General features: G+C 41.7%; 2 protein-coding genes and 1 pseudogene across 2 annotated transcripts; all 3 read left to right on the top strand.

The window, feature by feature from the left end:
- Positions 1-13664: 13664 nt before the first annotated feature.
- nae1 (nedd8 activating enzyme E1 subunit 1) lies at positions 13665-83566 on the top strand. The gene is made up of 20 exons (XM_059993303.1): positions 13665-14388; positions 25587-25690; positions 25771-25831; positions 27725-27755; positions 30259-30330; positions 35819-35898; positions 44454-44563; positions 45181-45290; positions 48058-48120; positions 54671-54734; positions 56815-56906; positions 58530-58589; positions 59837-59970; positions 61704-61779; positions 63668-63707; positions 65705-65791; positions 76251-76343; positions 79968-80082; positions 81982-82031; positions 83342-83566. Exons 1-20 carry the CDS (start codon positions 14315-14317, stop codon positions 83449-83451), a joined length of 1626 nt encoding a protein of 541 aa, XP_059849286.1. The 5' UTR covers positions 13665-14314; the 3' UTR covers positions 83452-83566.
- On the top strand, positions 29006-29102 carry LOC132407234 (U6 spliceosomal RNA; annotated as a pseudogene).
- A 1110-nt stretch (positions 83567-84676) lies between the features above and the next one.
- On the top strand, positions 84677-246876 carry terb1 (telomere repeat binding bouquet formation protein 1). The gene is made up of 21 exons (XM_059992441.1): positions 84677-84696; positions 102523-102612; positions 117439-117549; positions 118817-118945; positions 120334-120465; positions 129610-129670; positions 144607-144722; positions 145789-145911; positions 149009-149161; positions 161252-161383; positions 184473-184598; positions 187516-187664; positions 193796-193856; positions 208630-208731; positions 211335-211499; positions 215653-215751; positions 224161-224267; positions 229417-229447; positions 236462-236562; positions 245338-245541; positions 246314-246876. Exons 2-21 carry the CDS (start codon positions 102573-102575, stop codon positions 246371-246373), a joined length of 2202 nt encoding a protein of 733 aa, XP_059848424.1. The 5' UTR covers positions 84677-84696; positions 102523-102572; the 3' UTR covers positions 246374-246876.
- The last annotated feature ends 5064 nt before the right edge of the window (positions 246877-251940 follow it).

Raw genomic sequence — 251940 nt, 5'->3', positions numbered from 1 at the left:
GGTGCAGAGTGGCCCATGCCCCCCCCCTTTTGGAGAATCGCAAAATGTTACTATTTCGATGCTGCTAACGAGAGAGTAAGAGAGACAAAAGAAAACAGGCCAGGACATCTGTTACTGATCACAGCCTGAGAGAGAGTTATGCTTATCCACCATGTTATGACTCCCGAAAGACTTATGACTGCAGAGAGGGCTGTTTACATGGTACCATTTTGCTCATTAAAATTCCTCAGTGGACAGCTAGAGTGGGCTGGTTTGATTGGTTAAGCCATTCAAAACGGATTGACCCTGTGAGTAGGGATAAAAGTGAGGTTGGGGAGACACCCCTCAGACACACCAGGAGACACACTCGTGAGCACTGTTTGAGTACTGGGACCCACGAGAAAGTGTGGGGCATTGGGGACCGAACGGATCGGTCAATTGTAACTCACAGTGTTTATAGCGAGGCTGGTGGGGGCTTGTGTGTGTGTCCACCCTTGCCTGGGTGACGAGTCCACCACAGAAGAATGGTCTAGCTAAAGGACGGAGGGGTCATACTTGAATGGCCACAGCAACAACTCGACGGATCAAGAAAATAAAGGAAGGTTTGACCGGCTGTCATATCTCTCTATCTCTCCCTCTCCCTCTCCCTCTCCCTCCCCCTCCCCCTCCCCCCTCCCTCCCCCTCCCCCTCCCCCCTCCCTCCCCCTCTCCCTCTCGCTCTCTCTCTCTCTCTCTCGTGATTAAAACACCAGAACCAACAACTACCTCAGCCTGCATGAACTGAACTGAACTTTATATTTCCATATGACAATTCATTATCCCCTAGACAACGATAGAGCTTGTTTATTATTGAATATTATTATACTCACACCTTTAGGTTTAGTATTGCTAACGTGTATTATCTGTATATTTGCTTTGATATTGTTTTGTATATTTTACTAATAACCACTTGAAAATAGTACCACCAGACTCCAACGGATACTTCTATCTTTGCTGGTAAGACACCCAGTTACGGGGTATGTAACATTATCTTTCGGGAAATAATGTACCATTAATCTTCTACAGTAAAGAACAAACCATAGTATTCAAACACGAGGAAATCTGCAGATGCTGGAAATTCAAGCAACACACATGAAGTGATGGTGGAACACAGCAGGCCAGGCACCATCTATAGGAAGAAGTACAGTCTATGTTTTGGGCCAAGACCCTTCATCAGGACTGAGTATTCAACTTGTCTGCATTTTTTTCTGGTTTCAATGAATAATCCTTGATCAAACACAGAACATTACAGCACAGTACAGGCCCCTCAGCCCAGCATGTTGTTATGATCTTTTAACCATCACTAAGTCCACTGCCCACCAGCACCTTTACTTCCCGAGAAAGCTGAAGAAATTTGGCCTGTCCCTTAAAACCCTCACTAATTTTTGTAGGTGCACCGTAAAAAGCATTCTTCTAGAGTTTAATTCGATTTGTACTTCAGGAAGCGCAGAATCAAATATCGCTGTGATGATTATACGCTCTAGTATCAATTGTTTGGCGACAAAGTAAAGTAAAGATCAATCTAACCCCTCCCTCCCACAGAACCCTTTTTTTGTCATCCATATGCCTTTCTAAGAGTTATTTAAATGCCCCAAACTTTGTCATCATCCCTGACAGGGCGTTCCACACACCCACCAATCTGTGTGTAAAAAAAAATCTCCCATATACTTTCCTCCAATCACCTTAAAATTATTGCCCCGTGTATTAGCCATCTCCTCTAATAAAGTCTAACATATTATATACCTGCTTAACTACCTGATAAACTTGCATAGCAACTTGACCCAGAGACCCCTCTGTTCTTTCAAAGTTGTCATTGAAAACTTTTGTGTGGCTTTTGACACAAGGGTGAGAAGGAATACCCCCTTGATCCTGCTGGCCTATCAGTGAGATCACAGCTCACCTTTTGCTGCACTCACTCTCCATCTCTGGATTCTCTCTACCTAAAAGTCTTGCAAGGTGCATTAAAAAGGGTGTATGGTGGGAGGACAGGAGGATGAATTCGGGGATCTGGTGGAGACCTTTATCAAATGGTGCAAGCTGAATCATCTGCAGCTCAACATTAGTAAGACAAAGGAGACAGTGATGGTGTTGCAGACTATTCTTGAAGGGGCGGGTGAGTAGCCAGAAGTTGTGGTACATATTGGTACCAATGATATAGAAAGGAGAGGGGTAGAGGTCCTGTGCTGCAAGGTTAGGGAGTTAGGAAGGAGGCTGAAGAGTAGGACCTCCAAGGTGGTAATCTCTGGACTACTCCTCATGCAACGAGCTAGGGAAGGTCAGAACAGGAATTTAGCACAGCTGAATGAGGAGAAGAGGCAGGGCTCAAGTTCTTGGATTTGAACTGGAGGCAATCCAATACCTTGAGAGTAAGGTCTGCTAATACTATTGGGGAGGGTTTAAATGAGATTTATGGGGGGGGGGAATCAAAGTAAAGAGTCAAGGGATGGGCAGTTGGCACACAAGTAAGGAAGTTTGTGAGGAAGGAAGGATAGGCAGATGATAGAGCAAAGATGCACTCAGCTAGATGGTTTGAGATGTGTCTATTTTAATGCAAGGAGTATCATAAACAAGGTGGGTGAACTTAGAGCGTGGATCAATATGTGGAACTATGACATTGTGGCCATTACAGAGACCTATTTGTCTCAGGGGGAGTAATGGCTGGACATTAGATGTTTCAAGAAGGACAGGGAGGGAGGTAAAAGGTGGGGGTGTGACATTACTAATGAGGGATAGTATCACGGTTGCAGAAAAGGAGGAAGTGTTGGATGGATGGTCTACTGAGTCAATGTGGATGTAAGTTAGAAACAGGAAGGGGGCAATAACTATACTGGGTGTTTTTATAGACCCCCCCCCCAATATTAACAGGAACATCGAGGAGCTGGTAGGGAGGCAGATTCTGGAACGGTGCAGTAATATTAGGGTTGTTGTGATGGGTGATTTTAACTTTCCTAAAATTGATTGGCATCTCCTTAGAGCAAGGGGTTTGGATGAGGTGGAATTTGTTAGGTTCAAGATGGTTTCCTGATGCAATATGTAGATAAGCCAATTAGAGGAGAGGCTGTACTTGATCTGGTATTGGGAAATGAACCTGGTCAGGTGCCAGATCTCTCAGTGGGAGAGCATTTTGGGGGCAGTAATCACAACTCTGTCTCCTTTAGCAGGATGCTGGAGAAGGACAGGTGCAGACAATTTGGGAAAATATTTAATTGGGATAATGGGAAATATGATGCTATTAGGCAGGAACTTGGCAGCAGATCTTCTCGGGGAAATGCACGGCAGAAATGTGGCAAATGTTCAGGGACATTTGCATAGCACGTTGCTTAAGTATGTTCCATTGAGGCAGCGAAAGGATGGTAGAGTAAAAGAACTATGGTATACAAAGGATGTAAATTATCTAGTTAAGAAAAAAAGAAAAGCTTACGTAAGTTTCAAGAAACTAGGTGCTGTTAAAGCTCTAGAAAATTACAAGGTTGCCAGGAAGTTTACCAATGAAATTAGGAGAGCTGGAGTGGGCCATGAGAAGGCCTTGGTAAGCAGGTTTAGGGAAAACCCCAAGGCATTCTAGAAGTATGTGAAGAGCAAGAGGATGAGCTGTGTGACAATAGGACCAATCAGGAGCGATGGTGGAAATGTGTGCATGGAGTCGGAGGAGGTAGCGGAGATACTCAATGAATACTTTGCTTCAGTATTCACTATGGAAAAAGACCTTGGCAATTGCAGGGATAACCTAAAGCAGACTGAAACACTTGAGCATTTAGACATTAAGAAAGAGGATGTGCTGGAGCATTTGAAAAGCATAAAGTTAGATAATTTGCTGGTCTAGCTGAGATACACCCCAGGCTACTGTGGAAAGTGAGGGAAGAGATTGCTGAACCTCTGGTGATGACCTTTGCATCATCAATAGGGACGGGAGATGTTCCAGAGGATTGGAAGGTTACAGCTGCTGTTCCCTTGTTCAAGAAAGGGAGTACAGATAACCTAGGAAATTAGAAAAGTGAGTCTTACTTCAGTAGTGGGCAAGTTGTTGGAGAAGATCCTGAGAGGCAGGATTAATGGGCACTTGGAGAGACATAACCTGATTAGGGATAGTCAGCATGCCTTTGGCAAGGGTAGGTCGTACCTTACGAGCCTGATTAAATTCCTTGAGGATGTAAAACACATTGATGAAGGTAAAACAGTGGATATAGTGTATATGAATTTCAGTAAGGCATTTGATAAGGTTCCCCATGCAAGACTCATTCAGAAAGTAAGGAGGCATGGGATACAAGGAGACCTTGCTTTGTGGATCCAGAATTGGCTTGCCCACAGAAGGCAAAGGGTGGTTGTAGATGGTTTGATTCTGCATGGAAGCCGGTGACCAGTCGTGTTCTGCAGGGGTCTGCTCTGGGACCCCTCCTCTTTGTGATTTTTTTTTAAATATAAATGACCTGAATGAGGAAGTGGAAGGGTGGATTCGTAAGTTTGCTGATGACACAGAAGTTGGGGGTGTGGTGGATAGTCTGGAGGGTTGTCAGAGGTTACAGCGGGATATTGATGGGATGCAGAACTGATCTGAGAAGTGACAGATGGAGTTCCACCCAGATAAGTATGAAGAGGATCATTTCAGTAGGTCAAATTTGAAGACAATGTAATATTAATAGTAAGACCCTTGGCAGTGTAGAAGATCAGAGAGATCTTGGAGTCTGTGTCTACATGACACTCAAAGCAGGTTGACAATGTTGTTAAGAAGGCATATAGTGTGTTGGTCTTTATCAACCGTGGGACTGAGTTCAAGAGCCATGAGGTAATATTACAGCTATATAAGACTTTGGTTAGACCCCACGGAGTACTGTGTTCAATTCTGGTCACCTCACTACAGGAAGGATGTGGATGTCATAGAGAGTGCAGAAGAGATTTAAAAGGATGTTACTTGGATTGGAGAGCATGCCTTATGAGAATAGGATGATGAACTTGGCCTTTTCTACTTGCAGCCACGGAGGATGAGAGGTGACTTGATAGAGATGCATACGATGGAAAGCATTGATCATGTGGATAGCCAGAAGCTTTTTCTTAGGGCTGAAATGGCTAACATGAGGGGACATAGTTTTAGAGTGCTTGGAAGGGGGTACAGGGGCATGTTAGAGGTAAGTTTTTCCACACAGAGAGTGGTGGATGCATGGAATGCATTGCCAGCAACAGTAGTGATGGATACAATGGGGTCCTTTAAGAGACCCTTAGATATGTAAATGGAGCTGAGAAAAATAGGGAAATTCCAGGCAGTTTCTAGAGTCAGTTACATGGTCAGTACAACATTGTGGGTTGAAGGGCCTGTAATATGCTATGTTCTGGGTATGTTTTTAGGAAGACTAAGCCTACACTGCTCCCTGTTACTATTGATGGCAGGACGTGGATGTGGTGAGTATCTGGGGACTGCACTGGATGATTCTTCTTCATTCTTACCCTCGGCCATTAGGCTCTATAATCAGTCAACCTATAGTTGGGGAGGGGATGATTCCCACCCCCCTTAGACTGTTTGAAGAAACTTATTTTCTTTATTCTTTCTACTTCTAATATTTATATCTGTGTATTTGCAATGCCACTGTGACACTGTAATTTCCTTTGGGAAATGACATTCCACCCATGTCATACGACATAGTAAAGTATCGATCTATTATACTTCTAGTAGCAAACTTCTTGCATTTCTTTTACCTGAGAAGGCAGGGTTTCATCCAGATTTTGTCTTCGTGCTTCCCTCCGTTTATACCGCCTGACTGGTTTGTTTCATCGCTCTAGAGCTCTTCCCCATGGGAATCTACTCTGGTTCCATTCCACAGTGAGTAGCTTGTCGACATCTCTCCCTGTGTTTTGCCCATGAGCGGATTGTCTCAGATTCCTGACGATCGTCCCTGTCATCCTTGCATACTCCCCTGAAATCGAGAATCTCCACGAGGTCTTTTACATCCCTTCCAGTGGAGCATTACACTGCACCTGAGAACATTAGAAAGTCATAAACACAAGAGATTCTGCAGATGCTGGAAAAACAGAGGAACTTTCGCAAAATGCTGCAGGAACTCAGCAGGTCAGGCAGCATCTATGGAGGGAATAAACAGTCAATGTTTCAGAACAAAACCCTTCATCAGGATTAAAAGGGGGGGGTGAAGCTAGAATAAGAAGGTTGGGGGCGGAGGAGTGCAAGATGGCAGGTGATAGGTGAGACCAGGTGGGGGTAAAGGGCTAAAGAAGAAGGAATCTAAGAGGAGAGGACAGTGGACCATGGAGGAAAGGAAGTGAGGAAGGGAACCAGAGAGAATGATGGGCAAGTAAGGAGAAGGGTACCAGAATGGGGAATGGAGAAAGAGATGGCCAGGGGAAGTGATATCCAGAAGTTAGAGAAATCGATACTTGTCCCATCAGGTAGGACGCTAGTCTAGGTGGACTCCAACCTGATGGCATGAACATCAATTTACATTAGAAAGTCAAACCAGTGTAGGACTAGTGATATTAATAGATGGCTAATGAGTTGAACATGGGAGTTGAGACATTATGTTGCAAATAGTTTTGGTCACCCTGTTACAGAAAAGACATGGTAAAACTAGAAAGATTGCAGAAAAAAAATTACAAGGATGTTGCCAGGACTAGAGGGCCTGAGTTCTAGGAGGAGGTTAGCCAGCCTGGGTTTTTATTCCAGGGGATTTAGGAGAATGAAAGGTGACCTTGTAGAGATGTTTAAGATGGTCAGAGACATGGATAAGGTGGATGGTAACAGTTTTTTGCCAGGGAAGGGGAGTCCAAAACGAGGGTCATAGGTTTAGGGGAAAGATTTGAAAGGGATCTGAGGGGAAACGTTAACATACAGAGGGTGGTGAGTAAATGGAATGGGCTGCCAGAGGTTGAGATGTTAATAGTATCATGTTTAGGTGGAGGGCTGGAGATGCATCTCTTCCAAGAGAGATGTAAATCACACCTTCCCTGGCTATTCTGCAGGTCACCCTTGAGCAAGGGGTAGCACCCGCTTAGCCCCTTGATCAGGGTCATAAGGAGCCATGGGAGCAGGTGGTGCATGGTCCTATGAGTAGCTGGGGAACATCACAATTCCTGGTAATGCAATCACTGACACCAGGCAGACAATCTCTGAAGAGTATTGATAATGACTGGGGTCACCCATCTTATAAAGACACTGCTCAGAAGAAGGCAACGGCAAAGCACTTCTGTAGAAAAATTTGCCAAGAACATTCATGGTCAAAGACCATGATCACCCACATCATACAACACAGCAGAAGATGATGATAATGATGATGAGTATCATTAAAGAAACGCTTGGACAGGTACATGAAGGGACAAGGTGTTGAGGGATATAGGCTGAACATGAGAAATTGGGATCTGTGTGGGCACAGAGGTCAGCATAGACTAGTTGGGCCAAAGGGCCTATATCCATGCTGTATTGCTCTGTGACTATTATCAAGCTGCCATTTCAGCCTCTGCCGGTTCCATGCCTTCATCCACCAATTCTTCAGCTTTCTCATGCCCAGGAAGGATTGGAAGAATGCCCCTCTCCAAACCACAGATCCTGCTGACTCTAACTTTGGTTCCAATGGCCCTGGACACCTCCAGACCATTATCCCTGTTGTCTCCTGCTCAGACCTCAATTTGATCATCTGCCTTCAAACACGGATCTCTGATAGCCCTGAATGCTTCCAGACTGGTGTCACAAATGTCGCCAATCCCAGTTCCAATGACCCTAATGTCCTCAGACTACAAATTGTGCAGTCTCTAGCTCTGGCTGCAGCCCAAACCTCAGCTGACAGTACCCCCGGTCGAAGACCTTCATCGTTGCCTCTGGGCCATTGGGCTCCATTATCCCAGCATCGCCCTCCAGACCCAGAGCTCTCAGGTTTCACGGTCACCATTTAGGTCCTCGGAGCCTCCATCCTCCTCCCACCCCACCTTATCCGAACATCCTAATCCCCCCCCTAACCTCTAATGCCTTAAACTCTCCTCCCTCCTTCAATTGTAGCTCTAACATTTACTTCCTTCACTGTTCCTGTCAACCTTCCCCTCTCTGAGATGGAAAGTGCTGTCCCATTTGCCCACACTTCAGTGAGTTTGTGATGTTGATCTCTTACCCCATCACCTCTGTCTCCTAGTCCAACTTCTTTGGCAAGGGTTCCCCATCCTGCACCGATAACTCCTTCTCCTGTCTCCGACCCTACTTACTCTTCTTGGACATCGCTTTGATTCTCCACCTGCCCTGGATTTTTTCATCTTGAATTGCCGTCAAGACAGTTGATGTTTCATCTTCAGCAGTCCTCTCTCCCCCACAAACCTCTGAACACACTTCCACCCATACTTTCTGAACCTAACTTCACCACAGACAAAGGAGGTGCTGTTGTCGTGTGGCAGACTCAATGTCAGACAGTAACTCTTAGACACTTCTTCTTACCTACCCTTTGAAGAGTACTCCACTCTAGACCCTCAGAAAACTGTCTCCGACACTATCACTGATCTCATCAAATCCGGAGAATTCCTATCCACTAATACCCAAACTCATAGTTCCTCTATCCCACACTGCTTGTTTCTACCTCCTACTGAAGATCCAGAAACCTGACTGTCTGGGTATGCCTATTGCCTCTGCCTGCTCCTGCCTCATTGAACTCATATCCTGATATCTGAATACTGTTCCCTCCCCTTTGGTTCAGTCCCTTCCTACCTACATCTACTTTTCCTGCTCTCGATCTCCTCACTTACTCAATTCACTGGCCCTGACTGCCTCATTTTCACCATGGATGAACAGTTTCAATACAATCTATCCCCCATCAAGAAGGGCTTAAAGCTCTCTGCTTGTTTCTCAACGAAATAACCAGTCAGTTCCCCTCCACCTGGTAGAACTCACGCTCAACAGTTTCTTCTTTGACTCCTCCCATTTTCTTCAGACTTGAGATATAGCCATGGGCCCCAGATATGCCTGCCTCTTCATTGGTATTTAGAACAGTGCATGTTCCAAGCTTTCACTCGAAATGACAGCTAACATCATTTTCACCTTCCTCCCCACCAATTCAACCTGCAAATTAATCTTTACGGAATCCTGCATGACGACTCCCAAATTTCTTTGCAACTTGGATTTTTGAATTTTCTCATCATTTAGAAAATAGTCTTTGCTTTTATTCCATCTACCAAAGTGTGTGACCATTCACTTCCCAACAGTGTATTCCATCAGCCACCTCTTTACCCATTCGCCAAATCTGTCTCAGTCCTTCTGCAGCCTCTCTGCTTTCTCAACACTACCTGCCACTCCATCTAGCTTTGCATTGTCCACAATCCTGGCCACAAAGCCATCAATTTCATCATCCAAATTGTTGACATACAACATAAAAAGCAATCCCCATACAGACTCCTGTGGAACACCACTAGTCACTAGCAGCCATTTTTAAAAGCATCCCTTTTTTCCCCACTCTTAGCCTCTTGCCAATCAGCCAATTCTCTATTCATGCAGAGAATGGCCAGATTGGTTTCACTGACAAGGTGACAATAATTCCAGTAACCTCACATTACAACAGCGGTATGGAGAAGAGCATCTCTGAATGCTCAACACATTGAACTTTGAAGTGGTTGGGCTACAGTAGCCGAAGACCATGAACAAACACTCAATGGCTACTTTATTAAGGACAGGAGGTACACAATGAAATGGTCACTGAGCATATAGTATGAAATTTGTTGTTTTGTAGCAGCAGTATAGGGCAAGATATTTTAAAAATTGTAGGTTTCAATAATAAATATAAATAAATAAATATTACAAAAAGAACATAGGTTCATTGTCCATCAGAAATCTGGTGGTGGAGGGGATGAAGCTGTTTCTGAAAGGTTGAATGTTTGTCATTGTCAAAAGCAGTTACAGTTCTTTCAAAGCTCACAGACTATTACATGTATTATTGGAAAGTACCATGTAACAGAGACAGACCAACTCACTGTCAATTTATCTGATTGCTGGGCTCTTGACTAGTATCTGTGTTCTCTCTAGCCACAGGTGAGATCCCGAAGGATTGTCGAGTGGTTAATGTCATACCTCTATTTAAGAAGGGAACAAAGGAAAATCCTGGGAACTATAGACTGGTGAGTCTTACCTCAGTTGTAGGGGATTGCTGGAGAAAATTCTTAGGGATAGGATATATGAGCAAGGCCTAATTAGGGAGTGCCAGCATAGCCATGTGTGTGGCAAGTTGTGCTTAACAAACTTGATTGATATTTTTGACAAGGTAATGAGAGAGATTGATGAGGGTAAGGCAGTGGCTGTGTCTGCATGGATTTTAGTAAGGCATTTGACAAAGTCCCTCATGGGAGGCTAATCCAGAAGACTAAGGTGCGTGGGATCTGCAACAAATTGGCTGTTTGGATTCAAAACTTACTTGCACATAGAAGACAGAGTGTAGTGGTTGAAGGGACTTTTTTGAGCTGGAGGTCTGTACTTAGTGGAAATCCACAGGGATCTGTGCTGTTTGTGAATATTAAGGACCTGGATAAAAATGTAATGGGTGGGTTAGTAAGTTTGCAGATGATGTCAAGATTGGTGGAGTTGTGGATTGTGTAGAATTCTGGCAAAGAATACATCACAATATAGATCATTTGCAGATATAGGCTGAGAGATGGAGTTTAACCCAGATAAATGTGAGGTTTTGCACCTTGGGAGGGCAAATGCAAGGGGACAGTACACTGTTAAGGGCAAGATCCTTAACAGTGTTGCTAAGCAGGGAGATCTGTTAATCCAAGTTCATAGCTCCTTGGAAGTGGCTACACAGATCAATAAGGTGGTTAAGAAGGCTTATGCAATGCTTGCCTTTATTAGTCAAGGTATTGAGCTCAAAAGTCGGGAGGGTATGTTGCAACTCTGGTTAGGCCATATCTGGAGTATTGCACACAGTTCTGGTCACCCCATTGTAGGAAGGATGTTGAGGTTTTGGAGAGGGTGCTGAAGAGGTTTACCAGGATGCTGCCTGGTTTAGAGGGCATGTGCTATCACAAGAGGCTGTATAAACTTGGGTTGTTTTCTCTGGAGCATCGGAGGCAGATGGGTGATCTGATAGAGGTTTATAAGATTATGAGAGGCATAGAGTGGGCAGTGACTATCTGTTTCCCAGGGTTGAAATGACTAATACTAGAGGGCATGCATTGAAGATGAGGGGGGTAGGTTCAAAGAGGATATGAGGGATAGGTTTTTTACTCAGAGTTGCAGATGCCTGGAATGTGCTACCTGTTGTGGTGTTAGAGGTAAATACATTGGAGGCCTTTAAAAGATGTTTGGATTGGAACATGGTTGTAAGGAAGATGGACGGATATGGTGTAGGTAGGAGGGATTAGGTAGATTTGGTTGTTTTTTTGCTGGTTTGGCACGACATTGTGGGCTGAATAGCTTGCTGCTGTGCTGCACTCTTCTATGTTACAAACAAGAAAAAGTCTGCAGATGCTGGGAGTCCGAGCAACACACACAAAATGCTGGAGGAACTCAGCAGGCCAGGCACCATCTATGGAAAAAAAAAGTCATGTTTCAGCCCCAAACGTTAACTGTACTGTTTTCCATAGATGCTGCTGGCCTACTGAGTTCCTCCAGCATTTTGTGTGTGTTTTATGTTATGTGTTCTATATTGTGTGCTGTGTCATGTAACACAGGTGACGGTGGTCTTTATGACCATGATTATTCTTGGTAAATGTTTCTACAGAAGTAGTTTGCCATCGTCTTCTTCTGGGCAGTGTCTTTACAAGACAGTTGACCCCAACTATAATCAATTCTCTTCAGAGACTGTCTGCCTGGCATCAGTGGTCACATTACCAGGATTTGTGACATGCACCAGCTGCTCATACAACCATCCCCAACCTGCTCCCATGGCTTCACATGACCTTAATCCGGGGGGGGGGCAAAACAGGTGCTATACCTAGCCCGCCATAACCTGCAGGATAGCGGAGGGAAGGAGAGCCTTACCTCTCTTATGGTGGAGATGCATCTCCACCCCACCACCAGGTTGTCTGTGTAATAGCCGAAAATCAGTCCCTTTTAGTAAAGAATAAATAGCTATTTAAAAATCACTGAAGAAACAAGAATTGTTCATTGTCCATTTAGAAAGGGAAGTTGCTCACAGCCCAACTCCGTGTGTCTGGTCTCTGTTGATCACTCAGGACTGATCACCGTTTATCTCCCCAGGGCTTGTCACAGGCTAAATTTGACAAATTGGTTTATTATTATCACATATACTGAGCTACAGTGAAAATCTTGTCTTGCAAACTGTCCATATAGATCATTGAGTGCACTGATGTTAGTGCAAGATAAAACAGTGACAATGCAGAATAAAGTGCAACAGCTACAGAGGAAGTGTAGTGCAAATACTTGGTAAGATATTAGACCATAACAAGGTAGATTGTGAGGTCAAGACTCTATCTGACCACTCTGGGGAACACCTCAGTAGTCCTATAGCAGCAAGGTTACAAACTGTAGATGCTGTCCTTCAGCTTGGAGGTACATGCTTTCAGGCTTTTCTATCTAACCCTAATGAGTGGGGGTTGAAGAGAGAATGTCCATGATGGTCTTGTACATTAGAACCTCCGTATCAGGTGTCAATGCAACCATCCTAAATGCTTCCCACAGTACATCTGTAGAAATTTTCCAGAATCTTTGGTGTCATACCAAATCACTAAAAGTCTGAGAAGTAGAGCCCCTGGCTTCTTAATTGCATCAATGCCTTGGACCCAGGATAGATCCAATATTGACGCCCAGGAACTTGAAGTAGCTCACTCCTTCCACTGCTGACCTCTCATTGAGGACTGGTGTGTGTCTTCTTCCCACTTCCCCATCCTTAAGTCCACAATCCATTCCTTTGTCTTGGTTTCCATAATGGTCACAGCTGTAGTCCCCAAGGCTGGTCACTGTCTGACTCTCCAGGGCTGATCACTGTGAAACTCCTGAGAACCAGTCGAGTTCAAGTTTAATTGACATTCAACCATTCATGAATATGCCAGCCGGTGGTGTAGAGGCATCGACATCAGACTTTGAGCACCAGGTTTGAACCTGGCCGGCTCCTTGCAAGCTTTCCATCCCTGCTAGGTTGAGTGCTGAGCTAGCAACTGAGCCTTGTAAAAAAAATGCTAAGGAAATGACAATGCTGCTCAATGTGCCACGAGGTACAAAAAGGAACAACCACGACAATACATGAATACTGCCAAACAAAACAGTGTTCTTTTGGGGCTAAGGTACAAAACATAGTACTAACAGTCATACATAGCACAGGGCACAGATAGTGCATATAAGCTCTCAGTAAACATGCAGTTGCTTGCAAAAAAATATAATATAACCCAAGACCTGCAGTGTCATGTCCTGTAGGCATGATGGCATGAACATCAATTTCTCGAACTTCCAGTACCTGTAATCCCCCTTCAACTTTCCCCATCCCCTGCTACATCTCTCAGCCTACCCATACATCAACTCCCTCTGGTGCTCCTCCCCCCTCCCCTTTTCTTTCTTCCATGGCCTTCTGTCCTCTTCCATCAGAAACCCCCTCCTCTTCTCCATCCCTGTAGCTCTTTCACCAATCAACTTCCCAGCTCTTAGCTTCATCCCGGCCCCTCCGGTCTTCTCCTATCATTTTGCATTTCCCCCTCCCCCCACTACTTTCAAATCTCTTACTATCTTTCCTTTCAGTTAGTCCTGACGAAGGGTCTCGGCCCAAGACGTCGACAGTGCTTCTCCCTATAGATGCTGCCTGACCTGCTGTGTTCCACCAGCATTTTTTGTGTGTTGTTGTCCCAACTCTTTACTTCATCCCTCCCCCTCCAGGTTTCACCTAGCACCTTGTAGTTCTCTACCCCGCCCCCACCACCTTTTAAATCTACTCCTCAGCAGTTTTTCTCCAGTTCTGCCTAAGGATCTCGGCCCGAAAAGTCGATTGTACTTTTTTGCCTGGCCTGCTGAGATCCTCTAGCATTGTGTGTGTTGCTCGGATTTCCAGCATCTGCAGATTTTCTCCTGTTTGTACTGTAGATTGATGGTCCCTGGGTATTGTCAGCAAAAACAAGCCCACAGACGAACACAATCCAGTTCTCTGACTCTCGAGGACACCTCGGGCCAGGGCCAGGGCCAGGCCCAGCTCCAGTCACCAACTGCCCTCCGTGCCTTCAGGGACCGGCCCGGCGCCCGCTAGCGCCCTCACAGGCTGGAGGCCGTGTCCGCGCCCGCTCCGTGCCGAATCTGCAGCCGAGAGGCTCAGGCTCGCTCTGCGCGGGATCGAAAGTGCAGCGGTGGGTGTCGAAAGAGGGCTCGATTTACCTGAGTCCAGTCTCCATGGCGGCGGTGGTGGCAGCGAGCGGCGGCACCGGGACCCTCAACAAGGAGGAGAAATACGATCGGCAGCTGCGGTGAGTGGGGTTTGGGACCAGGTGTGGGGCTCAGGGCCCCGGGTGTCTGACTCCACTGTGTCCTGGGAGCCAACCCCTGAACCCTGTTACCTTCTCAATGATGTGTTGTGGAGCCTCTTGCCCCCTTTTGTTACCCTTGTTGTCCTGTCTGTTACCGCGTGTTGACCTCCTTACCTGTTCTGGAGCCCACTGCTGTCTCTGTTACACTACTCAAAGTTCCGAATCAGAATCTGGTTTAATATCACTGACGTTTTTCTTGACACATGTCTGTGGTGTTAAATTTGCTGTTTGCAGCATACATATATTTTAACTGAAAATTACAGTAAGGTATACGGCAAGTAGTGCAAAAAGAGATAAAAAAAATTAGGTTCATTGGGTTTCTGAATATGAATTTCTGACAATGAATATGGGTTGGTGTATTCTCAGGCTCCTGTTCTGCTTCCTTGATGGTAGCATGAGAAGAGGGTAAGCCCTGGCTGATGGGAATTCGTAATGATGGCATGTTCAAGTAAATGTTATCATCAAAGTACATATATGCCTCCTAGAGATTCGTTTTCTTGCAGACATTTATAGGAGAATAAATATACAATAGAGTTTATGAAAAATTATACATAACCAAGACTGACAAACATTGAATGTGCAAAAAAGGACAAATTGTGTCAATAAATGGGGGTGGGGTGGCTACTGCATAGGACCGAAAGAAACTGCAGAGGTTTGTACATTTACATGTACAACAAGGTGGAGGAACTCAGCAGGTCGGGCAGCATCCATGGAAACGAACAGTCAATATTTCAGGCTGAGACCCTTCAACAGGACTGAAGAGGGAGGGGGCAGGGGCCCTATAAAGAAGCTCTATGGGTAGTAGAAGAAGGTGGAACCATGAGAGAGAGGTGGTAGGCAGCTGGAGAAAGAGGAAGAGTGAAACTGGGATGGGGGAAGGGAGGGTAAGCAAGTGTAAGTGCTACACCGTCCCTACATCTCTCTTACCACTATTCAGGGCTCCAAACTGTCCTTCCAGGTGAGGAAGGACACTTCACTTGTGAGTCTGTTGGGGTCATCTATTGCATCCGGTGCTCACTGTGCAGCCTCCCCTACATCGGCAAGACCTGACGCAGATTGAGGGACCGCTTCGTCAAGCACCTACGCTCCGTCCGCCACAACAGACAGGATCTCCCAGTTGCCATCCACTTCAACTCTGCTTCACATTCACATTTGGATATGTGCATACATGGCCTCTACTGTCATGATGAGGCCAAACTCGGGTTGGAGGAGCAACACCTTATATACCATCTGGGTAGTCTCCAGCCCCTTGGCATGAACATTGTGTTACGTGTCCCGTAACTGGATAACTTACCAGCAAAGATAGAGAGGTCCGTCGGAGTCTGATGGCACTATTTTCAAACGTTTTTATTCATAAAGGGGGGCACAAAAGTAAGGTTAATACAAACATTCAGAACATATACATCGGCAAAACTCAATCTGAAGTGCGGGTATAGCAATAATCATTAAGAAATCATCTCGACTGTTGTCTAGGGGATAATATATTGTCCGTTGAAAATATAAAAGTCACTCAGAAGTCTGCAGGCTTCAGTCTTTTTGGGGAATCACTGGGTTTCACGTGTTTTAGAAAGATTGAGGAGAAACGGAAAAACTTGCCCAGGTCTTTGATGAAGCAACTCCGTTGAATCAGGGGAGTGTTGTTTTCCTGTTATTAGTTTGAAGTCCTTCTCGGTATCATCAGCCACCCGCTCCCTAGGCAAAGGAGTTACGGAGCGCACGTGGCTTTTGAATGGCTTCCAGCTATCACAGAAGAGTTGAGCGATCGAGTCCTTCTGGTGCGTCGCTGGGGTACCGCCTTCTGCAGTCCCCTTTTATCTTGACTTGCAGAGTTGTAGATGTCCATCAAAGTAGGGTGATGCAATCCCCACCCCCACATTGCCCGAGGGTGTTCATATCCGTGGTAGCTGTCACGTAGCAGGGTCATCCACTTAGCACAGGTGTCTCTAAGAGCAATGGCCAAAACCGTTACATTGTCTCTCATTTTCCTGGGTCCGAGACCCGAATTAATAGTGCTCTTGCGATTCTCCAGAAGGAGGGGGCTGCTCCCGCCCCTTCGGCCCCTCAGAGCTGTGGTACATTCATAACAATTGAATTCTCCAAGTTCCGGTAATTCCCTTCCCCATCCCAGTTTCACTCTGCTTCCTCCTCCAGCTGCCTATCACCTCTCTCATGGTTCCTCCGCCTTCTACTACCCATAGTGCTTTCCCTTTACATTCCTTCTTCACCTTTCCTGCCATTCCCGTATCTGCTTCCCCTCCCCCACCCCTTGATCTTGGTTTTCACCTGGCACTGACCAGCCTTTTCCTTCCCACCCTCCCCCCACCTTCCTTATAGGACCCCTGCTCCCCCTTCAGTTCTGACGAAGGGTCTCAGCCCGAAACGTTGACTGCTCGTTTCCACAGATGCTGCCCGACCAGCTGAGTTCCTCCAGCTTGTTGTACGTGTTGCTTTGACCCCAGCATCTGCAGTATACTTTGTAAGCTGGTACCCAAGATGGAGCTGACTAAATTTACAAACACAAAGTACCCAGGACATCTTCAAGGAGCGGTGTCTCAGAAAGGTAGCGTCCATTATTAAGGACCTCCAGCATCCAGAGCATGCCCCTTTCTCACTGTTACCATCAGGTAGGAGGTACAGAAGTTTGAAGGCACACACAGTGATTCAGGAGCAGCCTCTTCCCCTCTGCCATCCGATTCCTAAATGGATGTTGAACCCTTAAACACTACCTCACTTTTTTAATATATTATTTCTGTTCTTTGCACTATTTTTAATCTATTCAATATATGTATACTGTAATTGATTTACTTATTTATTTTTTCTTCTTTATTTATGTGTTGCATTGAACTGCTGCTGCTAAGTTAACAAGTTTCACGACTCATGTTGGTGATAATAAACCTGATTCTGAGAACACGAGTTGTAGAGTCCTTGAAAGTGAATCTGCAGCAACACGCACAAAATGTTAGAGGAACTCAGGAGGTCAGGCAGCATCTATGGAAATGAATAAACAGTTGATGTTTCAGGTCAAAACCCTTCATTAGAACTGGAAAGGAAGGGGGGAAGATTCAAGAAGTAAAAGATGGAAGGAAGAAAAGGAGGACAAGCTAGATGGTGATAGGTGAAGCCAGGTGGGTGGGAAAGGTAAGGAGCTGTAGAAGAAAGAATCAATAGGTTGCTGCTCCTTGGCTCATTTATTACCCCGAGCTGTTGACCCCACTTTCCCCCTGTTGTTGAACCTGTTGCCTCCTTTGATCCCATTGGCACCTTTTATCTTCATGTTGACTGCATTTTCTCACTGGCTTACAATCTTCTCCTTTACGGGGCCCTGACATTCCTAAAGGGAAGGACCAGGTTCCCCTGGCTTGCAGCTGGGATGATTGAGACACAGTGCATCAGCATCACCACCTACAGATAGATGTCTGCTTGTGGAATGTGAATAAGTGCAGGTCAGTTAAAGACTTTGTAACCACAATAGATCCAGTCTAGGTGCTACGTATGCAGGGCCTTAGTATTCCGAATGATCCCTCCCATCCATCCAACATTCTCTTTGAGCCCCTACCATCAGGCAGGAGGTACCAGAGCATTCAGACAAGAACTGCTTCTTCCTCCAGGCTGTGAAGCTACTGAATTCCCTGTCATCACCCAGGTTTCATCACGTATTAATCTCAACACGAATCAAGCGCCAAAAATGTTATACTGTTTACTTCATAAATTGTGTCAGACCACAAGCCAGAGGAGCAGAATTAGGCCTTATGGCCCATTGAGTCTGCTCTGCCATTTCATCATTGCTGATCTAATTTTCCTCTCAGCCCAATGTCCTGCCTTCTCTCCATATCCCTTCAAGACCTGACTAATTGTGAATCTCTCAACCTCTGCCTTAAATATGTATATAAGCTTGGCCTCCATAGCTTCCTGTGGCAACCAATCCCACAGATTTACCACCCTCTGGCTAAAGAAATCCTCCTCATCTCCAGTTTTAAATGACGCTCCTCATTTATGAAGCTGTGTCTTCTGGTCTTAGACTCTCCCACCATAAGAAACATTCTCTCCACATCCACTCTGTCAAGGTCTTTCACCATTTAATAGGTTTCAATGAGGTCACCGAGCTGTAGTGAATATAGGCCCAGAGCCATCAAACGCTCTTCATATGACAAGTCATTCAAACCTGGAATAATTTTTGAGAACCTCCTTTGATCCCTCTACAGTTTCAGAACTTCATTTCTAAGATAAGGGGCACAACATTATATCCTTGTTTTTATGTTCTAGTCCTCTTGAAATGAATGTTAGCATCACATTTGTCTTCCTCACCACAGACTCAACCTGCAAATTAACCTTCAGGGAATTCTGCACAAGGACTCCCAAGTCCCTATGCACCTCAGTTTTTGTACTTTCTCTCCATTTAGAAAATAGTCAACCCTTTAATTACTTCTACCAAAGTGCATGACCATACACTTTCCAATACTGTATTCCCTCTGCCACTTCTTTGCCCATTCTCTCCACCTATCTTTATATCATCTGCAAACTTTGCAACAAAGCCATCAATTGCACCAACCAAATCATTGACATATCATGTAAAAACAATCCGTCCCAACCCAGCATCCTGTGGAACACTACTAGTCACCAGCAGCCAACTAGGTCTCCCTTTATTTCCTCCTTTGTCTGCTGCTAATCAGCCACTGCATTATTCGTTCTAGAATCCTTCCTGTTATACCATGGATCGTAGCTTGTTAAGCAGCCTCATGCGTAGCATCTTGTCAAAGGCCTTCTGAAACTCCAAGCACACAACATCAACCGATTCTCTTTGTCTACCCTGCTTATTATCTCTTCAAAGAATTCCAACAGTTTTGTCAGGCAAGATTTTGCCTTGAGGAAACCATGCTGACTATGGCCTATTTTATCATGTGCCTCCAAGTATTCCAAAGCCATCTTCCCAACCACTGAGATCAGACTAACTGGTCTATAGTTTCCGTCCTTCAGCCTCTTTCCCTTCTTGAAGAGTGGAGAGACATTTGTAATTTTCCAGTCTTATGGAACCATTCCAGAATCTAGTGATTCTTAAAATATCGCTACTAATGCCCCTACAATCTCTTCAGCCACCTTTTTCAGAACTCTTGGGTGGACACCATCTGGTCCAGATGACTTATCTATCTTTAGACCTTTCAGTTTCCCAAGAACCTTCTCTAGTTATGGTACATACACATACTTCATGACCCCTGACACTTGGAAGACCACCATAGTGCTAGTGTCTTCCACAGTGAAGACGGATGCAAAATACTTATTAAGTTCATTTACCATTTCTTTGTTCCCCCATTACTACCTCTCTCCAGTGGTCCAAAATCCACTCTTGCCTCTTTTTTACACTTTATGTATCTTAAGAATGTTAATTTATTTGTGGTATTATTACTGTTTACGTTGTGTGTGAGACATATGTATTGTGTTGTGCACCTCGATCTGGAAGAACCATGTTTTGTTTGGCAGTACACATGTACGGCTGAATGACAGTGAACTTGATATAATGCATCCACTGAAGCTGTTTCAGTTTCTCTTTAACTCTGGTCAGACCACACTCAGAGTATTATGTTTGGTGCTGATTCCATCATTATAAGAACGATGTGGAAGCTTTAGAGAGGGTGCAGATGAGATTTACCAGAATGCTGCCTGGATTAGAGAGCATGTCTTATGAGGAGATGTTGAGCAATACTTTTCTATTTGTTTGTCAGTGATTCAGATAGTGGAATTGAGGGCTTTGTTGCAAAGTTTGTGGAGGATACAAAGATAGGTGGGGAGGGTGTAGGAGGCACTGAGGAAGCACTGTGATTGCAGCATGACTTAGACAAATTGGAGAAATGGGCAAAAAAGTGGCATGGAATACAGTGTTCAGAAATGTACGATAATGCATTTTGGTAAAAGGAACAATAATGCAGACTATTATCCAAATGGGAAGAAAATACAAACATCAGAGGTTCAAAGGGACTTTGGTGTTCTCGTGCAAGGCTCCCAGAAAGTTAGTTCACGGGTTGAGTCTGTGGTAAAGAAAACAAATGCAATGTTGGCATTTATTTCAAGGGGAATGGAATATAAAAGTAAAGAGATAATGCTGAGCCTTTATAAGACACTAGTCAGGCTGCACTTGGAGTATTGTCAATTTTCGGCCCCTTAGCTTAGAAAGGATGTATTGTCATTGGAGAGAGTCTAGAGGAGGTTCATGAAGATGATTCTGGGAATGTAGGGGTTAATGTATGAGGAGCATTTGGTAGCTTTGGGCCTGTATCCAGTGGAATGTAGAAGAATGCGTGAGGAATGTTGAAAGGACTAGATAGAGTGGATGTGGGGAAGATGTTCCTTATGGAATAGGGACACAGCCTCAAAATTGAGGGGCAACCTTTTAGAACAGAAGTAAGGAGAAATTCTTTTAGCCAAAGAGTGGTGAATCTGTGGAATATTCTGCCGCAAACTGCGGTGGAGGCCAAGTCTGTAAGTATATTCAAAGCGGAAGTTGATAGATTCCTGGTTGGTCAGGCATCGAGGGATATGGTGAGAGGGCAGGTGTATTGAGGTGGTCAGAGGTAAGTTTTTACAGAGTGGCAAGTGCCTAGAGTACACTGCAGGGGTGGTGGTAGAGGCTGATACAATAGGGATATTTAAGTGTCTCTTAGACAGGCAGATGGATGAAAAAAATAGTGTATGGTTTGTGTCTGAGGGAAAGATTAGATTGATCCTGGAGTAGGTTTATAGAAGTCAGCACAGCATTGCAGGCTGAGAGCCTAGACCAGGGGTGGGCAAACTTTTTGACTTGTGGGCCACAAAGGGTTCTAAAATTTGACAGGGGGGGCCGGACCAGGAGCAGATGGACGGAGTGTTTTGGTAATACACCTCATAAGAGAAAATAAAATATCATGGGATATGTAGAAAACATGTGTTTTAATTTCAATTGAAAATGAACAAATGTGTTACAACAAAATATCTGTCTTTGAAGTCCCATTTAGCTATTTATTGAAATGGCTTTTAAAACACTGAAAATTAAATGAATAAAATACAGCTTTTTTTAATATTAACAGTTATTATTTTAAAGCACTGAAAATTCTGTTATCCTTCAAGATATTATCATCATCACTCTCCTCCTGACTGTCTTTATTTCAAAAACGGTAGGAGATGCAGGTCTACTTGTCCTGCTCCTTCTTATTCAATTGTCCCCTGTGCCAAAACTCAACAAGGACAGAACAGTGACAGCGCGCCAGTATGCGGAGCGTGTTATTTGATCTGGAGCGCATTTTTTATTTTGAGAACGTACGTGCACCTGCGCACTACTCATGTCCATCACTTAACAGAAATGACATGTAACATGTGAGGCTTATTGAAAAAAATATTTTCAAATGCATTTTTTACATAACACAACGAAGAAACTTATTTTTAATTTCAGTGGGAACAGTGTTGTTGGTCTCCCTTTTTAGCCAGCGCGTCAAAGTCTGGATTTAGTTTTGTTGTGGTGATTCTCAGGATGGATCTGAGGTGTTGGTCAGTTAACTTGGATCTGTGGCTGGCTTTGTTGATGTTCATGACGCTGAACGCCTGTTCACACAAATAGGTCGAGCCGAACAAAGAGTAAAGTGCAAATGTGGAGTAATACGCTGCACCTCAAATAAAGTCAATGTATATAGAGTGCGTCATCTATTGGGAAAACGCCAGAATTGCGGGGAAAAAACTTTAACAAGGTTTATTAATAACACAAACTAATATTTCTTTATGTTAACTTGCTCAACTCCTGTAGAAAATGATCTTCCTTTGGCTTCCAGTTTGCAAAGCCTCAGTCTCGGTAGTGTTTGCCGATCACACTCAATAACCATGTCCCTCTCCCTGGACCTGTGATTTTTCTACTACCTCTGAGCTCCTTCAGGTACATGTTGATTTGTTCTTCTGCTGTGGCTCCTAAGGCTTTGACTTCATTGTTGAAGCCTTAAGTTGTACAATTTCCACTTATCAAATCCTTAAACTCTAAATCCAAGAGTGCTTAAGGAAGTAGCCCAAGAAATAGTGGATGCATTAGTGATAATTTTTCAAAACTCCTTAGATCCTGGATTAGTTCCTGAGGATTGGAGGGTGGCTAATGTAACCCCACTTTTTAAAAAAGGAGGGAGAGAGAAACCGGGGAATTATAGACCAGTTAGTCTGACATTGGTGGTGGGGAAAATGCTAGAGTCGGTTATCAAAGATGTGATAGATAACAGCACATTTGGAAAGAGGTGAAATCATCAGACAAAGTCAGCATGGATTTGTGAAAGGAAAATCATGTCTGATGAATCTTATAAAATTTTTTGAAGATGTAACTAGTAGAGTGGATAGGGGAGAGCCAGTAGATGTGGTATATTTAGATTTTCAAAAGGCTTTTGACAAGATCCCAAACAGGAGATTACTGTGCAAGCTTAAAGCACACGGTATTGGGGGTATGGTATTGATGTGGATAGAGAATTGGTTGGCAGACAGGAAGCAAAGTGTGGGAGTAAACGGGACCTTTTCAGATTGGCAGGCAGAGACTAGTGAGGTACCACAAGGCTCAGTGCTGGGACCCCAGTTGTTTACAATATATATTAATGATTTAGATGAGGGAATTAAATGCAGCATCTCCAAGTTTGCCGATGATATGAAGCTGGGCGGTGGTGTTAGCTGTGAGGAGGATGCTAAGAGGATGCAGGGTGACTTGGATAGGTTAGGTGAGTGGGCAAATTCATGGCAGATGCAATTTAATGTGGATAAATGTGAGGTTATCCACTTTGGTTGCAAGAACAGGAAAACAGATTATTATCTGAACGGTGGCCGATTAGGAAAAGGGGAGGTGCAACGAGACCTGGGTGTCATTGTACACCAGTCATTGAAGGTGGGCATGCAGGTACAGCAGGCGGTGAAAAAGGCAAATGGTATGTTGGCATTCATAGCAAAAGGATTTGAGTACAGGAGCAGGGAGGTTCTACTGCAGTTGTACAAGGCCTTGGTGAGACCGCACCTAGAGTATTGTGTGCAGTTTTGGTCCCCTAATCTGAGGAAAGACATTCTTGCCATAGAGGGAGTACAAAGAAGGTTCACCAGATTGATTCCTGGGATGGCAGGACTTTCATATGAAGAAAGACTGGATTGACTGGGCTTATACTCACTGGAATTTAGAAGATTGAGGGAGGATCTTATTGAAACGTATAAAATTCTAAAGGGATTGGATAGGCTAGATGCAGGAAGATTGTTTCCGATGTTGGGGAAGTCCAGAACGAGGGGTCACAGTTTAAGGATAAAGGGGAAGCCTTTTAGGACCGAGATGAGGAAAAACTTCTTCACACGGAGAGTGGTGAATCTGTGGAATTCTCTGCCACAGGAAACAGTTGAGGCCGGTTCACTGGCTATATTTAAGAGGAAGTTAGATATGGCCCTTGTGGCTAAAGGGATCAGGGGGTATGGAGAGAAAGCAGGTACAGGGTTCTGAGTTGGATGATCAGCCATGATCATACTGAATGGCAGTGCAGGCTCGAAGGGCCGAATGGCCTACGCCTGCACCTATTTTCTATGTTTCTATGTCTCATTAACCAAAACTTTGAACATCTGATAACTTTCTTTGAAGTTTTCTCAAATTGTCTTTGATAATCCCCATGGAACATTTTGCTGTCAAAGTTCAAAATAAATTTTTTGTTAGTAGTTTGTTACCATGAACTACCCTGAGATTCACTTTCTTACAGGTATTCAGCGTAGAACAAATAAATAATCAAATTCAAATAAAATCAAGTTCAAGTTTAATTATCATTCAACCATTCATGAATATAGCTGGATGAAGCAGCATTCTCCTGGCGCCAATGTGCAAAACATACACAGCAGATTCAAAATAGTGAGCAAAAAACATAGGCAAAAAAAAAAAACCACCTATATAGCCCAAAACCCTGAGCAACGTGTCCCACAAGTTGATGGTTCAGTTCCTGGCAATGTGCAGGTGCACACAATCCAGCCTGTTGTTCCACCAGTCAAGCACTGGCGAGCAGTACTGATGGGAAAGGCTAGCCTCCCACTGTGCATTGATGCCACACTGCATCGCGTTCGGCGTCTCTTCACTTGCACTGCAGTAGCAGGCAAGCCCAGAGCTTGAGGCCTGGTCCTTGCTACACCTGAGGTATGGAGTGTTCCCACCGCCTGTTGCATCACCAGACAAGGGAAACAGGCCTGCGGCATCTTACATTATCAATGTATAACACGGTCTTGCGATTGCCAGAGAAACGTTCAAGGCAATCCCCAGAAGTTACACTGCACGCCACCATCACGCACCAACTCCAATGCCAACAAGGAGCAGGCAGCTCCTCCAACAAATACAATAGAATCAATGAAAAACTACACACGAAGACTGACAAACACCCAATGTGCAAAAGGATGTCCAATACGCAAATACAAAATAATACTGTGAGCATGAGTTGTGAAGAGTCCTTAAAAGTAAGTCTGTAGGTTACAAAATTAGTTCAGAGCAGTGGTGAATGAAGTGATCAGTACTTCAGCCTTGGGTTTTGCACCACCAAGTTCAGAAGCATGATGGTTGTAGGGTAATAACTGTTACCAAACCTGGTACTATGGGACCCTAGGCTTCTGTAATTCCTGACCAATGGTAGCAGCAAGAAGTGAGCAGGGTTTAGATAGTTGGGGGGGGGGGGGGGGGGTGGGGTGTCCTTGATAATGAATGCTGCTTTCTTGTAGCAGCACTCCATTTAAGTGTGCTCACTGGTGGAGAGGACTTTACCTTTGACAGACTGGGCTGTATCCATCGCTTTCTGCAGCGTATTATGTTCCTGGATATTGATTTTTCCATACCAGGCGGTGATGCAACTAGTTAGGTTACCCTCCACTGTGCATCTATAGAAAGTCAAATGTGCCGCATAGAAATATTTTAACTAAAGCCTTGAACTCTTTTAGCATATCCTAAGCTGATTGTAAATCTTTTAATTGCTTTTCAAGAGGGCATCAGAATGAGGGATTGGTCTTTGATTAAAATAGATGGTGTGATTTCACTTGATCGATAGACATTTATTGAACCTGTATGTTTGTGTTGGTGATTGCCGGGTTGGTTAAGGATCTTTGCTTCAGTGAGCTTGGAAAGCTGATGCCACCTGCATTTTCTCCCTCAGACTGTGGGGTGATCATGGACAGGAGGCATTGGAAGCCGCACGAGTCTGCCTGATTAATGCCAGTGCCACCGGCACTGAAATCCTCAAGAACTTGGTGCTTCCCGGTAAGGTTGGACAACTTATACAAAAACAAAGATATTGATTAATGTTGAACAAGACTATTCACTGGCATTTCTCTCCACAGGAATCGGAGCTTTTACAATAGTGGATGGCAATGTTGTTGTTGGAGAGGATGTTGGAAACAAGTGAGCCCTTAAACCTCAAGACTTAATTCTGTTGTGCATGGTTTGTTGTTTATTCTTTCAGAATCAGAATCAGGTTTATTATCACTGACATACAGTATGTTGTGAAATTTGTTTTGCTGCAGCAGTAAAGTGCAATTTGTAAAAATTTCCATGAATTACATTAAGAAATATGCATGCATTAAAGAAATTCAATTAGTTGTGCAGAAAGAGAGCAAAAAAATAGTGAGGTAGTGTTGAAAGATTCATTGTCCGATCAGAAATATGATAGTGGAGGGGAAGAAGCTGCTCCTAACACATTGAGTGTGTGTCTTTGGGCTCCTGTACCTCTTCCCTGATAGTAATAATGAAAAGAGGGCATGTCCTAGTTGGTGGAAGTTCTTAATGATGGATGCCGCCTTTTTGAAGCACCTCCTTTTGAAATGTCCTCAACAGTAGGGAGACTGATGCCCACGATGGAGCTAGCTGTGTTTGCAGCTTTCTGTAGCTTTTTCTGATCCTGTGCATTGGAGCCTCCATATCAGACGGTAAAGCAACCAGGCAAAAGGATCTTTGCCTAGAAGACATAGGAAATCGTGGTGAAAGTGGAAACCACAGGGCCGATCAACCTTTGGGCCAAGGCAGTGGCCTTTAGCAAGCTGCTGTCGGCAACCTATGTCTCAATAGGGGTGATAGGCTTAAGAAGTAGAATTAGCCAAATCAGATTCAGATTTATTTATCACATGGACATCAAGACATACAGTGAAGTACATAGTTTGCATTACCAATTAGCACACCTAAGGATTGGCTAAACATGGCAGATTCACAGCATGTCCCCCGTTCCTGATACTATCTTTTTAGTTGCAGAGTTATTTGACAAGTTGTATTTAAATTCCCCGGTGACCATCATAGGAGTGGAGTTCTGGATAGTTAGGCGAAGCCACTGTCCAGGACTTTAACCGCAATGCTGCAAAAGGGCTCTGGTTTGGGTGGGTGACTTCGGCTCAGATTCCTGTCCACTCTCTCCTAGTACAAGGTGGGATCATCTTAAGATCCTCAAATAGCAGAAAAGAATGCGGAATTGTCTGGAGATGATATGATGGAGTTTAAACAGTGCCCCTGCTTAACTAGGTTGCTCCACGCTCACCAGTAGAAATGAATGAACAAATTTTTTTGGAGGATCATCATTGACTGAACTGGTTGGTCTGTCAATAAGGTCAGCAAGATTAACAGTTGTGAGGGAGATGGATCCAAGATGGGGAAATGGAGAAGACCCAACGAGGTGGATCCAAGATGAGGAAATAGAGCAGGGCTTAGAAAATGGATCCAAGATGGGGAAATGGAGAAGTCCCCGGGATATGGATCAAGATGGGGAAATGGAGAAGAGCTAGGGAAATGGATCCAAGGTGGGGAAATGGAGAAGTCCCCGGGATATGGATCAAGATGGGGAAATGGAGAAGACCCAATGAGGTGGATCCAAGATGGAGAAATAGAGCAGGGCTTAGAAAATGGATCCAAGATGGGGAAATGGAGAAGTCCCCGGGATATGGATCAAGATGGGGAAATAGAGAAAACCCAGGGAGATGGATTCAGGATGAGGAAATAGAGAAGGGCTAGGGAAATGGATCCAAGATGGGGAAATGGGGAAGTCCCTGGGAGATGGATTCAAGATGAGGAAATAGAGAAGGGCTAGGGAAATGGATCCAAGATGGGGAAATGGAGAAGGCCCAGGGAGATGGATTCAAGATGAGGAAATGGAGATGGCCCAGATCAGACTAGACATTAATTGCTTAAGGGTAAATGGTATCTAAGTTTTCTTTGAGGTATCAGGGTGCTGTTTACATCAGCACATTTGACAATGAAAGTGAAAAATGGGCTCTGTATTTTATTGTTTCATTGTCTGTGTTTCTCTTGTAGTTTTTTCCTAATCAAGGACAGCATTGGCAAGGTAAATTCTCACGTATTTTCATGTTTTAAATTGAAAAAATCCACTTTTCTGAGCACTGTTGCTTACTGGTTTATTTCTTTATATTGTGTGCTTGTCCTTCGTAACATGGCTGAGGTTGAAAACCTGGGATCAGGGTGAGGAGGAAATCCTTGAGCCAGAGGGAGGTGAATTTGTGGAATTCATTGCCACAGACGTCTGTGGAGGTCAAGTCATGGGTGTATTTAAAAAGCGGATGTTGATAGGTTCTTGATAAGTCAGGGTGTTGAAGGTTATGGGGGAAAGGCAGGAGAATAGGGCTGAGAGGGATAATAAATCAGCCATGGGGATGGTGAAGCTGACTCAGTGGGCCAAATGAGCAGAATTAGGGCCTATAGCTTATGGTCAGAAGCTATTACAACCAAGGCTTCCTCTAATTTTGTTTACAGCTGCATGGACCACCATTGCTCTGAGCAGGAAATTTTTGCACAGCCTGAAAACTGTGCTGCAGTTTAAGTGTTTTTTTGTGTAATATGCATACTGTGAATATTTAGAATGGAAACTGATAAATTTCATACTTGTGATTTTATTCACTAATTGAAGGGTATAATGAAATACAGTACAATAAAGAAAATTTTACACGTTTTATAAACTTTTTCTAATTGCATCCAAAACTTAACGGGAAGGGAACCGTTGGTGATCAGGAGGGCCGAGGCTCTCCCATTGCACTTCAGGTGTGCTTAATTTTTGTGCACAAGATGATGAGAGGCATTGATCGTGTGGATAGTCAGAGGCTTTTTCCCAGGACTAAAATTGTTCCATAAGAGGACAGGGGTTGAAGGTGCTGGGGAGAAGGTACAGAGGAGATGTTAGGGGTAAGTTTTTTTTACTCAGAAAGTGGTGAGTGCATGGAATGGGCTGCCGGCAACGGTGGTGGAGGCGGATACGATAGGGTCTTTTAAGAGACTTTTGGATAGGTACATGGAGGTTAGAAAAATAGAGGGTTATAGGTAAGCCTAGTAATTTCTAAGTTAGGGACATGTTCAGCACAATTTGTGGGCCAAGAGGCCTGTATAGTGCTGTAGGTTTTCTATGTTTCAATTCCAGCGGCATGGCAACAAAGGCTCCGTGTACGGGAGCGTTTCAGTTACTGCGCGGTCGCACGCCTGCGCAACTTGGAGCAGTGACTACATTTGAATATTGGTTGAGTCTAGTACCTGGAGCTTTGCAGAGTTTTTCTCCTCACACCACTGAAAGAACCAAAAACCATATCAGAGGCAGCACGTATGATAAGATTGGAATATACAGAGAAGATTAGCGTGGCCCTTTTGCGAGGATGACATGCAAATTCGTGAAATATTCTATATTTTTTAGGGCCACACGAGTAGCAACAGTCCTATTTGTTTTAAGAAATGTAATGGAAAACACTACTGAAAGCATTGGCTATGAATGTAAGAATGAAAATGGCATGCATTTTTCCTCTTGTAAGTTATTTTTATTGTAAATAAAATTTATTTTATACAAATGAGGGTGTGAATAGGGTCTGTTAGAAAGATGACATAACTGAAGGTTGTATAAGTAAGGATTCTTTTCTCTAGAAAAGAGTTGACAAGATAGAGGGCTTTAAGGTTTGATAGAGGAGCTGCAGAGAACAAGTTTTATCTTGCAGGTGAGACTAGAACTTGAGTGTGTAAGCATATATTTAAAGTGAGGGTTGATAGGTTTTTGATTAATAAGAGTGTTAAAGGTTATGGGGAAAAGAAAGGAGAATGGGGTTGAGGGGGATAATAAATCAGCCATGATGGAATGGCAGAATAGACGATGGGCCGAATGGCCTAATTCTGCTCCTATGTCTAATGGTCATACAGCAGTTACTGATAATCCACTGATCTCTGAGGAAAAATTTCCCTCCTCAGAGAGAGGTGAGTTGGGACAAGTAACATTGACATAGTTATTGGAATTGAATTATTGTCACAATTACCAAGGTACAGCAAAAGGCTTGTCTTCAGATTCATTAATTTATCACATATACATCAAAGCATACACGATCTAAGAGGCCGCCTGCAAATGTCACCACACATTGCACACCAACATAGTATACCCACCATGTTTGGCAGAACAACACAGAACACAACAAGCAACAAAACAACCACAGCAAAGCCAACCTTATTTCTTCATCCCACCCACCCACCCATTCACAAGGACAGTCATCTGAGTCTCCAGGTTTCAGACATCGAGCTTTGACTGGCACACTGTTCATACAGATCAATTCATTACACATTGCATTGTGGTAATGCAAGGTGAAACAATTACGCAGAATAAAGTATATCAGATACAGAGAAAATGCAGTGCAGGTTAAAGAGCACAAAGAAGAAAGGAAAAGGCTGATATGTTGATTGGGTAAGAGAAGACGAGTTGGGCATAAGTAACTGCAGAAGCCTAAGGAATATATTAACCTGCCTTAAATTCTTAAGAAAGCCATCTGTAAGAGGGCAAGTTTATACATTTCCATTTCTTTTCACTCCAGAACCGAGCACAAGCGGCCACAGAATTACTGCAGGAGCTGAATAGTGACGTCAGTGGAAACTTCGTGGATGAGGTGAACACAATACTAAATGACGTCGTTGTTCCTTTTCACGCGGTGTGGCAACTTTGCCAGTTCTTTAGGCATTTGTTTTTTTTATGAGGCTTGACCCAGCATGCATAGAAAGCAGGTAAGGAACTGGCCAGATTTGAACCCGGGACCACTTGCCTCGAAGTCTGGTGTGAATACCACAATTCTGTCTGTATTACTGATGACACGATAATACTTTATTATGAAATGTTGATATCACACATTCCTTGGCATTGAAAACCTGTTTCACAGTTTCTAGTTACTGATTCTATTCAGTTATTCCACACAATGCAGTAGATTCTAGTTCATTGGGGCAACTCTTAAGAGCAAAAATTAATCGAGACAATAGCCAGAATTCTTTTTGTTTATTTGGGATAGTATGCTGCTTAATTTGGACAGGAGACTATTGGTGACTAATTTCTAACTGGCATCAGTCGTGTGCACTTGGTATGGCCTTTTGACACTAAGTCATGCTGGGAGTGAATGTTTTTTAAGCAGCTTTAGTTGAGTGTGTAGTATTCAAATAGCAGTGATTTTTGTCACTGGCAGTTGGTGAGAAATAAGCAGCAAGACCATTCAGAACTGTTTTACTCACTGCGATTTCAAGCATTCAGGCCTGGAGACGCCGGAAGTGGCTCTAAGTGAAAATGAAACTATTTCAACAAGTTAAGAACTACAAAGAATTTGAAGGTATTGACAATCATCTTAAGTGTTACTATGAAACTGAAGATTTGGAGGATACAGTCATTCAAAGCATTGTATGAAGGGAGTCCATTTCTGCACTAGGAGTCTGTTGATTTTGTTTGTTTACACAGTCAAAAGAACACGACAGCATACACTGGATTAATTGCTTCATCAATAACTATTAGGAACTAATACAGTTTTATAGTACGGTAGTATAATTGATAGTGTTCTAAGCTCTGAATTTCATTTAAATACATAATTTGTTTTTCAATTAAACAGAAGTTTGTCTTTTTTATACCTTTTTAACTACTTCTGTGAAACTTTGGCTAACGGGCAGCTGCTTAATTGGGCCAAAATGCACTGGTCCCAATGTGTCCTAATTCGCTGTAAACTGTTTCCATTGCCCACAGAATTAGTAATTAGTAATTAGAAAACTGTCAATAAAACCACGGAGGAGAAAGGGCAGCAGAGCGGCACAGCTGATAAGAGTTAATGGCTGACATCTCCAGTGCCGTCTGTATCCCCTGTGACAACATGGATTTCTTCCAGATGCTTCTGTTTTTTGCCACATCCAAAAAATATTTGTAGATTGGTAGTTGATTGATCTCTGCAAATTGTCCGTGGGTGGTGGAGTGGCAGAATATGAGGTATGTATGGAGGAGAATCTGCCAGAAATGTGATGAGAATTAAATGGGTTAGGGTATGATTAATGTAAATATGGGTGTTTGTAGGTAGACACAAACTAAAAGGCCTGTTTCTGTGCTATTTCTCTCTATGACTCTACACAACAAGCTGATTTCAGAATCCAGTTTATTATCACTGGCTCGTATTTTGTGAAGTCCGTTGTTTAGCAGTTGGATTGCAGTGCAAATGCAAGATATTGTGATAAATTACAAAATAAGTGCCAAGGGTAAGTATTGCTCATGGGTTCATGGTACCTGAAAGGATGGCAGAAGGTTCAAGAAGAACTTCCAGAAATGGGAATAATGAAGGGAAATAATGAATCTCAACAAAAGGAGATTCTGCAGATGCTGTAAATCCAGAGTAACACAACAGATCAGGCAGCATGTATGAAGGTTGCTGAGTTTCCCCTAGGATTTTGTGTGTGTAATTATAGGAAAACGAAGTTTTATTGTCCTCTTGTGAGAAAGGAAGAAATGGCCAAATTAGGTAGCAGTAATGGGCCAAATGGCCTCCTGTACTGTGACCATCTACTTCCCTCTGTTACAGATGTTACACAATCCATAATGTACATATGAGCAATTTGTTTTTATTCCAATTTATCATCATCATTATATACCATGTTGTATGACATGGGTGATCATGGTCTTTCCATGACCATGATTGTTCTTGGCAAATATTTCTACTGAGGTGGTTTGCCACTACCTCCTTCTGGGCAGTGTCTTTACAAGACGAGTGACCACAGCCATTATCAATACTCTTCAGAAATTGTTTGCCTAACATCTGTGTTCACGTAACCAGGACTTGTGATGTGCACCAGCTGGTCCCATGGCTTCCCTTGACCCTGATCTGGGGGCCAAGCAAGGGCAACAGCTTGCCATGGCGGACTTGCAGGCTGGTGGAGGGAAAGAGTGCTTTGGTAGAGACATATCTCCACCCTGCCTCTGATTAGAAGGGTTGAATGGGGAGGGAGTCAGTGGGGAGGGGTGTATGTGCTGTTGGAGAGGTGTAGTATTTGTCAGTCTGGGTGAGTCCCTCCACATGGTGCCACATTCCTCATCAGAATTGTCAGATGGGGATTTCGGTTCATCGGGCTTGTCTGGATTAAGGGATGACACTGGCAAAGCAGAAGTTGCTTCATTGCTCTCAATCCAGTAAAAAGTCAGTTCAGATGTGGGACTGGAGACACCTAGGCCAACAAGGCAAGAATGACATGTTAACTTTCCTGAAGGGCCATCAGTGTTTGTGCACTGCTGTTGGTTCCATGAAGGGTGGGAGAATGTAAGATTTGCAATTGAAGTGATATGTTCTTTGTGTTTAATTTTGTGATAGTGTAGCTGTCAGTGTAATGCTGTTTAAGTGCCAGTGACTTGGGTTCAAAGGTATGAATGCGGAGGGCTATTTCAAGGGCGAAGAGACAATTTCAAATGAGGTTGGAGGCGATATTAGATGCACGACAACTCTGGCAGGGACTCCAAGGCATTACTTCCTGCAAAGCGAAACCCTGTAGTGTGAATGGCAGCGATGTTTCACTACCAGATGAACTCAACACCTTCTGTGCCCGCTTTGAAAGGGAGAACACAACTACAGCTGTGAAGATCCTTGCTGCACCTGATGACCCTGTGATCTCTGTCTCAGAGGCTGATATTAGACTGTCTTTAAAGAGAGTGAACCCTCCCAAGTCAGAAGGTCCCCATGGAATACCTGGTAAGGCTCTGAAAATCTGTGCCAACCAACTAGTGGGAGTATTCAAGGACATTTCAACCTCACACTGCTACGAGCAGAAATTCCCACTTGCTTCAAAAAGGCAACAGTTATACCAGTGCCTAAGAAGAATAATGTGGGCTGCCTTAATGACTATCACCCAGTAGCACTCACATCAACAGTGATGAAATGCTTTGAGAGGTTGGTTATGACTAGACTGAACTTCTGCCTCAGCAAGGACCTGGACCCATTTCAATTTGCCTATCGCCACAATAGGTCAATGGCAGACACAATCTCAATGGCTCTCCACACGGCTTTAGACCACCTGGACAACACAAACACCCACGTCAGGATGCTGTTCATCGACTATAGCTCAGCATTTAATACCATCATTCCCACAATCCTGATTGAGAAGTTGCAGAACCTAGGCCTCTGTAACCCCCTCTGCAATTGGATCCTCGACTTCCTAACTGGAAGACCACAGTCTGTGCGGATTGGTGATAACATATCTTCCTCTCTGACTATCAATGCTGGCACACCTCGGGTGTGTGCTTAGCCCACTGTTCTACTCTCTGCATACACATGACTGTGTGGCTAGGCATAGCTCAAATACCATCTACGAATTTGCTGACAATACAATCATTGTTGGTAGAATTTCAGGTGGTGACGAGAGGGCGTACAGGAGTGAGGTATGTCAACTAGCGGAATGGTGCTGCAGCAACAACCTGGCACTCAACGTCAGTAAGACGAAAGAGCTGATTATGGACTTCAGGATGTATAAGACGAAGGAACACATACCAATCCTCATGGAGGGATCAGAGATGAAGAGAGTGAGCAGCTTCAAGTTCCTGGTTGTCAAGATCTCTGAGAATCTAAACTGGTCCCAACATATTGATGTAGTTATAAAGAAGACAAGACAGCGACTATACTTTATTAGGAGTTTGAAGAGATTTGGCATATCAACAAATACACTCAAAAACTTCCATAGTTGTACCGTGGAGAGCATTCTGACAGGCTGCATTACTGTCTGGTATGGAGGGGCTACTGCACAGGACCAAAAGAAGCTGCAGAAGGTTGCAAATCTAATTGGCTCCATCTTGGGCACTAGCCTACAAAGTACCCAGGGCATCTTGAGGGAGCGGTGTCTCAGAAAGGCAGCGTCCATTATTAAGGACCTCCAGCACCCAGGGTATGCCCTTTTCTCACTGTTACCATCAGGCACACTCAACGATTCAGTAACAGCTTCTTCCCTCTGCCATCCGATTCATAATTGGATATTGAATCTTTGGATACTATCTCACTTTTTTTTAATGTACAGTATTTCTGTTTTTACACATTTTTTTAATTAGTTTTTTTATACATTTTTCGGATTAAAAAAACCCCAAATCACAATGAGGAACATTAATACAGTGCAAAATTAAGCATACAATGACAATATGATACAAAGAAAGAGAATTTTTTAAAAAAAGCACCCAAATTGAAGACAAGTAAACTTAGTATCCTCCCCCAACCCCACAACACAATAAAAAAACTCCAGACCAACCACAACACATTATAGAGAATATAAATCAGGTCAATCAAACTCCCAGACTGTGAATACACTTAGCAACAGAGGATAATAATGCCTACTACCAGAAAAAAAAACGGAACTGAAAGCAAGGGACCGAAAAGAAAAAAACCCCTAGTCAAGAGGAAGGTTATGAAAGTACTCGATAAAAAGTCCCCAGACCTTATGGAACTTTAGGTCCAAATTAAGAACTGAATAATGAATTTTTTCGAGGTCCAAGCAGGCCATAATGTCGTTAAGCCATTGAGCATGGGTGGGCGGGGCGACATCTCTCCATCTAAGGAGAATCAAACGTCTAGCCAGGAGAGAGACAAAGGATAATATTCGGCATTTGGTCGGACTCAGACGTAAATCTGTCTCGCCTCAGAAACCAAACAAAGCAATTAAGAGGTTTGGTTCTAGGTGCTGATTCAGAATATACGATAACGTAGTGAAGACATCTTTCCAAAATTTCTCCAAGCTAGGACAGAACCAGTACATACGAATGAGAGAGGCCTCGCCCCCTTGCATTTATCACAGAGCGGACTAATGTCAGGGTAGATTTTACACATTTTAAAAAATCTAATCAATATACGTAATTGATTTACTTGTTTATTATTATGTTTTATTTCTTACTATTACTTTTTTTCTCTCTAGATTATGTATTGCATTGAACTGCTCCTGCTAAGTTAACAAATTTTGTGACACATGCTGGTGATAATAACCCTGATTCTGACTGTCTGTAAGGAGTTTGTACATTCTTTTCATGACCGCATGAGTTTCCCACTTGAAAGGGTATAAGAACACAGCCCTGGGGAGAGCCTGAGAAGCTAACTTATTCCCTCTGCTCATTTTCAGAGTGTAGAGCAGCTGCTTGAAAATGATCCCACATTCTTCCATGGATTCAGTATCGTTATCGTCACTCAACTCCCAGAGAGGTAAGCAATTCCCGCTGCCTCCTTCCATTCCCCACTCTGGCATCTTACTTCCTCCAGTCATCTGGTACAATGCCAGAATCTATTGATTCTTGAAAGATCATTGTTAATGCCTCCGCAATCTCCAGCTACTTACTTCAGAACCCAAGGGTGCATTCCATCAGGTCCAGGAGATTTATCCATCCTCAGACCATTAAGCTACCTGAGCACCACCTCAGTTGTAATTTTCACTGCAAATACTTCACTGCCCTGACACTCTTGAATGTCCAGAATACTGCAGATGTCTTCTGCTGTGAAGACTGATGCAAAATATGCATTTAGTTCCTCTGCCATCTCTGAATCTCTCGTTACAATATCTCTAGTGTCATTTTCTATTGGTCCTATATCTACCCTAACTCTCTTTTACCCTTTACATACTTAAAAAAGCTTTTAGAATATTATTTTATATTAAGTCACCAGCTTCCTTTCATAATTCATCTTTTCCTTCCTAATGACCTTCTTAAGTTTCCTTCTGCAAGTTTTTAAAAGCTCTCCAATCCTCTATCTTCCCACTAGCTCCTGCTTCTTTGGATGCCCTCTCTTTTGCTTTTACTTTGCTTCTGGCTTCACTTGTCAGCCATGGTGGTGTCCTTCCATTTGAAAATTTCTTCTTATTTGGAATATATCTGTCTTGCACTTCCCTCATTTTTCGCAGAAACTCCAGCCATTGCTGCTCTGCTGTCCTTCCTGCAAATGTCCCTTTCCAGTCAACCTTGGCCAGTTACCCTCTCATGCCATTGTATTTATTCCACTGAAATACTGACACATTGGAATTTAGTTTTTCCTTCTCAAATTTCAAAGTGAACTCGATCATATTGTGATCACTGTTCCCTAAGGGTTCCTTAACCTTAAGCTCTCTTATCACCTCTGGATCATTGCACTGCAGCCAATCCAGCACAGCTGATCCCCTAGTGGCTCAACAACAAGCTGTTCTAAAAAGCCATCCCTTAGATATTGTACAAAATCTCTCACTTGAGGTCTAGTACTGGCCTGGTTTTCTCAATCCACTTTCATGTTAAAATCCCCAACGATTATCATGACATTGCCCATTTGACATGCCTTTTCTATCTCCTGTTGTAATTTGTAATCCACATCCTGGATGCTGTTTTAGGCCTGTATACAACTACCATTAGGGTCCTTTTACCCTTGTCTTTTCTTAACTCAACCCATAGAGACTCTACACCTTCAGATCCTATGTCATTCCTTTCTAATGATTTATTATTATTTCTTGTACACAGGGCCAGACCAGTCCTGCCTATGAACCTATCTTTCTGATACACTGTATATCCTTAGATGTTCAGCTCCCAATGACACCCATCCTTTAGCTAAGTTTCGGAGATAGCCACAACGTCATATTTGCCAATCTGTAGCTGAATTTCAAGCTCATCCATTTTATTTCATATGCTGCGTGCATTCAAATACAGCACTTTCAGTCCAGTATTTGTTGCTTTCTGTTTTAACTACACCATGCCTCTATTGCCCTGTAAGTCATGTCACTGACTGTGATTAAGCCTCAACTCCTGCCTTTTCCTTCTATCATCTCTGTTGCAGGCTATCTTTGATTTATTTCTGTTTTCCCCTTCCTCAGCCCTATTGCTCCGGTTCCATTCCCCGCCAAATTAATTTAACCCTCCCTAACAGCTGTATTAAACCTGCCTGCTAGGATATTGGACCCCTTTAGGTTCAGGTGTAACCCGTCCTTTTGGTACAGGTTATACCTCCCCCAGAAGATGCACGAATGATTCAGCAACCCGAAACCCTGCCCCCTACACCAGTCTCTCAGCCACACATTAATATGCCTGATCATGCTGTTCTGTGCTCGTTAGCATGTGGCACAGACAGCAATTTCGAGATTACTAAGCTGGTGGTCCTGCTTTTCAGCTCCTTCTCAATTCCCTGAATTCTCTGTCCAGGACCTCCTCCCTTTTTGTGCCTATGTCATTGGTACCAACGTGTATCAAGACTTCTGGCTATTCACCCTCTGCCTTCAGAATACTCTGCACCTGATCTGAGACATCCCTTACCCTGGTACCTGGGAGGCAACACAGCAAGCTCTATCAGGCTGACAGAGCCTCCTGTCTGTTTCCCTCACTATGGAATCCCCTATGACTACCGCATTCCTCATCATCTTCTCTCCCTTCTGCAGCATGGAGCCATTTGCTGTGATTGTCCTCTGTCAGGTCACCCCACCCCCAACAACATCCAAAACGAGATAAAAAATTACTGAAGGGGGTGGTCACAGGGGTGCTCTCTACTATCTGAGCTCTTCCCATCCCTTCCCTGGCTGTCACCCACTTATCTAACTCCTGCAGCCTCGGGGTTTCTAACTACTTGCAGCTCCTATCTACCTCCTGCTCACATTCCTTAAGAAGCTGTAGGTCATCAAGCCTCTAGCTCCAGATCCCTAACAAAGCCTCTCAGAAGCTGCATCTCGGTGCACCTGGCGCAACCCTTTACCTTTTCAACTTATCACCTCCCAGTTTCTCACTTCATTCCCGTCCCACCCATCTAGCTTCACCTATCACCTTCCAGCTTGTCCTCCTTCCCCCCCCCCCCCCCCCATCTTTTTACTTTTTGGATCTTCCCCCTTCCTTTCCAGTCCTGATGAAGGGTTTCGGCCCGAAATGTCGACTGTTTATTCCTCTTCATAGGTGCTTCCTGACCTGCTGAGTTCCTATAGCATTTTGTGTGTGTTGCTCTGGATTTCCATAGAAACATAGAAAATAGGTGCAGGAGTAGGCTATTCGGCCCTTCGAGCCTGCACCGCCATTCAGTATGATCATGGCTGATCATCCAACTCAGAACCCTGAACCTGCTTTCTCTCCATACCCCCGATCCCTTCAGCCACAAGGGCCATATCTAACTTCCTCTTAAATATAGCAAATGAACCGGCCTCAACTGTTTCCTGTTGCAGAGAATTCCACAGATTCACCACTCTCTGTGTGAAGAAGTTTTTCCTCATCTTGTTCCTAAAAGGCTTCCCCTTTATCCTTAAACTGTGACCCCTCGTTCTGGACTTCCCCAACATCGGAAACAATCTTCCTGCATCTAGCCTGTCCAATCCCTTTAGAATTTTATACGTTTCAATAAGATTCCCCCCTCAGTCTTCTAAATTCTAGTGAGTATAAGCCTAGTCGATCCAGTCTTTCTTCATATGAAAGTCCTGCCATCCCAGGAATCAATCTGGTGAACCTTCTTTGTACTCCCTCTATGGCAAGAATGTCTTTCCTCAGATTAGGGGACCAAAACTGCACACAATACTCTAGGTGCGGTCTCACCAAGGCCTTGTACAACTGCAGTAGAACCTCCCTGCTCCTGTACTCAAATCCTTTTGCTATGAATGCCAACATACCATTTTCCTTTTTCACCGCCTGCTGTACCTGCATGCCCACCTTCAATGACTGGTGTACAATGACACCCAGTTCTCGTTGCACCTCCCCTTTTCCTAATCGGCCACCATTCAGATAATAATCTGTTTTCCTGTTCTTGCAACCAAAGTGGATAACCTCACATTTATCCACATTAAATTGCATCTGCCATGAATTTGCCCACTCACCTAACCTATCCAAGTCACCCTGCATCCTCTTAGCATCCTCCTCACAGCTAACACCGCCGCCCAGCTTCGTATCATCCCCAAACTTGGAGATGCTGCATTTAATTCCCTCGTCTAAATCATTAATATATATTGTAAGCAACTGGGGTCCCAGCACTGAGCCTTGTGGTACCCCACTAGTCACTGCCTGCCATTCTGAAAAGGTCCCATTTACTCCCACTCTTTGCTTCCTGTCTGCCAACCAATTCTCTATCCACATCAATACCATACCCCCAATACCATGTGCTTTAAGTTTGCACACTAATCTCCTGTGTGGGACCTTGTCAAAAGCCTTTTGAAAATCTAAATATACCACATCTACTGGCTCTCCCTTATCCACTCTACTAGTTACATCTTCAAAAAATTCTATAAGATTCGTCAGACATGATTTTCCTTTCACAAATCCATGCTGACTTTGTCCGATGATTTCACCTCTTTCCAAATGTGCTGTTATCACATCTTTGATAACCGACTCTAGCATTTTCCCCACCACCGATGTCAGACTCAGCGGTCTATAATTCCCAGGTTTTTCTCTCCCTCCTTTTTTAAAAAGTGGGGTTACATTAGCCACCCTCCAATCCTCAGGAACTAATCCAGAATCTAAGGAGTTTTGAAAAATTATCACTAATGCATCCACTATTTCTTGGGCTACTTCCTTAAGCACTCTGGGATGCGGACCATCTGGCCCTGGGGATTTATCTGCCTTTAATCCCTTCAATTTACCTAACACCACTTCCCTACTAACATGTATTTCCCTCAGTTCCTCCATCTCATTAGACCCTCGGTCCCTTACTATTTCCGGAAGATTATCTATGTCCTCCTTAGTGAAGGCAGAACCAAAGTAGTTATTTAATTGGTCTGCCATGTCTTTGTTCCCTATGCTCAATTCACCTGTTTCTGACTGTAAGGGACCTACATTTGTCTTGACCAATCTTTTTCTTTTCACATATCTATAAAAGCTTTTACAGTCAGTTTTTATGTTCCCTGCCAGCTTTCTCTCATAATCTTTTTTCCCTTTCCTAATTAAGCCCTTTGTCCTCCTCTGCTGGTCTCTGAATTTTTCCCAGTCCTCAGGTGTGCTGCTTTTTTTTGCTAATTTATATGTTTCTTCTTTGGACTTGATACTATCCCTAATTTCCCTTGTCAGCCATGAATGCACTACCTTCCCTGGTTTATTCTTTTGCCAAACTGGGATGAACAATTGTTGTAGTTCATCCATGCAATCTTTAAATGCTTGCCATTGCATATCCACTGTCAACCCTTTAAGTATCATTTGCCAGTCTATCTTAGCTAATTCACGTCTCATACCTTCAAAGTTACCCTTCTTTAAGTTCAGAACCTTTGTTTCTGAATTAACTATATCACTCTCCATCTTAATGAAGGATTCCACCATATTATGGTCACTTACCCAAGGGGCCTCGCATGACAAGATTGCTCAATACCCAATCTAGAATGGCCTGCTCTCTAGTTGGTTCAGAAAACCATCCCACATACATTCCAAGAAATCCTCTCCCTCAGCACCCTTACTAATTTGGTTCACCTAATCTATATGTAAATTGAAGTCACCCATTATAACTACTGTTCCTTTATTGCACGCATTTTTAATTTCCTGCTTAATGCCATCCCCAACTTCACTACTACTGTTAGGTGGCCTGTACACAACTCCCACCAGTGTTTTCTGCCCCTTAGTGTTATGCAGCTCTACCCATATTGATTCCACATCCTCCAGGCTAATGTCCTTCCTTTCTATTGCGTTAATTTCCAGCATCGGCAGAATCTCTTGTGTTTATAATGCTATGTAATATATCTTGAGTTTCCCTTTTCCTTACTCCCAGTGGTCATTGTCAGGGCTATAAGAAGCTGTCCTCTTGTCTGGATAAATGCTGATATAATGGTGCTTAACAGGATGTAACAATCCAGAATGAAACAGCTGATCTGATCGGCACTTCATCCAGCACTGCAAATGTAGTTCCTCCCTCCATCACTGCTCTATCTTAGCTGCAGTAGTGCATAACCTGCACAGCAGCAACTTAGCAAGGGCTTTTTACAATGTGCCTTCTGAAAAGCATGCTACCTTGTAGATTCAGGTCACAGAAGAGTTCTCCACTATGCTGCAGATTATAGACTGGATATTCTGTAGCAATTGATTTGCCTAGAGCAGTTGCAATTACAAGTATGAGTGAGATGGAATAGAAACATAGAAAACCTACAGCATAATACAGGCCCTTCGACCCTCAAAGTTGTGCTGAACATGTCCCTACCTTAGAATTTTCGAGGCTTACCCATAGCCCTCTATTTTTCTAAGCTCCATATACCTATCTAAAAGTCTCTTAAAATACCCTATCGTATCCGCCTCCACCACCGTTGCCGGCAGCCCATTCCACGCACTCACCACTCTGAGTAAAAAAACTTACCCGTGACATCTCCTTTGTACCTACTCCCCAGCACCTTAAACCTGTGTCCTCTTGTGGCAACCATTTCAGACCTGGGAAAAAGCCTCTGACTATCCTCTAGACGATAGCACATAAATGAAAAGAGCTGCTGGAGGAAGTGGTTGACCGATGTATGTTAACATTTAAAAGACATTTGGACAGGTACTTACTTACCTGTAAGGGGCGGAAAGTTCAAGGGGGATATTAGAGAAAGGTTTTTTACTCAGAGAGTGATTGGTGCGTGGAATGCACTGCCTGAGTCAGTGATGGAGGCAGATACACTAGTGAAATTTAAGAGACTACTAGACAGGTATATGGAGGAATTTAAGGTGGAGGATTATATGAGGGGCAGGGTTTAAGGGTCGGCACAACATTGTGGGCCGAATGGTCTGTACTGTGCTGTATTGTTCTTTGTTCTTTACTGCCAATTACGCCACTGGCGTTTAAGACGGCTATGAAGGTCTTCCATCTCTGGCAGCATTCAAGGCTCTCTTCATCATGTCAGTAGCTTCCTCTCGGTTTTCATTACTGTCAGCCATGCAAGTCCCAGGTGGAGAGTCGAACATCATCACATTAAGATCTAGGAGGATCCTTCATTGCTGTTTCCATAACAATTTTGCTTTACCAGTCAGGATTGTTAGCCCTGAGCTGAACACCCAAAGCTGGAGGACTGGGACCACTCTTAGTCTGTCGTCTACCCTTTGACCTGTTTGGTATAGGTGACCCTACCAAGAGCGAAAACATAAAGTCCTGACTCCAACCAACATAGTTCTCCGGGTCATTGAGGCACTCAAGCCTCCAAATCCTACAACAAGGTTGTGGTCCTCTTGGAGAACTTGGACAGGTACATGGATGGAAATGGTTAAGAAGGATATGGGCCAAACACAGGCAAATGGGACTGACTTAGATGGAAATCATGGTTGGCATGGGCTAGTTGGGCTGAATGGCCTGTTTCTATGCTTTACAACTCTATGACTACATGAACAAGATTTGTAAATGACCCACGCAAAGCACCAAAATGGAAAGTAAGCCTAGTGGAGGAGTACTGTTAACTGTTTTCTGATCTAGAGCAGTACAACACAGGAAAAGGCCATATAATTCACCATGTCTGTGCTGAACATCAAACCAAATCCCTTCCTGTACGTTATCCATATCCTTCTGTTCCCTGCACATTCATGTCCTTGTCTAACAGTATCTTAAATTACACTTTTATCTGCTATCACCAGAACTTAGCAGTCTGTTCTAGGCACCCCTCTGTAATTAAAATAAAAACTTGCTCCTCCCATATCTCCTTTGAACTTCCCCCCCTCACCTTGCATGTTTGCCCTCTAGTATTTGGTACAAACTAAGCTTCCCATCCACCTACGAGGAAATCTGCAGATGCTGGAAATTCAAGCAACACACACAAAATGCTGGTGGAACGCAGCAGGCCAGGCAGCATTTATAGGAAGAAATACAGTCGACGTTTCAGGCCGAGACCCTTCGTCAGGAGTAACTGAAAGAAGAGATAGTAAGAGATTTGGGGGGGGGGGGAGGGGGAGATCTGAAATGGTAGGAGAAGACAGGAGGGGGAGGAATGAAGAGCTGGAAAGTTGATTGGCAAAAGGATACACAGCTGGAGAAGGGAGAGGATCCTGGGAAGGGAGGCCTAGGGAGAAAGAAAGGGGGGAGAACCAAAGGGAGATGGAGAGCAGGCAAGGAGTGATTGTGGGAGGGGAGGGACAGAGAGAGAGAAAAGAGAAGGGGGGGAATAATAAAGAAATAAGGGATGGGGTAAGAAGGGGAGAGGGGCATTAATGGAAGTTAGAGAAATCAATGTTCATGCCATCAGGTTGGAGGCTACTTCTGTTAATGCCCCCCTCCCCTTCTTACCCATTCTTATTTAATTATTTATTTCCCCCCTTTTCCTCTTTTCTCTCTTTGTCCCTCCCACAATCACTCCTTGCCTGCTCTCCATGTCCCTTTGGTGCTCCCTCCCTTTCTCCCTAGGCCTGCCGTCCCAGGATCCTCTCCCTTCTCCAGCTGTGTATTCTTTTGCCAATCAACTTTCCAACTCTTAACTTCATCCCTCCCCTTCCTGTCTTCTCCTATCATTTCAGATCTCCCCTCCCACTCTCACTTTCAAATCTCTTACTATCTCTTCTTTCATTTAGTCCTGATGAAGGGTCTCGGCCCAAAATGTCGACTGTACTTCTTCCTATAGATGCTGACTGGCCTGCTGCGTTCCACCAGCATTTTGTGTGTGTTGCTTCCCATCCATCTACTCTATTTATGTCTCTCATAATCTTATGAACTTCTTTCTGGTCTCCCCTCCACCTCTGTTGCTCCAGAGAAATCAAACATGTTTGTCCATCCAACCTCTCCTCATAGTACATACCCTCCATTTCAAGTGACTTGCTGGTGAACATGCACTCTCCAGATGTTCCGTGCACTGTGCGTGGTGCTGTTAACTGTTTGGTAACGTTTTACTCATTCTATTTGTTTGCTAACACTAGTTCGTTGCTGCATTTGTCGAATGTTCTTTGGGCTGCTGATGTTCCACTGCTGGTGTGTAGGACATATGGTCTGGTTGGCTACATGAGACTGGCTGTGAAGGAGCACCCAGGTCAGTACCTAAAACATCATTCTACTTCTCAGTCATTGTGAGCAAATCTCCCGAGGCACTTCTAATTTGTGTTGTGGAAAATGTATTGACTGGCTGCATAATGGCCTGGTATGGGAACATCAATGCCTTTGAATGGAAAATCCTACAAAAGTTAGTGAATTCAGCCCAGTATGTAATGGGTAAAGCTTTCCCAATCATTGAGCACATCTACATGAAATGCTGTTGTAGGAAAGCAGCATCTATCGTCAAATATGCTCACCATCCAGGCCGTGCTCTTTTCCCACTGCTGCTATCAGGCAGAAGGTACAAGTTCCTCAGGACTTGCACCACTAGGTTCAAGAACTGTTATAACCCCACAACCATCAGGCTCTTGAACAAAAGAGAATGATTAAACTCAGTCCATGAACATTACCTCCTTATTTTGCTCTCTTTTTCCACTATTTATTTTTTAATATATTATTACAATTTATCATCATTTATATGTATTGCACTGAACTGATATTTCAGAACAAATTTCATGACATCAGTATGTTAGTGATATTAAACCTGATTCTGATTCATTGTGTGTGGTGAACTGAAGGCCTGGGTAATGGCAGAAGCTGTTGTTTCCTTTCTAGTTGTTGAATCCCACCCAGACAATGCGCTGGAAGATCTGAGACTTGACAAGCCTTTCCCACAACTGAAGCGTCATGTTCAGGAGTATGACCTGGATAATATGAACAAAAAGGTACAGTAGCAAGCATTGCAGCAAAACACTGATGTGGTGAAATGATCTGTATGGATAGCAATCACCTATAAACCACTTTATCAGTTTAACAATTTAAGGCAGGGGTGTCAAACTCATTTTAGGTCACGGGCTGGATTGAGAAAAATGTGACTTCATGCGGGCCGGATCAGTTGTGCACGCGCGAATGCACGCGTGCGTGCTCCCACAGCTTTCGTTGCCTTCATTTTTTCAACCTGCTCATGTGTCTCAGTCTCTGCTATATCTAAAATTGTTTCACTTTACGAATTTCGTTTTTTATGAAGCAGATTGCCCAGCAAGCATTCTTTTTATGATTGGTATTAACTTACAGATGTAGATTACAAGAAAGTAGGCAACGAGAAAGAAATGATGCTATTTCAGCTAAGATTGTTTTGGGAGCCATACCTTTTCCATTAATAAACCGTTTGAAATCAAGCATTAGCAAACACAAATGTAGACCTAACGCAGGGGTGTCAAACTCAAATACACAGTGGGCCAAAATTTTAAAATCGGTAAAAGTCGAGTGCCGGACTGGTTCAGCGTTTATTGCAAAACTTATTGAAATGAATTTATTACACATATTAACCTGGAACTAACAAAGCTTAAGTTATTGCCTACAAAAACAACATTGAACATTAAATAAATAAAAAAATCAGTTGCATTTATTTCTTATGGCTTTATCTGCAGCTTTTCCGGAGTAATTTCTAATGAAAACATTTTTCCACAGGCCAACACTCTGTGATTCACATTAGTCTAAGCCAGATGCTTGGCATCTCATCTTGGATGCAAGTTCATCAATGTTTGGAGTCAGGCTCTGAGCTGAGGAAATCCTCAGAATTGAGTGAAGGTGTTCCATCAGAAAGACGACTCCTGTGTGATGTTTTGTTTATCTTCATCAAAGAGAACAGTTGTTCGCACAGATATGTGCTGCCAAGCATAGAGAGCATTTGAGCAGCTTGGGTACGCAGCTGGGGCATTGTGTCGGGAATGAAACGTAGAAACTGTGCAGCGCCCACCGAGTCATACTTTGCCTTGAGTGTGTCACTACATTGGAGTTCAATCAGCTCCATTTGTATGTTGGTTGGTGCGCTTTCCACGTCAGCTGCAAATGGATTACTGAGCAGTTCAAACCTGCTTTTTTGGGCTTCAAAGTCGGCAAATCGCCGTGTGAAGTCGGCACCAAGTATGCTAAGTTTTTCAGCAAACTTTGCACGTGGGAACACTGCGGTAGAAACCTGCCCTTTCATAGTTTGGCAACACGGAAAATGGCTCAAGTTTTCTTGCTGCATCTGCGTCTCCCACAGGCGCAGCTTGGTTTTAAAAGCCCTCACTGCAGCGTACATGTCTGTGATCACACGACCCCGCCCCTGAAGCTGCAGGTTGAGCACATTGAGATGGCTCGTGATGTCACACAGAAACGCCATTTCACAAAGCAACTTTTTATCCCGGAGCTCTGTTGTGTCTTTCCCTTTGCTTTCCATGAACTGACAGATCTCCTCACGCAACTCTAAACATCTTTTCAGCACTTTTCCTTGGCTTAACCATCGCACCTCTGTGTGATAGGGCAAATCATTATATTCTGAACCCAACTCCTCCAGAAACGACTTGAACTCGTGGTGATTTAAACCTTTGGCTCTTATGAAGTTAACTGCTCGTGTTATGGTGCTCATTATATGTTCCATTTTCAAGGCTTTGCCACACAACGATTCCTGGTGTATGATGCAATGATAGGCTGTCAGTTCACCTGCGCCGTTTTCCTCCCGCATCTTCTCCCGGATCCTGCCCACCAATCCACTCTTTTGACCGCACATCGCGAGCTTCTGTTTCTTGTCCAGATGCTTGTATTTGTCGTGGTGTTTCATTTCATAGTGTCGTCTTACGTTATATTCTTTAACTACAGCCACACCGTCTCCGCACACAAGACAAACAGGTTTGCCCTTTATATCTGCGAACATATACTCTGCCTCCCACCTGCCTTGAAAACCCCTGTTTTCAAAGTCCACCTTTCGTTCAGCCATTTTTGGGGTGAGGGATAGCTGAAAGTTGACCACACGTGACTAGCGCCATAAGGATGCTGATGAGAGAGTCAGACAAGCGCGAGCAATGCACTGGCAGTGCATTGTGGGATTTGTAGTATTAGTGGTGCATGCACTATACCGGCGGGCCAGCTCTAATAGAGAAAAAAAAATATTCATTAATGATATTCAGGAAATAAACCAGGGACACCGAATAAACACTAAAAACCCTGAAAACCTGGTACCTGAATAAACTCAGCATTAGCCATATCATACGCCACAGGCGCTTCGATTACTGGGGCCAGCTTTAATAGTAATTAGATATTATCTCGCGGGCCAAAGATAATTCCACCGCGGGCCTTGAGCTTGACATATATGATTTAAGAAGACTGAGGCACCACACTCAACATTTTAGGAACATCATCTTCCCTCCGTCATCAAATTTCTCAATACTCCATGAATACTATCTCACTATTCCTGTTCCACACTATTTATTTTTTATTGTGACTTATAGTAATTTTTTAATGTCTTGTGCTGGACTGCTGCTGTAAAACAACTAATTTCATGACATGTGTCAGTGATAATAAGCCTGATTCTAATTAACACCATTGCTTTCAACAATTTAATGTTTGCATTAAAAAATGACAAATAATAGCACTTAACTTCACATTTTGTGTTCATTTGGGGTAGTTGTTGTGATATAACTTCTAATGTTTTTTCTGTAAACACTGCAGGACCATAGTCACACACCATGGATAATTGTGGTAGCCAAGTACCTGGAGAAGTGGCGTGAAGAGGTATGATGTTGATTTCTTGTTGATATGACCTGAAACTTCTCATTGTAAAGAGGGCATATAGTTGTGCACATGTTGAAAAATAATCTACACACATCTCACAAACATATATTTTCAATGTCACCGTTAATCTGGAAGATAAGTATTGGTAATGTCTGCACAGTATTGATGTTACAGTCCTGTTGGGATTGGGGTTACTTTTCTCTCTCTGATTTTAGAAACCTAGAACATAGAGACATAGAAAACCTACAGCACAGTACAGGCCCTTCGGCCCACAAAGCTGTGCCAAACATGCCCCTACCTGAGAAATTACCTGGGATTACCTATAGCCCTCTTTTTCTGAGCTCCATTTACCTGTCTAGGAGTCTCTTAAAAGACCTTATCGTATTCACCTCCACCACTGTCGCTAGCAGCCCATTCCACGCACTCACCACTCTCTGCGTAAAAAAACTTATCCCTGACATCTCCTCTGTACCTACTTCCAAGCACCTTAAAACTGAGCCCTCCCGTGCTAGTCATTTCAGCCCTGGAAAGAAGCCTCTGACTATCCACACGATCAATGCCTCTCATCATCTTATATTGCTCTATCAGGTCACCTCTCATCCTCTGTCGCTCCAAGGTAAAAAGGCTGAGTTCACTCAACCTATTCTCATGAGCCATGCTCCCCAATCCAGGCAACATCCTTGTAAATCTCCTCTGCACCCTTTCTATGGTTTCCACACTTTGCACTACTTACTTAATTTACACACAGATACATACGCAGATGCAAGCACACGCATAGGCATAAACACACAGATGCATAGATATAGGCACGCACGTGACTTCGGCCTGCACCCCACCTTGTACAGCTGGATTCTGGACTTCCTGTCAGATCACCGGCAGATGGTAAGGATTGGTTTCCTCATGTCTGACCCTCAACACAGGAGCCCCCCAGGGCTGTGTCCTGAGCCCCCTCCTCTACTCCCTATACACCCACAACTGTGTTGCCACGCACAGCTCCAATCTGCTGATCAAATTATCAGATGACATGACATTGATAGGCCTTGTTTCCAACAATGATGAGACAGCCTGCAGAGGAGAAGTGGTGCCAAGAAAACAACTTCTCTGTCACTGTTGGAAAAAATGAAGGAGTTGATTGTGTATTACAGGAGGAACTGAGACAGGCTAGTCTCTACTGACACCAATGGGATTGTAGTTGAGAGGGTGAGTAGTTTCAAGTTCCTTGGTATGTACATCCCAGAGGATATCACCTGGACTGTACATACCGGCTGTGTGGTGAAAAAAGCACAATAGTGCCTCTTTCACCTCAGTTGGCTGAAGAAGTTTCTACAGAGGCACCATCAAGAGCATCCTCAGTGGCTGTGTCATTGCCTGGTACAGGAATTGTTTTACCCTCAATCACAAGGCACTGCAGAGAGTGGTGTGGACAGCCCAGCACATATGTAGATGTGAACTAACCTCTACTCAGGACATTTACAGCAGCAGGTGCATAAAATTGGCCCCGAGGATCGTCAGGGAATCCAGCCACCCCAACCACAAACTATTTCAGCTGCTTCTGTCTAACAAACTGTACTGCTGCATTAAGACTGGGACCAACAGGTTCCGGGACAGCTTCTTTCACCAGGCCATCAGATTTATCAACACACCTTGATCTGATTGCATATCTGACTGTACACACATGTATACAAAACAATTATGTATACAATCTTAGTATTTGGGCAATATCCTCCCACATTTCCCCTCTTTGTTGCTTGTACGTTGCAATGGAGATGCAACATAAAGATTTTTACTCCCTTGGATGTAAGGAATAAAATAAATACAAGTATACAGGTACAGGCGCGCGCACACACACATACAACATACACATCCACACATACACATGTTAAAAATATTGGTTATGACCTTTAATTTTACCAATGGGAAAAATGGCTTAGTCACTGTAGTACAAGGGTGTTTATTAAATGCATCAAAAATCAAACTTATAAAAATTTAGTGGAAAACTGTCAATATTTACAAAAAGGCACCTATAGGAAAACCCAATAATAGCTCCATACTGATTATTATTCAGTGTGAACTGCTGGTAGCCCCTGTCTCTCTCACTGAGGGTGGTGAGCTCCTTTGATTGACACTGGGGCATACCTGCTTTAATTACCAACAAGGTGTCCTTAGACTACACATAAACTAGAATATGATGCAACCCACAATGTAGTTACAATCATATATCAAATAAACAAGTGTTTACATTAAATATTATAAATATATATGTATGAGTGTACGTATATACGTGTGTGTATAATTCATAGTTTTAATTCTAATTATTTGCTGCCACAAAATAATTCTCCTAATGTAATCCAGTGATATTAAACCAGATAGAGTGGAGGTAGGCAACCTTGGCTGATGAGGGAAGTTAAAGACAATATAAAAGCCAAGGAAAGGGCATATAAGGTAGCAAAAGTGAGTGTGAAGTTGGATGATTGGGAAGCTTTTAAAATCCAACAAAGTGCAAGTAAAAAAGCTGTAAGAAGAGAAAAGATGTAATATGAGGGTAGACTAGCCAATAACATAAAGCACTTTTTTCAGTTATATAAATAGTAAAAGGGAGTTGATATTGATATTGGACCACTGGAAAATGATGTTGGTGATGTAGTAATGGGGGACAAAGAAATGGCAGATGTTCTTACTGGGTACCTCGCATCAGTTTTTACAGTGGAAGACACTTGCAGTGTGCCGTAAGTCCGTGAGTGTCAGGGAGCAGGAGTAAGTGCCATTGCTATAAAAAAGAAAAAGTGCTGGATAAGTCACCTGGACCAGATGGACTACATCCCAGAGTCCTGAGAGAGGTTACTGAAGAGATAACGGATGCATTGTACTGGAAGATTGCAATTGTCACCCCACTCTTTAAGAAGGGAGGAAGACAAAAGAAAGGAAATTATAGGCCAGAGAGCCTAACCTGTGTTGTTGGGAAAGTGTTGGCATTGACTATTAAGGATGAGGTTTCAGGGTACTTGGAGACTAATGATAAAATAAGTCAGCATGGTTTCTGTACAGGGAAATCTTGCCTGACAAATCTGTTAGAGTTCTTTGAGAAAGTAACAAAAAGGTGGACAAAGGAAAGGCAGTGGATGTCATTTACTTAGATTTTCAGAAGCCGTTTGATAAGGTGCCATACATGAGGCTGCTTAACAAGTCAAAACCCTATGGTGTTATAGGAAAGATACTGGCAGGAATAGAAAAATGGCTGACAGGCAGGAGGCAGCAAGTGGGGGGGAAAAGGAGGCTGCCAGTGACAAGTGGTTTTCCTCTACTGCTACTGCTACTTTTCACATTGTTCGTCAATAATTTAGATAGTGGAATTGATGTTTGGCAAAGTATGTGGATGATACAAAGATAGGTGGAGGGGTAGATAGTACTGAGAAAGCAATGCAATTACATCAGGACTTAACAAATTGGAAGAATGGGCAAAAAAAAGTGGCAGATGGAATATAGTGGGAAATGTATGATAATGCATTTTGGTAAAAAGAACAATAGTGCAGACTATTATCTACATGGGGAGAAGGTTCAAACATCAGAGTTGCAGAGGGACTTAGGAGTCCTCGTGCAAGCCTCCCAGAAGGCTAGTTTACAGGTTGAGTCTGTGGTAAAGAAGGCAAATGCAATGTTGGCACTTATTTCAAGGGAAGTAGAATATATCAGCAAGGAGATAATGCTGAGGCTTTATAAAACACTAGTCAGGCCGCATTTGGAGTATTGTCAAGAGTTTTGAGCCCCATATCTCAGAAAGGATGTTTTGTCATCGGAGAGAGTCCAGAGGAGGTTCATGAGGATGATTCAGAGAATGAAGGGTTTAACGTATGAGGAGTATTTGGCATCTTTGGGCCTTACTGGAATTTAGAAGAATGCAAGGAGATCTCATTGAAACCTACTGAATGTTGAAAGGACTAAACAGGGTGGATGTGGAGAGGATGTTTCCTCTAGCGGGGGTATCCAGAACTAGAGGGTACAGCCTCAAAATTGAGGGGTGACCTTTTAGAACAGAGGTAAGTAATTTTTTTAGCCAATGAGTAGTGAATCCGTGGAATGCTCTGCCACAGCCTGTGGTGGAGGACAAGTTTGTGTGGTTATTTAACGCAGAAATTCATTGTTTCCGGATTGGCATGTACATCAAAGGATATGTTGAGGAGGCAGGTATATGGGACTGAGTGGGATCCGAGATCAGCCCTGATGGAATGGCGGAGCAGACTTGATGGACTGAATGGCTTAACTGTGCTCCTATATGTCTTATGGTATTATGACTGTGATTCTGAATTGCTGTGTCGTGTTTACTGGTGAGCCCACACACTCTTTTCTGCAGATTTTCCTTGGCTTGTTTCTGTGTTGAAGTATTTTATTATTCATGTGTGGAACTCAACAAAGTGGGCTGTCTGATGAAGGACATATCACTGAGAAAACCACATCTTGTTCTGGGCTGAAACCTGCACCAGCATTCACTGGCTAGAGGTTAAGACTTGGATTCACTGACCCATTTTGCTGAACAAGAACACCAGCACCAATTTGACTATTCCTGCATGTGAACTAAAATCATTTGATAACCAATTGCTGACTGCTTTTAGACCTGTCACTGGAGGTAGAGTACCTTAAACAAAATATAGAACTAGAAATTATGAAAGGACAGTAGAATAATCTTAATGTAATCTACATAACATAATTTGTAATTTCTAAACATTTGGGTCTGCTCACTTACTGTAATGTTCCATTATTGGAATTGTTAGAATGAACCCCCAAATCCCACCTCCCCACAAAAAAAAGAACAAAACAGATCAGGCATATCGACCACCAAATTCCTCTCTCTGCACAAAAAAAAACAAGAGGGTCAGGTGAAAAACTGTAGAATATAAAAACTATAAAACTGAAAAACATCCAAAACGCAGCAGGCTCTCCCCTCTGGTAGCATAGCAGAGAGATCAAAAGACAGGCAACCAGTGTTCACCCTCTGCACTCGCTTCGATGCTTCAGTTGCCCTCGTCACTTTAGTCGGCAAGCAATGGAAGATTTAATCGGCGAAATGGAGCCAAACATTAGCTTGTGCCCCATCTTTCAACCTACCCGGTACTAGGTCCATGCATGCTGCCTCTGCCCCTTGGAGACTGCAGAGCGCTGGGACACCCAAACGATCGCCAAACTTCCGCACTCATCTTGATGTTTCAATCGTCCTCGTCCCTTTAATTGACAAACAATGGATGTTATAATTGGTGAAATGGGGTGAAACATCAGCTCACGTGCCAACCTGCAGGCTTCTTGCCACAAGGTTTGCTCACGCTGTCTCTGCCTCCCGAAATCTCAGAGACTGCACAGCACTGAAACATCCAAACTGCAAAACTCAGTCTACAACTGTTCCAGAATCACATCCAAGATAAGAAACAAATGTAAAAGACATAAAAGAAGTGAAAAAGATGGTTTCATAATCTATCCAGAAGATGTCAACCAAAAGAGCATTGTATGCAGGCGCTATCTTGACCAGAAGTCTCCAACAGGATTGTGAAATGTGTTGTTTGCATCAACATCCAACACGGTCTGAGGATGTGTTGGGGACATCTTGCAAATATTACCATGCTCCTGTAATTTCTAACCCTAACTGGTACATCTTTGGACTATGAGAAGAAACAAGAGCACCCGAAGGAAACCCATATGGTTCATGGGGCGAACAAACAAACTCCTTACAGATGGTGCCGCAATTGAACTCTGAATACCCTGAGCTGTAGTAGTGTCAGGCTAACCGCTACACTATCTCATTGGTGCGTATAGTACCTTCCTGTAACACAAGTAGTACAGTACTGAATTTACTTATGTGGGGCAATTAATATGGCTAAATGTTTCAAGGTACATTGTAAGAATAGAGGCAGTGTAGCACAGTGATGAGATTCAAGATTCATTGTTTTATGTCATTTCCAGTACACGTGTAAAGGAGAACAAAATAATTTTTACTTTGGATCTGATGCTGCACAAAAAAAAACAAAAACACACAATAAGAGATATATATATCTATATCTATATCAATCAGGGTGGGTAGGATCCTTCATAACAATACTGACCCTTTTCTGACACCTTTCTGTATATAACTCCTTTATAGCTGGTAGGTATATTGGTAGATAAAGCAGCAATTTGAATGAACTAAAAGCTGCAGTGGATAGAACATGGGAGCTCAGCTGGCAGTATTAGAATAGTGAAATCCAGTGGTAACACTGGCATGGATGCAGGTCAGGCTGAGGAAGGGCCGGAGCTAGATAATGTTGTAGAGATGAAAAAGTTAGCTACATTACCTTTGTGACCATGCTTCAAAGATCATTGTTTATAAAACTCCAGACTTTAGGATGACAAAAGCTGCTGTGTAATGCAAACTGTTATGAAACAGCTTCAGTGTAACGCCATGGCACCACTGTGTTCTGAAATGATCCTTTAATGCTGTTGAAGCTGTCTGATTGGCGTTTGTAAACAGGATGAACAGTGTACAGGGGTTCTCATGCTATCCTTTTTTTTAATATATAAAATTCCACAGCATAACAATCAGTTGCCAAAAACTTACAAAGAAAAGGAAGCATTTCGAGAGTTAATACGACAAGGTAAGGAGTGGTATCATTTTGATTTTAAATGTTGTGCCTTGTGAGAATTCATGCATGTGAATATCCCTTTTTTTGTATCTTTCTAAACCTTCCTTAGAAAAAACTAACAAGTTCAAGTTTGCCATTCAGCCATACACATGAATACACCCAAACAAACCAGTAATCCATGGGGCACGGTGCAACAGAATCAACACTCACATATAGTTATAGCAGAAAAGCATGTAGTTTCAAAAATTATATATATGTAATATGTATAAAATAATAGTATAGCTCAAGTCCCTAAGTGTCATGGTCTGTAGGTTGATGGTACATGTACATCAAAACACAGAGTGAAATGAATCATTTGTGTTAACAGCCAATGCAACCAAGGATGCGCCATACATTCTGGTGCCAGCATAGCAGGCCCACTATGTTCAAAAGAACACAAAATCAACAAAACGTCAGTGAAACAAGACCTGCTCCTCTCTCTCACCCACCCACAGACATACACAGTATTGACATCAAGGATCATTTGAACCAGCAGCCTCTAGGTTTATGTGCAAACTCCCTGTACAGTGACATTTTGTGCAATGTATATGACCAGTTCACTCATGGAGGAGCCAGCCAGAGAAAACTGTCCTGGGAGTGTGCTGCTTTATTGTAACTATCCCTACAAGATAGGGAACAGAAACACTGTCTCTGCTGAGTCTGATGACAATGTCTTTCTACCAAATGTGGCGTATTGGAAGTTGAAAATTTTATAGGTCAGTTCTGCTTTATAAGATAAAAGTGCTGACAGCTGTAACACTACTGATGGCCTGGCACTGAATGGCAGGGGATGGTTGAGAGCTCTATGATCTACTCTTTTAAACATGGACACTACAGCACAGTACAGGCCCTTAGGCCCACGATGTTGTGCTGAGCCTTTAACCTAGTCTACAATCAATCTAACCCTTCCCTCCCACATCGCCCTCCATTTTTCAATCATGAGAGTTTCTTAAATTTCCCTAATATATCTGTTTCTGTCACCTGTGCCTATGTGTAGGGCATTGCATACACAAGCACTCTCTGTGGAAAGAATTATTTAGCTCTGACATTCCTCCAATAATTTCCTCCATTCACCTAAAAATTATGTCCCCTTTTCCACCCTGGTTTAAAAAAAAACTTCTGACTGTTCACTCAATCTGTGCCTCTTAACATCTTGAACACCTCAATTGTCACAACTCATCCTACTTCGCTCTCAGGGGGAAGAAAGAGCCAATTGTTTATGGCATTATAGATGACGCAGAAGATCACAGTTCAAAGTTCAGTTTTTTTTTAATCAAACGTATACATCCTACAGTATATACAATCCTTGGAAACATCTGTATACTCTTGTATAGATGTATTGAATTTGGATGCAATAAATTACTTTCGATAGAACAGGACAAATAATTATAAAATGTTACAACAGAGTGGAAAGCCAGGTGGTAGAGACATAGACGCAGTGGATCAAATGCATTGATAGTGTCTGAATGATTTTGTTTTTTTTAAACTGAAATTTTTGCTTATTTTCATGATAATTACCAGCTCCCTTGCAGGACACAAGGTAGCATAGTGGTTGGTGCAACACTATTAAAGCTTGGGGCATCGGAGGAGTCTGTATGTTCTCCCATGGAATGTATAGGTTTTGGCCGGGTGCTCCGGTTTCCTCCCACAATCCAAACACGTACTGGTTAGTAAGTTAGTAGTCCTGACGAAGGGTCTCGGCCCGAAAAGTCGACAGTGCTTCTCCTATAGATGCTGCCGGGCCTGCTGTGTTTCACCAGCATTTTGTGTGTGTTGCTGGTTAGTAGGTTAATTGGTCATTGTAAATTGTCCCAGAATTAGGTTAGTGTTGAATCAGGGGTTGCTGAATGGTGTGTCTTGATGGGCTGGAAGGGCCTATTCTGTTCTGTATATATAAATAAAATATGTACTGATCTGTGGTTCAGTGAAAATATTTGGTTAGACTGAATTGTTAAATTTTTTTTCAAGAATGATGTTATTTAGTTACTGATATTCAGTTGGTGTCATTCTGACCATTCACAATCGCTTCTTTTTCTCTTCCAATCTAATTCAGGGTTGTTGAAAAATGATGAAGGAACCCCAGTAGATGAAGAGAACTTTGATGAAGCCATCAAAAATGTCAACACTGCCCTGAATCCTACCAAGGTAGAACTGCTAATGTATTTTACATTGCTTGTTGCCTTCTGATATGTGACTTACACCCTGGAGTGTAGGAGAATAAGGGGAGATTTGATAGAGGTATACATAATTATGATGGGTATAGATTGGATATATGCAAGCAGGCTTTTTCAACCGAGATTGAATGAGACTAGAACTGGAGGTCATAAGTTAAGATGAAAGATGAAATGTTTAAGGGGAATGTGAGGGAGAACTTAACACTAAGGGTGTTGTAAGCATGAAACAAGTTGCCAGCAGAAGTGGTGGATGTGGGTTTGATTTCACCATTAAAGAGAAATTTGGATAAGTACATGGATGGGAGATGTATGGAGGGCTATTGTCTAGGTGAGGGTTGATGGAACTAGGCAGAATAACAGGTCTGCATGGACTAGATGGGTGGAAGGGTCTGTTTCTTTGCTGTGGGTGAAGTCTGAAGGATGAAGATTGCCAGGTGAAGTCTGAAGGATGTCTTGAGCTAATGGAGACAAATAATATCTGGTTGAGTTGGGTGTTGGAGTAGGTGAATTCACCTGGGGAATGATTGTTGGCTTTCAGGCACCTGACAGCCCTCCCCTAACCACTCCACATTGTGTGATTATCAGGAAGGGTACAAGCTGGACAATGATTATTTATCTCTTTGCATGGTAAGCTTAGATGAACAAAGCAATCTGTACCAATTTATCTTGTCAGCCCCATGTAATTTGAGATTAAAGGGGGTTTTTGTGTCATTGTTTCAAGGGCCCACAATATAGGGCCTGTACTGTGCTGTAATGTTATATGGTAGGATGGATTTAAGTGGAAGACACAGAATTAAGATAGTTGGCAAAAGAATCAGAGGGGAAATTGTGTACACAGTGACTTGTTAAAGTTTAGAATAATCTTAATTAAAAGGGAGGTGGATGCAGACTCAATAGTAAAGTTCAAATAAGAATTGAATAAATACTTGTAAATGGAACAATTTACTAGATTCTGATGAAAGAACAAGGACGCAGGAGAATTGTAAATCAGGTCATTCTAGTTAGCCCCACCCCCCACACTCCCCCATCTATTGAGTCACTGTACTGTAGACACTTCAACCAGTTTCTATAATGCCGTTTACATTGTAATTGCATGCTGGTATTAACGTATTTATACACATTTTATTCCATTTCCATATTTTAACTTCTAACTTTATATAATTCATTATCAATATAAATGTTGAACGTTGGTTTTTGTTGCATGTTGCACCCTGACCAATGCACCACAGCAAACTCCTAATACATGTAAGTGGGTATGACAAATAAAATTGATTTGAGCTACTGTATTGTGGCTGGTAGATGCTGGCCATTCACTCTCACAATACAAAATCCAACAGCTCCTTGGGATCTCTGAAGGGCCTGTTTCTGTGCTCTAATTCTCTATGACTTGTTGATTTGCATTGTCAAACATACTGAGGTACAGTTTTAAAATAAAACTTTGTTTTGGATACCATCCATACAAGGTTGAAAAACAGCTACAGTAGCCCACATAGCCTCCTGTGCTGAGTGAATAATACTGTAGTTGATATTGTAACTGAAGGTGGGACTTTGGTTTCTGTGATATTCACTTTCCTTTGCTTTTGTACTTTTGTAGGTTCCAAGTAACGTTCAGGAACTGTTCGAGGATCAGCGATGCACAAACATCAACACACAGGTTGCAACAAAGCATAAGTTCAAAGTTCAAAGTAAATTTATTATCAAAGTACATACATGTCACCATATATAGTACTACCCTGAAATTTGTTTTCTTGTGGCCAGTCATAGTATATAGAAAGAAACACAATATAATCAATAAAAAAACTGCACATGACAGACAGGTGAGCAACTAATGTGAAAAAGATGACAAACTGTCCCAAGTACAAAAAGAAAATAATGATAATAAATAACTATTGAAAACACAAGTTATAGAATACTTGAAAGTGAGTCCTTAGGTTGTGGAATCAGCTCAGTGTTAGGGTGAGTGAAATTATTTTCTTGGCTCAAGAGCCCAGTGATTGAGGAGTATTAACTGTTCCTGAACTTATTTGTGTGGGTCCTAAGGCTTCTGTATTTCCTTCTTGATGGCAGCAGCAGGAAGCCTTGTAAACAAAGTTTAAACTGGGGGAAAAACTGCCATTTAATGACAATTTCTTGTTCCCAACAGAGTAAATTATCATTCAGCCTGTTCTGAGGTGTATAAGATGATAAGAGTGTTGATTGAGAGGACAGCCAGAGACTTTTTCCTAGGGCAGAATTGGCTTAATTTTAAAGTAATTGAAGGAAAATATAGGAGGGGATTTCAGAGGTAGGTTTTCTTACACAGAGGGGTGGATGTGTGGAATGTGCTATGAGGAATGGAGCAGGCAGATACACTAGGAACATTTAAGAGAGGCACGTGGATGACAGAAAAATGAAGGGTTATGTAGGAGGGAAGGGTTAGGTTGATTTTGGGAGTAGATTAAATGGTCGGCACAACATTGTGGGCCATAGGATCTTTACTGTGCTGCAATGTTCTATGTTTTATGATTGTTCCCCCATCCACCCTCAATTAATTGCCCTTTTCTTCTGAAGTTAGTGATTTGTTCATGCTTGTAAGCCCATATACCAAGTCCATTGCGAGGGCAATTCACAGTCAGGGCCTTATCTCAGCTTCTTTCTAAAAACGCAAGAACTTGAAATTATTCCCCTGCCGGAGAAGAATAAAAACATCCAAAATATGTTTTTTTCCTTCATGCTAAAGGGTATGGTGCATTTAAAAAATGTAATCTGAGTATCAACAAGAAATAGTGGAAAAAGGAATTTATTTAAATTTGTCACATGTATTAGGAAATCATTATTCTTTGTGTGTGGTGGTGTGTGGTGACTGCACCATTGGTTGTTTCAGTGTCCTCTTACATGATTCTTTAAATGCTGTTTTCATAGAGCTCTTCATTTTGGATCTTAACACGAGCAGTGAAACAGTTTGTGGAAAAGGAAGGACTGGGGAATCTCCCTGTACGTGGCACCATCCCAGACATGATAGCAGACTCTGCCCGGTTCATTCGGCTACAGAACGTGTATGTAACACAAGTGATTTCAGATTTTTCCTCAGTTTGCTGTAAGTTAGAGCTTTTGTTGTTTTTCCCCCATGGCCATTGTGAACTGAATACAGATATCACAAATCTTTGTACTCTTTTGTGTTATACGTTATTCACAATTAGAATCAGGTTCATTATCACTGATATATGTCCTGAAATTTGTTGTTTTGTGGCTGCAGTACAGTGCCATATATAACAATTAAAAAAATCACTAAGTCACCATAAGAAATGTAATTGTGTAATGGTTATTACAGCTTGGAGCATTAAGGTTCAATTCCGACATCATCAGTAAGGACTCGCCCTGTGGAATGTGTGGGTTTTCTCCAGGTGCTCCAGTTTCCTCCATCACATTGAGCCTGTGATTCTTAGCTGTAAACACTGCATACAGCACAAACATCTATTTATCTTCTCTGAAGCTCATAAAATACAGCTCAATTTGATCACCCTTCAGTCTTCCAAACACCAGGGACTTTAGGTCCATTAAATTTCTCTGTGCACGGTAAAATTAATCTGATGATTATTTCAGATTCAGATTTAATTTATTACACGTACATTGAAACATACAGTGAAATGTGTCTTTGGCATTAATAATCAACACACCCAAGGATGTGCTGGGGGCAGCCCGCAAGTGTCACCACATATTCCAACACCAAAGTAGCATAGCAGTCAGTGTGTCGTTATTATGGGAGATGGAGTTCAGCGTTTAATTTCAATGTAATCTGTAAGGAGTCTGTATGTCCTCGCTGTGCAATGTGTGTGTTTCCTCTGGATGCTCCAGTCCAAAGATTTATCAGTTAGTAGGTTCATTGGTCATTGTAAAGTGTCCTGTGATTAGGCTAGGGTTAAATCAGGGGATTGCTGGGTGCTGTATCACAATAAGTAAATAAATAAAAATTAGCATGCCTATAGCGTTCAGCACAACAACAATGGAACAAATGCAAAACAAGCCCTTTCCTGCCCTTCCACACGTCCGCTCCCTCATGCCCACAGGCTTCTAACCCCAGGACAGACCACTTTCGGGTCTCTAGTCCTTGGCCCCGGACTCTCAAACTCACATTTGTTGACCAACACCTATTATCCTCCCTATGTAGGGAGCTCAGATCTTTCCACATTTTTCCAGGTGTTGTCCCATCAGCTTGCTTGGGGGCTGTCAGCACTGACAGAATCCAGCTTGCTTTGAACTGCAACACATATTATTTTCAGTTGGAATCACAGACTGTTGGTACTTGTGTCTTACATTCAGAATCAGGTCTAATATCACTGACATACGAAATGAAATTTGTTGTTTTGTGACAGCACTACAGTGCAATACATAAAACTGTACATTAAAGTAAATATGTAGTGCTCAAGAAGAGCGAAAAAAAATAGTGAGTTAGTGTTCATTGACCATTCAATAATCTGATAGGAGTGGGGAAGAAGCTGTTCCTAAAACATTGAGTGTGTGTCTTCAGGCTTCTGCACCCTCTCCTTGATGGTGAGAATGAGAGTCTTGGGTTATGGGGGTCATTAATGATGGATGCCACCTTTTTGCCTGCAAACTTGCCTTTTGAAGGAGTCATCAACGGTGGGGAGGCTAGTGTCCAAGGTGGAGCCGGCTGAGTTTATAACCCTCTACAGCTTTTTTCTTTTGTTCACTTTTTTCATTCTTTCTTATGTTGTTTAGTTTTATATAATACATGGTTCTTACTGAGTTCTTTTTGCTTCTGCCTTAGATACCGTGAGAAAGCAAAAGAAGATGCCGCTATTATAAGTGACTATGTTACTGAAATATTGGGATCAGTCGGTAGGGTAGGTAGCATTTTGCATCATTTCTCTTGTTCTGACAAGCTACAGTCTTTTATCCATCCTGTTTTTCTTCTATTTGCCTTTTTCCTTTCCTGCAAGCAGTAGGTCTTAATTTTACAAACAAGAGAAAATCTGGAAATGCTGAAATCCAAGCAACACACACAAATGCTGGAGGAACTCAGCAGGCCAGACAGCATCTGCAGGAAAAAGTACAATTGATGTTTTCGGCCAAGACCCTTTGGCAGGACAGTTAACTTTACCTCACATTGTGACAGGTTGCCTCATAGTCAACATATGGAATATAGCCAATTTTGGAGGGACACTTGTTTATCAATGTCATTGTGGGGTTGGGAAGAATCAAACCTCTTTGTTAACTCATTGCTTCCTCATCTGCATTGTCCTGTCACCAATCAAAACTATACTTGTATTTTCTTCAGTCTCAAGTCTCTTGTTTTCAAGAAGCTCCTTGACACCAAATAAAGTTGCTCACTTCCCACTGATCATCTCTTGTGTTGCTGTCCTGTCATTTCGTACTAAGCCAGTCAATCTCTTACTATCTTTCCTTTCAGTCTGTCCTGACGAAAGGTCTCTGCCCGAAATGTCAACAGTGCTTCTCCCTATAGATGCTGCCTGGCCTGCTGCATTCCACCAGCATTTATTGTGTGTTACTCAAATGAGAACAATGTTTAAATCTCTGTCAGTAATCATAGAGTTCAGGCAGATGAGGTTCATCAACTGTGATTGGCAGTTCACCGAGGCGAAGGAAAACTTATCTCAAACTTCTGCTGCCTTACCCACTCAAGGGGAAAGCTTCAGGAGTAAACACCAAGGAAAAATCTCGAGTGGAGTACCTAAAGCAACCCTAGGTTGAGTTCAATATTAACTGGCAATTCCTGTGATGCCACTGGTGCCAAATTGTATCAGTCTCTCCAATTGATCACCTGTGTACAAAGGAGGAGCCTGCTGCAAGGGTAACAGCATGCTGTCCAAATCATACTGCCGTGGCTTGCTTATGATAGCATGGTTGACCTCGACCAAGAAAGAGCCACCAAATCACAGAGTTCACTTTGCCATCAGATCTGTTATTTGGCAGAGCTACTCAATTAATTCTCACCTTATGTTCTGTCTTCATATCCTTATATTTTTCTTTTCTCTTTAAGCATTTGTTCCCTTTAAGTAATTCCCGATTGAAAGTTTCTGCTACCACTCCAATTAAAGCATGTCTGATCAGACTAACTCGTTCTTCTCATCTCTTCCAGCTTGATTTGGCATCCTCTGACTCCCCTTGCCTGAAAAAACTATTTCTCCTTAATTACTGTATCAAAAATACAAGGAAGCTTAATTTTAACATGATTGGAAGAAAGTATAGCAGGGATTTCAGAGTGAGGTTCTTAGATAGGCACACACATGAAAGAATTGATGACTGTATGTGAGGGAAGTGTTAGTCTTGGAGCAGATTAAAAAGTTGGTACAACATCTTAGGTCAAAGGGCCTATATTGTTCTATATTCTAAAATATTTAATAATTTTGAATAAATTTATTAAAGTTCCTTTTGCTTGTCTTTGTCTGGGGAGATTGAGTTCAGTTCTCAGCATCATTGAAGAACCCAAACCCTGTGAACAGAAAGAAGGAGTTCTTTAATTGTAATAAATATTTATTGAGAAGCATATCTTGTCGGATTTTAACCCCGTATTATATCTGTCGCAAGCTGGATGGGTTTCTTTTGGTTGCACTGAGCTGTCAATTAAAGCAGATGACTTCAGTTGACAGTTTCCTCTGCCTGTGAATCTGTGAGGCATGGGTCTCCTTTTGCTGTGTTTATGTACAGTTTCCACTTTTGAATTGTGTTGCTACTTAACACCATTATATGTTTCTTGTGTTTCTCCCTCAGGCCCCTGAGACCATCTCTGAAAAAGACATTTGGCTCTTCTGTAAGTCTTATTTCATTTACGAGCATGGATATTCACTGGCAAGGCCAGGAGTAACCCTGGTGATACATGTCACAAGTGTTGTATCATTTTGTGTATATTGAAATCTAAGCCAGTAAGTCGTCCATTAAGGTTTGGGACTGTACTTAGTCCAAGTTGGATGAGAGCATCTTTGTGCTGGATCTCACCATGGGCCCTGTTGTGATCAGCAGTTTGGAATGTAGGTAAAGTTCTCAATGAAGCAGTGAGCCTCCTTAATAGATTTTACCTCCAATTTAAGATTAGCTATTAGTGCAGTTAAAATATAAAATGGGCGTGGCAGCTCAATGGTTATGTTAATCCAGTTCACATTTCATGGGTCTTTGAATTTGTGTTGTTTAGAAAATTAGAAAACAAAATTAACTTTAAACCATCATTCCTTTGAAAAAATGGAAATTTAAGAAAGGAATCCCGCTTGATTCAACCCTGCCTCAGATGGTAGAGCCCTTGAAATATCCCTGCCCTTAATGCATGAGCCCACTGAACCAGAAATGTCCATTGGCATCTTAGCAGGCCACAAAGATACCAACAACAATAATAGCAGACATGCCGATCATTCTGGAAAATGAATAGGAAAAATCTATTCTAGATTTATAATTTTTATTTTACAGGGATGCAGCATGGTAACAGGCCTTTCAGATCCACCATGCTTCTTATGACAACATATAACATAGCATGCCCACAACTTATCAACCCATACACCTTAGGAATGTGGGAGGAAACCGGAGCACCCAGGAAATCCACGCATTTATTATTTAAGTATGTATACAGAATAAAACTCTGAGATTTGTTCTCCCGTAGACAGGCACCAAACAGAAACACCGTGGAACCCATTCAAGAGAACATCAAGCACTCAACACGCAAAAAAAGAACAAATTGCACAAACAGCAAGTGGACAACATGTAGGATATCAATCATCAAACCACAGGGAGAACATACAAACTCCTTGTGTAGACAGTGGCGGGAATTGAACCCCGATTGCCACACTGTGAAGCGCTATGCTGACCGCTGTGCCACCCTGTAACCCATATTAGGCCATGTGATTTGAGATTTAGTTAGACGGGTGGGTGTAAAGTGACTTGTAGGAACAGAGGAGCCCATGGATACAGGCCCTTTGGCCCAACTGGTTCATGCTGAACACAGCATCATCCCTGCTCTGCCCAGTTGCCTGTATCATAACCCTCCAAGCTCTTCAAGTCCATGTATCTGTCCACGTGTATTTTAAATGTTGTAATTGTACCCATCTCTACCATTTCCTTTGGTAGTTCATTCCAAGCACTCACTACCCTCTGTGCAAACAAGATATCTCTCGTGTCTCTTTTATGAGGTCCTTGAACCTTTTCCACCAATGGATTACATCATTTACTAAAGTTGAAAGGAAGCTGGAAAGGTTTGGGACTGTACTTAGACCAAGCTGGATGAGAGCATCTTTGTTCTGGATCTCACCATGGGCCCTGTTGTGATCAGCAGTTTGGAATGTAGGTACAGTTCTCAATGAAGCAGTGAGCTGCTGTGGCAGACAGTTTGGGTATCCCAGCATTTCCTCCTTAGTAGATTTTACCTCCAATTTGAGATTAGCTTTATTTATTACACGTACATCAAAACACACTGAAAGGTGTCATTTGCGTCAATGACAAACTCAGTCTGAGGATGAGCTGGGGGGCAGCCTGCAAATGTCGCTGTGCATCTGGCACCAACATAGCTTGCTCGCAATTTACTCATCTATATCATAATATGGAAGGAAACTAGAGCAACCGGAGGAAACCCCCGGGGTCACAGGGAGAACGTACAAATTCCTGACAGACAGTGGCAGGAAATATACCAGGGTAGCTGGCACTATAGTATTACACAAACCACTACACTATTGTGCTGCCCCAAATTTGTTACAATTTGGATGTTGAAAATAGTGCTTGTATTGTTTTTGATGTTTTTGCACCTAATCACACTGACTCAAACTGCAGGCAGGAACGCTGCTTTTCTACGACTTGTATGTTGTCGATCACTGGCAGAAGAGTTCAATCCAGAGACTACTGACAAGGATCAAATAGGTGAGTGTCTCCAATTTGTAGTCTTAAAGAGAACATTTTTGTTGCAAAAGATTGTAATGCTTGTCTTGCAGAATAGGTCAGGCTGGTGTAGATCATACCCAAACCATGCTCATAAAACATACAACAGTACAGCAGTATATACACAAACGCTCAGTGCTTTCTTTAGCCCCCTGTGGTTGTAAGTGTTTGGGGATTCACATATCACCATCTGATGTCAATATTCTGCTGGTGTTCACTGAGAATTTCCTAATCTGATCTCTTGCCTCTACTCATCATGACAGAACATATTTACGAGGCTGTTGCTAGGTCTAGATGGTCTGAGTTATAGGGAGAGGTTGGCCAGGCTCGGTCTTTATTCTTTGGAACATAGGAGAATGAGGAGTGACCTTTTTTTCCAGCAACGTTTAAAGTTGTGAGGGGCATAGATAAGCTAGAAGATGAGTCTTCTCCCCAGGCTAGGGGAATCAAAAAATGTGGAGATATAGGTTAACGGTGGTGAGGGAAAGATTTAGAAGGGACACAGAGGGTGGTGAGTATATGGAACAAGCTGCCAGAGGAAATGGTTAAGACAAGTACAATGATATCATTCAAGAAATACAGATAGAAACGTGTGGATGGGGCTTCTAGGGATATAAGAACATGAGTAATAGAAGCAGGAGTCGGCTATCTGGTCCGTCGAACTGCTCTGCCATCAATAAGTTCATGGCTGATCTGACCATGGACTCATCTCCACCTACCTGCCTTTTCCCCATAACCCTTAATTCCCCTACTATGTAAAAATCTAACCAACCTTCTCTTAAATATATTTACTGAGGTAGCCACCACTGATTAATTGGTCAGAGAATATCCAGTATATCCTTTTTGCCTACATCCTTTTCTGAACAGTGGTGTAACATTTTCCACCTTCCAATCTGCTGGGACCTCCCAGAATCCAGAGAATTTTGGTAAATTATCACTAAAGCCTCTACTATAACCACTGCCATTTCTTTCAGTACGCTGGGATGCTTTCCATCAGGACCAGAAGACTTATCTATCTTTAGGCCCACAAGATTGCTTAGCGCTACCTCTTTAATGATAGCAATTGTATCGAGGTCCTCAACTCCCATTGCATTCATATCATCTCTCTTTGGCATTTTAGACATGTCCTCCACCGTGGAGACAGTCACAAAATAGTCATTCAAAGCCTTGGCTATTTCCTCATTACACAATATCAATTGCCCCTTCTCATCCTACAAGGGACCTATGTTCATTTTAGCCACCCTTTTCTGCTTTATATAATTATAAAAACTTTTGCTATCCATTTTTATATTTGGTGGTAGTTTATTTTCAAAATTGATCTTCCATTTTAAAAAATTTTTTATTGCTCACTTAGTGGTTCTTTGTTGTTTTTTAAAGTTTTACCAATCTTCCAGTTTCTCACCACTCTTGTCGAACTTGTACACACAAACTATTGGTTTGATGTCTTCCTTTACTGTCCTTGTTTTTAAACCATAAGACGTAGGAGCAGGATTAAGCCATTTGGCCCATCGAGTCTTCTTCTGTCATTCAAACATGGCTGATCATTTTTTTGGCCCCTCCTGAACCCCATTCCTCAGCTTTCTCCCTGTAACCTTTGATGCTAGGTCCAATCAAGAGCCTATCAATCTCTGCCTCAAATACACTCAATGACCTGGCCTCCCCAGGGTAATGAATTCCACAAATTCACCACTGTCTGGCTAAAGAAATTTCTCTGCATCTCTGTTTTAAATAGACATCCCTCGAACCTGAGGTTGTGCCCTCTTGTCCTAGAATTCTACATCATCTTTTCCACATATACTCTGTACATTTATTTCATTTGCCACATTCTTGCCCATACTCCAAATCTGTCTTAAATCCTTCTGCAGTCTACCTGGTTCCTCGACACTACCTGCCCTCCACCATTCTTCATACCAACTGCAAACTTGGCAACAAAGCTACCTATTCCATCATCTAAATCACTGATGTACAGCATGAAAAGAAGTGGTCCCAACAGTGTCTACTGTGGAACACCACTAGTCACTGGCAGCCAACCAGAAAAGGGTCCTTTTATTTCATAAAACCAAAAGATACAGGAGCAGAAGTATGCTATTCCACCCATTGAGTCTGCTCCACCATTCAATCATGGGCTGATCCATTTCTTCCAGTCATCCCCACTCCCCTGCCTTCACCCCATACCCTTTGATGTCCTGGCTAATCAAGAACCTATTTATCTCTGCCTTAAACACACCCAAGGACTTAGCTTCCACAGCCACTTGTGGCAATAAATTCCACAGATTTACCACCTTCTGACATTTGCCACTTTCCACCCTCCATATCTCAGTTTTAAATGGACATCCTTCAATCCTGAAGTCATGCCCTCTTGTTCTAGAATCCCCTACCATGGGAAATAACTTTGCCATACCTAATCTGTTCAGGCCTTTAACATTCAGAATGTTTTTTTGAGATTCCCCATCCTTCTCCTGAACTCCAGGGAATACAGCCCAAGGGTTGCCAGACATTCCGCATATGGTAACCCTTTCATTCCTGTAATCAGTCTTGTGAATCTTCTCTGAACCCTTTTTATCCTTTCTAAAATAAGGAGCCCAAAATTGCACACAATACTCCAAGTGTGGTCTCACAAGTGCCTTATAGAGCTTCAACATCACAACCCTGCTCTTATATTCCATACCTCTAGAAATGAATGCCACCATTTCATTCGCTTTCTTCACCACTGACTCAGCCTGGAGGTTAACCTTCAGGGTATCTTGCATAAGGACTTCCAAGTCCCTTTGCATCTCTGCATTTTGAATTCTCTCCTCTTCTAAATAATAGTCTGCCCATTTATTTCTTCCACCAAAGTGCATGACCATACACTTTCCAACATTGTATTTCATTTGCCACTTCTTTACCCATTTCCCTAAACTATCTAAGTCTCTCTGCAGGCCCTCTGTTTGTTCAACACTACCCGCTCCTCCACTTATCTTTGTATCAAGGCATTGGTGAGGCCAAATTTGGAGTATTGTGTACAGTTCTGGTCACTGAATTATAGGAAAGATGTCAACAAAATAGAGACAATACAGAGGAGATTTACCAGAACGTTACCTGGGTTTCAGCACCTAAGTTACAGAGAAAGGTTGAACAAGTTAGGTCTTTATTCTTTGGAGTGTAAAAGGTTGAGGGGGGGGACTTGATAGAGGTATTTAAAGTTATGAGGGGGATAGATAGAGTTGACATGGATAGGCTTTTTCCATTGAGAGTACGGGAGATTCAAACAAGAGGACATGAGTTGAGAGTTAGGGGGCAAAAGTTTAGGGGTAACATGAGGGGGAACTTCTTTACTCAGAGAGTGGTAGCTGTGTGGAACGAGGTTCCAGTAGAAGTGGTAGATGCAGATTCGATATTGTCATTTAAAGTAAAATTGGTTAGGTATATGGACAGGAAAGGAATGTTGGGTTATGGGCTGAGTGCAGGTTGGTGGGACTAGGTGAGAGTAAGCATTCAGCACGGACTAGAAAGGCTGAGATGACCTGTTTCCGTGCTGTAATTGTTATATGGTTATATGGTATCATCGGCAAATTTAGCCACAAATCCATTAATCCCATAGTCCAAATCATTGACATACATCGTAAAAAGCTGTGGTCCTAACACCTGTGGAACTCCACTGGTAACCGGCAGCCAGCCAAAATCGGATCCCTTTATTCCCACTCTCTGTTTTCTGTCGACCAGCCAATGCTCCACCCACGCTAGTAACTTCCCTGTAATTCCATGGGCTCTTATATTGCTGAGCAGCCTCATGTGTGGCACCTTGTCAAAGGCCTTCTGAAAATCCAAGTACACCATGTCTACTGTATCTCCTTTGTCTACCCTGCTTGTAATTTTCTCAAAGAATTGCAATAGGTTTGTCAGGCAGGATTTTCCTTTCAGGAAACCATGCTGGCTTTGGCCTGTCTTGTCATGTGCCTCCAGGTACTCTGTAATTTCATCCCTAACGATCAATTCCAACTTCCCAACCATTATATCAGGCTTAACTGGTCTATAGTTTCCTTTCTGCTGCCTCCCACCCTTCTTAAATAGCGGAGTACCATTTGCAATTTTCCAGTCATCCAGAACAATGCCAGAATCTATCGATTCTTGAAAGATCATTGTTAATATCTCCGCAATCTCTCCAGCTACTTCCTTCAGAACCCGAGGGTGCATTCCATCAGGTCCAGAAGATTTATCCACCCTCAGACCATTAAACTTCCTGAGCACCTTCTCAGTCGTGATTTTCACTGCACATACTTCACTTCCCTGACACTCTTAAATGTCCAATATACCGCAGACTTCTTCCACTGTGAAGACTGATGCAAAATACACATTCAGTTCCTCTGCCATCTCTTCATCTTTCATTACAATATCTCTAGAGTCATTTTCTATTGGTCCTATATGTACCCTTAACTCTCTTTTAACCTTTATATATTTATAAAAGCTTTTAGTATCTGATTTGATATTAATCACCAGCTTCCTTTCATAATTCATCTTTTCCTTCCTAATGATCTTAGTTTCCTTCTGTAAGTTTTTAAAAGCTTCCCAATCCTCTATCTTCCCACTAGCTCTGGCTTCCTTGTATGGCCTCTCTTTTACTTTTACTTTGTCTCTGACTTCACTTGTTAGCCATGGTGGTGTCCTTCTTCCCTTTGAAAATTGCTGCTTATTTGGAATATATATTTGGAGGAGGAGAAGATGGCGGCTCGACGCAGTGCGCGCAGCCTCTCTGGAGAATGGATATCTGTTACGTGGTAAGTAGGGATCCGTGCACAATCCTGATTTGATGGAGGCAGACGTGAGAGCGTGGAGGAACATCTGGAGAAACTTCTGAAATGCCCACTTTGCTGCCGCTGCTACTGCGTGGTTTGGAATCTCCGGAGGAGAAGGCCTCCGAGACCTTGGCTTTGCTTGTTTCGGCGGCTGGGACGAGGTCGAAGGCACTCGACAGAGGATGGCGTTCGGGAGTCTGTATCAGAGGGGTTGGTTGGAGGCTTGAAGTTTTCGGACGGACTCAGAGTCTGCTGTCATCGGGTGCTTCCGAGGCATTAATTGTCAGTGCCTGGAAGTTTATGGCAGGGAGAGTTTCTCCCATTTGCTGCCTGATATCAGGACTATTGGAGTCAATCGGGACTTCAGACTTTTTAAACCACGCCCATGGTCTGCATTTATCGAATTACGGTATTGCTTTGCACTGCTGTAACTATATGCTATAATTATGTGGTTTTGTCAGCGTGAGTCTTGATTTGTCCTTTTTTTAAATTTTGTGATATCACTCTGGAGGAACATTGTATCATTTCTTAATGCATGCATGCATTTCTAAATGACAATAAACGAGGACTGAGTGTCCTCACAATCTAATCTAACCTAATATCTGTCTTGCACTTCCCTCATTTTTCGCAGATACTCCAGCCACTGCTGCCCAGCTGTCCTTCTTGCAAATGCCCCTTTCCAGCCAACTTTGGCCAGTTCTCCTCACATCCCATTGTAATTTCCTCTATTCTGCTGAAATATCGACGCATTGGCTTTTATTTTTTCCCCTCTTAAATTTCAAAGTGAACTTGATCATATTGTGATCACTGTCCATAAGGGTTCCTTAACATCAAGCATAATTCCTTAATATCACCTCTGAATCATTGCACAAAACCCATCCAGCACAGCCGATCCACTAGTGGGCTGGACAACAAGCTGTTCTAAAAAGCCATCCCTTAGATATTCTACAAGTTCTCTCTCTTGAGGTTCAGTACTGACCTGGATTTCCCAATCCACTTTCATGTTAAAATCCCCAACAATTATCATGACATTGCCTTTCTGACATGCCTTTTCTATCTCCTGCTGTAATTTGTAATCCACAGCCCGGCTGCTGTTTGGAAGTCTGTATACAAATACTATCAGGGTCCTTTTACCCTTGCCATTTCTTAACCCAACCCATAGAGACTCTACACCTTTCAATCCAATGTCATCTCTTTCTAATGATTTAATATTATACACAGCCACACCACCCCCTCTGCCTACTAATCTATCTTTATGATATATTGTATGTCCTTGGAGGTTCAGCTCCCAATGGCAGCCATTCTTTAGCCAAGTTTCAGAGATGGCCACAATGTCATATTTGCCAATCTGTAGCTGAATTTGAAGATTGTCTATTTTATTTTTTATGCTGTGTGCATTCAAATATTCCCAATCTCTGCCTCCTACCAATCAGCCAATGCTCTAACCATATTAGTAGCCTTCTTGTAATACCACGGGTTCTTAACTTGGTAAGCATCCTCATGTGTGGCATCTTATCAGAGGCCTTCTGAAAGTCCAAATATACAACATCCATTGCATCCCCTTTATCTAACCTACTTGTAATCTCAAAGAATTTCAACAGATTTGTCAGGCAAGATTTTCCCTCGAGGAAACCATGCTGACTTTGACCTATCTTGTCCTGTGTCACCATGTACTCCATAACCTCATCCTTAACAGCTGACTCCAACATCTTCCTACCCACTGAGGTCAGGCTAATGTGTCTATAATTTCCTTTCTGCTGTCTTCCTCCTTTCTTAAGGAGTGGAGTGACATTTGCAATTTTCTATTCCTCTGGAACCATGCCAGAGTCCAATGATTTTTGAAAGATCATTGCTAATGCCCCCAGTCTGTATCACTACCTCTTTCAGAACCCTAGGGTGCAGTTCATCTGGTCTGGGTGATTTCTGTACCCTTAGGTCTCTCAGCTTTTTGAGCACCTTCTCCCTTTTAAATGTAACTGCACTCACTTGTCTTCCTTCACACACTACAATATCTGGCATACTGCCAGTGTCTTCCACAGTGAAGACTGATGCAAAATACTCATTAGTTCTTTTGCCATCTTGAACCCTATTATTTCTCCAGCCTCGTTTTCTAGTGGTCCTATATCCACTATCATCTATCTTTACATACTTGAAAAAGCTTTTACTATCCACTTTGATATTGTTTGCTAGCTTGCTTTCATATTTCATCTTTCCCCTCCTAATGATTCTTACTTGCTAGACGTAGGTTTTTAAAAGCATCCCAATCTTCTAATCTTCCCACTAATTTTTGCTTTGTAGTACGCTCCTTCTTTTGTTTTTACATTACTTTTGACTTCCCTTGTTTACCATGATTGTACTCTTTCGCCATTTGAGTATTTCTTTGTTTTTGGAATACATCTATCCAGCACCATCCCCATTTTTCCCAGAAACTCGCACCGTTGCTGCTCTGCTATCATCTCTTCCAGCATCTCCTTCCGATTTACTTTGGCCAACTCCTCTCTCATATCACTGTAATTTACTTTACTCCACTGAAATTCTGTTACATCAGACTTTACTTTCTCCCTATCAAATTTCAAGTTGAACTCAATCATATTGTGATCATTGGCTCCTAAGAGTTCTTAGTCTCCCTGATCCCCTTTGGTTCATTACATAACAACCAGTCCAGTATAGCTGATCCCCTAGTAGGCTCAATATAAAACTGCTCTAAAAAGCCAACTCATAGTCATTCAACAAACTCACTCTGTTGAGATCAATTACCAGCCTAATTTTCCCAATCAACATGAATGTTAAAATCTCCCATGACTATCATAACATCGCCCTTTTGACATACCTTTTCTATTTCCCTTTGTAATCAGTGGTCTACATCCCAGCCTACTGTTGGGAGGCCTGTATATAACTGCCATCAGGGTCCTTTTACCCTTATTTCTTAACCCACAAAGATTCAATGTCTTCTTATTCTATGTCACACCTTTCTACTGATTTGATGCCATTCTTTACCAACAGAGCCACACTACCCCCTTTGCCTACCTTTCTATCCCTCTGATACAACATGTAACCTTGGACATTCAGCTCCCAACTACAACCATCCTTCAGCCATGATTCAATGATGGCCACAACATCATACCTGACCGCCTGTAATAGAGCAACAAGATCATCCCCCTTATTTCTGATACTCCATGCATTGAGATAAAACACTTTTAAATGGAATGTACTTCTGTGGAGCACCATGCAAAATCTCTTTGAAAGTCTTCCACGGTTCCTGAACCGTCCCACCTAGCATGTGTTCCTAGTCTACCCTATCCAATTCTTCCCTCGTCCTGTTGTAGTCTCCCTTGTTAAGGCGTAATACACTGGTTTTAGATCGAACTGTTGCATCCTCCTTTTGTATAAGAAACTCAATCGTATTGTGATTACTCTTTCCAAGATGATCCCTAACTACAAGATCGCTAATTTTACCTGTCTCATTGCACAGGACCAGATCCAAAATAGCACATTCCCTTGTAGGTCCTGTAACATGCTGTTTAAGAAAGCTATCACGTATGCATTCTATGAAGTCATCCTCAAGACTGTCTCAACCAACTTGATTCATCCAATCTATGTGCAAGTTAAAGTGCCATGATAACTGCTGTTCTATTCTCACATGCCTCAGATATTTCTCTGTTTATTGCCTGTGCCACTGTAATGTTATTCCGTGGCCAGTAGACAACTTCCACCAGTGATTCTTCCCTCCCCTTACTATTCCTAATCTTTACCCAGATGGATTCAATATTCTGCTCCTTAGATCTTTTATCATCTCTCACTATCACCTTGATCTCATTCTTAAATTAAACTACTACCCCCCCCCCCCTTAACTTCTTGCCTATCCTTCTGTATTACCTGATATCCTTGGATATTTAAGTCCCAATCCTCTCCACCCTGCAACCACATTTCTGTAATGGCCACTAAATCATTACCCCTTTATACTGACCCATGCCACAAGTTAACTTACCTTGTTACGAATGCTATGGGCATTCAGATCATGTGCTCTTACACACATTGTGCTTTCAAAATCTAGTAATCTTTGACTCTTTGGCATTTTACTTTTCTGCACTCCACCCTTTCTTTTCTCTTTTTTAACTTTTGCTTTTACTTTATCTGCACTTTAGTCTTTTACTTTATCCATATTTTTCCAATCTGTTAAACCCACCCTCCCTGCTTTGGGGTGAATGCTGGGTGGGTGCTGTGGCTGGGCTGAAGGGCCAGTATTCATACTGTCCAATAACTGCCAGAAATGAGTTTGACTCCTATCCCTTTTGCATCCATGCCGGTCATGTGCTTGTACTTCCTTTATGTGCACAATTCTCTTTGTTGAGTACAAGATACTTTTAAGCTCAGGAGTATATTCCAGATCACAAGAACTTGCTATATAATGCAAAATTCATTTGATCCCTTTCTTGTATGGTTTCTCCAGATGGTTAAGAGATATTCAGCAGGTCAGCAGTGAGTGGAGAGAACTCCTTTCATGTTAAGGAGCCTTCATTAGAACAGGCAGTATTGAGAAAACAGAGTAAACGGAGTGTTTGGTTTTCTGTAATGGTTCCTTTTGTTATTGTTCTATCCAACTTACGTAACCAGTCTTCTTTTCCTCTGCAAATATGGTTGTTTGCCTTTGTTTCCATTTGATCTGAAGAAGGGTCTCGGCCCAAAATGTTGACTCTTTATTAATTTCCATAGATGCTGCCTGACCTGCTGAATTCCTCCAGCATTTTGTGTGTGTTACTTTATTCCTTTTTTTGTCTTTTGTCTCCAACTGCTGGTTTTTAATCAAATGGTAACTTTGATAATGTTGGCCTATACTCTGTTACAAACTCTCCCTCTGTCCTCTCCACCCTCCCCTCTGCAACTTACACAGGAAACTTAGCTTCCTCACTTTTGAAGTTCATTGACTTGAAATGTTAATGATCTTTCTCTATGGATTCTGTCTGACCTACTCAGAACTGCCAGCAAATTTTATTTTGGGAATTCCAATTTCTGCAGTTGTTTTTTTTTTCTGGCTGTATGGACAGGTGATCTCTGTTGATAAATTATTGTTATTATTTCCCTATCGATAATGAGCAGCTCGTCATTGCTACCATCAGGAAGGAGGTACAGAAGCCTGAAGGCATACAGTCAACCATTCAGGAACAGCTTCTTCCCCTCTGCTGTCCGATTTCTGAATGGACATTGAACCCATGAACACTGCCTCAGTGCTCTTTTATTTCCTATTTTTTGTACTATTTATTTAATTTAACTATTTCAGATTATTTATTTACTGTAATTCACATTTTTTCTCTATTATCTATTGCATTGTACTGCTGCCACAAAGTTAACAAATTTTACGTCATATGCTGGTGATATTAAACCTAATTCTGATTCTGAAATTGTTTCCATGCTTGTGCATGTGTTCTTTCTTTGAGAAGATGCAATTCCTCTGTGTGGCTTGACCCCTCAATCTATGGGGTCCTTAGAACATGTCAGAGGTGATGATGTAGTCCCACCCTGTCAGTTCTGTCGTCACTCTTCTGGTGGATGAATGTTGTGACTCCACTTTTTACATACCTGTGTGATAACCTGAACTCCGTCTGGTTCTGTTCCATTCTCTTTTTAGTGTAAACCACGCTCTAATCAACATGATTTTTCCTTTCCAGCATCATGTATGGAAAATCTTGACAGTGAAATGGTTTTGTATATATTGCTACGAGCGGTTGATTACTTTCACAAGCAACATGGACGCTACCCAGGTATGTGACTCTCTTCTTGTCCTATCTGTCTAATTGTAACATTGCCAGTTAATGAAGTAGCCATACATTTCAGTTTGAATGGATATGAATATATGACTATAAGACATGGGAGCAGAATTAGGCCATTCAGCCCATCAAGTCTGCTCTGCCATTCAATCACGCCTCCCTGTAACCTTTGACACACTGACTAATCAAGAACCTATCAGCCTCCACTTTAAATATACCCAATGACTTGGCCTCCACAGCTGTTTATGGTAATGATTTCCACAGATTCACTACCCTATGGCTTAAAAAATATTCTGCTCATCTCTTTCTAAATGAATGCCCTTCTATTCTGAGGCTGTACCCTCTGGTCCTGGCACCAATTACTATGCATCTAGATACACATCTTCTTGCACCAGTTACCTTGTTGTCAGTATCAGCTGTAGCTCAGTAACTCCTCTGTTACCCATCCTCCACATCTTGGGTTTGACCAACTCTGAACAAAAATCTAGCTCAGTATGCCACTGCAATACTGAAAGAATGATGCACCATTGGAGAGACCACTTGCTGTGTGAGATATTAAAATTCAAAGTAAATTTATTATCAAAGCAATGTAGGCCAGCATATCTAACACTGAGATTCATTTTATTGAGCATACTCAATAAATGTGTAGAATAATAACCATAACAGAATTAATGAAAAGACCCGCCCAATTAGATTGTTCAACCAGAATACAACAAACTGCAAGTACAAAAAGAATAAATAACAATAAATTAATAATCAATAAATATCAAGAACATGAGATGAAGAGTCCTTGAAAGTGAGTCCATAAGTTGTGGGAATTATTTCAATGATGGGGCAAGTGAAGTTATCCCCTTTGGTTTAAGAGCTTAATGATTGAGGGTAATAACTGTTCCTGAATCTGGTGGTGTGGGTCCTGAGGTTCCTGTACCTCCTTCTGCTCGCTCGCTTGCTCCTGATTTCAGCAGTGAGCAGAGAGCATGATCTGAGTTGGTAGGAGTCTCTGGTGTTTGCAGATGAAGCTAACCGTTTCTAGGGGATTATTTTGAAGAGAACAGGTTCTCCCAAATGTTCCAACTATTATCTATTCCTGTCAATTTCACTCATTTATTGTAATACTTGTGTTGTTCACTAGTCTGTGAATTATTAGTTTACTGGTCCTGTTATGATCCATTAATTTATTAGTGGAAAGTACAGTACCTTGGTGGGTTTGCCTGTTGCTTTGTGTAATTACTAATTAATATCTCAATCAATGTCCTGTAGTTCTATTTAGTAATAATGCTTTCACATTACAAATGCCAGTTAGAATTGGGTCAGAATCAGAATCTTTTATACTCTAGTAATTAGAAACATAGAAAACTTACAGCACAATACAGGCCCTTCGGCCCACAAAATTGTGCTAAACATGTCCCTACCTTAGAAATTACTTGGGTTACCTATAGCCCTCTATTTTTCTGAGCTCCATGTACCTATCCAAAAGTCTCTTAAAAGACCCTATCATATCTGCCTCCACCACCGTTGCCGGCAGCCCATTCCACACACTCATCAGTCTCTATGTAAAAAAAGTTTACCCCTGACATCTCCTCTGTACCTACTCCCCAGCACCTTAAACCTGTGCTCTCTTATGGCAGCCATTTCAGCCCTGGGAAAAAGCCTCTGACTATCCACACGATCAATGCCTCTCATCATCTTATCCACCTCTATCAAGTCACCTCTCATCCTTCGTCGCTCCAAGGAGAAAAGGCCGAGTTCACTCAACCTGTTTTCATAAGGCATGCTCCCCAATCCAAGCAACATCCTTGTAAAACTCCCCTGCACCCCTTCTATGGTTTCAACATCCTTGCTGTAGTGTCAACCAGAACTGAGCACAGTACTCCAAGTGGGGTCTGACCAGAGTCCTATATAGCTGCAACATTACCTATTGGAGGAACTCATTTAGCAGCTCTTGCCGTTCAAGGTTTTTCCATCTTTCTGTGAAATCAGGGCTATGTTTGACTGTAGCATTAGTAATAGGGCTTTTGTGTATTTATTTAAGATACAGCGCTTGCCCTTCTGGCCCTTTGAGCCATGCAACACAGCGACCCCTGATTTAACCCTAGCTTAATTATAGGGCAAGTTACAATGACCAATTAACATACCAACCAGTATATCTTTGGACTGTGAGAGGAAACCAGAGCACCCGGTGGAAACCCACGCAATCTTGGGAAGAATGTACAGATTCCTTACAGACGGCGGTAGGAAATGCTTATTACAAATGCCAGTCAGAATTGGGTTGTAGATTCCGTCTATACTCTAGTAATAGGAGGAATTTGTTTTGCAGCTCTTGCCGTTCAAGGCTTTTCCATCGTTCTATGAACTCAGGGCTATATTTTAACTCCCTACACAGAATCAAAATCAGATTTATTATCACTGATGTATGTCATGAAATTTGTTGTTTCGTGGCAGCAGTACAGTGCAATATATGATTCTATGAGTTACAAGAAGGAATATTAAAAAATAAATAGTGCAATAGGAGAGCAAGATAGTGAGGTTGTGTTCATGCTTTCATGGACAATTCAGAAATCTGATGGTGGAGGGAAAGAAGCTGTTACTTAAGTGTTGAGTGTCCATCTTCAAACTCCCCTACCATCTCTCTGATGGTAGTAATGAGAGGAGAGTATGGTGAGGGTCCTTCTTGGGGCATTGCCTTTTGAAGATGTCTTCAATGGTGGGGAAACTCATGCCCATGATGACTGAGTTTAACCCTCCGCAGCTTGTTCCAGTCCTGTACATTGGCTCCCTCATACCAGACAGTGATACAACCAGTCAGAACTCTCCACAGTACATCAATAGAAATTTGTTAGTCTTTGGCGGCATATCAAATCTCCTCATGTCCTATATTTTGGCTAGCAAAAATACATCTGATATAAAATTACCAGTTAAGCTTTGACCATGTCATTACTTTGATTGCCAATTTCCACCCTTCACACAGTCAGTATCTGACTCATCCCTTTCTTACCTCAATCTGTCTCCATCTCAGGAGATCAGACAGTGGTGATTGATCATGCTGAGACAATGATATAGGGAGAGGAAAGGGAAGATTCAAGACTGACCAATGTGGACTGTTTCCATGCCCTGTGTGAACGGCAGATGAGGAACATGATGCGATAGAACTGTGTTCCATTACAAGGACTCACACCACACCACTGGGTTAAGGATCAGTTATTATCCCTCAACCTTCAGCCTTTTGAACCAGTGGGGATAACTTCACTCAGTTTCATTTGCTCCATCATTAAAATGTTCCTACAACCAATGGACTCACTTTCAAGACTCTTCATCTTACTTTCTCAATATTTATTGCTTATTTATTATTATTATTTCTTTTGTATTTGCAGATTGTTGGCTTTTGCATACTGGTTGCTTATCCGCCCTGTTGGGTGCAGTCTTTCATTGATTCTATTATGTTTCTCGGACTTGCTGTGTATGCCAGCAAGAAAATTAATCTGAGGGTTATATATGGTAACATATATGAACTTTGATAATAAATTGACTTTGAACTTTGAAGTCAGGGCTATCAGGTTTGGGATATTGTTTGCTAATGGGGTGGTAATTTGTGAAGGTAATGGTGTCTTCTCTCGGCAGGTGTTTACAATAACCAGGTTGAAGAGGATATTGGGAAGCTAAAATCATGTGTGATCAGCCTGCTGCAGGATTGGGGTGTTTCCGTATCAGTAAAGGATGACTACATCCATGAATTGTAAGAATATTAAATTTTCTCCACTGATTTCTGGACATAGAGGGGTGGCAGTGTTCCCAAGATGGAGTCCAAAAACTGGGGCAAGGTCACAGTTTTGTTATTTTGAAGCAGCAGTATAATGCAAGACATAAAAACATAAAAGACATAAGTTAGTGCAATAAATAGAAAGAAAAATAAGTAGTGCAAAAAAGGAATAACGAGGTAGTCTTTAAAGACCATTCAGGAATCTGATGGTGGAGGGAAAGAAGTCCCTGAATCATTGAGTGTTGGTCTTCAGGATCCTGTACCACCTCCCTGATGGTTGTAATGACAAGAGGACATGTCCAGAATAGTGTCATTATTATGTCTCTTAATGATTTGAGCCACCCTTATGGGGTAGCGCCTCATGAAGATGTCCTCTAGTGGGGAAGGTTTGTGCCTTTGATGGAGCTGGCTGAGTCTACAACTCTGCAGCCTCTTTAAATTTTGCCCATCATCAACTCTGAGAGAAACTCCTCGTTCTCCTGTAAATGACCATCAATCACTGTTCTTGGTTGATTCAGAATTCTCAAAAACTGGGCCATCACACTAACACACACAAAATACTGGAGGAACTCAGCAGGCCATCACAGTTCTTTGTCCACTGCTTGTTAATACTTTCTCTGTGTACCACTACCCTTGTCCTTTTGCAACAGATCCATGAACTGATGGGGATTGTGTTGTTGAGGTGGCATGGTAGCATAGTGCTTATTGCAGTCACTTTACTGCACCAGGGATCACTGATCAGGGTTTGGTTCCTGCTACTGTAAGGAATTTGTACAATGTGGGCTTTCTCCTGATGAAGGGTCTCAGCCCAAAATGTCGACAGTGCCTCTCCTTATAGATGCTGCCTGGCCTGCTGTGTTCCACCAGCACTTTGTGGGTGTTGTTTGAATTTCCAGAATCTGCAGATTTCCTCGTGTTTTCTCCATGAGCATCAGTCTCCACTCATATCACAAAGATGTATGGGTTCTTTGGGCATGTAATGTTGGTGCTGGAAGCATGGTAATACTTACGGGCTGCTCCTAACACATGCTTAGACTGTGTTAGTCATTGACACAAAAAACCACATTTTACTGTATCATAAACACAAAGTCTGCAGGTACAGGAAATCCAAAGCAACACTCTGACCTTTTACCTCTTCTCATCTGCCTATTATTTCTCCCAGATTCCCCCCCCCCCCCCCCCACCTTCCCTTTCTCCTGTGGTCCATTCTCCTTTACTGTCAGATTCCTTCTTCTCTAGCCCTTGACCTTTCCCACCCACATGGCTTCACCTATCACCTTCCAGCTAGCCTCCTTCCTTCCCCCCCCCACCTTTTTATTCTGGCATCTTCCCCATTCCTTCTCAGTCGTGAAGAAGGATCAAGGCCCAAAACATCAACTATCTATTTATTTCCATAGATGCTGCCTGACCTGCTGAGTTCGTCCAGCATTCTTTGTCTTGCATTTTACTGTATGTTTAGATGTGCCTGTGCCAAATAAAGCTAATTTTAATTTCTTAAAATATCTTACCATTCTACCTGATTAAATGCTTGCTTTCAGAGTGTGTTCTTTGCTCTTTTCTAAATCTCAATTTTCTATTCACATTGGCATTGTCTCTCTCATTTTGATCACTCAATTGCCAATGTCAATCATACTAAAGCTTATATTGGGTACAATCAGGAAAGCCAAATTAATTATTTCAGCTCAAAGTACTGGATGTAGATTGAAATGGGCAGGGATGCTTTCTTGCATGATCCCTTTAAGGGAAAATATTCACCTTGTATTATAAGAAGAGGGAAGGTATGTTGCATCCAAAATTATTTCCAGTATTATAGGAGGTTTAAATTCAGAATAAGCTACACAAATCAGCGTCTGAAAAGGGTACATTTTCTTACAGTTGTCGCTATGGCGCTTCAGAACCGCATGCTGTTGCCTCATTCTTGGGAGGTAAGTTTTTTTACACGTTTTTAACTTATTATTCATGATTTTTGCTATTTTTCAGGTTGATTTTATTGACATTAGAGCACTTCCAGCCCTGCTGCTGGGAGAAGCAAGACGAATTGACTTGGGCAGAATGTCTTAATTGGATCTGCTCCACCATTCGATTGTGGCTGATTTATTTTCCCTCTCAACCCCATTCCCTTGCCATAACCTTATTAATCAAGAACCTAGGAACCTCCACTTCAAATACACCCAATGACTCGACCTCCACAGTTGTCTGTGGCAATGAATTCCACAGATTCACCACCCTCTGCCTAAAGAAATTCCTCCTCAACTCTGTTCTCAAGGGACATCCTTGTTTACTGAGGCTCTGCCCGCTGGTGCTAGTGTCTGCCACTGTTGGAAACAAGCCCTCATCCAGCTGTACCTACATAAAGCTGAGATGAGGGGTAACACCAGGAACTGCTTGGTGTGTTAAATACAACAAAGGTTTCCCTTTGAAGGGTGACCCATCCTTCATAGCTGCGGCTTGCCTCATGATTATGGCGCTGCTGCCCTCTCTTCCAATGCTGTTGCTGGAAGCAGGCACGATCTTGTGTCAAATAGGCCAAGGCAGCTTCACCCTTACTTTTGCCCCCTCAAAATGCCACCTCTTGTTGACCTTCTCCTCATTCAAAAGATGCATCTCGTGCTGAGTGGCATCCGAGTGTGCTCTGATCCTCTCCCGCCTGGAAGAGAAACATTAAAGCTGTTTAGTAAAGCAATTTCACGATTGTTTAATGCCATTTTCAGTAAAGGAAAATGAAAGAATTGTTACTCTGAATCCAATGCAGCACAAAGAAACACAAGATAAAGAACACAATAAACATGAATGCATAAGATAACTTATATACACAGACTGATTGTATGTCCATAAAATGATGCTAAGCACAGGAGTGTCTGTACATAAGGTAACAGACAGGAAGTGATAAAGTAGTAGTGGTTGGGATTGTGGAGAGGTGGGTTAGTGGGTGGAGGTGTTGATCAGCCTTACTGCTTGGGGAAAGTAACTGTTTTTGAGTCCGGTGGGCCTGAGGTGAATGCTACGTAACCTCCTCCCTGATGGGAGTGAACAAACAGTCCATGAGCAGAGTGGGTGGGATGTTTTATGATGTTACTGGCCTTCTCCAGCACCTTTCTGTATATGTTCTTGATGGTGGGTAGGCTGATGTTAGTGATACATTGGGTCGTTTTAACTGCCAACTGTAAAGCCTTCCTGTCCACTGCAATTTTTTCACTTATGAAATGATTTATAACCTGTGCTTTTGTATCTGTAGGAACAGCTGCCCAGGAGGCCATCAAGATTATCACAAAGCAGTTTGTACCTTTCAATAACACTTTTATTTACAATGCAATGTTGCAGACATCGATGACTGTGCGGCTGTAGGGCACTGCTGTTGTATATGAATGATATGGTGGCAAGTCCTGTTCTTGTGGATTATTTTATCAAGCAATTTGTGTAACATAAAATTCAAATAACTTAATAAAATTTGTTTGTTGAAGAGTGCTTAGTTTACTTTAAATCTTCACTTGAAAAGCATGTGGTGGACTTCAGGTATGAAAACATGATCACACTAAGGATTTTAAGATGTATTCATAGTCATGCAGCTCTACAACACAGAAACAGGCCCTTTGGCACATCCAGGTCATGCCAAACTGTAATTCTGCCTAGTTAAATCAACTAGCAAATAGACCATGACTTCCAAACCCGTCTCATCCATGTACTTAACTAAATTTGTCTTAAACGTTGCAATTAAACCAGCACTCACCACTTCCACTGGCAGCTTGTTCCACTCTCACACCATCCTCTGAGTGGACAAGTTCCCCCTGAGGTTCCCTTAAATATTTCATCTTTCACCCTTAACCTGGGGTTTCTAGTTTTACCCAACTTAAGTTGAACAAGCTTGCTTGCATTTATTCTATCTCATTCACTGACACTTCAAGGAATAAATGATTTCCGATAACTCGGGTACTCGAGTCCAGGCCCATCATTCCTACTGGGCGAAGGCCGCTGACAGGAGAGTGCTAGAGTCCTCTGTCTTGCCATTAGAAGGCTGACTGGTCCTATGGCTTCTGATTTCATTACATGACTTCATACATCTTCTAGTTGAAGATCCTCTCTTTGGGTAAGGTCTTTGGAGCTTCTGATAGTGTTTCTGTAGCTCTGAGTTTTTACAGGATGGGGTTGCTAGCCCCATGCCCAATCTACCATTTGCAACCGAGTTTAGGGCCTTCAATGCGGAGCTTCCCTGTAACATCCTTGAAACTTTTCTCTGTACTGTTGATGTTGGGTTTGGTTCACTCACAGCCAGTTGCAGCTTAATGGCGCAGTATGCCTGCTGCAGGAGCTGAGTGTTTGTGTTGAATTGCCGTTCCCGTGAATGCCAGGAGTAACAATGATTGTGGGGAGGTGGGCACACCTGTGCCTACCCTGCGGGAGAGCCGAACACCCACTCCACGCACCTGCACTTACCTTGGCCAAGCCCCGCCCTCATCTCGCACCTGCCGGGACTGCGCTGCGCGATGACGTCATCGCGCTCGCCCACCTCCGCCGTTGGTTTTGGCGGGAAGCGCTTGTTGGCGCGTGGTAGCGGGCACGAACGAAGGAGGATCCGGGGCCATCGGGTCCAAGGTAAAAACCGTGAGTGACTTGGGATTGTAGGTTGGAAGGACGACAAATGTGCGATGGCCGGGCCGGAGAGATAATTGATATCGAGCTGGGGAAATGGGGGGGAGGAGTTACTGTAGAGATGAGACGTGAGGTTGGAGAGGCTGAGGTAATGAGGGTAGAGGAGGAGTTATTGTAGAGATGAGACGTGAGGTTGGAGAGGCTGAGGTAATGATGGTAGGGGAGGAGTTACTGTAGAGATGAGACGTGAGGTTGGAGAGGCTGAGGTAATTAGGGAGGGAGAGGTGGGGCTCTTAACGCAAGGAGGGAGTTATGTGGTGAGGGCATGGGGATATGGGTAGAGATAGTGAACTTGGAGGGAGGGTTTGGACAGTAATTATAGAGGATAGTGGAGGAGGGGTGTATTTGTAGGATAATGAGGGACGGAGTAGAGAAGGATTGGACAGTAATGTACAGTGAATAATGAGGGACGAAGTGGAGGAAGGGATGGGTTGGACAGCAACTGTATGGAGGATAGTGAGAGATGAATTGGACAGTAACGTGTGGAGGAAGGGAGGGGTTGGATAGCAACATGGAGGATAATGAAAGATAGATTAGACAGTAATATGGAGGATAGTGTGGGATGGAGTGGATGAAGGGAGGGAAGGATTCTGAGGAGTTGGGGATAACAGCAGGTGTGTGGGATGTGGAATGAAGGGGGTTCTGGAGTGTGTAGTGTGAAAGGGTGATCGGGGATGAAGTGGAGAGCTGAGAGGGTTGAGCAGGGGTCTGAGTGTCAGTCTATCACAAGTAAAGCCCTCTCCTCCAGAGCACATCTACACAGCGTTGCTACAAAAATGTCGCCTCCATCATCTAGGACCTCCACCACCCAGGACATGTTTTAAACATAGAATAGTACAGGACCTTCGGCCCACAATGTTGTGCCGATCCTTAAACCCTGCCTCCCATAAACCCCCCATCTTCTTTTCTTCATCGTTCATTTTCTTCTTGCTTCTGCCATCAGGAAGGGGGTAGAGGATCCTCAGGACTCACACACCAGGTTCAGGAGCAATTATTACCCCTCAACCATCATGCTCTTGAACCAAGCAGATAACTTCACTCACCACAACTCTGAACTGATTGCACGCTTGTAAAGTCACTTTCAAGGACTCTTAACACTCTTGTTCTCAATATTATTTATTACTTTTTTGTATTTGTATAGGTTATATTTGCAGATGGGTTGTGTTGTGTAGTTTTTCATTGATTCTGTTGTGTTTCTTTGTATCTACTGTGAATGCCTGAAAGAAAAAAGATCTCGGTAGGATATGGTGTCAAATACATATTTTGATGATAAAAGTATTTAAACTTTGAGTTGGAGGAATGATGGGACATTTGGGAGCAAGTGAAGGGGAGTGGTGAAAGTGGGCAGTGATGAGGAGGGGGTGAGGAAAGGAGTGAAAGTAAATGAAAAATAAAAACTGCTTATGCAAAAAATCTGAAATAAAAACTGGAAATGCTGAGCATGTCATGCAGTATCTGTGGATGAGAAGTTGTTAATGCTTCAGGTCAGAGATCCTTCCTCAGAACAGGGAAAGAGAAAAAAACAAGCTGGTTTTAAGTTGTCAGGGTGTGGGGGCAGAGTTGAATAGGACAAAGGGATTATCTCAGCTTTATCGGTCTGGTCTCTTGGCATTTCTAATGAGGCTCAACATCAGTTTAAAGAGCAGTATCACATCTGGCACGTTGCAACCTTTGGGGCTTAATATCAGATTCAGCAACTTCTAGTAATTAAAATTTGGGTCAGTTTGTCTCTCCACTGAGTACTTTTCTGGCTTGATGGACACGTCTTATAACTGCATTTTGTAACTGTCATGCTTTTTCTTGTTTCTCACTCTGCACTCATTTCACATTTGTTCATTTTTTTTTGGGCTTTCTCTATATCAACCTTACTTAACCAATTAACTGGCTGAATTTATTTATCCCATAGCACATTGGCAGCAATCTGTTGGAGAACCTCATTTTGTTCTGTCTATCCACCCCCCCCCACCTTCCTTGTAATTTAAAGCCAATTTGTGATCTCTCTTTCTCAATTAAGCTTCATCACTCAAATGTTAAAGCTGTTTCTCTTAACATAAATGTTTCTTAAACTGCTCTGTATTTCTAGCACCTTCTACCTTTATGAAAGTAGAAACAGTATTGTGGAAGAATGGGAGATGAAACAATAAAAGAGAAAGAAGTTGGGTTGGAGGAACATGAAGGAGAAGGGATGGTTGGAGAAATGGGATTAACGAAGGACGTGGAAATGGAGCAGTGTTCGGAGCAGAGTAACATGACGGAGTCCTATCTATGTGTGTGATGGATGATAAAGTAGGAAAGAGGGTTGTTTCACTGTAGATTTGTTTTGTTACAGTTGTTGCTGCTTCAGTTCTTCTGCTGAGCATTGTGGGCATGGTATGTTGGTGCCAGAATGTGTGGTGACTCTTGTAGACTCTGTTGTTAACACAAATAGGGCATTCCACTATGTTTCAATGTACATGTGATGAATGAACAGAGGGTGGAGAATTTGGATTTTGCAAGAACGGATAACAGGGATCAGTGGGAAAGGGATGGGATAGGAATTTTATTTAGATTCACTACACATGCACTTGCCACTGCACACTTATTTCATTTTTTTGTCCTTCTGTCTGCATATTTATCTTGTTTTATTAGTTCAAGCTATTTGATATCAGTTCTTACTGCTGTTGTAAACCATAGTACTTTCCAGAATGTGTGATCGTATAGAATGTGCCAGTGCACAATACAACAATTGAATATGAAATGCAGAGATAAACCACTTTGTGACTTAAAAGTCTGTATAATAAGTTGGTTTTAAAATACAAATAATACACAACTTCAAGCAAGGTTTTTATTCCAGATGAGCGTGGGACTGCATTTTGAATATTACATTGTGAAAGCCTAGCTTAGTTGTGAGTGACAGAGCAACAGTGACCTAGTTTCACTTAATGCAATACTTTGCACTTCAGTTCCCATTTACTGCAGCCCTCAGGAGACAAACACGCACATTAGCCTTGCTGTCCGCTGAAATGAAATATTCCCAGTTCATATGTGAAGCAGTTTTTGGATGACTGAAATAGCCACAGCTGGGGTTTTTAAAGGGAACTTGTAACTTAAACAGAAACTAAATACATCCTCTTCCTGAGTTCTGCATTTCATGCACTGAGGTGAATAGAAATATTTCCTGCTAATTAAACTCAAAATCCTTGCAATTGTACACTACTGAATATAATTCAGTGCACACAACCTAAGTTAAACGTTATATTTCTTAAATGATTAAACAAGTAAGACAAAATGGCCGAATATTAGGGATGCAGTCAGTATGTTAATGATTATTAATACATTGGGTATCCATTCTGCTTCAATATATTTAAGCTTTGATACTTTTACTCAAATACAGTGTATTAAATTACTTCTCATGATCATGAGGGAACAAGAAGTTGCAGTTATGTGGTAGAATAGTATTTCAGACAGGAAATATTCTAATAGTTTTGCTCAGCTACAGCAAAAAAATCAACTCTCCAATGTTCAGTCAGTCCGGTATCTGGCTTTCTGGGCGCTGATTTCAGCACTGCCTTTAGTTTCACCTGCTCTCACCACAATGACCTGGGTCTTGGTTTCCATGCTCCCTTTAACATACAGGAGCAGGTTGCACAGTCCCTCAAAAAACTTACTGAGCTCCTTTTAAACTCACCTGGTTCTGGTTCTTGCTGTCTCTTGAAACACTGGATCCAAGAGAGAATTTATTATTCAAGTATATTGTGTAGCATCTAAAAAAGTGAATTAGAAGAGTTTTGATTGAAATGACAGCCAATAGTCAGGAAAGTTTCTCTAATCCTAAGAATTGTGAAATAATGGTTTTACTGTGATTGTTTGACACAGCTACCATCATAATCCCAATTTATAGTGTTAGTAATCTGATAAACTAGATAGATACTTTATTGATCCCAGAGGAAATTACGGTGTCACAGTGGCATCACAACTGCACAGATATCCAAATATACAAATGTTAGAAGAGAATAAAGAAAGAATAAAAAAAAAGTTACAGGTGGCCCCTGTTTTTCGAACGTTTGCTTTATGATAGCTCGCTGTTACGCTGTTAGTACCTGTTTTCACTGACCAAAGAGGATTTTCACTTTTACAAAAAAAAGACGCCTGCTTTATAAGTGTGTTTACCCCAAGAAAGACTACCACAACCGTGAAGTCTTGTGCGGGCAGTTGTGTGCGCATGTGTGTACGTGCTGATTTTTTTTTTCTCTCCGTATTTTGGCTCCCTCTTCCTGATTCTGATGTGAAACTACACCATACGTACAATATTTCTACTTAGACTGTATGTTTATCATATAATTCCTGCTTTTTCTATATGTTCGTGTTATTTTAGGTTTTATGTGTTATTTGGTATGATTTGGTAGGTTTTTTTTGGGTCTAGAAATGCTCAGAATTTTTCCCATATAAATTAATGGTAATTGATTCTTCACTTTATGACATTTCGGCTTATGAACGGTTTCATAGGAACTCTCTAGCTTCGGACGGGGGGGAAACCTGTACCTCAAACAGTCTAACAGAAGGAGTCATTACTCTCCCAGCTATAGGTTGCTACATAAAGCCTAATGGCTGAGGGTAAAGATGACTGTATAGCGCTGGTTGCAGCAGCCTAGTTGTCTTAGCCCATTAATAAAAGTGCTCTTCTGTTCAGCCAAGGTGGCATGCAGAGGGTGAGAAACATTGTCCAGAATTGCCAGGATTTTCTTTTGGGTCGTTTGCTCTTCCACAGCCTCCAATGTGTCCAGTTTGACTCCTATAACGGAGCCAGCCTTTCTAATCAGTTTATTGAGCTTATTGGCATTACCAGTGTTGATGCCATTGCCCCTGCACACTACCACATAGAAGATTATACTGGCAACAACAGACTAGTAGAACTTGTGAAGGAGAGCCTACTCCAAAGGACTTCAATCTCCTCAGGAAGTAGAGGGGACTGGCCCTTTTTGTACTCAGCCTCTGTGTTGGTGCTCCACTCAAGGCGGTCATCCATGTACACCCCCAGGTACTTGTTGGTCCTCACCACATCCACATCCTCACCACCAATAGTAACAGGGAGCCGTGCAGGCTTTGAATTCCTAAAGTCCATCACCATCTCCTTTGTCTTGCTGATTGTTCAGCTTGCACCATTTGACATAGTTCTCCACCAGAGCCCTGTATTCATCCTCCCTTTATACACCTATTGCTGAGTAATCAGAACATTTCTGCGGGTGATGTGACTTACTGTTGTAACTAAAGTCCAAGGTATACAGGGTGAACAGTAAGGGAGCCAATTCAGTCCCTTGTGGCACCCCAGTGCTGCTCATAGCCATGTCTGACACACAGCTCTGAAGTCGCACAAACTATGGTCTATCAGTCAGGTGGTCTGTTATCCAGGATACAGTGGAGATGCCAACCGACACTGAATGGAGTTTTTTTTTCCCCAGCAATGTGAGCTGTATGATATTGAAGGCACTCAAGAAATCAAAAAACAAGATCCTCTCATTATTGCCCTGTTTATCCAAATGGGTGCAGGTTCTGTTCAACGGGTAGATGACAGCATTGTCGACTCCAGTGTGCTCCCTGGTAGGCAAATTGCAGGGGATCAAGGACTGATTTGACTAAGGTTTGGAGGTGAGCCAGGACCAGCCTCTCGAGGGTCTTCATGATATGTGTGGTCACAGCCATTAGATGACAGTCATTCAAGACTTTCGTTTGGCCCTTCTTGGGTACTGGGACCACACATGATGTTTTCCACACAGTCTGTAGTGTTTAGAATCAAATCAGTTAGTGTTATTTCCTCCAATTGATTTCAACCCCAAAATTGTCATCTTTAATACTAGTGTCACTTACAGATATAAAATTTAAGAGTGCAGTGATTTAAAGGTTATATCTCCTGTATGTCTTGAACATCATATTTCGGATGAGTGCAACAGATTTTTAAAAAACTCTTGCAAGTCAAGACTAAGATTTGACTAATAGTGATAGTGTTAATATTATAATTCCTAATGTTTGCAGCAGGCTGATCAAATACCATGGAGGTTTTCATGAACATATAGGAAAGTCAGGTGCTATAGTGAAGGCCCATAAACTAGTGTTTTCTTGCAAATTAAAACAGACAATACACAGTAGATGAGTTTTTAGTACCTTGAGCAACTACTTTGTGGGCTGTAATTACTGTATTCAGTGTAACAACGAAGAGTCTTTAGTCTTTGATTTCAAATCAGTACCTTTAACTCTCTGTTTGCCTTTTCTATTTTGCCTTAATTTGCTTCATCAAAGGATGTTACATGATCATTGGGTTCTTTTATATTTATTGTCAGAAACACACTGAGTCTCAGCAATTTGCAGAACGGTAAACTTTTATTTTTCGAGTCTGCAGAGTCGGACCCAACCAGCTCCTGCTAGATTGAGTGCCGAATTACACTTTGCACAGTTTTTTATACCCTACTTGTTTACGACTTTGTGAGTTGCACCCATGTGAGGTGCAGACATTCTTCCTTAATCTCATTACAAAATTACAAGTGTGATTACCCTTTGGCCCACTTATCAGCCTCAGCGCATTAACACCGTTATTGTTCAACCGTTAAGCATGTCTTCCCGTTACCCGTATCGCTTCTTTAATCAGCAAGCTATTGTTTCATCCTGATTTTGCAAATTGGTTTATACGTTGCCCTGCAAGTTGCTTTGCACGTTCTTTCTGTGTCAGCACATTCTAAATAGACTCCTTAAGAATCATTTCTCTCAATCCACCCTTTTTCTTTTTAGAATGTGCTATCAGTTGGGCTTTTGCCACGGGTTTACATAGGCTTCTTCCTCTAGCTCTATTTCCCTTTGTAGGAGTACCTGAACAGGATCAGCTGGGGCCCCTGGTTGCATGACTTGTCTTGCCACCCGAGCTACTAGCTCCCGCAAGCAGGGGATCAGACATGGTAGCAGAAGGAGGACCATCAATCCCCCTCCTATAACCCCTAAAGCAGTTCGCCACCAGCCTCCTTTCAACCATCCGTCCAGCCAGTCCCAATACCCCAGCGGCTTCCAGGTCTGTACCGGCACGTGGGCCAGTTTCCTTATTTTATCTGATATTTTTTGAACCACCTTTCCGTTGTCATCTATCTTTAAGCAGCAGTTGGTTAGATTAAACTTTCCACATACTCCTCCTTTTTGTTGTAGTCATAACATTTCTCGTTTACATGCGAGTGTGATACAAAGGACCCTGGAAAAAAACCGTCATGCCCACCCTTACCATCGTCCTGCACTTATCACATCCCCCTTCAGCGCTTCTCAACAATAGCAGTATATACATTACAGTCCCAAAGTTCATTCTGTCCGTCTTTTGAGCTTTAGCACCATCGGGTCTTCTCCCTGGACGCAAGTCCACTCTGCACCTTCTTCGGGCTTTACGGGTCCCTTGATTCTCGCGGCGTGGGTCCACCCTTTTTCTTTTGTCCTTACTGCGGCTTCGGTGGTCAGTAGCACCTGGAATGGGCCTTCCCACTGCGGCTGTAACTTCTCTGGCTTCCAAGTCTTAATCAGGACCCAGTCACCGGGCTGAGTTCGGTGGAGTGCGAAGTCCAGAGGTGGGGTTTATGCGAGTAACCCCTTCCTGCGCAATTCTGCAAAAGAACGAGACAGTGCCTGTAAATAGTCCCTTACAAAGACATCTCCCCCTTGCAGGGAAGGATAGCCCTCCACCTTGTTCCAATATGGAAGGCCAAACAACATTTCATAAGGGGATACTCCTATATCTTTTCGAGGAGCCGTGCGGATTCTTAGTAGGGCCAGGGGTAGACACTTGGTCCAGGGTAGCTTGGTTTCCATCATTAGTTTTGTCAATTGCGTCTTCAAAGTACTGTTCATCCTCTCAACTCTTCCTGAGCTCTGAGGGTGCCAGGGGGTGTGCAGCTTCCACTGGATTCCTAAGGCGTCACAGATTAGCTGGTGTGTTTTTGAGGCAAAGTGTGTTCCCCTATCTGAATCAATAGACCCCATTATTCCATATCTCGGGACTATATTTTCTAATAGGATCCGTGCCACTGTAGGGGTGTCCGCTTTAGTGGTTGGGAATGCTTCCACCCACCGAGTGAAGTGATCCACAATTACTAACAGGTACTTCCATCTCTGAACTTGTGGTAGTTCAGTAAAGTCTATTTGGATCCGATGGAACGGTCGGACGGCTAGTGTTTGTCCCCCCTTATGGGTGGCACGCATCATTTTCTTGTTTACCTTTTGGCAGGTGTAACAGCCCCACACCTCCTGTTGAGCTAGTGTGAATATCCCTTTACAAACATAGTCCCTTAGGATAGTGTCGCACACAGCTTGCACTCCCCAATGGCTTTGTTGGTGTAGTTGTTGCAGTATATGACGAGTTACTTCCTTATTCAGTACTTGCCGTCCGTCTGGGGTCTTCCACTCGCCTTCTGATGTTTGTCGGGCTCCCAGCTGGCTCATAGCGTCTATTTCTACTTGGGTGAAGACTGGTAGTTTGTTAAGCCCTTCCCTTATTGGTATCAGGGTTAGAAGTCGGACCGTTTTTTCCATTGCTGCCCGCTTGGCTTCTTCATCTGCGAGCCGGTTTCCTATTGCTTCCGGGGCTGTTCCTCGTTGATGTCCTGGAACGTGAACCACTGCAATTTCTTGAGGTAATGTTAGGGCTTCCAGAGTCATGCTTATCATTTGTTCGTGAGCTAATTCCCTTCCCCTGGCTGTTCTCAACCCCCGTTCTTTCCAAATCTTTCCGAAGGTGTGTACCACTCCATAGGCATACTTAGAATCGGTGTATATAGTGCCTATTTTGTTTCTTAACAGTTGCAGTCCCCTCTGCAAGGCATATAGTTCACAAGACTGGGCTGACCAATTACCCGGGAGCCGGCCGGACTCCACCGTCTCCCTAGTCCTCCCGTTTATAATAGCATATCCACTGTGTCATACCCCATTGATGCATCTGGAGGAGCCGTCGATATATAGTTCCTCGCCTTCAATTAGGGGAACTTCTTGTAGATCTTCCCTACTTTTTGTCTGAAGGTCTGTTAGCTCCACGCAGTTATGCTCGGTTTCCTCCCCTGTTGATTCCCCGTATAAGAACTGTGCCGGGTTACAACTATTGTTCTTTTCAAAGCTTAAATCATCCCCGACCATCAGAATGGTTTCGTATTTCAGTATGCGAGAGTCCGTCAACCACCGCTGAGCTTTTTGGGCTAAGAGGGTGCTAACGGAGTGCGGGGTATACACCGTCATTCTTCCCCCAAAGGTTAATTTCCGTGCTTCTTCTACTAGTACGGCTGCTGCCGCTACGGCTTGTATGCACGTCGGCCATCCCCGGGATACCGGGTCTAACATTTTTGATAAAAAGGCCACAGGTTGCCGCTTTCCTCCTTTTTCTTGGGTTAGTACTCCTAACGCAGTTCCTTCATTGTTTGTTGCATACAGCTGAAAGGGCTTTTCCAGTGCTGGCAGTGTTAATACCGGGGCCCGAATTAGTTGCCCTTTTATTTTCCTGAACTTCTGTTCTTCTTCTTCGGTCCAGCTGATTATTCCCCGGTCTTCCTTTGCCAATTTGTCGTACATAAACTTCACCAGGGAGGTATAATTCTCTATCCAAATCCGGCAATAGCCCACTAAGCCCAGAAATTGTCTTATTTCCTTCTTTGTCCTGGGAAGCGGTATTTTAGTTATTCCCGCTATTCTTTCTGGGGTTATTTGGCGGTGCCCTTTACTGACTCTGTGTCCGAGATATGTTATTTCCTTCTCGACAAATTGCAGTTTCTTCTTGGGCACCCGCAATCCTTTTTCTCCTAGGTAATTCAGGAGTCTTATAGTATCGTCTCGCACTACCTCCTCTGCTGGTCCCGATAGTAGTAGGTCATCGACATACTGTAATAGTTGGTTCTTTTCGGTACAATGGAATCCAGCCAATACTTGCTCCAGTACCTGTTCGAATAGGTTTGGGGACTCCGTGAACCCTTGGGGCAAGATGGTCCACCGGAGTTGCTTCTTCCGCCCAGTGAAGGGATTTTCCCATTCAAATGCGAACATATCTCGGCTACCTTCCTCCAACGGGCAACTCCAAAAGGCATCTTTTAGATCTATCACACTGAACCATTCATGTTCAGGAGGTATTTTGCTCATTAATGTATAGAGGTTAGGCACTACCGGGTATCGTGTTTGGACTACCGCATTTAAGCCTCTCAGATCTTGAACCATTCGATACGTGCCGTCGGGCTTTCGGACCGGTAGGATGGGGGTATTAAAGGGTGACATACATTCTTCCAGGAGTCCATCTGATACTAATGTCTCAATTACAGGTTGTAATCCCCTCCTCCCTTCCATGGCAATGGGATATTGCCATCTTCTCTCTTCTGCTTGTTTGTCCCACTGTGGGTCGTTTACTGGAAATTTCCGGTCCCCCGGTAACTCATTCGGCTGTTCCCTTCCCCAAATTGATATTGCAGCTTGTCGTATCATTTGCCTCTCTTGTGCAGAAAATAGCGTTCCCATAATCGCATGCATTTCTTCCCAAGCGTAAACATTAGGTCCTAAGAATTGATCCAACTGTTCTGCCAGTCCCATTGGATCTTCTAATAAAGTTTTCATATCTTTCTTAAATCCTCGTACTTCGGTACTTGTCAGAGGGACGTTTACAAATCCTGTTCCTCCCCGTTCTCCTCCCATTGGAACCTCTCGAAGGGGACACAGCTGTACCTCTTCCTTTTTTAATTCGTCTTTCTTTTTCTTATCTGCTCCTGTCACACTCCTTGTTTCGATCCTTGCTTTTGCTTTTTCCCTAACATCCCTCTCTTCCCTCTCCGGGTCTATTTCTTCTGTTTTTTCACTTTCTTCACGTCCTCCCTCTGCTCCCGCAAGGGGCGCAGAAGGCTGGACATAGGGAGGGGGTAAATGATCGAGTGGGTCCCACTTCCGCTCCCCTTTAATGCCCAATTTAAAACTCCTTGTTGTTACTCCTGGCCAGGGAGCCCAACAAAAAGCATAAGCAATTTCTTCCGGTTTTACATTTGGTTTTGAATTAACGTAAATGTTTAAGGCTTGTCGTACCCAATCCTCCTCAGACCCAAGCCGCGGCCACCAGACTGCAGGTTTTTCTATAGGCTGTTTCGACCAAATTAAACAGTACTGTATCATTTTTTTCTTTTGTTTCCCTTTTAGTCTTCCACATCCCCAATTCTCAAACATTCTACCGAGGGGGCTATCAGGAGGAACCCCCGGGTATGGTCCCGGTCTCTCCGTTTCCTCTTTCTTTTTAGAGCCACCCCCTCCCATCTTATTTCGCTCTTACTTAATCCCGCACCCTTCTACTGCAACAGTAGGCACTTTACCCGGTGCGTCCCAAGGACTTTTATCAGGAGGACCCCCGGGTAGCGATCCCGGTCTTCTCCGTCCTTACTTATTCCCGCACCCTTCTACTGCAACAGTAGGCACTTACCCGGTGCGTCCTGGGGACTTCCAGTACCAGGTACTGTCCCCTTCTCCCCGTTTACCGCTCTGCGCTGTCCGGATATCACTCGCTCAAGCCGCGTCGGAGCGACGAGCAAGGAGTCAGGGACCGCCAAACTCGGCGGGGTGCACCGTCTCCGATGTCCTTCCTCGTGTCCACCGCGGCCGGAGTGTGGATCCCGGACGAGCCCCCACGTTGTCAGAAACACACTGAGTCTCAGCAATTTGCAGAACGGTAAACTTTATTTTTCGAGTCTGCAGAGTCGGACCCAACCAGCTCCTGCTAGATTGAGTGCCGAATTACACTTTGCACAGTTTTTTATACCCTACTTGTTTACGACTTTGTGAGTTGCACCCATGTGAGGTGCAGACATTCTTCCTTAATCTCATTACAAAATTACAAGTGTGATTACCCTTTGGCCCACTTATCAGCCTCAGCGCATTAACACCGTTATTGTTCAACCGTTAAGCATGTCTTCCCGTTACCCGTATCGCTTCTTTAATCAGCAAGCTATTGTTTCATCCTGATTTTGCAAATTGGTTTATACGTTGCCCTGCAAGTTGCTTTGCACGTTCTTTCTGTGTCAGCACATTCTAAATGGACTCCTTAAGAATCATTTCTCTCATTTATTGTACTTTATTTATTATGATTTTCCATTTATAGAGTTTGCACTAATTACAGTATATTGGGTTTTGTCTTGTTATTCCTGCATCACTAATTTGTCATTCCATAAAATTATTAATTGTTTCTTTGAATAATTTAATTGCTAACTTTTATAATTTCATTCAACTGCTTTTTCTGCGTTGATTGCTAAAGCCAGCTTGTTTTTGTATCTGAAGTGGTCCATTTCCATGTGGAATTGTAAAATGATAAATTTTTAAAAAACTGCTGGACAGACAAACTCTCAGGTTTTGTTCTCTTTGCCAGGGAGGAATAATTGTATGAAATGTAGAATTGTCTGCAGTCATGATTGGTTTAGGAAATCCGACTTCCTGCACAATGTTTAAATGGTTGCCAGCATGTTTGCATTGCAGTTGCCAAACGCTGAATAAGTTCAGCTTCTTTGTCATCCTACCACTATGTTGTCTCAGCTGAAATATCATTACATCATACTTGCTCTCAGTTTAATCAAGTCTCAACATTGTTGGCAAGCTTAGAAAAAGGTGGGGTGGAGGTTGAGTTAATGGGGAACATGTGTTGCCTGAGAATGTAGAGCATTTAAAGTACATAGTATTTGACACAGAGTAGGTGAACTGACAGTGTAAACAGAAGTGATTAAGCATGATCTGATACTCATTACAGAGATCTAGTGACATGATAAAGATTAGGACCTGAATATTAAAGACTAATTGACATTTTGCAAGTACAGGACTGTAGGAACCATTAGTAATGTTAAGTACGCTACAGAGGGATGATTTGGGTGGAGATGAGAAATAATAAGCAATTTGTTTGTGGTGCAATGGGGAATAAAGGAATAAGTAATTAAGTTTGTCAGAAAGATTGAGCAATAATCATGGAGCTCTCTAATCTATATAGACTGAGCAGATCAGATGACCTAGATGAGTTCATGAAGTGTTTTCATATAGTTTCTTAAAGCAGCTTATTGTAAACTCACTGGAAACAAATCTGTTAAAAATACCAGCATTTTGTTGTGAGGGAGATTGAATTAATAACTTCATGAAACTTATGAGTAATGTTGATGTTAATATATTTGAATTCTCCCTCTTTCTGCCCATCACTCTGCCTGTTCTCCATCTCCCTCTGGTGCTCTCCTCTCTCTTTCTTTCTCCCGAGGCCTCCTGTCCCATGCATAAATCCAGTAAGCATAAATATATCATTGAAAGACTATGCCAGCAAGGCAGACAGCGTGTGAACAAAATGCAACAAATTGTGCAAATACAAAGAAGAATGGGGGGGGGGGGAGAGAAAGGAAGTAATAATAAATAAATGTAAGTCATAGGAAAACACTGAATTTTTTAAAAACAGGATAGCAGGACAGAAAATTCAAGGTAAGCAAAGTTAACATGGTTATCTTCTAAACCAGGGTTTTGAGAAGAAACCAGAGCACCCATACGGGGAGAACATACAAACTCCTTACAGACAGCAGCAGAATTGAACCCAAGTTGCTGTTTCTGTAATAGCATTACACTAACTGCTTCACTACATGCCACCCTATTAACATGATATATGCAATTCTTCTGAAAGATGAACATTATGAAAATTGTGACTTACCTTGAACTTAACGCTTGTTCCACACTCATTCTCTTTAAAGCCTGGTTATAATTCAAAGATTCAAAGCACCATTTATTATCAATGTATAAATTATACACCTTGAAATTTGTCTGCTTACAGGCAGCCATAAAGCAAGGCACCCAAATAACACAAATTTTTAAAAAAATCAAAATCCACTGCACAGAGAGAGAGCGAAAGAGGAAATAACGCACATCATGCAAACAATGAAGCAAGCCAATAGCATTCCAAACCAGACTGAGTCCTAGATCTGCTCCTGGAACAGCTGGAGTAGGCCCAAACCAAGCCTTGGTTTCCAGTTCATCACACCAGTAGAGCAGAAATGCACAGCAGCCAGATCTGTTCACAGCCTTGGTGTCGCAGAGAAAGGAATAAACGTTTGTGGGAGAGCAAGCAAAATCAACTCAACTCTCACCTCTGTGCCTGATATTCAGGGTTCTAGTCTATCTGGGCCAATGTTCAAACTGTCCAAGCACTGAGTAGTACCAAGATCCAGGACCCAAATCCAGATGCAGCTACACACCCGGGCCATGCAGCCTGAAGCCATTGTCGATATCACCAAATTGGCTGAGCACTTGGAGCGATCAGATCTCACACCCTGGTTAAATGGAGAGGCATTGAAACACTTTGGTCTTGACTCCTCTCCAAATCGCTCATTCCGTCTCTGGTAGCAATACTAACTCTGTCTGCAACACCTGCTCAAACATGTACTATAATCACTTTTCCCTCAGTTAGTTATCAATCTTTAATGATTCTGATCTTCCAACCACATACTTAACTGTTCTTATTGGAGTATAAAAGTTGCATTGTTTGCTGTGTAACCAAAACTATGCAGTCAGCTTTGAGCTTGCTATTTGCTATGCATGTATCCAATTTAGTAGTAGAATGAAATCTTAAGAATGTAGATAATGGGGTGTTAATGAGAGGTAGCTAAGAGATGTAGATTAGAACATGATTAAGTCAATGGGTAGAAACAATAGTGGCAGATGTACTTGTGATACGCAACTGTAGACCGATTGGATATGCTAATGCAACTAAACCAGGAGATTGCTATAAAAAATGCTATGTACAAGGATCGGTGGGCAATCAGCGACTAGCTCAATGACTGTCTCAGCTTTGATTTGCAAATTAAAGTTTAACACTTCTTGAAGAATCTTCTGCATCTCCTGGTCGTTTGTGGGTCACGAGAAACCACAACATTCTTCAGTCTCTGAATTATAACATATCTGCCCTTTGCAACATTTAATGCATGTCCACATGTAACATTCTAGCTCTAACATTTACTTTGCATTACTAAGGATTATTGACATTGTTAACATTGCATATTTAACAAATGGCTGATGCACCATTTTTTCACTTTTAATTACATCCAGCATAATTTCAATGTTTGTTGTTGCCAGTAGGTACAATCCATAGAGCTATGTGTATAAGTTGAATCATGCATAGAACAAATTGAGATGAATCCTGATTAGAAAAGGATCATTGTGACCTTGATGAATTTGATGAAGACAAAATGCAATGGGAAGATGTTTGAAAGGTAGGAAGAGGGGAAATTGGGAAGATGTTTGAAAGGTATGAAGAGGGGAAATTGGTGTTTTTTTAATAGTAAAACAAAGCTTTATAAATTGGAAAAATATCCTTCAAAGAGTCATTGACATAGTATAACCAAAATTTATAGACTATTCTTAGAAATTATGGAATACCTGTATTATGTTGGCATGCATAGAAGATTGGTTAACACATAGGAGAAAGAATCATTTTCCAGTGTATAGTGACCAGTGCAGTGCCACAAGAAACAGTGGTTGTCTCAATTATTTGAAGTGTGCGATAATATAGTTGGAAAGGTCAGGTTTGTTGAAGATAAAAAGCCAAAGTCAGTATGCCTAAGTTATGTGTATACAGGTACAATATAAAAAAACACGTCTGCAGCAGCATCACAGGCACAAAAACTGAAGGTTCCAAGTAAGCTCCAAGGTGGATACATAATATTACAAAGAAATAATGGAGCAGAACAAAAAGTCTCCAATCATATATAACATGGGCAAGGTTGTTCACTTTATTCAGAAGAAATAGTTTTTAAATAGAGAACATCTATTAAATGTGTGTTCATAAAGGCTTGTGTGTGCTTATACATGAAGCACAGAAATATAATGTAATATGGAAGTACTGCAAGTTAGTAAATGCATGTTGGCCTTTATTGGAAAGGTGTTCAGAGTTTAAAAGGCATGAATTTTTGCAAAGGTGTGAAGCCACACCTGGTGTATTGTATACAGTTGGATCTCCTTATTACAGAAAGAATATATTTGGAGACAAGGTTTACTAAATTAATTACTGGAGTGAGAGAAAAACCCTATGAAGAAATTTTATTTCAGATGGGCTTATGTTCTTTGGAGTTAGCAAGCTTTTGAAAGGGTGAATCTGAGAGACCGTTTACCTTGGCTGAAAAATTATGATCTAGGAGCTGTTTTTCAGGATGATGAGTTTAATATTCCCAACCAAAATAAGAAGTAATTTGTTCACTGAAAGGGGTGTGAATTTTTTCTACTCCAAAAGGTTGAGGGTGCTCAATAGGTATGTATATTCAAGGCTTTTATTGGCAGTGTTTTGGAATCTAGAGAAACCAAATAATATATTGTTGGCACTGAATTATAGTTGGAGATGATTAATCATGATCTTGTCTACTAATGAGCAGACTAGAAAAATTATCTGTCACTGCTACATTAGACATTACTGGCTTTCATAACCAACTCCATATCCAAGGTCATGTTCTTTTTGCAAGTCACAAAACTAGGAGGATCATGCTGATACAGAATCTCAGAAATCTTGGCTGGAAGGCATGACTGAGTTCACTCCCAACCCCACAGAGGCAGCTGGACTTAAAAATAATCTTAGCAGGCCAGGCATGAATCCTTAGCCAAACTTAAAATTTGGCATGGGATTATTTTGCAAGTCAATTTCCTTTAAAAGAGTAGAAATCAACCAGTATCATCTTTGGCTGACTTATGTGTCCTCTGCTGAATCACAAACATTGAGAGGTCAAGTGCATTGTGTACCACTATATCCAGTGATTACCTATAAATTAATTATAATTGGATAACTTGTTAACATTGTCTAGTCTTAGATTTGAATGAGTACTTCTGTGTGGAATGAGAAAGTTGACAACATCATTTCATATAAAAAGTTACATGAAAAAGACCCGTCCTGATGAAGAGTCTTGGGTCGAAATTCCAGCTGTCTATTCCTCTCCAAAGATGCTGCTTAACTCGCTGAGTTCCTCCAACATTTTGTATGAATAGGTCTAGATTTCCAGCATGTGCAGAATCTTGTACAAGTGGCCCCCACTTTTCGAATGTTCGATTTACGACAACTCGCTGTTACGAAAGACTTCCATTTGTACCTGTTTTTGCTAACCAAAGAGGATTTTCACTTTTACGAAAAAAAGACACCCGCTTTATACGTGTGTTTACCCCGAGAAAGACTACAATGACAGTGAAGCCTTGTGTGGGCTTGTACGTGCTGTTTTTTTCCTCCAAATTGATTTTGCCTCGCTGCCTTACCGAGTTTGATATGTGAAACTACACCAAACCCACAATATTTCTACTTTATATTGGGTGTAAATTTATATCATTTCTGCTTTTACTATATGTTAGTGTTATTTTAGGTTTTATGTGTTACTTGCTTTGATTTGGTAGGTTATTTTTTTGGGTCTGGGAATGCTCAAAAAATTTTCCTATATAAGTTGATGGTAATTGTTTCTTCGCTTTACGATTTCGGATTACAAACAGGTTCATAGGAATGCTCTACCATCAGATCGTGGGGGAAACCTGAATAGCAACTTGGTGCCAAAAGAAAACTAATATTTTCATTTTATAGTTTTGTAGTTATACATTAGTTTGCATTTTTCTTACATGAATTATTGTATAGAAAGTAATAAAGATAAAATACTAGAGGTAAATTCTAGAACAATATTGATGATATGTGACAGGGTTTTGTTAAATTCCTTGCCAAAAAGTTCATGAAGATGCGCATTTTTATAAGTCACTTACTGGAAATCAATGTTGCTCTTTAAATTACAGGATTCATTGTTTCTCTTGTTCTTTGAAAATCCTGAGAGTCTTCAGGCAAGATGAATAACCAAGAAAAAACAATTAGCAACATACAGTGTGGTAAGATGTTTCTGTACTAAATAGAGTTAATGTCGCAAAGTGTTTTATGGCCCAGATTTTGCAGTTTGGCAAAAATTTATAAAACTTCCAATTTTCTTCACCAATGCTCTGAAAAATGCTTTATAAGTTCCTCCCACAGCTGTTTACATTTTGCAATTTATTTTGAGCCACTTTTCATTTTAGGTTTATTTCATGTGCAGGAATTTTAAACTTTACCTGCCCTTTTCAAACATTCATTTGCAAAACCTTCCATAGATGCTGCAGTTCAGGATTTTCTGGTGTATGTGTGAATATACCTGTTCCTAATATGTTGACCACCTTTCACCAGCACTTCCCCAACTATATTCTGATGTTAAGATGAAGTTCAGAAGTGGAGCACGAAACTAACAATTCCCCGCCATATGCTAGGAAATCTATTGTAGAACTTTGCACAGAATAAAGGTACTTTTCAGATAACAGCTTTCAACTAACGAGACTAGTAAACAGCAGAGCAATAACTGAGGTATGCAAAATATAGAGCAGTGATATCAGGGCTTGATTTACACAAGTAATGGTTGAGGTATTGTTAGTGGGGGGGGGGATGGAGTTAAACTTCTGAAACATGTTCAGAAGATTTTTCTAGCTCATTATGTTTACAGCCCATTATTTACAAACAGCCCAATCTGCTGCTGGTGAATAAGATGGACCATGCGTTACTGGAGAACACACTTGGGCAAGGAGTAATCATTGGATCAGAAGGTTTCAATAAGTGATGGAAAAAGAATAAAGAAGAGTCTGAAATAGAAATTCTAAACTGGAAGATGATTAAGTTTAATGGTATAAGAAGAGATTTTGCTAGGGTAAAATGCAACCGGAATTGGAACATTAGAAGATCCTCAAGGAAGAAGTGCAGACATAAAGGGGGAAGGTGGAAATCATATCCTGGGTTCCTCAATTGATGAGGGTAATAGAGAATGGAATGAAATTGAACATTGTATATAATCTTTGAAGTTGGAAGGACATATTGAGAAGCTTTTTTCAGAAAGATGAAGAGTAAACAAAGGCAAGAATGGGTTCATACCACTGGAATTTGACATTGGAGAGGTAGCAATGGGGGATGAATTTACTAAGTATTTTACATCAGTCTTCACCATCAGAGACACTAGCTGTATGCAAGAAATTCTAGAGTGTTGGGGCAGAAGTGAGTGTTGTTGCTACCACTTTGGAGAAGTTGCTTGGGAAACTGAAAGTAGATATGTCATCTAGACCAAATGAGCAGGGTTCTGAAAGAGATAGCTAAATAGGCATTCGTGATGATCTTTCAAAATTTACTGGAATCTGGAATGGGTCTGATGGACTGGACAGTTGCAAATGTCACTCCACTCTTTAAGAAGGGAGGGAAGCAGAAGAAAGGAAATCAGTTAGCCCAACTTCAGTAGTTAGGAAGATGTTGGAGTCCATTATTACGGCACTTGGAGGCTTATGCTACAGTTAGCCAAAGTCTGGTTTCCTTAAGGGGAAATTTTGCCTGACAAATAGGTTGGAATTCATTGAGGAAATAACAGGGCTAGACAAAAGAGAGGCAGTGGATGTTGTTTGCTTGGTTTTTCAGAAGGCCGTTGACAAGGTGCTGCACGTGAGGCTGCTTAAAATGATAAGAGCCCGTTATATTACAGAAAAGATTCTAGCATGGATAGAAGATTGGTTGATTGGCAGGAGGCAGAGTCAGAATAAAGAGGGCCTATTCTGGGTTGGCTGCAGGTGACGAGTGGTGTTCCACAGCGGTTAACATTGGGGCTGCTGCTTCTCATTTTGTATGTCAATGATTTGGATGATGGAATTGATTGCTTTTTAGCCAAGTTTGCAGACGATAAAAAGATAGGTAGAGGACCAGCTATTGTTGAGGCAACAGGGAGTTTGCAGAAAGACTTACTCAGGTTGGGAGAATTGGCAAAGCACTGGCAGATGAAATATAGTGTGTAAAGAGGGTTTCTTCTTTTTGTTAACTAGCAGGAATGCTAATTTACTGATAACGAGAATGGTATTCCTTTGTAAACCAAATAGGGATTAATGTTCTTTCTTCTGAGTCTGTAAGCTTTTGTTGACGGGCTTTTGGGCAGATCGGCGCGAGGGGGTCGAGAGAGAGGACACAATGCTCTAAGCTGGGTGAGGATCGGACCCCAAAGGGGGGTCCGAGGCCGGGAGATTCTCCGAGGAGGGGGGGGGATGAAGCTAGATGTGCTTGGTTGACCACTCGGAGGGTCCTGAGCTGTTTGGAGAGTTGAGGAGTTCGGAGGGGATCGAATGGTGGCAGAAGACTTCAGTAATTGAGCTCTAACGGCTGTGCATGAAGTGGTTTGGACTTTGATAAGTTTGGCGCCTTTTCTTTAATTTTCTCTTCATATATACTGTATCGTTATTAATCACTTAGTTATAGTAACCTTTATAAATTGTACTCATTTAATCGCATATGGTGTACTGTCTGTTTTTGGGCGAGGCGGGGACATCACACAGCATCCACACCAGCTGATTACCCAGTTTGGCGGGGCCGAAGGCTGCTCCCCCTAGACGAGAATGAGCTGAGCGAGCCTGAGGCGACCCAAGGGGTTACATTGTGGGGTGCTCGTCCGGGGTTGATTTCTGTGGAAGCTGTGGGATCGCCCTCTTTGGATTGTGTCTGCGGCGAAGAGCTGGTGTGCCTTTGTGGGTGTGTGATTGCTGGTTATCGCTACGTGTGTGTTGGGTGGGGTGGCTGCTGTTGCTAGCCTGGAGGTCGTTGTTCGATTTCCGACTAGTGCTGACGAAATGGTGGTGGGACCATGGGCTGTCCGTACTGTTTGGAGAGTGAGGAGTGACAGGTTGGGATGTTTCAGCAGTGGTGAGCTCCGCCCGGTTGTTGGAATAACGTCCAGCCCTAAAGGGGCGGAGTCGTGGGCGGAGCGGACCCCTCATTTGTTGGGTGAGTGGCAGTGCTTGGCTGAGGGAAAGCGACAGGGACAGGTTGAAAGTTTGAGTAGGCGGGCTGGTGACTTTGTTAGAACTGTCGGGTGCAATTACCTCGAAGTGACCGCTGCCAGTTCTGGGAAAGTGTGGAAAAATGCGTGTGGTTCGACTGAAAGTCAAATGCCGCAGCTGGGGGGCTTATCATATCCGTGGCAGGAGATTGGTGGGAAGTTTTTAGGGTATCTCTTTTTGCCTAGGGGGGCAGATAAATTGCTTGTGGTGCCAAGGGGATCAGTTGTTCCGTTGATTCGAGAGGTGTTGGGAAACTTAGAGGAGGCCCAGTGGGGGAACGGCTTGTGGTCTCTGGGGGAGCACGTTCCCAGCAATGTACCAAGGAACTCCCGAAAGGAACAGACTCTATTCCTGAAGGCTTAGAGGGGCCACGCGCACAGGTGTTGTTACGGATGGATGGAAGTCAAGTTAAAGCCATCCTCGGCACCGGGGCGCCGGTTAAGTTGCTGTACAGTTTGTTTCATAACCGTTATTGGAAGCATTTACCCTTGACAACATTGAGGACACTGGAGATTCGGGGTACCAGTGCCGGTGATTATCCAGACGACGGTTGTTGGTCAGTGAAAATGGAGTTCTTAGAGGCAAATGTGGAGGAGACTGAGGTTCATGAATCGTTAATGCTGATGTGTCCGGACCCTGTTGAGACGGGCAGCGTTTCTGTTCTAGAGAGAACCAATATCCTGCTGGTGCGCTTGGTGGCCTGCCCAGAGGAGGCGGGTGAGCGCTGTTTGGAGGCATTGTCGATGCACCCAGAGTTTCGAGCTGCTTGTGCAGACGTGTGTAGCAGCATTGGGCTGATACCGAATTCAAACAAGAGCCATTGGCGGTATGGCCTGGGGGAAGTATCTGAGGGTGAGACCCTCCTAGTGGACGCTGCGAAATACCACAAGGGAGCGGAGTTGACTGCTGAAGACACCTCGGAGAGAGAGAGGTTGCGGCGACTGGCCCCTGAAGCCATGGAAGACGTAGGCAGCGTGTGTGTGGATTGTATTGCGTTGAAGAGGCGCACTATCAGTGACCAGAATATGGCCCTGAGGGCCGGAGAGGCGATGGCCTGTCTGAGTGGTGCGAGATGGTTTAAGGTGCTGGATCTGAGGAGTGGATGTTGCCAGATCCTGATGATTGGGGCCAACAAGGAGAAGACGGCCGTTATAAATTCCCTAGGAGTCTTCGGGTCCGAAAAGATGCCACAGGGCATATCTGGAGCCCTTGCAACCTTTCTGCTGGGCAGGTGGAAGACCATAGGGGATGTGGAGGCGTTTGGAGTTTTGGTGTATGTGGATGATCTCTTGGTGTTTGGATTTGCCTCAGGAGAATATGAAGTGAGGTCGTTGCAGGAGCAGCTGAGAGGTACCGAGTTAAAGTGTTTTCGGGACACGTGCCAGGGCTGGCGAAGGTCGCAGCTCATGAGTGACTGTCTCTACGGAACCAAGTTTGAAATGAAGACGGAGAGACTGGAGAAAGTGATCTGGAACCATTCGGAAGACTTACAAGTTGGAGAGAATGAAGAAAGTTGTCTGACTGAGGGTAATAGCAAACTGAGAACCCGGAGAGGGGAGTTTGCGGAGGTGAAGAAATTACAGACAAATCTCAGAAGAGAGAAGCGGAGGCTTGAAGGGAACCTGAAGGTGACCATCGACAGTTCAAATGAAGTGCAAAACCTGAAAGTTGATCTGGAAGAAGTCATGAGGAAGAAAAAGCTGGAGAGAAGTGCAGTGAATACTGAACAGGAGGCTGAAGAGACTGCGGGAGCAGTGCAGGCCACGTGTTTCCGTTTGGAGAAGATCAAACAGCAGCTACCGATCACAGGAATGAGGAAGAATACAGATTCGATGGATGATGTGCTGGATGTGTGGTACATGCTGCCTTTTGCTGACTTTCCCTCGATTGAGGAAGAGACCTTTGGCCCTTCTCCCATTGACTCAGGTGTAGCGGGGAGGGTTAGCTGTGTGCAGTGTGGGGCATGAGTGAGAGGTTGAGAGAGGAGTTGGTAGTGGGCCCAAGGTATCCCCAGTTGTGTCGGAGCCTGAAGGGTTTAGGTGAGGGGGTACGGAGGTCTCAGAAGGGTTAGGGAACTCCCAGATAGTTGGCCTAAGTAGCGCCTGAAAAACAGGGCGTGAGGGTTACTGTGTGGGGAGGAGACGTCACTGTTTGTGCTTGGGTTACGGTGTGTTGGCAGGAAAGGTGGCGAGTTATTTAGTAGTCAAGAGGACATGACTTTTATTGAGGGAGAGTGTAAAGAGGGTTTTTTCTTTTTGTTAACTAGCAGGAATGCTAATTTACTGATAACGAGAATGGTTTTCCTTTGTAAACCAAATGGGGATTAATGTTCTTTCTTCTGAGTCTGTAAGCTTTTGTTGACGGGCTTTTGGGCAGATCGGCGCGAGGGGGTCGAGAGAGAGGACGCAATGCTCTAAGCTGGGTGAGGATTGGACCCCAAAGGGTCCGAGGCCGGGAGATTCTCCGAGGGGGGGGGGATGAAGCTAGATGTGCTTGGTTGACCACTCGGAGGGTCCTGAGCTGTTTGGAGGGTCGAGGAGTTCGGAGGGTCCTGAGCTGCGAGTCGAGGAGTTCGGAGGGGATCGAATGGTGGCAGAAGACTTCAGTAATTGAGCTCCAATGGCTGTGCACGAAGTGGTTTGGACTTTGATAAGTTTGGTGCCTTTTCTTTAATTTTCTCTTCATATATACTGTATCGTTATTAATCACTTAGTTATAGTAACCTTTATAAATTGTACTCATTTAATCGCATATGGTGTACTGTCTGTTTTTGGGCGAGGCGGGGACATCACACAGCATCCACACCAGCTGATTACCCAGTTTGGCGGGGCCGAAGGCTGCTCCCCCTAGACGAGAACGAGCTGAGCGAGCCTGAGGTGACCCAAGGGGTTACAAGTGTATGGAAGCGTATGGTCATGCATTTTTTAAAAAGGAATAAAGGCATGGACTACTTTCTAAACGGGGCAAAAATTCAACAATCAGAGGTACAAAGGGACTTGGGAGTCCTTATGCAGTATTCCCTAAAGGTTAACTTGCAGGCTGAGTAAGGAAGAGAAATGCAATTTTAGCATTCATTTTGAGAGGACTAGTGTGCTGTCTTTACGACAGTTATTTAGTTTATAATATTTTCGCTTAGTAATTCATTCGATAGTGTTTTCTAGTTAGAATTAGAAGTGTTCAAAGTATATTCATTGAATGTAAAATATATCGGCATGTGATGACGTCACATCCGGTTTCGCCGCGTCTTGTGGGAAAATACCGGTTTGGAATTAACGCGAGGGTGGGGGCTCACCACGAGGCACACCTGAGCAGAAGTTGTTTTGCAGGCATGAGAAATCACAGTGAGAGCAACGCTGTAAGTTAATAGATAATCGATATATTGAACTAAGATGTTAATGCTGATCCTGTTAGAAGTAACGACGGTCGATAATGTTTATGCTTTCGTTAGTTAAAGAGTTGGCCGATAGTTTGCATTGAAGTGTATTTAAAGTAGTCAGTGGAGCAGGTAAACTCTGCCTGTATACTGCACCTTAGTGTAATGTAGTTATAGTCAGCTTTGCAAGTATTTACAATTGAAATGTGATATTAAGGAAGGAACAAATACTGTATCAATCTTGTATTGTTTTATCAACAGTTTTCACCATATGTTAATGTGAAGAGTGAACAGTAAATGGTTATTCTTACTGCGATCTGGTCTCATTGACTGGTTTATCTCGACGTTGAATTCGGCGTTATTAGTACACGCGAAGGAGAACGTTACAGTGAAAAAGCGGCATTATCAGGTGTTTCAAGTGCTGCAATGTCAGCTCGATCCAGCATCAAGTCGACGCCGCCCAGCGACAAGGGCGGTGAACCGACATCAAGTAAGTCCACCCAGGCAAGAGCCAAGGCAGAAGCCGCCAAGGTGCGACTGCGTTACGCCAGACAAGAAGCAGTTTTGAAAATGAAACAGGCCACCAGAGAAGCCGAAAGGGCCGCCAGATAAAGAGCAGAGGTCGCCAGAGAAGCCGAAACCCAGTTGGAATGGGCCACCCGAGAAGCCGAAACCCAGTTGGAAATGGCAAAAATTTCGACAGAGTTGCAAGTGCTGCAGCTAGAAAGAGAAGAAGAAGCTGCCATGGCGGAAGCAGAGTACATAGAAGAACCTGAAGGGTCGCGTGATCTGACCGAAGTAAGATCTACTTTAGACTGGAACGCACAAGCGACTATGTACAATATGAAATAGACAGGCAGGCTTGTCTCCCCTCTCCATACGTATTCGATAACTTCCCCAGCTACGAGGAACCTCAGAGAGTCACGATTGCATCACATCCATACGAGGAAGAAAATTTACCCTCGCAACTCCGTGATGAAGTCAAGAATGAAAGAGCTGACAACCGATACTTCTTGACACCAAACTTACAAAGTTTGATGCGAAGAGAAGCGGAGGTCGAATCCAGGACGGCAAATTCCATGAGAAACGTACGCTCTCAGTCATATAGACGCCAACGTACTTCTCCAGCCCGCATGCCGCTTACAGCCGATCCCTTGATGCAGTATTTAGCACGACGGGATCTCGTCACTTCGGGACTGTACCAGTTTGACGATAAACCTGAAAATTACCGTGCATGGTACTCCACATTCACCAACGCGATCGACGGAGTCCAGCTCAGTGCAACCCAAAGGTTGGACCTTATGGCGAAATGGCTGGGGAAAGAATCACGCGACCAGGTGAGACGCATACGTTCAGTGTACATCAACAAACCCGAACTAGCCTTAAGCAAAGCGTGGGAGAGAATTCGGGAGGACTATGGGTCCCCCGAAGGTATTGAAGCGGCGCTATATCGACGTCTGGAAAACTTTCCTAAGGTGTCAGCCAAAGATCACATTAAGTTAAGAGAATTCGGAGATTTACTCATGGAGATCCAAGGCGCCAAAGAAGATGGCTACTCGGCTGGTCTAGTATACCTAGATACTTCATTCGGGATTAGACAAGTCGTGGACAAACTTCCTTTTGGGCTGCAGGACAGGTGGCTGCCCATTGCTTTAGATTACAAGGAAGAGCACGATGATCGATTTCCTCCCTTTGAGCTCCTCGCTAGGTTTGTGTGCAGGGAGGCGAAGAAGCGAAACGACCCTAGCCTCGCGGGTCCAGGAAGCAGTACAATTTACACCAAGCCAAGTAGATCCTCTTCGAATGTTTTCAACATTGATAAACCCGTCTCAGTGCTCAAGACCGAAGCCCTTACAACTAGCAACGACCCTAGCAAGTATTGTCCATTGCATAACAAACCTCACCCCCTCAAAGGATGCAGAATGTTTAGGGAAAAACCCCTTGAAGAGAGGACGGCCCTTCTCAAGGAGAAAAGAATATGTTTTAGATGCTGTTCCTCAACCTCTCACCTCGCCAGAGAGTGTACGATCGCCGTGAAGTGTCCGGAATGTGATAGCCCAGATCACGTCGGGGCCATGCATCCCGACCTGTCACCACAAACCGACAGCGCTCCTGCACCCCCACAACAGGACGGCGGGGAGGGAGAGGCTCACTCTAAGTCAACAGTTGTCAGCACGAACTGTACAGAAGTTTGCGGTCAAGCTCAGTCAAGTCGTTCTTGTTCCAAGATCTGCCTCACTAAGGTGTACCCTAAAGGAGCCAAAGACAAGGCCATCAAAGCCTATGTGATTCTGGACGATCAGAGCAATCGCTCACTAGTCAGTCCAGAGTTCTTTGAATTGTTCAACATTGAGAGTGAGCAGTTCCCATACTACCTCAAAACTTGCTCAGGCAACATGGAAACCCAAGGAAGGAAGGCAGAAGGCATTCAGATCGAGTCCCTGGATGGTAAAGTCATCATCTGTCTCCCTCCGCTCTTAGAGTGCAATGAAATCATGAATAACCGCACTGAGATCCCGACACCAAGTGCGGTGCTACACCAGCCACATCTCCACCACATCGCCAAACACATCCCAGAACTGGATCCAAAAACGGAGATACTCCTGCTATTAGGAAGAGATGTTATCCAGGTACACAAGGTTAGGCAGCAGGTCAATGGACCGCTCGACGCCCCCTTCGCGCAACGTCTGGATCTGGGCTGGTTGGTGATAGGAGAGGTGTGTCTCGGTGACGTACACAAACCGACGGTTGACACACTCAAGACCAATGTGCTAGAGAGTGGCCGCCATTCGATTTTTCAACCCTGCACAAGTTCCATGTATATCAAGGAAGCACAACAAGGCGTTAACAAGCACGAGGCAAGCGACGAGTCGCTGGGCCAGTCAGTCTTCGCTCAAACGAAGTATGACAAAAAACTTGCTCCATCAGCTCAAGACGTCTTCTTCTTAAAAATGATGGACACCAAAGTCTTCAGGGATGAAGCAAATAATTGGGTCGCCCCACTACCCTTCAGAGAACCACGCCAGCGGTTGCCAAATAACAAAGAGCAAGCGGTCAAGCGGTTCACGTCCTTACAAAAAACCCTGAACCGGAAACCCGAGATGCAACAGCAATATATAGCATTTATGGGAAAGATCTTCGCTAACGGACATACTGAAGTAGCACCACCACTGCCGGAAGGCGGGGAGTGCTGGTACCTCCCAACATTTGGAGTTTACCATCCACAAAAACCCAATCAGATCAGGGTGGTCTTCGACTCCAGTGCCCAGTGTTCTGGCGTCTCCCTAAATGACGCGCTTCTCACAGGCCCCGACCTTAACAATACCCTACTCGGGGTCCTGCTGCGCTTCCGGAAGGAGAAGGTCGCAATCATAGCGGACATCCAGCAGATGTTCCATTGCTTCTTAGTACAGGAGGACTATCGTGATTTCCTCCGTTTCTTATGGTATAAGGACAACGACATCAACAAAGAAGTTATCGAGTACCGGATGAAAGTCCACGTTTTCGGCAATAGTCCGTCACCTGCCGTGGCCATCTATGGGCTGCGAAGAGCCATCAGAGAGGGTGCACAGGAGCACGGTGACGACACCGTTAAGTTTGTAGAAAGGCACTTCTACGTCGACGATGGTTTGATATCACTACGGACAGAAGAAGAAGCAATCGATCTGCTCCGACGTACACAAGCCTCACTCGCGGAGCCAAACCTCCGCTTGCATAAGTTTGCATCAAACCGTCAGGCAGTAATGGAGGCCTTTCCACACGATGACTGTGCTCCAGCAATCAAAGACCTAGATTTAGATGGAGAAACCATACCTACACAAAGGAGCTTGGGTCTCCTCTGGGAGATAACGACTGACTCGTTCACATTCTCTGTGCCGACCGTGATCAAACCATTTACCCGCCGTGGAGTCCTCTCCACTGTCAACGGTATTTTCGATCCTTTGGGTCTACTGGCACCAGTTACGATTCAAGGAAGAGCGCTTCTCAGAGAACTTACGTCTGAGCCCTCTGACTGGGATACTCCTCTGCCTGAAGACAAGCTAAGCAAATGGGAGGCTTGGAGAGATTCACTCTCGGATTTAAAACAGCTTCATATCCAACGTAGGTACACTGTGACCTCACCCACCGAGGCAAGGCACACAGAATTGTGTGTTTTTTCGGATGCGTCCACCAAGGCCATCGGCGCTGTGGCTTACTTGAAAGTAGTCGGAAAGTACGGCCAAGTCGAAGTGGGATTCGTAACGGGTAAAGCGAAGCTCACTCCTCCGTCGGAGCCAACGATTCCAAGGCTTGAACTGTGCGCAGCCGTCCTGGCCGTGGAAATGGCAGATCTTATCCAGGACAAGCTGGACCTACGGTTCGACGATATCAAGTTCTACACGGACAGTAAAGTCGTGCTTGGTTATATTTACAACGAATCAAAACGCTTCTACGTGTACGTTCATAATAGAGTTCAACGCATCCGCCTGTCATCTAAACCCGAACAATGGCATTATGTACGTACCGAGGATAACCCTGCAGACCATGCATCAAGATCCTTACCTGCATTCCGTCTGGCTCAGACGACCTGGTTTACCGGACCCCCCTTTCTGCATCAGCCACCATCGGAAAGGACTCAAATGAACGAGATATTTGAACTGATCGAACCCGAGAGAGACTCGGAAATTCGGCCGCAAATACAAACAGGAGCCACCAACCTCGCGGAATCAATACGTACCAACGAACGCTTTCGGTGGTTCTCCACTTTGAATTCTTTAGTGAGAGGACTTGCGTTCCTCATTCATATGGCCAGATCACACAAACATTCATCCCGAAACTGTAAATGTAGGGGATGGCACAAATGTACTTTGCCTCGCACCGCGGACGAATTAGCCCAGGCAAAGGACGTCATCTTCAAAGCAACGCAAAGAGCGGCTTTCGCAAGGGAGTTTTCAGCTCTCCAAGTCAACAAACCAATACCAAAGGACAGCCCTTTGAGGAAGTTCAGCCCGATCCTGAAGAACAATATCATCTGCATTGGAGGCCGGTTAATACACTGCCAACTTCCGGCCGCAGAAAAGAGTCCAGTACTCCTGCCCAAAGGCAGCCATGTATCCTTACTGCTCGCCCGCCATTATCATGAACAGGTAAAGCACCAGGGCCGTCACCTTACCGAAGGAGCAATAAGAGCAGCGGGACTGTGGATCTTGGGAGATAAATCACTGATCAATTCGGTACTTCATAAATGTGTAACCTGCAGGAAACTACGAGGCAGATTAGAAGTTCAACGCATGGCGGACCTCCCACCTGAGCGCCTTGAAGCCTGCCCTCCCTTTACAAATGTGGGGCTCGACGTATTCGGCCCCTGGTCTATCACTACGAGACGCACCAGAGGAGGACAAGCAGAGAGCAAGCGGTGGGCCATCATGTTTAGCTGCATGAGTTCAAGAGCGGTACACATTGAGGTCATCGAATCTTTGGATACATCCAGCTGCATCAACGCTCTCAGGCGGTTCTTTGCGATAAGAGGCCCTGCAAAACAGTTAAGATCTGATTGCGGAACGAACTTTGTAGGAGCATCAAAGGAGCTGGGGATGGACAAAGCAGTGCAAAGGTACCTCAGTCAACAGGGATGCAACTGGGAGTTCAACACACCACACGCCTCCCACATGGGAGGCGCATGGGAGCGGATGATTGGGATCGCCAGAAGGATTCTGGATTCAATGTTCCTGCAGCAACGCACCCGATTGACCCACGAGGTACTGTGCACCCTAATGGCAGAGGTCACAGCCATTATGAACTCACGACCACTCCTGCCTGTGTCCTCTGACCCAGAAAACCCCTTCATCCTTTCGCCATCAATGCTCCTTACACAGAAGGCAGGAGCACCTCCTCCACCAGGAGACTTCTCAGACAAGGATTTGTACACAAAGCAATGGAGACAAGTCCAGGCTCTGGCAAATCAGTTCTGGTCCCGCTGGAGACAGGAATATCTACCCTCGTTGCAACAGAGACAAAAGTGGACAGAACCCCGCAGGAATCTTCAAGTTGGAGACTTAGTCCTGCTCAGGGACAAGCAGATCACCCGCAACAGCTGGCCAATGGCCAGAATCACTGCTACATTCCCTAGCGAGGATGGACATGTCAGGAAGATCGAATTGAAGACTACTGACCAAGGCGATGTGAAAATTTACCAAAGGCCAGTTACAGAAGTTATTCTACTTCTACCCAATGACTGATTAAGAGACTAAGTTTTGTACTCTGCTCATTGTGACCTTACGAAGGTCAAGCGGGGAGTGTGCTGTCTTTACGACAGTTATTTAGTTTATAATATTTTCGCTTAGTAATTCATTCGATAGTGTTTTCTAGTTAGAATTAGAAGTGTTCAAAGTATATTCATTGAATGTAAAATATATCGGCATGCGATGACGTCACATCCGGTTTCGCCGCGTCTTGTGGGAAAATACCGGTTTGGAATTAGCGCGAGGGTGGGGGCTCACCACGAGGCACACCTGAGCAGAAGTTGTTTTGCAGGCATGAAAAATCACAGTGAGAGCAACGCTGTAAGTTAATAGATAATCGATATATTGAACTAAGATGTTAATGCCGATCCTGTTAGAAGTAACGACGGTCGATAATGTTTATGCTTTCGTTAGTTAAAGAGTTGCGGATAGTTTGCATTGAAGTGTATTTAAAGTAGTCAATGGAGCAGGTAAACTGCCTGTATACTGCACCTTAGTGTAATGTAGTTATAGTCACCTTTGCAAGTATTTACAATTGAAATGTGATATTAAGGAAGGAACAAATACTGTATCAATCTTGTATTGTTTTATCAACAGTTTTCACCATATGTTAATGTGAAGAGTGAACAGTAAATGGTTATTCTTACTGCGATCTGGTCTCATTGGTTTATCTCGACGTTGAATTCGGCGTTATTAGTACACGCGAAGGAGAACGTTACAACTAGAATGTAACAGCAAGGATGTAATGCTGAGGTTTTATAAGGCATTGGTCAGATCAATGCCTTATTGGAGTAATACGGAGTATTGTGAGCAGTTTTAGGTTCTTTATCTAAGAAAATATGTGCTGGCATTGTAAAAGGACTAGAGGAGGTTCACAAGAATGATTCTGAGAATGAATGGGTTGACATATGAGGAGCGTTTGATGACTCTGAGCCTGGACTTGCTGGAGTTTAGAAGAATAAGGGGCACCTTAAAGTTCTAAGTAAAACTTATTATCAGCGCATGTACATGTCACCACCTACAATCCTGAGATTCTTTTTCTGCAGGCATAATTAGCAAACCTATTGAACAGAACTGTAAACTACATATATAGGGAACTGTAAGCAAGCTGTACAAATGCAGATATAAATAAATAGCAATAAATAATGAGCATGAAATAACAATATAACAGAGTCCGTAAATGAATGTAGCTATCCCCTTTTGTTCAAGAGCTTGGTGGTTGAGGGGTTGAAACTTATTAAATATTGAAAGGCCTGAACAGAGAGGATTTTCCTGTAATGGGTGAGTCTAGGACCAGAGGGCATAGCCTCAAAATAGAGAGATGTCCTTTTAGAACAGAGATGAGAAGGAATTTCTTTAGCCAGAGGGTGGTGAATCTGTGGAATTCATTGTCACAGATGGCTGTGGAAATCAAGTCATTGGGTATATTTCAAGCAGAGGTTCATAGGTTCTCATAGATTGCGGGGAGAAGGCAGGATATTAGGGTTGAGAGGGAAAATAAGTCAGCCAAGATGGAATGGCGGAGCAGAAAAGATGGGCCACTTGGCCTAATTCTGCTCTTGTGTCTTATGGTCAGCACAACATTGTGGGCCCAAGGGCCTGTAATGTGCTGTAGATTTCTATGTTCTATGGTCTTAAGTACTTATCAAAATATATTGAATCCTGGGCTTCATAAATTGAAGAATTATTATAGTTTTAAAATGTACATTATTCATTAAAATCAATATACATGTTTGTCTACATTTGTTGCACTGTTGGTTCTATGCATCCTCTTAGAATATGTCATTGCCCTCCTTGTTCAACTAAAATATGTAAGAGGTAAATTTGATTGAGATGTACAAGTTAAGCAAAGAAACCTGTATTCCACTAATTCCTGGTGCAAAAACTGGAGGACATAGACTAGACTGCAGGCAAAGTATGCAGGAAGATGTAAGGGAGTTTTTTTATTCTAGCAGGTAATGATCTGAATTCTCTGTCTATGTAGTAGTGAAACAGAGATGCATACAATGACTCTTTTGGTGCCAAATAATTTTATATTACCTTGTCTTTCCACTCAAAGATTCAAAGATAAACATGAAATTAATTACTTGAATTCTAAATAATTAAATGAGAGATGTAACTTAAATTGCTGCCCAAGATCGTTCTAATCTATCACTTTGTGTTTTCTTTCTTGTATTTGTGTAAATTTGTTGCTTTGTGTGCTGATACCACAACTTACTATTTGTATTTAATATACAGGGTTAAAAACAGACCTGGATTTACTGCTGGAGTGTTTGAAGTATCAGATGGACAGTCCTGAAACTCAGAAACAAGCCCTGGTCACTATCTATTCTATATGTCAGCAGAATTGTAAGAGAGATTATATGTATGTTAACATTATATGCAATTTACATCTTTAAAAATAATGTTATAGGTTTTAAAATTATGTTCCAATTAGTGTTGCAGAATCTGTAGAGCTATTTAAAATTGCTCATAAATCTTTTCAGTATTCTACGTTGTCATTGTAAAGAGCAATTACAGTTCTCTATCGCCAGAGAGTGCGGTGTGATTGTCAGCTAGAGAAGGCAGTTGATCAATTCTGATGGTTATTTTAGATTATTTTTAAAAAGAATCAGGCATTAGCATTCAATCTCATTCCTTCTCTAAATTCAAGGTAAATATTTGTAAGTGCCAGGGTTGACATTGGCAGGCTAGGCAGCGTTTCTTTCAACAGATATTGTTTGACTTGCTAAGTATTTCAGATTGCAAACATATTCATTTTGATTCTGCATAAGTGCATACATTTGGTAAAAAAAGTATGCAGATTAGGTTTTATTGATGTACTGAGGGATTCATACAAATTTGAGTGATTTTTTTTCAGTTTTTGTACATTTTCAGCCCTTTAATAAACTATTGAAAATCATGGTCATTTTGCATATCCTATTTTCCATACATAAAAGATAACACATCCAAGACTATCATGTATCTATTCCCAGATCTTTAGAAGGGAGACTATTTATGTAAACAATTTTAGTTACCAACCTTGGAGGTATTTTTTTATAAGATTACAGACTCCTTTGAAGAACAATGAAATGAAAATAAAATTTAAAACTGCAGAGAGCTTTCTGTAATCTTTGCCGGTTCTATGCTTCTCAGAAAGTACCATTATCCTCTAATTCTTTCCTCTTGAGCTTCCTTTTAGCTGCCAAGGCCCTGAGCTCTGGATGTTCCTTTCTTAAACTTATCACCTCAGATTTTGATTGATAATGTCTTATCAGCCCTTGGGACATTGAAGACAATGATGCAAAAATGTCCATGGCAAGGTGAAAGAGAATCCCAAAGGCTTCTATATTAAAAGCAAAAGTATAGCAAGGGACAGAATTGACTCTCTTGAAGATGTCTCATTTAGTTAAGGGGCTAATCATTTACTGATAATTCTAAAAACATTTATTCTAAAGAAAAGTATCATAAAGATGTCAATAAAGATGAGAAGGGATTTTCCCCCTTAAACCCCTGCCAGTTACTGTATATGTCCTGTTATTATTTGATGCCCAAGTATTGTAGTTTTAATTGCAGATTTCATATTTAAGTCCTTAAATGTCCATATATCCACATGAGCTTTTTAATTTAACACTAGGTGAAGCAAGTGATTACTTTCGTGAGATTGGAGGTGTGGACTTTATTCGTGGACTTATTAAACTGACTAATGCTTCTGTCCTTCGTGAAGCTGCTCTGTTCACGTTAGGTGCTCTAGCTGAAAGCAGTGGTATGAAAGATTTTTATTTACCTTTTCTAAATTCCTTAGTTTCTCTTTTCCATGAACTTCCTTCGTTCTCCCTATTTATATCCCTCATCTTTGGCTCAGTTAGTAAAAGCAATGCCTGATAATTTACTGATCAAAACATCAGATGCTTGATTTCTCAGGTGATGTCAGGAAGGTGGGAACCTCATCATACCTGTGCTGTTTAAAAATGCAGTTTGAATCAAAATCTGACAAGATTTCATAATTTGACATCCAGTGCCCTGTTGGAAAACATATATACATTAGTGATGATAAGCTGAGAACTTGAACAAAGGGGTACTGTGTACAACTAAATAATTCTATGGTTCATTCCTCTGTCCCTCCCCCTCACCCATTTGTTTTTCTTTACCCCTCAAACCCCATTATTCCTTCTCACTCTCAAGACCTGCACATTACCCAGTTTCCTTCTCCTGGTTTCCCACTGCCTTCCCTTTTTTCTATGGCCCATTCTCCTCACCTATTCCTTCTTCTTCTTCAGCCCTTTGCCTTTTCCATCTGTCACCTCCCAGCTTCTCACATCATTGCCATTTCCTCCTCTAACCCACTTACCTATCTTTCCCCTCACCTATCAGCTGTCAGCTTGTGCTACTCCCCCTCCTCCCACTCTTTTATTCTGGCTTCTGCCCTATTTCTTAATAAGTTTTGATGAATGGTCTTGGTCCAAAATGTCATCTATTCATTTCAAAACACAAAATTCTGGAGGAAATATGAATACCCAACAGCTGTCTCCTCTTTTCATACCCCCCTCCTCCCAAATTGCTGCATTTTTTTGCCTTTGCCCTTATCCATATTATAATTCAATATACACAAAATGCTGCATTTTTTGCCTTTGTCTCTTATCCATGTTTTAATTCAACATACACAAAATGCTGGAGGAGCTCAACTTGTCAGACAGCATCTGTGGAGGAAAAAGATAAGTCAGTGTTTTGGGTCAAGACCCTTTATCAGTTCCTTCTATCATTCACTTGCCACAATCCTCCAAATTTGCCCCACCTCTCTATATCTGCATGACATTCTTACATCCCCCAGTCCACCAATCACCTCAAAATTCTTTCTTGCTACTCCCTTCTCTGTATGCTAGTAGTCATTCCTCTACACTCTCAGTCCTGATACAGGGTTTCAACATGAAATGTTGACATTTTCTTTCCTCCCGCAATGCTGCGCCACCCACAAAGTCCCTCCAGCAGATAGTGCTGCAGATTCCAGCATCTGCAGCCTCTTGTGTCTCAAACGGTTTCCACCTGCAAGCTTTTTGAAATCACCTGCTTCGCATTCTGTTGCAGTGAATTTTTGTACATTTGCTATCAGTGATACAAATTAAAAGTAAAGATCTTTCTCTCTTGTGTTTCCAGTGTACTGCCAGCAGAGTCTGTGCACTTTAGAACTGCTATCTGATGTCGCCATGTCACTTGCTCAGAAGGATGCTTCACTGATTCTGAAGAGGACAGATGTCTACATGATCTTGGTGTTGGTCTCACACAACAGTATGGATGTCATGTTTATATCACTATGTTAACCTTTTCTCCTTGAAAGATGAATTGGAACACCATATTTACATAAATGTGTAAAAGAAATGCATATGATAAGCATAAGTAACATACAATAACTGATCCTTAACCCAATGAACACAAAAAAAGTTAACAGAACTCACCACCAAACAAACAGAAACCATTTAGCTGTTCATTTACTAACCCTGAATATGCAGCAAATTGATACATGTAGGCAATACATAATCCATTGTGCCAGATAAATAGCAATCCAACAAAATCCTATCTGCTTATAACTACAGACCTCCATTCTAGGCCACAAAGTCAAAGTAAATTTATTAGCAAAGCACTTACTGTATATGTCACTATATACTAAATAACTAAACAATAAATATCAAGAATATGAGTTGTAAGAGTCCTTGAAGGTGAAAAGATGGACATGTATATAGTTGTGGTTTGCTAGTTTAAAAGGAACAGGATAGCTTTAATTGATGGTGACCAGGTTAAAATGGGTATTAGCCTGTTATGTACTCCTAGGGTTCATTTTTTCTGTGGACTGTCACTTTAAAACACTGGGAGAATGAGACTGACTTGTGGACACTGTTTGAGCTGCTCCAGAGAGAGAGGTGGAGATTTTTGATGGACAATCGAATGTTATGGTTTCTCTGCAGCTTGTTTACTTTTCACAAGGACACAGACACACACAGAGTCAAGATGGACTTGGTCAGTGGAAGACACTAGTGAGTCAGTCGCTGGTTTAAACTTACAGTAACACAAAAGGGGTGAGTTGAGATCAATCCAGAGTATTGATAAATGACTCTCACAAGTTTGCTGCAACTAGAAGAAGTTTGCAGAGAAGAGAGGAGAGATAGGTTTGAAACAGAAGAAACCTTGTGACAAAGACTCTCTAAGTAGCTTTGGACTCTGTCTCTAAGTAGCCCATGAGGGTGAGTTTCCATTGGACTACGAAAGTGTGATTGTCACTTAGTTAATCCACAGGAGTGGGTTCTCCGGTGGGGAAAACCTTTGTAAATACCACGTGTTTGTTTACCCTTTGTCTGGGTGTGGTAGTTCACTGAAGAAAGGCACCCCTTTGGCTAATCTCTGTTGGAGTTATTTCATATGTCGTGGAATTGCATAAGTGGTAATCAAGTTGTGTGTGCTTGGGGTAACCTTTTGGAATCTACCAGTGTGTCGACCTTTGCCTGGGTGGTGGTTCCCTTGAAGTTGGTTCCTTTTGTGATAAGCTACTGTTGGTGATAATCCATGCGTGGATTCTGTTTGAGTATCCTGCGGCCACCACTTTGAGATGTCCCATAGCTGAATTCAGGTATGGTACCACTTGTGTTGAAAGGATATTCGTTAAAGATCATTGTTGGTGATACTTTGTGTGTAAACCTACTGCTATTGTTATTTTGTATTGCTGTCGTGGAATCTGTGTAATATAGACGTTATTGCCTCCTCACAACATTCGCCTGGATTACAAACATCTCGCATTAATTAACCTGTGCATCTGAACTGGAATTTTCTTACATACCATCATAAGACTGTATCACTTACCACCTAAGCTTGAAGAAGTTGGGGATTTATATATTTACACCTATATATGCATAACACCATTAACTCTTGATTTACCTGGTTTAAGTTACTATATGACGTAGTTACTAATAAAATAGTATTAACAACAAAACCAGACTCCAGGTGTGTTCTATTGCTGCTGATACTTTTACAGGGTGGCATGTACGTGACATAGCCACTCAAGAATTTAAGCTCTGTGACAATATAGCAAGTTTCCTAACAATGTAGTATGTGCAGTGTAGTGTATTGGTGCAGTATGCTCAATGAAAGGTAATGAAGGTGCAGTACTGTTTTGTCTTCAGGTTAAGCTGAGCATGTATTGCACTCATTGTTCATTTTCTGATGCTATCTAATCTATTCTTAACTGCAACAGAATAAGAAAAAACTTTTACTCTGTGGTTGGGCTGTAGAAAACACAGAAATGTTCCCGTCTCCAACACTGACTCATTTAGTGAAAAAGAAAACCATGTAATTAATGAGTTGTGGGGCATCAAAACACTGTTAGAACTGCTGAACATTTTTGATAGTTTTTTCCTTTAAAAGCTTAGTTCTCCTTTAGGCAGACGGCATTTTGATGTCATCATATTGTGGGGTTACTCTGAATTAAGTTGTGGGATTAGTCCAAGAAGATTTAAGATTGGTCAAATAAGACCATGACATATAGGAGCAGAAATAGACCATTCCGCCCATCGAGTCTGCTCCACCATTTAATCGTGGCTAATCCAATTCTATCAGTCATCCTCACTCCCCTGCCTTTTCCCCATACCCTTTGATGCCCTGCTAATCAAGAAACTATCTATCTCTGCCTTAAATGCACCCAATGACTTGGCCTCTATAGCCACTCGTGGCAACAAATTCCAGAGTTACCACCCTCTGACTAAAGTAATTTCTCCCCATCTCAGTTCTAAATGGACGTCCTTCAATCCTGAAGTCACGTCCTCTTGTCCTAGACTCCCCTACCGTGGGAAATAACTTTGCCATATCTAATCACTTCAGGCCTTTTAATGTTCGGAAAGTTTCTATGAGCCCCCCCCCCCCCCATTCTCCTCAACTCCAGGGAATACAGTCCAAGAGCTGCCAGATGTTCCTCATACAGTAACCCTTTCATTCCTAGAAACATTCTCATGAATCTTCTCTGAACCCTCCAACATCAGTATATCCTTTCTAAAATAAGGATCCCAAAACTGCAGACAATACTGCAAGTGTGGTCTCACGAGTGCCTTATAGAGCCTCAACATCACATTCCTGCACTTATATTCTATACCTTAGAAATGAATGCCAACATTGCATTTGCCACCTTCACAACCAACTCAACCTGGAGGTTAATCTTTAAGGTATCCTTCAAAAGGACTCCCAAGTCCCTTTGCATCTCTGCATTTTGAATTCTCTCTCCATCTAAATAATAGTCTGCCTGTTTATTTCCATCACCAAAGTGCATGACCGTACACTTTCCAGCATTGTATTTCATTTGCCTATTCCCCTAAACTATCTAAGTCTCTCTGCAGGCTCTGTGTTTCCTCAACACTACCCGTTCCTCTTCTTTGTATCATCTGCAAATTTAGCCACATCCATTAATCCCATAGTCCAAATCATTGACAGACATTGTAAAAAGCAGTGATCCCAACACTGACCCCTATGGAACTCCACTGGTAACTGGCAGCCAGCCAGAATAGGATCTTTTTATTCCCAATCTCTGTTTTCTGCCAGTCAGCCAATGCTGCACCCATGCTAGTAACTCCCCTGTAATTCCATGGGCTCTTATCTTGCTAAGCTGCTTCCTGTGCGGCTCCTTGTCAAAGGCCTTCTGAAAATCCAAGTACACCACATTCACTGCATCTCCTTTGTCTGCCCTGCTTGTAATTTCCTCAAAAGATTGCAGTAGGTTAATCAGGCAGGGTTTTCCTTTCAGGAAACCATGTTGGCTTTGGCCTATCTTGTCATGTGCCTTGAGGTATTCTGTAATCTCATCCCTAACTATCAATTCAAACAACTTCCCAACCACTGATGTCGGGCTAACAGGTCTATAGTTTCCTTTCTGCTGCCTCCCATCTTTTTTAAATAACAGAGTAACATTTGCAATTTTCCAGTCATCCGGTACAATGCCAGAATCTATTGATTTTTGAAAGATCATTGTTAATGCCTCCGCAGTCTCTTCAGCTACTTCCTTCAGAATCCAAGGGTACATTTCATCTGGTCCAGGAAATTTGCCCATCCTCAGACCATTAAGCTTCCTGAGCACCTTCTCAGTCATAATTTTCACTGCACATATAGTACTTTACTTCCCTGGCACTCTTGAATATCTGGTATTCTGCAGATGTCTTCCACTGTGAAGACTGATGCAAAATATGCATTCAGTTCTTCTGTCATCTCTGTGTGTCTCATTACAATATCTCCATCATTTTCCATTGGTCCTATATCTTCTCTCCGCTGTCTTTTACCCTTTATATACTTTTTAAATTCATCTTGTGTCCAGCCCGTGTTAAAAAAAAATCACTCTTTCTCTTTTTAGAAATACTACATCCTGTTTACATTAGTCAAATGTGAGGGATTTATTTTCTTCTACAAATATAGACTCTTCATTCAGCATCTTAGTTCCGATTGCCACCTTTCCTAGACTTCCTATGCCTATGAGAGGCATAGATAGGGTGGATAGTCAGTACCTGTTTCCCAGGGCACCAATAGCAATCGCCAGAGGGCTTATGTACAAAATTAAAGGAGGGAAGTTTAGGGGAGACATCAAGGGTAAGTTTTTTTTACACTGAGGGTTGTGAGTGCCTGGAATGACTTGCCAGGGATTAGGGGTATTTAAGAGCCTCTTGGACAGGCACGTGGATGAAAGAAAAATGGAGGGTTATGGGGTAGTGTGTGTTTAGTCCTTTTTTAGGGATTATATGGGTCAGCACAACATGGTGGACTGAAGGGCCTGTACTGTGCTGTAGTGTTCTATGCTTTCCTTGTTTAGCCTTTTGCTTCCTACAGAACCTGCTTCTGAACCTTAAGCCCTCCACCAAATTTTTCTCAAAATAGCTGCCCCGTTTGTTTCAGTGTGCCTCAGTATTGACACAAGTGTTGGTTTCCTTTCATTGAAGTTCATCATTCTGCATTTTAAGAATGTTGCAATAATTCTCCCTTAAAAGCCTATCATTATTTATTGGCCGATGAGTCTTACTTAAGTGGTGAGAAAATTATTGGAGAAAATTTACTTGCATTTGGAAAAGCAGGGATTTTTTAGGAGGTATTAGCATGTGCACAGGAATAAGATGAGGCTCAGGTCATATAACATGAGATAAATTGTTTTGTGACAGTACGTTGCAAAGATATAACATTACTATGAATTACAAAATAAATGATGCAAAACATAAATTAAACGAGGTCGTGTGCTTGGGTTTAGGGATCATTGAGGAACCTGATGGCGGTGGGGAAGAAGGTGTTCCTGAATTATTGAGCGCGAGTCTTCAGGCTCCTGTACCTCCTCCCTAGCAGTAGCATTGAGAGGAGGGCATGTCTCAGATGGTGAGGGTCCTTGGTGATGGATGCCGCCTCCTTGAGCACTGCCTCTTGAAGATACTGAGATTTATGCCAATATGGAACTGGCTGAATCTACAAGCCTGTGCAGCCTTTTATGATCCTCTGCTCTGAGCCTCCATGCCAATTGGTGACGCAGCCAATCAGAATACTCTCCACTGTAAATCTATAGAAATATGCATGAGTCTTTGGTGATGTACCAAATCTCAAATTCCTAGAGCTGATGGTATGCCTTCATGATTGCATCAATATGTTGGGATCAGAACAGATCCTTGGAGATACTAACAGTCAGGAATTTGTGACTGCGGATCCTTTTCACTGCTGACTCCTCATTGAGAGCTGGTGCATGTTCTCTAGAGTTCTGAATTGTCATCGGAGATTTTACCCCTTCTGAAGTCCGCCATTAATTACTTGATATTGCTGACATTGAGTGTGAGGTTGGTGTGACACCACTCAACCAGCCAATCTATATAACTCTTGTATGCTTCTTGTTGCCATCTGAGCTTTTTACCAACAACAGTGGTGTCATCTGAGAATTTATAGATGGTGTCTGAGTTATACCTAGTTACACAGTTGTGGGTGGAGAGAGTTTAGAGAAGTAGGTTTAGCACACATCCTTGAGGTGTGTTAGTGTTGATTGTCAGCAAGGAGGAGATGTTACTGCTTACCTGAGTTGACTGTAGCCTCCTGATGATAAAGGATCCAGTTGCAGAGGGAGGTACAATACAAGGATCCTGGTTTAGAGCTTGATAATACTGGGGAGATGATGATGTTCAATACTATTGATATATTATCAATAAACAACACTGGTGTAGGTTTTGCTGTTGACTTTGCATTCCTAAACAGAATGAAGAGCCAGTGAGATTGTGTCTGCTGTAGACTGTTCCTGAAAATAGGTGAGCTCAAGTCAAGTCAGTTTTCATTGTCATTTCGACCATAACTGCTGGTACAGTACGCAGTAAAAACGAGCCAATGTTTTTCAAGACCATGGTGCTACATGAACAATACAAAAACTACACTAGACTACAGACCTACCCAGGACTGCATAAAGTACACAGAACAGTGCAGGCATTACAATAAATAATAAACAAGACAACAGGCACAGCAGTAGGTTAGTAGTCCTTTGGCTTGGGGGAAAATCTGTTACATAGATAGTCAGCTGAGTGGTGGCATCCAGGATTCCGTCCATTTCTGCATTCCCGTTGAGCATTTTGTTGCCACAGATGTAGTCCAATTTAATATCTTTTGGAGAGCAGAATGGACGGGCGAGCCAGCTGGCTAGGGCTTGCTTTTTTCCTGGCATGGTCTCCTGCCCGCTCGCCTCACTTTCACTTGTAGTGGGTCCAAGTCTTTTCTCAGGCAGGATATAACCCTAGCCATAACCAATTTCTCTAAGTGATAATCATTGAGGTAGCTGACTGCTTTTCTTGGGCACCAGTATGATTGCTGCCCTTTTGAAACAGATGGGAACCTCAGATCACAGTAGTGAATGGTTGAAAATGACTTTGAACACTCCAGGCAGTTGGTTGGCACAGGTTTTCAGTACCTGGCCAGGTGCACCATCAGGGACTGGCAACCTGCATGGTTCACTCTCTTGAAAGTTCAGCCTCTGCGACAGAAATCACAAGGTCGTCTGTGGGGATTCACAGAAATGCAGTGTTATTCTCTCTTTCAAAGCATGCATAACATGTTGAGCTCAACCAGAAGTGAATGACACTGCCATTTGCACTGTAAGGTTTCACCTTACAGGAAATAATGGCATGAAAAACATGCTACAGCTGCTGTGTGTCTAATTGTGGCTCTAATTTCATATGGAATTGGTATTGCATTCTCATAATGGCTTTCTGTAGGGCGTTCCTGGATTCTTAAAGGATTCTGGACCACTGGTCCTAAATGCTACAGATCTGGCCCTTGGCACACTGCCAATCTCCTGGTTCAACCAGAATACTTGGTTTGGGAAGCCTCAGTGTGTTCTTGAAGGCATGCACTCATCCACTCAAGTTTTGATAATGTGGGTGATGGCCATGATGTATTCATTCAGATCTGAAGATGAATCCCTGAGTATGGTTCAGTCCAACAAAGAGTTCTATAAACACCCCTGTGCCTCCCTTGACCATACCTCTTCCATGTGGTGAACAGTGAAGCCCTCAGGCTGGAGTGCTGTACCCAGTGCAAGGTGAGCCATATCTCTGTGAAGCACTGTATATAACAGTGATAGTGCAGCAATCTTTCCTGAGGTTTTGGTTTTTTACTTTCCAGAGATGGGAGGGGAAAGCCTTGGGGCTCTGGATTCATTTTACTTACAGTCTTCACTATAAGCCACATTCCTTGAGTTTCTAGCTGCTGTACTCGCTCCCTGGATGGTTTGGAGTCTGGAAACTACAGGATCTTAAGACCCCTAGTTGTTTTAAATGACATAAACTTGCTTATTGTAGTGACCCTGACAGCAGATTTCTGTTGTAATACAGTGCATTCCAGTTAATTGGGACACATCAGTAGTAGTACATTTTGGCTCAATTAAGCAGCTGCCCCAATTGGCCATAGTTTCATGGAGATAGTTAAAATGTATAAACACAAACTATCATTTCACTGAGTAACAATTTATGTATTTAAATGAAATAAAGAACAAATTAGAACACTACCAAAACCTCTACAGTGCTATAAAACTATGTTAGTTCCTAATAGTTAATGAAGGAGATACTTATTTTCCCTGTTGGTTTGATTGACTAAAAATGTACAAAATCAGTGCAGACAACTTGTGCAGAGAATGGACTATTTTCATACAATGCTTTAGACGACTGCTCCTCCAAATCTTTATTTTCATTGTAACATTCAAGGTGATTGTCAAAAACTTCAAATTCTTCATAGTTTCTAACTTGTTGAATCAGGGAACTCATTTTATTTTCACTTTTGGCCGTTTCTGGCATCTCCAAGTTTGAATACTTGAAACTGCAGTGATCAAAACAGTTCTGAATTGTCTTACTGCTCTTTAATTGCTCTTTAATAGTCTTGCTGACTATCAGTGACAAAAATCACTATTTTGAACACAAACACTCACAACTGATGCTTTTTAAAAGCTGTTCACTTTAAACATTTCTTCTGTAATGAAGAATATAGATCATGGCTGGGGTCACTTGTCTTATAAAGACACTAACCAGAAGGCGGCAATGACAAACCACTTATGTAGAAAAATTCACCTCAAGCAATTGTGGTCAAAGATCATGATCGCCAATGTTACACAATATGCATATGATGATATAAAATTATAAGTAGTATAGATAGAGTAAATGCAAACAAGCTTCGTCCCGATGAGGTTGGATGAAACTGCAACTAAAAGCCATAGTTTCAAAGTGAAAGTTGAAATATTTAAGGGGAACAGGAGGAGGAACTTCTTCACTCAGAGGGTGGTGAGAGTGTGGAATATGCTGCCAATGGAAGTTGTGGATACAGGATTGGCTTCAACATTTAAACTAAATTTGGGTAAGTATATGGATGGGAGAAGACTGGTCGGGGTGCAGGTTAATGGGACAGATTAATAGTTTGGCATGGACTGAAGGGCCTATTTCTGTGTTGTAGTGCTCTACAACTCTATGACCTAAAGTGCTCTAAAGGAGAACATGCAAATTCCTCATAGACAGCAGTGGAGATTGAAATCCAATCATTGGTGCTGTGGAGCAGCATCCCTACTGTCTGATTCACAGTGCCAATTATTTGGATCATTGTGATGTCCAGCTTGGTTCCATTCATTAACATAATTATACACTTTGTCCCATGACTTATGACCTGTAACACTGAGCTGAGCTTCAGATATAATTTGTTCATTGTCAGGACAGTATATTAACAATTTCAATGTTGTTTACATCCACTCGTATCTGTTATTCTTTCCTCTAGCTTCTCTACAGGAGACCTATCCTTAATTCAGCACAGCTTTCATTAATCAGTTCATTAATCTATTAATTGATTAATCTATTTGCATTGTCTCCTAGTTGAAATGAATTGAAATCCAAGTATTAAATGCTTTTTGGCACTTTTTTTTAGAGATTGGACAAGCGTTGGCAAGATCAACAGGGTGTATTGATATTCTTCTAAATTTGTTCAGGTAATTAGCAAAATCTAAATTTGATATATTTCATGTTATTCTCAAGAGTGAAATGTTAAAATTTATGCAATAAAAATGAAATTATGCCATTGGGATATTAAAGCAAATTAATTTGCAACACAGCTTGTTTAAATGCCAAGGGATTTCAGTCAATAATTCTTAGGAATAAATGAGGGAGATGTGTGTTTATTAATTTTATTTTGATGGTATTTTAAAATTAAAGAGTTAACTTAAGACTGATTAAGATATTGGATAGACACTGGTATAATTTCATTTGGCTGAGCCGGATATGTGAATGAATGGTACCTGTTCATTGTCTCGTTCCCAAAAGTGACATTAAAGTACAAGGGGAATGGGAATAGAATCCTGGAATTTTAAGGCACAGAAAGTAATTTGGCTGCATCCAAAGAAAAATAAACTAAATTGATCCACTTCCCAGCTCTGTGGTTACAACTCTTCAATTGCTTATTCAGATACATTTTAAACATAATAGTTATTACCTCCACTACTCTTATAGTGAATTCTTATTGAATAAAATAAAATTTCCACAACTCTTTCTAATCCTTCCTTCAAATAACTTAAACCTCTCTTTCCCGAGTTACTCACTGAGAAAGTGAAGTTCTGTCTGTGTATCCTCCCAAGAACATAGAACACAGAACAGTGAATTGAATTGACTTTATTACTTACATCCCTCACTTACATAAGAAGTAAAATTCTTTGCATTATGTCTTCATCTAAATGTGAATGCAATTCAGAGTAATTTGTAGTAAATGGTTATGTACAACAGAACTGTCAGTATAGCATAGAAATACAATTGTGACAGTGTGAATTAATCAGTCTGATGGCTTGGTGGAAGAAGCTGTCCCGGAGCCTGTTGGTCCTGGCTTTTGTTCTGTAGTACCATTTCCCAGATGGTAGCAGCTGGAACAGTTTGTGGTTGGGTTGACTCAGGCCCTTTTTACACACATGTAAATGTCCTGAATAGTGGGAAATTACATCTACAGATGCGCTGGACTGTCCGCACTACTCTCTGCAGAGTCCTGTGACTGAGGGAAGTACAGTTCTCATACCAGTTAGTGATGCAGCCAGTCAAGATGCACTCAATTGTGCCCCTGTAGCCCTTTTGGCCCACGATGTTGTGCTGGCCTATTAACCTACTCCATGATCAATCTAACCCTTCCCTCCCACATAGCCGTCCATTTTCTTTTGTTAATGTGCCTATCTTTGAATTTCTTAAATATCCCTAATGTATCTCCCTCTACCGTTAGCTCTGCCAGTGCATTGTACAAGCCTAACACTCTGGGTGAAAAAAACTACTGATATCGCTCATATATTTTCCTTCATTCATCTTAAATTTATGCCCCCTGGGAAGAAATCGCTGATTATCCACTTGGTCTATGCCTCTTATCATCTTGCACACCTCGATCCACCTCTTTCAGTCCAAAGACAAAATCCCTAGTCACTCAAAGCAAAGCTGCCTTATAATTTTATATGTCTTAGTTAAAACATCCCACATTCTCCTTTGTTCTGCAGAAAGCAACACCAGCCTGGTTGGCCTCTTATCATAACTGAAAGTAAGTCTATGCACCTTTTCTCCTGCTCTTATACCCTCCAGAGAGTGGTGACGAGAGCTGGAGTATTTTTGCTGTGCCCTAAGTAGTGTTTGGTACAGTCTAACATGATCAGTGCATCAATCTATAGACACAAGTACTCTTTATGCTTCTCCTGGAATACAGTGTTAGGAAATGTAAGATAATACATTTTGGAAAAGGGAACAATAGTGCAGACTATTACCTAAACGGGGAGAAAAATCAAATATCAGTGGTACAGAGGGACTTAGGAGACTCCCAGAAGGTTAATTTACAGTTTGAGTCTGTGGTAAAGAAGCCAAATTCAATGTTGGCATTTATTTCAAAGGGAATAGGAAATAAAAGCAAGGAGATCATACTGAGCCTTAATAAGACATTAGTCAGGCCGCACAGAGTATTGTCAACAGTTTTGGGCCCCATATCTCTGAAAAGATATGTTGCCTTTGCAGAGAGTCTTGAGGAGGTTCACGGGGATGATTCCGGGAATGAACTGGTTAACATTTGAGGAGCGTTTGACAGCTTTGGGCTTGTACTCACTGGAATTTAGAAGAATGCAGGTGGGGGATCTCATTGAAACCTACCAAATGTTGAAAGGACTAGATAAGGTGGATGTGGAGAGGATGTTTCCTCTGATAGCAGTTTCCAGAACTAGAGGACACAGCCTCAAAATTGAGGGACAGCCTTTTAGAACAGAGGTAAGGGGGATTTTTTTTTTAGCCTGAGAGAATTGAATCTGTGGAATGCTGTGCCACAGACTGCAGTGGAGACTGCAGCGAAGTCCATGGGTATATTTAAAGCAAAAGTTGATAGTTTCCTGATTGGTCAGCTCATCAAAGGATATGCTGAGAAGGCAGGTGTGTGGGTTTGAGTGGGATCCAGGATCAGCCATGATGGAATGGCGAAGCAGACTCAATGTGCTGAATGGCCTAATCCTACTCCTATCTACATGTCCTGCTAGTTTTTTTTTCAGGAACCTTTTGTTCCTGCCCACATTTAATTATTCCATCATACTTTGACCAGATTGTCTGGTGTTCCAACTGGTAATTCTGTTAAATCTTTTTTCTGGCTAAAATACTGGCCACCTACCAAATGCTCCTTACTACATGCTTGGGGGCCAGAATCTTTCAACCTTTTCATCAGTGGGTATGTCTCCCCCATACACCGTCCACCACCCGCCCCCCCCCCCTCCCAATTACCATTCAGTGTTTCCAGCTCTGAACTCCTGAATGATCAGATGATTCCAGCTGAAAGAATGCCCACCCGTTTCCCCTGGCTGTTCCCAGTTTCTGTTTAATGTGTGACTCCAGCAGGGGTGTGGGTAGAGAGTGAATTTTATAAATATTGTCTGCACAATGGTTTTTGGGAGTGTAACATGTATTATGGCTAGAGGGGAACTGATTAATGTACTAATATTTGGATTTCCAGAAGATGTTGATAAAATACTGTTTCAAAGTTGTAAAAAAGAACACATCATCTAGCAGGAGTAATGTATTGACTTGAACTGAAATCACTGAGTAAGCATAAATTAGTAATGGGCAGTGTGTTATGGGGATTAGTGCTGAGACTTCAGATTCTACAGTTTCTAAAAATGTTTCTGTATAGAAAACATGGCCACTAAATTTGTATGCCACTGTGACAAGAAGAAACACTTATTTCTTGAGTTCTGGTACACAGGAATTAGGAGCTGCAGGAGGCTACATAATACCTTGAATTTGCTCCCTTATTGTCTAAAAATTGGCTAATTTACCTTTTTTCTTTTTTCTTAATGTACAGAGGCATGTTCAGTTTTGTAACACTGAATATATTAATTGATTAAGCATCATCAGGAGCAAATATTTTTTGCTCCTTTGAGTAAAGATACTTATTTTCATCTGCATCCTAAATATCTGCTTCCAGCAGGTAAACTCCAGATTTTAACATTCTCTGAAAGTTTCTGCGCATATTCCTTCTTAGGTGTTAATTGCCAACAATTGTCCCGAGTCAGAATGCTATTGATTTTAGTGTCTATTCCAGAGAATTGAAGTAGATTTCAGTTCAGGCTGATGCTCTAATGTGGGGTAGGGTTTGGGGGGGTGGGGTGCTTTGGATTGCTGGACTCCTAACAGTGGGGTCCAGTCTTCTGGTCAAACCTAGCATAGGATCAAGGATACTACTGATACCTTTACAGATTCTAGCTGTGTGGTGAGATGATTTTAAAATACAGGTACTTACTTTTACAATATGCAAATATATACTTTTGAATTTATTTTTTCAAATGCTTTAAATATTTGTCATAATTTCTAATTTTGAATTAACTTTATTTTCAATTGTCTTTAACGTCTCTAAATGTCATTGACGTTGCGACTGCCAAAGCCCATGACGGACAACTGCCTTCTCTCAAAGCCTATCAGGAATATTTTGCACAAGATCTCTGCATTCTGCATTTCTGCATTTTTCCCAGGGTTGAAATGGCTAGCACGAGAGGGCATGGTTTTAAGGTGATTGGAAATAGGTACAGAGGAGATTTTGGGGTAAGTTTTTTACGCAGAGAGTGGCGAGTGCATGGAATGGGCTGCCGGCAGTGGTGGTGGAGCCGGAAACGATAAGGTCTTTTAAGAGGCTCCTGGGTAGGTACATGGAGTTTAGAAAAATAGAGGGCTATGGGGAAGCCTCGGTAGTTATAAGGTAAGGACATGTTCAGCATAGCTTTGTGGACTGAAGGGCCTGTATTGTGCTGTAGGTTTTCTATGTTTCTATGCTGCTCAACATCTAATCACTTGACATTTGACTCAAAGGTGCTAGTGAGATTGGCTACTGAAACCATCTAAGTACAGGCTAAATGGAGTCAAGTGAGGCCTGTGGGTACTGATTCTACGTTGTATCCCTAATATGGCAAAAGCCAACTCTTTACTAAAGTAGGTTATCTCAGCATTGCTAGTAGATAGTCAAAATCTTCTTCCTGGTAGAGCTATCAAAAACTAGAAGGCAGAGCTGGAAGGTGAGAGGTAGGAAATGTAATTTGCAGAGGAGGTGTGGAATTAGTTACAATTATAAAGTTTACAAGGCATTTAGACAGACGCTAAATTGGCAGGATATAGAACAATGTGGCTAAATGGGACTAATACAGATGGGCAAAATGGTTGACAGCGTGTGGGCTGAAGAGCCCGCCTCTGTGCTGTACAACTCTGATTTTATTATTCCAGCTGAGGATTAAACAGTAAAATGCAAAAGTTTAGTGTGTATAAAGTTGTAGTTTTTAAAATGAGTGCACCTTTTTAAGCAACCTGTAATCTTAAGTACCTTTCCACAAATCAAAATAGTGAAAATCAAGTTCACTAAGAGCAGGTTTACTGCCTCATTAGGGCTGTCACTGAAACAATGCTGAAGGAGAGGAGAGGCAATCTAATTTTTCTTCAGCTTGGATGGAAGCATTGTATGTATGAGCATTTGCCTTTGTCGCAGGCTTCCCTAAAGTGTAGGCATTCAGACACTATGTTATTGTTCTTAGAGGGGTCACCCTGGCAACTTCCTGCCCTGGAGGTCCTTCACAGCCACTACACACAAAGGAATTACTTATGTACTCTTCATTAGCCTGTCCAGGTACCTCTTAGTGCCTTGGAATACTCTCCCATCATTGCAGCATCAGTTAATGAAAAACAACATTCCCCAAATGGAAGAATTTTGTTTGCATGGTGATGTATTCCTTTTAGAGCTGTTGGCAAAGGTCAAAGCTATTGCCATGCTGAAAATAGTGTAACTCATCACTCATCAATAGGGAATGCTGTGTAGAAACTGGCAATTTAATTTCAACTTTGTGGCTTTTTGGCTTTGGAGTAACGCAGAGAGTGGTAGTAGATGGTTGCCTGTACTAATGGTGTGCCACAGGGATTGATGCTGGGTCCTTTGTTGTTAGTCAATTACTGTACATCAGCATCTTGGATGATAATGTGGTTAACTGGACCAGCAGATTTGCAGTTGACACCAAGATTGGAGGTGTAGTGACTATCGTGGCTTGAAGAGGGATCTGGATCAGCTGGAAAAATGAGCTGTATGCAGGCAGCTGCAAGGTGTTGCATTTTGGTAGGACCAACCAGGGTGGGTCTTACACATTGAACGGCAGGGCACTGAGGAGTGTGGTAGAACAAAGGGATCTGGGAATACAGGTCCATAATTAATGCAAAGTGGCATCACAGGCAGAGGTCAAAAAGAAAGCTAGGCACATTGGCTTTCGTAAATCTGAGTACAAGGAGATGGGATGTAATGTAATATTGAAGTTGTACAAGACATTGGTGAAGCCTAATTTGGAGTATTTATGCAGTTTTAGTCACCTACCTACAGGAAAGCAATGGATCCAAGTGTAAATAAGGTTGAAAGAGTACAGAGAAAATTTAAAAGGATGTTTCCAAGTCTGGAGAACCTTAGTTATAAGGAAGTATTGAACAGGTTAGCGCTTTATTCCTTAGACTACGGAAGATTGAGAGATTTGATCAAGGAATACAAAATTATTGGAGTTATAGATAAGGTAAATGCAAGCAGGTTTTTTCCACTGAGGTTGGGTGGAAGTACAACTATAGAGATCATGGGTTGAGGGTGAAAAGTTTAAGGGACATATGAGGAGAAACTTCTTCACTCAGAGGGTCATGAGTGGAATGAGCTGCCAGCACAAATGGTTCATGTGGGCTCCATATCAATGTTTAAGCGAAGTTTGGATAGATACATGGATAGTAGTGGTACGGAGAGCTATGGTTCAGGTGCAGGATGATGGGAGTAGGCAGTTTAAATGGTTTTGGCATGGACAAGATGGACCAAAGAGCCTGTTCCTGTGCTGTACTTTTCTCTGACTCTATGATAAAATTGTAGATGCAAATCTGGTTCTGAAGTCCCAACTCTTTCATAAACAATATTAGGAGTACCCTAAAAATTCCAGTAAAACAGTTTCTAGGCCTTTGATCTACCCACTTTCATCCTCAAAACCTAACATTTACATTATGCTGCCTCTCTGAGGAAACCTGCCAATTAGCACATACATCCATGTAGAACACCATTTAGTGCAGAGGTTCTTAACATTTTTTATGCCGTGGACAATACCATTAAGCAAGGGATCCATGGGCCCCAGGGTGGCAACTCCTGACTTAGAGAGTGGCAAAGGGAGACTTCAATGTTTGTCACCAAGAGCAACTACTTACCGAGTGGTAAAAGACCTTACTGCTAAATTGGTTCTCAGGAAGTGACGAAGGGAAAACCTAATTGTTGTACATGACAGCAATAGCAAGAATGGCCACCATACTGTCTTTGTTGAGACAAAATCCTTTGTTCACAGCAAAAATACACTTCATTATTCACTGTACTAAATGGAGCCAATTGCAAACATATCTAGCCGCTTGGGACTAGGCCTCCATGAGTTCATATGGGCCTCAGAATTGTACTCATTCCCCTGCTCCACCATTTCCATCAACCAAGTGACTGGCTCTAGTTAGATGAAGAGTGCAGGAGTGCGTGCCAGGAGCAGTAGCAGGCATGCCCCAGAATGAGAGATCAATCAATGAAGTTACAAGACAGGGATACTAAATACTAAATGTCAGCAAGACCAAGGAGTTGATTGTGGACTTCAAGAGGAGGATCAGGGAGCACACTGCAGTTCTCATTGAGGGATCAGCAGCAGATAGGGTGAGCAGCTTCAAGTTCCTAAGTGTTGATATTTCGGAGGATTTACAGTGCCTATAAAAAGTATACACGCCACCCCCCCCCCCCCCCCGCCCCTTGGAAGTTTTCATGTTGTTGTTTTACAACAATGAATCCCAGTGGATTTTAATTTGGCTTTTTTGACACTGATCAACAGAAAAAGACTGTTTTGTGTCAAAGTGGAAACAGTTCTCTACAAAGTAAATTAATTACAAATGTGAACACAAAATAATCAATTTCGTATGTGTTCAGCAACCCCCCATGTCAGTATTTAGTAGATGCGCCTTTTGCAGCAATTAGAGCCAATCTGTGTGGATAGGTCTCTATCAGCTTTGCATATCTGGACACTGCAATTTTTCCTCGTTCTTTCCAAAACTGTACAAGTTCTCTTGCAGACTGCATCAGGTTTTCTTCCAGGATTTCCCTATATTTTGCTGCATTCATTTTGTCCTGTACCTTCACAAGCCTTCCAGGGTCTGCTGCTGTGAATGTCCGCACAGCATAATGCAGCTAACCATGCTTCCCGGTAGGAATTGTGTGTTTTTGATGATGTGCAGTGTTTTTATCTTACGGCATTTAGTCTGATGGCCAAAAAGCTCAATTTTGGTTTCATCAGACCATAGAATCTTCTTCCAGCTGACTTCAGAGTCTCCCACATTTCTTCTGGCAAACTCTAGCTGAGATTTCATGTGAGTTTTTTTCAACAGTGGCTTTCTCTTTGCCACTCTCCTATAAAGCTGCAACTGGTGAGCCACCCAGGCAACAGTTGTTGTTTGGCAGCACTTATTTGTGTGAGCAATCATTTTCAAAAATGAAGCACACCAAGAACCATTTGAGGACAAGATTGATGCCCATCTGGATAATGTCTTGCTCTTGACGTCAACAAGTCTGACACCCAATATTGAGAAGCTTTCAAGCAACAAACAGCATCAAGTTTCACATTGATTTATCGACTGCATTAAAATTTTCTTTTTTATTATACTTAATTTACCACCATTCAGTGCATCATGTTCATATGTTTTATGTTTAAAGATTCTTTGTGTACTTTTAATAGATTCAAAAGATGATTGAAATAACTAGCAAATAAACTGAGTTCTTTGATTACTAATTGGCATCCTTGGTTAAACACAAATGATTTTCTAGCATGCGATATTCAATAATTTGAGACAAAACATAACTAGATGCATTTAAATGGATAATTCCCATATTTCAAGTTTTTTTTAATGGCATTTATCTAGCCCACTGTCTGCTCGTTAATATGCGATCAGGCCCACAGAGGCAAGAAGGTTGCTGTCCCCTGCCATAGACCCTTACCATTAACCAAGGGGTCTATGGACTCCAGGTTGAGAACCCCTGATCTAGGACATGCTTTATTTGTGTTACTTTGATTTGGGAGAAGGTATTGGAGCCTGAAGACCAATGCCCAATTTTTCAGAAACAGTTTCTCCCCCTTGGCATCAAGTTTCCGAATTGGCCATAAATCCACTACTTAGGCATTCCTTGTTTTTTTGCACCATTTATTTGCTTTTGTATTTTATATAGTCATTACACTATAAACTGCTGTTTCAACACAAATTTCACATCATATAAGACAGAGATACTAATTCTAATTGTGTCTTTTTGACCATCAGACTGCAATCAGTGAATTTAGACAGCAACAACTCTGCCACAATCGTCCTCAACAGTGTTTTCAGCTCCCTGTGCTACTACCTTATTTTTTTGGTTGCCCATCCTGTTGGGCGAGTTCTTTCATTGATTCTGTTGTATTTATTGTACTTAGTGTGATTGCCAAAAGAAAATAAATCCCAGGTTGTATATAGTGTATGTATGTACTTTGATATTAAATTTACTTTGAAGTTTGAATCTATATACTCATGACTGTGAGTGGAATTTCAGGTAACAATAAGCTGGAGCACAGGAAGGAGGTAGAGAGCCTAGTGGCATGGTTTCATAACGCTCTTTCTTTCAATGTCAGCTGAACAAAAAAGCTGTTTGTTGATTTTAGGAATGAGGGCAGACCATATGCTCCTATTTACATCAATGGAGTTGAGGTCAAGAGAGTTAATATCTTCACGTTCCTAAGAGTGAACATCACCAATTAACAATCTTGATCCAACCAAACAGACGTCACAGCCAAGAAAGCCTCTACTTTCTCAGGAGGCTAAAGAAATTTAGCACGTCCCTCTTAACCCTCATCTATTTTTATCAATGCACCATAGAAAGGAAACTGTCTTGGCAACTTTCTTGCCTGTGACTGCAAGAAACCCTAATTTGAGACCACTAGAAACAGCAGAGTTGTATTCACAGCTCAACACTTCATAGAAACCAGTCTCCCCTCAATGGACTATGTTTATGCATCTTGCTGCCTCTGTAAAGCACACTGGACTGATAAGTGGCAAGCCACACTTCCATGGACACAGTCTACATTTCTTGTTGCCTCAGTAAATTAGACTGGACTGATTAACATTCATACACTCAACTGCCAATCAGTGGCAATATCTAGCACGGGAAAATCCATTTATCACTCTCTGACATTCAATTTTATTATCTACTCTCCTCTTCCCTAGGTTCTAACGTTAATCAGTGACCATTACTGCATTAAACAGACATACAGTTGACTACTGTTGTGTATCTACAAAGGGGTATTTTTCTACTAAAGTGAATATTGCAAATGGTGTTGATGCCACTGAGAGATTGGTGGAAGCTGGTTAATTGCAGCTGATCTGTCCGGTAGGGAAATAAAGGACAACAAAATAAAGAATTGCCATGCTTCTCAAGTATGGAACACAACAATTGTTGGAAAATGAAATAAAAATGAATGCTGGAAGAAATAATCAAGAAGTGAGATAGCAGTTGTGGAGAGATTAATGACCTTGAGACAGCGTTGGGTCATTCAAGTTTCAACTGGAAAGACTGGTTATCCAAAATGGTTGATTGCAGCATTGAGATCAATGGATTGTAATAAGAAGGTGAGATGTTAATCTTCGAGCTTTGGAGTTGTACCCAATCAAGGAACTAGTGCTACCAAGGGAGGGAGAAAGTTGATCACAGTACTATGAGATTATTCATTACAGTATCAAATAATAATAAAGTTAGTGGATTTTAGACGCTTTTTCTCTGTCCATCAAAGGTTCATGTATTGTCAAAGTAGACAACTTTGAAATTCTTATCCAGATAGCCATGAAACCAAGAAAGAAAAGAATAGCAACACGATCATCAGCCCTGAAATTCCCCCTACCCTGCACAAAAAAACAAAAAGAATCAGAAAGGATCATCAACTCCCAAATCTCCCTCCACCATATAAAAAAAATTGTGCAAAAAACACCTTATATAAAAAAAACTATGAAACTGAGGGGAAAAAAGTCTATAGTCCAAGCCCATATCTGAAATGCAGAAAAACCTGGGTAAAATTCTCCGGGCACAGCAGCAGGCCACATAGGCCTCCCTCTCCAGCAGCAGATGACCCCACCAGCGATCAGAAGGCAGTCTTCCCTCTGGTAGTATAGATGCTTGTTGAATATTTCCAGAATTTTGTGCTTCTATCTTGAATTTGTAGCATCTGTAGTACATGTATTTTGTTTTTGTGCTATTTAATTCACTAACATTACTCTTCTATTAATGCCTACCTGTAAAAGCTCTGCTTCTCTCTCCGAAGGGATTTCCTTCTGTCTCATTTGCCTTGTTCATCTTATGTTTTTCATAAAGCTTTTACCAAAACTCACTTCCACAGCTGTGTGTTAGTTTCTGGCGGTTGGTCATTACCAAAAATATTTATACTTTTTTTTACCTACATAGATGCTGCTTGGCCTCAGTGACCTCAGGACACCAATGAAGTATTTTATTGAAGTTTAATCACTGAAATATATACAGCCCAATGTGCAGAAGAAGCATCATTAAACAGCAATGTGATAGTAACAAGTTAACCTCTTTTGAGTTCAAAAGTCAGGAGGTTATGGTGCAACTTTATAAAACTCTGGTTAGGTCACATCTGGAGTATCGCACCCAGTTCTGGTCACCCCACTATAAGAAGGATGTTGAGGCTTTGGAGAGGTTGCTGAAGAGGTTTACCAGGATTCTGCCAGGTTTAGACGGTCTATACTATCACAAGAGGCTGGATAAACGAGTTTTCCCTAGAGCACTGGAGGCTGAGAGGAGATCTCATAGAGGTTTATAAGATTGTGAGAAGCATAGATGGAGTGGTGTTATGAACCCACAGGTTTCGTTTGCTATGGACTGTCACTTTAAGTGAGGCGGGACTATGATGTCAGTCACTGGCTGACAGTGTTACTTGTGGATGTTTAAAACACCGCGAGAGAGAGGGGGGGGGGGGGGGGAGAGTGAGCAAGACTGGAAAAGCCAGTAGCTTCAGCTTGTTGCAGCTGGGGTCCGGAACTCTCCTATGCCCACAAGGGTGGGTTGATTATCGATCCAGTGCACATCGAATGTATGACGGTCACCTCGTCTAATCGATGGGAGTGGATTTTGTTTGGGATATCCTGTGGAGACCACTTATATGTTAACCTTTGCCTGGGAATGTGGTATGGTAATCCTTTGAAGATGATATCCCTGTGACAAGTCACTTTCGGTGATAATTCATATGTGGATTTGGAATGACAGGATGGATAAAATCTACGGCAAATGTTACCTCAGATAGGATGCCCAATTTTGCATCCTATCAGTGTCCTGCTGTACCCTCTGACAGCCCTTCACACTATCCACAACACCTTCAACAAACTTACAGCAAATGTACTAGCCCATCACTCCACTTCCTCATCCAGGTCATTTATAAAAATCACAAAGAGTAACAGAACAGATACCTGAGGCACTCCACTGGTGACCGACCTCCATGCAGAATATGACCCATCTACAACCACTCTTAACCTTCTGCGGGCAAGCCAGTTCTCGATCCACAAAGCAGTGTCACTTTGGAACCCATGCCTCCTTTCTTTCTCAATAAGCCTTGCATGGGGTACCTTATCAAATGCCTTGCTAAAATCCATATACACTACATCTACTGCTTTTCCTACATCAATGTGTTTAGTCACATCCTCAAAAAATTCAGTCGGGCTTGTAAGGCATGACCTGCCCTTGACAAAGCCATGCTGACTTTTCCTAATCATATTATACCTCTCCAAATGTTCATAAATCCTGCCTCTCAGGATCTTCTCCATCAACTTATTAACCACTGAGGTAAGACTCACTGGTCTATAACTTCCTGGTCTATCTCTACTCCCTTTTTTGAATAAAGAAACAACATTTGCAACCATCCAATTTACTGGAACCTCTCCCATCCCTATTGACAAAGCAAAGATCATCGCCAGAGGCTCAGCAATCTCCTTCCTCGCCTCCCGCAGTAGCCCGGGGTACATCTCATCCAGGCCAGGCGACTTATCCAACTTGACGCTTTCCAAAAGCTCCATCACATCCTCTTCTTAAAACCTACATGCTCAAGCTTTTCAACCTGCTGCAAGTCGTCACTATTATCAACAAGAGCCTTTTCCATAGTGAATACTGAAGTAAAGTATTCATTAAATACCTCTGCTATTTCCTCCGGTTCCATACACAATTTCCCACTGTCACATTTGATAGGTCCTATTCTTTCACGTCTTATCCTCCTGCTCTTCACATACTTGTAGAGTGCCTTGGGGTTTTCCTTAATTCTGTCCACCAAGGCCTTCTCATGGCCCCTTCTGGCTCTCCTAATTTCCTTCTTAAGCTCCTTCCTGTTAGCCTTATAACCTTCTAGATCTCTAATATTACCTAGCTCTTGAACCTTTTGTAGGCTTTTCATTTCTTCTTGACCAGATTTATTACAGCCTTTGTACACCACGGTTCCTGCACCCTACCATAACTTCCCTGTCTCATTGGAACATACCTATGCAGAACTTCACACAAATATTCCCTGAACATTTACCACATTACTTTTCCTTGAGAACATCTGTTTCCAATTTAAGCTTCCAATTTCCTGCCTGATAGCCTCATAATTCCCCTTACTCCAATTAAACACTTTTCTAACTTGTCTGTTCCTATCTCTCTCCAATGCTATGGTAAAGGAGATAGAATTATGATCACTATCTGCAAAATGCTCTCCCACTGAGAGATCTGACACCTGACCAGGCTCATTTCCCAATACTAAATCAAGTACAACCTCTCCTCTTGTCGGCTTATCTACATATTGTGTCAAAAAACCTTCCCGAACACACCTAACAAACTCCACCCATCTAAACCCCTTGCTCTAGGGGAGATGCCAATCTATATTTGGGAAATTAAAATCTCCCATCACGACAATTCTGTTATTATTACACCTTTCTAGGATCTGTTTCCCTATCTGCTCCTTGATATCCCTGTTACTATTGGGCAGCCTATAAAAAACACCCAGTGAAGTTATTGACCCTTGCTGTTCCTAACCTCCACCCACAGAGACTCAGTAGACAATCCCTCCATGAAGTCCACTTTTTTTGCAGCCATGGCGCTATCTCTGATCAACAATGCCACACCCCCACCTCTTGCCTCCCTCCCTGACCTTTCTGAAACATCTAAAACCTGGCACTTGAAGTAATCATTCCTGTCCCTGAGCCATCCAAGTCTCTGTAATGGCCACCACATCATACATCCAAGTACTGATCCACGCTCTAAGCTCCTCCGCTTTGTTCACAACACCCCTTGCGTTAAAATAGACACATCTCAAACCGTCCATCTGAGCACATCCCTTCTCTATCACCTGCCTATCCTCCCTCACACACTGTCTCCAATCTTTCTCTATTTGAGAGTCAGACGCCTCTTCCCCAGTCTCTTCAGTTTGGTACCTGAGAACATTTCTATCATATACAAACCTTTGATTTCTGTCCATACAAGCAGTCCTCGCATGACAGTTATCCTCCACCTCATCATCTGCTCTTACACTCTGGTTCCCCTCCCCCTGCAAATCTAGTTTAACCCCCCCCCCTCCCATCAGCACTAGCTAACCTACCCGCAAGAATGTTAGTCCCCTTCCAGTTCAGGTGCAAACCATTCCATCAGAACAGGTCCCACCTTCCCTGGAACAAAACCCAATTTTCCACCTATTCTTTTATTTGTCCCTGCCAATTATCTCACGAGCCCTTTGCTCCTCCTCTTCCTGCTGCACCAGTTTCCCGATTACACTGTCACAAGTACCCACTGTGCGTGCCATTTTAAAAGCACACTCACCTCAGCTGCTTCCCAGCACTCTGCGCTTTCACGAGCCCTTCACTCCTCCCCTTCCTGCTGCAACGGTTTCTTGATCAGACTGTTACAGCTTCCTTTATATTTACATGAGAGGACAGGTAGAGAGGGTCCCATGATTTGTTCCACCAAAATAAAGCAGAACCAACAAACTCTAATCCCTCAATACAGCATCAGAGTATCAAGAGGCTTATGAACCCACAACTTCTTGTCTCAGCAATATATGCTGCAGACTCAGCTATCATTTACACCAGACTCAGGGTATTTCACTTTCCCTTTTGGAACTGCACTTTGCCTACCTATCCCATACTTAAATAACTTTTTCCTGTTTTCCTGGAGTTTTTTCCTGTTTATTGAGTCTATCAGTTATTGCATAATCAGTGGAGATGAAAAATTTCCAAAACTTTAGGAAAAGCTGCTGAAAACGATTTAACAATTCAGCATGTGTTTACATTTTGACTTTCTTTTTTAACTTTTCACCAGAACTAGATTCCCGATGTCAGACAAGCAATCCATACATGAAAATATTGGTCAATACTACGAGTTGTGGTCATCCATTGGAAGTACTCTCTGTGCTTGTGTCAACAATCCACAGAATGGTATTTAAATTTTGCCTCCAGATGTGCTGTGGTTTTATTACACTGAAAGCTTTTCCTCAAAATTTTTGTATGATGATTAAAAGAGGATCTTTATTTCAGTTGTATTTCCTAACCCTTGACCTAAGAGGTTAGTAAATGGGTATGCTATGCAGGTAAATAAAGTCCCCAGTTTAGCATTTCTTGTGTGCCAGGTTATCTAACAGTAGCCAGGAACGACTATTGCTTCTTGTACTCTTAGGTCAAGAAGGACAAAAGTAAATCAGAGTTTTTCCTTCTTACTTAATGACTGCCAAATAAAAACACACATTTTATTGCTTAGTTCTAGTTATGAACATTCTTTCAAATAACCAGTTTACAGTCACTAACTAGGAACGCACTTACTGTATATTAAAGAACCACCCTGGTGAATTTAGAACTCTATTTATGTGAATAAATAGAAATGGCAAAGTGCTGTTCTTAACAATATGAGAGATTTTATTGAAACTGCTGGAATGAATTGCTTCTTAAGTAGGAGTTGCTCATTGCACTAACTGTTAACCATTGAACATTTTCGCTTGATATAAAGAGAATTTTCTCCACTGAGAAAATATTGACAAAATATATTAAGGGTTAAATCTGCTAAGATTTTGTTTCATTTTAGCAAGGGATGTAAGGAAAAATTAAAGAGAAAGTTGCTTGGGTCAGTTACTGTGACTCAGAGTAGTAGTAAAGCACTTGATTAGCCTCAGTCGTACTCAGCTAATGGGGGAGAAAAAGAATTAAGCAAGGCTGCAGTGCCAATTGTTCAGTAAATTCTCCCAGACAAAATGAGTGGCTACTCATTGGCTGCAAATAGAATCAACTCCTTAACAATGTTGCGGAACAGTAGCCTGCCATCATGCAGTACCTAAGCTGAATAGGAAAAGCACCAGAGGGCAGTCTATGCAGGCAGAACTGCACCATCACGAGTCATTGTCTCAGGGGAGAGGGGGAGGGAGAAAACACAGCTAAAAACTGTCTGCATATTGTCAAATTTGCTTGTGTATCTACAATTTCATTTGCACTGACCCTTGTTTCACTGTTGTAGAAGAGAACCAGAGACTGTGTACAACAGCCTTTCCATTTGCAAATGAATGCCTGCAAAAATGCATCAGACAAGAAATAATCCGGCCCATTTGTGCATTTATTGGACTCACAGTTGCCAATAATTGTAAGTATTTGGCTGCACGATATCTGCATATTTATAATGAAGTGTACTGCATAAAGATTAAGAGGGGTGAGTTTGCTTATTGGTGCATTGGTTTGCCCCGACCTTCACCTGTACATGCTCATAAATGGCTAGGATGATATTTACAATGGAATGCAGTTTGTGTATCTTCATTTGAAAGGTCACCTTTTGGCTGCTGACAAAACCCTTTTCACAGATCCAGTAATGTTGATAGCCCTTGCTAACATAGCTGGTTGCAACCTTTGTCTCTGTATCTTTGTCCTCTGGGTGTCAATGAGGCAGAGTTTAAAGAAAATAACAGGAGAAATAGATTTTTTAAAATTGATTCATAGAAATCTCTTGCCTGATGTTTGCACAGAAAACGCATGCCTAGCTTAAAGTGGGCCCAGAACCAGCATTATTGTTCTTTGCTCCAGACTTCTGTGTATAACCTATTCACAGACAAATAATGAAATCAATGTATCAAAAAAATTATAAATTAACCTGTTAGATATTACAATCAGGAGACATTTTAAGCTATCAATGTAATAATATTATTACATACTTCATTCTGTAATCACAAGAAAATCTGCAGATGCTGTAAATCCAAGCAACACACAAAAAATATTGGAGGAACTCAGCAAGCCAGGCAGCATCTATGAAAAACAATACAGCTAACTTTTCAGGCTAACCCTTCATCAGGACTGGGAAAAAAATATGAGAAGTCAGAGCAAGAGAAGGAATGCTGAGGAGAGGAAAAAATTATAAGGAAAAAGCAAAAGTGGTAGGGGTTAGGTGAAGCCAGGAAAGGGAGAGGGGTGAAGTAAAGAGCTGGGAAATCAATTGGTTAAACGTCAAAGGGCTGGAAAAGGGGAAATCTGACAGGGGAAGGTAGAAGACTGTGGAATAAAGGTAAAGGGGAGGATCACCAGGTGGAGCTGATGGCCAGGTAAGGAGTTAAGATGAGAGAGGGAAACAGGAATGGTGAAGGGCGTGGGGGGGGGGGGGCAGTTACCAGAAGTTTGTGAAATCAAATGCCATGCCATCAGGTTGGAGGCTACCCAGATGGAATATAAGGTTTTGCTCCCTCAATCATAGTGTGGCCTCCTTGTGAGTAGAGGAATGGCAAGAATTGAAATGGCGATCCCAATTTTTCTGGCGGACAGGGAGTAGGTGCTCGGCGATGTGGTCTTCAACCTATGTTGCATCTCACTGATATACAGGAGTTCACACCAGGAGCACTGGATACAGTAGATGACCCCAGCAGACTCACACGTGAAGTATCGTCTCACCTGGAAGGACTATTTGGGGCCTTGAATGGTAGTGAGGGAGGAGGTGTAAGCAAGTATGGCACTTGTTAAACATGGCAACGATAAGTACCAGGAGGGAGATAAGTGGGGAGGGATGAATGGACAAAGAAGTCATGAGGAGAATGATCCCTGCAGAAAGGTAGTGGGGAGGGGAGGGTAAGATATGCCCATTAGAGATGGCGTGAGTTACAGAGAGTTATGTGCCAGATGCGAAGGCTGGTGGGGTGGTAGGTGAGGACAAGAGGACAGATGTGTGTGAAGTTTCACATGCTCTGGATTTTTTCAATGACTTTCCTGGCCTTGATTATCTCATTTTCTTCATGGACGTCCAGTCCCTATACACCTCCATCCCCCATCAAGAGGCACCTTAAAGCTCTCCAATTCTTACTAGAAATACGCACACATTTGCCCTTATACCATCCTCTCACCACTCATAAAAGCATAAGATATAGGAGCAGAATTAGGCCATTTGGCCCATTGAGTCTGATCCATCATTTCATCATGGCTGATCCAATTTTTCTCTCAGGCCCAATCTCCTGCCTTCTCCCCGAATTCCTTCATGCCATGACCAATTAAAAATCTGTTAAACTGTGCCTTAAATATACATAAAGACTTGGCCTCCCAGCTACCTGTGGCAAAGAATTCCACAGATTCACCACACTCTGGTTCTGTAATGAGTCAACTTATAGCTGAGAGAGTGGTGACTCCCTCCTGTTAGACTCTGAGGTAACTTATTTTTTATTCTTTCTTACTTCTCTTCTAATATTCATATTGTTGTGCACTTGTAATGCTATTGTAACACTAATTTCCTTTGGGATATCTATCTATCTGTAAAGAAATTCCTCCTCATCTCCATTCTAGAAGGACGCCCCTCTATTCTGAGGCTGTGTCCTCTGGTCTTAGACTCTCCCACTATAGGAAACATCCTCTCCACCTCCACTCTATCAAGGCTGTTCACCATTCAGTAGGGTTCAGTGAAGTCACCCCCATTCTTCTGAATCTATTGACTACAGATCCAGAATTCCACCCCACCCATAATTTGCACTCCATCTGCTAGGAAAAAGCAGGATCTCCTGGTGGCCACCCACTTCAATTCTACTTCCCATTCCCTTTCCAACATGTTAGTCCGTGGCCTCCTCTACTACCGCAATGAGACCACACTCCGCTTGGAGGAGCAAAGCCTTATATTCCATCTGATGGCATGAACATCGATTTCTCGAACTTCCGGTAATGCCTGTTCCTGTTTCCCTCTCTTACATTATCTCCTTACCTGCCCATCAGCTCCCTCTGCTGCTCCTCTCCTTTCCCTTTCTTCCATAGCATTCTACCCTTTCCTCTCAGATTCCCCCTTCTCCAGCCCTTTATTTCCTTCACCTATCAACTTCCCAGCTGTCTACTTCACTCCTTCCCCTCTCCCAGTTTTACCTATCATCTGCCTCCTTGTACTTCTTCTTCCCCTCCCCACACCTTCTTCCTCTGACCTCTCCCTTTACTTTCCAGTCCTGATGGAGAGTCTCAGCCCGAAACATTGACTGTTTACTTGTTTCCATAGATGCTGCCTGGTCTGTGAGTTCCTCCAACATTTTGTGTGTCTTCATTCTATAATGCCTGATAAGTTACCTTTAACTCTATCAATGTAGATATGTGGTTTGATCCAGGATTTGCTTTAATTGAGCTGTAAATTGTAGAAATCCGAAATCTGCTGCTGATCTGAGGGCTATTCCTTCAAGTGTGAATTTGCAGAAAGCAAATTACATACACATTTAACTTTTTTAAAATTTTCTCTTAAGCATATGCACAGAACTACTTTTGTAAAGTTGGTGGCCTGGATACACTTGCTCAGACTGTTGCGAATTTGGCTGAGGAATGTCTAACAAATCACTCTAATGTGGAGTTGATAATATCCGTGATAAAGACACTGGATTCCTGCATTTCAGAAAATTGTGAGTAAATTGATAATTTTGATGTTATTTTGAAAATAGGGATACCCAGGGGACTCTGCAGCCAAAGGAAATGAATACTTAAACTGTAAGTCACTGTTTGGATTCTTGGTCTATGCTGGCTGACCTCTGCCTGGGTGGTAAATGGATGGATTTGGTAGCAGCAAAATGTTGGTAGGTTCGACATGGAATCAATAATCACCAATAATCTATTAACTCATAGATATCTGTGTGTGTGTCCTTGAGGGGGCATGCTTTCAGTGTCATCTTTTCCAAAGGCTTCCTAGCATCCACCATCGTGTAACAGAGATGCAACAAACTTCATCCCTTGTCCCTAGATTCGGCTTAAGCATGCTGATTTTCTACCTCAGTCAAGCTCTAGCCACGATCCCCAACTTCAGCTCCCCACCTCAGACTTAAGCATGCCAGTCAAACCATTGGCTTTTACTGGAATATATCTCCACTTGAGTGGCCCAAAACATCAGCATCAGTGGTAACGTTGTCCCAAAGGTCAAGGAGCTGGCTATTCTTGGGAAATGCCTTTCATGGAGCTTTCCCAGCCTGTAGGACCTACAAAATAAAATTATAAGAGGTTTCGAGAGCCAGTGCCTTTTTCCCAGAATGGCAATGGCTAATATAAGAGGGCATAATTTTAAGATGTTTGGAGGAAAGTATAGAGGGTATGTTGGAGGTAGTTTTTTTTACATAGAGACTGGTGGGTGTGTGGAACTCACTTTTGGGGGTGATGATAGAGGCAGATATAGTAAGGACATTTAAGAGACTCTTAGATGGACACATGCATGAAAGAAAAATGGAGGACAGATTAGGTTGATGTTGGAGTAGGTTAAAAGGTTGGCAGAACATTATGAGTTTAAGGCAGGGGTCAGCAACCTTTACCACTGAAAGAGCCACTTGGACCCGTTTCCCACAGAAAAGAAAACACTGGGAGCCACAAAACCCGTTTGACATTTAAAATGAAATAACACTGCATACAACGTTTTGTTTTGCCTTTATGCTATGTATAAACAAACTATAATGTGTTGCATTTATGAAATTGATGAACTCCTGCAGAGAAAACGAAATTACATTTCTGCATGCAACAAAAACATTTTGAACTCCGAAAAAAAGACGTTGGGTTGAAGGTTACTTTTAAGTAAAATACTCAACGTCTATTTGAGTCCTTCTTGTATTTATGAAAAACGCCAAACTTAAATTTGCCGCCAGCAGCAAACCAAAAATAACGTCAGCCAGCTGTCAACCTGAAAAATAAAAGGACTATTTCACTGAACAATGAAAACATATGAATATACGTAAAATAATAGGCAATTAAAATATTTATCATACTTGTTCAGGTTGACTCACACCTGACAATGCAGTCGTATTCAGTAGGGATGGATCGATGCTTAGGGGAGTGACCGGGAAGGATAATGTGTTTTTTTCCTCTCTGAACTCACAGAAGCATTTCCCAAACGATGTTTGCATTGCGATGATTGCAGAATGTAAATACTCCGAATTTATCATGTAGTGACCTTGTTTGAACTCTCTCAAATTGGGGAAGTGAGACAATGTGCCTTTCTGTAAATCTCTGGCAAGCAACGTCAACTTGCGCTCGAATGCCAAAACATCCTCCAACATGTGCAGGGCTGTACGTCCTTACCCCATTGAAGAGCTGTGTTCAGCGTGTTCAGGTGCGCTGTCATGTCTACCATGAAGTGTAGCTTTTCCAGCCACTCTGGCTGTTCCAGCTCAGGAAAGGTGAGCCCTTTGCTGCCCAGGAAAGTTTTCACTTTCCACACGACAAAGCGTTTCAGCACCTCCCCTCTGGACAGCCAGCGATAAAAACACGTTGTAGCGGTGTGCTACACGCAGTCAGTAAACTGCAGTCAAAGATAGCTTTATTTGAACTAAACAGCCTTGCTTTTAAGCCTCCCTCAACCCGCCCCCCATGGGCGCGGATGCTGCAAAAGACACGTACTCACAAACCCCCGTAGGCTATCTCCCTTAGCCTGAATGCTGGCTAATTGTGAGCGGGTTTGGATGTGTCAGGAAATGGGTCGCCACAACGTCTTATTTAGATTGTACAAGATCACCATAATCTTCAAATTTAGATTTACATTTCAAAAACTAACAAACTAACATAAAATACATTTTAATTAAATACTGACCATGTAGCGGTGTGCTACACGCAGCGCTAAAATTATGACACGGAGTCGGTAACTGCAGTCGAAGGAAAAAACTTTATTCGAAATCTTCAGCCTCACTTTTAAGCCTCCCTCAACCTGCCCCCCATGGCGCAGAGGCTCCAAAGCTCTGTGCTCGCAAACCCCCGTAGGCTATCTAATTGTGAGTCGGTTCGGATGTGCCAGGAAAAGGGTCGCCACAACCAATTATTTCCCAAAGCAACAGGGAGCCGCAGCACAGACGTAAAAGAGCCACATGTGGCTCCGGAGCCGCGGGTTGCCGACCCTCGGTTTAAGGGATCTGTATTGTGCTGTAGTATTCCATGTTCTCAACTATTATGATGGACGTATCTGAAGAAACTTCTAACTTTATAAGAAGCAGAAACAGGACTGATTTAATATTGAGTTTTTTCTGTTGTATATAATTCTACGACTCCACGAAAATGACCAGAAGGAGTTAGCTAACCACAAATTTAAGGCATTCCTAGATTGGAAGCTCCACCTTTCTGCAAGGGAAAAGAAACATTGTACAGCTCCTGAAAATAAGGTCCAGCAGAAAAATCTGTGACCTAAAATGAAGTTGGTTCATGATGAGTTCTGCAACTGCCAAACTCTTCATATGCGCAGGATAAGCACAAGTTGTCCAGTGCTGTAAAGGCCACCTGTGGCTCCCAACATCTAGGGCCACAATCTACAAAGAGTAATAACAGAATAGAGAAGTAATAAATGTGTACTGAAAGGAATATTTTAAAGATCTCCAACTGTTACTCTGTCCTTGATGTGTATGCTTGACTCCATTCAACAGCAGTCTCTCAAGGCAAGCCTTGCCATCACTCCTGACTGACAGAAAGTCAAGCAAATATACAGGCAGTCCCCAGGTTACGTACGAGTTCCATTCCTGAGTCCATCTTTAAGTCAGATTTGTATGTAAGTCGGAACAAGTACATCTGGTATTATTTAGCGTCAGTTAGTCAAACGTTTGTCTTAGTATATACAGGCGTGGTATATATTTTACCTTTCTATGCATATAAAACACTTAAGAAACGTATGTTTTCCAATAATTAAACCTCTGCGTTGTTTAGTAATAATTGTAGCTTTCATCGGGGCAGGGCCTTTCACATGCTCCACTATTCTCACTTTATCCATTATCCTTTAAAATTATTCCGATCGTTGACCGACTGTAGCCTAACGCTTTACCAATGACCAATGGTGTTTCACCTGATGGTGGCGGGGTCAGGGTGAATCTTACTAAGAAAAAATTAAGCCAAATACAAAGTTAAACACTTAACAAAGTGTCAACGGCAACGACTTAAAATGGCAGATGGCGTTGTGATCTGACTTAAAATGGCAGATGGCGTTCTCCTTCCTCAGTTCGTAAGTACGAGTTGACGGTAAGTCGGACGTTCGTAACTCGGGGACTACCTGTACTACGAGAATGGCTTCGGTTGGAGTTGAAGAACCTGATCTTATACCAGGTCACATCACCCCCAGACCAATCCCAGTGTTGCCAGCTGGTTCTGCCCAAGAAGTATCGGAGGATGGCGTTGAAATCACTTCCTGATGATTCTGGACATCTGGAGGTGGAAAATACCTATGGATTGCTTAGAGACTGGTTTTACTGGCCATGAACGAAGTCGGAGGTGGAAGAATACTGCAAGTCGTGCATTCAGTGCATATGGCGGAAGACACTGCCTACGTAGGCAGCTCCCTTGCCCCACCTGAAGAGTGCGTGGCCTCTGGACCTGGTGTGTGTGTGGATTTCCTGACAATAGAACCTAATGCCAGCAACACAGCGAATGGCTTAGTCATCACGGACCACTACACCAGATATGCTCAGGCTTTTCCTAGCAAGGACCAGAGGGCGTCTACGGTGGCAAAAGTGTTATGGGAGCAGCATTTCATTTATTATGGCCTTCCCAGGCGAATACATAGTGATCAGGGACAGGATTTCGAGAGTAGACTCTGGGCATGCTTGGAGTCGAGAAGTTGAGGACCATGCCCTATCACCCACAGGCTGATCCCCAGCCAGAGAGGTTTAATCGGATCTTGCTAGTCAAGCGTTGGGACCCTGGAGGTCAGCAAGACGAGCATGTGGAGTCAACATATTAGGCATCTGGTTCATTGTTATGATTGTACACGAAATGAAGCTACTGGGTACTCGCTATATTATCTGATGTTTGGGCACGAGACAAGGTTTCCCATTGACCTTTGTTTTGGGACTGACGAGAGCAACTTACCACTGAAGATTTATCTGAATTATGAGTCTGATATGAGAAGAGAGTTGAAAAGGGTTTATGAATTAGTTGGGGTTGCGGCTGCCAAGCAGAATCAAAGGAATAAGAGGAGGTATGATCAAAAGGTGAGGTCCTCATGTGCCGGGAGACCAAGTCCTCATAAGGAATTTGGGGCTACCTGGAAAGCATAAGTTGGCTGACCACTGGGCAGCTATGCACTATGTGATGGAGAGTCAGATGCCAAACCTACCAGTTTTCTGGATGAAACCAGTGGAGGGGAAGGGGCCTGTCAAGATTCTCCATAGAACCACCTGTTTCCCCTGGGTCAAGAGGTGTAGGTAGACCCAGAGCCTGACTTAGAGCCTACACCTAGTAAGAGGATTCTTTGGAAACGTGGGGTGACTACCTCGCTCCCAACAGGTGAGGTTAGGCCGGCCCCCACCCCTAAGAGGGATACTGATTCAGAGAATGACGACCTGGATTTGTGGTATATGCCGCCTTTCGCTAACTCCCTATTGATTGAGAAAGAGACTCCCACCCCTTCTCCCATTGAGACAGGTGAAGTGGAGGGTGCTATCTGTGGGCAGCCTGGATTACAGCAGGACTCTGCAGGGGAGGAAGCAGGGTTTAATCATAGGACAGAAGGCTCCAAGTTGCAGGTGGGCATGAGTGGTAGATAGGGGGAGGCCTCGTCAGGTAGACCAGAAATATCCCCAGTAGTGTTGGAACCCTGAAGAGTTAGATGATGGGGTGTGGAGTTCTCAGAGAATTAGGATACTACCGGATAAATTGGCCTACGTAGCACCAGGGGGACAGAGTGTGAGCCCTCCTATGTTGGGGAGCTATGTCACTGCCTTTTACGCCTGGATTGGGCTTTGTGTTTTGTAGGTAGGGTTGGCAAATTATCTCAACGTTATGATGACATGACTAAATTTGGTGGGGGGAGAGTGTAACATGCTGTAGGGTTTCACTCATAATGGTTTTTTTTTGTAGTAGCAATGTTTGGGCTGTGATTAGAGGTAATGGGTTTTGGAATGCTGTTGTTCTTTCTTGTGAGTCTGGAAGAGAGGTTTTCGCAGTCTTTTGCCGGGGAGAGATGAGGAGAGAAGACATGAATGGAGAGAGTTGGTAGATCACCAGACAAGGTGGACTTGGAGTGAAGGTCCAAAGGGCAACAACGATCGGAGGAGGTTGATGGTGGACATTCGGCTTATCAGTGAGCTCCAACATTGCGCAATAGACTGTTTCATAAGATTGGGCCCTTTTTTTCGTTTACTAACCATATGGTCAAAGTAAGAATTATAAAGCTTAATCGTCTAATCTGTGTGTTATTTCGGGGTACTGATTTGTAACGGGACACATCGCGTAGCATCCACCCAAACAAGATTTCTTAAGTTTGGCCAGGCCAGGGGCTATCACCACTATGTTAAGCTGCTGAAGCAAGAGTTACACTTGAAAGATCATTATAAATGCCTCCATGATCTCTTCAGTCACCTCTTTCAGAATTCTGGGATGTAGACCATCTGGTCCAGGTGACTTATCTACTTTAAACCTTTTAGTTCCCCAAGAACCTTCTCTCCAGTTATGGTAACTTTGCATACTTCATGAACCCTGACACCTGGAACTTGCACCATATTGCTAGCATCAGTGAAAACTGATGCAAAATACTTATTCAGTTCGTCTGCCATATCTTTGTCCCCATTACTACATTTCCAGCATCATTTTCCAACATCCGATATCTACTATCACCTCGCTTTTATACTTTATGGTATTCGCTTTAATATTATTGGCTAGCTTACTTTTGTATTCCATCTTTACCTTTTTAATGACTTCTTACCTTCTGTTTATTTTTAAAAGCTTCCCAATTCTCTAACTTACCACTAATTTTTGCTGTATTATATACCCTCATTTGGGTTTTCTTTTGGCTTTGACTTCTCTTGCTAGCCACAGTTGTGTCATCTCTCCTTTAGAATACTTATTCCTTTTTGGGATGTATATATCCTGTGCTTTCCAAATTGCTTCCATTGCTGCTCAGCTGTCATCCCTGACAGTGTTCTTTTCCAATCAATCCTGGCCAAATCCTCTCTCATGCCTCTGTAATTGCCTCTTCTCCACTGTAATACTGCTATATCTGACTTCAGCTTCTCTTTCTCAAATTTCAGTGTGAATTTGATCATATTGTGATCATATGCCCCAAAGGGTCCTTTTACCTTAAACTCTCTAATCAATTCTGGTTCATTGTACAACACCCAATACAGAGTATCTGATCCTCTAATGGGCTCAACCATAAGCTGCCCTGAAAAGCCATTTCATAGGCATTCTAGAAATTCTCCCTTCTGTAATCCAGTACCAATCTGATTTTCCCAATCTACCTGCATATTGAAGTCTCCCATAGCTATTATAATATTCCCCCATTTCACATGCATTTTATATATCCTGTTGTAAAGTGTAGACCACATCTTAGTACTGTTTGGGGGTCTGTACACAGCTCCCATCAGGGTATTTTTACATTTTCAGTTCCTTAGCTCTATCCACAATAATTCAACACCTTCTGACCCTATGTCACCTCTTTCTAATGATTTGATCTCTTTTTTTTTTACCAACTGAGCTATGCCAACCCCTCTGCCTTCCTCCCTATCCTTTCAATACAATGTGTATCCTTGGGCATTAAGCTCCCATCTATAATAACCCAGGTCTTATTAGGGAGCTTAACGTAAAGGAACCCTTCGGAGACAGTTATTCTAATATGATTGAATTCATACTGTAATTTGAGAGGGAGAAGCATAATTCACCTGTATCAGTATCACAATGGAATAAAGAGAATTACAGAGGCATGAGAGAGGAACTTGTCCAGGTGGATTGATAGAGGATACTGGCGAGGAAGACAGCAGAACAGAAATGATTGAAGTTTCTAGGAATAATTAACAAGACACAGGATAGATATGTCCCACAGAGGAAGAAGTTCTCAAATAGTAGGGGTAGTAATGGGGACAATGAAATGGTAGATGAACTTAATGGGTACTTTGTATCTGTCTTCATTGTGGAAGACACTAGCAGTGTGCCAGAGATTTGTGAGTTTCAGGGAGCAAGAGTGAATGCCATTACTATTACAAAGGAAAAAGTGCTAGGCAAACTCAAAGGTTGTAAATACAAAATACTCTGCAGATGCTGGGGTCAAAGCAACAAGCTGGAGGAACTCAGCAGATCAGGCAGCATCCATGGAAATGAACAGTCAATGTTTCAGGCAGAGACCCTTCATCAGGACTGAAGGAGGGGGGCAGGGGCCCTATAAAGAAGGTAGGGGGAGGGTGGGAAGGAGGCTGGTAGCTGCCAGGGGAAAGATCAAGGGGAAGGGGAGGGAAAGCAGGGAGGGGATAGGCAGGAAAGATGCAGTAGGAATGTAAAGGGAAAGCACTATGGGTAGTAGAAGAAAGCAGAACCATGAGGGAGGTAATAGGCAGCGGAGGAGGAGGCAGAGTGAAACTGGAATGGGGGAAGTGAGGGGCAAGATGCTGCCTGACCTGCTGAGTTCCTCAAAGTTCTTAAGGTGGATAAGTCACCTGGACCAGATGGACTATACCCCAGAATCCTGAGAGAGATTGTTGAAGAGATAATGGATGCATTGGTCATGATCTTTGAAGAATCACTTGATTCTGACATGGTCTCATAAGATTGTAAATATCACTCCACTTTTTAAGAAAGGAGGAAGGCAAAAGAAAGGTAATTACAGGTCAGTTAACCTAACCTCAGTGGTTGGGAAAGTGTTAGAGTTCTTTGAGGAAGTAACAAGCAGGGTGGACAAAGGAGAGGCAGTGGATGTCATTTACTTGGAAACCATTTGATAAGGTGCCACACATGAGGCTGCTTAGTGAGATAAAGTCCTATAGTGTTACACTAAAAATACTGACATGGATAGTGGAATGGATGACAAGCAGGAGGAAGCGAGTGGGAATAAAAGGGGCCTTTTCTGGTTGGCTGCTGCTGACTAGTGGTTTTCCTCAGGAGTCCATATTGGGACTGGTACTTTCCACATACTTTTCACATGTCAATGACTTGGATAATGGAATTGATGACTTTGTGGCGAAGTTTGCAGACGATACGAAGATAGGTGGGGGGGAGGTAGTGCTGAGGAAACAATACGATTGCAGCAAGACTTACACAATTTCAAAGAATGGGCAAAAAAGTGGCAGATGGAATACAGTGTTGGGAAATGTATGATAATGCATTTTGGCAAAAGGAACAATAGTGCAGACTATTATCTAAATGCAGAGAAGGTTCAAACACCAGAGGTGTGGAAGGACTGGAATCTTGTTCAAGACTCAGAAGGTTAGTTTACAGTCTGAGTCTGTGGTAAAGAAGACAAATGCAGTGTTGGCATTTATTTCAAAGGGAATAGAAAATAAAAGCAAGGAGACAATGCTGGGCCTTTATAAGACACTAGTCAGGTCACACTTAGAGTTATTGTCAACAGATTTAGGCCCCATATCTCTGAAAGGATGTGTTGTCATTGGAGAGAGTCCAGAGGAGGTTCACAAGGATGAATCCAGGAATGAAGAGGTTAACGTATGAAGAGCATTTGGCAGCTTTGGGCCTGTACTGGCTGGAATTTAGAAGGATGTGAGGGATCTCATTGAAACCTACCGACTGTTTAAAGGACTAGATAAGGTGGATGTGGAGAGGATGTTTCCTATGGTGGAAGTATCCAGAACTAGAGGGCACATCCTGAAAGCTGAGGTGCTACCCTTTAGGACAGAGGTAAAGAGGACATTTTTTTTGGCCAGAGTAGTGAATCTGTGGAATGCTCTGCCTCAGACTGCAGTGGAGGCCAAGTCCGTGCATATATTTAAGACAGAAGCTGATCGTTTCCTGATCAAAGGATATGGCAAGGTGGCAGGTGTATGAGGTTGAGTGGGATCTGAGATCAGACTGGATGGGCCTTATGACCTAATTCTGCTCCTATGCCTTCTGGTCTTATGCCCCTTATAATCTTTTAGCCATGATTCAGTGATGCCTATGACATCATACCTGCCAATTTGCAACTGTGCAGTAAGTTCATTTACTTTATTCCGTATACTGCGGGTATTCAGATACAACACCTTCAACCCTGTATTCACCCTTTCCAATTTTGTCACGCCATGCTCAACTTTTTGATCCTAAGTTTGTCTGAGATCTCACCAATATCTGCCTCACAACCACTTCACTAATTGTTCTGGTACTCTGGTTTCCATATCCCTGCAACTCTAGTTTAAATCCCACAGTGCAGCATTACAAACCTTCCCATGATGATATTAGTTCGCCTCCAGTTCAGGTGCAAACCATCCCTCTGCACAGGGTTCCAACTCCCCTGGAAGAGAGCCCAATGATTCAAAAACCTTATGCCCTTCCTCCTACACCAACTCTTCCTAACTTCCTAACCAAAGCTTAGAATCTTCCTAATTCTAGCCTCACTAGCATGTGGCACAGGTAGCAATCCTGAGATCCCAACCCTTGAGGTCCTGCCCTTGAACTTAGCACCTAACTCCTTGAACTCCCTGTGCAGAATCTCATCATTCGTCCTACCCATGCCATTGGTACTCACCCCTTCTGGCTGTGTACCCTCCCACTTAAAAATGCTGAGGACTTGATCCTGCCACCCAAGAGGCGGCATACCATCCAGGAATATCATTCTTGCCTACAGAATCTCCTGTACGTTCCCCTAACTAACAAATCCCTATCACCACAGCGTGCCTCTTCCACCTTCCCTTCTGAGTCACAGAAGTAGACTGAGTGCTGGAAACCTAACCACTGTGACTTTCCTCTGTTAGATCATGCCCCCAACCCCACCCCCAAAAGTATCCAAAGTGATATACTTGTTGTTGAGGGTGATGGTCGCAGGGTACTCTGCAATGACTCCCTAACCCCTTTCCCTTCCTGATTGTCACCTTGGGTGTAACTACTCTATATGTCTTATCTATCATCCCTTCAGCCTCTTGAATGATCCAGAGTTCATCCAGTTCCAGCTCTATTCCTTAACACAGTTTGTTAGAAGATGTAGTTGGATGCACTTCTTGCAGTTGTAGTGGTCAGGGATACTGGCAGTCTCCCTGCCTTCCCACATCCCACAAAAGGAGCATTCAACTATCCTGCCTGACATCTCTACTGTCCTAGCTGAACAAATGACAAGAAGAGAAGGAAAGAACTTGAGTTTTTCTTTCCTTTGCTTTCTCTGACTGAAGCCTCTCTCCACTGAAGCCTCAGAGAGCTAAAGCCTTAAGATCACCGTGTCCACTCAGATGATGCCTGCTGAGCTTGCTTCCTTTAATTTGCTTTTACTAATCAAAACCCAACACTGACTGGGCATTGGTCAAAGCTCTGGTCATATCATTGTATCTGGTGTAATGCATTTAACCAAGTTTCAGTGCAATGAACAATTGACATCTGTCTCTGACACAGCAGCCTTGTCCTGAGATCGTCAATCTTAGTTTCTAGCAACTGCATATCCAGGAGCAAGATACTAGGATTAAACCTATATTGATTCTGCTTCTTTCCCTGTTGCTGCTACTTGACTTTCTGCAAAGTTTTTCTCAATTATGAGCAGGAGTGTTGTGGTTGATTGGTTTAAAAAAAGCATTTTAAATAACCTACCTGCAGGAAAGATGTAAATAGAATTGAAAGGGTACAGAGGACCCGGAGGACTTGAGTTATAAGGAAAGATTGAATAGGTTAGAACTTTATTCTTTAGGATGTAGAAGATTGAGGGTAGATTTGATTTAGATATACAAAATTATGATGGATATAGATAGGGGAAATACAAATAGGCTTTTTCCACTGCAGTTGGGTAAGACTAGAATTAGAATCATGAGTTAAGGGTGAAAGGTGAAATGCTTAAGGGGTACCTGCAGGAAAACATTCACTCAGAGGGTGGTGAGAATGTGGAACAAGATGCCAGTACAAGTGGTCGATGTGATTTCAATTTAAACATTTAAGGGAAGTTTGGATAGATACGTGGATGGGAGGCATATGGAAGATTATGGTCTGAAAGCAGGCCGATGGGTCTAGACAGTTTGAATGGTTTGGCACAGACTAGAGGCCTGTTTCTGTGTTGAATTATTTTATGACTATGAAAAAACAAATCATTTTATTACTCTTGAATTGAATTATTTGTACTTGAGCAGCATTCAGTGAATGATATCTGGCTAGCTTGTGAATTCAAATGTGGTGAGTTAAAATAATGCAGATTCCAAGTTGCTACAAGCTGCGCAGGTCATACATGCTCTCTGTAACATAGATGTTTCCTCCAGTAGTGAAGACCCAGTTCTACTCTGCCTTTGCAGATTATGCCCTTGGACATTGGTAGAAGCAATTGAATTGCAAGCAAAGTGGATCTTGTCCTTATCACAAACAGCCAGCGGTATAAACTGTTGCTGATTTTGTTTTTTCTAGCCAATGTATGCTGAAGCTTAATGCAGTGCCCCAAAATATATCGATGAAAGCAGCATAGACCAGGAATCCAGAGTGATGATGACTGGTCCAAATCCACCAAAAGATAAAGCTTTGTATATTTTCCCTTTTATTAATAATTAATTACAATTACAATTTCTTATTGTACCAATCTCATTTCATAATTTTTGCAAATGTAATATCACAGAGATTTATTTAACAGGAAAAAGTGACTGCTGACATAATTATCTTTTTGATAGCTTCCTTGGCTTCACGCTTGTCAAAATACTCAATCGTACCCATGCTTGTTGCACTGTTATCACAAAATAATCTTGACACGAACAGCAAATTGGGCGTTATTCTTGCTATTGGGCACTGCACTGATGGATGTGGTAAGTTACACAGATATTCCTGAGCAAAGTATTTACACAATATTTGACAACTTCTTTCATCCATTAATGAACTCTGCAGCATTTCAACAGCAGATCTTTAACTATAATGGAACTATAGCTTTCCATGTTTGTCACAAGATTTATAAAACCAATATCCAAATCATTTAGAATTACAAAAACAAGGAGTTTGCTTGTTCTTAAAGAGTAAATGCCTCATGCAAAGGATTTTTGTTAAATTTATCTCATCTCTCAGGTAAAACTTATTTTGTTGTTGAGTAATATTCGTGGGGCAATAGAAAGCCTCTGAATTCTCACCTAAATGTTCATTCTTCAAAGGTGAGCAAGGACAAGCCAGGCCAGCATGTTGTTTGTCCAAAGGGGGAATGTTGGTTGGTTCTATTGTCTTGGATTTCCTCATATAGCATTCACAAGCTTACTCTTTAAGTATAATTACAAAACAGAAATTAAGATTGACTACCCTTGCAGATCTTTGTCCCCAGAACATTAAGTTTAAATCAAACACAAAAACAATTTTTTTTTAATATCTGAACATCTAAAACAGAGAACTTGGTCTATATGTCAGTATTCACACATGGCATCATGTTCTCTGAATAAGATGGTATTCTATCACCAAGTATGATTACCTATGATCATTAGAAGAGCAATATGTGTTTTATTAAATAAAATGTAAAGTAACAAATTTCATGTGAAATTTAGTTTATGTAATATTTTATTTAACAGGACGCATGCTGCCAATAGTATTAATTTGTCCAAGGATACTACCACAGTCTTTTACTCTCTGTTACTGTAACAAACCAGATTTCAATAGAATTATTCAACTCCAACACAGTTATAAGCGGAAGCACGATAATTAGAATCCAGTAATGAGACTGATATCCATTAGTAAGACTGCAATTAGATATTACAATTAAACATAAAAATGTCTTAGTTGATTTTCCCCTATTTGTTCTATCTTATTTGTCTTACCCAATACTCTCCGTTGATACTGTTCATGAAGAACAGATGTCGTTGCTGTCTCTCAACCCTGTCTGGATGTCTAAACATAACAAAGTTCACTTATTGGTTGAGTTTACTGTCGCAAACACAAGTATGATAATTGGTAATTGCTTTATTTTTTTGCACACGTACTGAGATATTGTGAAAATGTTCGTTTTGCATGCTATTCATATTGATCATTCCAAACCATTAGAATGTCAAGGTAGATCAGAAGGAAAAGCAACAACAGACTGCAGAATGTAGTGTCACAGATATAAAATGATACATTAATCCTGACTCTGTTTTCTGTTAATTATCCAGTCATCTCTCTGTGCTATTACAATTATCACCAACACCACAAGCTCTTATTCTTTTCAGTAACCTTTTAAGCTGGACTTTAATGTATATCTTTTGCAACTCCATATACACCATCTCTATTCATTCCTCTTTGACCATCCTGCTAGTTACATCCTTAAATTATCTTTTATGTTCATTACTAGATTTTTTTTTGCAATATTAACTTGTTCTCCTGGTGTCCTCTTATTTCACCAAAATAGCTGCCTGTAGCGGTGTGCTACAAACAGCGCTAAAATTACGACACGGAGTCGGTAACTGCAGTCGAAGGAAAAACTTTATTCGAAAACTTCAGCCTCACTTTTAAGCCTCTGTCAACCGGCCCCCCATGGCGAAGAGGCTCCAAAGCTCTGTGCTCGCAAACCCCCGTAGGCTATCTAATTGTGAGTCGGTTCGCATACGCTAGGAAATGAGCCGCCACATAACCCCCCCCCAGAACCGGCGATACACCCCCCAATGTCCACAGCCTGGGCCAGAACCTGCTTGGGAGGTCGGCCTCTGCGCCGAGGCGCCGGAAACTCGGCCGGTTGCGCCAGGTCCACATGGGCCGGCTTGAGGCGGTCCACCGTGAAAACCTCCTCCTTCCCCCCAACGTCCAGCACGAACGTGGACCCGTTGTTCCGGAGCACCGTAAACGGCCCCTCGTATGGCCGCTGCAGCGGTGGCCGATGCCCGCCCCTTCGTACAAACACAAACTTACAGTTCCGTAGGTCTTTGGGTACGCAGGTCGGGTGCCGCCCATGCTGTGAAGTGGGTATGGGGGCCAGGTTACCGAGCTTCTCGCGAAGTCTGCCCAGGACTGCAGCGGGTTCTTCCTCTTGCCCCCTCGGGGCTGGTAGGAACTCCCCGGGGACGGCCAGGGGCGCGCCGTATACCAACTCGGCCAACGAGGCGTGCAGGTCGTCCTTGGGCGCTGTGCGGATGCCGAGAAGGACCCAGGGAAGCTCGTCCGCCCAGTTGGCTCCTCGCAGGCGGGCCATGAGGGCCGACTTCAGGTGACGGTGGAAACGCTCCACTAGCCCGTTCGACTGTGGGTGGTAGGCAGTGGTGTGGTGCAGCTGAGTCCCCAAAAGGCTGGCCATAGCTGACCACAGGCTGGAGGTGAACTGGGCGCCTCTGTCGGAGGTAATGTGGGCTGGTACACCAAAGCGGGATATCCAGGTGGCGATCAGGGCTCGGGCGCAAGATTCGGAGGTGGTGTCGGTGAGCGGGACCGCCTCTGGCCATCTTGTGAACCGGTCCACGATAGTCAGGAGGTAACGCGCTCCGCGCGACACTGGCAGGGGGCCCACGATATCCACATGAATGTGGTCGAAACGCCGGTGGGCGGGATGGAACTGCTGCGGTGGGGCTTTGGTGTGCCGCTGAACCTTGGCCGTCTGGCAGTGCATGCACGTCCTGGCCCATTCACTGACCTGTTTGCGGAGTCCGTGCCAAACGAACCTGCTGGAAACCATCCGGACAGTTGTCCGGATGGAGGGATGCGCCAAGTTATGAATGGAGTCGAAAACACGTCGCCGCCAGGCTGCGGGGACGACCGGACGGGGCTGGTTGGTGGCGACGTCACAGAGTAGGGTCCTCTCACCTGGGCCCACGGGGAAGTCCTGGAGCTGCAAACCAGAGACTGCAGTCCTGTAACTCGGAATCTCCTCATCTACCTGCTGTGCCTCTGCCAGTGCCTCAAAGTCTACCCCTTGGGAAAGGGCATGAACGGTAGGGCGAGAGAGCGCATCCGCCACGACATTGTCCTTACCCGAGACGTGCCGGACATCCGTTGTGTATTCAGAGATGTAGGACAGGTGGCGTTGCTGGCGGGATGACCAGGGGTCGGATGCTTTCGTAAACGCAAAGGTAAGCGGTTTGTGGTCCGTGAACGCGGTGAAGGGCCGACCTTCTAGGAAGTACCTGAAATGCCGGATTGCCAGGTAGAGCGCCAACAGTTCCCGGTCAAAAGCACTGTACTTGAGCTCGGGTGGCCACAGGTGTTTGCTGAAAAACGCCAGGGGTTGCCAGCGACCTGCGATGAGCTGCTCCAGCACCCCACCGACTGCCGTGTTTGATGCGTCCACTGTGAGGGCGGTAGGGGTGTCCATTCTGGGATGTACTAGCATTGCGGCGTCAGCCAAAGCTTCCTTCGTTTGAACGAAAGCGGCGGCGGACTCCTCGTCCCAGGTAATGTCCTTGCTCGGACCCGACATCAGGGCGAACAGGGGGCGCATGATCCGGGCAGCTGAAGGGAGGAAGCGGCGGTAGAAATTGACCATACCTACGAATTCCTGAAGGCCTTTGACCATGGTGGGTCGGGGGAAGTGGCGGACCGCATCTACCTTAGCGGGCAGAGGGGTTGCCCCGTCTTTAGTAATCCTGTGGCCCAGGAAGTCAATGGTATCAAGTCCGAACTGGCATTTGGCAGGGTTGATTGTAAGACCGTACTCACTCAGTCGGGCGCAGAGTTGACGGAGGTGGGACAGATGCTCCTGACGACTGCCGCTGGCTATGAGGATGTCATCCAAATAGATGAACGCGAAGTCCAGGTCCCGTCCCACCGCGTCCATTAACCGCTGGAACGTCTGTGCGGCATTCTTCAGGCCGAACGGCATGCGGAGGAACGCGAAGAGGCCAAACGGGGTGATGAGAGCCGTCTTGGGGACGTCGTCAGGATGCATCGGGATTTGATGGTACCCTCGGACAAGGTCGACCTTGGAGAAGATCCGGGCGCCGTGCAGGTTTGCCGCAAAGTCCTGAATGTGCGGCACAGGGTAGCGGTCCGGTGTGGTAGCCTCGTTCAGCCTGCGGTAGTCGCCGCACGGTCTCCAGCCCCCCGTCGCTTTGGGCACCATGTGCAGGGGGGAAGCCCAGGGGCTGTCGGACCGCCGGATGATCCCCAATTCCTCCATTCTCTGGAACTCCTCCTTCGCCAGTCGGAGCTTGTCCAGGGGAAGCCGCCGAGCACGGGCATGGAGGGGTGGTCCCTGTGTCGGGATGTGGTGCTGTACGCCGTGCCTGGGCATGGCTGCTGTGAACTGCGGTGCCAGAACCGATGGGAACTCCGCCAGGACCCTGGTGAAGTCGTTGTCGGACAGCGTGATGGAGCCGAGGTGAGGGGCTGGCAACTGGGCCGCGCCCAGGGAGAATGTCTGAAAGGTCTCGGCGTGTACCAGTCTCTTCCTGGGCAGGTCAACCAGCAGGCTGTGAGCTCGCAAAAAATCCGCACCCAGAAGCGGTTGGGCTACGGCGGCCAGTGTGAAGTCCCACGTGAACTGGCTGGGGCCGAACTGTAGCTGCACCTGACGGGTGCCATAGGTCCTTACTGTGCTGCCATTCACGGCCCTCAGGGGGGGACCCGGTGCCCTGCTGCGAGTGTCGTAACTTGTCGGAGGTAAAACGCTGACCTCAGCCCCAGTATCGACCAAAAAGCGGCGTCCCGACCTGCTATCCCACACATACAGGAGGCTATCCCGATGGCCAGCCGCCGTAGCCATCAGCGGCGGCTGGCCCTGGCGTTTCCCGGGAACTTGCAGGGCGGGCGGCAACGGCGGGCTTCTGCGCCCCACCGCTGGTGGTAGAAGCACCAGTGGTCATTGGGCCGGGGGTTAGTGGGCTCTGCGGCCGGGCCTGGACTGGTTTGCTGCCGGGAGCGTGGCTGGGTGATCTGTGCGATGGACGCCCCGCTCACCTTTTTGGCGTTCCACAGCAAGTCCGCCCGGGCTGCCACCTTCCGGGGGTCACTGAAATCCGCGTCGGACAGCAGCAGGCGTATGTCCTCGGGCAGCTGCTCCAGGAATGCCTGCTCAAACATGAGGCCTGTGTGTCCCTCGGCCAGAGACAACATCTCGTTCATTAAAGCCGATGGAGGTCTGTCGCCCAAGCCATCCAGGTGCAGTAAACGGGCAGCCCGCTCGCGCCGTGAGAGTCCGAAAATCCTGAGGAGCAGGGCTTTGAATTCCGTGTACTTGCCGTCTGCCGGGGGCGACTGTACGAACTCCGCGACCTGGGCAGCTGTGTCCTGGTCGAGGGAGCCCACCACGTAGTAGTAGCGGGTGTCTTCTGAGGTGATCCGGCGAACGTGGAATTGGGCTTCGGCTTGCTGGAACCATAGGTCCGGGCGCTGTGCCCAGAAACCCGGCAGTTTCAACGAAACCGCATGAACAGAGGCGGCGTCGGTCATTTCTGGTCCAAAAATCGTTTGGACCGTCGGGGTCACCAATTGTAGCGGTGTGCTACAAACAGCGCTAAAATTACGACACGGAGTCGGTAACTGCAGTCGAAGGAAAAACTTTATTCGAAAACTTCAGCCTCACTTTTAAGCCTCTGTCAACCGGCCCCCCATGGCGAAGAGGCTCCAAAGCTCTGTGCTCGCAAACCCCCGTAGGCTATCTAATTGTGAGTCGTTTCGCATACGCTAGGAAATGAGCCGCCACATGCCTCCAAGATCTTAAGTCAGGATAATGGATATTGGTATACTGTTCAGCCATAAAAACCAATGATGAGTCCAGTTTTGTACTCAGTATACTCTGGTCCAGATGATAATTGGTTTATAATTATCACATATGTCATGCCACTGTGAAAAACTTTGCTTTGCATGCCTTCCATACTGATCATTTCACCACATCAGTGCATTGAGTGAATGAGTATAATGGAAAACAATAACAATAAACAAAATAAAGTGTCATAGAGAAAGTGCAATGCAACCAGATCATCAGGTGGAATGTCATAACAAGGTAGACTGTGAGGTAAAGAGTCCACCTTACACAGAAAGTCCATTCAGGCATCTCATAACAGCATAATAGAAAGCTGTCCTTGAGCCTGGTGGCACATACTTTAGGCAACAAGAAGTGTACAGAGTCCACGGAGGAAAGACTGGTTTCTGTAATGTGCAGAGCTATGTCCACAACTCTGCAGTTTCTTACAGTCTTGGGCAGAGTAGTTGCCGTACCGAGCTATGACTTATCAGTTCTTGCCTCTTGGTAATGCAGTGGGATCAAATTTCACCCCAAATTTGTATTCATATGTCTTAGCCAGCACTTCCAGAATTGTAATGCCAGATTGTTGCTCAACTAAAGTTGGTATGTCAAATCAGGAGAAGATTTCAAGTTTTTTTAAAAGCATAGATTAAATTGGGAATCTCATTACCATCTTTCATGTCAGCTTTTCAGCAAATCAAATAAGACTGATGCTGGAAATCTAGCCAGTTGTTTTTTTTTTAAGTTGTGCAGTCTTTCTTTGCACAGATTTTGGCCTTACCTCAGTTTCTGCAATACTGGGGAGTTTCTGGTGCCACCTTTAAAGTTTTATGTAGGATCTCTATGTGTTCACACAGATGGTGTTATTATTTTGAGGACAAACATAAGAAATTTTCAAATATCTAAACCCAATCCAACATATAAAATATTTAATTTTGCCCATTCCCTCAATCCATCAAAGTCCTCCTCCACACTCCCTCTTCATCAACACTACTTCCCCCTCCACTGATCTATGTAGCATCTGAAAATATGGCCACAAAGCCTTCAATTCCATCATCCAAATCATTCATATATAACGTGAAAAGAAGCGGTCCAAATACTGACCCCTGCAAAACACCACTTGTCACCAGCAGCCAGACAGAAAAGGCCCCACTCTTTTAATTTCGACTCTTTGCCTCCTGCTAGTCAGCCAATCTTCTATCCATGATAGTATTTTTCCTGTTATACCATGGTCTGTTACCTTGTTAAGCAGCCTATGTGCGGCACCTTGTCAAAGGCCTTCTGAAAAACCAAGTAAACAACATCCACTGACTCTCCTTTGTTTATTTTGCTTGTTATTTCCTCAAAGACTTTAACAGATTTGTCAGACAAGATTTCCCCTTAAGGGAACAATGCTGATTTTAGCCTATTTTATCATATGCCTTCAAGTACCCCGAAAAGTCATCCTTAATGATGGATTCCAACATCTTTCCAATAACTGAAATCAGGCTAATTGGCCTATAATTTCCTTTCTTCTGTCTACCTTCCTTATTAAAGAGTGGAATGGCATTTGCAACTTTTCAGTCCTCCAGAATCATTCTAGAATCTAGTGATTCTTGAAAGATCATTACTAATACCTCTACAATCTCTTCAGCTACCACTTTGAGAACCCTGGGGTGTTATCCATCTGGTCCAGGTGATTTATTTAATTTCCGACATTTCAGCTTACTGAGCACATTCTTAGTAATAGCAACACTCACCTCTCTCTACACCCATGACTGTGGTTAGGCATAGCTCAAATGCCATCTATAAATTTACAGATAATACAACCATTGTTAGCAGAATCTCAGATGGTGATGAGCAGGCTTTTAGGAGCAAGATATACCAGCTAGTTAAGTGGTGTTGTAGCAACAACCTTGTACCCGACATTAGTGAGATCAAAGAGCTGGTTGTGGACTTCAGAAAGGGTAAGATGAGGGAACACAAATCAATCCTCACAGAGGAATCAAAAGTGGTGAGAGTAAGTAATTTCAAGTTCCTGGGTGTCAATATCGCTGAGAACCTAACTTGGTTCCCGATATACTGATGCAGCTATAAAAAAGGCAAGACAGCAGCTATATTTCATTAAGAGTTTGAGGAGATTTGGTTTGTCATCTAAAACACTGAAAAACTTCCATAGAAGTACCATGGAGAGCATTCTGATTGGTTGCATCACCATCTGGTATGGAGTGACCTGTAGAAACTTGTAAAGTCAGTCAGCTCCATCATGGCTACCAGCCTCCATAGTATCCAAGACATATTCAAGGAGCAATGCCTCAAAAAGGTGGCATCCATCATTAAGTCCCAACCACCCAGTACGTGCCCTCTATTTAATTGTTTAATATAAATATAGATACTTACTGTAATTCAGTTGTTTTTTCTACATTTATCATGTATTTTACTGCTGCTGCAAAGTTGACAAATTTCACAACATACTGTATACCTGTGATATTATCCCTAATTCTGATTCTATCCTGTGACATTCTTAAATTTGTGGCATGCTGCTAGTGAGTTCCAAAAGGAAGTATGACACAAAATACCTGTCATTTCTTTGTGCCTCATTACTATCTCCCCAGCATCATTTTCCAGCAGTCCAATATTGACTATCGCTTATCTTTTCTTTATATATTTGAAAAAACTTTTGGTATCTTTTGTGTTATTGGCTAACTTACCTTCATATTTCATCTTTTATCTCCTTATGTATTTTTGTTGCCTTCTGTTGGTATTTAAAAGCTTCCCAATCCTCTAACTTCCCATTAATTTTTCTAATAAGACCATAAGATATAGGAACAGAATTAGGCCATTTGTCCCATTGAATCTGTTCCATCATTGGATCATAGCTGATCCTTCTTTTCCCCTCAGCCCTTCTTCCCATGACCTTTGACGCCGTGTCCAGTCAAGAACATATCAATCTCTGACTTAAATACACCCAATGACTTGTCCTTCACAGCTGCCTAAGACAACAGAAGTTCACCAAAAGTTCACTACCCTTTGGCTAAAGAAATTTCTCCACATCTTTGTTTTAAATGAATGCCCCTCTACCCGATGGCTGTGCCCTATTGTTTTAGACTCCCCCACCATTGGAAACATTCTTTCCATATCTACTCTGTCTAGGCCTTTCAATATTCAAAAGGTTTTAATGAGATCTCCCTCCATCCTTCTAAATTCCAGCGAGTGCAGACCCAGAACCATCAAATGTTTCTCATATGATAAGCCTTCCATTCCCAGAATCATCCTTGTGAACCTCCTCTGAAGCCTCTCCAATACCAGCACATCTTTTCTTAGATGAAGAACTCAAAACTATTCACATTACTCAAGGTGAGGCCTCACCAGTGCCTTATAGAACCTCAGCATCACATCCCTTCTCTTGTATTCGAGACCTATTGAAATGAATGCATTTGCCTTCCTCACTGCTGCCTCAACTTGCATGTTGAACTTTAGGGTGTTCTGCACAAGTCCCTTTGTATCTCAGACTTTGGGATTTTCTTCCGTTTTAGAAAATACATTTATTTCTACTACATTTTCCAACATTGCATTTCATTTGCTACTCTCTCATCCATTCTCCCAATTTGTTCAAGTCCTTCTGCTGCCTTCCTGTTTCCTCAACACTACCTGCCCCTCCAGCAATCTTTGTATCATCTGCAAACTTGGCAACAAAGCCATCTATTCCATCATCTAAATCATTGATATGTAACATAAAAAGAAGTGTTCCCAACACCTACCTCTACGGAGCACCACTAGTCACTGGCAGCCAACCGGAAAAGGATCCTTTTATTCCCACTTGCTGCCTCCTACCAATCAGCCAATGCTCTTAACCATGCCAGTAACTTTCCTGTACTACCATGGGTTCTTAATTTGGTAAACATCCTCATGTGTGGCACTTTGTCAAAGGCCTTCTGAAAGTCCAAATATACAACATCCACTGCATCCGCTTTAACTATCCTACTTGTAATTTTCTCAAAGAATTCCAGCAGGTTCATCAGGCAAGATTTTCCATGAAGGAAACCATGCTGACTTTGTCCTATTTTGTTTTGTGTTACCAAGTACTCCATAACTTCATCCTTAATAATTGACTCCAACGTCTTCCCAACCACTGAGGTCAGGCTAACTGGTCTGTAACTTCCTTTCTGCTGCCTTTCTCCTTTCTTAAAGGATGAAGTGACATTTGCAATTCTCCACTCCTCTGGCACCATGCCAGAATCAAATGATTTTTGAAAGATCATTACTGATGCCTCCACAATCTCTACTGCTACCTCTTTCAGAACCCTAGGGTGCAGTTTATCTGGTCCAGATGACTTATGTACCTTTAGGTCTTTCAGTTTTCTGAGCAGCTTCTCCCTAGTAGTAATATTTGCATTCACTTCTCTTCCCTCATACCCTTCAACATCTGACACACTGCTAGTGTCTTCCACAGTGAAGACTGATACAAAATACTCATTTAGTTCATCTGCCAGCTCCTTGGTTGCTATTATTATTTCTCTGGCCTCATTTTCTAACAGTCTCATATCCACTCTCATCTCTCTGTTATTTTTTACATACTTGAAAAAACTTTGACTATCCACTTTGATATTGATTGTTAGCTTGCTTTAATATTTCATCTTTTCCTTTCTAATGATTCTTCTAGTTGTTTTCTGTAGGTTTTGAAAAGCTTCCCAATCCTCTATTTTCCCATGGTGTTTGCTTTGTTGTATGCCTTCTCTTTTGCTTTTATATTAGCTTTAACTTCCCTTGTCAGCTATGGTTATACATTTTGCCATTTTAAGTATTTCTTTGTTTTTGGAATACGTATACTCTGCACTCTCCTCATTTTTCTCAGAACCTCATGCCATAGCTACTCCGCTGTTATTCCTAACAGCATCTCCTAATTTACCTTGGCCAACTTCTCTCTCATACCACTGGAATTTCCTATAATCCACTGAAAAACTGCTCTGTCAGACTTTACTTTCTCCCTATCAAATTTCAAGTCGAACTCAGTCATATTGCGATCATTGTCTCCTAAGGGTTCTTTTACCTTAAGCTCTCTCATCACCTCTGGTTCATTGCATAACACCCAATCCAGTATAACGGATCCCCTAATACAGGGGTCGGCAACGTTTACCACTGAAAGAGCCAATATGGACCCATTTCCCACAGAAAAGAAAACACTGGGAGCCACAAAACCCGTTTGACATTTAAAATGAAATAACACTGCATACAATGGGTTTTTTTGCCTTTATACTATGTATAAACAAACTATAATGTGTTGCATTTATGAAATTGATGAATTCCTGCAGAGAAAACGAAATTACATTTCTGCATGCAACAAAAACATTTTGAACTCCGAAAAAAAGACGTTGGGTTGAAGGTTACTCCATAGGTAGCCTACCTTGGATTGAAGAATTAAAAGAAAGCGTGCACTGGTGGGTGTCAGGCATTGGCAGTGGTGATGTATATTAATAGCGATAAAAAACACGTTGTAGCGGTATAGCGCTACATGCAGCGCTAAAATAAAGACACTGCAGTCAAAGGTAACTTTATTCGAACTAAACAGCCTTGATTTAAAGCCTCCCTCAACCCGTCCCCGTGGGCGCGGATGCTCCATAAGACACGTACTCACAAACCCCCGTAGGCTATCTCCCTTAGCCGGAACGGTGGCTAATTGTGAGCCGGTTCGGATGTGCCAGGAAATGGGGTCTCCACAATGTTTTTAGATTGTACAAGATCACCATAATCTTCAAATTTCGAATTACATTTCAAAAACTAACAAACCACGGGGAGCCGCAGCACAGAGATGAAAGAGTCGCATGCGGCTCCGGAGCCGCGGGTTGCCGACCCTTGCCCTAATAGGCTCAGCAACAAACTGCCCTAAAAAGCCATCTCATAGGCATTCAACTAACTCACTTTCTTGAGATCTATTACCAACCTGATTTTCCCAATCAACCTGTTGAAATCTCCCATGACTATTATAATATTGCTCTTTTGACATGCCTTTTCTATTTCCTGTTGTAATCTGTGGATCAGATCCCAGCTACTGTCGGGAGACCTGTATATAACTGCCCTCAGGTTCCTTTTACCCTTTCAGTTTCTTAATTCAATCCACAAAGATTTCACATCTTCTGATCCTATGACACAACTTTCTAAATGATTTGATTTAATTCTTTACTAGCAGAGCCATGCCACACCCTCTGCCTACCTTCCCATACCTCCAGTACGGCATGTAACCTTGAACATTTAGCTCCCTTCCTTCCATCTTTCAGTCACAGTTCAATGATGTCCACAACATCATACCTGACAATCTGTAGTAGTTCAACAAGATCATCCATCTTATTTCTTATGCTCCGTGCATTGAGATATAACATTTTGAGTACTGTATTTGCTACCTTTTTAGATTTTGCATTCCAAATGTACTGATACTCACCCTGCTGGCTACAATTTTGTCCAATCATCTGCCTGCCTTTTTTGACAGTCTGACTGCTTTTTTAACCATCTGTCCTATCCTGGGTCCCTTCACTATGGTTCCCACCCCTCTGCCAAATTAGTTTAAACCCTCCCCAACAGCTCTAACAAACCTGCCCATGAGAATATTCCACTCAGTACCAGGTGCATTAGGTCACTTTTGTACAGGTCTTTCCTCCCCCAGAGCAGATCCCAATGATCCAAGAACCCAAAGCCCTTCCCCATTCACCAACTTCTTAGCCATACAGTAATCTGCAAAATCATCCTATTTTTACCCTCATTAGTGTGTGGCACAGGCAGCAATCTTTGGGATGCATCTATCTTGCACCTTCCAAATTGCCTGTAGATACACCAGCCACTGCTGTTGTGCTATCGTCTCTGTTAGTGTTCCCTTACAATGAACTTCAGCCAGCTCCTCTCTCAGCCTTCTGTATTTCTCTTTAATTAATTGTAATACTGATAAGTCTGACTTTGGCTTCTCCCTCTCAAACTGCAGTGTGAACTATATCTTATTATAATCACTACTTCCTTAGAGTTCCTTTACATTAAGCTTCCTAATCAAATTTTGATCAATTCACACTGCCGCCTCGAAGAAGCTTGTATGTTCTCCCATGACCGCATAGGTTTCGTCTGGGTGTTCTGGTTTCCTCCCACTTTCCAAAGACATACTAGTTGGTAGGTTAATTGGTCATTGTAAATGGCCATTGCTTAGGCTAGGATTAAGTTGGGAGAAAGTTGAGAGATTGCTGGGTGGCACCACTTGAATGGCCTATTCCACTCCATATCTCAATAAATAGTAAATAAATTGCACAACACCTAATCCAGAATTTCCTTTCTCCTAGTGGACTCAACCATAAGTTACTCTTAAAAGCAGCCTCATGTACATTCTACAAATTTCCTCTCTTGGGATCTGGCACCAACCTGACTTTCCCAGTCTATAGTACCTGCACATTGAAATCCCTCATGATTATTGATTAGACATTGGCTCAATGGGAGAAGCCAGAGAGTGGTAGTGGAGGATTGCTACTCTGAGTGGAGGCCTGTGACTAGTGGTGTGCCACGGGGATCAGTGCTGGGTCCATTGTTATTTGTCATCTATATCAATGATCTGGATGATAATGTGGCAAATGATCATCAAAGTTGCTGATGATACAAAGATTGTAGGTGTAGTGGAAGATTTTCAAAGCTTGCAGAGGGATTTGGACCATTTGGAGGAATGGGCAGAAAAATGGCAGATGGAGTTTAATGTGGACAAGTGTGAGGTATAGCACTTTGGAAGGTCAAACCAAGATAGAACAAACAAGGTAAATGGTAGGACACTGAGGAGTGCAGTAGAACGGAAGATCTGGGAGTACAGATACATAATTCCCTAAAAGTGGTGTCACAAGTAGATAGGGTTGCAAAGAGAGCTTTTGGTACATCGGCCTTTATAAATCAAAGTATCGAGTATAAGAGTTAGAATGTAATGGTGAGGTTGTATAAGACATTGGTGAAACCGAATTTGGACTATTGTGTGCAGTTTTGGTCACCTAGTTACAGGAAGGATAATAAGGTTGAAAGAGTGCGGAGAAGGTTTACAAGGATGTTGCCGGGACTTGAGAAACTAAGATACAGAGAAAGGTTGAATAGGTTAGGACTTTATTCCCTGGAGCGTAGGAGAATGAGGGGTGATTTGATAGAGGTATATAAAATAATGATGGGTATAGATAGAGCCTGCAAGCCTGCAAGCAGGCTTTTTCCACTGAGGCCAGGGGAGAAAAAAACCAGAGGTCATGGGTTAAGGGTGAAGGGGGAAAGGTTTAAAGGGAACATCAGGGAAGGCTTCTTCATGCAGAGAGTGTTGGGAGTGTGGAATGAGCTGCCAGATGAAGTGGTGAATGCAGGCTCACTTTTGACATTTAAGAAAAACTTGGACAGGTATATGGATGAGAGGGGTTTGGAGGGATTTGGCCCAGGTGCAGGTCAGTGGGACTAGGCAGAAAAATGGTTCGGCACAGCCAAGAAGGGCCAAAAGGCCTGTTTCTGTGCTGTAATGTTCTATGGTTCTATTGTAACATTGCCCTTTATACATGCCTTTTCCTTCCCCATTGTAATTTGTAACCCACATCCTGGCAACTATTTGAAGGTCTGTATATAATTCCCATCAGGGTCTTTTTTTTAACTCTACCCACAAGGCTACTAAAGATTTGATTTAATTTTTCAACCCAGAGCCATCCCACCTCCTCTCCCTAACCGCCTGGCCTTACAATACAATGTGTATCCTTGGATGTTAATTATTTAGTGATACCACGTAGAGTGGGCCCTTGGAGTCATGCTGCACCAGCAATCCCCAACACACCCAATTAAACCTAACCTAATTACAGGACAATTTACAATGACCAATTAACCTAACTGGTATGTCTTTGGAGGAAACCGGAGGACCCAGGGAAAACTCATGCATTCCATCAGGAGGACATACAGAATGGCACCAGAATTAAACTCTGAACTCCTAAACCACCCCCCTGAGCAACTCTACTATGTGCTAACCACGATGCTATTATGGAGCACCCCAATTATGATCTTCTTTCAGCCATGACCCTGATGCGAACAGTGTCGTACCTGTTGATCTCTAATTACACTACAACATCATCTACCTTATTCTTTATACTGCATGTATTCAAACATAGCACCTTCAGTCCTGTATTCAACACCTTTTTCAATTTTGCTGCCCACTTAACACTTCAATTCATCCTACTGAATGCAAATTTGCCCTATCATCTGCCTGTCCATCCTCACAGTCCCACTGCACACTACATCTATGTGTTTACCAACTGCCCCATCCTCAGCCCTACCTTTCCAATTCTCATCCTCCTGCCAAATTAGTTTAAGCCCTCTCTAAGAGCTCTAGCCTGCAAGGATATTGGTCCCCCTTAGGCTCAGGCTTAATCCTGCCTTTTTGTACACGTCATACCCTCCCCAATGATCCAGAAATCTGAAACCCTGCCCTCTGCACCAATTCCTCATCTGCCAAATCATCCTATTCTTACCCTCACTGGTGTGTGACATGGGCTGCAACCACAGATTACTACACTGAAGGTCCTGCTTTTCAGCTTTCAACCGAGCTCCCTATATTCTTTCTTCAGGATCTCCTCCCATTTCCTTTCTTTCTTTCTAAATCTTTTTATTATTAGTAGTAATATGGACAGAATACAAATGATATATTGATAAAGAAATTACAAACATACAAATTCCATTACATATGAAAAAAAACATACACAATAGTTACAATATAAATGGGTTTACCAAGACATAAGCCATACAATATATGTATGAACATGGTAAGTCTAAATATTTCATAATATATGAAAGAAAACAGAAAAAAGAAAGAAAAAAAAATATATATAATGCAAAACGAGCTAATCTACTAATCTAATAACTAATATAGAAGAAAAAAGAAGCAAAAAAAAAGAGAGAGAGAAAAAAAAGGGGGGCTGTTCATAATATCTCACAAGAATAAATATTCATCAATGCCGTCACTTCCGGTCCTCTCAACATACATAAGCTAAAAGCTGGGAAATCAAATGAACTTGGAACAGGGTCATATTACATCATATGAAAATGTTGAATAAATGGTCTCCATAACTTTTCAAATTTAATAGAAGTCTCAAAAACACCAGTTCTAATTTTTTCTAAATTTAAACATAACATAGGTTGAGAGAACCAATTAAATACAGTGGGAGGATTAATTTCCTTCCAATTCAACAATATAGATCTTCTAGCCATCAGAGTTAGAAATGCAATCATTCGACGGGCAGAAGAAGATAAATGCAGTGAGTCTAACATTGGTAAACCAAAAATTGCGGTAATAGGATGAGGTTGTAAATCAATATTCAAAACCGCAGAAATAATATCAAAAATATCTTTCCAATATTTCTCCAAAAATGAACAAGACCAAAACATATGAGTTGACGCAATTTCAGATTGACATCTATCACAAAAAGGACTGATATGAGAGTAAAAATGAGCTAATTTATCCTTGGACATATGGGCCCTATGTACGACCTTAAATTGTATTAATGAATGTTTGGCACATATCGATGATGTATTAACTAATTGAAGAATTCTATCCCAATTCTCACTAGAAATAATAAGGCTAAGCTCTCTTTCCCAATCCTTTTTGGTCTTATAAAGAGGCTCTGAACGTATCTCATAATTATATTATAAAGTTTTGAAATAAGCCCTTTTTGAAAAGGATCTAATTCAAATAAACTCTCCAAAATATCTGAAGGCACAAAATTTGGAAACATAGGGAGTACAGAACTTAAAAAAGGTCTAATTTGTAAATATCTAAAAAAATGAAATCTAGGCAAGTTATATTTGTTGGATAATTGTTCAAAAGACATGAAACAATTGTCCAAAAATAAATCAGAAAATCTTAGTAATCCCTTAGTTTTCCAAGTCGAATAAGCTTGATATATAATGGAAGGGTGGAAAAAACAATTAGATACAATAGGACTATTTAAAATGAATTGAGTCAACCCAAAAAACCTCCGAAATTGAAACCATATACGCAAAGTATGTTTAACTATCGGGTTGTCAATTCGTTTCGGCAATTTAGAAAGAGCAAAAGGGAGAGAAGTCCCTAAAATAGAACCCAGAGCATAAGCTGATACAGATTTAATTTCTAAACTCACCCAACGAGGACCGAAAGATCCACCCCCATCTTTCAACCAGCATAACAAATATCTAATATTAACTGCCCAATAATAAAATCTGAAATTAGGTAATGCTAACCCACCTTCCTTTTTTGTCTTCTGTAAATATATTTTACCTAACCTGGGATTTTTATTCTGCCATATATATGAAGAAATTTTTGAGTCAACATTAGTAAAAAAAAGATTTCGGAATAAAAATTGGTATCGCTTGAAAAATATATAAAAACTTAGGTAAAATAACCATCTTAATAGCATTAATCCTACCTATTAGGGATAAAGATAATGGTGACCACTTAGTAAACAAACCTTTAATCTGATCAATTAAGGGTAAAAAATTAAATCTAAATAAATCTTTATGGTTTTTTGTGATTTTGATCCCTAAATAAGTAAAAGAATCATTAACTAATTTAAAAGGTAAATTTCTATAAATTGGGACCCGTTTATTCAAAGGAAACAATTCACTTTTATTAAGATTTAACTTATACCCAGAAAACTCACTAAATTGAGCCAATAATGATAAAACTGCTGGGATGGATTTCTCCGGGTTAGAAATGAATAGTAATAAATCATCTGCATACAAAGATAACTTATGAATGTCTGTCCCACGACTAATACCCAAAATATCCTGTGATTGTCTGATGGCAATTGCCAAAGGTTCTAAGGCAATGTTAAATAGTAATGGACTAAGAGGACATCCTTGTCTAGTGCCCCGAAATAGGCGAAAAAAGGGAGATCTTTGATTATTGGTAAACACTGAGGCTACTGGAGTATGATAAATCAATTTAATCCATGATATAAATATCGGACTAAAATTAAACCTCTCCAACACATTAAATAAGTAAGGCCATTCAACTCTATCAAATGCTTTCTCCGCATCTAATGAAATCACGCATTCTGAAGTGTCATGTGAGGGAGTATAAACAATATTCAACAATCTCCTAATGTTAAAAAAAGAATAGCGATTTTTAATAAAACCGGTTTGATCATCTGAAATAATTTTGGGTAATACCTTCTCCAATCTAGATGCCAGTAACTTGGAAAAAATCTTGGAGTCTACATTCAATAAAGATATTGGTCTATAGGAAGCACAGTTAGTAGAGTCTTTATCTTTCTTCAATATTAGAGAAATGGAAGCTCTATAAAAAGATTGTGGCAAATTCCCCAATCTAATGGCTTCCTCAAAAACCTTACATAACCAAGGGGAAATAGTAGCGGAAAAAAATTTAAAAAATTCAACTGTATAACCATCTGGACCCGGTGCTTTCCCAGAATTCATTGAGGAAATAGCCCCTTTAATTTCTACATCTGTAATAGGAGTATCCAATATTAAAAGATCATCAGATGATAATCTTGGAAAATTTAATTTCCCAAGAAAATCAGACATGGTATTATGATCTTCAGGAAATTCAGATTGATACAGGGAGGTATAGAAGTCTTGAAATGCCTTATTTATCTCATCATGATTAACTGTCAGATTCCCATTCTGCTGACAAATCTTAGTGATTTGACGTTTAACCAAAGCATTCTTCAATTGACTAGCTAACAGTTTACCAGATTTATCACTGTGTATATAAAAATCAGATCTAGTTTTCATTAATTGATTTTCAATCGAGGATGTAAGTAATAAACTATGTTCCATTTGAAGTTCAACCCTTTGTTTGTAAAGCTCCTTACTAGGAGCAATTGAATATTTCTTATCAATCTCTTTAATTTTATCAACCAATAAAAGAGTTTCCATCTTAGTACGTTTCCTCAAACCAACAGAATAAGAAACCATCTGTCCACGTATATACGCTTTAAAAGTGTCCCAAAGTGTTCCGCAGGAGATATCATCTGTAGAATTAGTTGAAAAGAAGAAGTCGATCTGCTCCTCCATAAATTTTATAAAGTCAGAGTCTTGCAATAAGGTAGAGTCAAATCGCCATTGTCTGGCATTAGAAGCTGTATCCGTAAATTTCATAGAAAGTAATAATGGAGCATGATCAGAGATAGCTATAATATCATAGTTACAACCAATTACCAATGGAATAAAACAAGAGTCTACAAAAAAATAATCAATTCCCGAATAAGAGTGATAAACATGTGAGAAAAAAGAAAACTCTTTGTCTTTAGGATGCCAAAATCTCCAAACATCAAAAACTCCATTGTCAGTCAAAAAAGAGTTAATACAAGTGGCCGACTTATTAGGTAAAGTCTGAATAGATAAAGATTTATCCATCAAAGGATTTAAACAGCAATTAAAGTCACCACCCATCATTAACTTATATTCATTTAGATTGGGTAAAGAGGTAAATAAGGACTTAAAAAAGTCAGGACAATCCACATTTGAAGCATAAACATTAACCAAAGCAACCTTTTTATTACAAAGTAAACCCATAATTAACAAAAATCTACCATTCGGATCCGAAAAAAATATCATGTTGAACAAATGGAATAGAGGAGTCAATAAAAATTGAAACTCCTTTTACTTTAGCATTCGAATTTGCGTGATACTGTTGACTCCGCCAAAATCTAAAAAAACGAAATTTGCCCTCCTTCCTCACATGAGTTTCTTGTACAAAAATGATATGAGCATTAAGTCTTTGGAATACTTTGAAAATCTTCTTTCGTTTAATTGGATGATTTAAACCATTAGTATTCCAAGACACAAAATTAATGGTCTGAGCCATAATTCTAAAATCAACCCTTTGGTATAGAAAGGGTTAACCAACTTATAAACTCATGCACCCAGAAGAGGAACAAAAGTAAAGAGAAGACCCGGAAGTGACGACAACACAGACATATTTGAAGTTCAAAAACAGCCCAAATAAAAAAACTAACACAAACTGATGCAAAAAAGTTAGAATTAGAAAACAGACCATCCCCCCACCCCCCAAGAAAAAGAGAAAAAGCCAAAATATGACTTAAAAAAGGAAAAAGTAAGACTAATTCTACCCCCATGTCAGCTGAAGAACACTCCGTATATAAAGGATATATATAAAAGAATCACCCCAACTTTAGAAATTAAAATCGCTTTAATAAAAACCATATTTCTAATTATAGTTAGTTGTAAAAAAATAAGAATATAGTCACTAAAAAAAATTATAAATCGGGCTCTAGCCCAGACAAAACAAAAAATATTTAAGCTATGATAAGCGATGCATTGTAGGAAGAAGACGAAAAAAAGAAAAAAATAACGCCATCTTAAGCAAAACCAAAAATCTTTTTCAAAAAACCACCATCTTAATCAAAGAAAAATTCACCTTCAAAGAATTAAAAATATACCTTCGAAGGAACAAAGTTAATGAACAAGAATGTAGTATAATGGTTAAAGTATATAAGGCAAAACAATTAATATGACGAAAACACGCTTTAACTTAAGTATAAAGTATAGGATGAACCTACACCAATAACCAGATGTTAATTCTGGTTTAAGAAATCGAGAACCATCTTACACGATCAGAATCGATCATTTATTAGAGACCGGTGTCTGTAGCAGTAGGGAAGTTCTCCTCCAGATAATTTCTCGCTTCTGAAGTTGAAAGAAAAAGCTGGCGTGGAGCATTCGACGGAGATATTCGAAGCTTCGCAGGGTATAGGAGCGCAGGTTTCAGATTTTTCTCATAACATTCAGCCATCAACGGTTTAAAAAGAAGCCTTTTTAAAAGGTCAGGGCTAAAGTCTTCAACTAGGCGGAAGCAGTAATCTTTGAATTTAACCATTCCTGCCCGACGAGTTGCACGTATAAGTTGTTCTTTGTCATGTACATAATGGAACCGGACAATTACCACCGAAGGTTTGTCTGTAGCACTCGGTGATCAACGCCGAATTCTATGTGCCCAATCCAATAAAGGAGGGTTATTCGGGAAAATTGTCAGAAACGCTTCTTTTAAAAGTTGAGCAAAATATTTCGAAGGGTCATCTTTTTCTATGCCGTCTGGAAGACCAAGTATACGTAGGTTCTGTCTTCTGGACCGATTCTCAAAATCGTCACTCTTGGCTTTAAGGGCTTCCATCAGCTTAATGGTCGAAATTAAATCCTGTTGCAGTTTTTCAATAGTCAAATCTCGCTTCCGAGCATCTTCTTGCAGAGACGCGATAAGAGCTTGTTGCTGGTTAATTACTGAATCCGTCTTAACCATGTACTCTTGAAAAGCCTTTATATCTTCTTTAAAAAATTGTTGTAGTTGATCAAATTTTTCATCCAAAACCTCCATAAACAATTCATAAGTTAATTGAGTTTGTTGTGGCGGAGCCTGCTTCTTTCCGTTACCGTTCGGATTGCGTCCGGGATCCCATCCCTTAGACCTGAGAGACATTTCTGTTTGCGTATCTTCAAAAGTTCACAACAAACTCTTGGCAGTAAGTTCAAAAAAAAAATTAACAAAGAAACTTTCGGTATAGGTAAAAATAAGCTGAATAAGGGTGATCAAAGGTTAAAAAAAAAGTAAAGGTTATGGAGCGAATCCAAAACAGTACTCACTCCATGAGCGTCTCCCGCTGACTGATCTCCCATTTCCTACCTATGTCATTGGTACCAATATATACTACAATTTCTGGCAGCTCATGCTGTCCCTTTAGAATGCTGTGGACCCAAGCCGAGCCATCCCTGTCCCTGGCACGTGAAAGACAAGATGCCATCTCATAGAGACCTGCTCACTGATACTTCTCCCTGGTAGATTCCCCCCGCTCCCTCTCCCCCCCCCACCAACAGTATCCAAAGTGGTATACTTACTATTGAGTTAAATGGCCACAGGGATACTCTAAACTGGCTGCTTATTCTCTTTCTCTCTCCCAGCAGTCACCCAGCTACCTGTCTCCTGCAACTCTGGGGTTACCACCTCCCTATTTATCACCTCATTCTCCCGTATTAGCTGAAGGTCATCAAGCTGAAGCTCGGTGCATTTTGTGCAGAGGCCGGAGGGCTCCCAAAGTTCCCACATCACACACAAGGAACATACCACAAAATCTGGACCTATTCTGAGCACACTAAACATCTGCTAACAGAAAAAAACTCACTTAGAGCCTACCTCTGTGCTTGCCCAACCTGTTCTTGCTTAAGCGTCTTGAGCTAATGCCAGACCAGTCTAACACTACCCAATGACCGTTCTGCTTATTCCTCCTTTCTTTTTATTGGCTCAAGTAAGACTCACTCACAACTTCAAACAATGTCCTGCTCTCAACTGAACTTGCAGTTTTGAAACAGCCCCTTCCCTGCGAGATATTACTCTCACTCACTACTTCACACAATGAGTCACTCCGACCAGACTTGTAATTTTCAAATAGTTCTCGCCCTACAGACTTTGCTCTCTCACTTGCTACTTCAAGCAAGGAGATAAAGCTAATATTCTTCTGCTCAAGTGACATGACCCTTAGACATGATTAATGTCTACTAAACTAAATATTTAGAATGATTCATCAAATTGAATTATACAAGGGAAAAAGAAACATGCCAATCACAGTAGCAAATTGTAAAGAAGTTTGGCATCAACAGTTAAATATTACGGTCTAAAATTTTCTCAATATACAGTTCTTATAAGCATTTTATAAATTAGTTGTATTATATCCTATATTGGAAAAAAAAACATTTTCAGCCAAAACAAAGGTGAAGCAGTTTGAACAAAATGCCCATAAAAATACAGATAAGATAGCCACAAGAAGTACTGCAGGTGCTGGAGATCTAGAGCAATACTCACAACGTGCTGGAGGAATGCAGCAGGAAGAGCAACATCTATGGATAGGAATAAGCAGTTGACATTTCAAGACAAGGCCTTTCATCAGGACTGGTATAAGTAGTCATCAGAACTGAAGAAAACTTAAGAAAATATTGAAGTAGAATTATTGTAAAAATGAGTGAGAAGGAAAAACAACAGATAATGAAACCAAGAAATAAATGATGAGGGATAACACTTCTCTGAGGCTGGCTTCAACGGTTGATTAAATAATTGAAATAATAATTGTAATTGTTTCAGTTTAAAATCATTGCAAGACAGTTTATTTTTTTTTGTCTGTAAATCTTTTTCCAAGTTTAATGACATACAGTGGAGAGATTTGTGCCGTGTGTATCTGATTATTTTGGACAACCAAATCTGAAGTTTAACAGTGTCTAACTTAGAATAGAAAGGAATAGTTTTATGGTATATTTTTCAGAGGCACATCAGTATCAATTACTGAAGAGCAATGGGCTTCCACTAATGATCCAAATAGTGGCTGAATCCCAGGATGAAGAGCAGAGAAAAGCAGCAACTTTTGTTCTACAGAGTTGCCAGCTCATAAGTAAGTGAATAATCAGGTTCCTGTTTCTTCAGTGATTCAGTTTAACATCAGAATGTATACAGTATACAACCTGAAATCTTACTCTTCACAGACATCCACAAAACAGAAGAAAAACCTCAAAGAATAAATGACAAAAAAATTTACAACCACCAAGTCTCTCCTTCCCCTCCCCTGACTGGCTCCAGTAAAAACATTAGCCCCCACCACCCCAATACAAGCAATAGCAAAGCCCCCAGAGGCCATGATCTGGAGTCCATAAGAAACTTCTGTCCATCCAACACTTCAACATCTCAAACAGTCTCTCCCTCCCCAATCAAAAGAGAGACAAATTGCTCCAGCTGCGCACACTGCCCACTCTGTCAATATTTCAAACACTCACGACACTTCAGCCAGTGACATCAGTGAGAAATCCACAGGGCAGCACCCCAAAGCAACATGTCTTCCAGGCTGCATCTGGAGATGCCGAAACGCCAGGCCACCAGAATCTCTTGTGTTTATTGTTAAGATGCTCAATAGCTTCCAAAAATATTTACGCAGCTACACAAAACAACATACACATAATGTTGTTATGTGTTTCCTCCATAGGAAAGCATCCATTTAGTTAAATGAGTTTGGTCAGAGTTTCGCAAGATCCAAGATATCATAAGCTTGAAATTCCTTCACAAAACTTCAAAATAAATGAATTTTGTTGTGTTGGAAATTACAAAGTTTGTACATTAGTGTTAAATGGGGCCATTTTGCATAATAGTTTCAGTATGTATCACCACCTTTGTAATATATCTCCACTCTTATTTGGTAAGATTTTCCACTTGCAAGTGCTTTTGGCTTGTGTGAAGCTTTAGAAATTAAGATCAGCCTCCTAAGTTATTCAGAAACAAGATTTTTAATTACTCTGGTTTGGAAAAGTATCGGCTATTGTTTACTCATGAAATAACACAGTTTTCTAATATCTGTTTTTGGTGCAAGACTTATTAAAAGGCCAGTTGCACAAAACTTGAATTCCTATGCAGGTCGTTGCAAACCTTTCATCAGGCTAACAAGTTACTCTGGACACTGCTCACATCAGATTACACTTTCCTTGCACCTCCTAACTGTTCTGATTGATTCACAAATGAGATTTATCTAAATGTATCACTCTTTGGGATGACAAGGGGATGCAACAGAGACCTGCAAATCGCACAGACACCCTTTGTAGAAAGATCAAAAGAATTCATTTTTGAAGAAATTACCCAACCAGGATTTACAGGGAGTCAGATCTTATCTAGACTTCAGAAACTCAATGCCTGCGGAGATTAAATTTCCACGTACTAGTTATTGTTGAAATATGTAGATAGCAATAGTAACTCCAGGGCCAATATCCCTGAAGAGAACAACTGTTGCTGCTTTGAGGATGTATTAGATTCACATATATTCCAAAGCATCCTCCCCTTACACACTCAAAACAATTTATACACTTATAGAGTCATGTACAGCAGTGGGGCACGATGGTTGCATAGTAGATAATGCAACACTACTACCTCCGGGTGTTGTGGAGTTCAGCATTCAATTCCAGCTTCATCTATAAGGAGTTTGTACGTTCTCCCTGTGTTTCCTCAGAGAGCTCCCACAGTCCCAAAACATGCCGATTAAAAGGTAAGTTGGTCATTGTAATTTGTCCTGTGATGAGGCTAGGGTTAAATAAGCGGGTTGCTGAGTGGTGTAGCTCATAGGCCAGAAGGACCTATTATGTACCATATCCTTAAATAAAATAAATTTTCTGTACCGTTTTCAATAGTGTGATACAAAAAAGTTGCTAAGCTTTGAATGGAAGTGAAGTTCTCATCCATTAATAACAGACTGAATGCCAATTTTATTTTACAGTCTGAGACAGTGAGCAGAGGCATATTTAGAGTAGAGCCATCTGTTACTTAATTTTGTTATACAAATAGAAGGAGTCAGTCACTGGGATCTTCAAGATGGCTTCAATATAAGATCATGGCTGATACGATTTTAACATTCAGTGTAATGAGTATTTGATAGTCAGATGGACATGGTGGGCTGAAGAGCATTTTTCTTTGCTGAATTACCATAACCAAGTTCCTCTCCAACTCACACACCATGCTGATATGGACATACACTCAGCAGGCACTTTATCAGGTACCTCCTGTACCTTCTAAAGTGGCCACTAAGTGTATATTTACTATTTTCTGCACACCACTGTTGTAATTTGTGGTTATTTGAGTTACATTTGCCTTCCTATCAGCTTGAAATATTCTGCCCATTCTCCTCCGACCTCTCTATTCACAAGGCTTTTTCGTCCACAGAACTGCTGCTCACAGGATGATTTTTGTATCTCTCACCATTCTCTATAAACTCTGGAGACTGTTGTATGTGAAATCCTAGGAGATCAGCTATTTCTAAGACACTCAAACCTCTCCATCTGGCACCAACAATCTTTCCATTGCCAAAGTAACTTATATCACATTTCTTCCCCATTCTGATGTTTTGCCTGAACAACTGAACTTCTTGACCATGTCTGCATAATGTTATGCATTGAATTGCTGTCACATGATTAGCTAATAAGATATTTGCATTAACGAGCATGTGTAAAGGTGTACCTCATAAAGTGACCACTGAGAGTATGTCACCATGCCTTAATTAGTTGCTAATCCCAGAATTCTTCTCTTAGTAGGATTTCTATCACCATAAGATCTGCAGAAATGGAAGGAAAAAGCCTACTGCTACTTAATTGAATATAATAGGTTTGGGCAGTAAATATTAATATTAATTCTATTCCAAATTCAAAATAAGCTGTGAGTGCCTGTGAAACTGTATATTAACTGTCGGATAATGCAGATATTAACTGGAATTGGAACTTTTATTATTGGATTTTTCAATTTCATGCTCATTCTTGTATTTGCTGTTGACTCTTTCTAAGCTGAGAAACTATCGAACAGTCTGGTGGAGAATTCCCAGTCAAAAGAAGGCATAATTACTTCAAATCCGAAGGATATCAGCCTGAGAAATTACTGGAAATTTGCAAAAGAATTTCTGCATAAGATAGAGACGTTAGAAAAGCATCAAGAGGTGTTTAAATATTTAAGAATTATATAATGATATCTTCTCTTTTTTAAATATGTGCTTTGTGTTTATAAAACCATAAGATGTAAAAGCAGAAGTGGGCCATTCGGCCCATCAAGTCTGCTCCACCATTCAGTCATGGGCTGATCCAATTCTTCCAGTCATCCCCACCCCCACTGCCTTCACCTTATACCCTTTGATGCTCTGGCTAATCAAGAACCTATCTATCTCTGCCTTAAATACGGGCAATGACTAGGCCTCCACAGCCGTTCGTGGCAACAAGTTCCACAGATTTACCACCCTCTGACTAAAGTAATTTCTCCACATCTCAGTTCTAAATGGATGTCCTTCAATCCTGAAGTCATGCACCCTTGTCCTAGAATCCCCTACCATGGGAAATAACTTTGCCGTATCTAATCTGTTAAGGCCTTTTAACATTTGGAATGTTTCTGTGAACCCCCCCCCCCCCCCCACCATTCTCCTGGACTCCAGGGAATACAGCCCAAGAGCTGCCTGACGTTCCTCATACGGTACCCCTTTCATTCCTGGAATCATTCTTGTGAATCTTCTCTGAACCCTCTCCAATGGCAGTATATCCTTTCTAAAATAAGGAGCCCAAAACTGCACACAATACAAGTGTGGTCTCGCGAGTGCCTTATAGAGCCACAACATCACATCCCTGCTCTTTTGCCTTCTTCACAACCGACTTAATCTGGAGATTAACTTATAGGGTATCTAGCACAAGGACTCCAAAAACCCTTTGCATCTCTCCATTTTGAATTCTCTCCCTTTTGAATTCTCTCCCCATCTAAAAAATAGTCTGCCCGTTTATTTCTTCCACCAAAGTACATGACCATACACTTTCCAACATCGTATTCCATTGGCCGCTTCTTTGCCCATTCCCCTAAACTATCTAAGTATCTCTGCAGGCTCTCTGTTTCCTCAACACTACCTGCTTCTCCACCTATCTTTGTATCATCGGCAAATTTAGCCACAGATCCAATAATACTGTAGACCAAATCATTGACATACATCATAAAAAGCAGTGGTCCCAACACCAACTCCTGTGGAACTCCACTGGTAACCAGCAGCCAGCTAGAATAGGATCCTTTTATTCCCACTGTCTGATTTTTGCTGACCAGCCAATGCTCCACCCATACTAGTAACTTCCTTGTAATTCCATGGGCTCTTTTCTTGCTAAGAAGCCTCATGTGCGGCACCTTGTCAAAGGCCTTCTGAAAATCCAAGTATACCACGTCTATTGCATCTCCTTTGTCTACCCTGCTTGTAATTTCCTCAAAGAATTGCAGTCGGTTTGTCAGGCAGGGTTTTCCTTTCAGGAAACCATGCTGGCTTTGGCCTATCTTGTCATGTGCCTCAGTTACTCTGTTAACTCATTCCTGACTATTGATTCATTGATTCCAACAACTTTCCAGCCACTGATGTCAGGCTAACAGATCTATAGTTTCCTTTCTGCTGCCTCCCATCCTTCTTAAATAGTGGAGCAACATTTGCAATTTTCCACTCATCTGGTATCGATTCTTGAAAGATCATCATTAATGCCTCCCAATCTCTCCAGCTACTTCCTTCAGAGCCCAAGAGTGCATTCCATCAGGTTCAGGAGATTTATCCACCCTCAAACCATTAAGTTTCCTGAGCACCTTCTCAGTTGTAATTTTCACTGCACAAATTTCACTTTCCTGACACTCTTGAATGTCCGGTATACTGCAGACATCTTCCACTGTGAAATCTGATGCAAAATACGCACTCGGTTCCCCTGCCATCTCTGCATCTCTCATCACAATATCTCTAGCGTCACTTTGTATTGATCCTATATCTACCCTCGACTCTCTTTTACACTTTATATACTTAAAAAAGCTTTTAGTATCTTCTTTCATATTAGCTGCCAGCTTCCTCTCATACTGAATCTTTTCTTCCAAATGACCTTCTTAGTTTCTTTCTGCAAGTTTTTCAAAGTTCCCCAATCCTCTTATCTTCCCACTAGCTCTGGCTTCCTTGTATGCCTTCTCTTTTGCTTTTACCTTAGCTCTGACTTCACTTGACAGCCATGGTTCCCTTTGAAAATTTCTTCTTACTTGGAATATATCTGTCTTGCACTTCCCTCATTTTTCACAGAAACTCCAGCCATTGCTGCTCTGCTGTCCTTCCTGTATATGTCTCTTTCCAGTCAACTTCGGCCAGTTCCCCTCTCATGCTATTGTAGGTCTTCGGGTTTAATAGAATGTTCTGAATGCTCTCCATAGGGGGAAAAATATCTTGAGCTCTAAAAGACATTGAAACAAATGTCCAAAAGATATTAAGGAAGAGAGAGAACTAAAGAGGCACAGGATGTTAGGGAGGGTGTGCTAAAATAAAGGGCAAGGAAAGTGCAATAAAAAATATAAATGGTAAGGGAGGGTTTGTAGGTTTGAGCTAAATATTGAAATTAATGGATCACAGGATCTTGTGTATTAAAAACATCTGAATGTAAGGAATACAAGTGAATCTGTAGATGCTGGAAATAAATAAAAACACAAAATGCTGGCAGAACTCAGCAGGCCAGACAGCATCTATGGGAGGAGGTAGTGATGAAGGAGTTGATGAAGGGTTTCAGCCCGAAACATCGTCACTACCTCCTCCCATTGATGCTGTCTGGCCTGCTGAGTTCTGCCAGCATTTTGTGTTTGAATGTAAGGAATATTTCCCTTTTACACTTGAAGATAAAGGATAAGAAATCACGATTCCATGTGCTAAAAACACTCCTTAATGGACATTATAGTCTAAGTGGCTATTCTCTGTGATTAAGGGGAACAAGAATCATCACAGTTACTTCACTCCCATCTTGCCTAATCTCTACCAGTTGCAGGGACCACAGTTGAATCCCACCACACCAACATAAATAAACCTCGGCAATCTATGTCAGGGTTGCAGAAATTATTCTGAGATTCCAAGTTCTGTGATGGTTGAATAATACTCAGCTCCACCTTCTTCTGAGCTGAAACATTGGTGGCCTGGGTCAAGCAGAGCTGGGACCACTGAGCAGACCCAGTTGCTCACATACAGACAGTGAGACTGGCTGACAGCCGCTCTTTCCATGCCTGCTCACTCTCCCTTTACAGCTGATCTATGATTCTCTCCCACGCACTTATTGTTCATTTACCAACTTATGAATAGTTCTCAGGAACAGAATGTTGTTGTAACCTGGGGCTACTTGTAATAAGCAGCCACGTGGAGCCCTGCTGCAGCTTCTGTATTAATTAACCATTTTGAAAATATTTTTATATTATTTTACTTAATTTTGTTCTTCATTAATTGTCCCTAAACCAGCTGACCAACACCACTAGCAACGTGGATGTATACCACACAACTACAGCACCAAGTGCACTTGAACATCCAAACTTTTGGTTTTGTGACTCTTCACTAAAGGGAATGAAACAGACGGTGAAAGAAGATGCTTCAATTAAACACTGCAGAGAACAGCAATGCTTGAATGAACAGTATGTGGACATTACAAAAACAAATGGATGGAAAAGATATGAAACAATTCAGGATTTTACTCCAGCACAAAAAAAATTAGATATCTGTCAAGGAGTAACTGGATACATAGAAGGAGGTTCTGTTATTCCAACATTCAAATCATCCAGTTTTGTTAAAGAATACAAGCATCAACACCAGGATCAGCAGTTAATGGTGTGGCACTTATTTAGTTAGTCTAAATCCTTATACTCTAGTAGTTTTTCTATGAAGAAATTTATTTTGATTATAATATACATTTTTTGATTTGCAGTCTATTTTGATATAATAATATACAATATATGGGTAATAGTTACCTAATTGCTTTCCCTTACCTTCTTACTTTGAAGCAAACCTTTATTCTCAATTCTATTTTGAAAATAATTTACAATATAAAGATTTGCTCTCCTCTTTTGTTTGAACACTTAGAATGATGCTGATGTGCAAGGTTAAAGGCTTTTTGCCTTTCCTCGACAGTAACCCCAACTTTTCATTCTTAGTTTGAACCATGACAGCAATTCTTGAAGTATTATTTTGGTATTGAAACAAACCTGAACCACTCTGTGCTTTTAGTATTGTATACTGACAGACAGACATACTTTATTGATCCTGAGGGAAATTGGGTTTTGTTACAGCCGCACCAACCAAGAATAGTGAAGAAATATAGCAATATAAAACCATAAATAATTAAATAATATTAAGTTAATCATGCCAAGTGGAAATAAGTTCAGGACCAGCCTATTGGCTCGGGGTGGCTGCCACTCTGAGGGAGGAGTTGTAAAATTTGATGGCCACAGGTAGGAATGTCTTCCTATGACACTCAGTGTTACATCTCAGTGGAATGAGTCCCTGGCTGAATGTACTCCTGTGCCTAACCAGTACATTATGGAGTGGATGAGAGTCATTGTCCAAGATGGCATGCAACTTGGACAGCATCCTCTTTTCAGACACCACCGTCAGAGAGTCCAGTTCCACCCCCACATCATCACTAGCCTTACGAATGAGTTTGTTGATTCTGTTGGTGTCTGCTACCCTCAGCCTGCTGCCTCAGCACACAACAGCAAACATGATAGCACTGGCCACCACAGCCTCATAGAACATCCTCAGCATCGTCTGGCAGATGTTAAAGGACCTCATTCTCCTCAGGAAGTAGAGACAGCTCTGACCCTTCTTGTAGACAGCCTCAGTGTTCTTTGACCAGTCCAGTTTGTTGTCCATTCGTATCGCCAGGTATTTGTAATCCTCCACTATGTCCACACTGACCCCTTAGATGAAAACAGGGGTCACTGGTGCCTTAGCCCTCCTCAGGTCCACCACCAGCTCCTTAGTCTTTTTCACATTAAGCTACAGATGATTGTGCTTTCACCATGTGACAAAGTTTCCCACCGTAGCCCTGTACTCAGCCTCATCTCCCTTGCTGATGCATCCAACTATGGCAGATCAAGTGTGAATACATTGGCTAATTTATCCTGTTTTGCACCATTATACCAGCTAAGGCAGCACACATCAATAACATCAGAATCAGGATTAATATCACTAGCATATGTCGTGAAATTTGTTAACTTGCAATCCAATGAAATACGTGATAAATAAGTAAAGGAAAAAACTGATTTACACTAACTATATATGCATATTAAATAGTTAAGTTAAAATTAGTGCAAAAAAAGTAGTTAGTGTTCATGGTTTCAATATCCATTTAGAAATTAGATGGCAGAGGGGAAGAAGCTGTTCCTGTATTGCTGAATGTATGCCTTCAGGCTTCTCTACCTCCTTCCCATCTGTAACAATGAGAAGAAGGCATGTCCTGAATGGTAAGGGTCATTAATGATGGGCACTGCCTTCCTAAGGTACCATTCCTGGATGTCTTAGATACTATGGAGGCTAGTACCTATGTTGGAGCTGACTAATTTTACAAGTTCCTGCAACTTAACTTCAATCTTGTGCAGTAGCCCCCATACTAGATGGTGATGCGGCCAATCAGAATGCTCCCCATGTTACATTTGTAGAAGTTTTCAAGTGTTTTTGTTGACAAATCAAATCCTCCTCAAACTCCTAATGAAATATAGCTGCTCTTTTGCCTTCTTTATAGCTGCATCAATATGTTATATCCTGGTTAGGCCCTTAGAGATATTGATACTCAGGAACTTGGAAATTGCTTACTCTCTCCACTTCTGATCTGCCTATTAGGATTGGTTTGTGTTCCCTCGTCTTACCCTACCTGAAGTTCATCATCACTTTTTTGGTCTTGCTGACGTTGATGCTGCAACATTGCAACTTATTGGTATCTGTTGCTCCAGTACACCCTTTTGTTACCAGTTGAAGTTCTGCTAACAATTGTTGTATTATGAGCAAGTTTATAGATGGCATTTAAACTGTGCTGAGCCACATGGTCATGGGTGTAGAGAGAGTCGATCAGTGGGCTAAGGGCACATCCCTGTAGAATATGTATGTAGAACACACAGGGTAAGCAATTACATATAATAACAATCTATATTACTGCAAGATGGCATTTTGCCAGCAATGCTTACATCCAAAAACATACAAAGATCTCCATCCTAAGCTTTAATTGTTGAAAGTAAATTGTAAAATAATGTAACTTACATTATATATATTTTCTGTTTTAGGAAAAAGTCAAGCGACAAATATTTGTGGAAGATGATATTCCACGGGAAGAAATTGGTGAAAGTAACAATTCACTTCAGTCTGATAACATTAAAAGTGATCAAATAAATTTAGATGTCAAAACAAGAAATGAAAATAGTCCGAAGCACAATATGAGCAAAGAGACAGCTTGCAGCAAAGGGCCTCAAGACATCTCTGACACTCAGAACAGAGATTGGTTTCCAGAAACTGATGAGCAACTTGACAAAATGTCTTGGGCTGTGACGTGTAGAAAGGCTATTGATCAACCAGTAGCAGTGCTAGAGCAGAGAGTACAAAGAACAGGTACATCAATGGAAGAGCAAAACCCCAGGGATAAGCAGGAATGTAAACAGAGGTATGTCACCACTTGTGATGAGTAAGTTAGAAAAGTATTGTCATTAAAGGATGAAATTAAAATTGCAATGCTGTTTCACTGAAGTATAAAATGTGCAGCGAGCCTGTTAGCATCTGAAAGAAAAAGATGTAAAAGGTTGATCTTTAGTACTAATGATATACTGGTTATTCATTTTACTGATGTTTGTGAAGTCTTTGCAAAATGCCAATCCATATGCCTGTAAAATGGTAGTCTCTCCATTGCACATCTCTAGGATGTCCTGAGGGCATTAAAAGATACTCTTTGGGTGCTGAAGGATTGAGATGAGTAGAACCAAACTTCAGAAATGGAGGTTAACACACACACACACATTACATGCTTTGTGCATTAAGCTTATATAACAATGATCACATTTCTAACCCAGGATCGTTCCCATCATATGCATAACTGGCTCATATTTTGCCTACAAGTGGAATGCAGATTTAATTTGGCTTTTGAACCACGTGATTTAGATTTTGGGGCTTATTGAAATTTTTAGAATTTAAATTGAATAGCCAGAGAATGATTTACAGAAAGAGCTTTCAAGTGAACAAATGGTTTATAATTGCACTCTCAAATTATGGCCCTGCTATATTTTCTTTCATTTTGTATTGAGCAAATGGTGTCCATTCCAAAATCCAAGAGGAGATTGTCATTGCACCCTTAGCCAGTTTTTCTCAATGCCGTAAAGTACTTCAGATGGCTTTGAAACAAAACTCGGAAATGCTGGCAAAACTCAGCTGGTCAGGTAGCATCTGTTGAAAAAGAACATTACAATTTTTGGATTTATGATTCTCTGTCAGAGCTCCACTCTGAGGAAGATTCTCTCAAACTGTTTCTCTTTTCACAGATGCTTCCTAACCTGATTTTTGCAGCTTTTTCACTTTGTTTTCAGATTTCCAGTCTCTGCAGTTCTATTATTCTCAATCTGTTTTGCCAGTGGATGACATTAGTGAATCTTTTTCCAGGATAATTATTTGGAAAATTTCTGTCTGATTTTTTATTTTGAAGACTTGACCAAATAAGTACTTTACATCATTCTAAACCAAGGATGCAATGAAAGATGTAATTGGATGAGCTAAGAATTGCTAAAGTTGAGGTACAAAAAAGATAACTGCACTTACAGTGAGTAAATCACCTGGTCCAACTGAGTGCCAAGTTACTGGCAAGGGAGGAAAGAGCAAAAGTTGCAAAGACCCTGGCTATTATCTTGCAAAGTTCTGTAGATTCAGGACAGTTGCCTGATTATTGAAAACTGTATCTTGCTGCAGAATGGCACAACAAAATGCAAAATTACGTTCTCAGTCCTCATTCAAAAAATGCAGGCATAAACCCAGTAACATAGACCAGTTAACCCTAGACCAGTTGGTTTAGCCTCAGTAATAGGGACAATTAGTATTTGAACAAATGCATATAGTTTAGAGAAAGCCAGCATGGATTTATTAAAAGCACACGAAGTCCAAGTAATTTGTAGAGATGATTTCTGTGGTAGAAGAAATGATCAATCAGGAAGTGGGGTTATTACTGTATTTATAGGCACTACATATACTTTTGTCAGCAAGGTTGAAGACCAAGGAATAAAAGGGATCATAGGGCCATGAATAGAAAATGAGTTAGGGAACAGGAAGCATGAGGGTAATAATGAGAGGTTGTTTTCATATTACAGAATCTCCCAGAGCCAGTAATAGTTCCACTACTTCTCCTAATTTACATTAATGATTGGGGTGTGGTTCCCAAATATGAAGATGACACAAAACTTGAAGGTGAAGTGAAATGTGAGAGAGAATGTAATAGTTAGGGGAGCGGCCTTGTCGAGGGAAGTGCCTGGTGAGAAAAGTGCGAGTCTTTGGCTCGACAGTCTTCGGCGAGGAGGCTGAGGGAGGAGACTACGCCACAGTTGGAGAGGGTGAGAGGTGGTGAAGAGATGACAGGTAATCTGATTCAGTGTCATGCTTGCCTGAAGTGGGAGGTCAGGAACACTGATGGTGCCTCCGGCTGCTACAACTGTGATAAGTGTGTCCAGGTTCAGCTCCTGAAGGACCGTGTTGGGCCACTGGAGAAGCAACTGAATGACCTCAGGTTCATCCGGGAAAATGAGAGTTTTCTGAACAGGACCTACAGCGAGATCGTTACACCGACTATACCGGAAGAGAGAAGGGCGACAATGAGGAAAGCATGGATGCTTGGAGTACAGGAGACCCCAGGGGATGTATCTCTTGAAAACAGGTTTACCCTCTTGGAAGCTGTCGGGACAGAAGACACTGCCAGTCTGAGAGGCGACAGGTCAGTGAGTCAAAAATTGGCGCTGAAGCAAAGCCAAGGAGACAGACATCAGGCAGAGCTGTGGTAGTAGGGGACTCCATGGTGAGAGGTACAGAAAGGGGTTTCTGCGGCAACAGGCGGGATTTAAGGATGGTGTGTTGCCTCCCTGGTGCCAGGATTCAGGACGTCACGGACCGATTGCAGGGCATCCTCAAGGGTGAAGGTGAACAGCTGGAAGCGGTAGTGTATGTCAGCACAAATGATGTTGGGAAGAAGAGGAAAGAAATTCTTCAATATGACTTCAGAGAACTTGGAAGAAGGCTGAAAAGCAGCACTTCCAGGGTGGTTATCTCCAGTTTGCTTCCGGTTCCTCATGCTGGTGAGGGCAGGAACAGGGAGATAAGCAATCTGAATGTGTGGCTGAGGAGCTGGTGCAGGAAGTGGGGATTTAGATTCTTAGACCACTGGGATCTGTTTTGGGGAAAGGATGAATTGTACAAAAGGGACAGGTTGCACCTTAACAGGCAGGGGACCAGCATTCTGGCAGGCAGGTTTGCCATTGCTACATGGGTGTGTTTAAACTAAGTGGGGGGGAGGGAGAAGACGAACTGGAAATATAAGGATGGAGCTAAAGGGAAAGAGAATAAGAAAAGTTAAGAAAGACAACAAAATTAACAGGGCAGAAGGGTCAGGAAGAGTTTGGACAGTATGGCCAAGTGCAATAGGAATCGATGTGAAAGGTGAGGGGAGTAATGGATTAAAAATATTATATATGAATGCACGAAGTATAAGAAATAAAGTGGATGAGCTTGAGGCTCAGTTGGAAATTGGCAAATATGATATTGGAGGAATAACAGAGACATGCTGCAAGAGGACCAGGGCTGGAAAATGAATATTCAAGGGTATACAGACAGGTGGGCAGAGGGGGTGGGGTGGCTCTGTTGGTGAGGAATGAAATTCAGTCCCTTGCGAGGGGTGACAGGGAATCAGGAGATGTAGAGTCAATATGGATAGAACTGAGAAATTGTAAGGGCAGAAAGACCCTAATGGGAGTTATCTGCAGGCCCCCAAACAGTCGCCTGGATATAAGGTGCAAGTTGAATCAAGAGTTAAAATTGGCATGTCACAAAGGTAATGCTACGGTTGTAATGGGGAATTTCAACATGCAGGTAGACTGGGAAAATCAGGTTGGTACTGGACCCCAAGAAAGGGAGTTTGTGGAGTGCCTCTGAGGTGGATTCTTAGTGCAGCTTGTACTGGAGCCTACCAGGGAGAAGGCAATTCTGGATTTAGTGTTGTGTAATGAACCAGATTTGATAAGGGAACTCAGGTAAAGGAGCCATCAGGAGGTAGTGACCATATGATGTTTTAATCTACAATTTGACAGGGAGAAGGGAAAATTGGAAGTGTCAGTATTACAGTTGAGCAAAGGGGACTATGGAGCCATGAAGGAGGAGCTGGCCAAAGTTGACTGGAAAGATACCCTAGCAGGGATGACAGTGGAACAACAATGTCAGGTATTTCTGAGAATAGCACAGAAGGTGCAGGATCAGTTCATTCCAAAGAGGAAGAAAGATTCTAAGGGGACCGTGGCTGACAAGGGAAGTCAAGGACAGTCTAAAAATAAAAGAGAAGAAGTATAACATAGCAAAGATAAGTGGGAAGCCAGAGGATTGGGAAACTTTTAAAGAGCAACAGAAGATAACTAAAAAGGCAATATGGGGAGAAAAGATGAGGTATGAAGGTAAGCTAGCCAAGAATATAAAGGAGGACAGTAAAAGTTTCTTTAGGTATGTGAAGGGGAAAAAATTAGTTAAAACCAAAGTTGAGCCCTTGAAGACAGAAACAGGTGAATTTATTATGGGGAACAAGGAAGTGGCAAACAAGTGGGACAGGTACTTTGGATCTGTCTTCACTAGGGAAAACACAGACAATCTCCCATATGTGATAGTGGCCAGAGGACCTAGGGTAATGGAGGAACTGAAGGAAATTCTCATAAGGCAGAAATTGATGTTGGGTAGTCTGATGGGACCGAAGGCTGATAAATCCCCAGGGCCTGATGGTCTGCATCCCAGGGTACTTAAGGAGGTGGCTCTAGAAATCGTGGATGCATTGGTAATCACTTTCCAATGTTCTGTAGATTCAGGATCAGTTCCTGTGGATTGGAGGGTAACTAATGTTATCCCACTTTTTAAGAAAGGAGGGAGAGAGGAAACAGGGAATTATAGACCAGTCAGCCTGACATTGGTGGTGGGAAAGATGCTTGAGTCAATTATAAAAGATGAAATTGCGGCACATTTGGATAGCAGTAACAGGATCGGTCCGAGTCAGCATGGATTTACAAAGGGGAAATCACGCTTGACTAATCTTTTGGAATTTTTTGAGGATGTAACTATGGAAATGGACAAGGGAGAACCAGTGGATGTAGTGTACCTGGACTTTCAGAAAGCCTTTGATAAGGTCCTACATAGGAGATTAGTGGGCAAAATTAGAGTACATGGTATTGGGGGTAGGGTACTGACATGGATAGAAAATTGGTTGGCAGACAGGAAACAAAGAGTTGGAATTAATGGGTTCCTTTCAGAATGGCAGGCAGTGACTAGTGGGGTATCACAAGGCTCAGTGCTAGGACCACAGCTATTCACAATATACATTAATGATTTAGATGAAGGGATTAAAAGTAACATTAGCAAATTTGCAGATGACACAAAGCTGGGTGGCAGTGTGAAATGTGAGGAGGATGTTAGGAGAATGCAAGGTGACTTGGACAGGTTGGGTGAGTGGGCAGATGCAGTTTAATGTGAATAAATGTGAGGTTATCCACTTTGGTGGCAAGAACAGGAAGGCAGATTACTACCTGAATGGTGTCAAGTTAGGACAAGGGGAAGTACAATGAGATCTAGGTGTCCTTGTTCATCAGTCACTGAAAGTAAGCATGCAGATACAGCAGTCAGTGAAGAAAGCTAATGGCATGTTGGCCTTCATAACAAGGGGAGTTGCGTATAGGAGCAAGGAGGTCCTTCTGCAGTTGTATAGGGCCCTGGTGAGGCCACACCTGGAGTAATGTGTGCAGTTTTGGTCACCAAATTTGAGGAAGGACATTCTTGCTATTGAAGGAGTGCAGCGTAGGTTCACGAGGTTAATGCCTGGGATGGCGGGACTGTCATGCATTAAAAGATTGGAGCGACTGGGCTTGTATACACTGGAATTTAGAAGGCTGAGGGGGGATCTGATTGAAACATATAAGATTATTAAGGGATTGGACACGCTAGAGGCAGGAAGCATGTTCGCGATGTTGGGGGAGACCAGAACCAGAGGCCACAATTTAAGAATAAGGGGTAGGCCATTTAGAATGGAGTTCAGGAGTAACTTTTTCACCCAGAGAGTTGTGGATCTGTGGAATGCTCTGCCTCAGAAGGCAATGGAGGCCAACTTTCTGGATGCTTTCAAGAAAGAGTTAGATAGAGTTCTTAAAGATAGTGGAGTCAAGGGATGTGGGGAGAAGGCAGGAACAGGGTACTGATTGTGGATGATCAGCCATGATCACAGTGAATGGTGGTGCTGGCTCAAAGGGCCGAATGCCCTACTCCTGCACCTATTGTCGATTGACTAAGTAGATACAGACATGCTGGCAGAATAGGCAGATATATGGTGGAAGAAATTTAATGCTGAGAGATGTGGTTTCATCTTGGAATGAAGTATGAGACAATGCAATACATTCTAGGTGCTACAGTTCTGAAAATGAACAGATCTGGGGTATAAGTGTGCTGTACATTGTTTGTTGAAAGTGGAGAAGGGCTTTCTATGAGGCAACTTCCAACTGTTGATTAATGCAATTGTTTCAATTCTGACTTGAACTCATGCTAGGCCATAATGTCTTTGAACTGGAGGTGTCCATGGAGCAGGAGAGGGCATGGACCGAAATGTTGGAACAGGAATGATGTGGATTGAAATTAAAATCAATAGCCATTGGGAAATTCTTCTTTTTGCATATGGAGCTGAGGTGCTCAACAAAGTGGTCCTCCGATCTATATCAGGCCTTACCAATGTAGAAGAGGCTGCGTCAGGATCCCATCTGGCTTAGCAGTGATGTGTGCAATGTGCTGGGCATGCTGTGGGCATACTGCACACTGAGCTATAGAGGAAAATTTTGGGAAAGTAGCTTTGATTTGTGGAAAACATTTTGCCACATGAAAGTAATAGGAAGTGTTGACTTACAAGACTTGGCCCAAAACATCGCCTGTACTTTTTTCCATAGATGCTGCCTGGCCTGCTGGATTCCTCCAACAATTTGTTTGAGTTGCTCGGATTTCCTGCATTTGCAGATTTTCTCTTGTTTGTGAGTGGCATGTCTCTATACAACCTAGTGGATCTGATAATTTTCTGGCATCAGTCACATCTGAAAGAGCGAATTAGTTGCAAGAGTAAGGCACTGTGATCCTCAAGCTGATTAGATTGTCACCTACTCCATTCTTTTCCAACCAGTGTAAATTAAAGATTTTAGGTAGAAGCTATAATCTTAATTGAACAGTTAGAAAAAAATAACTTGGAGCGTATTGTGTAGAAATGACAAATGAAACATCTATTTCAAGTTGTCCATTCTAACCTAATATCTTGCACAGATCTGGTGGCTGCGGTTTCAATGCTCAAGTTTATAACTGGTTGCTCCATCATTGAATACAACAGAGTCACTACCACAATTATTATTAATCACTCCACACCCTGCAATGAAGTGGGCCACTGGTGTCATGGGACCTGATCGTGATAGATGATTATGTGGGACTGCCCATACGCTATTGTCTTCTCTTTTCTGCCTCACATTCTCCTTCACCTCTATAGCAGCTTATCATGTGCTATTCTGTGGCTGCTATGGGGAGCATTCTTTCAAGGTCTAACTCCTTTCTTGGTGATCAGAACGGTAATTAGCAGCATACACTGCTGAGGACCCACGACTCCGCCTTCAGAGCAGGCAACAAGGCAGCCCTAACAACAGTAAAGGCCAAACTGTCCCAGGTCATCAGAGGGGCAAAGCGTGCACACACCCAGCGAATCCACAGCCACTTGCAGGACAGCGGCGACACACGGCACACGTGGAAGGGCATCCAGGACATCACCAATTACAGGATAACATCACCTGACTGTGCAGGTGATGCCTCCCTCCCAGATGCACTGAATAACTTCTATGCCCATTTTGTGGCGGAAAATGATGTGGCGGTGAGGAAGTCCACCCCTCCTCCAAATGACCAGATGCTGTGTCTCGCTGTGGCGGATGTGAGAAGAACCATGTGCAGAGTCAACCCACAGAAGGCTGCTGGACCAGAAAACATTCCTGGTAGAGTGCTCAGAGGATGTGCAGACCAGCTAGCAGATGTTCTCACTGACATCTTCAACATCTCCCTGAGCAGCGCCACCATTCCAACGTGCTTCAAGGCAGCCACCAATCGTCCCTGTGCTGAAGAAGTCTTCAGTGTCCTGCCTAAATGATGACCGACCCATTGCACTCACATCCATCATCATGAAGTGTTTTGAGAGGCTCGTCATGAAGCATATCAAGACCCTGCTGCCCCCCTCACTGGACCCCCTGCAGTTTGCAGACCGTCCCACCCGCTCAACAGATGACACCATTGCCATCACCCTCCACCTGGCCCTAACCCACTTGGACAAAAAAGACACATACATTCAAATGCTATTCATGACTTCAGTTCAGCATTCAATACAATCATCCCTCAGAAACTGATTGGAAAGCTGAGCCTACTGGGCCTGAACACCTTCTGCAACTAGATCCTAGACTTCCTGACTGGGAGACCTCAGTCAGTCTGGATCGGGAGCAGCATCTCCAACACCATCACACTGAGCATGGGGGCCCCCAAGGCTGTGTGCTCAGTCCACTGCTGTTCACTCTGCTGACCGACAACTGTGCTGCAACACACAGCTTGAACCACATCATCAAGTTCGCTGATGACATGACCGTGGTGGGTCTCATCAGCAAGAACGACAAGTCAGCTTACAGAGAGGAAGTGCAGTGACCAACGGACTGGTACAGAGCCAACAACCTGTCTCTGAATGTGAACAAAACAAAAGAGATGGTTTTTGACTTCAGGAGGGCACAGAATGACCACTCCCCACTGAACATCAACGGCTCCTCGGTAGAAATCGTTAAGAGCACCAAATTTCTTGGTGTTCACCTGGCAGAGAATCTCACCTGGTCCCTCAACACCAACTCCATAGCAAAGAAAGCCCAGCAGCGTCTCTACTTTCTGCGAAGGCTGAGGAAAGTCCATCTCCCACCCCTCATCCTCATCACATTTTACAGGAGTTGTATTGAGAGCATCCTGAGCAGCTGAATCACTGCCTGGTTCGGAAATTGCACCATCTCGGATCTCAAGACCCTGCAGCAGATAGTGAGGTCAGCTGAGAAGATCATCGGGGTCTCTCTTCCCGCCATTACGGACATTTACACTACACGCTGCATCTGCAAAGCAAACAGCATTATGAAGGACCCCACGCACCCCTCATAAAAACTCTTCTCCCTTCTGCCGTCTGCGAAAAGGCACAGAAGCATTCGGGCTCTCACGACCAGACTATGTAACAGTTTCTTCCCCCAAGCTATTAGACTCCTCAATACCCAAAGCCTGGACCTTACTGCTCTATTGTCCTGTTTATTATTTACTGTACTGCCTGCACTGTTTTGTGCACTTTATGTAGTCCTGGGTAGGACTGTAGTCTAGTGTAGTTTTTTTCTGTGTTTTTTATGTAGTTCAGTCTAGTTTTTGTACTGTGTCATGTAACACCATGGTCCTGAAAAAACATCGTCTCATTTTTACTATGTACTGTACCAGCTGTTATGGTCGAAATGACAATAAAAGTGACTTGACTTGACTTGAAATATGTGAGAGTTGGGAACTTCCCATACAACTCCCACCAGGAACCACACAAATTACATCTTAGCAGAATTCTTGTTATGCTTTTATGGGTGATCCATTTAAATGTTAGCACCATATGCAGTGCCTGTTTAGTGCACCAGTAGATAGTAAAATCCAATTTCTGTGCAACAGAATATGACAAAATATTATAACAGGAAATAATGTTCTCTATGCAGAAACTATGTGCAAATATATGATTTATATATAATATTGCAGAGTTTCTGAAGTAGTGTGTTTCCTTTTACTTTTTATAGATTTACGGTTCCTTCTTTAAATCCAAACTAGGTATTACAATGTTCATGATTGTTTTTTCCTTTCACAGCCAGGACCAATTCAAAAGACCTGCTCCAACTAAGGAAAGAAAAAGCAAACAGAAAAACACTGGTAAAGAGCACTTCTCAACCAAAGTTGAATTATAATAGCATAAGAAAATCCTTGAATCAATTGGAGAAATTGTTCAATTTATATAAGTGATATACAGAAACATTAAGAGGAAATCATCTATGCATGTCTATCTGTTATGAATTCTAGAAATGTTAAGGTAATTAATATTCTAAATCATAAATTAAGTTTCTTAATAAAATTATATCTAGGTAATTATTTAAAATACATTTTGGTAAACCGCATTGAAGAGTGGTGAATATTTATCTGAATTAGCTAGTCTTGGCATGGAAGCAAAAATGTTGGTATCCTTTTGACACACAAGGAAAAACAGTCTGAAGATTTCCATGCTGATTTGTGATGACAGTGTTGGAATTTTAGGCTGACTTGGCTGTGTGTATCCTTAGGACACTAACACCTGTTTTAATTCCCTCTCTCACATCTCAGCTCAACTATTCAAGTAGAAAATGGAATCACTGTGCTCTGCTTCACCTGGTTACATAATATTTTAATTGACTAAGCATCTGATCTGTAAATTTTAGGTCGCAACACAGGGTAGAGAGGAAAGATAATAAATCTAGAAAATTCATATGCAAGTTTCATTTATACAAAGCAGAATAGCTCATAAGAAAAGCAGGAGTTGACCCTTTTTTTCCATTCAATAAGGTTATGGCTGATATGATCTTGGCTTTAGATAAGATTGAAAAAGTGAAGAGAAAATTTAAAATGATGTTGCAGGAATGGAGGACCTGAGTTATAGGGAAGGGTTGACTAGGTTAGGACTTTATTCTCTAAAATGTAGAAGTTTGAGGGGAGATTTGATAGAGGTATACAAACTTATGATGGGCATAGAGAGAGTAAATGCAGGCAGGTTTATTCCCTAAAGCATAAAACAAAAGAGCAGAATTAGGCCATTTGACCCATCACGTCAGCTCCACTATTCCATCGTGATTGATTTATTATCTGTCTTAACTGACCTCTCCTGCCTTTTTTCCCATAACTTTTGATGCCCTGGCTAAACAGGGACCTTTCAACTGGCCTCCACAGCTTTTCTGTGACATTGAATTCCATAGATTTACCACCCTCTGGCTGAAGAAATTCCTCGTCATCTCTGTTCTAAATGGATGTTCCTCTATTCTGAGGCTGTGCCTTCTGGTCCTAAATTCCTCACGATAAGAAACATACTTTCCACATGCACTCTTAAACCTTTAATGAACGAGATCTTTCTATTCAGCAGAATTCTGCAGTCTCTATATTTAAACTATATTCTGTTTTCCCCTCTACCCAAGTGGATAATCTGTCAACAAAATGTTTGCCGACTCATCTAACCTCTGCAGACTCCCCATAATTTCTTTTCCAGCAATTTTGGCTGCAATATACTACAATACCATTATCTAAGTCATTTAATATAGATTGTAAATTTGAGGTCTCAACTTTGATTGTTGTGTATTTAAATTAATTAGAACCCGCCAACCGGAAATGATCCATTTATTTAATTTTAACCCTCTGTTCTTGTTCATTAGCCAGTTCTCTATCTATACTAATGTGTTATCTAGTGTCCTGTAAAAGTATGCAGCCCCCAACTCTTTGTCCTCATAAATAAGTATTAAAAAACAGGAGTTTTGATCAATTTTACTTGGAATTTTTTTTTGTGATCACAAGTTCATTTTTTCACAGTAGAGTCCAAAAACGGAAAATGGCAAAGCATGAAAAACAAAAAATTCAAAAACTGAAGGGTCAGCAGTTCAAAAGTATTCAGCCTCCTTTGCTCAGTACTTAGTTGAACTTCCTCTCATAGCTATAACAGCCAGTAGTTTTTTTTTGGTTAAGTCTCCTGGTGGAACAGGATTTATCCATTCCTCCTTGCAAAATTGTTCAAACTGTGTGTGGTGAACTACATATACCTGTCTGGACACGCCCCCCCCCCCCCCCCCGCTGACTGCTCCTGTGGCTCCTCCCACAGACCCCAGTACCCAGTATAAAGGCTATTGGGGCCTGAGCCCTGCCTCTCAGTCTCCAGGATGTAGCATGGTGGTCAATTGCTGCTTGTTCTTTCTTCCAGTCAATAAAAGCCAATATCTCGCCTCACGTCTCGGAGAGTTATTGATGGTGCATCACTGTGCCAGGTTAGTTGGGACAGCAGTTTTGGAGGTCTTGCCAGAGATTCTCAATTGGGTTCAAGTCAGGACTCTAACTGGGCCACTCAAGGGCATCAATTTATCATTTTTCTTCATTTGCTGAAAGACAAACTTCCTCCCTAGTTTAAGCTTTCTGGCAGAGGATAAATAGCCGGTTTTTATCCAGGATCTCTCTGTATTTAGCAGTATTCATCTCTGCATCAACCCTGACCAGATTTCCAGTCCCTGCGGCTGAAAAGCATCCCCATAGCATGATGCTACTTCCACCATTCTTTGCAGTAGGGATGAGTTACCTGCTGATGCGCAGTATTAGATGTATGCCACACATACTACTTAACGTTGAGGCCAAAATGTTCCACTTTGGTCTCATCCAACCCCAAGGCCTTCTTCACATCTTTTCAGTATCTTCTAAGTAACAATTTGAAAAGTCTTTACGAACAAGAATATGCTATTTTTTGCCAGGGCTTTTTCCTTGCCACTTTTCCACAAATACCATTTTTATGCAAGGTGTTGGAGATTGTGAAGCCATGAATTTAATTTCCAGTTGCACCCACTGACTCTGCAGCTCACTCAGAGTGACTGTTGGTGTCACAGTAGCCTCTCTTCCAAGTGCCATTCTTCTCCAACAACGAAGTTTAAAGGGGTGGCCTGACCTAGGCAGCGTAGCTGTGGTTTCATATTTTCCTACTTTAGCATGATGGACTGCACTGAACTCCAATGTTTATTCAGTGCCTTTGACGTGAATTTGTACCCTTCCCCAGATTTGTGCTTCTGTATTATAATTTCCCTGGTTTGTCTTGAGTGCTCTTTTGTCTTCATTTTGGTTTGGTCTGTTGAAAATCTATCATACTATTGGACCTTACAGATGGTGGGGAAGAATGTATTTATTCTTAAGAATTAATTGAAAACAAGTGATCATCCAAATTTTTACATCAACAAATTGGGTGAGTTGGCAAGGTAATATATTGCATCAGTTAGTGTAGTAATTACAAAGGGATGAATACTTTCTCAGCCTCGCAATTTTGGTTTTTAATTTTCAGTAATTTGTTGACAGGTTTTAGAATTTTTCTTTTGATTTGACATGATGCACAGTATTTTGTAGATTAGCTCAAAAAATCTGACCAATATATTTTAAGTTTTGAAAATGACGCAGTAAAATGTGAATATAGTTGTGGGGGGCTGAATACATTTTTAATGCATGGGCTCTTCCATTGTGTACATTTCACCCTACTGAATGCCATTCACATTTAACCATCCTGTTCCTTACATCCTCAAAGACATTAAATAAATTTGTCACTGATCTTTTTCATTTCATAATTCCACTGTTGACTTAGCTTAATTGTTTTATAATTTAATGAATATCCTGCTACTAGTTTATTAGTAAATGATTTGCCATTTTCCCAATAAGTGATATTGGACTAAGTGGCCCTTGGTTTCCTGCTTTCTATCTTCCTCCTTTGTTGACTAGGAGCATGACTTTTACGATTTTCCACCTTTGGGATCTCTCTAGAATTCTGGGAATTTTGGAATATCACAACTATTTCAGACTTTCATTTCTAAAGCCACTTTTTTCATGAACCTACCATACAAACTTTCTTAGGTCCTTTTTACTATTAGTGTGACTAACATCTTTTCTCTATTTATTCTAAGCTCCACACTCACTTCTGTTCCTGGGTTTTCAACTATTATTGTGATGTTTACAGTGTCTTCTTCTGGATTCAAAATATTTATTCAAAGTCACTGTTATTTCCTTACTTCCTTTTAATTCCACAGCATTTCATCCTCTGAGGGACATATCATTTTCATTCACCAGTCTCTTTTTATGTACATACAGAAATTTTTACAGTCTGTACATTTCTTGCTGGCTTAGTCATAGAATTGATTTTCTCCCTCTTTGTTATTTGTTCAGTCATCCTTTGCTCTTTTCTAAAACAAAAATCTAAATATTTTGGTCTACCATTATTCACAGCATTATATTCCTTTTAGTATAAATGTACTTAATTCTAATCTTAATTGTGTTAGCTAGCCGCAGATGATCATCTCAATAGAATTTATCTCTGTGTAGAACTGTGGAATATCCCCTTAAATGGCTGTCATTGCTTATCTTTTAATTTTCCAAATCCAGTTTAACCAGCTTCACCTTCATACTTTTGAAATAATCTTTATTTAAATTTAAGACACTAGTTTCAGAAATAATATAGGTTTTTCATACTCAAACCAAATACAAAATTGTATCATGTTATCATCACACTTCCCTGGAGAATTATTAACTATGAGAGTATTAATTAGTTCTTTTCCATTGCACAGGATCAGATTTAAAATGCCAGTTCCTTGGTTGATCCTAGAACATTTTTCTAAGGATTTTCCTGAATACACTGCAAGTTATTTTTCAAAGCTACCTTTGCCATTTTGATATATCTAATCTTTATGAAGATTAAAGTCTCCCATGATTATTGCAATACACTTCTTGCGAGCCCCATTATTTCTTGATTTATGGTCTGACCTTTATATAGCTTCTGTTCAGGAGCCAAAAGTTTTACCAGTGATTTCTGTTACTATTTCTTATCTCCTCGCCAACTGATACTGGATCTTGCTTTATGGAGCCAGGATCATTTGTCACCACTGTGCTAATCTCATCTTTAAACAGAGCTTATATCTATGAAACATCAGATGTTGCCAGAGAAGTTGTGAACTTTTTCATTCACTTAATAAAATAACCATTTTAATTATTTTTATAGATCCGTTGACTCTGTGTTCAGACCTAATTGATAATGAAATCAGTGGGAGTCTTAATTATTCTGTACATTCACTTAATGTTGGTCAGGATTTCCGATGTTCAGGTATGCATCTCAAACTGTTTTGATGTATTGTTATCTGCCTTGATATTTACTGTGTCTAGTCATTGTAACATTTTGCATGGGTTTATTATTCCTTTGCAATTTTTGACCTGGTTTATAGATACCTAGTTATCTGACAGGATAGCTTGTCCAATAAGGAATCAGGGCCAGTTTTCTTGGTAACAGCTTGCAAATGTTTGCAAAGATTTAAAAAAGGCAGAAATCCATTATCTCAGTTACCATGCTTCTCACTATATAACCCTAATTGAAAGGGAGCTCAGTTAACATACATTGAGTTGTGCTCAGCCACCAAAGAGGCTGCTATTTTCCCTCCCTCTATTCTGTTTTAAGGCTGAGAAGCAGTGAATCGGAACCATAATAAGCAAACAACTGAATGTCAGAAAAGTATGTAAAATTAAAAGATTCTTTAGTAATAAATCATGTAATGAAATCATAGGGTAACCAATCTCTGTATTTTCTAATAAATATTATGCATTTTACATCAGTTTGCTATTAAATTAAAAACTCATCAAAAATATTGAGTTGTAAAAATTATATCTAAGTTTGTATGTGGCCATGGGGTAATGATTTAAAACCATAAAAAATAGAAGCAGTAAGCCATTTTCTCCTCATGCATTCACTGTCATTCAGTAAGATTATGGCTGATTTTTAACCTCAATATCATTTTCTTGCACTAACCCATATCTGTCCATTATATTATTACCTAATAATGTATCAGTCTTCATCTTGAATATGATCAAAGACTGTCCTCCACAGTACTAAAGTGCTGGAGGAACTCAGTAGGTCAGGCAACTTCCAAGGAAATGAATGAACAGTCAACATTTCGGGTTGTGACCTTTCGTCAAGAGTCCTGATGAAGGGTCTCTGACCAAAAGTTGAATGTTTATTCATTTCCATAGATGCTGCCTGACCCGCTGAGTTCCTTCAGCATCTTGTGTATTTTGATCTGGATTTCCAGTATCTGCAGAATCTCTTGCGTTTATCCTCCGCAGTCCTATTGGATAGAGAATTCCAAGGCTTCACTACCTTTGGAGTAAAAACAATTCTATACATCTCTGTCCTGACTATCTGACTCCTTAATTTGAGACTGTACCCTGGTTATAGGGGCAATATCATTCCTGCACCTATCTTTTTAGATGTGTAAAAATTTTGTATGTTTCAATGATATCACCTATCCTAACTCTAGAGAGCATAGCCTGGTATACTAAATCTCTCTTCACAGGACAATTCCAATATCAATCTGATGAATCTTTTTGCTCTGAGAGGGACCCTTGCGGGGTAAGCCTTCCTGCAATGTTGGGGTCTCAGTCTTGCGCACATTGCCTTTAACAATGGTCACAATGAGATTGAGACAATTGCCCTCCTCTTTGCTGACTGTGCATTTGCAAAGAAGGTCTGAGAGTGATGCAAGGGTCCTTGTCAAGGTTCATCCTAACCAGCTACATAACAGAGCACTCCGATTAATAGGCTGTTCACAGAAACGTGTACTGAGACAAATATCAAGTGCTCCTGAAAGATCATCAACTCAGTGAAAGATGTACTATTGTCTGCCTGAAACTTGTTGATCTTCCAGTCCAGTGAGATGTCTGTAAAGGAATCATTCTAACTGGCACTTTCCAGGCTGCAGGAATACATGCTGAGGGATGCACTGAGTTTGGTGCAGCTAACTTGAAGGCTCTGTGGGAATGGACTACGGTCTACGCTGTAATCTTAGCAGCGTTCCCACCAGTCACAATTTCCTAATCCTTTCTTCCTGCTCTCTAATCCTCAATTCACTCCAATATATTACCCCTGGCACCCTCAAATCCCATGTACTCTTAATTTCGTTTAATGACCTCTTGTGTTTCCTCTTTTGAAAGCCTTCTGAAAGTCGAAATACAGCACACTCACTAGATTCTGCTTATCTGTGATGTGAGTGTTACACCATCTTTGTTGAATGACTTCCTTCACTCTTCACCTTAAAATATGAGTAAAAATGACTGGTCTCAGATGATGGTTGTTCCCCACTGAACCATAGTCTGGAGAAAATCTTTGCATTCTGGAGTGGGATGGAGGATTAGGAAGTGGTCGTGTGGGTGGGTTGAGAACAGATTGGAACTGAGTTCAGAATGATAGATATTCTCAGTGAGATATCGATAATTGCTGTTGTAATGTCTTCGCTAGTCCTCTCTTGAAGGTGATAGTATATGTTTTTGAGGATATTTAGCAACCCAACCAAAAAAGTTCTTCATAAGTACAGTGAAAACACATATCCACTTACATATATGCTTATAACAGAGACTGATGATTGATAGGTGTTAGCAGGATCCCCATTTGAGTTAGGCTCTTTGTAACCCTGGACTCAAAGGTTCTGTGTTGCATCCTCCAATACAACTGCCATTCTTGCTCATATCATCTAACTGAACAGTCTGTGGGAAACACACATACACCTTCTAATCAGTATGGTATAATTTACCAGTTAATTAGTGGAGCTGGGAACTTTTCTTAATCCAACAAAATAATTTCCAAATTCTGATTTGGAATAAAGATAAATTCTGCAGCTTTTCATGAAGAAAACTGATACCTATTTGTTTAATCCCTAATAGGTTGTTCAAATGTAGCAGCATCCTTGAATAGTAGGAATTTCAGCAAGATACTTCAGTCTTGCCCAAACAAATGTGATCGTCATAAAGTGATACAAGAATGTGAGGACAGATACAAAAAGGAGCTTAAGAAGTTACTAAACATTGACATTACTAAAATTGACAAAAGTAAGTGATTGATATGTCAATCCTTAAAATGGAAATATATTGTAAACATAAACATATTTGTACAGTCAAACTATCACTTTGTAATGTGTGCATACAATCCAATGAAATATTTCACTGATCAAATACAAGGTTTCTCTTCCCAAACTCCTAAAGCTGTTGTATTTATTTTGTTTTGGGCCATGTATCCTCCCCAAACAATGCAGCAGATAATTAGAATTTGTTAATGGTCTGTTTGCTAATCAGCTAAACAGACTGGTAAATTGTTTTATTATTGTCACCTGTACTGAGGCACAGTGAAAATCTTGACCTGCATACCATTACACAGTGCAATGAGGCAGTGCAAAAAGTCAGATGCATCAGTATTACAGTGGGGTAAAGGGAATTACAGAGCCATGAGAGAGGAGCTGGCCAGAATTAATTAGTAAAGAACACTGGCAGGGATGGCGGTAGAGCAGCAATAACTGGAATTCCTGCAAGCAATTCGGAAGGCATGGGATATATACATCCCAAAGAGGAAGAAGTATTCTAAAGGAAAGATGACACAACTGTAGCTAACAAAGAAGTCAGAGCCAACACAGAAGCCAAAGAGAAGCCACAGAGCCATGGATATAATAGAGCAAAAATTAGTGGGAAATTAGAGGATTGGGAAGCTTTTAAAAACCAACGGAAAGCAACTAAAAGAAGTCATTAAGAAGGTAATGATAGAATACAAAATTAAGCTGGCCAATAATATTAAAGGGAATACCAAAAGTTTCTTCAAATGCACAAGTGTAAAAGAGAGACGAGAGTGGATATCGGACCACTGGAAAATGATGCTGGAGAGGTAATAATGGGTGACAATGAAATAGCAGACAAACTGAATAAGTATTTTCACTGCGGAAGACACTAAGAGAATGGTGAAAATTCCAGGTGTCGGGTCATGAAGTGTGTGAAGTTACCATTACTAGAGAGAAGATTCTTGGGAAACGGAAAGGTCTGAAGGTAGATAAGTCACCTGCACCAGATGGTGTACACCCCATGGTTCTGAAAGAAGTGGCTGAAGAGATCATGGAGGCATTACTAATGATCGTTCAAGAATCACAAGATTCTGGAATGGTTCTGGAAGAATGGGAAATTGCAAATTTCACTCCACACTTTTAGAAGGGAGAGAGGCAGAAGAAAGGAAACAATAGGTCAATTAGTCTGACCACAATCATTGGGAAGATGTTGGAGACAATTATTAAGGATGAGGTCTCATAGTACTTCAAGGCACAGAATAAAATAGGCCATGATCAGTATGGTTTCCTCAAGGGAAAATCTCTGACAAATCCGTTGGATTTCTTTGAAGAAGTAACAAGCAGGATAGATGAAGGAGAATCGATTGATATTGTGTACCTGCATTTTCAGAAGACCTTTGAAAAGGTGGCACATGAGGCTGCTTAACAAGCTACAAGCCCATGGTATTACTGGAAAGATTCTAGCATAGATAAAGTAGCAGCTGATTGGCAGGAGGCAAGGAGTGAGAGTAAAAGGAGCCTTTTCTGGCTGGCTGCTGGTGACTAGTGGTGATCCACATGGGTCTGTGATGGGACTGATCCTTTTTACATCATATGGCAATGATTTGAATGATGGTATTGACGGCTTTATTGCAGAGTTTGCAGACAATATGAAGATAGGTGGAGGGGTAGATAGTTTTGAGGATGCAGAGAGGATAAAGGACAGATAGATTAGGAGAATAGGCAAAATATGTCAGTTGGAATATAGTGTGGGGAAATGTATGGTCATGCACTTTGATAGAAGAAATGAAAGGATTGACTATTTTCTAAATGAAGAGAAAATATAAAAAAACTGAGGTGTCGAGAGACTTGGGAATCCTTGTGTAGGATTCCCTAAAGTTTAATTTGCAGGTTGAGTCTGTGGTGAGGAAGGCGAATGAAATATTAGCATTAATTTCAAGAGGACTAGAATATATAAGCAAGGATGTAATGTTGAGATTTTATAAAGGACTGGCGAGGCCTCAATTGGAGTATTGTGAGCATGTTTGGACCCCTTAATGTGCTGAAACTGGAGTGGGTTCAAAAGGGGCTCATGAAAATGATTCCATGATTCAATGGCTTGTCATATGAAGAGTATGTGGTGGCTCTGGGCCTGTATTTACTGGAGTTCAGAAGAATAAGGGGTGACCTCATTGAAACCTTTTGAATGGTGAAAGGCTTTAATGAGTGGATGTGAAGAGGATGTTTCCTCTGGTGGGTGATTCTAAGACCAGAGGATACAGCCTTAAAATGGAAGGGCATCCTTTTAAAACAGAGTTGACGAGGAATTTCTTTAGCCAGAGAGTAGTAAATCTGAAATTCTTTGCTCAGGCTGCTGTGGAGGCCAAGTCTTTATGTATATTTAAGGCAGTGGTTGATAGATTCTTGATTGGTCAGGACTTGAAGGGATATAGGGATAAGGCAGGAGATTGGGGCTAAAAGGGAAATTGGATCAGTCATGATGAAATGGCACAGCAAATTCAATGGGCTAAAAAGCCTAATGGTGCTCCTATATCTTATGGTCTCAATCCTCAAAACATTTGTGCATTCTCCCCACAAGTTTTCTCCGGGTGCTCAGGTTCCTTCCCACACTTTAAAGATGTATGGTTAGATTGAAGGGATACGGGAAGAAGGCAGGAGATTGGAGTGAAGAGGAAAATTGGATCAGCCAAGATGAAATGGCAGAGCAGACTCGATGGGCCAAAAAGCCTGATCCTGCTCCTATATTTTATTGTCTAATAAAGTGTTACAGCTACAGAGGAATTGCAGTGCAGGCAGACAGTAAGGTGCAAAGCCATAACCAGTTAAGAGTTTGAGGCCAAGGGTCATTTCATCTTACTAAGGGAGCATTCAATAGTTTTATAACAAAGCGTAAAAGCTTTTCTTGAGGCTGGTATTGGAAGTTTGTGATAATTTCTAAACTATCTGAACATTGAGTGTCATATGATTTTGGTTTCCTTATCTGAAGAAGGATGTTCTTAAGATGGCGGGAGTTCAATGAAGCTTCCCAGACTGATTTCTGAAATGATAGAACTGATGTATGGAGAGAGGTATGGTCAGTTCGTCCTATATTGAGTGGTTTCAAAGAATAATAAACACAAGAAATTCTGCAAATACTGGAAATCTTGAACAATGCACATAAAATGCTGGAGAAATTCATCAGGTCAGGCAGCATTATGGAAGGGAATAAACAGTCAATGTTCAGGCAAAGATCTTTCATCAGGACTAGAAAGGAAGGGGGCAGAAGCTGGATTAAGAAGGGGTGTAAGGGGGAGGAGTATATAACTGCCATCTCCCTCTGGTTCCCATCACTCCTCTCCTTCTCCTTTTTTATTCTAGTCCTCTTGAAATGAGTACTAACATTGCATTTGCCCTCCTTAGCACCAATTCATCCTACAAGTTAACCATTAGAGAATCTGCCCCAAGTCCTTTTGCACCTCTGATTTCTGAATATATGTCCCATTTTGAAAATATTCTGTGCCTTTATTCCTTAAACCAAAGTGTACTTCCCTACACTGTATTCAATCTGCCACTTCTTTACCCCTTCTCCCAATCTAAGATCTTCTGCACATTCGCTACTTCCTGGACACTGCCTGCTCCTCCACCTATCTTTGTATTGTCCAAAAACTTGGCCACAAAGCCATCAATTCCATCATCCAGATCATTGACATGCAGTACAACGTGAAAAGCAGTCCTGACACCGACCGCGGGACACCATTAATCAACAGCAGCCGTCCAGAAAAGGCTCCTTTATTCCCCCTTTCTATGCTAGTATCTGTAATTCCATGGGCTCTTGCAGCACCTTGTCAAAGGCCTTCTAAAAATCCAAATAAACAACATCCACTGACTCTCCTTTGTTTATCCTGCCTATTAATTCCTCAAAGAATTCCAACAGTTTTGTCAGACCAGATTTCCCCTTTAGGAAACCATGCTGACTTTGACCTACTTTATCATGCCCCTGTAAGTTTGCATTTAAATTCATAGCAGAATAAGCTTGAAGAGTTGAATGACTTGCTCCTGCTTCTGTATTTCTAAATTATAGTGATTATGGCAATCAAGATAAAATAACTCATGATAATGATAAATTTGAAACTTGACCTTGTATAATGTACATTGTAACATTCGAGTTTATTTCACAGAATTGTTTTTGACTCCAGTCAAAAGGACAACATCTCACATTACAGATTTCCATATACAGCAAACAGATTCTATAAACTTGGCTAAAGCATCTACAAAAAGTGAGTACAGTTCTTGATCCGGGGTCCTTGATTATACTTTTTCATTCTGTACTTTAACTGTTTTGTCAAAACAATTACTATATATGTTAAGCAAACCATGTTGCAAAAACAATCTAAATAAAATATAGGTTTTTTTTAAGAAGGAAACAGGTAAAATGACTCTTTGTTCTTTCACATTCCCCTTATATTCTCTCGGCTTTCTCACAAAAGCAGATTGAGTGTTATTTCATGGATTTGGCGCTAGTATTCAAAAGCAGTCTGAAGACTGTACAAATAATTCCCAGCATCAGCCAGTGTACTCAGATCCCCTCAAAACAGAGATTCTAAAGCAGATAGGAATGGCGTACATAGAAGGCAGAGTGCTTTATTTTTATAGGTGTAACAAAGGCTTTACTTGGATGTACACAAGGTGCTTCAATAAGTGATACTTCTGGAGTCTGCAAGTTCAGTAGCTCTTCTCTGTGGAGAAATTTTCCAAATATGTGTCTAATTTCCACCAAAAAAAGTTTTATGTTGCTGCACTAAGGACATCTCCTTACATCCAGATGAGACAGTATAGAGACAGAAAAGTTGTGAGATCCACATTCACAGGGTCATAGAGCAGGAAAACAGGCCATTCTGCCCAACTGGTCCATGCTGACCAAGATGTCCCATTCCAAACTCCCATTGCCAGTGTTTGACTCATCACCTTCTAAACCTTTTCAACCTATGTACCTGTTCAACCATGTTTTAAGAGTTGTTACTGTACGTGTCTCAACTACTTCCTCTGGCAACTGATTCCACATAGATCCTACCTTTTGGAAGTCATAGAACACTTCAGCACAGAAACAGGTACTTCAGCCCATCTAGTCTGTGCTGAACCATTAACCTAGACCCATTAACCTGCATCTGAACCATAACCCTCCCATCTACATACCTATCCAAATTTCTCTTAAATGTTGAAAATGACTCCACATCCACCATGTGCACTGGCAGTTTGTTTCACATTCTCACCACTTTCTGAGTGAAGAAGTTTTTCCTAATGTTCCCCTTAAACACTTCGCCTTTTCCCTTAACCTCAAGTTATAGTTTCACCCAAACTCAGTAGAAAAAACCTGCTTGCATTTACTCTTTCTGTACCTCTCATATTTTTGTGTACCTCTATCAAATCTCAACTCAATCTTCTACTGTAAGTCCTAACCTATTCAACTTTTCCCTATAACTCAGGCCCTCCAATCCCAGCAACATCCTTGTAAATTTCTCGGCACTCTTTCAATCTTATTTACATCTGTCCTGTAGGTAGGTGACCAAAATTGTACCCAGTACTCCAAATTACGCCTGACCAACGTGATACAATTTAAATATAACATCCTGTACTCAGTACGTTTATTTATGAAGGCCAATGTGCTCAAAGCTTTCTTTATGACCCTATCTACCTGTGATAACACTTACACTGAATTATGGATCTGTATTCTCAGATCACTATGTTTTACCTCAGTGCCCTACCACTCACCGTGTAAGACCTACCTTAGTTGGTCCTCCCAAAGTACAACATCTCACACTTGTCTGCATTGAATTTCAACTGCCATTTTCCTGCCCATTTTTCCAGCTGATCCAGATCCCGCTTTAAGCTTTGATAGTGTTCCTCGATATCTACTATACCCCCAATCTTGGTGTCACCTGCAAATTTGCTTATCCAGTTTTACCTTTATGCCCAAATGGTTGCTCCTCAAGTCCCCCTTATATCTTTCCTCTGTCACCTTAAACATATGTCCTCTAGTTCTTTGTTTCCCAACTCTGAGAAAAAGACTGAGCATTCATCCTATCTAGCAAACACGAGAAAATCTGCAGATGCTGGAAATTCAAACAACACGCACAAAATGCTGGTGGAACACAGCAGGCCAGGCAGCATCTATAAGGACAGTTGTAAAAATAAAGGTAGTATTTGGTGACTGGAAAACAACAAATGGTTGTGATGGGGAACCTGAAATCTCAAGCAGAGTAAGATGTTGTCTAACCTCTCCAACTGATCTTGGCTTATTTCAGCTCTACATTGCCACCCAGTTTCCTAATTCCATTTGGCACTAACTATCTTTCCAGCCTAGATTTCTTTCCATTCTTCCTTGACTCCTGTGGGTTGGTCTTTGGGTGATTGTGCCATAGATGTTGTTGACAACACTGAAGAGTCCACACAAGCTTGGTTGTTGTCATATTGCTATATCTTTTGTTCTCTCTCTACCCACAAAATATTCTTCACTTAATGAGTTGAAAATTTTCCATTGGAAGATACTGTATGTTCACCCTGGCCCTTATGGCCCTTTCAGAATCCATATACGTGCTTGCAACTTTGAAATAATCAATCATTTCTGTTGTGCATCTAAAATACATATACATCTCTTTAGGGAGCATTTTCTAGGGATAATTCATGTACATTCAGCATCAATGCATTTGGATATTGATTCTGCATTTCCACTCAAAATCAAATGAGTAGGTAATATTGAAAATCATATGATACTGTGGGCACAAATTTGAACATTAAATGTTAAGACATGAGGTTCCAATTTTCATGGCAAGAAAAATATCTCACTCTTTTCCACTGAGAACAATTAATTCTTGTTATTAATGGCTGATTAATTTTTCAATTATTGGTACATAAAGAAACAAAGCTAAAAGCACTTCTGAAATGCTTGGCTGCGGGACTTGGTGAAATTGGGTCAAGGCAGCATAGTGAAGAGAAGGCAGAACTAAAGGGAATCTAGAGAAGGAAAGAAAAAAGTGTTCAGGAAAGCTAGGAGGTGGGGAATGAAGGAAGGAAAGAATCAGGTTTATCTCTGACATAAGTCATGAAATGTGTTGCTTTGTAATAGCAGTATAATGCAAGTACTACTACTGTGCTGGATTTTTTTGACCGATTGAGAGAGCAAAAGAGAAATAGAGAGGTAATGTTAATGGGTAATTAGACTGTTCAGAAATTTGAAGTGGAGGGAAAGAAGCTGTTCCTAAAACATTGAATGTAGGTCTTCAGGCTCCTGCATTTCCCCCCTGATGGTATTAGTAAGAAAAGGCATGTCCCAGATGGTGAGGGTTCCTCATTTTGGATCCCGCCTTCTTGGGGCATCGTCTTTTGAAGGTGTCCTAGATGGTGGTGAGGATTGTGCCCATGATGGAACTGGCTGAGTCTACAACCCTCCGCAACTTTGTTTGATCCTCACATTAGAGCCTACATACCAGACAGTGCTGCAACCAGTTAGAATGCTCTCCACTGTACATCTGTAGAGATTTACAGGAGTCTTTGGTGAAGTACCAAAGTCAGTCATTGCCAATTTGTTTTGCTCCCTGTGACATCAAGAAACAGCTAAGTATTAGATACAGCAATAGCTCTAATACCAAACAGTAATGCTGGCTGTGCAACTGCAACATGCACTGGAGATTAAGCTGCACCTCCAAAAGCAGCATTATTCAAACACTGGAAAGTTACCCAGGTGTGTCCTGTTTCCAGAAAAACAGGACATAATCTTGGTTAATTAATACCCATTCAGTCTTCTTTCAATTGTAATGCGAAGTATTGTTGATGGTGTTATGAAGTAGCACCAAATTCTCTAATTACCTGCTCACCTTGCCCAGTCTGGGTTTCTTCAGGATCACTGCTTAAGGCCCCATCTCAGCCTCAGTCCAAATATTGATCAAAGAGTTAAATTCCAGAGGTGAGGTAAGAATAACTGCTCTTGATCTCAAGGCAATGTTTCATCAAAAATGTCATTGAGTTCTGGTTAAATTGAAGTTAGTGAGCATTAAAGAGAAAACATTATAAATGCTGTACACAAAGGAGCATGGTTATGGTTGTTGGGGTCAATAACTCCAGACCAAAGGCTCTGCTGTAAGAACTTCTCAGGGAGGATTAATGATAATTGCACAAAGTTGATGTCCATTCCAAGCTGAGTTAATGAAGCACTCCATACCTATGTACAAAAAGAAATCTAGACAATAATCTGTTGAATGCATTTCCCTCCACAGATACTACCTGGCTCATTAAGTTCTGCCAGCAGCTCATTTTTTTATATGAATTATCTGGGTATTCTGCTTAGAAGTGATTTGCCTCCTGACACTACAGGACCATTAACAGGACACAAATCCTCAAATACTAACACTCCTAAAGGCTGTCTCCATCCAGGATAAAGTAGCCCATTCACCACCATAAACACCAACACATGTTGGCTGTGTGTACCATCTGCAAAATGCACTGCAGTTACTCACCTAGGCTACTCCAACAGCATCTACCAAATCCACAACCTCTACCATCATGAAAGATAAGAGCAGCAGGAGCAGGAAATCTCCATCATTTGCAGTTCCTATCCTATGGTGGTACAGCACAGTATTGTAGCAATTAGCGTAACACTTCACTGCACAAGTAATCAGGTTTAAGTTCCCAATATTTGTATATTCTCTCCTGGACCATGTGGGTGCTCCGGTTTGCTCCGAATTCCAAAGACACATGAAATAGTAAATTGTGAGAATGCTATGTTGGTACAGGAAGCATGCGGATTCTTGCAGCCTGCCTCCAGCACACCCTCAGACTGTTGTCCATTGACACACAAAAACACATTTCACTGTGCATTTTGATGTATATGTGATATATAAAGCTAATCTTTATTTTTTAATATTTAACATTAAATCACTTTAAGTATGTCGCTGTTGAAATATATCACTGGACTTTGATCTCTATCAGGTTTAAACTGTAGAGCTCCATACCCAGCGTCATTGTGGGACCTTTCAGGAAGGTAGCCCTCCACCTTTTATTATGAATATATGAATTAGGAAGGAAATGGACCACTCAAACCCTGAAGCCTTTTTTGCCACTGCATCTTGGGGTTGGCCACAGATGTTGCGTCTCAGCTGTCTAGGGGATATGCAAGCCAGGGCAGTATGTAGAGAGCGAACTGTTGCCTATGTAGTATGCTCTTCCTCTCCATGCAGCTGATGAATCCAAAGAAACAGCAGTGTAACAAAAGTTGCCAGTCAACGTTGAACTGCCTTAGGAACTCCAACTCCAGATTTTTCTCAGGGTTTACTCCCAAAGCCTTCACCATGGGTATAGCTGCAAGGCAGCAGTGGTTTGAGATCAGAGTTTTCCTTCTCCTAGATGAGCTGCCAACCTCTGCTAACAAGCTCCATCTGCCTGAAGTGACTGGTTTTAAGTAAAATGCCTTTGCCCCTTTTGTCAGTAGAAATGGCTCCCATGGGCTTGGTAGCTAAGCCACATATGAAGGCCAGGAGCGGGACTTGATTATCAGAGGCTATTTGAGATGCACTCCATTGGGAACATTTAATAGGTAGTAGGAATTTATCCCCACTTCCACCCCCAGCAATAACAACCTTAAGAAACTACCATTATATAAAGTCATTTGATTATAGCCTCAATTTTGTATTCCCATCTCCCATGGTAACTCACTTGCTTATTAAGTTCTATCTAGCTCTGTGTTAAGAATATTCAAAAACTCTACTGTACTTCCACCCTTACTTGTGAGGAAGAATATTTCAAAAGCTCAAAACTCTCTGAGAATAAGTTTATGTTCATCTCTGGCTTAAGTATGTGACCTCTGAAACCATTCTCTCAGGACAATCAGCCATTCCAGAATCCTACACCTGAACATCTGCTTATGAATAATGGCACTGGGATTCCAGTGTCCCTCTGCATCTCAGAATTATTAATTCCAATAATATGCTTCTTCCATTTTCATCTTTAAATTGATAATTGCGTATTTTCACATATTATGCTTAAGTTGCTAGTTCTTTTTCTTTCTGGAAGTGGTCACTGAGAATTAAAGAGTACATTATGAAACTATTGATGACATGAAAAATATGAGTAATATAGAGGGACCAGATGTTAAATCTCAGCTCATCAGCTTGGCAATTTTAATTCATTTGTGAAGTCTGTAAATAAAGTATTCATATTGTTGAAAAGATTTAATTGGTTGACCCACATTTTTAAATTTAGATTTTAAGATTAACTTCAGCTTCATTTGTACGAATATACATTGAAACATAGAGTCACGACCAACCCAGTCCGAGGATATGCTGGGGACAGTCCATAAGTATTGCCATACTTCCAGCACAAACATAGCATGACTGCAACCTAGTCAATCTAACCATACATCTTTAAAGTGTGGGAAGGAACTGGAGCACCCGGAGAAAACTCTTGGGGAGAATACACAAAAGGTCAAGATATAGGAGCACAATTAGGCTATTTAGCCCATTGAATCTGCTATGCCATTTCATCATGACTGATCAATTTCCTTTTTAGCCCCAATCTCTTGCTTTCTCCCTGTATCCCTTCAAGCGCTGACCAATCAAGATTCTATCAACCTCGGCCTTAAATATACATAAAGACTTGGCCTCCACAGATGCCTGTGGCAAAGAATTCCACAGATTCACCGCTCTCTGGCTAAAGAAATTCCTCCGCATCTCTCTTCTAAAAGGATGCCCCTCTATTCTGAGGCTGTGTCCTCTGGTCTTAGACTGTCCCACCATAGGAAGCAACCTCTCCACATCCACTCTATCAAGACTTTTCACCATTCGACAGGTTCCATTGAGGTCACACCTCATTCTTCTGAATTCTAGTGAATACAGGCCCAGGGTCATCAGACATTCTTCATATAACAAGCCATTAAATCCTGGAATCATTTTCATGAATCTCCTTTGAACCCTCTCCAGTTTCAGCACATCCTTTCTAAAGTAAGGGGCCCAAACCTGCTCACAATGCTCACAGTACTTCCAAGTGAAACCTCACTAGTGCTTTATAAAGTTTCAACATTACATCCTTGCTTTTACATCCTAGTCATCTTGAAATGAATGCTAAGATTGCATTTGCCTTCCTCACCACAGATTCAATCTACAAATTAACCTTTAGGGAATCCTGCACAAGAACTACCAAATCCCTTTGAACCTCAGTTTTTTTTTTGTATTTTCTCTCCATTTAGAAAATGGTCAACCCATTCATTTCTTCCAGCAGAGCGCATGACCATACACTTCCTGATACTGTATTCCATTTGCCTTTACTTTGCCCATTCTGCTAAACTGTCTAAGTCCTTCTTACGCCTTTCTACTTCTTCAAAGCTACCTCCTGCCACTTATCTGCAAACTTTGCAACAAAGCCATCAATTCTATCACCGAAAATGATTCCAGCGTAGAACACCACTAGTCACCGGCAGCCTGCCAGAAAAGGCTCCCTTTATTCCCAATCCTTGCCTCTTGCCAATCAGCCACTACTTTATCCATGCTAAAATCTTTCCTGTAATACCATGGACTTGCAGGTTGCTAAGCAGCCTCATGTGTGCCACCTTGTCAAAGGCCTTCTGAAAATCCAAGTACATAACATCAACTGATTTTCCCTTGTCTATCTTGTTTGTTAACTCTTCAGAGAATTCTAACAATTTGCCAGAGATTTTCCCTGGAGGAAACCACGCTGACTATAGCCTATTTTATCATGTCCCTCCAAGTACCCTGAGACCTCATCCTTAATAAACGACTCCAATATCTTCCCAATGATTGAGGTCAGACTAACTGGCCTTTAGTTCCCTTTCTTCTGCCTCTCTCCCTTCTAGAAGAGTGGAGTGACATTTGCAATTTTCCAGTCTTCCAGAACCACTTCAGAATCTAGTAATTCATAAAAGATCATTCTAATGCTTTCACAATCTCTTCAGCGACCTCTTTCAGAACTCTGGGGTGTACACCATCTGGTCCAGGTGACTTATCTACCTTCAGACTTTTCAGTTTCCCAAGAACTTTCTCTCTATTTATAGTAACTTCACACACTTCATGCCCCTTGACACCTCAAACTTTCACCATACTGCTAGTGACTTCCACAGTGAAGACTGATGCAAAGTACTTATTCAGTTCATCCACTATTTTGTTGTCCCCCATTACTACTACCTGTTGAGCATCGTTTTCCAGCAGTGCGATATCCACGCTCACCTCTCTTTTACACTTCATGTATCTGAAGAAACTTTTGGTATACTCTTTAATATTATTGGCCAGCTTACTTTTGTATTCCATTTTAACATAATGACTTTTTAGTTGCATTTTGTTGGTTTTTAAAAGTTTCCCAATCCTCTAACTTCCCACTAAATTTTGCTCTATTATATGCCTTCTCTTTGGCCTTTAGTGGTGAGCAATGTGCTCACCACTATGCTTCCATGCCAGCTGCAAGGTTGGAAGTCCTTACCAATCTATTATAAAGTGACTCCATTCCTTGACCAATGTGGTTAAATTTTAACAGTGCTGCGAGAAGCCTTCCAGTATTTTCAGTAGCAATTGATATTGGACATTAACAAACTAAGTTGTCAAAGGTTCTGTTTTTCTCTTTCTCTTTGTACTTTTCCCCTCAATTTTCTGCATCACTGCTAATTTAAAACAAAATATATTTGTTTGCAGGCTTTCTTTTGACACCAATGAAGAAATCTGCTTCTGACAATATCACTCTCCCCAGGCAGCAGAGTGAAGATACAACTCAGTTTGATGGAACTATAAGACAAGGTCATGCAAATAGTGAGAACATTCAATGAAATTATTCAAATCCCTAAAGCTATATTTCATAGTATATTTTTCCAGTATCAAATTCTGATTAACCATGTCTTAATAAATATTCAAAGTGAGAATTTGAATACACATGTCTGATGCCAAACTACATAAATGGGGGCTGAATTTTAGTTACAGATATTCCTGAAGCTGGTTCTCAACCTAGATGTGCACAAGTCTGGCAAAGAAATATTCAGAACATATCTTGTATGTTTGGTGCATGTTTTGTCATTCTGATGATCATTAAAGTTCAGAATATTAAGTGATCTGTAACTCGCTATAAGTAATCAATAGATTATTGAACAGAGTATAAAAGCTGAGTGGTGATTACCAGCAGAGTAGCCAAAAAGGACACTGCACTATTCAAACAATTTTCTTACAAGGGAAGAAGGTGAATACCTTGGAATTGATTTTTTTCTGATCTTTTTATGATAATAATACTTAGACTTAGTCCAAAAGTTAAAAGCCATATACTGTATATGTCCAGGATTAGAAGCAAGTCTTGGAAATGGCCTTTGAAGAGAGATTCATCAACAATTTCTGCAGCATTTCACTGCCCTGCCCCTGCTTTTCATTACTACCATTTAGCGTTGTCCTACCACCACTGCTCCAGCAAGATGTGTGAAAGACTTGAAAGCTGCTCTGAGACAGCTTGATTTTATTTCCTCCTCCCTTTGTCCAAACCACTCCCCTGGTTATTTCTTCTTTATCAGTTACCCTATGTCATTCTTCCTTTTGTCAAATTACTCCCCTCCTGATCTCAATTTCATTAAACTGCTGAGCATACAACTGCTTCTGCAAATTTATGATACCAATGATTAGAACCCATCACCCTCTCCTTTAAAGGTTCAAAGGTTCATTTCTGATCAAAGTATGTGTGCAGTATACATCTGAGATTCATCTTCTCCAGAGAGCCATGAAACAAAGAAAACCATGGAAATCATTCAAAGAAAAAAAACATCAACCTCACCCGCACAAAAAATATAAACCTCACAAACTCCAAACCCCAACCCCCTCCCTCGCTCAAAAAGCTAACAGATCACTCCACACAGAAAACAGCAACAAGAACATTAAACCCCAACCCCCTCCCTCACACAAAAAACTAACAGATCATTCCACATGGAAAACAGCAACAAGGACATTAAACCCCAAACCCCCAACACACCAATCGACAACAAGAAAGAATGAGCAAAAGCACAGAATACAAAAAACATGGAACTGAAAATGACCAATATGATCTACAGTTTGTTTGAATGATAGTCCACAGTCCAATTCATAAATCACAGAATTTCAATAACATCCTCCAACCTCATTGAGGTGAGTGACCACTCGAACACAGAGGACTTCCGAGTTCTCTCACACACAGACAGGACAGCAGTGAGCAAGGCAGGTAATCAGCGAAGAACACTCCCTTTCCTCTGCATTCACCTTGATGTTTCAACCTTTCTTGATGCTTTAATTGGTGAGAAATGGAGTCGATCATGGCCCCGTGCTGTGTCTCTGAGTTTCTTTGCCTTGAGGAATTTTTGTTGGGACAATAGAGCGCTAGATCACTCAGTTGATCTCCAGACTGTAAGTTGCAGGCTCCAATAGTCCAGAGACACATATCAGATAAAAAGAAGGCATAGAAAAAGTGAAATAAGCAGTTCTGTGGACTATCTGGAAAACGTCGTCTGAGGAATCATTGTTTGCTGGCGCTATCTTGGCTGGAAGTCGACTACTCTCTGCCTAATTTAAGAAAACCACTGATCCTGGTGTCCCTGCAAACTGAAGAGAACTGGTGCAGGGGCAGGCCACCTGATCCCTTACCAGCCCAGCCATGCAGTCTGATCAAGGCTCATTTGCCCCAAGCCTCAATTTCTTTTCTATGTCAATTTTCCATAACCCTTAATTTCTTAACCTCAAAAATGTATCAACCTCTTCTTTAAATACCTCAAATGATCTAGCCTTCATAAACACGAGAAAGTCTGCAGATGCTGTAAATCCAAATCAACACACACAAAATGCTGGAGGAGCTCAGTAAACCAGGTGGCATCTTTGGGGAGACAGCATGGTAATGGGCTCTTCTAGCCCATGAGCCCATGCTGCTCAATTACATCCATGAGACCAATTAACCTTCTTGCCCATGCGCCTTTGGAACATGAGAGGAAACTGGAGCACCCAGAGATACCCATGTGGTCACGGGGAGAACATACAAACTCAAGACAGCGGCAGAATTGAACCCATATCTTTGGTTTTGTAAAACATTACACTAATGTGCTACTCCATGACATTACTCTACCAGCCTCACTGAAGCTGTTCATGTTGGTCACATGTTGGTTACTCCTCTTCAGCTCCTCTCCTCGCTTTCACTTTTATATCCATTCAACAGCATTCTTGGTACTCATCTGTAAACTCCATTCTGAGGCCACCCAGGGACATTGTGTCAGATTCTACATAAATGGTGTTTACACATCTTCAAGAAACAGTCATGTTACTGTAAAGAGGAAAGTATAAGTGAAGATAAAGTAGAAAAGCAAAATGCTTCAGGTAGTGGTATAAGAGTTCCATTTACCCCCAATTTAATATTGGGAAGATCAAAGACATTTTCTTTGGTCTTTTCAATAAATTCTTTAATCCTTCTTCAGTATGTTGCATACTGAACTGAAATGCACCAACTTGTATTTTATTTCATCCTTCACCTTCCAAACATATAATCCTCAACAGTAAAAAAGAAAAAAACTAAAAATGGTAGGTCTGGAAGCATCCTAATGAAATAAACAGAGTTAATGATTCAGGCAGATGGCCTAAAAGTTAGAAAATAAACATATTAAATTTCTGAGCAAAGAATTGGTGAAGGTAATGTAGGAATGCCACCTCTGGGGTGGAGACCAAGAGATGCAGCACGATGCAAATTGTGATGATAAAGGCTAAAATAAGGTGATGATATGCAGATGATCTGTCTGGAGGAGATGTTAAAAAAAGATAAGTGGGGACAGTAAAATGTAAATGCTGGAGGTCTGAACTTTTTATACATTTTTTATTAATTTTTAAGAGAATTACATAAAATGAATAGAATAATAGAGTAATGAAAATTAATATTAGCCCTCCCCCCTCCCCTTATAACACTTCCCTCCTTAACATCCCTATCTTAAAAAAAAAGGGGGAAAAAAGGAAAAAACGATGGATTGCCTGGATGTCGGAGGATCCCCACATGCTCCATGGAGTTCAAAATAACTTTAGTATATATCTTTATTTTTTTCCCCAAATAACTAATAATTTTATCTTCAAAGGACCTATATATTTAGTCCTATCTTTTGTAGATAATGGTACCAAATTTTCCAAAATATATCATATTTATTTCTTAAATTATAAGTAATTTTTTCAAGTGGAATGCAGCTATATATTTCATTATTCCAACGGTCCATAGTTAAGTATAAATCTGATTTCCAAGTAACTGCAATAGCCTTTTTGGCTACTACCAATGCAATTTTTATAATTTTTTTCTGATATTTATTCAATTTAGGTTTTGGTATTATCCCTTCAATATCGCCTAATAAAAATAATATTGGGTTATATGGAAGTTGTATTCCAATAATTTGATCCAGTAAAAGTCTTAGATTTATCCAAAAAGGTTGAATTTTAAAACAAGACCAAGTAGAGTGTAAAAAAGTACCGATTTCTTGATTACATCGGAAACATTGGTCAGATAAATTTGGGTTTAATCTATTTATTTTTTGTGGTGTAATATATAATTGATGTAAAAAATTGTATTGTACTAATCTAAGTCGGACATTTATTGTATTTGTCATACTATCAAGACATAGTCTTGACCAATTTTTTTCATCAATTTTAATATTCAAATCAGTTTCCCATTTTTGTCTTGACTTATGAATTCCTGGTTTAATTGTCTGTTTTTGTATCAAATTATACATACAAGACATAAATTTTTTAATTTTTCCTTTTTGAATTAAAGTTTCTATTTCATTAGGTTTTGGCATTAACATTGTTTGACCCAGTTTATATCTTAAATAGGTCTTTTAATTGAAAATAACAGAAAAGAGTGTTATTTGATATTTTATATTTATTCTTTAATTGATCAAATGACATCAATATGCCTCCTTCAAAACAGTCACCTGTCTGGAGCAGATGTTAAAAAAAAGATAAGCGGGAACAGAGTAAAATGTATATGCTGGAGGTCTGAACTACTAGAGAAAATCAGGGATGTCAGATATTCATAGCATCTGTAGGTTTTCGATTCGCAAAATCTTAATTCCTTTTGCCTGTCTCCACCACTTTTCAGACTTAATCACTGATACTTTCATGCAGAACCTTGTAAATTGCAGGACTGACTGTAGTAATCATGTAGTCTTCTGTCTGGTCTCTCACCAATCACATATTATATCTAACTTACTCATCATTTCTATAATAGCTGACTTACCAGGTAATTCCTATTCACGCAATATTAAAATTAGAAAATAATCTTAACTTTAGACCCTGCCCCCTAATCTCTAGAGTTCCCTCCTTGAAACCCACTTCTTTGACTGGACTTTCAGTCATTCCTCTGAGCATATTCCATGGTGGCAGTTTTTTTAAAGGTCTGATTTTACTTCCTTAAAGTGCCTTGGGAAATTTCTCTGCATTAAAGGCACTTTGTAAGCTACTGTTATGCCCCCATGAGAGGACTGGCAATTATAATATTTTTGTTCAGCTCTGGCAATGTACTAATGATTTGTTCATGTAGGTTCAAATGTTCAGATTGTATCGGATTGATAGGCTTCTGGAAACCATTGCATTATTTATATCAGTGGAAAATAGACTGTAATGAATCTCTGATATTTTAGTGAAGGAGTAGCAGTTTTAACTATTTAAAATTTTCTTCATATTTTCTATGGTTTTTCGTAACCAAAAATAATGCCAATTTTTGTAATAATAGTCTTCATTATAGTTTAATGGCACATTTGTATTATTGGCTTCACTGCAAGACTGCAGATATGTTCTTCCACAATCTGTGAGGCTTTTAGAGGAAGGGGGCTGGGAGTGTAAAAGTTACCATTAATAAATTAAAATGGCCCTTGGACTTACTTCGGTAGCTATTAACTCCTGTTTTTTCAAAGTCCTTGACTTTGTCAGGTGTGGCCTGCAGTTCTGTTAGTTATGAAAGGTAACTTACTTTACTTACCTCAATGTTTCTGCTAGGCCAATTCTAACATTGTGACCACAGTGAGTTAAGTTAATTAACAATTACATTTAAACCTTACAATTTACATTAACTTAAACTTCATTAATGCTGTTGTTTAACCTATAAAGAAAATCCAGTCCTTTTTATTTTTGAAATGATTTCTTTGGCCTCCTTTGCTGCAGCTCTGTGCCTTTACCTTCTGACCTTTCCGTGGCATTTCTTAACAGATACGCGGGCTCTCTGTTTCTAAGTATCCCCAGTGCCAAACAGTAACCTGTATTTATTGCCTTTTATCATTGAATAAGAAGGCAAAAGATGTGATAATTTACATTATTTTTGTTTGTTTATCAATAAAGTAACTGCATCTTAAGTCCTTTCATGTATGTAAAAAAATCACAGAAGTTTTTGACAGAAGTGATCAGAAATTATAAAGCAAATTAATAAAATATGAGTAAGTCAATGTAATGTTCTGAGTACGATATTAAAAGCTGTAAAAACCTGGGGCATTTTAGATTAATCAGTACATAAGTTAAGCAACTCCAGAGATCTTATCAGCAAGGTTAATAGAATGTTCGGCTCTATAATTCAATTGAGAGGAAAATGTGCTCAAACAGTATAGATCAAGCACTTGATTGAGTTAAGATTGCCAAAGCATATGAGACATTCATGTTGAAAACAATGTGAGAAAGAATCATTGTTGCTGGAATCCAAAGCCTCTAACCTGATGAAAGACCAAGGTAAGATTTTACTAGTTAAGGAAATGTATAGATAGTATATGATATATATGTACTTTGATAAGAAATTTACTTTGAAACTTTGTCCATCTATTTGCCAAATGATGCTTTGAAAGCAGTAAAAGTTAAATTTAGGATCAAAAGACACTACCTTGCGCAGAATAATCAAAAATTCAAATCTTCATTCAAAAAGTGATAAGTATATTAAATAAATTATGTTCAAGACAGTGTAAGCCAAAAACCTGGAACTGAAGAACTTGCATTCTTATTGTACATTTCAAAATTTAATAGACATCATATTCCTTGCAGCCATTGAAGTACTTAAAACATTTAAACATTGTTGTAAAGTAGTAAGTGCAACAGCAAGTTAGTAACTCAAATTTAAATGAGGTAATTATCCTGTAATGTATTTTTCTGATATAGGGTGTGAATAATCCCCTTGTTCTCAGAAACAGTGCTATGAAATTTCTTTCAGCATCAATAATGTCACTCACCTCAACACTGAGCTGGTTCCACTACCTAGAGGCACACTTACAAAGACCCTACAAGTCATGTTCTCAATCTTATTTATTATTAATTGTTGTTGTTTTGTATATGCAGTTTGTCTTCTGTTGTGTTCTTTATATTAATACGTATCATGGGTTTCTAATAAAGAACCATATTCTGGAAGAATAGAACTTTTATTTAACAACAACAACCACACGTGTCTTACAGCACCATGCTTCCAGATCTTTCTATCATTTCTGAGCATGCTCAGAACTCTCTCCAGTCATGTTCTTATACATGATATCACCACATCTTCCTTTCCTTAAAAAGAAAAACAATTAGCAACATTGACCAGAACAAATGCATAATCTAACGTCTCTGTCAGTCTCTCTGGGGGTTTACGAACATGAGTAGACCTTCTCAGTGGCTCACACAGTTCTGGTGTTGTTATTTCCATGTTTTGTCTGGTCTGCATCAGTTAACTGAAACTCTGAAGTTGGTTTGAAACTCTTTCAGAGTCTGAAACTCTTTCTTAAGGTCTTTGCAATTTCTTCTTAACACTGCTCCTTCTGTTTGGACCATCTGGGTTGTACTTCAAGTATTGTAGCTTTCTTAATTCTGTCCACTTCCATTTGTAATGAAATACGAATCTTCTTCATCTAATTCATTCATTAACTGTGTAATCTCTTTTTTATGCTGAGACTTCATTTCAATAAAACTTCTCAAGTTCATTTTCAAGCACTGCATTTACTTGTTTTATTTTCTTTCTACTTATGCAACAGTGTAAAAAATGATTACTCTTACCACAGTCATTGCACATTTTCCCATACACTGGACACTGTTTTGGCTGATGCTGCCACCCACAGCGATCACCTAGCTTTTTTCTCTCCGATGACATTTTGCTGTCTGTTGGTTTTGTTGTTTTGTTATTTTTTTTAATACGTTCTGGCTTTCTCACAGCATCTATGTTGCAGCTCTCAATGAAAAGTTCTTTAGCCTGTGATGTCATGGTTTCTGAAGCTTTGCAGAACATCAAAGCTTTTTCCAAGTCTAAGTCTTGTTCTCTTAACAGTCTTTCTCTCAGACCATTATCCAAAATGACACAAATAGTTCTGTCTTTATTGAGAAAATCTGTCAGTTCTCCAAACTCGCATGTTTTACTACGATGTCTCAACTCAGTAACATACATGTAAAAAGTTTGTACTGCTCATACGTCACATAACGCTTCGGTATACAAAATGCTTCAAATGTGTCCATTATCGATTTTAAGTTTAAATTATCTCCATTTTCAAAAGTAAAATGTTTATATAACTCAGTTGTGTCATCACCTATTACGTGGAATAGAAGCACAGCTTTCATTTTCTCCGGTTTTTTATCCGCTCCGATTGCCAATAAATAAATTTCAAAATGTTGCTTAAATTTTCTCCAGTTCTCAGCTACATTCCCAGACAATTGAAGTGTCGGTGGTGGCTGCAGCCCTTCCATTTGTAAAGCTGTTAGCACACCAAAATAGTTCAAACTCTTTTCGATTATCTTCAATTCTCCCATTTTATTCTTCCAGACTGACTTCTGCCACCATGTTGTGTTCTTTATATTAATATGTACTGTGGGTTTTAATAAAGAACCATATTCTGGAAGAATAGAACTTTTATTTAACAACAACAACCACACGTGTCTTACAGCACCGTGCTTTTAGATCTTTCTATCATTTCTGCGCATGCTCAGAACTCTCCAGTCACGTTCTTACATGTGGTATCACCACATCTTCTTTTGTACATTGTTGTTTTTCTTTGTATCTGCTGTGAATGCCTGTAATTATATGAATTTCAGGGTAGTATATAGTGATATATACATACTTAGATAAGAAATTTACTTTGAAACTTTGTCCATCTGACTGAGTAGCTAGGGCCTAGGTATAGTCTCCATCAAAATGGGATACTTCCAGAGAAATACACATAATTGAATTGAATTAAGTTGAATTTATTTAAATCTTACATCTGCCCCACAACATGAGGAAGTAACAATCTTTGCATTATGACCATGTCACAATGTACAGACACGTGAATTTATAAATCTAATGGCTTGAAGAAATAAGCATCCCTTAGCCTGTTGGTCCTGGCTTTAATGCTGCAGTACTGTTTGCCAGACAGAAGCAGCTGAAATAGTTTATAGTTGGGGTGACCGGTGTACCTGATGATCTTCCAGGCCTCCTTTATGCACCTGCTGCTATAAATGTCCTCATTGGAGGTAAGTTCACATTCACAGATGTGCTGGGCTGTTCATACCACTCTTTATAGTGCCCAGCAATCAAGGTCGGTGCAGTTCCTGTACCAGGCGGTGATACAGCTAGTCAGAATGCTCTGAATGGTACCTCTATAGAAGGTCTTGAGGATTTGGGGGCTCATGTCAAATGCCGTAAGTTGCTTGAGGTGAAAGAGATGCTGTTGTACTTTTTTTGCCACACAGTGGCTGTGTACAGTCCAGGTGAGATCTTTGGTGATGTTTGTACTGAGGAACTTGAAACTACTCACCCTCTTAACTGTAGTCCCATTGATATTGATTGGGGCAAGCTGTCTCCGTTCCTTCTGTAATCCACATTCAGCTCTTTTGTTTATTGAACTGAGGGAGAGGTTGTTATCTTGGCACCACTGTGTCAGGGTGTTAACCTCTCCTCTGTAGACTTTCTCGTCACTGCTAGAAATTAGGCCAATTGATGTTCTGTCATCTGCAGATTTGATCAGATCGGAGCTGTATGTGGCAGCACAGTCGTGAGTGTAAAGGGAGTGGAGGAGGGGACCGAGGACACAACCCTGGGGGGCACTTTTGTTGAGGATCAGAGGGGCAGATGTGAGAGAACCCATCCTTACTACATGTCAGCGATTCAATTGGAAGTCTAGGATCTGGCTGCACAAGGCAGGGTGCAGGCCAAAGTTTCTGAGCTCCCTGTCAAGTCTGGAGGGAATTATGGTGTTGAATGCTGAACTGTAATCCAGGAAGAACATTCTAACATATGCATCCCTCTTCTCCGGTGAGTGAGAATGGTGTGTAATGTTGTGGCTATGACATATCGGTAGACCAGTTCCATCGGTAGGTGAATTGTAGGGGGTCCAGTGTGGGTGGTAGCATGCAGCAGAAATAGTCTTTAACCAGCCTCTCAAAGCATTTGCTTACAACTGAGTTAAGTGTGACAGAGCACGATCATTCAGGCATGCTACCTTGGATTTCTTAGGTACAGGGAGAACAGGAGGGCACTACACACTGGGAGAGGGAGAGGTTAAAAATGTCCGTTATCACACCAGCCAGCTGCTCTGCACACACTTTGAGGACCAGCCCTGGGATGCTGTCTGGCCCTGCTGCCTTAGACACATTGAAATGTTTTACATAGCTCAGCTTCGGAGATGACCAAGGAGCAGGTCTCATCGGTGGCTGTCTTTGGGGTTGACTCTTATCAACCTCAAATCGAGTGTAAAAAAAATTTAGCTCATCCAGGAGTGAGGCAGCTATGTTGGCTGTACTGCTGCGTTTTCTCTTGAAATCCTGATGGTGTGCAGCCCTTTCCATACGCTGCATGTGTTATTATCGCAGAGTTGTGACTGGACATAATTCCTATCTGTACTCTGAGCAGATGAAGCTCAGTGTTACAAGCATAGATTCCTTAAAGGTATAATTGTATTCTCCAGTTGAGTTATGTGTGTGTTGTTTCTTTGACTGAACTAGTGGAGGGAGAAGGAGAAACGCATTTTGTCAAGAAGAGGTATCTGCTAACTCTTAATCAAACAGTAGCTTTGAACTGTCACACTGTAGGCCATCTGTAAATGCTTCTTTAACACCAACTACAATAAGTGTGATGCTTATTTGCCAGATGGTATCATCATGGTTTATCTACAATGAGGAATGTTTCACAAGCAGAAGCAGTGCCCCCAATCTAACACCCCCACCTCCCCCGCGCCACAAAAGGAGACTGGAGAATTTCCTTGAAATGACAGGGGAGCAGGTGGTTATCCAGGCCCAGCTGGCTGGCTGCAGAAAGCAAAATTAAATGCTTCTAGCTGAAAGACAAGTCATAAATAATGCTGATGGACTTGCAGGGCACTTATCCTTCTTGGATGGATACATTACAACTGCATATCTTTATTGTTTTGTACTGGTTTTAGATCATTTTTGAGTTCATCACTGTCTTTGCATCCAAAAAGTCAGTACTGCAATATATGTTGTATTGGAAAAGCAACACTTTACAAATCAAAATAGACTGGCAAACAGAAATCAGCTATGAAGGAGGGAAGGTTTTCTAAAATCTATTGCATGTAAAAAATGTTAAACATTGCTATGAAATAATAAATGCAACAGCAAGTTTAACACCAACCTTAAATGACGTAATTACCCCATAATATATCTTTCTGGTACAGTATAGGGTGTGAAGACACAATGGAAAGGCCAAAGGAGGATAAGGAAGTAGCAGCACAATTAGAATACCTAGACTCTTGAGCCTGTCCCAAGTCTCATTTCCTCTATGCAGTTCCCTAAAAATTATCTTTCTTAAACATTGATCCTTCACCTTAACAGGGACCTGGTCTTCCTGGACTCTTGATATCACATTATTAAATGCCTCTCATGTGGCATTCACTCCTTTCCCTTCAAACAGGCTCACACAAATGATATATTCTAGATCCTGCCTAACTCCACCAAAATTAGCCCTGCTCCAGTTTAGGACCGACCTGTGGGCCTGTTTTATCCTTTTCCATCATTATCTTAAAACTAATAGAATTATGGTCACTAGAGTCAAAATACTACTTGACTTCCACTTCAGTTATTTGTTTGTTTCCTAAGAGGAGTTTCAGTACTGCATCCTCTGTATTAACAGAAAAGTCTCTTGGACATATTTCACAAATTCCACCCTGATCAGGATTGTTAATCTTGATGTAGTCTTCAGGATCAGGTTTATTATCACTATCTTATATAACATGAAATCTGATTATTAGCTTTAGCAGTACAGTGCAAATACAGCATAAATAAAGAATAGCAAAGTAGTGCTCATACAACATTTTGAAATCTGATGGAGGAGGGGAAAGAGGTGTTCCTGAATCATTGAGTTATGCCATTAGGCTCCTGTACTTCCTCCCTTATGGTGGTAGAATGGATGCCACCTTCTAAGGGAACTGCCGCTTGAAGGTATCCTCGATGGTGGGGATCAATGATCTCATGGTCTTGATATTCATTGCTTATTTATGTGTTATCATTATTTCTTTCTTTTTGTATTTGCACTGTTAGTTGTCTTTTTCACACTTGTTGAATGCCAAAGATGGTGCGGCCTTTTCTTGATTGTATTATGGATTTATCGAGTATGCGCACAAGAAGTCAAATCTCAGGATTGTATATGGCGACACATGTTTTTTGATAATAAATTTAATTTGAGCTTTAACTTGTGATGTGATGGAGTTAGCAGCCTCTTGTGATCCTGTACATTGGAACCTCTGTACCAGGCTGTGATGCAAGCAGTCCGAATGCTCTCCCCACCTCTGAATGAGTTCAGTAATACAGTACCAAATGTGGTCAGGGTCACACATCCCTCACCCACTCTTCTTGATTGATCATTGGAGCCCAATATCATCACATTAGTACCTGATGTTGCTCTTAATCAGTGAGTACATACTCACATGCATGTGAGTACATGCATAAGTAACAATCGCAACTCAGTGAATCTAGTTCTGCTGTTAAAGGTGTTGAAACTAATAGTAAATGTTTTTGAAGTTGCAATCTGGTTGTTATTTTTTAACAGATTGGAAATACCAACCAGAGGATAGAAGAAGCTTGTGTACGCCACGGGTCTACAATAAAACCACATTTCAGAATCATATTTACTCCTTTGATGATGGCAAGGTTTGTTTACTGTACTGTTGCACTTTTATGGCAGGGAAAAGAAATTCCTGTAGATTTTGAAGTCTTAAGTCATCTGTACTAGTGGTTCCATTATGTGAAAGATATTCAAGGCAATAAAATCAATAGGAATTTCTGTACTTGGATCTATTGTTTGATATTAATTCTGAATGGAATAACTTTGCTTTATATAGCACTTTAGGATGGTAGGACATTGCAAGGTATATTTCAAGGACATCACCAGGCAGCATCTGACACAAGCAATATAATAAAATCACAAAATTAGCTGATTGGATATATTTATCATAATAGATATTTCAAAGAACAAATGAGAACAATATGTAGATAAGCCTACAAGAGCAGAGACGGTACTTGATCTGGTATTGGGAAATGAACCTGGTCAGGTGTCAGATTTCTCAGTGGGAGAGCAGTTTGGAGATAGTGATCACAATTCTATCTCCTTTACAATAGCATTGGAGAGGGATAGGAACAGACAAGTTAGAGAAACATTTAATTGGAGTAAGGGGAACTATGAGGCTATCTGGCAAGAACATGGGAGCATAAATTGGAAACAGATGTTCTCAGGGAAACGTACGGAAGAAATGTGGCAAATGTTCAGGGGATATTTGCGTGGGGTTCTGAGTAGGTACGTTCCAATGAGACATGGAAAGGATGGTAGGGTACAAGATCCATGGTGCACAAAGGCTGTTGTAAATCTGGTCAAGAAGAAAAGAAGAGCTTACAAAAGGTTCAAAAAACTAGGTAATGATATGAATCTAGAAGATTATAAGGCTAGCAATAAGGAGCTTAAGAATTAAATTAGGAGAGCCAGAAGGGGTCATGAGAAGGCCTTGGCAGACAGGATTAAGGAAAACTCCAAGGCATTCTGCAAGTATGTGAAGAGCAAGAGGGTAAGACGTTAGAGAATAAGACCAATCAAGTGTGACAATAGAAATGTGTGTATGGAACCGGAGGTACTTAATGAATACTTTACTTCAGTATTCACTACAGAAAAGGATCTTGGCAATTGTAGGGATGAGCTGCAGTGGACTGAAAAGCTTGAGAAAGGTATTAAGAAGGAGGATGTGCTGGAGCTTTTGGAAAGCATCAAGTTGGATAAGTCACTGGGACCAGATGGGATGTACCCCAGGCTACTGTGGAAAGTGAGGGAGGAGATTGCTGAGCCTCTGGCAATGGTCTTTGCATCATCAATAGGGACAGGAGAGGTTCCCAAGGATTGGAGGGTTGCAGATGTTGTTCTCTTATTCAAAAAAGGGAGTAGGGATAGCCCAGGAAATTATAGACCAGTGAGTCTTACTTCAGTAGTTGGTAAGGTGATGAAGAAGATCCTGAGAGGCAGGATTTATGAACATTTGGAGAGGCGTAGTATGATTAGGAATAGTCAGTATGGCTTTGTCAAAGGCCTTATGAGCCTGATTAAATTTTTTTGAGGATGTGACTAAGCGCATTGATGATGGTAGAGCCGTAGATATAGTGTATATGGATTTTAGCAAGGCATTTGATAAGGAACCCCATGCAAGGCTTATTGAGAAAGTAAGGAGGCATGGGATCCAAGGGGGCATTGCTTTGTGGATCCAGAACTGGCTTGCCCGCAGAAGGCAAATAATGGTTGTAGACGGGTCATATTCTGCATGGAGGCTGGTGACCAGTGGTGTGCCTCAGGGATCTGTTCTGAAACCCCTACTCTTTGTGATTTTTATAAATGACCTGGATCAGGAAGTGGAGGGATGGGTTGGTAAATTTGCTGATGACACAAAGGTTGGGGGTGTTGTGGATAGTGTGGAGGGCTGTCAGAGATTACAATGGGACATTGATAGGATGCAAAACTGGGCTGAGAAGTGGCAGATGGAGTTCAACCCCAGATAAGTGTGAGGTGGTTCATTTTGGTAGGTCAAATATGATGGCAGAATATAATGGTAAGACTCTTGGCAGCGTGGAGGATCAGAGGGATCTTGGGGTCCAAGTTCATAGGACACTCAGAACTGCTATGCAAGTTGACTCTGTGGTTAAGAAGGCATACATCAATCGTGGGATAGGACCCTGGTCAGACCCCACTTGGAGTAATGTGCTCAGTTCTGGTTGCCTCACTAAAGGAAAGACGTGGAAACCATAGAAAGGGTGCAGAAGAGATTTACACGGATGTTGCCTGGATTGGGGAGCATGCCTTATGAGAATAGATTGAGTGAACTCAGCCTTTTCTCCTTGGAGTGACGGAGAATGAGAGGTGACTTGATAGAGGTGTACAAGATAATGAGAGGCATTGATCATGTGGATAGTCAGGCTTTTCCTCAGGGTTGGAATGGCTAGCATGAGAGGGCATAGTTTTAAGGTGCTTGGAAGTAGGTACAGAGGAGATGTCAGGGGTATGTTTTTTATGCAGAGAATGTTGAGTGCATGGAATGGGCTGCCAATGGCGGTGGTAGAGGCAGAAGCACTATGGTCTTTTAAGAGATTCTTGGATGGCTAAATGGAGCTTAGAAAAATAGAGAGCTATAGGCAAAGCCTAAATAGTTCTAAGGTAGGGACATGTTCGTCACAGCTTTGTGGGCTGAAAGGCCTGTATTGTGCTGTATGTTTTCTATGTTTCTAGAAGCAGGAAGATTTAGTAAGGGAGTTCCCAGAGCTTGGAGCAGCAGTATTCACAATTACTTCATCCCCTCCCTCCCCCTGCCAGCCCCACTTCCATTCCTTCTCCACTGATCCCATTTTTGTCCCTTTTCTCTCCTTCAACCCAATTCACCCCATCCCCTCCCCTCCTGGTTCCATATCCCCATTTTACACACAGGTTTCTCCACCATCTCTTCCAACTGCCAATCACCTTTCCTGTATTGGTTTCCATTCTAATTTCCTTTACTTATCAGAGATCAGCACAGATAGCTCCCTCCCATTTTCACACAATCTCCCTCCCCTCCCGCCAAATTACTCCATCTGTATGTTTACCTTTTTCTTCTCTCCCTTTGTCTGCCTCCATCCATTGTTCACCTCCCACAGTCTCCCAACTCCACTACTCCCATTTCCTACCTGGCACAGTTATTATACACCCCTTCTTTGTCTACCAGTCACTTCAGATGCCTCCTCAGTTTCTGTACGGGCCATCTCACCTCTCAGTCCCAATGCAGGGTTTCAACCTGAAACATTAATATTCTCTCTCTTGCCCCCACAGATGCTGCTCAACCTGCCTGGTTCTTCTGGCAGATTCCAGTATCTGTAGTCTATTGTGTCTGCATTATTGTATGACTTTGAAACCCACCATTAACCGAGAGAGCGATAAAGCTACAGTATGATCTATTCCCCCCACCCCACCAAACAGAACACAATCATATTAAACATGCAACTAAAGACAGATTGGTTTATTGATGTATTTTTGTCACATGTACCAAGATATAGTGTGAAAAGCTTGTCTTGCCTACTGTTCATACATTATATATATACACAGTCTTTTATAAATCAAGTTCACCTGTACATTCAATGAGGTGGACCTCATTGTATATAGTTTATGATTATTTGCACTATTGTTTTTGTTTGCTTTTAATTCTGTACGGAGGGAGCTCAGGGAAACCGGCATCAAATTCCCTGTATGTGTCCTCATACTTGGCGATAATAAAGAATTCTGATTCCGATACACATCAAATTATTACACAGGGCATTGAATCAGTATAAGGGAAAATGATAACAGTGCAGAATAAAGTGCAAAGGCGACTGAAAGAGTACAGTGCAGGTGGACGATAAAGCGCAAGAGCATAACAAGATAGATTGTGAGGCCAAGAGCCCAACTTATCATACAAGAAATCTGTCCAAAAGTCTGATAACAGTGGAATAGAAGCTGTCCTTGAGTCTAGTGGTACGAGATTTCAGGCTTTTGTATCTTTTCCCTGATGGGAGGGGGGAAGAAAAGCAACTATCTGAGATAGTGCGGTCTTTGATTATGCTGGCTGCTTTATTAAGGCACTGAGGAGTATAGACAGAGTCCATGGAAGGGAGGCTGTGTCGACAACTCTCTGCAGATTCTTGTGGTCACGGGTGGAGCAGATGCCAAACCAAACCGTGATGTATCCAGATAGGATGCTTTCTGTGGTGTAGCTAAACCTCTAATGTTAATAATAGCTCTTGGTAATGACTTGTTTGCTGTGAGCTAATATTGAACAAGTACATTTTGAAACAACCATTGTCACCATGATCAGTTCTCCAGAGTCGTGCCACAGCTGCCAGCTTTTTGTAACGTCACCCCTGCTGTCTGAGAAGGTCATTGTTTACACAGTGGCACCTTGTGATTTCAAAACCAGTCACTGCTTGTATCAAATAGTTCAATGCAAATAGTTTTAAAACCACCTCCTGATTTAACTCTGATTATGTCATTCTACTCACTAAAAATGCTTAATTGGTGTCCTATTGTTACCAGTGCACAATGGGAAATAAGAATATAATTACTAAATTCCAATATTATAAAATGTAGCCTAATAAAAAAAATTAAAGACTATTGGGAACCATGAGCTGCTTGCAACCTGCAGTTTGAGAATGCCAATCTGTGTACCATTGGTTTACATCCTTGGCAGTTTAAGGCACTCATGTCAGTGATAGAAAGGAAACTGGTGTTTCCTTTAGGTTAGGGGTATTGGCTGTTGTCGTTAGAGCAAGTCAGAGTTCTCAGTACAACATTGCTGAAAACTATAGGCAGATGAGAATAGTAAGATCTGATTTGAATATAGAACTATACAGGCCCTTGGGCCTATGATGTTGTGCCAACCTTTTAACCTACTCCAAGATCAATCTATTCTAACCCTTCTCTTCCACGTAGCCTTCTATTTTTATTTCATCCATGTGCCTATCTAAGAGTCTCTTAAATGTTCCTAATTTATCTACTACTACCACCACCCCTGGCAGTGCATTCCATATACCCACCACTCTCTACGTTTAAAAAAAACTACCTCTGACATCCCACTATAATTTCCTCCAATCACCTTAAAATTACACTCTCTCAAAATAGCCATTTCCATCCTGGGTAAAGGTCTCTGGCCGTCCACTCTATCTATGCCCTTTATCATCATATACACCTCTTATCAAGTCAGCACTGATCCTCCTCTGTTCCAAAAAGAAAAGCTCTAGCTTACTCAGCATTTCTTTATAAGACACGTTCCCTAATCCAGGCAAAATCCTGGTAAATCTCCTCTACCCATGCTTCCTATAATGCTGGAACCAGAGGTGAACACAATACTCTCAAGTCTGGTCTAACCAAAGTTTTATAGAGCTACATTACCTTGCAAACCTTGAACTCAGTCCCCCGACTAATGAAGACTAACACCATATGCCATCTCAATGACCCTTTTAACTTGCACAGCAACTGTAAGGGATCTATGGATGTGCACCTTAAGATCTCTCTGTTCCTCCACACTGCTAAGAATCCTGCCATTAACCTTGTACCTGCCATTAAGTGTGACTTTCCAAAGTGTATCGCTTCACACTTTTCCGGATTTGTGCCTCTTGTTTCCTCTACTCCCAGAAATTGATGAAAATACACTGGAAGCAGCCAGTAGGCTGGGTTGCATCAGTGAGAGAGAAAGAGCTAATGTTTCAGTCAGTGAACTTTCAAGTGAGGTCATTGTGATTGATAGAAAAAAGTCATCAATATGAAACGTTCTCTGCTTCCTTATCCACTTCTTGTTTTTACTTCAGAAACATAACATTACTCATTGTTGCCAACAATTTTAATTTCAGACTAAAATGAACTCTGACAAGATCTACTATTTAAAGCAGAGGTTGATAGGTTCTTGAATAGTAAGGGCATCAAAGATTACAGGGGGCAGGCAAGAGAATGGGGTTGAGAAAGAAAATAAATCAGCCATGATACTCAATGAGCCAAAAAGTCTTAATTCTGCTCCTGTGTCTTATGGATAAAATGCTTGAACAGCCTGTCACAGCAGTGACTATATTTCACTATATGTACAGTTCTACATACATTGGGGTCCATCTGTTTGATCAACTACAATAAATCATACTATGCAGTGACATTGGATTTAATTTACTCCTCCTTGATATCAAGCATCCCAGCTCCCTTCAGCTTAGACATCAATCACAGGAGCTCTGATGAACAACTAAGCTGTGATTGGTGACTCAGTACAGTTGATGTTTAAAATCTAAAGAAAGAGCTTTTCTTTAAACAGGATTTCTTTTATCCTTGAAAATTTCCATATAACCATATAACAATTACAGCATGGAAACAGGCCATCTCGGCCCTTCTAGTCCATGCTGAACGCTTACTGTCACCTAGTCCCACTGGCCCGCACTCAGCCCATAACCCTCCATTCCTTTCCTGTCCATATTCCTATCCAATTTTACTTTAAATGACAATACTGAACCTGCCTCTACCACTTCTACTGAAAGCTCATTCCACACAGCTACCACTCACTGAGTAAAGAAATTGCCCCTCGTGCTACCCTTAAACTTTTGCCCCTTAACTCTCAACTCATGTCCTCTTGTTTGAATCTCCCCTACTCTCAATGGAAAAAGCCTATCCACGTCAACTCGATCTATCCCCCTCATTATTTTAAATACCTCTATCAGAGTCCCCCCTCATCCTTCTACGCTCCAAAGAATAAAGACCTAACTTGTTCAGCCTTCCCCTGTAAATTAGGTGCTGAAACCCAGGTAACATTCTAGTAAATCTTCTCTGTACTCTCTCTATTTTGTTGATATCTTTCCTATAATTCAATGACCAGAACTGTACACAATACTCCAAATTCAGCCTCACCAATGCCTTGTACAATTTTAATATTACATCCCAACTCCTATACTCAATGTTCTGATTCATAAAGGCCAGCATACCAATAGCTTTCTTCACCACCCTATCCACAAGAGATTCCACCTTAAGGGAACTATGCACCATTATCCTTAGATCACTCTGTTCTACTGCATTCTTCAACGCCCTACCTTTTACAATGTATGGCCTATTTGGATTATTCCTACCAAAATGTAGCACTTCACATTTATCAGCATTAAACTCTATCTGCCATCGTTCAATCCACTCTTCTAACTGACCTAAATCTCTCTGCAAGCTTTGAAAACCTACTTCATTATCCACAATGCCACCTACCTTAGTATCATCTGCATACTTACTAATCCAATTTACCACCCCATCATCCAGATCATTAATGTATATGACAAACAACATTGGACCCAATGCAGATCCCCGAAGCACACCACTAGTCACCGGCCTCCAACCTGACAAACAGTTATCCACCACTACTCTCTAGCATCTCCCATCCAGCCGTTGTTGAATCCATTTTACTACTTAAATATTAATACCTAACGATTGAACCTTCCTAACTAACCTTCTGTGTGGAACATTGTCAAAGGCCTTACTGAAGTCCATATAGACAATATCCCCTGCTTTACGCTCGTCAACTTTCCTCGTAACCTCTTCAAAAAATTCAATAAGATTTGTCAAATATGACCTTCCACGCACAAATCCATGCTGACTATTCCTAATCAGACCCCGTCTATCCAGGTAATTGTATATACCATCTCTAAGAATACTTTCCATTAATTTACCCACCACTGACATCAAACTGACAGGTTTACTCTTAGAACCCTTTTTAAGCAATGGAACCACAAGAACAATACGCCAATCCTCTGGCACCATCCCTGCTTCCAAAGTGGATTTTCTAATACCAATGATAATTATGACAATCACTGCATACATAATCTGAAATGAAAGGCATGATTGGTGCTGAAATAGAGAGAACTTACAATTCCTTACTGAGTTATCCTGAAATCCCTTAATGTTCTCTTCCGGCCTGGTATAGGCATGTGAGGCCAACATTGAATCTGCACTTTCAACAATCTGGTACTCTCACCAAGCAATGAAAAAAAACTGACTGTTTCTTTCTATCCATCTGAACCTAGCATAGCAGCCTGGTATGGTACCACCAATGCCCTTTAATGGAAAATCCTACAGATAGTAGTGGATATGGCCCAGTCCATCACAGATAAAGTCCTCCCTACCATTGAGCACATCTATATGGAGCAGTTTCGCAGAAAAGCAGAATCCATCATCAGGGACCCCCACCACCCAGGTCAGGCTGTCTTCTCACTGCTGCCATCAAGAAGGTACAAGAGCCTCAGGACTCACATCACCACCTGCAGGAACAGTTATTTTCCCTCAACCATCAGGTTCCTGAACCAAAGGGGATAACGTCGCTGCCTGTAAGAAGTTTGTACGTTCTCCCCATGGTCATGTGAGTTTTCTTTTAGTGCTCCAGTTTACTCCTACAGTCCCAGGACATACCAGTTAGTAGGTTAATTGGTTATTGTAAATTGTCTGGTGATTAGACTAGGGTTAAATTGGGGGTTGCTGTGGGACACAGCTCAAAGTGCCAATTTTACACAATCTCAATCAATCAATAAATAAGCAAGCAAGCAAATTCCATCACTGAACTGTTCCAACAACTTATGGACTCACTTTCAAGGACTCTTCATCTCATGTTGTGAATAGTTATTGCTTATTTATCATTATTGCTATTATTATTTATTTTTGTATTTGCAGAGTATGTTGTCCAAACTATTGGTGTGGTCTTTCATTGATTCTATTATAGTTATTGGATTTATTGAGTATGGCTGCACAAAAGTGAATCTCAGGGTTGTATATGGTGACATTTATGTACTTTGATAATACACTTACTGTACTTTGAGCTTTGAAAAACAACTGTGTGGGACTGGACTGATTTCTGAACAGTGCTGTTGCTTGTTCCTCTTTTGATGTAGCATTCAGATATATGTAAGTATGCAGTGGGAACAAGACAAACAAGGAAAAGGCGGCGGCGTAAGGATTTCACAAAGGAGGAAGTTGGCTACCTGCTCGATGGTGTGTTAAAAATGGGTTATCATTGGAATTCTATTCTTTGGTCATATCCATTCCAGAAAGGACGAACCAATGTGGATCTAGCACACAAATATCGGAACTTACAGGTAAGGAAGAACCAGAATCTTGGGCTGTGATTCTAATAATGCTCAATGAGACATTCCATGGAAGTACAACTCAGGGCATCAGAGTTCGGAGTTCAATTCCAGGGTCCTTTATAAGCAAGTTTGTACATTCCTCCCAGTGTGCATGCAGGTTTCCTCCTACATTCCAAAAACGTACTGATTAGTAGGTTAATTAGTCATTGTAAATTGTACTTTGATTAGGCCAGGGTTAAATCGGTGAGTTGCTTGGCAGCATGGCTCAGTGGACTAGAAGGGCCTACTCCACACTATCTCTACCAGTTATTGGACTGACATATAGAACAGTACAGCACAGGAACAGGATCTTCTGCTCATGATGTCATTCCATCTGCCTGTACATGGTCAACGTCTCTCCATTCCTATCTCAATGCTTCTTAAACTGGTCTATCGTATCTGCTTCCCCGGCACTGAATTTTATGCACCTACCATTCTCTTTAAATCTCCTTTAATCTTTCCCCTCACCTTAAAGCTAAACCGTCTAGTATCTGACAGTATCACTCATCATTTTAATCTAAAATATGCCCATATGTTTGTAATCTTAAAATAAGTTTGCTAAGGAGGAAGATATTAAGGAGAATAAAGACAAAGTCAGATGTATTTTGTTATAATTTGGGTAGTTAATGTGTAAGTTCTGATGAAGGTTTTTTTTCTTCCACAGGTACTGTCACTGATTATTTCTAAGATTTTGTTTGATTTGTTATTTTAAAATTATGTGTAATTGGGTTTTATTTTTCAGAAAAGAAATTTGAACAAGTCAATATCTGGAAGCCAAGATTGTTCAGTGGAATTGTGCTGATCTCAATCATTTTAAGTGGAGGCAAAACCTTGATTCAAAAGGAGTATTCTCAGTTGGTGTGTAACTGCAATGAAGCAAGTTGCAATAAGATTTAACTGTTGTAATTATCTTGAACTGCTGGATAAATCTCATTATTATATTGTATTACAAATATTTACTCTGAAATGGGGTATAAGTTACATAGGTGGTTTCATGGTTAACTGTGGTGTTCCAAGCTAAAATATTCCAGCTCTCCATCCCCATTGATAATCAGTGATTTATGTTAGAAAATGCATTAGCCATCTGCCAAATGCCAATGAGACTTTATTAGGACATCGTCAGCATTTGCCATCTTGACTCAGAGGAAGAATGAATTCTTGAGTGCAGTGACAAAGGTTATATCCAGGAAGAATAAAATCTTTGCAGTTTAACCACCATGCCATAATGGAATGATGCACATCATATGCATCTGTTCAAAATCTACTCAAGTTACATCAATCAGAGAATAATTTGAGTGGATTGATTGTCCCTGTGTACTGCTCTGTCATATTCTCAGCTGCTTAGTAACACTGAGTAAGTCTACCAGATCTTTCATCACAGTGCCAACCCTAATGTCTGGGAAATGGAAACTGCTTGAAGAATGCCTGAAATATTTCTGCTTTAGCCCATTGGCACGGAGTTCCATTAACTGGTTGCAAAATCAGAACATTCTTAGACAGTGGTGTTTACTTTATTATAGCTAACATGCCACACATAGCCTTACCTCTCCAGCTTTTAAAATCCAACTGAATGAACTAGCTGTGTTTTTTTGCTGTTTATATTGTAGTTTGAAGAGGGTTGGTTTGATCTTGTAATCATTAATAAATCTTAATGCTTTGAATCAACAAATATTTGTCTTTGTTTGATTTAACATTGACTTAAATTTTAAGGTAGCTTCATTATGTCCACCCGCAGGCCTAAAGCTAGAAAGCATGATTGCTGATATTTTAAAGTCAGCACATTTAAGTTAATTCATATATGGTATTACCAACTTACTTCTACATGCATTTCAATCCATCTGTGATACATGCATTGAGCTTTTGTTATCAGTGGAGCATTCCACCTGCAAAATACTGACAAATGAAAGGAATTATTGACAACAGATGCCACTTAACATTAGAGCTGCCTTCAAAAGTAACCATAGAACGCTACAGCACAGTACAGGCCCTTCAGCCCTCCATGTTGTGCTGACTCATATAATCCTTAACAAGTACTAAACTCACAATACCCCATAACCCTAGATAGCTTACTTTCTCTCTTCCCCTTTAATTTTGCCAGTAACTTAGCAGAATTCAGAGAATCATCACAAGGAACCATTAAATACTGTATCACCATCCCATTAATTTTCAAGTGACAATGCATAGAAATAGGAATTAATCCCTTCTATTATGCAACATTTCTTATGTAAGTACTTCACACTCCTTTCATTTGAATTGCAGAAAAAGTGAATTAGTTATCTTGCTCTATAGAGAGCTAACTAGTCTATTAAGATTGTCAGGTAATTTGATCGTGGAAGTACAATGGGATTGCTGATGGAACATGAACAGTGGAAGTAACACACACAAAATGCTGGAGGAACTCAGCGGGCCAGGCAGCATCTGTGGAAAATGAGTACAGTCAATGTTTTGGGTTAGAGACCCTTTTTCAGTACCGCAAAGAAAAGATGAGTCCAGTATCTGCAAATTTTCTCTTGTTTGTGCATCACAGGAGGGAGCTGAGATGAGGTTGGAACTATCATTTTCTGGTTGAAAACTGGAATGTACAGCTTTAGTGGTTGGTGGAGGCAGGTGTGCCCACATATTTAAGTATCTAAAGCACTCGAATCACTAAGACTTAGAAACTTAGACAAACTTCTATAGATGATCAGTGGAGAGTATACTGACTGGTTGCATCATAGCCTGGTATTGAAATAGTAATGTCCTTGAATATAAAAGTAATGGATACAGCCCACCTACACAGACCGCTGTTGCAGGAAAGCAGTAGCCCCAAAAATCCCCACCACACAGCACACATTTTACACTCTCTTCTCACTGTTGCCATTAGGAAGGAGGTACAGGAATCTAGGTTCAGAAAGTTATTACCAACTCAACCATCAGGCTCTTGAACCAGAGGGAATAACATAACCTACTACTGAACTGATTCTACAACCTATGGATTCGCTTTCAAGGACTCATTTCATTTTCTCAATAATTATAATTTTGTTTCTCATACTTAGTTTGTCTTTTGCACACTGGTTATCCATCTTTGTTATGTGTAGTTTATCATTGATTTTACTGTGTTTGTATTTACTGTGAATGCCTACAAGAAAATGAATCTGGTATATGGTGACACATACTTTAATAAATTTATTTTGAACTTTGACATGGGTTACAGAGCAAGCACAGGTACAAGGGATTAATATAGATGACTACTTGGTTGGCAAGGATATGGTAAACTGAAGGACCTGTTTCTATCCTGTATAATTCAACTTTTGCAATATTTAAACCACATACATATTGAAATTTGTGCTTTTAGTAACTTTTTAGTGAGAACATTGTGTCAGACTGTGACAATATCTCCAGTGGTAGTTGTACAAACAACCAATGGTCACAATAAGAGAAAGCCCTAGATTAAGCCAATCCACAGCATTTGTGTATAAAAGCCAAGGAACACAGTAGCATATCCTGTTCAATTGAGTTGAACGCTCAAGGACATTTCTATCCAAGTTCTAAATCAACGTTTACGCACCAATCTACCAAATAAGTTATTTGGGTATAACAACAATTTTTGTGAGACCTCCTTGTGTGGAGATTAAGTGCCTTTCATATCTGTAAGTAGATTCCAGCTCAATTAAGTAGCTGCTCTAATTAGTTTCATGGAAATGGTTAGAGGTATAAAAAACAGACAAACTGCCATTTAATTGAGTAACAAATTATGTATTTAAAATGCGTAACAAATTAGAATACTACCAAAACTACTACAGTACTATAAAACTGCATATTAATTCCCAATAGTTATCGACAGAGGAATCAATCCAGTGTACACTGCTGTTTTGATTGCCTGTAAATGAACAAAATCAGTGTAGACACCTAGTGCAGATAATGGACTGCCTTCATTGCCTACCTGCATTAAGTAGAGTCATAATCCAACAATAAGTGTTAGGTGAATGGCTTTTAATCTAATGTAGCGGGGTAATTCTTTTTCTGGCATCTTTGGCAAGGGACTGAAATTTTAAAGTCAAAGCTTAAATTTTTTTTTTAAATCACTGTTTTAGTGTCCATCAACATAAATGGATAACATGATACAAAAGCATATACACCTGACACCATTTAAAAACCATTCAATCTAATGTCTAACAACCACACAAGTGCAAAGACTGACACTACTTGGATACGATTCAACAAGTCTCCTGCCCCAATTAAACAGGATAGTGTCTCACAAATGAGGGGAATCCCAGCCATTTTCTAAATTAGCTTTTGTTCCTTAAGAGTTGTCCCCAATAAGCAGCTGTCCAGATTAACTGATGGACCAATTAACCATATTGTACAGGGGCAGTTGCTGTAAATCATTTTGGAACAACTCAGGTTCTCCCCCCCCCCCACCCCAAGTGACAAGATATGCAATAAATTTTGCTTAGAATACAAGCCATCTTGCCCCTAGAGACAGGAGATCCATCCCACAACAGGGACTGTATGATTTAAGCAGTCACTGAAAGTGGAACCTAATTAAGGAAGTTAGCTTTCAGATAAGGTTTTAGCTGTTCATCTCTCAACCAAGACCATCCTGCTAAGTGATGGGAGGAGCATATGTAGGATGTTTTGTGTGCAGAAGACATTCTATATTTACTGCTATTCTAAACAGCTTAAAGTTGTTCACGGCATAACGAAACAGCCATCACAGAACAATTGCAGAATGCTGTGGACAGCCTTATCTAGGACTTCCTCCTTACTTTGTGACCACTAAATATCTGTACAACTCAGCAGAGAAATAAGGTACACAATTGGAAATTTACTCACATTGTTACCAATATTTCTCACAGCTTTAATCACATTACTCACTCTATTGCATTTGGCCTGCTCTCCAAAATTAGAGCAAATCTGGTCACACAAATATGTGAAGTCCATAAACACTTCCTTATCTGCATTCCTACCTGTTCATTTTCCAGCTAAGTTTGTAGTACTTTTTGAGGGAGTCCCAAGACAAATAAAAAATCCCACAGAAGTCACCTCATCCTTTTTAAGCAGTTCTATTTTAAAATGGTCCAGCTCTCTCAACCTTTTCTATGCTATGGAGCCTTACATTTAACTGAGGGTGTCTAATGATCCCAGGTTGGAACCCCTGTTCTAGATTATCCCTCAAGAAAACATCCCCAATGAAACCTTTGAAGATTTCCTCCTGACCCTCAAATTCCAGTGTATACAGCCTGCACTGTCCAATGGTTGGGACAAACAATATATTCAACGTATTGAACTGTTTTCATGTATTAAATAGTATTCCCGCATGCACAAAGTGGAAACATTTTAAAAGCCAGGGAGTTCAACTTTAAAGAGAGGGTGTTGGAAAAAGTCTAAAGACCTTCAAAAAAAATCTTGTTTTCTAAAATATTTAACGTGTCAGAGCTTGTACCACTGCCATGGGAGTCAGAAGCAGATACAACTACAGTATGTAGATAGGGAAGAAAGATGTACTTGTAGGGATATAGGATTAGTTTAAGTTAGTGTTATGGATAAAGAGGGTCAGTTAAATGTTACTGTTTAATATATTTTTTTATTTAAAAACCAAGGGTCTGCAGATACTGTAATAATGAGCAAGAAAATGCAGAGGAACTTAGTAGATTAGGCAGCATCTATGGAAGGAAATGAACCATAAATGTTTTGGGCTGAGACCCTTCATCAAGGCTGGAAAGGAAGAGGCAGAAGTTAGAATAAGGTGGAGGGAGGCAACGGCAGGTGAAAGATGAAACCAGAAACCAGATGAGAGGGAAGTAGTACAAAGCAAGAAGTGGGAGAGGATAGGTGGAAGCAATAAAGGGTTGGAATTTAATAAGGGAATGGTTTGACTAAGAAATCAGCCTCACCCACACACCTGCTAGCCCATACTCTTTCTTCCCCCCCCCCCCTCCCATCCTGTATGTTGTCATATGGTATTTTGTATTTAAATGCAGGCATATTGTGTTGTAGTTCTTGCACCCACCTCTCTCTATTCAGCCAGTTACCTTTTGTGATCATATTGCAAGCCACCCAGATGCTTCATTTTCACAACCAATAGTTTCCATCCCCTTTCACTTTCCATTCCCATCCCCAAATACACATGCCAAATCTTATATATAGGTTTGAGGTCACAGATCCTCTTTCCACTTTGTCAGCAACCTTAGTAATCTGTTACCCAAAGTTTTCTATCCAAGCCAGTTGTCTTCCCCACCTCGAGCTTTGATTTTCTGCAATTTCTACTGTCAAATAGTACCTCAAAACCTATACTATTTTACATACATCTGAGCTGAAAAAATTGGTTTCCACAAAATCTTGTCAACTTCAGTCTACCTCAAGTTACTCTACTTATCCTGCTACTAT

The sequence above is a fragment of the Hypanus sabinus genome, chromosome 17 (genome assembly GCF_030144855.1).
Source record: "Hypanus sabinus isolate sHypSab1 chromosome 17, sHypSab1.hap1, whole genome shotgun sequence".
Lineage (NCBI taxonomy): Eukaryota > Metazoa > Chordata > Chondrichthyes > Myliobatiformes > Dasyatidae > Hypanus > Hypanus sabinus.
Note: the sequence above shows the minus strand (reverse complement) of the source record. Positions and strands in the feature narration are given on the sequence as shown.

Bases quoted from the DNA above. Each gene is read 5' to 3' on its own strand.
- nae1 (XM_059993303.1), top strand. From the start codon at position 14,315: ATGGCGGCGGTGGTGGCAGCGAGCGGCGGCACCGGGACCCTCAACAAG. The intron at 58,590-59,836 runs GTTGCAACAAAG...CTGTTTTCATAG, and splicing joins GCACAAACATCAACACACAG to AGCTCTTCATTTTGGATCTT. The intron at 65,792-76,250 runs GTGAGTGTCTCC...TTTCCTTTCCAG, and splicing joins TACTGACAAGGATCAAATAG to CATCATGTATGGAAAATCTT.
- terb1 (XM_059992441.1), top strand. From the start codon at position 102,573: ATGAATAACCAAGAAAAAACAATTAGCAACATACAGTGTG. The intron at 145,912-149,008 runs GTAAGTATTTGG...TTTTCTCTTAAG, and splicing joins ACTCACAGTTGCCAATAATT to CATATGCACAGAACTACTTT. The intron at 236,563-245,337 runs GTTTGTTTACTG...CTTTTGATGTAG, and splicing joins ACTCCTTTGATGATGGCAAG to CATTCAGATATATGTAAGTA.